At 41.0% G+C, this 254,129-nt stretch overlaps 2 protein-coding genes and 3 long non-coding RNA genes across 9 annotated transcripts; all 5 read left to right on the forward strand.

Moving 5' to 3' along the window:
- The first annotated feature begins 6,606 nt into the window (after positions 1-6,606).
- CFAP54 (cilia and flagella associated protein 54) lies at positions 6,607-108,672 on the forward strand. 2 transcript variants are annotated; one of them, XM_082240752.1, is made up of 70 exons: positions 6,607-6,872; positions 10,200-10,305; positions 12,855-13,001; positions 17,251-17,422; positions 18,147-18,205; positions 20,459-20,602; positions 21,471-21,584; positions 21,674-21,775; positions 22,605-22,803; positions 23,794-23,880; positions 25,845-25,957; positions 26,048-26,219; positions 28,037-28,122; positions 29,082-29,216; positions 29,882-30,032; positions 32,744-32,814; positions 33,391-33,519; positions 35,220-35,352; positions 37,017-37,091; positions 37,185-37,303; positions 38,693-38,863; positions 40,942-41,034; positions 44,519-44,704; positions 47,190-47,326; positions 47,864-48,011; positions 49,298-49,453; positions 50,542-50,664; positions 51,977-52,111; positions 52,791-52,890; positions 53,634-53,717; positions 54,759-54,885; positions 55,816-55,879; positions 57,922-58,037; positions 58,942-59,172; positions 60,616-60,758; positions 63,890-64,087; positions 65,853-66,022; positions 68,074-68,301; positions 70,373-70,596; positions 70,704-70,836; positions 71,951-72,038; positions 74,283-74,435; positions 74,887-75,084; positions 75,453-75,540; positions 77,982-78,188; positions 79,533-79,599; positions 81,070-81,252; positions 81,832-81,918; positions 82,468-82,590; positions 83,909-83,962; positions 85,816-86,032; positions 87,108-87,199; positions 88,613-88,782; positions 89,587-89,683; positions 89,973-90,123; positions 90,893-91,050; positions 91,899-92,084; positions 93,668-93,794; positions 94,575-94,730; positions 94,950-95,058; positions 95,907-96,018; positions 97,233-97,322; positions 98,283-98,424; positions 100,913-101,095; positions 101,947-102,155; positions 102,481-102,663; positions 103,288-103,394; positions 104,018-104,171; positions 106,541-106,618; positions 107,681-108,672. In XM_082240752.1, exons 1-70 carry the CDS (start codon positions 6,667-6,669, stop codon positions 107,798-107,800), a joined length of 9,576 nt encoding a protein of 3,191 aa, XP_082096878.1. In that variant the 5' UTR covers positions 6,607-6,666; the 3' UTR covers positions 107,801-108,672. The 2 variants fall into 2 exon arrangements, with proteins under 2 accessions (XP_082096878.1, XP_082096879.1); XM_082240753.1 differs by lacking the exon at positions 63,890-64,087.
- Positions 108,673-111,992: 3,320 nt separating this feature from the next.
- Positions 111,993-140,245, forward strand: NEDD1 (NEDD1 gamma-tubulin ring complex targeting factor). 2 transcript variants are annotated; one of them, XM_082240778.1, is made up of 16 exons: positions 111,993-112,231; positions 114,353-114,426; positions 114,800-114,946; positions 120,989-121,083; positions 124,353-124,469; positions 126,042-126,182; positions 129,098-129,327; positions 130,462-130,663; positions 131,213-131,402; positions 133,748-133,873; positions 134,208-134,255; positions 134,549-134,772; positions 135,277-135,424; positions 135,884-136,040; positions 138,705-138,771; positions 139,522-140,245. In XM_082240778.1, the coding sequence occupies exons 3-16, from the start codon at positions 114,808-114,810 to the stop codon at positions 139,624-139,626; spliced, it is 1,989 nt and encodes a 662-aa protein (XP_082096904.1). In that variant the 5' UTR covers positions 111,993-112,231; positions 114,353-114,426; positions 114,800-114,807; the 3' UTR covers positions 139,627-140,245. The 2 variants fall into 2 exon arrangements, with proteins under 2 accessions (XP_082096904.1, XP_082096905.1); XM_082240779.1 differs by lacking the exon at positions 114,353-114,426.
- Positions 114,957-119,356, forward strand: LOC309542193. Its single transcript, XR_014224141.1, has 2 exons — positions 114,957-117,333; positions 117,471-119,356. It is a non-coding gene; the product is annotated as an uncharacterized lncRNA (long non-coding RNA).
- A 29,302-nt stretch (positions 140,246-169,547) lies between the features above and the next one.
- LOC309542190 lies at positions 169,548-198,045 on the forward strand. Of its 3 annotated transcripts, XR_014224137.1 has the most exons (4): positions 169,548-169,673; positions 170,710-170,799; positions 178,699-178,879; positions 197,935-198,045. It is a non-coding gene; the product is annotated as an uncharacterized lncRNA (long non-coding RNA). The 3 variants fall into 3 exon arrangements; XR_014224138.1 differs by lacking the exon at positions 178,699-178,879 and having other exon boundaries at positions 197,935-198,039; XR_014224139.1 differs by lacking the exon at positions 197,935-198,045 and having other exon boundaries at positions 178,699-178,990.
- A 14,960-nt stretch (positions 198,046-213,005) lies between these two features.
- LOC309542194 lies at positions 213,006-233,421 on the forward strand. Its single transcript, XR_014224142.1, has 3 exons — positions 213,006-213,092; positions 231,475-231,554; positions 233,296-233,421. It is a non-coding gene; the product is annotated as an uncharacterized lncRNA (long non-coding RNA).
- Positions 233,422-254,129: the final 20,708 nt, after the last annotated feature.

Here is a 254,129-nt window from a genome sequence, read left to right on the forward strand (position 1 = left end):
AATAGGGGAAGTGCTTTATAAGTCAGAGGGGATAGTTTCTAGGACAGAGGCAGGGACTATGTGACCTTCCAGATGTTGTTGGACTCCAATTCCCATCAGCCCCAGCCCTCATCAGCAATGGCCAGGTGTGATGGGAGTTATACTTCAGCAACATCTGGAGGGCCATTCTTGCTTTAGGTAGTCATATGTCTGTTTTACATTGTGGCATCAGTGAGTTCCATGGCAGCTGAACTACAAGTACAGCAACAGGCTGAACATCAGAGGGTTCCCCCGCTTTTTGCTGTATATGAAAGGGATGTTAAAGAGCAAGGATGAGCTTCCATCTGTGTCATCCTATGTAAGTGGCAGGGAGGGGAAGCAGGCCTTTCTGAAGCTTGCTTTCAGCCCTGTCATATTAGGGGGGCTGATTGAAGAGCAGTACAGCTCAGCCCACTCCTCCATCCCCAATCTTTCTCTGCAGCCTTATATGTCGTGTTCCACAGGCAATTGGCTGCCTGCTGCTGCCAAAGAGGCTTGTGAGCATTCCTGTGGGAAGCTGCCTGCACATTCATCTACCTTTGTTAGGAGCTGCTGCGTGCCTTCCTACTTATGCCTTTTATAGAATCATATGGTTTCAATATGCATGCTGAGCTACATCCACCAGCTCATAAACGAATAAGTCAAGGCTTGATTACGCCTTCTACACCTTTAGAGCACACGGACACCCTACCGGCCCTGCTGATAGCAAAAGACGGTAAAAAGATGATTATCTCCGATAAATCCTTTGCATTATTTAAAAGCTACAGGGTGCATCCTAGGGACGGAACTTTCCATTGACACCTAGGCTATACTCTGGGCAGCTTTTTTCTTCTGTTGCAAGAGCATAGGAAGTTTACATCAAAACAGTCCACTGCTGGCAGTGACTCTCAAGGATGTCAGATCTTAAGGATCTCCCAGCCCTACCAGGGATTGAACCTGGAACTTTTTGCAGGCAAAGCCGATGCTGTGCCACTGAACTATAGTCCTTTCCTGAAACAACCATGCAATACAACTTACAGAAAGCCTGAACAACTTCTCACTTGCACAGAACCACAAACATTCAATGTGGAGGAAGGTGAATGTACCTAGTGATCCACAATACATGGATGTTGGAATGTGTTCAGCTTTGCAGTAATAATAATAATTTATTATTTATACCCCGCCCATCTGGCTGGGTTTCTCCACCCACTCTGGGCGGCTTCCAACAGAACACTAAAATACAGTAACCTATTAAACATTAAAAGCTTCCCTAAACAGGGCTGCCTTCAGATGTCTTCTAAAAGTTTGGTAGTTATTTTTCTCTTTGACATCTGGTGGGAGGTCGTTCCACAGGGCGGGTGCCACTACCGAGAAGGCCCTCTGCCTTGTTCCCTGCAACTTGGCTTCTCGTAGCGAGGGAACCGCCAGAAGGCCCTCTGTGCTGGACCTCAGTGTCCGGGCAGAATGATGGAGGTGGAGTTCACAAGTTGTACTTCTGGAAGATTAGCAGCCAAACCTAACCAATGCATATTCTTGCTAGTTAACATGAGAAGGGGCTAGCACCACAGAGCTATATTGATGATAGGCAGATATTCAGACCACAGAAATACAATTGGTAGAGAGGGCTCTGTGTGATGTCATTTCCCCTGCTCTCCTGGAGAGGAAGGAGCATATAGTACTTCCTGTTCCTCTTGGTCTTCCTTTGACCAGAGTTTTGAAGCAGATGTGCCTTGTACATAGCTGTCAAGTGTCCCTTATTTGAAGGGACAGTCCCTTATTCCAGCGCCATGTCCCGCTGCTGTCCCTTATTGATGGATGTCCCTTAAATGATGTCCCTTAAATTTCAAAGGAAGCAGCTCCCCTCCCTCCCTCCCTCCCTCCCTCCCTCCCTCCCTCCCGGCCAGGAAGGAGGGAGGCTCCAACTGTGTTGTTTGGCTGTGTTGCTCACCCAATAAGAAGTCTAAGAACGACTGGGGGGTGGAGCTTGCATGCCTTGTGTGTGGCTAGTTAATGTAAGCTGAGGGGGTTTTTGAATGCTGGACGCCATTTTGTTGCACGTGCTGCTGCAAACTTTGCAGTGCAAAGCCAGGTCGGGGAGCCATCTTAAGTTAAGGCTGCATAGGCCTTGTGGTGCATGTGATTCAGATTCTAGTCAGTTGAACCTCTGGTTACAAAGTTGGTTGGACAGTGTTCTCGAAGCTACCAGCATGTTTGACCAGACTGCAGGAGGACAGGAAGACTGGAGTGCCTGGAACAGGTGAGGTCCCTTATTTTGGCTGCTGGTCCCTTATTTTCAAATCTGTAAGTTGACAGCTATGGATGGGAGTTTTGGTCCAAAAAAAATTTGGGGGGCTATGTGTTCCCCACCCCTGGTAACTACCAAGACCTCTATTCACTCGGCACCAGTGAATGGACATTTTATAGAGAATTTTGATCAATTACCCTGCTGGTCCCTTATTTTCAAGGCTGCTGGTCCCTTATTTTCAAATCTGTAAGTTGACAGCTATGGCCTTGTATTTGCTGCAGCTCAGATGCCAGAAGCTGTAAATATAAGTATTTTGCCTACATAGGTTTTCCTGCTCCTGTTGCTGTGAGCCAATGGAAGATTATAAGTAAATTATATTTTTAAACTTACTTCCCAGGTTGTTGCCGGATTCCTTATTAAGCAGGACAAGAAAAGGAGAGCCATCTTACTTCATAATTTTGCAGGTAAGATGGGTTTTTGAAACTCTGTTCGACCCACACATGTGTGTGCCTGGAGGGATAAACTGCAATTAACAATCCTCTCCTACCCATTAAAACCCATCCCACAGTACTAGCCAACCTCACATGTTCATACCTTCTTTCTTCTGTGTCCACTTACTGAGCTGCAAAGCGACACGATGGGCTTGTTTGTAGTACATATTTACTCCCCAGCAAACTTCTCCTGTGGTTGAGAAGTATGAGAGTTCTATCAGAAAAGTGACAATAACATAAGAAAAACAATGGGAAAATAATGATTCAGAAGAGCAATTAACGATAAACATTTTATTTCTGTTTTGATTATCTTCAGCTGGAGTTCTCATCAACAATTGAACAATTAATCAATTAACTGAACACATTAACCAATAAATTAGATTTAAAATTACCTGTGGCTTCTGAAGACATTACGACTAAGGCTGTGCTCACGCTCCTGTTTACTGTGCACTTTGCATTTCCAGTTCTTAAGCCATGTTCACACAGCTTTATCTAAAATACATATGCATCATTAACTTGTTTCTCAAACCATATTCACACTGATTTGGGGTCCTTAAGCTGTTCCTAAATTCATCTCAAGCCAGGTGTGGAAACCTTTGCATAGGGTAAGGACTCCCCTCCCCCATCAACATCCCCTATGTGTACACAAACATAAATGAATCTGATGCTAATGAAGCTGTGCTCCTTGAGTATTTTTGCACCATCCACAATCTTTTCTGGACACAGATGTGCTGGGTACAATTATCCATGCTCTGGTAACCTTTAGGATGGATTACTGCAATGCCCATAAAGATCATACAGAAGTTGCAGTTAGCAGAATGTGGAGGTCAGGGAGCAGCAATCCAATCACATATAACTGCTATTCTCAAAGAGTTGGTTACCAGTTATCTTCTGGGTCCAATTCAAGGTGGTAAAGTTGAGATTTAAAGCTCTGAATGGCTTGGAGCACAAAGACCGACCTGCCTGTGTATCAAGATCAACAGAAGAAGCAATCCCAGTGGTTCTTGAATTAAATGACTTATACAGTGTTTGGGCCCATGGGAGAGCCTTTCTGGTGGTGGCCTCACATCTGTGTAATGAGCCCTCCCACAACATTGTATTTGTTCAGACACCAGGTAAAAACCCACCTTTTTTTGCTGGGCCTTCTGTGGCTAATGAGCTAAGTCGTTTCAATTGTATTTCTAATTATACTTGTGTAATTTATAAGAACAATTTTAATATGTCGGTTTATTATGCATTATGCTTTTAAATTACCTTATTTTTTGCAAACTGCTTTGACCATTTTGGGGGATGGGGGATTAATTAAGAAATTCCTTAATAAATAATATAACTATGCAAAATTATATATACAAATGTCTTAGGGGAAAAGACTACAGAAATTATTTTAATCAGAAATATTTTAATCAAAATACAGTACATGCTAATTTCTTGAAACAATTCAAATGATGTTTTTAGTAAAAGTTCCTTCACAGTCAATGCTTCTTGAAAGAAATAACTGGAAAATATTATACTGGCAGCTTTGGCTGACAAGACACATTCTAAGCAGAGGCTCGAGGCCTAATTTCTTCCTTGAATATGCAATTGTTTCTCTGAACTGAATGGATGTCATTTAGTGTATACATCAAGTGAGTAGGTGCATGAACGCTGTGTGAAGTGCATTACAATGACTATTGCACAGATTTGCTCAGTCACTTTTCATAAGCTGTTGTGAAAGATAAATGAAGCTGAAAACTATGCCATAATACATTCTGAAGCTTTGGATTTGTTGTAGTTCCTGTCCCAAAGATATGTTCCTAGCCATCAGGTTCCTGTGCATCAAATTCATTCTCTGGGTTATTTGGACATGCTTAATGAGACTGATGGTAGGTTAAACTTAATGGATAGGGAACGTGTGCCCCTGCAGGTGTTGCTGGACTCCAAGAACCAGGGAGAGCCACTGTGGTGTGGTGAATATGCTGTTGGACTGGGAATACCAAGAATCAAACTGCCCTTTGGCCATGCAGTTTACTGGGTAACTTATCTCTCAAGCTAACTTACTGTACAGGGTTGTTATGAATATAAAATAGAGGGGGAAGGAACATATTTGCCGGCTTCTTGGATATAAATGTACTAAGGAAGGAACTCTCATCAGACTCAGGGAGCATGCCCAATGATCAAGGGCAATGGGAACTCAAGTATAATACATCTGAAGGACACTATGCACTACATTTTTAAGCAACAGCGGATGACTGTTGATCAAATCTGTTCAATCTACTTCTGCGGTGTTCTATGGTTCTGCTAGAATTTGAACCAATCACATCCACTATGTAATAATGGCTCTGAGCATTAGGTTCCCCTTACGATGCTTAATGATCTGATCATTAATTTTATAAATTTCTGGACTCTTTCTACCAGGGTTACCCAAGATGGTATGTAATGAAATAATGATGTGGGGAGGACACTCAGCAAGGTAAACAAACTGGGGGAAAGCCTTTGTTAATATTTAAAACATTGCCAGTTCAAATCAAAGTATACAATCACAGACCTGTTAAAAACAAAATAAAACACAGAAATCATACGAATTCTAACATGGATTAAAATACAGTATAAGACACATGTGTTTCAAGTAGGATTCTTATTCTTATTCATTATTCCTGACTTTGGCTACAATGTATAATAGTAGCAGGTTAGATTGGGGCTGAGTCAGTTCATGCATCTCCACCACTTTGGGGGTCTGGGAATAAGTGATAATTCAGTATAACACTGGGTCACTTCGCTGCACAACACATACAGTACTGGATTTGTGCATGTGTTGCCAAAATCACGTGGTGTGAACCCTGATCCTATGAGTAACCTGTGAGTGTCGCTTGTGGTTACTGTGGTTTGGTAAAACAACATTTTATTTACTGGTTTTCTTATTACTGTTCACATTTCCATGCTACTCCTCTAAGGAGATCAGAAGCGTTTGCATATGGTTCACAAGGAATATGAGTCTAGATTTGCTTTGATTCCGCAGTAGAAACACACAATATGCCTCTGGGGTTTCCCCCACCTATTTCTGCTCCAGTTATGCAGACTGAACAGCCAGGAACATTTTGAGCAGTGAATCTCCGAATTCTACAGCTTATATATTTACATACCACCCTTCATATGAAGATGTCAGGGCAGTTCACAAGTTAAAGTACAGGATAGAAGCACAAAATAAATTATTTATTACATTTGGTTCTTATATCACTGTTCTCTCTACTCTCTCTGTCACCCTAATACCAATCTTGGGCAGTTAAGTGTCAAAAGGATCCCAGCCCAAACATGGCCACTACGGAACGAGAGAGAGGTTAGCATCGCACTTTGGGAATTCCGAGGCTTGCAGAAGTGCAAACGCTTTTTAAAAAGAAAAACCGGGGCAATTGTACCTCCCTCAACCCCCCTCCCCCCCCAAAAAAAACCCAGTGAGAACTATGCATGTTCAGCATGCTACTGAATGTTTAGTAAAAGGAAAGGGGAAAAGGGGAGGGGCACGAAAATGGTAGGAGGGGTAGCACGGAGCCTGCCTGGCCTTGTGAACGGAGGTGCTGCTGTTAGGAGTCGAAGACATGCTGTAACATTTTATTGCATGCATATCCCAATGTCCGCCTTTGCCAATAAAGGCAACCTCTGAAACCGAGCATCATGTCGAGGGCTAAGCGCCGTCAACAGGGTCCTAAAGAACCGGGCCACTCGCGCTTCCCTCGCGCCACAGACAATTACGGCAATGAGGAGGAAGAGGAGAAGCGCAGGAGCTCGCGGGGAGACAAAAGGAGCGCGAGCCCCTCCTGGCGCAACCCCCGCGCCTCCCCCAGCTCCTCCTCTTCCCCCGCTCCGCCTGCGCTTGTTGCCCCGTTTCCTAGCAACCGCCCGCGTGCCGCCTCTCGGGGCTGAAAGAAAGCGCAGGCCGGGGAGGACGGCCGGCCCGCCATGGAGGCCCCCAGGCCCCGAGCCCGCTCCCCGCCTCTGCCTCCCCCCAAGCCCGCCATTTTCTACGGGCCCGTGGAACCGGGGAACCCGGTGGTGGACAGCTTCGAGAAGGACCTGAGCGCTTGCCTGGGCTACTTTCGGCGCCAGCGGGAAGCGAAGGCCTCGGGGGCCTCGGGCTCCAGGCAGCAGGAGCTGCACAGGCTGGGGTAAAGCGGAGGCCGGGGCCGGGGCTGGCGGGGAAGGGCGTGCCTCTCGTCCCGCTCCCTCTCTCTCCCTCCTGCGCTCTCTTTCTCCGCCGTGCTTCTTTTTTTGCTGTTAAATATCTCACGATCTGCTTGCACATAACAGTATATAAGTTCTCAGAAGTTGCAGGGGGATAGCCTGGATTCCTCTGAGACGCTAAGCACTCTGTCCCTCATTGGGCACATGCCCTCGTGACCGCCATGAAGGTGGCACCGTGTGCCTCAGTTGTAGCTGACACCTGTAGCTTAATTAATTATTATAACAATAACAACAACAATTTATTATGTATACCCCGCCCATCTGGCTGGGTTTCCCCAGCCGCTCTGGGCAGCTCTCAACAGAATATTAAAAACACGATAAAACATCAAACATTAAAAACTTCCCTAAACAGGGCTGCCTTCAGATGTCTTCTAAAAGTCACAGATAGGTAGCCGTGTTGGTCTGCCATAATCAAAATAAAAAAATTCCTTCCAGTAGCACCTTAAAGACCAACTAAGTTAGTTCTTGGTATGAGCTTTCGTGTGCATGCACACTTCTTCAGAGACACTTCAGATACACCAGTGTATCTGAATAAGTGTGCATGCACACGGAAGCTCATACCAAGAACTAACTTAGTTGGTCTTTAAGGTGCTACTGGAAGGAATTTTTTTATTCTAAAAGTCAGATAGTTGTTCATTTCCCTGATGGGAGGGCGTTCTGCAGGGTGGGCACCACTACTGAGAAGGCCCTCTGCCTTGGTTACCTGTTCACCTCTATATAAAGACTCTAGATCCAAAGTTGGAGCCATTATCCAACTGCGTATCGTTCTTCCCCTTTAGCATTGTACTATCCTTGCACTAAAAAGGACTAGGTGCAGCCATGCCATTTTCTGACAGCTATTAGAAAAAATAAGTGCTAGGGAAAAGCAGAAATAATGCTTTTCTCCCACTGCAGTTCTTTGACCCTTAGTTGTGCTAGCAAAGTAAGAAGCTTTTGCCCACCATATGAACCTTGGGGTGCAAAGTGGGAGCACAGGCACAATTACCAGATTTTTTTAAATTATTTTTTTAATGCAAGAAGGGTAATAGGAAGGAGAAAGTTATTAAGAACGTAAGAAGGTCTCTGCTGGATCTGGCAAACGCCTATCTAGTCCAGCATTCTGTTCTCACAGCGGACATCCTGACACCTATGGGAAGCCCGCAAGCAGGAAATAAGCTCCATAGTGCTTTCCTGCTTATGATCCCTAGAAACTGGTTTTCAGAGGCATACCCAGCTCTACCTCTCTTTTAAATTGGAACCAGTGAAGGCAGTGAAGGTCTTGTGTGAGTGTCTGGTGGCGGTTGGAGGATGGATGGCGGCTAACAGATTGAGGCTGAATCCTGACAAGACAGAAGTACTGTTTCTGGGGGACAGAGGGCAGGTGGGTGTGGAGGACTCCCTGGTCCTGAGTGGGGTAACTGTGCCCCTGAAGGACCAGGTGCGCAGCCTGGGAGTCATTTTGGACTCACAGCTGTCCATGGAGGCGCAGGTTAATTCTGTGTCCAGGGCGGCTGTCTACCAGCTCCATCTGGTACACAAGCTGAGACCCTACCTGCCCGTGGACTGTCTTGCCAGAGTGGTGCATCCTCTGGTTATCTCCCGCTTGGACTACTGCAATGTGCTCTACGTGGGGCTACCTTTGAAGGTGAAATTACAACTAATCCAGAATGCTGCAGCTAGACTGGTGACTGGGAGCGGCCGTCGGGACCATATAACACCGGTCCTGAAAGACCATATTGGCTCCCAGTACGTTTCCGGGCACAATTCAAAGTGCTGGTGCTGACCTTTAAAGCCCTAAACGGCCTTGGCCCATTATATCTGAAGGAGTGTCTCCACCCCCATTGTTCTGCCCAGACACTGAGGTCCAGTGCCGAGGGCCTTCTGATGGTTCCCTCACTGTGAGTAGTGATGTTACAGGGAACCACCCAGGCCTTCTCAGTAGTGGCGTCTGCGCTATGGAATGCCCTCCCATCAGATGTCAAAGAAATAAACAACTATCGGACTTTTAGAAGACATCTGAAGGCAGCCCTGTTTAGGGAAGCTTTTAATATTTGATGAATCATTGTATTTTAATACTCTGCTGGAAGTCGCCCAGAGTGGCTGGGGAAACCCAGCCAGATAGGCGGGGTATAAATAATAAATTATTATATTATTACACTGTCTCAGATATAGGAGGTAATATAATCATGGCTTGTAACTTTTGATTGCCTCATCTTTGAATTTGTCTGATTACCTTTTTAAAGCTTTCTCAGTTGCTGGCCATCACTATATCTTTTGGTAGCAAATTCCTTAATGTAACTACGCGCTTTGTGAAGAAGTATGTCCGTTCATGTGTCCTGAATCTTTCAACATTCAGTTTCATTGAATGACTGCTGGCTCTAGTATTTTGGTGGGAGAAAAACTTCTATCCACCTTTTATAGATCCAGTCTAATTTTATACATCTCTTTCATATTCTCTGAATTAAAAAGCCCTACTTTTGTAAGTCTCCTCATAGCCCCTGGATCATTTTGGTTGCTCTTTCAATTCTGGGAGTTTCAGGGAATATTTAAAGAGAATATCAAACATAATGGCCCAGTTGCACAATATGGTAAACCAAGGATTGAACCTGCTTTGCTCCCTCCTTTCAATGTGGAATATAGACACAACCCCAATCCTTGACTTAGCATCATGTCTGAACCAGAGATCATGGTTTATTTTGCTTCAAACAAACCATAGTAGTGGCTTGTGCTTGGCTTGGTGACAATTATTTGGCTGCGTCATCCCTGTTTCAGGTATAATGTTAAGACAGGGACTGTGATTCCTGGAAGACCTGCTCCCTGCCTTGTGTGCCTTTTCTGACCTGGCCTGGAAGGGCAGGGCCCTGACTGACGCCAGCTACAAAAGCTGAGGCTGCTGACTGTTGGGTTGGGTTAAAACTCTTGGGCTGGGGGGGAGTGTTTGGGGTTTGTGGGTGTGGGTGTGGGTGTGGGTGTGTTGCAGTTGCTGTTGGGTTTTTTGTATCTTTATTTTGGAGCTTGTGATTTATTTATATGGAAATCATTCAGTTTTGTTGTGTATTATTTGATGTTTTATTTATTATTTATGACTACCTTTGTTAAGTTGTAGTTATGTAATTTTTCATGTTCTAAGTTGCCTTGAGCAGGGTTTGAACTGTGGAAAGGCGGCATACAAATAACATTATGTATGTATTGCTGCCAGTGTGTTTCCTGCCTTTATTAAAAAAAACCAAATAGTAATCAGTCCATAACGTTCAGTGATTATTTTTGTTTAGAGCAACTACTTTGTTTAATATTTGGAACAACTACAAGCCTCGATTCCCAGATTGGTATTACAATGAAAAACTTGTGAAAGTTGGTGATGAGCTTGTGGAAATGAAGGCAAGTAATGCCCTCTGTGAATTATTTATAATAGCAATTTCTCTCCTATATCTGCATTTGTATTCTTCCATCTGAGAATATACATCATGCATTTGGTAAAGTGCAATCTGCCCATGATAGCTCATGTCCTTTTAGCAAACTAGACATGATGCTAAATTTGTCATGTGCAGTTAAAAGAATAGTTTTTAAAAATTAAACAGTAGGCATATGTGTATTAACTGGATCAGACCATGGTATACAGGGAGTCTTGAGAAAAAATTGTGTTAGCAAATGGGTAGCCCTCCTCCTGATGTGCCATGGTCCTAATCTAATAGGAACTTTCTGTGCCTACTGTTTAATGTCTAAAAAAGCTTAATGCAATTGCAGGTGATGAATTTAGCATCAAGTGTCATTTGTTTTTAAGGCATCACAAGACTTCTGGTTGTTGAAAGCCATTTGAATACATAATACCAACCCAAGATAGCTGACTGTGCAAACTAAAAAAAAAAAGAGCCCCATTAAGTTTAATGATTCTTCATCTCAGGTAAATTTCAGCCTATTTGTGGCCATTACTGTACATCAAAAGTAGACTGTTAACCCCATAACCAGGCCTTTGGTTGGTTTGATTGACATCCTATGCCATTTTAAAATGTGAGGGGTTTTTTTTTGGGGGGGGTATTGCTTTTATTTTTGAGTATTTATTTTGTAGTTTTATATTTTGATTTTGTTCTGTGAACTGCCATGAGACCTCCAGGTATAGGGCGGTATATAAATTCATAAATAAATAAATAAATAAATCCCCCCAGCTCATGACAAGATTTAGTGAGATGCCTTCAATTGTGTTCCCTGTCACGCTTGACTTTCACCTGCATGGGTAGGCACTCTGTTAAAGGTATGTGAAACTGGAAAAGGTATAAACACTGCTGTAGAGTCAGAAGACTCTCACCTCCCCCCAAAGAATTCTGTTAGAAGGATTGTGTGTGTCTGATCACATTACTTGAATTAACCTCACTTTCAGTTAGTCTTATTCCACATGTAGGGACGCGGGTGGCGCTGTGGGTAAAAGCCTCAGCGCCTAGGGCTTGCCGATCGAAAGGTTGGCGGTTCGAATCCCCGCGGCGGGGTGCGCTCCCGCTGCTCGGTCCCAGCGCCTGTCAACCTAGCAGTTCGAAAGCACCCCCGGGTGCAAGTAGATAAATAGGTACCGCTTACCAGCGGGAAGGTAAACGGCGTTCCGTGTGCTGCGCTGGCTCGCCAGATGCAGCTTTGTCACGCTGGCCACGTGACCCGGAAGTGTCTCGGACAGCGCTGGCCCCCGGCCTCTTGAGTGAGATGGGCGCACAAACCCCAGAGTCTGTCAAGACTGGCCCGTTCGGGCAGGGGTACCTTTACCTTTACCTTTTATTCCACATGTTGAGGGAGGTTTATCAAGAAACTCATGCTGTACAAATTGATGATGGTGATGATTCAGTAGCTGGCATTTTTACATTTGACACGGCAACAAAACATTAGCGTAGCATATAATTACAATATATTATAATTGTATATAATACAATATATTATCAATTAACTGCCATTTTTTGACAGATTAATAAGAGTTATACAATGAAATCTAAGATCTGTTTTTGCTTTTTAAAGAATGCCATGCCCTTTCTCTCGCTTGTGTGTCTTATTTAACTCAAGCACCTAAATGACACCTGCAGTCTCAGTTTTATAGTTCTTGCTTCCTTTTTTTGAAACAATGCTCTGTGTAGGTTTCCATTTGCTCAGGAAGTGGTTGCATTGTAGAGGTACATGAAGAGATCTTGGTCTCTAGCTTATAACACATTTTCTTCTGAAATGCAAATAAAATTAAGAATCACTAATATGACTGCTATGTATTTTTTCTACCAAAGCCTTAAAAAACCCACACAGTTACCTAGAATTGTTCAGATATTGAATATTTCTAATTTTCATTTTTATATATATGCCATGCTTTGATATAAAGGAAATCTTGTTTTCTTGATTGTTATAGCCATACATATTGGAAAGAGCACAGCCAAGTTAAGCAGTTGAATAAAGACAGTTGTTACAGCTGGAGGGATTTAACTTTTGCTTAAATTTTACTGAACTAAACTACCTAAAAGTGCTGAACTTTGGTTGAATTGCTATTGTTTTTGTTGTTTGTTTCAATATTTGAAACAAAATAGAGGAACAATAAATGACAACAATATACTTTCCATGATACATTGACCAAGAAGACTGATTAGACTTTCTCTCCACCTCTACCATGCTGTAGTCTTATACAATACTCACCTGGGAGTATGTCCTGTTGAATTTGACGCAACTTACTTCTGAGTAGACATATATAGGATTGCATTGTAAATGCATTATAAGAAGGATGGACAACTTGTGACCCTTCAGATGTTATTGGAATGCAATTACCATCATCCCTGAACATTGTCTGTGTAGGGCTGATAGGAGCTGGGGTCCAAAATCTTAACGTTTTGGCACTTAAAATTTTATGGAAATTAAAAGAATGAATTTTGTGTTTGTGTAATCAGTTTTGTTTTTTGGTTTTTGCTTTCCAGGAATATAAGCTGGCACTTACACAGTGCTATGGGCGATATCTTCAGGAAATCTGTAGTGTAAATCTAAACAAAATTGGATCAGACGTGCATCAATTTAAGTCTGATTTTTTCCGAAAGGGACTTAGAGATCCAACTGCTGCGCGTACAGTAAGTATATACAATGAAGATTTAAAATAAATGTGATACTATTTAATATTTTAATAATTTGGCATTAACAAGGTTTCATTAAAGATTCAGTAAACACCACCCATTCTTCCTCCAGCAGCATGCTGTCTTAAGGGCACTTCTCATATGACAACTCATATCGTGTTTAAAGAGACATTCATACTTTACTTACATCTAATTGTGTATATATTTTTTGCATGCTTTTTTCCTGTGGTGTTTGCTTATTGCTGTGAGTAGGAAAAAATAATAAGCAGCATTTTGAGGGTTTTTTTTTATAAAAAACCTGCCCTTTTAATTTGTAGTTATTGAATATAATGGCACATTATAAGTCATGTGTAGGGAAATTATATGTGCAGTTGGGCTGTAAGAAGATATCATTTCCCATTTTGTCCTGTATTTATGACATGCTGCATTGGTTCTGTTCTGTTTTCCCCCCTGCCAAAAATGCTGTTATTCATCTCACTGTCTGTTAAGGCAAATTTGTATAACTTTTGCACCATCGAATCTAATGCACCTTTGAATCTAATACACACTTAAATTTTCAGAATCTTGAAACCAAAAAAAGTATTTGCTGGCAAATGTAAATGTGCCATCAAATCTAATGCGTGCCTTAATTTTCGCAACGTAATTTGGCCCAAAAAGGTGAGCATTAGATTTGAGTAAATATGGTATTCAATTATTACATAAATTATGTAAATTATGTTGACATTATGTTTTCCCACCCTATTCATTTCAGTTCAAATACAAGGGGAAAGGTGATTAAATATCATTTGCTATCTGAAAGCAACAACGGTGAATACTAGTCACATTAACTGGATCATTTTCTGTTCCAGACATGGGACAGATAAGCTATCTTCTTTAATTTCCTCCCCCATTTCTATTTTCTTCATAATTACGTAATGGCTTCAAATGTTTGTATGCCCTTATGTAGAGATGAATGGAGATGCATAGCTGCTTCCATTAGAACATCAGAATAACCCTTCTAGATCACACCAAAGACCTGTCTTGTCCAGTATCTTGTTTCCCACAGTAGCCACCCAGATGCCAACAGGAAGTTCAAAACCAGGACATGAGCGCTATAGCCCTCTTCTGCTAGTATTCCTTAGTGACTAGTATTCAGAAGCACGCTGCTTCAGCTTTGGGCATAGTATGTAGCCAGCTCTATACAGCTATATCATGGAAGGGCAATTGACTTGCTGATCAGAAGGTTGGCGTTTCGAATCCCTACGACGGGGTTAGTTCCCATCGCTCAGTCCCTGCTCCTGCCAACCTAGCAGTTCAAAAGCACGTCGAAGTGCAAGTAGAAAAATAGGTACTGCTCCGGCGGGAAGGTAAATGGTGTTTCCGTGCACTGCTCTGGTTTGCCAGAAGCGGCTTAGTCATGCTGGCCACATGACCCGAAAGCTGTACGCCGGCTCCCTTGGCCAGTAAAGCGAGATGAGCGTCACAACCCCAGAGTCGGCCACGGCTGGACCTAATGGTCAGGGGTCCCTTTACCTTTATACTCCCTCAAATGATACCTCTGTCTGTTAATTTGTGGCATCCAACATCACCCAGTGTGTGAGAAATACAGTTCTTTAGTCTGGGTGTTTTTGCTCATTCATAGGAGAATCTTATACAGACTTGCATGTATGAAAAATACATTTCATACATTCTAAGTGTGTGCTGTGGGCAAAGTGTCTACTGAATTGAGACAAATCTTACATTAGCAACTATGTTAATGAAATTAACAAGCATATACGTTGTACGATCGGCATAACCATCTTTTAAAAAACAACTGATTATTCATATTCTTAATCCTCTGGGCATTTTATGATTTCATCTAATAAATATGTTAAAAGAGTTTGCCAGTGTTTTTGAAAAACATTTGGGATCTGAGCTCTCCTAGGATATTATTTATTCTTCCTGTTGTAAAAGCAGATACTAAGGATTTCACTTTGAAGCTTCATAACTGGAAACCAGCTGTTTGCTGTAGAATAATGTGATACATGAACCCATGTTTTTCCCCCTTTAGGAAATTACAACAAACACTGTTTGCCTTTATGGTAAATTGAAGCCCAATACAGATTGTTTCTGTGTATCACTTATTTTTATTAGATGAAAGGAACATTTTTAGTATCCTAAAAGTGTCTTAGCATTTTCAGTACTGAGAAATTCCCTGAGTTTTTAGACTTTTAAAACAGATAGGAAACCTCTGGTCCATGGGCCTGATCTAGCTTGCTGAGCCTCCCTATGTGACCTGCAAGGCTATTTTGGGCAAGCCACACCCACTTGCTCTACCCCCGAAATCATAAAGGCAGGACATTGTAGGCATTGACAATTTGGAGTGCCCAAAAAGTCCTGTTGCACAGCATTTCTCAAGCACCTGATAGCCTGCAGGTTGTCAATCAACTGATGTCATAATAATGTTACCCCATTCATCTTTCCAAGTAGGGGGCGGTGAGGGGGATAAGGATCTGGCCTTCCAGGCCAAAAAGGTCCACTACTCTTGTTTCACAGTATCTTTTCTGAACACTCTCTAACAACAATGTTTTGTCATTGAGTGAAGGTGATTATTGTTGTTGCCGTTATTATTAGTATTATTAAAAAACTTTGAAACACATGGTTCTTCTTCGTACAGAATGTGGGTGGCCAACACTCAGTTAAAGTATGTTTAACAATACCACACCCAGTTAAAGTATATTTTAAAAATTGCTACTATGCCTATTGAATATTTTCCTGCTCTGTGCTATATAGAATTGGATTATAACCAACTTTGGAAAGCAGATTGTCAAGATGTTTTAGACTATTACTATTTTCCAGGACTGAGCTCTGCTTTGACCGTGAATAAGTGTCATCTAAGGGATTGGCACTTATGGATAGACTCCAGAAGGGACACGCAGCTAATTAGAAACAGCAATTTTACCACTCAACAACAGTATTTTAGAACTAGCTATTTGACCAAATACCTTTACTGAGCTGTTTCCAAATGATTCCCACTGCAGTTTTGGATGACTGCTGCAGCAAGGTCCCATGTGTAGGCAGACTTTATATTTGTGGTCAACCTCAGGTGGAAGACACTACTCATTATCTGTTGGCCTGCTCCTTATATAGACACTCAAGAGACCACTTTCTGAAATGTTTGTTCACACAAGCAGGCAGGTACACTCCAGCTGAAATGGTCTAGTTTCTTTTAAGTGACACTAATAGCTTCATAACACACAGAGTGGCCCCATATGCATTGGCTGCAACAAACAGACAAACAAACAAAAAACCTATGAAAAAGTAGTTCAATAACATTTCTATAAAATATTGTGATGATTTGGAGGTTTAATATGAATCAAGCTGGATTTGAGTTTGTTGGTGTCTCTAGTAACCTCTCTCATATATCATGGATATTGATTCATATCATGGATGTATATGATCTGTATTTTTTTACTGCTACTGTTGCTGTGGGTTTGTCATGGCCTTTGGCTAGAAGAATAACTTTATATTGACAGAAATTTATATCTTTATCTTCTTTGAATCATTTATAGACTGCCTTTTATTCAAAGAATGTTAAGGCAATTTACAACCATCTAAAATACCTTTAATAGATGAAATATAGAAATAAGATAAGAATAAATAAAACATGATACAGACAAATTCTCAAACAGTTCCAAGTACAAAAATGCATGGCCTGAGTGAATAAGTTTTTAACAGGTGCTGAAAATTGATCGCTTTTGGTGTCTGCTGCACTTCAGAGGCACTAGCTTTAGGCAAGAAGTGTGAATCTCACACACCAAATGAGTAGCAAATGCATGAAAACAAACAAGCAAGGAGCTTATCAGAACAATTGCTGTGCTGGAAGTGGAATGTTGGTTTGGCTGTGGAAAAACACTGTCCTAGAGACTGAAGTTCTGAGGATGTTTCATTGAGCCCTTGTTTAAATTTAAGTACTGTGCCATGAATCCATTGCTTAAATTAAATGCTATGGTAGAAAGTAGTTAATTAGCTAAAAGGCAGCGATTGGATGAAAAAAGCACAAAGGAAACAAGCTAGTGCAAAAGGGGCCAATGAAGCATGGGGTAGACAGTGGTGGGAATTTCATACAAGACCTAGGAGTGAATATGCTGAGTAGCACAGTTGTGAAAGAGCTGGGGAAATATGTCCTCTGGCTGAGTGGCTGAAGGGTGAGTTATGGGGTGGGGTGCTAAATTCACATTTTGATTTGAAGAATTACGTCATTTCAATCTCTGATTATTCATTTTAGTTCCATGTTTTGCAAGTGAGGAATATCTGCATTTACAAATTGGTGTGTGATAATGATGAGGACCTCCTGAATCAGGAATCTGTGAAGACATGTTTCAGACTCTTGTCCATACTGCAACTGATCATGCAGATGACTTTGCCACATGAACGTTTGTGTTGGCTTGTCTACAATGGTACGTCACAAATTTTACTTTCTAAATCCTGTTAGAGAGCTGTCAAGATTAAAAGAGTGTTTAATTTTAGAGCTCCCTCCCTAATATAAAATTCATGGGGAATTTCAGTTTTGCCGTTTCTGTTTACATTTTGGATTGGATTTTCACTGTGAAGCAAATTATTTATTATGCAGGCAGTTGAGTGCTGATAGCTTTAATGTAGATGGATAAGTACTGACAAAGCACTATAGTTTTTTAAATAAAAAAATTATAAGCATGTAAAATATAATATATAATATACTGTAAAATATATCAGAGGGTATTGTTTTCATATAAGGGAATTCAGTTCCAAAAGTTTAGGAAATAAATGTTTGAGATTATTAGAGTCATGAAATGGTTGACAGGGTTTCATAAGTAAGTTTCAAAGAAGTTAGAAACCATTTAATATGATTTTTTTTCTGCTAGATAAGCTTTGTCAATACAACCTATAGGTGTTATTTTTTATGCCCATTTACTGTATTCACTGTGAAGGTTTTATACATATATACACGTACCTTACAATTTATATTGAATAAGTTGAAATAAGTTGAATATATTGAATACATATTGAATAAGTTGAATAAAGAAAAGCCAAGTTGAGGTGAGAGTAAGGATAGTCCACAAGCTCAGCATAATATATATCAGCATGCACACAGATGCACATATTGCTATATATGTTTTTAAAATAATTTACTTGTCCTTGCAGGTACAATCCATATGTATACCATTTGTAGGCATTTAATGACCATTGGTCAATCTTCTAAGGTATGGCAAGATAAATTTGGAAGTATTTGTCTCTTTTCCTGTGTCTGTCAAGATATATTAATTTTTCAGATTGTTACTGTTCTGCATAGGGACGCGGGTGGCGCTGTGGGCTAAAGCCTCAGCGCCTAGGGCTTGCCGATCGAAAGGTCGGCGGTTCGAATCCCCGCGGCGGGGTGCGCTCCCGCTGCTCGGTCCCAGCGCCTGCCAACCTAGCAGTTCGAAAGCACCCCCGGGGGCAAGTAGATAAATAGGTACCGCTTACCAGCGGGAAGGTAAACGGCGTTCCGTGTGCGGCTCTGGCTCGCCAGAGCAGCGTTGTCACGCTGGCCACGTGACCCGGAAGTGTCTCCGGACAGCGCTGGCCCCCGGCCAATAAATGTGAGATGGGCGCACAAACCCCAGAGTCTGGCAAGACTGGCCCGTTTGGGCAGGGGTACCTTTACCTTTACCTTTACTGTTCTGCATGTTTTTGGTAACATTTTAGCTTTTGTTTGACTTGTGATGATTGTGTGTGTGTGTTTTTAAAGGATGTTTTTAGCTTAAATGAATGAATGAATGAATAAATAAATAAATAAAGTATAGAAAACTGGCAACATTAAATCTGATATTGTTCATTCAGTGGTTTTGGCTTTTGAGATTTCAATAGACATTGCCCATAGAATTTCAGCATACCTTCACAACTAGAGCACGTACCAGTTACACTGGCACCTAACTTTTAGGCTCAGTTCAGTGTGTTATTACTTTTCATGCTGCATATTAGAGGTGGGGAACTTTTCCCAGCCCAAAGGTTGCATTACCCTCTGAGCAGCCTTCTGGGGCCACAGGCTGGTAGCAGTCAAGGCCAGAGGCAAAAAGTGGGTGGAGCAATTCCTAATGTTTGTACAGTAGACTATATACCAGCCATGCAAAATCCAGAGGTTCCTACACATGCACACTTCTCCATCCAGATGAGCAAAAGATGTCAACACTGTTTTAAGAATACATTCCAGCCAGAAAGGAAGAGGGTAGGGGGCAGAGCCATTGATGGGTGTGGCTTTGGAAAAGATCGTGTGGCCTAGGTGGAGGACAAAACCTTGGGAGAATCCCAAGGGCCAAACAGAGGCTGCTCTAAATGATTTGGGACCCCAGGGTAATTACTGTCTTTTTCTGTATCAATCTAGCTGTCCACCTAGATTATCAGAATATTTTGTCTGGCCCATCTTTACAGCATTTAGATACTGTACTGAATGAAGAATTGGCAGTAGACTTTTGCCATGACTAGGTTGTGAATTGTTAACATGTTGCCTTTTAAAAGTTGTTTTGTCTGCCGTGCTTCTCTTTTTTTGCTTTTCTGTTTATTATCTCATGTGATAGTGTTTGGTTTTTCCGTGGTGTTAGCTGCCTTGGGTATCTCAGAAACAAGACAGAAAGGCAAGATGTACATATTTTCAACAAACTTAACTAATGATACAAAATTTATTTTCTAAAGAATCTTAGATGAATATTCAAGGGCTGTGCTGCTGCTGCTGCCGCCACTCTGTAAATACAGTACCACACTTTAAAACGTGGTCTTGTACTGCTTTGAGTAAAAAACCCTTAGTATTGATTTTTATACATTTCACTTGCATGAAAATGGGAATACTTTTATTTATTTAACCAGGCAGATTTATTATGAATATGTTATTTGATTTCAAAACAGTGTGAGAGTGAAGATAGATAGAAAGATAGATAGATTTCATCCTGAAATCTGCAGTGTGAAAATTACATGCCTCTTGACGATACGGAAGATTTTTCAGTTGTCCTTAAACTGAACTGCAGTGCCACCCAGTGGCTATTTTTTATACAATAAGATCATCATGTGACTTTCAAAGTTTTGTTCATCTCAGTTGTACACGCCAGAAAAAGTAAGCAAGAAAGGTAGAAGTGTGTGTGGTGGGGATAGTCAGTTTTGCACATAAATCTGCAAAAGTTATTATTATTTTTACTAGCTCACCTGCTCGTAATGTTAATCAGTTATGACACACTAAAGTCTTGAACTGAAAGAGGGGAAAGAAGTATAGTAGTTACCTTTCAAAATTTTCAACCCCTGCAATATTTTATACTAATCAGTGTTAATATCATTGAGTGATATTCAGGGTTAGTCATATTCAGAACACACCCACTGAAATAAATTGGCTTAAATTATGTTGACTTCAGTGGATCTGCTTTGAATATAACTAACACTGGATGTCACCCATTAATGGCTTAATTTATAATCAGTTTCTCTTTCAATAGGTGCTTGAATATTTATTATGGGCCTGTGTATGTATGGAATCATCGGTTCCCCTTTTAGCTGTGCACTATTTGCCATGGAGAGCAACACTGTATGCTGCTGTTTGCCAGTGTTATTATGACTGCTATTCTGGCATAAATGGAGAGGTAGTGATTATCCTTCATATTTTAAATATAATTAAAAATATATTGGATTTGTGTAAAAGCAAGCTGCTCATGGGAGACTATATTAAAGCGTGCATAAGGGGCGCTGCCTTTGTTTTGTGTTCCTTGTCTGAACAGAAATACAAATTTAGTCAAAACAGTCCATACGTATATGATGTTGGGATCATTGATCTTGATTTGATGGGAGCACAACATAGCAATTTTCCAAATGACTTATGCTTGGATAAAATAGACAGGTTACCTCTGTAATTTTTAGTTTACTTTCCCCCTTTTCTCAACCTTTTGCACTGAAGATATTGTTAGTTTTGATTTCAACAAGTGACCAACATACTGGTCCTTCTCTGTATAGTTATGACTGCCATAGAGGAACATTTTATTCCTGCAGCATAAAACATATTTCTGTTGTAGACCATCTGATACCTTTGACCCTGAAATCCAAGTACATCTTCTCTAATCTGCCTATCTGATTTAGCTCTAGCCTACTCTGTTCAGTCTTTCTGCCTATTCTGTCTCCAACATTCTCCATAATGTGTTTTGCTCTGCCTACTTACTTTCTTAGTAATCTGAATCCAGAATTTTGGGCAGCTAAACCTAGAATGGTTATCTGGATCCCAAGCACTGCCACTGTTGGTTGTTCCTGATCTACATGAATCTTCCCAGATTTCTTCTCTATCTTATTTGGAATGTGACTGCAGGATGGGCATTGAAATTCTGAATGCTAGCAGTCAGTGGAGTTCTAGTTCAAGATGGGGGACACAGTATTGCCATTTCTTCCTATTCCCACACCTGCCTTTATTAACAGGAAAATAATAGGCACTCCAGTTTACATATATATATTATTGTTCTTCAGATATTTGCACGTCGTGGTTTGGTTAAAATAGATGAACTAAAGCAAATGGAAAATATGAGTTCACCAGCATTAAGCACAGAAACAAAGAGAAAATTCAAAGAAGCAACTGTGAAGGTATTCATATTTTATAGGGATTTATAGTATTTAAGAAAGTGGAACATGTAACATAATTTATGATTTTTTTCTTTCCTCTTTGGGGTCAGATGGCAGCAATGATCTTCAAAAGATCAGCATTTGAACCCAGAAGACGACCAAAGGGGCTTTTTCGTCCAAGAGTGAAAAACAATATGAAAGATATACAACATGTATGTATTAGCCATTTCACCCTGTCCTGATCTGGACCCCATGAGGGTAACTTAGCCAGGCAGGTAGCAGGTATGGTCAGAGTTGAGTTGCAGTACCTTGGATAGCTCCAGGGAGCCAATTTGTATCAACAAGATTCAGAATTCAACTGAGGCCTTTTATATTGCTTGATTGGACCAACCTTCCTGGGCCAACCTCTTCTTGAAGAACAGAGATCCTTAATGTGAGTGCAGTGAACTCCTCCCCACCCCCGTGGGCTCCATTTGGCTCACCAGGCATTCACCTGCCTTGCACCTGCTGTTCAGCAATGCCCACACAGCCTTTGCAAGGCACTTTGAAACCCTTACTATCAGCTGTAGGTGCTTCAAAGGGCAACACGGCCCTCTGCAAGCACCAACAACCAGCTTATTGTCAGTGCATAAAGAGACCTGTGTACATTTGAAGCCCCGACAATCAACTGTTCACTAAACCCTGTCATCTATTCTGCTGACACCACCTCTTCATTGTCATCCCACTATCAGTCTACTGGCTTGGAGCCTTCTTCCCCTGGCAGTTCCCTGGCAGGTGCTCCTCTGCATCCAGCCAGTCCATGACTTCCCTAAAATGTCTTTTAAAAATTCTGCTTCATAAAGATTTACTTTTTATAATTTAAATATGACACAAGCAAACAGAGCTTTCCTTAATTCCAGCTAAGACTTACACTTCACACTGGTTTTTTACCTATCCGTGCACAGTCTAACTTAAAGCTTTCCAGCATGGTTTTATATGGAGCTGTTTACTTACGACAGCTATTTTAAATATGTGATCCTTGATTATTTTTGTTTCATTTAGCTTCCTTGGCCTCGGACAGTCTCAGAACGGCTGATGATGGAGATATTTGATTGCAATTCATCTATCTTTTTTGGCATCTTGGAAGCTCTGTTTGATAGAAATAGGCGGACACTGATCCCTAGCCCTCCTATTCCTGATGAAATGGAAATTCGTGATGTCATTTCAGAGTTGTTTTTTGCAGGCGTGGATATTCTTGATGGTAAGTGGATGAAATTAACTGTAGAGAATTGGCTAATTATAACAAGGAGAACCAAATGTAATTCTTTTATTACTTTTCAAAAATTGGAAGTAATTATCATTGTCAACATGTGGAAATTCTACTCATTATATCAGAAAGTAAAATGTTTGTTTCTTAAAAATTCAAACTGCGCTAGGACTGAAGAGTGCTCTGCTTTAAACTAGTATCGGAGTGGAAGAAAAATAAGACACAGTAATAGTTTTTTCAAAGCTGTGGAAGTATGAACACAAGAAACTGAGCCATATGTGAGGCAGTGGAGAAATCACATGAATATATGTAGGGCTACCAAAATCCACAGTAAGCAAGAATGTGAACCGAGAGATGGATATTTGGATTAGAACTTTCCTAAAATCAATCTAATTTTAATTATTCTCCTATTGGAGACTTTAACATTTTGAACTTTTCTATTTCTTGCTTTCTTTGGACTTCAGCTTTCAGCATGATGTTAAACTATGACTGTTCTCTTGATGTATTTTCTGAGATCCAATAACCCCCAACAGCTGTGATGGTGGTGGTGGTTGGTGGGGAGAGATCTAATCTGACAGCAGGTGGGAAAGAAATAGTATGTTAAATGAAGAAAAACAAGTGAATTGAGTAGGGTTGGGATAGCTAATGTGGTGCCCTCTGGATATTCTTGGACAATTCTTATCAGTGTTAAGCCAGTATGGACAGTGGCCAAGGATGATGGGAGTTTTAGTTCAACATCTGGAGGGTACTTCTTTGGCTATCCCTGTAGTAGAGACCATTCTTATATAACTATTGAACCATATTCAAGGAGGTAATAAGCAATTTGAGCATGCCTTCTTATTACCAAAAGATATTGAAATGTTGCTCTTTTAGGTTGCTCTTTTAGGAAACTTACATGTACAGTAAATGTATTTCAAAATTATATGATAATTAAAACATCTTGTAAAATAGTACATGAGGGCTAACAAGATAGTTTTATTGCAGGTGGTGGCGTAGCTGCCCGAAGCAGCTTAATCCCTGTTTCTATGGTTATAACTGGAACATCAACACTTATGGAACAGATCTTAGCAGGTAAATTAATGGTTTTTATTCTTGTAACGCTGACAGAGGAATACCAAGTGGCAGATATTAGACCACATTTAAAGCCCTGGCAGTTCCTGCTGGCCTGGGCTGCAGAAGGTCCTTTTTCCACTGTGTCATAACCAGGGGATTTGTGGGGTTTGGGATCCTGTAGACTGCACTCTGAAACACCATCTTTCAGGACTTTCTGTGGCTGCTTCTGGTAACCTCCTGCTTGTCATGGCAGATCTTGCGACCTCCACTGTGGTGGAGACCCCACACCCAGTGGTGCTCCTATTTGCTGGCAAAGGACAGCGGAGAAGGACTTGCACATCATAGTAACCTAGCCAAACTGAGATATGAATATCAGGGAGTTAGGATTGCATCTTTGATGGTTTGGGGATAGGATGTGTTAAAATGATATTATTTGCCAGTGGTAATCTGACTATTGTAGTATTTTCTACAACAGGCTTTTTTGTTTACCTACATTCACACCCCTTTGAGGTGGAAGGCCAGTTAACATTACCACTCTGCGGGACACTTAGAGAGGAATTCAACATAGTGCTATGGCAATTGTTCTGTCAGTGCAATTTTTTTAGCTTGTCTGATGGAATGATCTCCTCCTTCCCCCTATATTGTTCTGGGGGTTCTCCCACACCCTCCTGTCGACCCAATTTTGGAGGACATGGGAGAAACCCCATTGTACTAGCGGGGAGCCCTTGCACTGACTTCCACTGGCAAGACCGATTAGTTGACTCCTACCCTTAAATTTCTTGCTACATTCGATCATGCATCCAGTGAGCAGATTAGCATAAGCATTGTAAGCCATCTGGAGTTTGTGTCTGTGAAAAGTGATGCACATTATGGGAACGGCCTACTGCATGCTAGAAAAATTCTTAAATGACAACCAAAAGGCTTGTGGTAACAAAGTGAGCTGAGTGGATCTCATATCAAGGGAAGATTTGCTTCCCTCATGGGCAGAGTGGGATCAAGCTGTTCAGCCACACTCTCTTAGTACTAGAGACACTTAGAAGGCCCCTCAAGTAGCAAGGTTCCTAATCATGTACCGTATTTTTCGCCCTATAGGACACACTTTTCCCCCTCCAAAAATGAAGGGGAAATGTGTGTGCGTCCTATGGGGTGAATGCAGGCTTTCCCGGGCTTCCTGCAGCTCTGCGCCACCCTCCGGAGCCCCGCGTGAAGCCTGCGCTCCCGGGCTTCCTGCAGCTCTGCGCCACCCTCCGGAGGGTGGCGCAGAGCTGCCTGCATTCCGAAGCCTGGTGCGCGCTGAAGAGCGCGCCTGGTCTTCGCGCACCTCTCCGCAAGCCTGGGGAGACCGGCGCGGCTCCCTAGGCTTGCGGATAGCAGGCTGTTCTGGGGGCTGGGGTCGGGGGAAGCTCGGGCTTCCCCCGCACCTGCCCCGTGCCTGGGGGGGGGAAATATCTTTTTTTCCCTTTCTCCCCCCCAAAAAATTAGGTGCATCCTATGGGGCGGTGCATCCTATGGGGCGGTGCGTCCTATGGGGTGAAAAATACGGTAAATACTTCTGAGTGCAAAAGCCCAAATCACAAATTTGTGCTAAATGGGAAAAATCTGAGAGGAGCCCATGTGATGGTTGGTGGAGAAATGGGGGCAGGGCTTCTACAGTTTGAACCCTTGCATTTTCAGTGTGTATTTTGTGTTGCTTTGTGTTTTAAAAATAGAGAGACATATGTCTTTTATGTAAATAATTTGACCCTTAAAGGGCTAGGGAGATTTAAATGGAAACCTTTCTTCACAGCTATCTCTTTGAGTAGAAGTTTGAATCAGACAAAGTCTTCATAGAAAGCTATTGGTCTACTGCAAAGGAATTCAAAGGAATCATATTGGTCCCATACTTGCAGAAGTAGTTAAATCAGTAAATAAATAAGTTTAGTGTTCTCCTTTCTGTTTGTGAGTATTGTGGGAGTCTTACACCTTTTGTGTTACTGTTATAGGGAAGAGTGGTATATCTGCATATGCTGCCTTGAGATTTCTTAAGATGGCTTTCAGCTATGAGGAGTGGGATAGCTTTGATCACGCAGCTATAGTGTTCTTTTCCTTTCTTCAGGTAAATTCAGTTTCTCAATGTTAAAAGTAGTTTGTTGTGCTTAGATTTCAAAGGCCAAGCAAGATCTCTCATTTCTCCATATACTTATAGAGTCAAAAGGCCCCCAAATGGAAGAAAGCAGAATCAGAACTCAAAATACTTCTAGTAATGCAGCCTCTAATATCTGCAAGAAAACCAAGACACGGCTTGTGTGTGCATGGAAATGTTATCAGAGAATCAAGTACTTTTCGTAGTCCAGGAAGAAAATCCATCACATTTCAAGGTGTGTCACAGTTAATAGCTGCTCAGTTAATGATTACACCAAGAAGTTATAATACAGGATAAGGAGAAAGTGAAAGTCATCTGATATATTTTTCTGAATATTGGTAATAAAACATGATTCACTGTACCTCCCAAAATGTGACTAACGTTATTAACTGTTAAATATTTGTACTGGTGTACCATTGACTAATGGGAAGAGAAAGAACTTTAAAACTTAGGGAAATTTGACATTGTCAGGTGCTTTCTTGGCACTCGCTGAGGGACGACGACGAATGAGGAGGAGGCGGAGCTAGCACCACAGCATTAAGCTGCTACACACGCCCCCCGGAGGCACCTGGTTGGCCACCTCCGGTGGGCGTGGGCGCCAGCCAGGTAGGAGGGGAGGGGCTAATGCCCCCTACCAGGGGCGGAGCTCGGTCTCCCGCCCACAACCACTCCCCTCTCTTCCAGGGAGGAGAGTCTTTGTCAGGTGCTTTCTCGGCACCTAAAAACATTAAAGCTTCTTGCTTTTCATTTCTTTCTTCTAAATATTCTATTACATCAGTTATGTTTCTGATATTATCTTTCATTTGTCTTCCTGACAAAAATATGACCTGATCTTGATGGATTTCCTCTTTTAATACAGTTTTCAACCCATTAGCTAATATGTCTGCAAACAGTTTATAAACGTTATTCAACAACAAAATAGGTTGATAGTTCTTAGCCAGCTCTGGATCTCTATCTTGCTTATGAATCAAAGTTATGTATGCACTCTTCCAGGATTCAGGTAGCTGTATTCAAAGTTCTATTCATAATATCTTTTTAAAGGTTGTATTAGGTAATCTTGTAATCTTGTAATTTTTTAATAATATATTGCTGAAAGGTCTGGGTGCCTCTCCTAATTTTATCTGTAAAATTGCTTGCTGTAATTCCATCATTTTGACAGGTCTATTCAGAAATGACATTTTATCTTTTGGTGTCTTAGGTACGGTAGTTCTCTGTCTTCTAAATATTTACCAATTTCTTCTAAATTAGCTTGTTTGGCTCGATATAGTTCTGTATAAAAACTCACAAATTGATCTCTTATTTTGGATTTTCCACTACTCTACCTCCTACATTTATTCTATTAATGCAGGTTTGTTCTTGTTTCTTCTTTATTTGCCAAGCTAATATTTCCCTGGCTTGTTAGCTTGTTCAAATTGTTTCTGTTTTAAATATTTAATTTTCCATTCTATTTCCTGGTTTATTATCAATGAATACTGCGTTTGCAACATCTTGATATCTTTTTTTGAGGGAAATTTATTAATTCTCTTTTTACTTCTTGTAAAATTTCTTGTTTTTTCTGCTCTCTTATCTTTCTTTGGTATGCGCTTTGCTGTATTAAAAAAACCCTGCATTACTGCTTTACTTGCATCCCATATCACCTTTAAATCTGTTTTGCTCCTTACATCTTGAGCAGTTCATTTGTTGGTCCCACAAATTTGGAGATATTTGTTACTTCCTTTTCCATACAAATAAAAAAGCCTGAACAAGATTTTGAGATAGCTTTTTAGAGTAGGTAGATGTTTGGGATCTTGGATTAAATACTCTTTTCCTGTTGATTTTCTTTTTTTATACTGCACTTCTCATTATTAAATGACAAAACTTTAAACTTAAACTTTAAATTTTCCAGATAATTGACCATGTTCAGAGAGAAATTCTGTATAACAGTGGGAAATTGCTTCATTTGTATTTCATGTAATTTCCTGCATTTGCTTCAACTGAGAATTCGGATTTAAATATATTTTTTACGGAATTGACTGCTTTTAATTTTGTTTTCGAAATAAATTGCAATGGTAGATGGAAGAGTACCAGCAGGAAAGACTACTGATGAAATTTTTACATTGGCAAGAACTCTTTATTCCTGCATCAATACACCTGAAAAGGTATAGTAAAACTGAGGTTAAGTATGAACTACATGAAATTGGTGTGTTAAATTAATTTCTTGTGCGAAATATTTTTTATAATAGACAATGGATGTCAGATTTAGAAAGCTGCAACAATATTTTTAGTTTCATAACAACTCAGCAGAAATATAACACAGGAAAGGGCTGTAGTAGAACATGTCCTTTGCAAGCAGTTCAGTCCTTGGCATCTCCAGGTAGAGCTGGGAATGTCCCAAGCGTCACACCCTGGAGAATCTCCGGAAACCAGCAGATGATGCTGAACTGGATGTACTGATGATCTCACTTGGTATAAGACAGTTTCCTGTGCAACACTTTAAGGAAACTTTCTAAAACAACAACAACACTATGTTGCAAACAGAAGCACAGGGTCGTTCTGAAGTACTGGGATGTAATGGGAGCTTGTTAGAAAATAATGGCAGCTACAAATTATAAAAAGAGAATTCCAGGCTTGTTCACAATACTGAGCCTCTTTACACGTTTGTGTGCTTGCACATATCTGTAGCATACCAACGAATGCATGTTGGTCCATTCTTTTGCTCTTCAGCTCTGGCTGTCTGCCCCTTTGGTACCACCTACTTTTCCTTCCTTCTTTCTGTTGGGGAATGATGCCCCCTAAGGGTGGTTACCTAAAACGTAAAGACATTGCAACTATTTATTTCCAGGTCAGAGGATGAGATGGTGGCAGGAGCAGAAAGTGCTCCATCTTCTCCCTTTTTAAGCAGTTGGCTATGCAGGGCTTTGTTCACCAAGCAAGAGAAGTCTGAGGAGGAGGCAGTGATCCATTTGGCTTGCTGGGAGGGAAGAGAAGGATGAGATACTAGTGTTCAATCCTGTAAATGCATTATTGGGTTTTAAAATTTTGTGACTTTTAAATTTTGTGACTTCACACCCTCAAAAGAAAGGTAGTTGAAATCTTTGAAAAAATACCTTTTCCTTAGGTTCTCCTGCCAGACAGAGAAATGATGACAGATGCAACCATGTTTTTGTGGCAAAAGTGCAAAATTGCAATTCTGAGGATCCAAAATAGCGGAAGCTATTTCTTAAAGTCTCTTCATAAATACCAGACAGCCAAGGTAAACCTTTCTCATAACTCATATTGATTAAGGTTAATTATGTATCACACATCCAGCTATCTACAAATGCTCCTGTGGTGTTGGTAATGATGCTTGCTCATTAGTACTCTACCTGTTCAGTATAAATAGCTATACTCTTGACATGCAGGGCAATTTCTATAAGAGAAATGAAAGGTCAGTTTGACTGGCACAGAAACTTGAAAACTAAGAGAGGAAAAGGTATAAGATGTGGAGGAGCCTCAACTTAGTGTTTTTGAAGCAACCGGTGGCATGACAAGCAAAGGTTTGCTAGCAGCTTGAGAAGCAGGGACCCAGGAGAGTGTGACTGTTCCATGCCATTACTGATAGTTGAGTCCATCCCTCCAGGCTGAGGAAAAGTCAGTGGTACTATGGCAGTCTAGCTTGACAGTGATACTGTCCTCCATAGGCAGGTGGCTTTAAAGAACATAGATGAGGTCCAGGGCATTGGATCTATGTCTGAAGGGGAAATCTAGGACTCTGCAGCTCACAGATGGGACAATTCATTGTGTTGTGGCTCTGTCCTTCAGTCTAGGAAATGCAGCCTGCCATATCCATGTCACACAGTTGCTCGCCACATTTCATTCACAATTTTTAAATAACTTTAAATAAAAATGTAAAATGGTTTAATATTTTTTCCTCCTTAGTGGGTCCACATACTTTGTGTAATTAATGAAGTGATTCATGCCATTAATCTTGGAGATACTAATACTGTGGTAATGGCGGAAGTTGCATTACGGCTAACATCAGTGATGGAGACTATTGCAGACTTCACAATCAAATGTGGAACCACATCAGGTATAGTCTTTATGAAAACATTGGTTGGTTGTAGCTAGGAACATTCTGTTACTGATGGCCTCAGCAGCATGTGGTTCTGACCTAAGGGAAAAGTTAGAACCAGGCAAGCAGGACAAGGCAAGGCAAGGCAAAGCAGGGCAAGGAGATGCGAGGATTTCAGGATTCACTGGCACTCCAGACAGCTCTCTGCAGAGCTTAGTTTAAAATCTTGAAGTTTTTTCAGTCCTCAAGGCTGCATTCTGCTATGGGCAAGCTCCTGGAGGTCACTTACCAGTAGTGGGTGTGGCCAGAGACAAAAGCAGCCAGGGCAACAAATGTGCCATTGTACAGTAGCTTACATTTGAGCCATGCAGACGCTAGAAGTTCCTATACGTCAGTCTTTCCATCCTCCCTCCCAACAAGCAAGAGGTATTATTACAATTAAGGATACATTACAGCCAAGTAAAAGCACTTGTGGGGGACACGGAGCTGGGCTTTGCGGGAGCAGGGTGGCGTAGGAAAAACAGATGTAGCCTAAGGCCAGATATATCTGCACTCTGTCTATGAACTTGAGTCTCCCCTGCCCCCAGTTTAGACAATGCACAATTGCCACATAATGCAGTGAAGATTGAGCAGTCATTCTTTGAGCAGTCATTCTTCGAAGCCTGAATGCTACCTTTTATTATTTTATTTTACTTTTATTTATATCCTACTTTTAAAACCAATTATCAAAGGGGTTTATAGGAAATAAAATGTGTCAATACTAAAACAGCACTAAAATATACGCAGAGCACAAAAACGCACTTGCGTTAAACTAACAACGGAAGCAATTGTGAAATTGCATCCTAGAACAAAAAGGATTTTGGTAACCATCTTATGGGAAAGGAAGGAGCTTGTTAGATTTCCTGAAGGAGAAGATTCCTTAACACTCATCTGCAAAAGTGTCAAAAGAGCAGGCTTCCTATGCTGACTTCAGAGCCCTTAAGATAACCTTAATCCTGTGAATTACATAGGAGCTCAGATATGTTTTGATCACGAACTACATTTGTAGAACTGTTCCTTTCCTCAAATAAGAGCTTTTACCCAAACTGTATAAAATACTTAATGACCTCTAAGCTATTCACAACAATATTAAAAATAGATGGGAAAATGTTTTTCAAGAGAAGTGAATTTCAGTAAAAACTTGTATATTTAGACTCTAGAGGGACTGAATTATGCAGTTGATGTTATTGTTTAAGAAAATGCAGGCAAACTACGGTAATGTAGTGATGTGGTTTTACATTAGCAGCGATAAAGATGATGTGTGGAACTGTTCATGTGAGATGTTGGTAGTGTGGGGAGACTATAGTAGGAGTTAAAACACATATGGGGAACTTGTAAATGTGTAGTACTTTTTTGTAAGAACATAATAAAAGGAATTGAATAACAACTGTGATAGCATTGCCTGTAGATAATTAAGTTTTATTGTACAACAAATTTTAAGATAAGAGCTATAGAAAGTAAGTGTCTTAAGTAATCCGTAATGTTATTAGCCTCCCACATTTTGGTTGCAACACACTGAAATAAAAAAAAAGTCCTTTGAGGGATAGAAATGGGTAAGAAAGTTATAGGAAGTGGTAGGCATGCTGAAACATAAACATAAACATGTATAGGACCGATCAAATTGGAACAATTTTTTAAAAAGCATTTGCTTTTCTTTCTTAACTTTGAACTTGCTAGGAGCAAATAACTTTTATAACTATGTTTCTATCAGTGCTGTTCTAGACATGCCTACTCACAAGTAAGACCCATTGTGGTTAGCAGGTCTTAACTCCCAAGTAAATGAGTATAGGACTGAAGCCTAAATGTTATATGTGTAGAGAATTGCATATATTTTCTTTATCTCAAGGTGGCTAAACTGTGGCCCTCCAGATGTTTTTGGATTATAGTCCAAATCATCCCTGACCATAGACTGTGTTGGCTGGGGTTGATTGGAGCTGGAGTCCAACAATATTTGGCGAGCCACAGGTTTGCTACCCCTGCTTTACATAAATGAGGGTTTTTTTTCTTTTCCTTTTTTCAAATTTGGTGCTTCTATGCAGGGCTTTAAAGGTTTATATCATACTGGTGTTGCAGCAGTGTTGGGATTACCCTAGCAGAAAGTTTTGCCAGAATAACTCTGGTGCTACACAGTATAAAGTCCTCCATGTCGGCATATTTCAAGATGAGCTGGTGCTGGGGACTTGGCTGAGATTCTTAAGCAGTTGATTGCACTGTTCATTCTTTAAAATGTTAATTTTAATGAGTTGGTCTGCCAACAGGCCTGGTGCCTGAAGCCAGCTCCCTGTAGAACACATCCTTGGGAATCTTGCCATCTTCCATTGTCTTCTGAAAGAGACGGATGCCAATGAGAATATTTTAGTGGGAAAACTATGGTTTTGAAATACAATATTTTCTGATACCTGATAAATGAAACTACAGAATCATTTAGGAAGCATTTTGCTAGGACTGCAGTCTGTTTAGCATTAGCCTCTGTGAAAGGTGCTGTACATTAAATTGAAATTTGAATCATATGACATTTATGTGCAGCTGCTAAGTTCTGGACAAAATATATTTAGCTACTTTGTCAATGCATGATAAATATTTGCCATTGTAGAAACAAGGTAACAAACTAGAAGACTTCACTGCTGGAGTCTTTGGTTAATATATCTACTACAGTGTCCCTTTCTAACTTGATTTCTCCGCCTCTTTAGTGCCAATAGAAAAAAATGATGCTGCATTGGTTTTGGAATACTGTGTTGAAGATCTGCCTTCATTAATACAGGTATAGTGTCCTTTTCTACTAGACTAAGATATGCCACTGCTTAATATTCATAATTTTGAATAGAGGTAACAGGTAGGGAAAACCGATAGGAAAGTGCGATACACACACACACACACACACACACATATATATCAAGCTCAGGTTTTCTCCAAGCTACTCTCGGGTGAGTGTGGGAGCAGGGCATGAGTTTCTCCATCTTTACAAACTCACAGTTCCTTAATTAGTATCAACACATCCTACGTATGTGTTGCATTGACCTTTGCTGTGTATATAGACCCACATTTAACCAGACCCAAATAATGAGGATAAATTAAGCCAAAACTAGAAATAATGGTTAGCAAGTTGGGAATTGTTTGCATGATTGTTGGGGCAGGAATAATCTTGTGCATGCAATTTGAATAATCTTAGCATTTATCTACTAGCTTTTAGCTGGTGAGCAAATTGTTCATATGAACCTCAAAAGATTTCATTTTGCTTCTCTCCTTTTTATTTCTAATTCTTAAATTTGTCTTAGAACCAGCATCAGTAGCTTTCCAATTTTCATTTTTATTAATCTAATGTGTGGACTCCTTTTAGAAATCTCCATCAGAACAGTTGCATTTGGCTTATGAGTACCTGGACAGAGCAATTAATGCAATGAATCGAGCTCGCCTAATTACTCTTTTACCTGATGGTACATCGGTGCTTGATAACTGCTGCAAAAAGGTATGAGCTTCAACTGATGTGAACCACAACGCTCAGATTTGCTTGGCTCATTGAGAGCACCCCCTTTCCCACTCTTTCTTTCCACCTTCTCATCCCATTTTCTTTCTCTCACCCCTAAACTGCTTAAGCATCTGATCTATATATCTCACATTTTTTTTCCTTATCCACCAATTCTCTTAACAATTTTCAGTGGAGCTTTTCCATTCTACTGAAATTATTTCATCCATTATTTTTTTTTTTGCTTGTCTGTCTGCAGTGCCATATTTCTCATATCTTCCTCCTCTATGTGTCATTCTTGGGAAAATAATGGGAGCTTGACTGTTAAGAGGAACAGCTGCTACTGTTGCCCATGGCAGTGGCCAAATAGACAACACAAACATATATAACACTTCTCTCACACAGCACAAACATGCTTCTATCTCCCAAGCGCATCTCTTTCTCTCTCACACACACATCCATAGGGATTTGTCTGGGTAGGGATTTTTTAAATAACTTTCTAAATAACTGGGTGGGGATTTTTAAATAACTGATCCCCACTCCATTGTTTCACCTATTCAAGTGTCTCTTCAGGAGTTGTGTCAGAGTTGTATACAACCTAGCTTAATAGGGTAGAATTGAGTTTCTCACTATGACTATCATCCCATCCATGTAAGCCTTTCCACTTGCCAGGCAGAACAATCTCCCTCGTCCTCTCCTTGTGTGTACTGTTACAGTCAAACCTCAGTTCCCGAACACCTCCATTATCGTACATTTTGGCTCCCAAACGCCAAAACCCCAGAAGTAGATACTCCAGCCTTTGAACATTTTTTGGACCAGAACGTCTGATGCGGCTTCCGCTTGAGTGCAAGAAGCTCTTGCAACCAATCAGAAGCCACACTTCGGTTGTCGAATGTTTCAGAAGTTGAACGTTCTTCCGGAACAGATTACGTTCGACGACTGAGGTTTGACTGTATAAGGGTTCTCACCCTCCGAAGCAGATTTGGGGAAAGGAGAGTAGAGAAGTCCTGTTGAACTAGGGAGAGCCATTGCATTGGCTTCCGCCAGAGCAGCAGGTTAGTTGATTCTGTCTCTAAATGTTTAACCAAACATTCAATAATTTGGCATGAGATATCTGTTTCTGTAGGTGCAAATACAACTTTTGCACACTATACGAAAATTAGAAGGCTTTCACACGTATTAACTGCATATGTCTGTTAAATGGGTTTGTGCTTTCCTTGAGTAGAGCAAGTGTATAGTGTATACATAATTTTAAGACATTTTAGACATCTATCACTCAAAATTCCTGAAACAAGCATTTTTGGCAAAAATAATACTTATAATGGAGATAATAAGTAATTCTTTCTTGTTCTGCATTGTAGCATGGGAACGTAAAGAATGAATGATATGTAAGATGATGAAAGTTAAGATGAATGAAGTGGTAATGAAATTTATTAGAACAGATCATTAGGGTATTTTTCTCTAATGCCTTTTTTTAAAGCATCTTTTCAATAAAAGAAATAATTGTGTGTGTCTCTGTGTATAATGTTTATTTCCATGCTCTGTCTCATCTGTTCTTTATTTATTTGTGATTATTATTGCCCTTTGTGAGGGTTGTTTAATGGAACCCCAAAAAGGAATTTTTTAAGAATCGTCACCAGTAACACTGAAAAATACCCCCTAAAATGTTTAAAACTGAATTTTGTTTAATTCCTTTCTATCAGAATTGGAACAAATGGTCAGCATATGACATCAATGAAAAATCCGTAATAGGAAACAATTTTATTATGGATTTACACATTGAGCTTATTCAGGCTCAGCATCGAGTAGCTGTTAAACTTCTTAACTTGCCACAAGGTAAGATGAAGTAAAACTGAAAGATGCCATGTTTTAGTAAAAGATTTTCGCAGAGGAAGACCAGTACGGCTTTATGGTAATATGATGTAAAACATTGCCCATTATATATATTTTTTAAAGCTCAGTGATTTCCTGGCTATTTTGGTGGATGTGGATGACTGTTGTCCAACGTAGTACCTATACTGTATGTAAAATACATATTCAAAGTGCAGTGCTTCTTGCTAAAAATAAGAGATTTTTCTACCCAGCTAGGTTATCTATTCCTCTTATGGTACGTGTAACATGGCTGCAGAAGTGCCTTCTCAAAAGTGCATATGTATTAGTATTGATGAATACCATACCATTTTGTAAACACTATTTTTTTACATTAAATTTTCAAATAAATTTGATTACATTCCCCAGTATCCCAACACTGGAGTGTGTGTTTATTGTGTGGCTGGGAACTGGAGATTGATCTGCTGGTTTCCCAAGCCTGTGTTGCATGGCTCATTTGGGCCATTGCGTGACCCCAAAGTGAAAGCTGAGGCTGGTTTTCTCTGGCACAAGGGTTGGAAAAGGAGTTGGTGCCATATGGTGGGATATGATCACCTTTGAAAGGAGATGAAGGCTGCCCAGTAGCGGGGAGAAGGAGCAATTCAGCAAGCTGGAACAATTCACCAATCAACAGATCCATCCTCTTGGGTTGGAAATGTCTGTCAAAAAGACTTGGAAGATTAGCTGCCACCAAGACAGAATACAGAGGGACCATTAGAAACCTACTGCAGTAGTACTGCCCTTTAAAAAGCTAGGAGGGGCACCAGGGTCACAGGGAAAGAAAGTGTACCACTTTGCTTGTTTCTACACCTTTTCTTCATCTTCTTGAGTTTTCCTGAGGGACAGTGGATGAAGCTGGGCTATTGAGCCAGACTACTTAATGTTAGTTTTGTTTTTGTTTTTTAAAAAAGCAAGACTACGCACTCTCTCAGAATTACAGTACCATTTCATGAACCCCTGATTTAAATGTTTTAGTGTTAAGTATAAGTGAGGGGGAAAATCATTTGAAGATCATTGTGAAGCATCCTAAGCATCCACTTTCAATACAAGGAAGGCATTCATTTTGCATTCTGTCTGTCTTGTTCTTCCACGAGTAGCTTTTGAGTTTCGAGTTCTGTTATGCTGCAAGCATCTGGCACCCTCATTCTAAACCAGGAATAATCCAAATATTGGGCCTAAATAAACCTTTTCTATTCATCTCAGATTTGAAATTAACAAACTTGCAAACTGTGGATAATATACATGCATCTTGAAACATCTATATGCAAATGCAGTGGGGCCCACCTGTCCACTCAGGACTCCTAGTGCTTGCACTCAGGTGCAGAAAGGTGATATCCACAGCATGTGTTGCAATACTACACCTGCATCTTTTGAGTAGCAGCTGTATCTGCAGCAACTGTGTGTGCCTAGCAGTGTGTGAAGCCACCCAGGCTTCATAAAAGGGATGCAATTTTGCATACTTCAGTGTACACTCTAGTTTTATACAATCTGAAGAGTCAAATGAAACGAAACAGAAAAGTAATCCTAATGCCATGGTGGGATGATAAATACAGGACTCATATAGAATCTAATGTATTACGTTGTTTTAAGCAAATGACATTTGATATAAACTAATGCTTACTTCTTTGTAGGCATTCAGATTGGTGGTAAAAATATCAAATCAAAGGCCACTGCAAAGAATTTACACCAGTTCAAACATTTAACAGGTAATGTACATTAATATGTACTTGTAAAATTAGATTATGGAAACACTGTGCTTTGCCTGATTTACTATTTTACTTTAAACAATTGCTTCACAGAACAAGATGTAACAAATAAAATAAAGAAGAATAAATTGTCCAGAGCTCTCTATTTGATGCAGAAGGCTACACTGATGCCAGTAGGGGCAGTCAGTTCTTCCCCAAAACAGCTGCTTGAGGTAATATAAATTACCTTGCAATTAACGGTAGTCCCATTATTATGCATCCTTATATTAGTTTGCTGTTGGCATAATTGTATGTTGAAGACTCTGAGGAAATTGTTGGCAATATAAATTTTAAAATTAACAATAGCAGCAAACCTGGCAGGTCTTTTTCTTTTTTTAATTGTGAGTTTTTAGGAAATCACTTCTCAAAATCATATATCTAAGTGTAATTCTATTTCTATTAAGCATTAACAATGATTCAGGTAGTGGGAAACGAAAGATTTAGGCCTGGGGTCAGGAACCTCTTTCAGCCTGCAGGCTGTATTCCCGTTTGGGAAACCTTCCAGGGACATGGGTAGAAGAATGTACAGGAGGCTATATTCTAACCACACAAAAATAAGAGGTTTCACCTTACCAGCCCACCAACTCACCCTCCATCAGGCAATCAGTAAGCTTTATCACAGGTCAAGGACACATTCCTACCAGGCATTTCTTCCCTGGAACCCACTTTTGGGTTTATAAACAACAAGACAAATAACAGTTGGAGGTCTATTACATCATGCTTCTTCAGTTCCAGATAATAAATTTATTTACATATAAATGTATAGAAATATTACTTTAGTGAAGAGTTTGGTTAAGATTTTCATGTACTGTACTTGGAACCTATGGGAATCTTAACATTCCTACTGGAATGGTTCTTCTCCATTGGGCACCCCCAAGTGGGAACTGTTCCTCCTGTTGCTTGAGGCATGAAAGTGTCATTGCTCCCAACAGACTCTCACTCTGGAGTGATAGTTCTCACCCCAACTCTGATAGCTCATTATTATTTATTTAAATAGAGAACTAATTCAGGGGTTGCAACTAGCGGAAGACTGTCCAATGAATTTGTGATAAACCACTTAGATTTCCTAGGTCCAAGTATAAGGGTTTGTTTAGGCCACTGCTCTTCATTTCAGTTCTGTCTCAGTCCTGATCTTGATGCATTTTCCATAGATGTGTACTTTCTCTTTCCAAAGCTATAGCTATAAACCCTGTAGTGCAAATTCATAACTAGGGTGGGAAATGATGATAAAAGAGGAAGGGCAGGACAAAGTCTGGAAAGAGGGGCAATGGCAGGGACCTCTGTAATGAAATTTTGGTAAACAAGGAACAAACTTTAATAACAAACCAGAAACAGTGATAGATCACTGGGTGGGGTACAGAATGTGTCCACTCTTTGCATAAATGTCACATAAATTGTGTGAAAAAATGCTTGTCTAGGCACACACTAAAAATGTTGTATTCCTGACTGTTCTTATTCTCTGCCCTATGAATCAGCTGTTCTTTATATTTATTCTTTCTGTTTGCATCTGAAATACAGTATATGTAAGCCAAATAACATTCTTGAGCCTTATTAAATCTTAGGAAGCGCTTACTCTAATACAGAAAGCAGAAGCTGAACAAAATGCAATACGTTCTGCTTTCTTGCGACCTGCAAGTAGCGTGAAAAGCAAAGTTCCACCTCCTCCTATATTGCTGTCCAGATCACACAATTCCATGGCTTTTAAACCAGCACCATTTGCTTCAGATGTTAAGGTAATACCTCTTAGCACACTCACACCCACATATATACACTAAACAACATTTGGCCAGTTTGTTGTGCCATGAATATGGCCAAGGGTTGAATGTATCCAACTCTATGTGCAAGTGGAATGGAATCTGTTCATGCAATGGGACTTCCCCTTCTCCTCCTCACTACAGTTCCCCATCTGCCATCAAAATCTACCCTGAATGGTAGCTTCAGAGTGATTTGGGAACTGGAGGAGGGAGAAGAACATGAAGTCCCGTTGCGCAAGTAAAGGTCTGCTCATGCCATGTTGGACTCTGACTCATGGATGGTATCCATCACAGTAGTTCTAGTACTACAAGGATTTCATTTGCACAACAGAACTCCCTCCCACTTTTCTCACCATGCGATGCTCACCCCTGCTCTGGAGGGTTTGGGGAAACTCCGTAACAGATTTAGGAGGAGTGCAGGGAGAGGAAAGTGGGGGCGAAGATAGAGTTCCATTGCTAGCAGAAGTACTTGGATACTGCCATGAGTCAATGGGATACACATACTTTTTACACAGAATTATATTTTGCTTGATTATAAGGAATGCAAGTACCTTTTCCCACTTCTTTTTAAATATAATTTTATGTTCAGTATTCAGTGTGAGCATGCAAGGTGTTCATCCATCAGTGAGATAATTCACTGACAAATCTTAAATGTAAAATATTTTATGCACGTATTTAAGTATCGACAGAAAGATAAATTTGTGCTCTGTGTACATCCTGCTATGGCGCAGTTGTTTCTGCCCAATGCTTTATGCAGATCAGAGCATTCATCACTAGGTGGCACAATATAGTCACATTTGTCCTTTTTCATAAAGTTTTTTAAAAAGGTTTTTAAAATTGTAGATAGTAAACCAGACAGTTCATCACTCTAGAACCACATTTTAGAAAATAAATTCGTGATTATATTGTTTGACATTCTAAGTTCCATTAAAATACATAAAATATTTAGACAGAAAGTCAATACTGCTCAGTACATGAACTATAGCATACCTGTTTGAATTGAAAATGATTGAGTATTTCATTGAAATTACTATATTTTGTTTTACAAGTAGCACTATGTTGTATGTCTCACACATATTTTAGTTCTGTGGGCTTCTATGACTTCAGTATTTGAAGAAGCCAGTATTTAAATGTACAGTATATTGTATTAGCACCTGTATACTGCAGAATTTGTTTCCTAGGGAGGTAACAAATATAATCCAGTGCTTTTTGCCAGGGCACAGCCTAACTCCCTCCCTCGGCAATCTTCGCAGAGCTCTGGCCCAATGGTTGCTAGTGGCTTGAATTAATTAATTTTTATAATGAATGATTTTAGAATGTTGTTTATGTTGTACTTTTGTACTGTTTTATTGTTGTTAGCCGCCCTGAGCCCGGCTTCGGCTGGGGAGGGCGGGATATAAATAAAATTTATTATTATTATTATTATTATTTTTAGAAGGGGTTTTCACTGGTGGGGAGTGAACTCAGAAGGGCACTTTTAGCCAGACAAAAGGGGAATTTAAAGCATTCATAAACTACAAATTATATAATAAAATACAGTGGCTATATTATTGTTTTAACATTAAATGCAATTTAACGTGCTTCTAGATAGGGGTTTAATATTGTTCAGATCTGACAAATGGGTGGTTTGCAGCAAGTTTATTTTTTACATCTTATTGAAATAATCGAAGAAAGAGCAAATGCAGTGGTGGTGGGAAATCAGGTCGGTGTTTGGATGTCAGTGATGTCGTGTGAAAACTCAGAATTTTGGGTTCATGAGGAACACTTATTCTACAATAAAAACCTGTCAGGGAGCACCCCTAAGAAATTTAACATGTACATTTAACAACCAACTTAATTTAAAGTAATTATTCACAGGTAGCTGCAGGGGGAAGGAGGGAATGGGAAATTTTCCTTTTGTGAACTTTGCAAAATTAAGTAGCACCATAATTAGAATCCCATAGTGATTTGGAAAAATTTTTCCCAGCACCTTACTGTTTAACTGCCAGGTATTATAGAGCAATCCTAAGCATTTTTACTTTGATGTACATACTACAACTCTCATTTTCTTTTTAAAGATTGCATGGTACTGTATTTTTGGACGTGTAGCAGAAGGATGTAACCCAAAAGTCCGGTTAAATAATTACAGCCTTAAGAATACGGCAGAAGTGGTAAGGTCTTCTATAATCATGGTCCTCTGTGAGTTTGTCTGCCTGACTACTTCTGAACTGCATTGCTGGTGCAGGCAAGAGTGGTAATGCTGAACGTAGTGGAAGAAGAACATACAGTGGTACCTCAGGTTACATACGCTTCAGGTTACATACGCTTCAGGTTACAGACTCCGCTAACCCAGAAATATTACCTCAGGTTAAGAACCTTGCTTCAGGATGAGAACAGAAATCGTGATCCTGCATCGCAGCGGGAGGCCCCATTAGCTAAAGTGGTGCTTCAGGTTAAGAACAGTTTCAGGTTAAGTACGGACCTCCGGAATGAATTAAGTACTTAACCTGAGGTACCACTGTAATAGACTTTATGGGGAAGATGCAACTTGAGCCCACTTTAATTCCCATTCTCCTTAGGAATTCTGTAAGGAAATAGCCTAACTTTCCCCAGCTTTCAGTACAGTGATACCTCGGGTTACATACGCTTCAGGTTACATACGCTTCAGGTTACAGACTCAGCTAACCCAGAAATAGTGCTTCAGGTTATAGAACTTTGCTTCAGGGTGAGAACAGAAATTGTTCTCCGGCAGCGCGGCGGCAGCAGGAGGCCCCATTAGCTAAAGTGGTGCTTCAGGTTAAGAACAGACCTCCGGTTCGAATTAAGTACTTAACCCGAGGTACCACTGTATGCTTTTGAGTATTTGTAGCATGAGCAGCTAGTATTCTAATCTACTGAGAAATGAAAATGGAATTTGGCATATTTAATGAGGCGTGGCAAGCACCAGTAATTATGTCAGTTGAGTAATACAAACTGACTACAACTTCGTAGATGAGGACTAATTCATTCTTTCTTTTTTAAAGAAATACCTTTTATTATTAAAGCTTGAAAAGGCCAAGAATGAATAAATTGTAATATGATACACCAAACATACTTGGGGGCGGGGGGACGACAGAAACAGTCACCCGAATGGCTTTGTGGTAACCAAGGCAGAAAGGGAGGCATAAGGCGATAAATGAAGAGGAGGGATTTCTGTTTCTTAAGCAAGAAAGGTTGAAGGAAGCAAGGTTTGGACAAAGGTCATATGTCATAGATACTGCTGAATAAGTCACGCTTCCATGGGATAAGTGGCTTCATATGTCATTTGTTTATGTGCATCACAAAAGTCCCCAAAGCAGCAGCAAAGTCTATTGGTCTAGAAGTGCCCTTCAAGTTCACATTAATAACAGAAACATCATTCCACCTCTGTGTACAACCAGTCTGATTGCAACTAAAATGAAAATTACCAAAGATTTTAAAGGGTGGTCAGCATTAATTCCTGAGAAAATATGAAGACGACACAATTTGAGGTTTAGGACCAGTAAACTGCCAATAATTGCTCTCATTTTCTTAATAATTTGTGCCCAGAAAGTAGCTGCATGGTGACAAACCTTACATGATGTGTCAGTATGTGCCCATAGCACCACAAACCCCTCCAACAAGTTTGATTATTTATATTTTTAATATGTGCTAGTCTCACAGGTGTATAGTCCAACATATGGACTGTTTTACGGAATTCTCTTGAATATGGGCTGATGCAGAGGAAAAGTGTCTTAGTGTGGCAGATTTTACTCTAAATGGTTTAATCCAGGATCTCACCCAAATCTGCTTCCTACACCAAGCATAAACTGTAAAAAGAGGCCAGTAACATTGAGTTTAAATAAGGCACTGCTCCCTCCCTGTATAATTATTATAACAAAGAAAAAATAATTCTAAGGGAGCAGCAGGACTGTCTTACAGCAGCCAGGGTGGAAGGTGGTAGACTTTTTTCCAGTCCAGATGGGGGGCTCAAATTAGGCTCCTGTCAGGGTGAACTAGGATTTGAATCCAGTGGATCTGTGTCTGGATCTGGTCCATTCCTGCCTCTCACCTATTTTGAGGCCCTAAGCTTGCTACCCTTGATAGGAACACTGCTATTGGTAGCTTCTCAAACACCTTCACTTTCAGAGGGGGCCTCTTTTCTGGCAGAGCTTTACTCCTGGCAGAGATGGCACCTCCAATTTATCCTAACCCTATCCAGCAGGACCAGTTGTGGTGTTAGGATTGCATATTTACAGGTTAAACACAATGATTGATCTACAGACAGGCACTTCCATCAATGTTAACCTGATAGGGCTCAGTGAGGAACTGGCAAATAGCAGTGATGCAAGTAGTGATTAGTGATGGATTTTTAGGTCTCCCTGGGCAGAATAAAAAAATGTGCTAGGCCATAATGTTCCTGATTTGAAGGTGTTTGTATTGTATTGAGTATTAATGGCAGGAAATCGGTAGCATGTAGGTGTTACAATGTGATGGTTGCTGATGTGGTTCATAATCTGAATCCTGAGTGCTTTATAGGCACTGGAAACCCTAAGGAACATTTTCCTTCTCTCTAATAGAATTTTAGTGGTTCACCTACTGATCAGAAGAACAGGCATATATAACAGGCATCTTCTTTTCATGCTTTGAACTTTGTTCTTTGAAGTTTAAAGCATGATATGCCTGATAGGTGAACTTTTTCTGATTTCTGTTGTAGTGTAAAAGACCTGAGAATAGCAATGTGTTCTGAACCCCTGGCCTACCTGGTCCAAAGTCCAAAGGTCAGGAAACGCAGTCCAGGGTCAATCCAAGTAGCCAAGTCTGAAGTCCAGCGATCAGAATGCAGTCCAGAGTCAAACCTGAAGCACAGCCCCATAGAGGCCCAGGAGCATCCAAGCCAAGGTCCATCAACATGGGCAGTTGAACAGACACTTCACATCCATTCTGCTTTCCTTTTCCTGGATGCTGATTGCAGCATCTGGCCTTGATGAGGCACGTGGCCCTCACATATTCTGCCTTCTCCAGCTGAGGAATCACACACTTCCAGAGCTAGTGAGCCGCACCTGGCCAGCTAGGCATCTTGACTGTCTGCCCTTGCCTGCCTCAGCCTCCTAGAGCGCCCCTCCTGCCCCCCCTATGCCTCAGAGCCCACTGTGTTCATGGAGTCAGGGGCCTCTCTGGCTCTGGTGATGGGTCCTGCTGCTCTGGTTAATGTGCATTGACCACCATCCCTTTGCCATCCTCCATCACCCCATGAGTACTTCCTTCCCCATCCCTTGCTTGCCTCGGTGTGTCCTAATCCTGGCTACACCCCTCACCGTGATCCTCTTTCTCCTCCCCGTTATCCTGCCAGTTCATGACACAGTGAGGAAGTTGGCAAATATCCTGCAGAAAAAGCAAATGAAGGGCAGCTGTCACTTAGAAATCATCCAGGTTTTAGTGGTATTTTTAGTCTTGGTAATAGCAAAGTTCTTTGGTTACAATGTGTAAATCGCACACATCTTTTTAGGGGATTTATGACAAGCTTTTAAAGCCCACCTCCCATAATTGTGCCAAACTGTATGGTACCAAAGTTGCTGCTATCATTGTTTATACTGCTGCCCATTAACATAGTGCTATTTCTTTTTTGACCCCAATTAAGTTATTCTTTATTTTAAGGTACCATTTGATGAACCTTGCATCTTGGAAGTAGAAGACTTAGAGCCCAATCAGAGTTACATATTTGCAGTTGCGGCATATGACTCAGATGGAAATCTTATCAGTGATAGCATTGGAGAAACAACTACGCCAATTCTTGCATACCCTCCTCTTTCTGCTGCTGCTGTCCGAGCATACCTAATTCAGGTAGAATATATTATTAATGAAGCAATTCATATTTGGTTGTGGGTTTTTTAACCATCCTTTTCCTTTAGAATATTGCTATCATCTCATCTCTCTCCTTGCTATTTTGGGAATAAAAACAGTAACTAATGATACGTAATAGCACACAAAACAAATTTTCCCCCTTGGGGCATTAAAAGAAAACTAAGAAATCCCTCAGACACAATCTCCTCTGTTCTCAATAATTTCCTACTCAATAATGGTGATAGCTATGGACATGTGAAAGTTAAGTTTCTTAAAGTTTATATTGGGGTCTGTTGAGGTTTGCTTTTCTTGTTCGCACAAGTTGTTCTTGAATAAGTGCTCTTTTGTACAAAAAAAGGAAATGGGGGATGTTTATTGACAATGCCCCTGTGAACACGACATTCACTGCCAGTCACCGGCTAAGATCACACATTAGATTTGTAGTACTTAGCTGAGATAAGGCAAGATGACTTGAGTAAACAAGAAATAGACTGCCCAAACTAAAGATGGGTTTGTGCTCATTTCCAAAATGAATTGCAGGCTTTGAACTTTAATATTGATTGCTCATAAACACTTGGTGTGGTTCTCTGAACATTCAGAAATGCTAGACATATGCAATTCTGCCCTTGTACAATTGCTGCCATGGCCCTTTCCTTTTTTCTAAGGACAAAAAGGGCTTTATTTGGAGAAGAGGAGCAGGTAGCAGATGAAGGAAGGCTCCAGAGATTTTGGGAGAAGTCTATCGGACCTCCAAGGGAAAAGTTGTTCTCTGAAGCTGCTACAAATAGGTATCTGCATGTGCGCAGGTGCGATTTCCGGCGCCGCTCAGCGAGTCCCTGCGCTGCACTGCGCCGGCTTAGTGCAGCGTGCAGGGACTCGCCAAGCGGGCGGCTTGGTTCGGAGGTGGCTCATGGGCCGGTAAAATGGTCTTTGTGGGCCGCATCCGGGAAACAAGCCCCCTCGGGAGAGGCTGGCCCACCTCGCAGGTTCCGGGAGCTTGTTTACCGGTGATCTACCCTGGCTGGCATCCCTGCAAGTTCAGGAAGATCTTGATAGGCGACATCCCCCAGCGTGGAAGATGCACAGCCCCTTTGCTCCTTGCATACCAGCAGGAGAAAGAAGAAAGTCAGAAAGTCTACATCATCTACGATTTATTTCTGTCTTTACATCTGTACAAAACATGTCGGTCCAGCTCAGACTTCTCCAAGCAACTCAGTAAGACTTCCTTCACATGCGCAACAGGAAGGTCTCATATTACACTCAGAACGAATCCCTGTGAACCGTCCTGATAAGAACTGCCTGGTACATTCTTTCCCAGGACTACTCACATCATGTGATGTCAACATCGAACTGCTTGTTTGCAGCTGCGTTGTACTCATATCCCAACAATGGGCCACATGTTGCTGACCCTTGTTTTAGACCATATGCCAGTATTTCTGTTCATGAAATGATGTATTCATCAAAACTTCAGGTCTCCTGAACAGAAAGATCTTAAAGGATCCACCTGCCAAGCTTCTACATCCCTTGTAACACATCTTATTCTGATCCTCCTCCTTTTCATTTTCTACATTCAATTGTACGATCCACCCCGATCCCACCCCTGATTCCTACAGACTACAGACCCAACTCGAGTTCTTTGACTCACAACTCTCTGGGATTTGTGGCCTCACTTACTTTGCCACAAGCCCAGTCCTTCCTTTCAGCAGCATCCATACAGCGATGTACTCACTAAGGGATCAGTAAGACATGCAAAATGGTGTGTGCTCTCCCTGTTGCTGTTTTATGCTACTTTGGAAGTCCACCTTCTGTTCTGAAGAATGTTGCTTTCATTTACATGTAGCCCGAAAATTAATGATAGCTTTTACTAATAAATTTAACAGCTTTAAAGGTAAAGGTAAAGGTACCTCTGCCCGTATGGGCCAGTCGTGTCCGACTCTAGGGTTGTGCGCCCATCTCACTTAAGAGGCCGGGGGCCAGCGCTGTCCGGAGACACTTCCGGGTCATGTGGCCAGCGTGACGAAGCTGCTCTGGCGAGCCAGCACCAGCGCAGCACACGGAAACGCCGTTTACCTTCCCGCTAGAAAGTGGTACCTATTTATCTACTTGCACTTAAGGGTGCATTCAAACTGCTAGGTGGGCAGGAGCTGGGACTGAAAGACGGGAGCTCACCCCGCTGCGGGGATTCGAACCACCAACCATGTGATCGGCAAGCCCTAGGCGCTGAGGTTTTACCCACAGCGCCACCCGCGTCCCCTTTTAACAGCTTTAGTACTCATTAATGTTACTTCAAATAGTCATAGAAGAGGTATATGAAAAAATGTTCTGTTATATAAATATGTTATTGAGCTTTGGTTTTTAGTTTATATCAATACAAAAAATGCAACTTTAACAACAAAGAAGTAAACTAAAACAAAAATGAGAGGAAAATAAAGGGGGGAAAGTGTTACTGCTCATAGGCTTTGCTCATTTTATTATTTCCTCTTAGTCTGCTTTTCAGGTTGAAAACTATGCATTATCTAAGAAGGCATTTCTACCGCTCTGGGACTATTTTGTCTTCGAACCTCGTATCCCTGATGTCACAGTTATTTCTGTAAGCAGCACTCTGATTGTACCTCAGATCAGGTAATCAGCAAAACTTGTTTTCAGATTATTAATGGGCCTATATATTTTTTAAAATAGAGAAGCTGTCTATAAGCTGTTTATTCATCTTCCTGAGTCTTGCTGCTAGAAGGTGATAGGATGTAGAGGATGTGCTTGATATACACCCCTGCAGCTGCCTTCACGTTTGAGGCTGCCTACCCCAAACACATCCCAGGAGTTCAAACTCTTGGCCCCATGTACCCCGCATGGTTCCCCTGCTGGAGTCAGCCTACTGAACAGTGGTGACCCACTACTCATGGCTCCCCTTTTACCTGCCTTGACCCAGCTAGCTAGCTAGCACCCAGCGGGAGCTGGGACCAGGTGCATCCACCCAAGGTGGTGATCGGCTGTGGGAGGGAGCAGGCCCGGAGAATACTCCGGTGCCAACAAATGGTTTACCAGAACTAGTGGAGCCTTTTTGTGTAAAGTATCACAGCTAGTTTATCTCTTATTTATCTTCATTGCTATGCCATGTTAATTCACATATTTTATGTGCTTTGCTTTTTATGTATTTTGTAGATTAATTCCTGAAGCGCTATCTCGGGCGTCTCCAAACCTTCTATACTTGTTCATCAGGAGCATTTTTATCATCAATGACATCACAGTGGTTGAAGGAAATCTCTTCTGTGACTCTGTTTGTTTCAACGATCTAAGATACAGTAGACAAGTACGTGTGGTGTCACATTAATGCGGTGTCCTTGAGACTGACTTCGTTCTTTTTATGTTTCAAGTTTTAACACTCGTTTCCCTATGCAAATTTAGGGTTGAGCTGAATTTTCACACGTGTCTGCTTTCACATTAATAGCTGCCTTTTAAAATAACAGGACTTTTGTTGTAGCAAAAGCTGCTTCTTCACACGTCTCAGTCAGTTACTTGCCTCCACCCTTCTGTCCAGCCCTTGTATTCTAGGCCTGGCATTCCTCGTGTTCCAGCTCTGCTTCCAATTTGTGATGTTCTACCAAATCATTTCTTATGTCTGTTCTTGTTATTTGACCTGTAAGAAATTGATATTTTGGTAATGGTTTGCCCTGCTAGCTCATGGCCATTATATGAGGCAGAGCAGTAGGGAATGGATGGAAGGGTGTGAAATGCGAGGCTTCTTGGTGAATTATGCATAAGAAAGCTACTGAACTGTATGCTTCTTATCACAAGACCAGTGTACTAGCAACATAATAATAATAATAATAATAATAATAATAATAATAATTTATTATTTATACCCCACCCATCTGGCTGGGCTTCCCCAGCCACTCTGGGCAGCTTCCAAAAAATATTAAAATACTATAATACATCAAACATTAAAAGCTTCCCTAAACAGGGCTGCCTTCAGATGTCTTCTAAAAGTCTGGTAGTTGTTGTTCTCTTTGACATCTGGTGGGAGGGCGTTCCACAGGGTGGGTGCCACTACCGAGAAGGCCTCTGCCTGGTTCCCTGTAACTTGGCTTCTCGCAGTGAGGGAACTGCCAGAAGGCCCTCGGCGCTAGACCTCAGTGTCTGGGTAGAACAATGGGGGTGGAGACGCTCCTTCAGGTATACTGGACCGAGGCCATTTAGGGCTTTAAAGGTCAGCACCAACAAAAGTAATATTGTGGTTTCTAGGGTTATATTATCTACCATTGCTTTAAGTACTAGAGCAGGGTCAGAAGCTAAACTAGTAGCACTGTATTTCCACCAAATAGATGGTAGACATATTATTAAAAATTTCCATATTACACTTTGAGTGCACTACTAACTTTGCTTTCATTTGCAGATGTGATAAAAATTGTCTCTAAACAACTACCATATGACAAAAAAATACCCTTTTCTGGATTTTATGAAGAATACCACATATATAGTTAGGCTTATCAGAAATACCTGAAAATTAGAGATTCTGTACCATTTGCTGTACTTCTGATATTTGAAAAAATGTCTTTTTATTTTGCATGTGATGTAAATGTATATTTTTTCTCTCAGGTTGCTAGAATAGCTGAATGTGGGCGAATGCTAGTGGCACTTGAACTCAGCAACTGGTTAAATGATGTAAATTATGCACTACAGTCAGTTGTTCATTGCTATGGTCTTTTAGCTCCCCTGATCTATCACAGGATTCCTTCAAAACCAGTCATTGAGGTAAAAGGACTTTATAAATATTAGGCTGCATAATGTTCATCTTAACATACCCACATTAGTTTTGTTCAGGCATTGATTAAAAACCTATTTGTTCCTGCAGGCCTTCAGAACATATTTAAAATGATGATATTTATTACCATTTTGCCACTGATAGTGATGTTATCCATGCTTTAAAAACTGGCTTTACTGCCGCTTTGGATTCATTGTGATTGTTAGCTACTCTGGGATCTCTCTGAAGAGTAAGGACAGGATCCAAGAAAAATAATGAATAAGAATAATTTAATGGTAAATAGCAATTAATAGACATCATAATTCTTGGGAAGCTGGTTGTTAGCTAGCAATGTTAATGCTTCCACATTAACAATTATTAGAAGCCAAGATGGTTAAGAATCAAGAAAGATGAGCAAAGATCACTCCTAACAGGGATTTTTGTCTTAAAATTGAACAAGAGATGAAAATTAAGCTAAGGTGGAGGAACCAGGGCCAATGTGAGTCCTCAACCAGTTAAGCGTGGCTTTTGAATGGAAGCTAAGATCAGTTCCCATCTGTGGTGGCCAGACACTATTTTAACTTACCCAAAATGCAATGTCCTTTCCCATAATTGTATGAAATGCATTGATTCCACAGATCTTTGGGTCAGGGCATTAGATTTTGGGTGACTTTACATGGCAAGTGGCCACCGTGGATGGGAGCTGAACTTAGCTTTCATTTAAAAGTGCCACCGCTCGTCCTCTGCTGACGTGTCTAGGAGCCCAGTGGAGGCTGGTGAGTGGTGTTAGTGTAAAAGCAATGGCAGCAACAGAGAAAGCATGCTGCAGCCTTTGCAATGCACCATACACAGGGCTGGGACAGGCCCTGGGTGTGTATGTGTTGTGGAGGCGGCGCAACACCATGCCAGGTTCTTTTCTGCCTGAGTCCAGCGCTGGCCCTCGTGGGAATTCATGATGATGCACACCTTTGTGGGAACATTATAAGAGGCATCAAAACTGGCACAGGGCCAACTCAGCATCCTTGGGGGTTCATTTTGACTCATCAGTCATGCAGTATTCTACTACTGTGTTGTTAAATGGCCATCCCTGTATTTTCAGATTATCATTAAGTATCTTACTGTTCTTCAAGAAATGCCGTTGTCTACTTTTCAAAAAAGATCAACAGCATGCTACGAAAGCCTCCAGCACATGATCGCTTGCTCTTGTTATTTCACAGTAAAGGTATTTGTCGCTTCTAGAATTTATTATTTGGCTTATTAACGAAACCATGGCTAACACAAACATTTGCTAGTGTTATTTGTGAACAGGCCAATGTCAGTGCTTGACAACTCTCTCGAGATTCTTAGATGCTTCTGCAAGATTTGGATAGTTCCTTAAACTTAATAGGATTTCACTAGAGAAGGATTAATTGTGCTAGAATGAACAAGGCATTTTTAATAGAAGCAGGATCCTTCACTGTCCTCGATCAACAAGTTGTCAACAAGGCTCTTAATCAACATGATGGACTAGATTTACTGTAAACAATTTTGGGGTTTCTTGCACACACAAAAATTGTGGTTCAATTTTTGGAAGGCATCAGTGAGGGTTTGGTGCCACCATGTGGCCAAAGGCAGGAAAAGCAACGTTTAGAGAAGTAGAATTCCCAACACGCAATTTGCTTTCCTACCTTAGATGAAAGGCTCATTCACCATTACAGCTCTGTCTCCTCAGGCATGTAAACATTTTTCCCTACCTATTTCCTCTATCTTATTCATTTCTAGTTTAAGACCTTTTTGTCTCCCTCAGTTTTGTGTAGTCAGAAGTCCCGTTTTCCCCCCACCCCATATTTTTTCCTTTCAGACTCCCGTCTTCCCCATGGCTTCCCTGTTCCAACCACCATATTGTCTCCACTTTCTCTTCATCTAAAAAAATATATGTATGTATGTATATTTATTTAGATTTATATACCATTTTAACATAATAAAATACAGGATAAAAACATGAAAATAAGTAAAGCAAAATAGCAAAACAATAAATCCCCCTTCCCACAGTCTCATTTAAAAGGCTGTAGAATATTAATCAACCAAAGGCCTGGTTGAAGAGGAACATTTTTGCCTGCTACCTAAAATATACATAATGAAGGCACCAGACGAACCTCCCTGGGGAGAGCATTCCACAAACAGGGAGCCACTACAGAGAAGGCCCGTTCTTGTGTTGCCACCTTCCAGACCTCATGTGGATGAGGCACGCAAAGAAGTACACACACACACACACACACACACACCAGATGCTGATGATAAAATAGGCTATAACCTACAAAAATTGTGCTGTAATATATTTCATGAGCGTGGATTCAGGGGAGTGTGAGGTTGCTTTTATTCATGCAAGGGGGCTTTTATCGCACTTTGCACCCACCAACAAGCTTCTTTGTATCCAAGCATTAGTTTTTAAGTTGTTAGAGTATTCTGTTTTTACAGGATTCTGTTGTTTAACTTGTGGCTATCATACCTTTACCTTTATCACATGGAAATAAATACATATGTATATTCAATAGGTGCTGCGCTCATGGAAAGAATATGAATTAGCAATAGTTGTTGTTAACTATGGGAAAAGGTTGCTGGATTGTTCACAGGGAACATCTCAGTCGGCTGTAACTGCAGAAACAGGGGATGAAATAATAGAAGAAGAGGTAACTGCCCATACTTTTCATTTCCTCGTTTTGGATATTAGTATCCAATCAATGGCTTCGTTGGGAAGGGATTAACTGGGTTATTTTGTTCGAAGAGATTAATTGGTGGGTTGAAACCCACCAATACGAACACAGCCCAGTAGCTATGTATTATGACATGCCATGTGTTTGACCGTCACATTTCTGCAGTTGAAGCAAACAGGAAAACCAGAAAGTTTTATCAAAGGCTTACCATTGGTGGAGGTTGTTCAGCTTGATTGGTCACAAACTCTTAGGTCCAAATTAACAAAACTCGGTGGTTTGAAGACTAGCTATAGCTTAAATTAGAATTTGGCAACCTTCTGGGGCTTTTGTGTTTTTTACATGATGGTACCAGGATAGTGCAGCTCCAGCTGGCTGCTGCCCTCCACTGTCTGGATTAACAGGAGCAACACCATTGTCAGGAGGTCAGTAGTGCAGCAATGCTCCACTAAAACAGCCACTCTTGTATGGATGAACCACAGGCTCGTGTTTGTAAATCGGATGCAAATGAAATGTCATCTCTTTTCAAAAAAAAGTGAGAAATATTAGCTATTTGTTTATTTCACAATTAATCCTGTATTTACAGTTGTGATGGTGCTTCAGCTTAGTCGAGTGCAGTATAAAGGGAAAATAATAATTTATTAACTGATTGTTATAGACTCCTTCCAGAAGGACAAAGGGCCAAATAGCTATGGCTGAAAAAGTAAATGAGAACTTAGAAGCTCTGGAAACCAACATGCTCAAACTGACAAAACCAGGTAGATTTTTAAATGTGTATAATTTTTTAATCTTATGCAATCTCTACTAAGCCTTTTATATTGCATGTCTTAAATATTGACTATGGGTTTTTTTGTTTCCTTTTTTGAAAATGAAAGAGAGACAATGTAAAATCAATATTAATCTAATTTCTGTGTTACTGTATTTTTCGCACCATAGGACGCACTTTTCCCCCTTCAAAAATGAAGGGGGAATGTGTGTGCGTCCTATGGAGCGAAGACAGCATAGCCCCGCGACCCTCTGCTGGCTGGAGAGGTGATGCGCGGCTATGGCAGGAGCCTCTATAGCCGCGTGCCACCTCTCCAGCCGGGAGAGCGCGCTCGGGGCTAAAGAAGCCCCGCTTACCCTCTCCCAGTTGGAGAGGTGACACGCAGCTATTGCAGCAGCCTCTTTAGCCGCGCACCATCTCTCCAGCTGGGAGAGTGCGCACGGGGCTAAAGAAGCCCCCCGCGACCCTCTCCCGGCTGGAGAGGTGACATGCGGCTATGGCAGGAGCCATAGCCAACCTGTGATCCTCAGATGAAGGGTGGTAATAGAAATTTAATAAATAATAACAATGTGCATAATTTAGCTCCAAATCTAGTATGTTAAGTTTGTTGGATTTCAGTGGGGTTTCTACCATTTAAAACAGTAGCTCTGAAAGTGCTTAACATTGGGTAGTTTGTGCTCAGCGTATATAACCTTTATGTATTTTTTATGCCATTGTTGGATTGTTTCCATCTAGGACTGGATCTGACAGGAGACGAAGATGTTTTGCTCTTGTATCCTGTTGTTTCAAACTGGCAAACGAAGAATGCTCATAAGGAAGGTAACCATTTTAAAAGCATACTGTTTTGTTTTTCATTTAGTATTTTAACTGGTATCTTGAAAAATATCAACAAAGTCATCCATTTTGTGCAAGGAGAGCTTCTCCCTCTCCACTCCCTTCCCTGCCTGCTCTGAGGAAAACCCCAGAACAGAGAAAGGGCTGTCCTCAGATACTTACTTTAGGGTGGCTGATTGTGGAATTCGTGTCAATCCATATTGCTGATTTGCCTTCAAGTATCAAAATAATTTTCTTCCATTTTGTTAGTTCTGATCCAATGAACTAACCTGGGGTGGGGGTGGGAAGGAATTACACAGGGCCCCAGGCCCTTGCAGGCTGCTCCTGAGCTTCCACTTTAGCTAGCACCTCTGAGCTCAGCAGCTGCCAGCCCAACAATATGACACCCTTGCTCCAATAGTCATGTTCTTGGCACACAATCTGTAATTTAAAGCAACCCCCCCCCCCCCCGGTGCCAGGAGCTTAGAGAGGCAGTCATGGTTTACCTCAATCAGCACTGCACTCCAGTGCTGTGTACTATCCAGGTTAGAGGGCTAAACACAAGAGCCATCAAATTCCTTGGCCTAGTCTGACCCCAAGGAACCATTACCACTCTGAAGAAGCAAGGACTGTACTTCATATGGTAGCAAAGCTATGGAATATCGCAATCTGAGAGCTTTATTTAGCCATTCCCCAGAGGACCCTCACATTCACCCATCAGTGAAGCCAGTGGTTGATCTTGCCATGTGGGGCTGTGAGTCTTGACAGCATAGTGACAATATAAGAGACAAGATTATCAACCTAAGAAAGGCATTAAGTCATGGAAAAGATCAGTTGAGTTTGCCCTCAACTAAACTCATTGCTCTTGCTATCATTCTGTCCAACTCCTCTTATCATTGTGAGAGGGAGTGTCATAAACTAGGAGTTAGAAGGGTGAATTCTTTTTTTGTTCGACTTTCTAATGAGTATGTTTGTGGAATCCTCTAAAAAAAGCTGAAGCAATGCTAAATGGAAGATATTAACTATGATTATTTTATAAATACGCAGTGATGAAATTCAAGAAGAGTCCTCGCTTCCTTGAATATTTTGTTAAGCTTGTGTACAAAGCCATAACTGAAGAGAGATTTTCACGAATACTAGAATGGACTGATGATGTACTAGACTACCTTAAAAAGTAGGTGTACAAATTTAAGAGCAAATAACTGAAATTATTTCATCTCTGAACATTTCACTGAAAACATCTGGTAGGTCATGTGGGCTTTGTTATTGGTATCTGTACGTCTTGAGAAATAATGGAGTGCGCCTCCATGGGTGGAGTCAAACTGCTGCATTAGCAGCACTGAAGTGTAAGCCTGGGCAGTGTGGATAGAGGTCCTGGGTTGCCCAGATGACAAGACCTCCTTCTTGACCCTGAGGATTTGATCCAAAGAAAAGCAGAGCAAAAAGTTTGGCACTAGCTTGGCTGTAGGAATTGCCAGAAGAAGGTGTACAAGGCGCCAGCCAACTATCTTTGGGACTCCACTCCAGATTTGGGTAGGGTTTACTCCTTAGCCCTTTCTTCTTCCAAAGATATCCCACAAGGCAGCAGAAATTTAGGGTCAGAGTTTTCCTTCTCCTAGACGGGCTACCTTCCCAGGTTGAAGAGCTCCACCGAAACACTCTTGCATATAATAATTGTGAAATTACTCACTGCTTTTCCTTCAATATAAGAGTTTTGTTTGGGATCAGCATACCTTCAGAGCTCCCAAACCCTCCACCATTCACTCAAGGATTCTGGTAAGTCCTTCAGAACTCCAGGAAAAAGCTCAGGACTCTTTTCATCATAGGGCACCCACCCTCACCAATTGTTATAGCTTGTCTGTTCCTTTCTAGTTACAGAAGCTCATCAGAATTCTGTTAACGCCATTCCACTTACCTTGTTCTCTCTTCAAGGTTGGCTCACAAGTCTGGTTTGCTACAGTGTCCTCTGGCCTTTTACCTTGAAAGTCAGTCATGTGTTGAGCCTCCCTCTCTCTTCTCCAGCAGAACCCCTCCATTGAGGACAGAGCATGTACATACTGCTGGTTATGTCTCCTCACAGTAACTTTAATTTCCTTGTTTACAGACGGAACAGATTCTTTTTAGGTATCAAGCGAGTTGCTAAAAAAGGAAAAAAAGGTCGTGGAACAGTAAGTTGTATAATATTAACTCATTTAGACTTAGCTGATGTGATTAAAATGCATTAATAATAGCCTTTGTCTAGAGGAAAACATAAATGTTTATATATGTAAATATAGTGTTCATATATTTTGGACATGCCCTAAAACACAGATATATGATTCTGAAATATTGCTATGCTCTTTAAAATTTCAATATTGCTGATCAGGAGCTGATATTAAATTAGTATAAACTATGGCACTGTAGCAGAAACTCCAAGGATTCTTCTTAATAGCTGAGCGAGTGCTGTGGGTTAAACCACAGAGCCTAGGACTTGCCGATCAGAAGGTCGGTGGTTCGAATCCCCGTGATGGGGTGAGCTCCCGTCGCTCGGTCCCTGCTCCTGCCAACCTAGCAGTTTGAAAGCACCTCAAAGTGCAAGTAGATAAATAGGTACTGCTCCGGCGGGAAGGTAAACGGCGTTTCTGCGCGCTGCTCTGGTTCGCCAGAAGCGGCTGAGTCATGCTGGCCACATGACCCGGAAGCTGTACGCTGGCTCCCTCGGCCAATAAAGCGAGATGAGCGCCGCAACCCCAGAGTTGGTCACGACTGGACCTAATGGTCAGAGGTCCCTTTACCTTTACCTATAAGAGAATAGGGACAATGGCTTTCATGTCATAATTGACTTAATTTATAGGTCGTTACTTGGGAAAGTAAGTTAATAAATTGTATGGAAAATTAATGTTCCTTTTTTACATAATAGAACATAACTGGCAATATAACGTCCATCCATCCATCCATTTTTTTGTTTCTTAATAAAAAATGTAAACCAAAGCTCTAACTTGCCTAATTGATGATATATTAGTGAGAACAATCCATATATCTCTTAAACCTGTACAGTGGTACCTGTACAGTGGTACATTCGTTCCGGAGGTCCGTTCTTAACCTGAAACTGTTCATAACCTGAGACACCACTTTAGCTAATGGGGCCTCCCACTGCCGCTGTGCGACCGCCAAGCGATTTCTGTTCTCTTCCTGAAGCAAAGTTCTTAACCTGAGGTACTATTTCTGGGTTGGCAGAGTCTGTAAGCTGAAGAGTCTGTAACCCGTGGTACCACTGTCCTTTTAAAATGAGCCTTCCAAATAATCAAATTGTATTGAATTTATCTTAAATAATAATCACGTTATAACAAGATAGTAATAGTTCAATGAATATGCTGCAAGGCTTTTCATACATTCAGAATCTTAATATGTTGCCAGCCCTATTTAAACTTGCATGGAACATCAGATTATTTCCAGGTATGGCAACAACATAATACAGTGGTACCTCAGGTTACATACGCTTCGGGTTACATACGCTTCAGGTTACAGACTCTTGTAACCCAGAAATAGTACCTCGGGTTAAGAACTTTGCTTCAGGATGAGAACAGAAATCGTGCTCTGGCGGCGCGGTGGCAGCAGGAGGTCCCATTAGCTAAAGTGATGCTTCAGGTTAAGAACAGTTTCAGGTTAAGTATGGACCTCCGGTACGAATTAAGTACTTAACCTGAGGTACCACTGTAGTACTGAAATAAACTGAAACTAACCACAAATACAGCTGTGGAGGTATGCAGGGACTGCCCTCTCCCTTTCCCCCAATTGTACTGGGTATTGAGCTTACTGTAATGTCAAAAGAACCTGTCTTCTCCCACTGGAGAACAAATTTTGGTTGGCTCCCAAGACAAGACAAGGTTTGTTTGCTTTCGCGAATAGTGCTGCTGTGTATCCAATTCCATTTTGGAAATACAGGGCACCACTCACCTTTCAAGAACTATTACGGTATGTTGTTGTTTATACGGTATGTTGTTGTTTATTGTTGTTGTTAATTATTATTATTATTATTATTATTATTATTATTATTATTATTATTATATGTCTTTTGCCCCAGACTGAGAAGTAAGACAGCTTACTCTGCTATGTTTTGTTGCTTAATTCTAGCATATGTTAGATACAAATTCTAGCAGACATTAGATAAAGACGTTATAGGTTCGTGGTATAATGCACCGAAATGATAGCTCTTACTATTTTCATTCAGACGTCAGGGTCACCAACATCCAAGAAAAAAACAAAAGCCAAGATTTCCAAGGAAAAAAAACTACCTAAATGTCCCACTAAACACCATGGTGTGGGCAAATCATCTGACTGGCAAAGGTAATTCAGCTGTTTTATGTGCTCTAAATAAGATTTATCTGGATTTCAGTTATGCCTGTTATTTCTGGATATGGCCTATCACATTAAAGAGATTAGAAACGGACATTGGAAAACATTTTTCTTTAATGCTAACTAGGCTTGAATTGGACTGGCTCAGATTAAGTTGAGCTATTTCCCCTCCAAATCAGGAAATAACTAGAATTTATGCAAGAAATCCAAAATGGATCCTGTTGCACTCTAACTGGCAACTCAGCCACTAACACCCCATCCACCCTATCATTGTTGGTTTGTTTGTTTAATAAATTTCTAATTTGTTACTTCAGCTTCAGTATAGACCAGTGTAGCTATTGAATTCCCCTCCAGATTTCAGTAAAGCAAGGTCTTGTTCATGTAACGCCTAGCCAAACCATGGCTTAGCAGGAACAAGCAAATGTGGGGGCTTCTTCCCCAGTCATTCTGCTGCTGCTGCACTGTGCTTTAGTGTGTTGTCTGAATCCAGGCTTGTGATTTAGCTCCCCAGACAAACCACGATCTATAAATCATAGAACAAGGCTTGGCTACATCTTGTGGTTTGCCTGGAGAGAGCTAAAAAAAGAGTCTAGGTTTGGATGACACATTAAATCAAATCATGGCTTAGCTCAGTGCAGTAGCAGAGAACAACCAGAGAAGAAGGAGGTGGCTGTGATCACTCTCAAAGTCCATGTTTGCTCTTTTGTGCTAAGTTTTGGTTTGGCTTATCATTACACGCAAACAAGGACAAGATGTGGCTGTTTTTACAGTTTCAGATTTTTCCCCCTTTCCTCCTACAGCCATTCTGTTGGAATTATTATGAATTGTTTATTTTGGGCAACATAGGTCCCCCCCTCCCATAATATAAATCAGTCTTACTATGGTTTTTATTTAGGCGAGAAAAAGAAGAATCACGAAGAGTAGCTATGCAAGTGCTGACACAAAAGCTGAATTTGCGTTCTAACGTCTTCTTGAAACGAAAGAGATGGCGGCGGGTATATGTTGAAGAGTTGCCGTGGCGATCTCAGCTGAACATTTACCTGGCAATTGCCCACTTCAATTTGTTTAAAAAACGGTTAGAAGAGTTATATGCCATTGATGTTGATTCTTTGAAAAATCTGAACAGGTAAAAATGGATAAATGTGATGATTTATAATGGCATGATCTAACAATGCCCTAGAAGCCTCTTTTACCTCCTTCAGAAATGTCCTGCTGTATTTTGTATTTTCCATAAACAACACCTGTTATACTTCAGTGGAAGAAGTGTACAGTTCAGAAGACTGATCTTGCAACTCTTGTTCTTGTGGCGTCTTAGCAAACCACTGCTGATGCTTTTCCCTTGTATGTTACTATGACTTACAAAAGAAACCAAAGTTATTGGCCTATTAATGGAGTTATTCCCTATTGATTACTTTTTGGTAATGCATCTCTCCTGCTTTCTCTTTTCTTAGAATTATTATGAACTTAAAAAGATCTGAAAGGAGCAAAAGAAATGGGCTTCAAGCCACCAGAATTCTTTTTCAAACATACTTACTAGGCAGTGCTTTCTTCTTCATGTGCCGAGTTCTAGTGCTTGATAAGACTTTCGCAACTCTTCATCCATTGATATGAATGGCCAGAGAGGGTTACTCTGAAATAATTCCACTGAAGATTTGCTCTTGCTGTTTCCCCAGCTGAGTCTTAGTGTTTATGTGTTTGTCTGCCCCACTTCCAAGGAGCAGAGGATAATGGAAGTGATTGTTTCCCCATTTTATCAACTGGAATAGAAACTGAGCTTTGAACTTTGATTTCTTAACTTTTGCACGTTGGTTCCAACCTGCAGCTATATTTATAGTTTAAACTCTTATTTTTTTATTTTAGTTATTCAATTCCTGTTTTGCCTTTCCCCATATTTGGTGTCCCCATGCTGAATGAGAAAATAAGAGTAAAATCTATAAAACCTGTCTTGAGAGATAACTAATATCACCTCATTGTTGTTATAATAATTATATTTATACCCCATCTTTATCCCTTATGGGATTCAATATGGTTTACAGATAGGAAAACCAATAATTAAAAATTGATAGAATTAAAACTCATTGCATATATAAAATGTAACAGAGGAGCAACTGAAGACTTTTCAACTTCCATTTTTTAAGAGAACAATATCAGGAAAAATCCGTAAAAAATGGTAATTAAATTAAAAATACAAACAATTACATACAAACAATTACAATAAAAACAGCACAGCTGTCAGTTCCCAAAAGCCTGTTGGAACAAGAAAGTCTGGTAGAGGAACAACAAAGAGGGAGCCAGTCTAGTTTCTCAAGGAAGGGTGTTGCAGAGTCTAGGAGCAGCTACCAAGAAGGCCCATGGCCCCATGGCACACGGCTTCACCAGAAAATCCACACTGGGTGGGAAAGGTCACATGAAAGCAGGAATTAACTGAAACATTCAGCATAGTGCTGTAAATATAAAAAGAAGACTTCGAAAGTATTTGCAGAATAATAAAGTTGCAATATTGTTAGTTTTTATGTATTTGATATCTCTTGCTTGCTCTTCTTAAATAATGAAATGTTTTGTTTTGCAGTTATCATGAACTAGACCCAGACGCATTCTCATTAATCAATTCAGGCACTATAGTGGTGGCAGCAACAACAGAGGAGCAACTGAAGACTTTTCAACTTCCATTTTTTAAGAGAACAATATCAGGAAAAATCCGTAAAAAAAATGGTAATTAAATTAAAAATACGCAATAACAAGATAATTGTAATCTTACATATTAAAATCCATCAACCTTCTCTCCTGTTCTTGTCCAAACAATTAGGACATATAATAGTAACTATTTGGTTTCATAATGGATTTGTTTTGAAGTTGTATTTCTTATAGAATGAATTTAAAACAACATTCTCCCTAGAGTGTAGTCCAGCAGATGGGTAGATACTGTCATCTATCACCCAGGGGCAGGAAATGCAGTGTTGAGGGAGGTGGTTGCCTTGCTGAAGGCAGACACTCCCCCCACCTATTTCCTGCCGCCCTTCTAGGCAGTTCTGTTTCTTCTCCCTCATTATTACTCTCATTTTTTGAACTATTTTGTGCTTCCCTGTTCTTTCCTGCTTGTTGTTATCCTTAGTGAGTTTCTGAGTGATTTTGAACATGTTTGGGTGTTTTTTCTGTCAGCTTTTGGTCTTCTTCCTTCTCTTCTTCTTATTGGCAGGTTTGGGTTTCTGTGTGTCAAGGGTTGTTCGTTTCCTATATTCCCATCTGATAAACTGTCTTTCAGGGGCTGTTGGCCTTATGTGTAAGAAATTTCTCCTAAGGTCAGAGCCCATCCTCTTTTATGTGGATAGATTGGCTTTCTGATTTTTATTTATTTTATTGCAATGTTCTTTTTTCTTGCAGTGTTATTTGTTTTTAGCTTTTCAAAATGTCAAAATTATTCAGTTCCTTTTATGTGTCAGAGAAGTAGTTCTTGTGTATTTTTGCCTATTTGCACTATTTTGCACTTTCTTATATTCTTATTTTTATTTGTCTGTCACCATGCTCTTGTTGGAGCAATCTTTGAGACAAAATGGACTGTGGTCTCTGCATACAGGGAGGCAACCTGCTTCCTGAACTCTGCATTTTCTGCCTGTGGGTGACAGATGGCAGTAGCTACCTATCTGATGAAATATTCTCCAGGAGAAATTTATTTCGGGTTATGCCAACAGCCACTATTATTGGGGTTAGCTGTTGATTCTCTTGATTGCAAGCATTGAGCCAGTGGCAAAACTAATGCATTATTAGTACGTAATGTTACTGAAGTGAATTCAGATGCTGATGGTGGGCGGGCTTAGTTTGATTGCATGGTGAAATATCTTCTGCATTGTTGTGCACCCAAGTCCTGGCTTTTCAAAATTCACAGACATTTCATCTTGCTGCTGGCCAACTGGCATAGTTAGTTTTGCATGAGCTTCACATGTATTCCTTCCCCTGTGTCTGTTTTGTCTGTCTTAGCCAGTACTTTATATTGTTCACTCCTGACCTCCTCCTCTAAGCCTTCATCCACTCTGTTCTGATGCCCTGTAGTTTGAGGTGTATCACATACCACTATTAGTTCTATATCTGTTCTTGGGACTCTTGCTCCAAATATGCCTGGTGTTTCTAATAACGTCTGCTTTCTTGACTTCAATGCTATTGCTGCTGCTTCTAGGATTTAAGTTATTGATCCTGTTTTGATTGCCTGCCTTGCAATTCTTACTGAAGTTCTATCCAGCCCATCTGTCCCAAGTTTCTATCTTAATTCTACCCGTCTGTCTGATTCTGCCTGTCTGTCCCAGACATGGTCTAAAGATACCGATGGACCATGGGATAGTCCTTTTATGACATAGGTATTTAATCAGAGTGGAAATGGACCCAGTAGGTCATACTCAATTCCTAATCTAAAGCAATCCTAAAAAACAATGCATACAAAGAAGGGTTTGTATAGCCTCTTTAAGGAGCTTGTTCCTTTGCTGTTTAAGTTTAGATTTTTCTCAATGACTGGTCATAAGACATGTCATTTTAATCACATTGTCTATCCTTAGGGACTGGTGAGCAAATTTTCCTCTTCTTTCTGACATTCTTATAAATATTTGAAAACGGTCTGCATGCTTACCATTCTCTCTCTCACTTGATTCCCATCCCAGCCAAAACGTGCCCATTTCCTCCTGTTAGTTGCTTCCTGAACTGCAGTGCTCCAAGCTTGAAGACAGTACCGCCAGAGGAAATCTTAAGTGTGCTTAATAGAACAAAATTGGAAAGCATAAATCTTCACCTTGTTTAGTCTGTTATTCATGTAATCCTTATATCTTTCTTATTCCGTTGCATGTTCATATGTGGTTATTCTTTTTGTATTTCTAGTTCACACTGTTGAGAAAAACACTTCCATTTTTGTCCAGTTTAGGAGTAATGTGAAGACAGAAGCAAACAAAATAAAAGGGTGTCTCTCCGTATTATTTTGCTAACTTTTGATTTGGTGATTCAGTGCATTTTGTTATCAAACTGGGTTGGTGGTGGAAAATGGAACCTAATGGACTGCAAGCATCAGTTTATCTGCTATTTGGAGACTGATTGATTTGGAGGCTTAGCAAGAGTCAGAATATTCCTTGTGGCTAACTTGACAAAATGGCTGATGAATTCTTCAGAACAGCCATAAAATACAGAATGAAAAACACTGCAATTGACTCCAGAGAATTGATCTAGTATTGATCTGTTTGTTTATTGCTTGTGTCTGTGTGCATAAGCACGTAGATATGTAGTCAGTTATGATCATATGTTTAAAATAATTCAACCTCTTCAAAATCTTCCTCTGAAAGGAATAGGGTTTAGATCAGAACACAATTATTCATCCTGACAATTGATGGCTTTTAAACAAGCCTATCAATACCATCTTTAGTTTAAGTGAGCATTCTTGGTTTCACTGTTTGCTGCTCCAGTCCTGCCTTTCTTTTATGAGGGTTTCCAGGGCTGCCTGGTGTAATGGCAAAAGGAAAACACAATTCCAGTGTCTCCTTGTTGCATTTCATAGGCTCGAATAGCCTTTCCACATCTGTTGACGTCCACTGCAGCAGATGCAGCCCTGTCTTCCTCTTGCATCACTTGTCAGGCGTAAGCTAGGGAATCAGAAGCCCAGTCATTCAGTGCAAGAACAGTGCATTCAGCCCCCAGTGCAGCTGTGAAATATGGTAGGACCTGTCACTGGTTTTTCAGATGGACTTCTAGTGTGGCCTTTTGATAAGCTAGGGGTACTTACACAATTCTGGAATCTCGAAAATACCAGCCCTGAATATTCTGCAGCCAACAGCTCATAGCAAGTCAAGGCTTCCTTGCTCTTCTTTGCTCAGACACACTTGATTCCACCTCCCCTGCCTTCGATTCTGGTCCTTCCATGCCTGCTTCTGACCCCACTTTACAAAGTGCTTCTTCAGATGCTGTTTCCAGCTCAAGCCTACTTGACCACAGTAATTGTCTCACCCCTGAAACTGATGCCACAACGGATCCCACTGATCTTTCCCAGCTGTCATCTTCTGCCTCAGATTCAGGTGGGTTACTACATATTGGCCAAATGTCTAACAGATGTTGAGCGGTTCCGTGATCTGAGGCATAAGGATTTCCCAGCAAATACTTCACTAACCTACTACTTTTGCAGAAGTTCCATCTAAGGACTCACTTTATTGTCAGGTGCTCCATTTCTGTGTCAGGTTCTAAGCTTAAGTCTCAGGCATCAGATGAGGATGAGATCAGGTGATTGCCAAGTCTTTGGATAGATGAGGATTCAAAAATAGAAGTTGTCAATGCATAAAGGAGCATATATAAGGCATTGCGGAACAGGACAAGCTGAAGAGCATACAAGGATGTCAGCACATGTTATAAAAAAACATAGCAAAAAAAGCCATCAACTTGCTTTCCTTGGTGATATGGTGGACAAGACTAAATAAAGAGCATCAATGGACCAGAATGCTATGTAGGAGAAAGGGGGAAATGGCAGCTTCTCCATAGTCATCTAGAGGGTTCTGCTAACTGTTCTGATACCCCTTCAGTTCCTTTCTCTTACCAGATGGCCTCATCAGAGGAACTGACACCTGGCCCTCAGTGCTGTGATTCTGAGCCCCACAACATTTAACACTCAGCTTGGAGGGGGGCGGATATGATCTCAGAAAGATACAGAGTCTGTCATGATCATGGGAGTGCCCACCAGAGAAGGCATGAGGCAGACCTTTTGCAGTTGAGGCCAGATGTCCAAGCTGAGGGCTGATGTCGCTTTCTGTAGCTGCTAGCTCCTTTTGGGGTAATGGTATTTCTAGTTGTGGGGATCTTTCCTCCCAAGGAATGTCTGGTTTAGCCATCTATGTCTGGCAGCAGAGATGTCTTCTCAGATGAAGGGATGTGGTCTCTGGTGCCTGCAGGCCCACACAGCATGGACCGGGAAGTGAATCTATCTCTTCACAGCGTTCCACTTGCCAGAGGCCTCAGCCCCCAATGAGTCCTGATCCAAGGTCATGATAGAGTCTACTCATTCCAAACTTGTGTGATTCATTGAATTATAGATGTGTTGATTAAAATCAAATCCTTTGTAGTGTTTATTTATATACATTCCAGAAGGTTCTCGAGCATGTTTCTTTCTTGTATATTTACAATAAAACTGCAACTGTTCCTTCAGTATTAACCAGTCAATATAACTATGGAGAAGAAAGATTACTTCTCACAGTGTGTAAATAGAGAGAGGTCTGTAGCTCAGTGGAAGAGCATCTGCTTTAGATGCAGAAGGTCTCAGGTTCAGTATTTGGTATCTCCAGGCAGGGCTGAGAGAGTGCTGGAGAGTTGCTGCCAGTCACTAAACAGCACTGACCTAGATGAACCAATGGCTTTGCAAGCCAGTTTCCACCATGTCCCAGATTGCTCTCAACAGTAGGTACAGTTCTTATATAGGCCTCCTCTTTTGGGGTGACTGGTTTATGGGCTGTTGGTCTCCACAGACATGGGTCCAGAGCTTCTATGTCTTTCCTGTGGAGGAAGGAGGCTCCATGTTTCCCCATTTTTCATTAAGGTTGAGGCCCTGTAGCTGTTCTCCTTCTGTCCCATCAGGCATACAGTTAAGAGGACCACATCGTGCTTCTTTTAACATAGGTGGGGAGCCTCCAGGCATTGTCTAAACATGGTTGGGGCCTACTTAAGGGTTAAGGTACTGGCAAAAGACCGTTGAGTCCCTGCAGCCCATCTTATTAACAGATCTGGAAACTATTATTACTCATTCTGATGTCTTTGAAAATGTGTCCTCAATTTAACTCAAATGTTGTTTGTTTTTAGATCCATTATATTTTTCTGATCACAACATTAAGCCGGATGAAAAAGACACCCCGCGACCTCAGGGACTACCTCAGGGATATGTTACCGTAAAAGAACGTGAAAAAGCGCAATCTTATTCATCTTTGCTGGAGCATTTTGTTAAAATCTTTCTACATTTTAGAAGAGCGGCGGTAATGTCTTCTTGAATTAATGTGTTTATGTTATTGTATTAAAATGTCTCTACCAGTTTCAATAGGTGATACAAACATTTGTTTCTTGTACTTCTATTAACTTCCTCTTCTATTCCAGATCTCAGTAGGGTAGTCTAGCAGAAAGGGCTCAGATCATCTAGGTCTTCCTAACCCTTTAAAGCAGGTGTCTGAGAAAGCTTGGCAGCAGCCCTTCTCTCATTCACTCACTTTTGTCACATCTTTGCTTCTTAACCCACTCCTTGTGTCAGTTAGAATCCTCCAAGAGATGACTTAAAAGACTTTTTAGCTCTAATTTATATTTTACCTCTTTTCTTTTCCTAACAATTCATGGAGGAGAGTGTTCGTTACGTGACACATAAACCTTTGCACACATTCCCCCCCCCCCCCGTCTTATTGCTGAAACAGTGAGGGAGTCCCACTAGAACTTCAAAAACCATTTGATCCTTCCTCAAATACTTCGGCGAAAACAGCCATGAATACCCCAACCTCCTTTTCATATTCCAGCAGGGGAAACACAATTTTGACATACAATGAACATTTTTCCGTGATGTGCAAACAATAACTGTGGTCCTGGGTGGCAGTCCTGTCCAGAACTATGGCTAGTGGCCACCATCTTTAAGGGGGGTGGGCTTGTAGCATTGTATATATCCCACATATCTCTGGAAGAAGTCAGAAAGACAGCAAGAAGCCCCTTAGCAAACACAGAGAACACTCCCAAGCATTTTCACGCTAGAGAAAGTGGAAGGCCAATAATGAGTTTCTGGGTAGCCTGTTGCCTAGATGCCAACTTTCAGACCAGCAGGAGCTTTTTCCTAGCTGGAAGTACTACCTGGTGCATACTTTCTAAAATAGGAATCAGAAGAATTCCTTTTCTTGGTTTCTTTTATTGTATTTACGAAAACCTTCTAAAAGGCAACACCAGAATTACTTTGCAGTAGGTAGAACTTGGTTGCCTTTTGCTTTAACTAAGTGAATGCATCCATAAATAATATGGTAAATGCAATCTTATATTGGATTGTGCTGTGTTTTCTGAATGGCCCCCTCAGGGAGCACAGCACACAGTGCTATAAAGCCCAAACCTCTACTTAGAAGGGACTTGTCCAGCTTCCTAAGCACATGCTGTTCTACTGAGCACAGCCTAATACCATGTAGGCTCAGAACCTCATTTCTGTAATGATTATGTTGCACAAAGTGAAGCCGCATTCATAATGAATGTCACCACTTCACATGCATTAGATCAGCAGCATGGAAATATGTTAGAAATTATAGCTAGGGAATGTACAAGTGGAAAAACACCAGTAAAATATGAATAGGTTTTATGAATATATCTTGAAATGGCTGACAAAGATGATCAGAAAGCTGTAGTTTTAATCACTGTCTGGCTGCTTGGCTATAGAAGGGTAACATGCACTCCTTTGCTCTCTCTATTTATTTCCTTTTATTTTCTGTCATTTCTTTTCAGCAATAGCCAACTTCCCTCCTCTCAGTTATTTTCCTGTGTATGACTTGGATATTTTTGTGTTCTCAGCTGCCTGAGAATTCAGTGGGGTAGTCTGCATGCTATACAGTGGTACCTCAGGTTACATACACTTCAGGTTACATACGCTTCAGGTTACAGACTCCGCTAAGCCAGAAATAGTACCTCGGGTTAAGAACTTTGCTTCAGGATAAGAACAGAAATCGTGCTCTGGCGGCGCGGCAGCAGCAGTAGGCCCCATTAGCTAAAATGGTGCTTCAGGTTAAGAACAGTTTCAGGTTAAGTACAGACCTCCGGAACGAATTAAGTACTTAACCCGAGGTACCACTGTAGAGGGAAGTTTGTATCCTTTTTTTCTATTGAAAAGTAAGAATGAAGAAGTAGTTACCGTATTTTTCCGTCTATAAGACATCCCAATGTATAGGGGTATAGGGATCCCCCTCCATTTTTGGGGACTCAGTTTTAAGAAAATGGTTTGTGTTTTAATGCTGACATCACTGAGAAATCTCCATGCTCCACTCATCAGACTTGTATCTGACACTTTACCATCCAGGTACTAGCCTATCGTGGTGGCCACTGGACGTTGCTTCAGAATGTGTGCCGAGACCTTTGGACCTATACCCAGGAAGCGCAGTCAATTATTAGACATTCACAATCTTTTCACGCACCATTTCCTATTACCAAGGAGTTGTTTCATGACACAATTTGGCTGCCATATTTCATGGCATCAGATATGTTGCTTGATATGGTGGTTGATCTGCAGGCTACTGATTCTGTTAAGGTAAATATATTTTATTGAGGTCTGCATACTGTATTCAGCTTTGTTTCTGATTTACAAGCAGCAAAAAAATGTATTTTTACTAAAGGAATTTCTTCTTTGTTCTTGTCTTATTTAAACCTTTCAGCTACTATCCAGTGTACAATTTATATTACAATATGGCTTCTAAAAACACAAACATTAAACAGGACTAGCTAATCTTTTTTGGGGGGCACATTGATGGATAGCCACCCCTTTGAGGTCTGCATCCCAGTGGTTGATGTGGTCGGTTCATATGTGTGCATACACATATTGCACATACATACATAAAGACCACTCACTCATACTACATTTGCACATTCACATATTCACCATACATACAGTATACACATACATTGCACAAACTCACCAGACATGAAATCACTACTCTTAATACACTCGTGCATAAAGACACCTACACACACCCACACACCATTTTCAGCACTCTCATTCCAGCGCTGGGGTGGGCGTGGCTGAAAATGCTGCAGAGGGCATTCTATTTATTCTAGAGGTAGAAATGCTGCCTTTTAAAGAGCAGGCTAAGGACTTTATTTTCAATCTTAGCACTGTGGCGCTTAGCACCAGGATTGCAGATAAAATATATTTCTGCCTCTTCTTTATCTCTAAAGAGCAGACAGATCACCCTCTAAAAAGCAAGGAAAATGCTTTATCTTCCAATCAGATTGGAAGATAGAGCTAAAGGGGTTGATGGGTCACTTCCTGTGGCTTGTACTTTGGGTTAGACTTGCTTGCTTTAATCATACGTTCAAATTGTGGTCATCACATGTTGTTGTTATTATTATTTATTATTTGTATACCACCCTTCATCCGCAGATGCCAGGGCAATTCACAAAACAAAAATACAAAATAAAAACAAGAACAAGCACTTAATTCAAATCACACATTGGTATTTTTCAACTTCTGTTTTCTAAAATGTTATAAAATTTCTGAGTGTTGTATTACGATGAATTGGAAACAATGTTGTTTGGGATATTAAGAAGGATAGGTCTTACCTGAATAGTAGATTTATTAGGTGGGAGAGGAATAGCCCACTCCAAACCCAAAGACTTCATCGTCCACCGTAATAAATGGTGTGTGTACTTGTGTAAGTGTAAAACCTGAAAGATCATCTCACCCCTTATATAACAAATTGATTGCTGCTCTCTGCAGGTGAGGACCTTCTGCACACATCTTATCAGGAGGTCAGTTCTGCACAATGTAGAAATCAGGCCGTTAGTGTTGTGTCAACTACCCTTCAGAATTTCCTTGAATATCAGTTTGGTGGTGTCTGTGTTGTGTTTTTGGCATCTACTGAAGACTTCCTCCTTAAACAAGACTGTTGAGTTGAGGTCTTTCCCAGTCTACAGCTGCATTGGAATTGTTATTAAGATTCAGTTCAGTTTTAGCAAATAGCCATTACACGCATAAAAATAACAACAGCAATGCTGCTACTAATAGTGGTTTACATTTCTACTCCCCAACCTTTTTATGGGATAAATCATTTCCCATACTTCCTTTAAATTTTGTTAAATGAATTTGTAGAGCCTTAGTAATAAAATTGGATATTCTAAAGGATATATACTTCTCTACATCAGACAACAGAATACAAGATTTTTAACATGTTTTATCTCTTGTATTTTGCTGCCCAGAGTGCCTTTTGGAGGAGGGGTGCTATAAACAAAATGAATAAACAAACAAATGGTGCAGCTGTGCTGCATTGGGGAAACAAGCACAGGAGTATGCAATGTTGTGCCCTCCAGATGTTGTTGGGCTATAAGTCCCATCCCTGACCGCTGGCCACACTGGCTAGGGCTGATGGGAGTTGTAGCCCAAGAACATCAGGAGGATACCCCATTGACCACCTCTGATGTTCCATATCCAGAAAGGTTAGTTGAATAGATTTTTGAGGATAAGAAAAGCCTGGCTCATTTGCAGAACATTCATGAACCACAAAAGAACCCAGCACCTGAAGTGTGTGGCCTGAATATCTGAAACTGGGACTTGATAAAAGCTATTTGGAATTCTTGCTTTACTACTCTCCGTTTTGAATTTATAGATTGTTGAAGCTGAAGGAGATTTCTGTGTTCCAAGTTGTGTAGGCGGCATAGCTCAAGATGAAGGCGGTTCTAACTTTTCATTTGAATATCCATTTGATGATATCTGTGTTGTTGATTTGCAAGGAGTACGTAATTTGGTTCTGCGAACTATTGAGCTTCTGTTTTTTTTGAAGAAGTGGGAATCACTAGTATACATAGCCATGCAGTTCAACACAATTACACAGTAAGTAACATATGTGCTCTTTTTGAAGGGAAAAATGTTGTGTGCTTTTTTTTAAAGAAATAAAACGTTAGCAGTTTTTAATTTTGAAATCTATCTGATTTTTCTAGTGAGAGATATACAGAGCAATTGATTCCACTGGTGGTATATGCTCAGAGACAACTACAGGAAAGAGCACAAGTCCGTGACTCTACTAGCGCACACCCTAAATTCAAATATCTTGTTACTGATACTGGACGCAAGGTGAAATGTTTTAGATGTGCTTACTTTGAGTCCTACATGTGAATAACTTGGAGGCAGACAACATTTCCACATGCCCCTTCATTCTAAAGTTCCAGGAGGGAGTGGGGGGTCTGCAACAATTTAAAATACAACATTAAAAAACAAAAAAACACCGTCACCAAAAATACGATGGGTCCCCAATATATACATCTCGGGTGTGGAAAACCAGGGCAAAGATATGTGACTTTATGGTGGAGGATAGGTAGGAAATAATTTTCTATACTGCCCTTCATCTGAGGACCACAGGGTTGTTTACAATATAAAAGATAAAGGGACCTCTGACCATTAGGTCCAATCGTGGACGACTCTGGGGTTGCGGCGCTCATCTCGCTTTACTGGCCGAGGGAGCCGGCATACAGCTTCTGGGTCATGTGGCCAGCATGACTAAGCCACTTCTGGCGAACCAGAGCAGCGCATGGAAACATTGTTTACCTTCCCACCGGACTGGTACCTATTTATCTACTTGCACTTCGTGCTTTCAAACTGCTAGGTTGGCAGGAGCTGGGATCGAGCAACAGGAGCTCACCCTGTCGCAGGGATTCTGCAGACCTGCTGATCAGCAAGCCCTAGGCGCTGTGGTTTAACCCCAGTGCCACCTGCGTCCCTTAGTTTACAATATAAAAACACAAAAATGCATAACATAGCAAAAAACAAATCTCCTCCTCCCCAACACACACAGTTTAAAAGGTAATAGTTTATTTAGTTAGCCAAAGGCCTGGGTAATATTCTTACATTGTTCTGTAGCAATAGTATCCAACCTGGTGACCTCTAGATGCTTTTGGACAGAAATTCCCATCAGCCTAAGCCACCACGGTCCATGTTGATGGGAGAGCGGACACCATTTCAAGGGCACCACAATGGGTACTAGTGCACAGACCCTCATTTTGAAGCATATCAGTTAAAGATGGTGAACATTAGTTTTGGTTGTTTGCACATCTAAATTATTTCTCTGCAAGGAATTTTCAGAAATAAAGTTTTAGGTAACCAAATATTGACATAAAAATCTGAGTTTAGTCACATTATTTCGAAAACATTGCCAATAGATGTTACAGTGTGGAAAACATTTTTCTCTTAGGTGCGCTGTAGAGACTTTGTTGCGATAAAGCTGCATGCTGCTGCCAAATGTAATGAAACAACTGATGAGGATGGATTTGATAGTAAAGGTCAGAGCACATACTGATATATAAGTCCTTTTTATCTTCAGAAGGTTTTCTGTTCATGTCCTTTTGGAGTACTATGGCAATATTTTTATACTATGTCTAAATAGGCCATGCCTCAGTCACATGCAGCCAGCCATTTCTGTGAGAAAGAGGATATTTACCATATTCTGTTCTGTTTTCCTGTGATACTGGATCTCGATTTTTTGATGGAGCTGCAGGGACCTTTCATTGAAGAGGCAGATGAGTCTACTTCCGTTCTTTTCCCTTCTGAATTAGAATTTGTGTATTTTGCTGCAGCTCTTGCTGATCCAATTTAAAAGGAGCGCTTCACCTCACCCTAGTTAACTTTTTGAATGATATGGTTTTATTTTGCTGATGAGGAGGAAAACAAGTGGTGTAGAGGCACAAGTTGCTATTAATATGGTGGAGCTGGGATTGGTCTTGATAGATGCCAAGGGACCTAAACTGGGGATTCAGGCAAGAAGCCCTGGCTCCTCCCTTGCTAAACCTCTGGGACAGCTGGTTGCCAATGGGGTTACTAGCTGGATCTTTTTTGTACTGTAGTGCTAGGAAGGATACTTTTCCTTAGTCACTCATTCTGATCTGAGGACCAAAAGGGGCCTTGGTGGTGTTCTGTAAAGCAGTCCCACTTCCAAGTGGGATGGTGTTGTGGTCGGATCATGTGGCCTTCACATGCAGCGAGGGTTGGTGAAGCCCCATGTCATGGCCCCCGGCCGGCCAATCCAGTCGCCTGTGGGGTGTGGTTTACCCCTTTTAAACCGCAGCACAGTAAGGGGATCGCCCTCTTGTTCCGGCTTGAGTGGTGGTTAGGTATTGGTAAAACCTTGTTTGGAGGGGGATGTGTGGCCATCACCTGCCCCTCCATACTAAAGGGTATTCTATTAAAGGAATCTGGTGGTCGTGGTTCCTGTCCGAAGCCTGGGTGGAGGCTAGGGCCATGGCTCGACCTTCCGGTGACTCTAGGGGGAGCTTCCAGTTGATGTGCATCAACAAGCTCCCCCTACTGGTGGTTAAGCCTTGTGAGACTTCCTGCAGGCGGGCAGGAGTCAGATATAGTCGGTTCAATTCCAATGTCTAAGCCAATATCGCTCACATTCTGTAACCAATAAAGTTGTGGCCTAAATTTTGCCCATTAACCTAACGTGTTATTATTCAACATAAAGGGGAGGCCTTGGGGTCTTGACACGCAAATGCTGATCCAGACTTAGGTCCTCAATCTGTACAACTCATCGCATTGAGTAACCACACGGTGCCCATTCACATTATTACGAAGCTAAACTATGGCAGTCACTTTGCTCCTTTCCTGGTCCTTCTGCTGCCATGCTACCCACGACTAAGCCATGGCTTGGCTTGGTGTTATGTCCAAACCCAGGCTTGTGGTCTTCCTCACTCCAGACAAACCATCAGCTGGAACCAAGGATTGTTCTAGGGTTAACTGCTTGAAATTTGTCTGAGAAAGACATACCATTAAATTGGGTTTAGCCATTAAGCTAAGACAAACCATGGCTGAGCCCTGTATGTGTAGCATCAGCAGGACTGGGAGAGGAGTGCTGCAGTTATGATCATTTATTTCAGAATCTCATTCACACCAAGCCATGGTTGGGCATAGCGCTATATGCAAACTGTGTCACAAACTCCTTGTCCCTATTTTATGCTTGATCTACAAATTTTAGCCTTCAATCATGTCAGCATGACACCTTTGGTCTTTGGCCTGCCTGTACTCGAATAAGACTCTTCAGCTGTGGCCTGTCTTGGAGTTGGGCCAAGGCCTGACATACCTCTCTTCGGATGCGAGGAGATACCCGTATTTTTCGCTCTATAAGATGCACCAGACCACAAGACGCACCTAGTTTTTGGAGGAGGAAAACAAGAAAAAAAATATTCTGAATCTCAGAAGCCATAACAGCAAGAGGGATCGCTGTGCAGTGAAAGCATCAATCCCTCTTGCTGTTCTGGCTTCTGGGATAGCTGCGCAGCCTGCATTCGCTCCATAAGACTCACATACATTTCCCCTTACTTTTTAGGAGGGAAAAAGTGAGTCTTATAGAGCAAAAAATACGGTAAGTTGTACCCTTTCACCAGTGTTAAAGCAAATTGTGTTTGTTGTCTGTTTTAGACCGATGTTGTCAAATGTGAAACAAAATCATTGAAGCATTTAAAACCTTTGCTGTATAAGAAAGGAAAGATCCATATTTAGGTTTTAATGTATTTATTGCTTCAATTAAGATGCGGATCAAGGAAGAGCACTGGTTTCTGTTCCTCTGGATGTGTCAGATGCACTGCAGTGTTTCAGTGAAAGCCTGGAAAAAGCAAAATACCACAGTAGATCTATTAAATATAGCAGGAAATTGCTTGCATTATTTCTTGCTCACACACAAGGTGAGTAATTGCTATAACATCTGTTGGTTAACAACAAGATTGTGTGTACAATTGATCTACTTTAAGAAGTCAAATACTGGAAAGCTTAGTGTGAAAAAGAAGGTAATTATTAATGCAGATGCTTTTTATATTCATACGAGAAGTTATGAGTTTGGTGATATAAGCACTACATGGTTATCTTAGTTGAGGACCATTGTTCTCTTACATCTACACCAGCCTTAAATGTGAATATCTTTGGCAAATTAATTTTTATTCTGTGTTTGTAGAATTTATACAGATTCAGTATTTGCAACCAATCTTTGTGTTGGCTAGGAAGTGTAAATAAGCATTCCCCCCCTGGAATTACAGAGCATTACCTTTGAAATTAATCTTTTTCTACAATTAATTGCCACCAGAATCAAAATCTTTTGGATAGAGTATATTCAGTATATTAATCACTTTTCTAATCTAGAGTGTGGAAGAGTAGACACAAGATGGAAGGCATCTTCACATGGAAAAGTGGAATTTATGATGGGGGCTGAGTTCACATATCAGCCAGAACCACCTGATTTTTCTAATGAAAATTTTACTAGCATTAGTTTGGTTCAAGGCAACTCCATTCCCCGGTCAAAACTGTCAGTAGTCATCTCTTCATATGAGCAAACTCTTGGTAAGATTATAATTTGTTTTGCCTCCCTTACAAATATATATGTACAGATATATGCTTACAAGTATGTGTCCACAAATTTGGGTGGCATATAGTCCACCCCATGAAAGTTTCTTCTGTACCCATATGCTTTTTTCTACTGTAGAAAAGGTCTTTGGCTGAGATCCTGAGTTAGCTCCCCATCCCCTGATTTATTGTTAAATGGCTTTGGGATTTTTATGGGGATTCATAAGTGAAATAAATGAATAATATTATTTAGGATAATGATTTATTTCCTAATTCATATAAGTTGATTTACATAAATATATTAAGTGTGTATTAATATTTCTATTTTTATTTTTTAAAATTCTCCTTCAACCAATGAAAAACAGAGGCTCTTCAAAAAAATAATCAGCAAGACCTCATGGTGCAGGCTTTCAGTGAACTCGGAAATATTCACTTTTATACAGGAAACAAAAGGTATCTATAGTGCAACAGATATAAAATGAAACTGTCCTTAAATTTTCAGTTTTAATGCATAATTAGCTAAAACATAGCTAAAGGCTGCTAACTGAAGTCTAGGGGCCTGCAGATACTATTGTTTTGATTGAGACAAGGTTGTATGTTTAAGCGTGTGCCAGTGTTACTGACATATGCTTTGCTTGCGTTTGCATCATAAATTTTGTGGGAATCCCTTGTTAAGAGTGGTGAAGGGCTTTACAGCTGTTCTTTCCACCTTCTGATATGAAGCACTTGGAGCAGGTACTTCAATCCCAACCTGCAACTGCACATGTGGTTGCTTGAGTCAAGTGGGTATTTCAGAGGAAAACAAGAAAAACATTTTACATAATAAGTCAGCTAGTGATCGGTTTTTATTTTTATGTGATTTTAATTGCTATAAACAGCTTTGATATTTTTAAATGAAACTGTGATAAACAGGGTTGTTGTTTTTTACAATAACTAAATAAAATGTGATTGTACGAACTGAAAAAACAAAACACAAAAGTTAGCTTTGAAGGAAAGTGTCCCTACTTTAATTTAGGTCTTAATGTTCATTTGGTTTTAGTTTTAACATTTCCACATTTCCAATGGAAGGTCAGCAGAGTGGCCAGAAGGCAGGGAGCAACCTTTGGGGAGGCAGGATTGCCAGCATGCATCCAGTTCTGCTCCTGCCTTTGGTTGAAGTGCAGCCAGTCATTATCGCTCTTGCTCATCTTTCAGTTACTGCTCTCTGAATTTCTTCTAAACCTTTCCTCTTCTGTCGCAGGGAATTAGTAATAGTCCTCCTTCCCCATGGGCACATTCCCCTCTGGTTCCCTTCACTCAGTAGCTGTTTTTTAATCTCCCACCTTCTGCCAGGCAGCTACTTGGGCAGCACCCAGTACCTTCACCAGGCATTATTGCCAGGATGCTTTGGATTCGGCATTTGGCAGGTGGTCCTGCAGCAGCTCCTTCCTCCACAACCTCTTGCACCAGCACTCACACCTTAGGAAGGTTAGCATCCCACTCTGCTGATCTTTCACTGGAAAATTTTTTTTGGGGGGGGGGGGATACAGTTGCACCTGCTTGAAGTGTACTTTTCCAATTCCTAATGAAAGGTCAGCAGACCCTGCCCTAGTTGGGTTGGCTGCAGGATTCTTGTTATTAGCACAAGTCACATTGACATTGGGAGGTGGTATGTTTTCTTTCTGCCCTTACACTCCCGGCTGTCAAGCTTGGCAAGTCCATGACCTGAATGCCTGTTGGAAGTCCTGACTCCCAAAAAGCTGCTGCCTGCCTGTGGATCACTAGGTGGAGCCATCAACCCACGCTGCTGACCTTTCACTAGGAAATGGAAAACTACACATCAGGCAGCTGGGACTGTACTTTTAAAAGTGCAAGTGGTTTGCATGCATGTCAGTGGGGTGCGAGGCTTCTGTATGCAGTTGAGTGCTGGATTTGGCCTGGGAAAATGTCTCTGTGTGTGCAGTTTAAGTAGATTAATATTTGCTGCAACCTGAGAGGTGTGGAGGGCATCTGTCTTACAGTATTTACTGTATACAACATTGCAGGCCTCCTATAAAGCATCCTTGCTCAGCACAGTCCCCTTCCTTGCAACAGGATTTGACAATGGCCTACACTGCAAGATTGTTCTATACTACTTCCAGAGCCCAAGTGTCAGGATTAATCAATGGACAATACCTTTATCCCATTCTGAGCCTGACCTGAAATATTCAGTGTAAGCAACACTGCAGTGCAATCAGATCTCTTCCAGCTATAGCCCCTTCCAGCCTTCATAATGGGCATGATGAATTGCATTTGCTTTGGAATTTGCGTAGGTTTCCTTAGTTCCTACCTGGGAAGCAACTGCTTTTCAGCATCCCTGTGTAGATTGTCCCACTGTTTCTGAAAAAGAGAGGGGAATCATGTATTCATGTGCCAATTTTACTATTTCTGGGAGGCAATGACACCTCTGATTGATGTGGGGCATTTATGTGCCTGGGTTTCCTGGCCATGTCACTTAAAAAACACAGACATCATGGAGTTGGCAGGGACCTTGAGGGCCATCTAGTTCAATCTCCTGCATTGCACAATCTCAACATGTGGTACCCATCCAATTTCAAACCATACCAGACCCTGCTTAGCTTTGCAAACATACCAGCAGTTTTATTGCTGCACCACTAGGTGGATAGTGTGTGTGTGTGTGTGTCCCCCTCCTTAGATTTCTTTTTTTTTTGTTAAGTTGCAGACCAAGGTATAGGGAGGGTGACTGGAAAAAAATATGCCTCTTGTGTTTGATTTTCCAGTTTTTGCAGTTTGCACTGCATTTCATTAACCTGTTACATCTGCGCTTGAGGGTGTGATGCCAAATAAAATATTTTCATTATCTTGCATTTTAATAAATGTCAGTGAAACATTGGATATTTTTAAATGTTTTTCAGAGCTGCTTTCAAATGCTGGTGTCAAGGCCTTGATGGAGTCCTGAAAATAGTTGATGCACTTAATCACTGGCACGAGTTAGATGGCTTGTCAGAGAATGCCACTGGCAACTTGGCAAATAGCTCTCAAGGTTACTGTGAGAAATTTGTTTCTCGGGGTGGAATTTGGGGTTGCTTACAAGGAGCAATCTTAGCAGCTAAAATAGCTCAGTGAGTATATAATGAAACCTTCTCATCCACTGATCCTAGAATAATTCATGCGTATATAATAAAGGATAGAATACTTCTTATTGTTAATGAAGTTCTTTTTTAAAAAGTGCCTATCAGAAATACAGTGGTGCCCCACAAGATGAAATTAATCCGTTCCGCGAGTCTCTTCGTCTTGCGTTTTTTTCGTCTTGCGAAGCACGGCTATTAGCGGCTTAGCGGCTATTAACGGCTTAGCGGCTTTAAGAAAAAGGAAACAAACTCGCAAGAACTCGCAAGACGTTTCGTCTTGCGAAGCAAGCCCATAGGGAAATTCGTCTTGCGGAACGATTCAAAAAACGGAAAACTCTTTCGTCTTGCGCGTTTTTCGTCTTGCGAGGCATTCGTCTTGCGAGGTACCACTGTACTGATAAATAAATCATTCAAACATGCTGTCTAAGTTTGTATTCATACTACATCTTTATCCAAGTTACCTTGTAGAGGCAATCTTCATTTTGTGTAGGAGTTCCATTCCAGACCCCCACACATGTTGGTGAAACCTGCATAAGCCCGCTTTGCCCAGCTCCGCCCCACCCCTCCCCTTTTCATAATGTTTTTATGACATTTGGGGGCTGCTTCCAGGTTTGACGCCATGCTTGTGTGCATGATCGCGTATCATTTGCATGTGCCTAAAGCAGGAGTTGCCTGTAATTTCATGTCGGTTTTTTATTATCATTTGAATTTAATATGTATTTCCAGAAAAATATAAAATATTTAATATAAAACAACAAGTTGAAACATATAGCCACACAAATTATACTCCCGTGTACCACCCTGAAAGTAAGGGTGGGATAAAAATACCAGAACATTTACGTAGAGGGCAGGAAGGGAGGGAGGAGGTATATGCTCTGCACACACTCCAGGAGAGCATCAGCAGAAGTGCTGGATTGGCCTTGGCAATATGCTCAAATAAGCCTGACCTCCCCATCACCTCACCCCCTTTCCCTCTCCCTTCAAGTAAGTGGCAGTGACTCTACTGCCAGGAAGCCCAGATATGCTGCAGCACCCTTTCTCAGTGATCCCTCTTTACCCCAGTTCTTCTACCCTTAACATGAATCTGAGGCATAACTACAAGTCTATTATGAGTCAAATGTTCCCCTTAAATATATGTGTGATGCATTCAGAGATCTTACTTATCATACACAAAGCATATAAGTAGAAAAACGTACTTGCTGATCATTATATCATTGTCTGATATAATACGTAAACATGAAGGGTTTTGTTTTCAGGTAGAAATAAATTCAAATTTTTGGTTACATTAAAGCAGTCACAGTGTTCTCTCCCCCCCCCTTTTGCTTCTGCACATAGGTACATATTGTTGTATGATGTGAAATTAAGAACCAAAGCTTGCATTTTATCCGCCATTCTCTTCAAGGTAAACAATCTGTTTTAATTTGTATCTTGTCTAATAACTGATAAAAGTTGTTTTTGAGATTTTCACTCTCAATAAGTAGATAATGGTTCTGGCAATAATGCCTGTGATAGTGTGCGAAAGCCTCTCACTAGCTTGGTTTGCAGAACAATCTCTTTAGTGGGTTAATCCACCAAAAATAGGGTTCTGAAACATCTGGTAGTGAAGGAAAGAAAGCTGCTGGTAATCTAGGAAGCAAGGAAGGGCCTGAAATCTAGAAAGCTCATAGGCAGATTTCTGACTTGCTTGGATGATCAACAACTTAAAATAAACCAAGTCTACTGAGATCCATGAAGGAGAGCAGCTGAGCTAGGAATTCCAACTGTGGGGATTGAAGGATGCTCCAAAAGGGCTTTGGCTAGATGAAACTGACTGCTGCTTCTGTCTGCCTTTGTTTTTAAGAAGAAAGGAAATTTGGGAAGCCTGCTCCCACCCACAAAATATGCAAACTATCCCTTTTGCAGAAGCTAGAGGCCATATATTGTGTCTGCTGCTGTTCTGTTTCAGTACGATGAAGATGTGTCTTGAGAGCCATAACCCAAAATAAGCTATGAAAAGGCTTGACAGAAGTGGAAATCCCAGCCAGACTGTTTGATTCAAGGTGGTAGTTGTAGCCAAGCAAGGACCACCAAGTAGGCCTCAGTCCATTTTCAGGTGGCTTTCAACACTGTAGCTAGCCTAGTATCTCCTGACACACCTACCCTACCCTGCTGTAGCCTTTGGATTGGGCTGACACCAGCATCAGCATCAGTTCCATGAAAGTGTTGTTGCTTGCATAGGCATGTTGGGGAGCAGGAGTTGGCTGTAGCATGTAATGCTGGAGGGAGGCAAAGAAAGGAAAGAGTATCTGGTTTGGTAAATTCTGCTTAAAATGGGAAGGATGAGCCACGATAACCCCAGAGCCAACGTATGCACTAAGCTTAAGGAAAGATGAATGATAGAACTGCCTGCTACAAGGAAATCACTGCAGGGAATAATCTAACAATTTGTAATTTCCATCTTTTAGTTGGAAATTATTTCAGCCACTGCCAATTGATTATGTCTAACTCTTCCACTCATTTTGCAAGTGACTCCACACCTATGACCAGTGGACCACAGTATCCCTGAGCCCTCTCAAATGACTCCTGGAGGCAGAACATTCGAGAAGTCTTGTTCTAGTCAACAGGCCACTTAAGACTTATGTCTGGTTTCAGATCTAGATAGTAAGAGTAAATTAAAACTTCAATTAATAAGCAAGAGAGATTCCTATATGTGGCCATGCAGTATTTGCGCAATGTAATGATCCCACTTATTCTAGGCTCAATAAAACAAATGTTTATTCTATATTAACATCTAATTTTTTAATATGAAGCACTATATGTTAATTAATGTGGTTTTAATGGGTATAAACCTTTGTACAGCTTTGGAAGATTTTAATAACTGTATAATTTTCAGTCCCTCTTTAGAGTTTCACTACCACATCCTAAAGCAGATTGTGACTTTGCACAATATGAAACAGATATATTAATTCCTGGCATTGATCTATTCACGGATTACTACAGAGCTGATGTCGCAACAGTTGTTGGAAGCCTGACTTACGTTATATATGAATTGCATTGTAACAAGCAGAATCTAATAGTAAGTTCTCATAAAGTATATATAAGACATTTGTAATTCATTTAAATGTTGAAATGGGTTATAAATGTGGTCTGTAGTTTCACTTTTATACTACTCAAGGAGCATGAAGCCAGTGTATAAGGTTGTGAAGCTTGTTTAGTTGAATACCTAATCCTATGAATGTTTACTTGGAAGTACAGTATGATCTCACATGAGGGTTCTGTTCCAGAGGCAGCACACTTATGCAAAATCACACATAGACAAAAGCTATTGACTGGCCCGGGGTGGGGGCAGGGAACCCTCATATGCAGGACCTCCCAGGATGTACTTTCTGCTGGCTCCACTGTCCCCATTTCATTAACGATGTTTTTGAATTTTTATATCAGATTTTAACATTGCTATTTATGTTTTTGGACTGTACATAATTTTGTATGGAAGAGAAGGTAAAAAAAGTGACAATCAGATCTATAAATTAATAACTATGAATCTGCTAAGCTACAATGTATGGATTGAAAGCTCTTACAAAAGCCTTTGGCTATATACAATTAAGTTTTATGAACTATGAATAAATATTAATAGAATTCTCTGGTGTCTTTGCAGATTTTGCCACTATTCACATTGTATCAATACTTGGTTTCTGAAATTTGTCGCAATGCAGCTAAAAGTATTGAAGGAAGAATTCTCAAGGTAATGTAACAATTAACAGTTAAGCAACACATTCAGTTTTTCAATGATTGCTTAATGTAAATTGGTTACTAAATTATTATCTACTGCTGAATTTATTTCATTGGAGAATAATAATTTATAACTAATTGGAGGAAATGAGCTGTTTTTTGGTGAAATGAAACAACTTTTTATCCTCAAAGAGGAAAAAACCCAAATGGCCTTTTCCTTTTTTATGCTACCTGAGTGGTGTGACTTCTTCCCATACGTCTCCAGTAACATAGGAATGCCAAGATCACATGGAAGGGACAGCTTGATGCAGTTAAGGAGCTAGCATCTTCTCCTTCTGAGAGCTGGAGACATGCAACTTTGAAAAAGAACTGCATCATCAATAACAAATTTAAGATCCAAACCCTGCAATTCACAAAATGAATTGCACTACTGGCTCTGTAAACCCACTGGAAGCTATAGCATTTCCCTCACAAAAGCTGATTTGGTTGTGTATAAATCTTTGTATGTAGAGCTGTCACTATTGTGGACATTTAGTGTAATACTAACCTTTTCTTTAAAAAGATCAAAGTACTTACAGATTTAGGATTTTACTCTGATGCCTTCAATGAACTATGCATTCTCAACCGTGGAGAGAAAGTCCCCTGGAAGCTACCTGCAATCTATAAGCTTGTTCCAAGACTCCCGGTAAATTTTTAAAAACTTGATAACATAGCCTAATATGTCAGGAAATACATTCTCCCTTACTCTTAAGGTTCACTGTGAGTTCTTTGCAGGGTCTTTTAGAAAGGACTTGCCAGGATTCCCTTTCTAGGGGAGGGCTTGGTCTCGCTTGCTTTTGATTCTTCCAGCTTTTAAAAATAGTTTCACACCCTGGATGAAAGGGTTATTTAACCTTAACCAGGGATCTGCCATAGTGACAATCAGTTGGAGAGCTAACACAAAAGAAACAATGATGTGATTGCTAAGCATAGTTGTGAATAGGTGTGTGTCAGTCTGTACTTTTTCTATGGTTTATTACTGTACATCATGTAATGAAAATAAAAAAATTCCTTCCTGTAGCACCTTAAAGACCAACTAAGTTAGTTCTTGGTATGAGCTTTCGTGTGCATGCACACTTCTTCAGATACACAGAAACAGAAGTTGCCAGATCCTTCTATATAGTGAGAAGGTGGGGAGGGGTGTTACTCAGAAGGGTGGTGGGAATGGGAGATAGGCAGATAGCTGAGAGAGCCTGTTGACGACTCTTAACAACTGTAATAGGTCTTACAGGAAAAGGCAAGGGGTGAGAAGGTGAGAAATGGTTTAGTCATGTATAGTGAGATAAGAATCCAATGTCTTTGTTCAGCCCAGGTCTTTCCATGGTTTTAACTGGAATCATGTAATGAGTAAAGGTTGGCATAACTTAATATGAAATAGATCCCCATTATGATCTTTCTTGACCCTGATACTAGTCTTATCGCAAACATGTCCTGAAAGGCATGGAGGAGACATCCTGAACTCCTAATACTTTCTTGTAAAGATCAGCACTTGTAATCTAGTTACCAGTAAACCTCCTGTTAAAGAATGGTTGCCACACAGACAAATAGTAAGACAAATCCGTTTAGTCATTGCTCACTAGGATTATAGTCCTTTAACTTTTAATTAAGCAGAATAAACAAAATGGAAAATAGGAAACCCTAGGAAGAGACAATAGAACAATAGATTTATTGGAATTACAGCAATTGCTCATCTCAAACCCCCCCTTATCCATTAGAATGCATTGACTAGAATTAGTACAGAACCCCTAGATTTTCAGTAGTTAGTTAGCTCTCCAGTTTACATCGTGGGATGCTGGAACCAATGGGATGGGCAATGTCCTCATCACGTCCCTGCTCTCCCCTTTTTGTTAGATGTCTAGCTTGTACTTAAAGAAAGTATTTTCTGCTTTTCCTCCTGCTTTTCCTTTGCGGTGTTTTTTGTGTTCCCTTTGATTCCTCTGTTGCCTTCATATTTATATATATAGGTCTCTGCAAGTTTTGATTCATCACAACCACTCCTGACAAATACAAATCTACAGGTAAGAAGTTGGTTGTGTATCTGATTCATTCACTGGACTGAGACTCAACTTGAATTGGTGCACATTCAGTTTTTTCCTTTGTTCCTTCAGCAGATAATATGGAAAGGAAAATATGTTCTAACACAAGATGTAGTGATTGCCACCAACTTGGATGGTGTATTTATTTATTCAATTTCTGTGCCACTCTTTGTCCCAGTCAGGACGAAGCACCATTACAAAACACTTCAAAATATCATGAAGACAATAAATCTAAAGCACAACTGTTATAAATATTGAAGTCTAACACTCAAAAATATTGGGTCCCTGGGGAATGAATAAGTTTAACTGAAGTCTAAAGGCCAGCAATAAAGGGGGACTAGGCAAATTCATGGAGCGCAAGGTATTATAGCTTCTAGTCGTGATGGCTATATTGCCTCTGGTATCAATTGACATACAGTGGTGCCTCGCAAGACGAAAATAATTCGTTCCGTGAGTCTTTTCGTCTTGCGATGTTTTTCGTCTTGTGAAGCACGGTCCGTCGCAACTGCGCCTCTTCAAGCGGCTTTAAAAAAAGCGCAAGACGTTTTCATCTTGCGAAGCAAGCCCATAGGGAAATTTGTCTAGCGAAGCAACGCAAAACCGAAAAACCCTTTCGTCTAGCGAGTTTTTCGTCTTGTGAGGCATTCGTCTTGCGGGGCACCACTGTACTTCTAAATAACAGTTGCTGGAGATCATGATTAGGAGAGTGGTGCTGTGCTTGTGGGTTTCCCAAAGACATAGTGAACAAAGAACACTGTCTTAGATAGACCTGATCCTGCAGAGCTTTTATGCTCTAAATCTGCAATCCTAGCTCTTCCACTTACTTGGGAGTAAGCCCCATTGAATTCAGTGGGACTTAACCTTTGAGTAGACATGGTTAGGATTGCAGCCTAAGCTATTGAAGACAACTTATTTAGCCCAGGGAGTTGGATATATCCTGGCCAAGCTGTCTGGGAGTGAACCCTCCTTGGAATGGCATCACCACTCTCACATATCTGTGCACCTTGAATCTTTCCAGTGCTAAATGAGAGGGCATCCTAGAATCATATACAATGTAGCAGAATGGCACAGTCAGGCTGGATTTGAAATCTGAGAAGGGGTGCTGCCTTCTTTCTGGGCATCTTTACACTCAGGCTACCTGCCAGTTTACTGCCACCTTGGTTGGTTAAGAGGATACTTCAGAGACTTCTGTATTGCTACACAAAACGCTAGAGAGTACTGTCATTTTGTGTAGGTCATGAGTGCAACTTTTCATGCTGCTATCACTATGAGGTTCTGCATTTGACTCAGTGGGTTCCATGCATCACAGAGGCTTCTGGGTTTGCATCTTTCCCCTTGTACATCGCAATGTTGCACCACATGTTGCAAGTTGCACCACATGTTGCTAGTTTCCACTGACAACTTCTGAATTGGAAGGCATGCCACACCAAATTACAGTTAGAGGATTGATTATAAGATTGTTGCAGCTTAAGAATCCTCAGTATAATTCAAGAGGGAGATACCAAGTTTAGAATTTGTCAAGTAACTGGCTAAATGTCACTTTAATATTGTGGACGTTCAGTTTGTCACTAGTGCGTAGTTATGTCCCCATAGGTGAGTTACATATTTAACAATGTTGCTATCTGTATAGTACATTATAGCACTACTCGCACTTCAACACCTGCGAGTCACGATAATGTAGTTTGGATCAGTAGTAGTTGCAGTTTTGATTTGATTTTTTGTATGACTTTGTTAGGTTTAATTTTTGCTTCTGAGTAAGGTTGCCATGAAATTAAGTTTTAGAAAAAATGAAGCATGTCCGTATATTATTATGAAATTTCCTTTTTATTTCAAAGGCATTAGAAGATGTATTTAACAGGCCTGTACATTCAGCCTGGGCTGAAGAATGTGAACCAAAAATCATGGATAACTTAATGTTAGTCAAAATGCATCTTATTATTTGCCTCTCTACAACATTAAACTGTGTTCCTGAAAAAGTGACAAGAACAGTGTATTGTATGGACAGTGAAATGATAAGAAAGGCAGGCAGAAACACTGATGCTTTCCAGAAAGGTACTGGCAAACAACAACGCGTGCGCTCTCTCTCTCTGAATTTTATTTTCACTCATTTAAGGTTTATAAAGCTTATAATGTCTGTGTAATGATTTTATTACCTTGCTTAGTATAATATTTCTTCTTACTAGAAAATACTTTGTTTAAAAAGTGCATGTACTGCTAAAGTCTATAAAAGGACCTAAATGTGCTTATCTTTGGCTGGTCATAATTTTTACCATTTTAAAGTTTTTATAATTAAAGTTTCAACTTTATTTGAATTCTTCTACATGTTATCTCCTGTAATGCTGGCAGAATGTATGGGCTTTAAGCCCATACCTATAGGAATTAAGAAAAAAACACCTCTAAGAGTGGTCTACTGCCTTCCCATCCAACACAACCCAGAACAAAGAGGAAAAGCAGTTTCCCTCCAGTTCTTCTGTCTTCTGCATCAGAATCCATCAGAAGTGTTCAGCTCCACTTAAAATAACCTGGGCCAGCTTATCAAGTGTTGTGATTTCTGATTCTTCCATGAAGAAGAGTGAACTGTGTGACTCTGTTCATCCTAAAAATGAATAACATTTAGATGACATCTCCTGCCTCTGCTAGGAAGAACAATGACTAAATTCACAAAAAATATAGGCTTGGATCCATTTACCTCAGGGTCATAAATCTCCAGAGGTTATATTAACAAGTTCTTTGCAATACCAAAGGGAGTAGTCTCCCACCTTCCAGGGAATTGGACAAAACGTATTTTAATGCTTCAGAACAAGTATCAGACACTCAACAGAGTGATATCCATTTGATAGTATTTCTGCATCACAAATAAATGTGGGATGTGGGTGGGGAACTCATTTTAGATTTGAAAGGCCTAAAATAATCCATCGGATTTCAGTCCTCTTCTCCCTATTTTTTTGAAAGTCACCAGCAGTCAACCAGCAAATTACATGGCACTAATAATAGCCCATACATTCTAGAGTTGCACAGGAGATAACACAAAAAGAACAACTCACAGGTGAGCACCCGGCTGCTTTCTGTGCTACTTTGTTTTGTTTAATTGCTTCAAATTTGACAGTGTATTTTATTCTTTGCAAAGGTTTTGTGCCTGGACCCGAAAAGCGAGACAGAAGTTTTATGATTTTGGAACTTGAAAAAAACAAAGATATCTTAAATATGGCTGTGCTAAAGGTAACAGTGTTGTTTTAAATGTGAACATAATTGCACTGCTCAGGAGCAAATTTACACATACTTTGGCCAGTGCTCCAGTTGCTCAGTTGGTGGGCATGGCAGAGGATTTCTGTGCATGTTATGTGGACTGGTATTGGGTGGTGCTTCCCTTGGGAGGAGTGCTGGGTGTTGGGTCTGGCTTCTCCTGCAGCTTTGGAGCTGCCTGGTTAGTCAGTTGCCTGCCAGTCACGTCCTGGCATCCCTAAATGTGGGCTAGTTCTGAGGTAAGGGTATATGTTAGAGCAGGGGTCTGCAACCTTTAAGACAAAAAGAGCCACTTGGACCCGTTTCCGAAGGAAAAAAAACCTGGGAGCCGCAAAACCATTGCGACATTTAAAACAAATATATCTTCGGAGCCGCGATCTGACAGTGGGCGGGAAGGTGACGTCGGGACGGTGCGTGACTCCCCCATGCGACGTCACAGCCAGTACAGCGCCCGCCACAGTGGGGAGTGTCGGGGTGCACAATGCGCCTCCTCCCCTCGCTAGTATCCGCCCCGGAGCCGCGGCAAAGGTGTAAAAGAGCCACATGCGGCTCCGGAGCCGCGGGTTGCAGACCCCTGTGTTAGAGCTTTAGGCAGAGAGGTGTTGGCCCTTTGCAAGAAATTCAAGCCATGTCTTCAAAGATAGAATTGGGAACACGCTCTTAAGTGTGCTCCTGATTTTTTGCAGCCGAATGTTGGCACTTGGAGAATTAGCTTCCTTTTTCTGTCACTCTGTAGTGTGACAGGAAAAGGTGCCAAATTAAAAAACAAACCAACAATGAGTTTGGCTGCAGAGAAAGAATCAGGAACACACTTAGCAACACCACTCATCCTCTGGTCGAATTCAGTTCCTCACCTCTGCTATAGCCCCTCAGCTGGCAGATCTTCAGTATACTCTGAATTAATGTAGATCAAGGCTGAAATCTATTTTTATTTCATTCCACTTCTTCAAGACAAAGTCCCATATAAAACCACAACCAAAACTGGCTCCCAGGCAATGGACTGGGAGCTGGTGACTAGAACTTAATATCTGATGATAGATGTCATGCATTTTTGTGATATGTATTCAGTTATAACCTACTAAAGATAAAATACAAAGTAAGAAATAATTATTTACTCCCTGTCTGTCAGCATTGGCTACTGTGGCCTACAAATGTGTGCAAAGTATAGGACAATTGTGTTTAAAGAATCAAATGTATAACTAGTCAGTACAACTGTTAATAATATTCAAGCATTTTACTGAATGTCTAGGATTCAAATATATATCCTAAATGTTGTATCAGAAGCAGTCCAAAATTGTGGATTCCAATGTAGAGTAGGCAGTAAGATTTTTCACGAACTTCTTATTAGTTCTTTGTAAACTGTTCAGTAATGGTGATCTATTATTTTAGGGGATTTTATTGGCAGAAGCTGAAGAAAGGATTAATTCAGTTCTCGAAATCATACAAAATAAATATGGCACATTGCTTTATGAGTGTTCAGCTTCAGAATTGGAGACTGTCATTGAAGCTAAGCTTCAGCTTGCAGCTATTGCTCAGCAAAGACTTCAAACAGCATTCAGGTAAAAAAAATAATCCAGTTTTCAGCAGCACATTTGTTATTTCCACTTCTTTTTAAAAAAAATTCTAGTGGAAAAACAGTGTCATTATGTTAACATTTTTTTTTTTTAAAGAAAAGCTGACTTTATCCAAAATGGGACAGTGGTCTGGAAATGCTTGCTTTCAAGAAAAGTTGAGACCATTGGCCCACACACATACTGTGCTGGTTGTAATCTGTGCTGATAAGAGGGCAGTTTGGTATCCATGTGCCTCGCTAATGGCTGGGTAGAGAAGGGGTGGATTCAGGTGGTAACAAGATGCTGCCACACAGTCACATTGAGTTAAAGCATTACTGACCTAGGTGTTGGTACTGTCATGGTCCAGGAGCCAGGAGACATCTCCAGAATACGTTCCAGTCATGACAAAAAAGTACACTATATGACTATGCCCTAGAACAGTTGGTCATGGAACTGACCTGAGGGGCAATGATCCTGCACTTAATCTATAGTAGCACTCAGGATCTGGTGATGATGAACCAATTGTTGATATACGGATTGTGAACAGTGACCAAAATGCTATCTAATTCAACTTTAAAAAAATTATTTTATTAAATTTCTCTCAGGCTTCCCCCTAAAGAACCCAGGGTGGCAAACAACAAAGCAGCAAAATGTTAGCTATTTCTGTTAAAAACTCCTGTGGTTTATACTATGTTTCCCCATGAATACAAACTAAATTGATGGCAGCTGATGTGGGTACCAGAAGTATTGCTTTAAAATAGGAAATACTTAAACTTCTTAAATGTTTAATGATATGTTTGCTTATCACAGTGCTGCTTTGGCCTTTTCTGCAATAAAACTTCTTCAAGATGCAACAATTTTCAAGAAATCACTTGATTCAATTAAAAAACCAGAGAGAAAAATAGAGGTATGTGTCAAAATATCTTGACAAGTTTATGATGATAAGGCACACAGAGCTAAAAAAATAAAAGTGCCTTAAAGTTATAGCCAACTCTGGAAAGCATATGTGATCCTTTTAGATTAATACATGTCTATTGTGTATTGTAACCCATTTAACTAGAAGCAGAACAATTGTTTTCATAAATAACTCAATATATGTACTAGATTACATTTTTCTGTACATTAATGATAAATTATTCTACAACAGAAGAATTGAGCAATGCACCCAGTTAGTTTATTTTTCCCATGTCTTTTAGATAAATGGTGATATAATTTATGTTGAAGATTCCAATCTGCTTCACAATGTAACAGCACGACAACATATGAATATACATATATGGCTGAGATGTCGTTTGGCATTAGTGACTGCGATGACAGCACAGGCACGAGGCATTGAAACTATGAAAGGTAGTATTTGACCTTAAAACTACTGTTAATTTGTTGGGGTCTTGGGTGTATGCTCTGTGGAAGCTCAGTCAAGTGGTTCAGCTAAACACAGAAAAGAGAATCTCTTCACAAATTCTTCACTCGAATCTACAGTTCCACCAGACAACCTTCAACAATTTCTGCAATCTCCTACCGCAACCCACTTAGCATTCTGTAACCTGAGCCCTTTTATACACAGTTACTTGCCAAATCTGCCCAGTAACACAGATAAGAGAGTCACAGGATGCCTGCAGCTGCATTCTGCGGAATGAATCGTCTGCTGACTCATGGAGAATTAACTGCATTCCTTAACATAATTCACCAAGATGTTTTGTCCTACTCACCCTAACACTTTTACTGTGATTATTACATCGTTCAAAAAGGTTCTTCCTACTTAGGTAGCACTCAACTCCAGCTGCATCTTGCAAGCACTGTATATAAAGCTGCATTACTAAAAGCAAATGTGGCCTTCCTTTTAGTACATTCATGGTTAGGAAATCAGGCAGCACTACATCTGCGCTAAATCACTATAGTGAAGGCAATGCAATACTCACAGGATCTTGATCATGTTTGTCAATATCTTTAAGTAAAAAAACAATAGATGCTAATATGCATGCTTGAAATGTTATATTATTAACATATTAAATGTTCCATTATCATTTGTTAGTATTACGATAATTGAAAATTGTATGTGCTGCTGTTTGGGAAAATAATGTGTATACTGATGGAGGTGCATTTCTGCTTATTTGAGAAAATGAATTGAAGGAGTGCTCAAGTCTGATTGGTGAGGTACAAATGGAAGCGGAGGAATTCAATGATGTTGAGACACTTGCCGAAATTACAATGCAAGCTGTTATGCTTGGCCTGCAAGAAGGAAAACCAGTGGCTGACATTAAGTGTTGTTTACAGGTTTGGACTCAAAACTGATTTATGAACTCTTTCCCAGTAAAATTGGTGTAAAAAACATTAATTCTGACACAATTCATGGATTTATTTTAGCTTAGTGTCTTAATATAAAGTGTGGTGTCCAACTAATTGTTATTCAGAATAGACCCATTGAAAGTAATAAACATGACTAAGTTAGATCCATAGAATTTTTTATTTTATTTTTTGCATTTTTCCATTCCATGCATTTGCTTCCTTTGCTGTGTCATTCTAGTTTTTCTTATCACCTCTTTTAAACATCTAGTACAACATCTAATAGGGACACGGGTGGTGCTGTGGGTTAAACCACAGAGCCTAGGACTTGCCGATCAGAAGGTTGGTGGTTCGAATCCCCGTAACGGGGTGAGCTCCCGTTGCTTGGTCCCTGCTCCTGCCAACCTAGCAGTTCGAAAGCACGTCAAAGTGCAAGTCGATAAATAGGTACCGCTCCGGCGGGAAGGTAAACGGCATTTCCATGCGCTGCTCTGGTTCGCCAGAAGCAGCTTAGTCATGCTGGCCACATGACCCGGAAGCTGTACGCCAGCTCCCTCAGCCAATAAAGCGAGATGAGCGCCGCAACCCCAGAGTCGGCCCCGACTGGACCTAATGGTCAGGGGTCCCTTTACCTTTTACAACATCTAATAGAATAGTAGGTACCTATTACAACCATAGAACATCTCTAGTCACGTCCCATCATATGAAGACTTCCCAGCTTGTCTTTCCTTGACATCCTAGATTTTCATTTAATTTTTCTGCATCTGCTTGGTTTGTGTTTCCTCCGCTTTTTGAGAAACATGAACTGCACATGAATGTATTCTGTTATGTTTTTATAGAATGTAATCAGGTTTCTTGAAGAAAAGACTCTGATTTCTCCACCAGCTTCTTTAACACTAGTGCAGAGTATGCTTCTGCTGACTGACATAATGAAAACACAAGCAGGAGAGGATTCAGATAATCAGACGTCTAAAACTGATCAAATGGATGTATTAATTATGGCACACACAATTGTTGTCCAACAGGTGAGTGCATTCTGATGATTTAATGCTAGTTTAAATTTGTCATAGAGTTTACTGTCTTATTACGGTGTAAAGGTATACACAAGTCCATGCAATATGGAAAGACCATGCTGAAGTTCTGGGGGTAAAAACAACAACTCCGTCTGTCTTTAGTGCCACACTATATGTGATATTAAATGTGAGGTGGGTGTTGGTTATTCAGTGGGATCAGAGGGAATTTAACTCTCAGTGTGAGAGGGAATTTCTTTCTTCCCTTGCTATAGTTCTGAGGAAAACCCCAATGAAGGATTTCCTCTTTCCCAATGAAAATATTAGATTCATTAGGATGACAACAGGTGAGAAATGAGTTAAATTTCTACACCATGCATGCACATTAGATACAAGATGCATTTAGTGTCAGGTGTAGCTTGGCTCTTAAAATGTGATCATGTAGGAAGCAATGTCAAATGCCATGGGGCAAAGAATGGAGTCAATTTTGACTCGGCTCCTTGGGATTTAATAGGCTCAGTTTAGATGAGAGAAGGCTACTATTGGGATGAATCCAACATTTTTGGATCCCAGCTGTTCCCTTCAGAATGCAGGCTTGCAGTCATTGCTCATCAGCTGATAGGCAGTGAGTTCCAGCCTGTTGGATTGGCTGTGTCACCGAGCTTCCAGTGGGAAAGCAGGCATGAAGTCACTGTCAGCTGATGGGTGGTGACATCAAGCTTGCTGATCAGCAACACTTCAAAGCACCAGCCAGGACTCTTTGCAAGCCCTGTGAGGTCCCAACAATCTTCATTTCACATCATTGTCCAGTTTGTCGCATAGGATTCTCCACCCTGACTTAAATCCGCATTCCTTTACTAGCTTGCAATGAACTGTCATAGACTGGCTGGATGCAGAAGAGTAGTGGGGGGCACAAGGTGTGGAATCCCCAGGGGGAGAAGACTCAGAGCCAGGGGACTGGTGGTGGGGTGGCAATGAATGGTCAGAGGGGGAAGAGGGAGCAGACTGGGAGGAGGTGGTGTCGGAAGCTGAAGAGGTAACAGGGTTTAGTGAGCAGGAAGAGTCTGTGGCAGAGAGCAGCCTAGAATCAGAGGCAGAAGTGGGGGCTGGAGAGGAGGTGGGCCAGGAGGCAGAGATGAGGCAGGCTGCTGAAGAAGCCAGGGGTTCTCCCTCTCCTGGTGCGACCAGCTCCCCTCCCACCTGGTCTCCCAGAACCAGAAGAAGTATGAAGAGGGTGGAGCAAAGAAAGGCAAGACAATGAAGTCTCAGATTGCTTGGGAAGAACTTGGTAGAGGAGGAGCCCTCATTGGGGCACGATCTACTGGGGAGAGTTGCTGTGCTCACTAGGTCTGGCCTCCTGAGCTGTCTTTTTCTTTGAATAAAGAGTTAACCTCTCTGATGCTATGTGAGTTACTGCTGACTTGCTCCCGACACCCATTCCTGGCATGAATGGAGCATTTGTTCCAGCAGCACAATCCTTAATAACTCTGAAATCTCTGAATTCAAAAGACCTAATAACAGTGACAATTGCAGGGATCTGTTTGTATAAGAGTAATCGGATTAGCAAATTTTCATTACTAAATCACACTTTTCAACAGTTATATATTTTGGGACAATTACTTGAAAAACCTACAGCTGATCCTACACTGATAACTCTACTGGAGCCTTTGAAAAACATATACCTGCCACATATCAGATTACTGGCAAAAGTCAAACTGAGAATTGGTAAGGAAATTTAAGCGTCCTACAAAACATTTTATTATTTATAAAGCACATCTGATATCCAGGTACTACAATATATTTCAGTTATGTTAATTGCAACTTTAAATACATAAATATTTTTTTCCTGGAATCTGTAATGGAAAGATACTAAAAATATAAATTGTAAAGCAACAGTTTAAACTATAGTTATTGTTGGCTATACTCAAATAATGAGACTAGGTTAGGAATATATACAGTTCTGTTTTTGTTGGCTGTCACAGTTTAGTCTAGGACAGGCTTCCTCAACCTTGGCCCTCCAGATGTTTTTTGGCCTACAACTCCCATGATCCCTAGCTAGCAGGACCAGTGGTCAGGGATCATGGGAATTGTCATCTCAAAACATCTGGAAGGCCGAAGTTGAGGAAGCCTGGTCTAGGATGTCTAGGATTACTGCTCTTCAAATGAGAAATTGTAGTAAGGTTTATTGGTTTGTTGTCATCTAAATATTGCACTTACTATAACTTGCCTTTTTCAGCTGCCTTGCATATGCTCGCATGTAGAACTATAAATATATCTGCAGTCAATTTAGTGCTAATGTGAGAGATCTCAAAATATTGAGATATATAGTGACATTCACAGCATGTTTAATTTTTGTTGTCAGCTACTCAGACATACTTTTTGGCTCTTATTTTTTTAAAAAAAGAAAAGGGAATGTATTTTATTTTTCACAATATTTGATTTTTGTTCTTCATTGGGTAACACTTTCTTGCAAGTATTTCTTGATTTCTGTTTCTTGATTTCTAGCACATTCATTGACTCTAGAATTATCTTGCATGTCTAAACCACAATCTGAGTTCCAGTGGGTAAAAGCCCTCCGGCATACAGAAACAGCACTGGACCTATGTGCTGCTTCAGTGAGACGAGAGTTTGATCTGGAAGCAGAACTTCTTTTTCGGAAAGGTAATATGCAGCTCATATCCCCACAGTATTTCTATACCTGTGTTGTGTACATTGTACATAGGGGCCTCAGAGGGCATTATATTGTGCTTTTTTTAAAGAAAAAAAAAAACCAGGCCCCCCTGATATCTTCATATGCCGCCTGGTTGCAAAACATTGCTATTGAGCATTTTCTGCATTAGCTTGTCAGATTAATTTGTGTGTCTCTTTTTTTCTATTTAGGGAAGATAGAACGACAAATTGATTGTATGGGTGTTAATAAATCAACAGTAGCTGTTGAGAGTTTGCTGGATGCCATAAAGTTAAGTCTTGGTAGTTACCAAAATTTTGGGTAAGCAGCTTTTCAAATTATTTTACCTGTGTGTTTTGAATTGGTGTTTTTATTGTCCTTTTCTATCCTGCCCCCCTTACTTAGAAGCCAGCCTCTTATTTATTTTACAAAATTTATACACCACTTGATTGTAGGAAAACCCTCTCAAAGTGGTTTCAGTACTTACCCCCAAGTAAGGATGCAAGGACGGATGTCCTTTTTCTACAGTGCAACTTGTAAATTGTGTTCTTATCCACCAGCTCTGATGCACATCTGGAGCCCTTATGGGCGTTGCTGAGCTGTGGTCTCAGAGAGGCATGTTTTTTTAAAAAATTGTTGGTTAATGATCTGAATGTCTGGATTTCCCACCAAACACACAGACAATTTCCCAACATAGCATGGGTACATCTTGAAGTGCTCAGCATGCTATGTGCAAATCCTAAGGAAGGTTTATTCAGGAACTAAATGGAATGTAAGGTTTCTTGGATGTAAGGGTGTTTACACACAGAGGCTTAAAGTGGATTTCATGCATCACAGGTGTGCATGTTTGTTTGTTTGTGTCATCCATGTGCCAGTGTCCTCATCCAAGAGGCAGTCCTCACTTGCCCTCCATTTAATTTGGATTTTCCTAATCCACTGATAATGCAGTAAAGAGGGGGAAAAATCCCATTTAAGATTGCATTTAGTGTGGTGTGGATACATTGAAGTGCATTGTGTGGGTGTTTCCCCTGCATTGTGGTGACATGCAAAATGTCATGCCCCGGCTTCTGTTTGCTTGTTGCCAGAGCACAACCTAGCCACTTTGTTTCTATAATGATTTGTGTAAAGTTATGTTACAAGCTTTGTGGGCTTGTTTGTTTGCTTTGCAGATTGATTAGAAAATCATACATGGAGGTAGCATTGCTATATTTTTATTTAATTACAAACAAGGAGGAATCTCCAACTTCTGGTTCACTGAAGGGAAGAACATTTAAACCAAGGGTATGTACCATTTGTCTTCGACTAAAGGCATGTGCATACAGTAGCTTTAGTTCACAAAAAATGCCTGAACATGGCCACTGACAGTGCTCTAACCATATCAAAGTAAGTCTTATTGAATTTAATGAGGCTTGTTCCCAGGTAAGTGGGGATAGATCAAGATTTTTATTTTGCATGAATTTGTCAAACATTTATTCCCAATGAACTATGACAGCTATGTTGACCCCTGCAATCTCTTGTTTGTCTTGTGGAGTTTAGCAATCAGATCTATTGAATCACTACATCCAAACCCCAATGAAGTGCTTGTGTAGTTATACTAGTCCTTTATTATAACAACTGTTTCCTTATTATGTGTAAAATTGTGGTAAAAAGCAGTCTCAAAAACAATGAAAGACTGTTTAAATTCCTGAACGCTGAAAGACCTCTCCTGTTTTGGACCCCCAGTAATTTCCCATGAATTAAGCAACTAAGTCAAATGTTTCAGCTTTGATTCTCTGTAGCTATGCACAAAATTTAGAAGTGTTGTAGTTTTATCATATTATATATGGGAACAACAACCTTTGTTTTTTGTCTTCATTCATTTTAGCGTTCTTGTTGTCATGTTTTTCTGAACAAAGAAACTGATACCGTATTCTTTGAGCATATATCACTCCTATCTCCCCCTTTTTCTCACTGTCACCACAAAACAAAGAACTGGATTATAAAGTACTGTAATACTTCTATTCTTCAGGTGCACATGTTTAGACCTGGCATGCCATTTACTCTACCTGCTTGTCTTTTTTTTAATGCACAAATTTTAAGGGGCCAAGTGTATTAGAGGAAATGCCAGGAGGTGTAGCTTTCCATGCAAACAGAAATTCCCTCTTCTGCACAATTACTAATGATGCAGGAGTTCTGTCCTCTTTTGCATGTGGCTGCTGTGCCAAGTTTATACCTCCAAAACAAGCCATCCGAATAGCTATTTCGGTCAAGATAGAGAGACTGCAGTTTAAGATTTTATATCAACTTGCCTGGGAGTAATTCCTATTGCACTCATTGGGGGTTTACTTTGGAGTCAACATGCATAGGACAGCACCATAAAGAAATAAGAATTATTTTTTTTTCATGACGTTCCAGAAGTTTTTACAGTATATTGTGTTGTTTAAAAATGCTTTCCCATAATATATTGATTCCCTCCCCCCCAAAAAAAACTAAATTTGAACTTGCGTTAAATTTAGGCTGTCAGCAGACGTGTTAGTTCGGAAGAAATTACAGCCCTGGAAATGTACAGGGTGCAGGCCTGGATTGCAATACGAGCTGCTGCACAGGTTTGGGGCTTATTTTTGTAATCTTACTTATAGTTCTTTAATAATTATTAATTTGACCTACAGAGGAAAAAACCAAACATTCTACAGTTTACATTATAGGAAGGAAGAACGATAGGGTGATGATGGCAACACTTAACAATTTTCAGTGTAATCCTCTGTTCTTTCAATATTAGTCAATATCTTTTGTATTTTTGGGAAATGGCAAAAACTTGAGCAAGAGCAACAATTAATTTCAGTAATATGACCATTAATGCTGATTTCAAATTGTAATTATAAATGAGTGATTTTTAAGTATCCCATGACTCCCTGGGAGGAAGGATAAATGTGACCGAGTTCAGTTTAAAGGTGGATCTCCTTAACTCATAGTGATTCCCCCAAATTTGCACTTTTCTGAATTTTGAAATGCAGTTCTCCAGCCAAGCAATGAGTAGAAAAATGCACATACTAAGGTAAAGTGCATATAAAAATCAATTTATTCATGAAAATAACAGGGAACCTAGAAGCAGTTATTTCCCATACCTAGAATGTCATAAGACTCTGGCGGTAATGGAAATGGTCGTTAGCAGATTAATACACTGTATGGGCCTAGACTGAGAGGTTTTATTCTTGTGCAAATGCACCTAGGAGGTTAAAGGCAGTAAAGGAGGAACAAAATCACCCTACTGTTGCATTGCTTGCTTTTGGTTAAGTGCCTTATATGCATGCACGTCTGTCTATCATGTAGTTTGGCACCTGTGCAATGTAGGTAGATAGGTCTGATTCGAAATTGCTTGTATAATAATTAAATTATCAGTGACAGTGATACAGCATAAGTCAAAATAACACAGAGCATTTCTACAGCCATTTATATTATATATATATATTGTGTATTTATTTTTACTGCTAATTTTCTGATTTACAGTTTTAAAGCTACTACATATTACAATGAGTTAAATCTGATCAAATACATCTTGATTCTAGGTCAGTGAAGCTATTCTGACTTCACAGCAATTAATTGGAAAGAAGCCTGTTAAATTGTATAACATGAGACAGAGAGCTCAAGAAAACATGCCGGAATTTGCTCTGCTGGACCTCAGTTCTTCCTACAAGGACTTTTTGTCTGGTATTTGTCTGTTAGCCTTGTGTTATTCTACAGAACGTATGTTACTGAGTGACTGAAAAAAGCCATACGAAGATGGCAGATTTGGCAGGTGTATTTTTAAAATATCTACTTTCACATATACCACAAGAACAGCACCTGCACAAAAAGGGATCACCATATTCCATAAGACATTAAGTACGAGTTATCATACAAAAAAGTGAGGTACAAATGCCAAAATAAATAGCAGAACTGTTTTTCTCTCTCCCTGTAGATGAGCACACAGGCATCACACCAGGGTGCTGCAAAATGTCTCTCCAACCTGCTCCCTCTGTTCAATCAGGGACCAAGCAGAGGAGGCAGGCTGGATAGCAATATGGGAGACAGTGTTCCAGAATGGGCTGGTGTGTTTCCTGTGTGCATGCTATGTGGCAACATGGTACTGTTAAGCCAAGCGATAGTCAATAAGCTCACCACCCGTATCTCAGGTTGTGAGGTATAGAGTACTATGTGGCAGTGAAATGTCATGGTGTGTAATGTGTAAACCAGTGCCTAGCTAAAGATAGTATGCACCAGCTACTGCTGAGTGCTTTTGAGCCTCTTTTGGCACAGCATCCTGTGCCCTAATCTGTGATTGATCAATTCATAAATTAGCACCTTTTAGCTCTATTTCTGGTTTCAGCTGCAGTTAGGAGGAGGAATAAAACAATTGCAGTATAGGAGTTGAAATGAACACACAGCTGAGCAGAGTTTGACACAGAGAGAGCATGATCAAATAAGTGTCTGTTCCAAGACATGTGCAGAGTGGATTAAAGTAAACAGCTGAAACATAGATTACCAAATCGCTTATTACAAGGGAAAGCAAAAAGTTCTCAGGGTCATTAGCCAATGGAAGAAAATAAATTAGGGGTTTCACCACATTTTGATGCATTCCTACAGGTAATAAACTGGCCCATACAAATCCCTCATTGGTTCAGGAGTGCTATCACACTGTAGTAATTAATGGATCATCAAACTTCAGAAAGTTTGATCTAAAGTACAATGGGTTGATAATATAAAGAAAACAAAGCAAATGGGAAATTTTCCAATTTTCAACTGGTTTAAAATATGGGATTGTTATAAAAGGCTACTAAGACCAAATATTTCACCACTTAAAATTGTTATTTGACTTTGAAATAGATATTGATCATGGTGTTAAAATGTGACAGGAAACCAGATTCCCCCCCCCCATATATTATTGTATTGAAGTACTTAGAGCACGGGTGTCAAACACAAGGCCCGCGGGCCGAATCCGGCCCGCCAGACCTCGTCATGTGGCCCGTGTAGCCGCCAGCCCAGCCTGCCCGCTTCCCCCTGCGAGGCGGCGCTCTGTGGGCAGGGACGGGGGGCTGGAAGGTGGGCGGTGGAGAAAGCGAAGGCGCTCTCTTCCCGCGCCGTTACTCGGCCGGCCTGAGAGAAATTTCTGAGGTGGCGGCGGCGGCCTTCATCCAGGCTCAGGGGCGGGACTTTGCCCTCCCGGCGGCCTGGAGCATCTGGAGCTGGGGCGGCTGCGGGACCCGCCAGGCAGCAGCAGCATCGGCGTCGGCGCTTCTTCTCCTTCTCCTCCTTCGTCTTGCTCGCCGCCGCTGCCGCCGCCGCTCTCGTCTTGCTCAAGGCAGGCCTGGAGCCAGGTCAACCCGGGCTTCGAGCCCGAGGAGGAGGCGGGCGAAGCGGCCAGGGCGGCTGGCGGGAGCGCGGCGGCGGGGCCCGTGCTGCAGATGGGCGTGGTGGAGTGGGGCTGAGGAGGGGCGCCTTCGATGGCCGACGCCCGGGAAGGCCCGCCGAGAACGGGAGGCAGCGGGGGCGCAGGCGGCGCGGTGAAAAGGAGGAAGGTGGAGGGGAAGGCGAAGGCCAGCGGCCTTGCTCTGCCGGAGGCGCCTCGACGCCGATGCTGCATTTCCCTCACGAGGAGACGGGCGAGGAGGTCGCCTCGCAGCCGCCGCCGCCTCGCTGCCTCGCCTGGGCCAAAGGGATGGCGCACCGCTTGCGAGGTGAATCGCCTTTAGCACACCTTTGATTCCCTTGTTGTCTGTTTCGGGGGCCTAATCCAGCCCCTTCGGCAGTTTATGGGGTAAAAGCCTCAAAAAAAAAAAACCCTCAACAACTTCAACCCTAAAAAAACCCCTCAACAATTTCAATCCTAAAAAAGGCGCAACAACTTTGGTTGGCCCTCACAGCCCTTCACTTCATCAAATCTGGCCCTCCTTGAAAAAAGCTTGGGCACCACTGACTTAGAGGATTTTTTGTTCCATGCACACTGATTGCACTGTTATTAATTAAGTAATAATCAACAGTAAACCCACAATAACTAGAAATGTCTTGATGGGGCTCCATTGTCTTACAGTTGGTTTCAATTTATTTTATGCTAAACTGTGCACAATGTGGAACTTAAAAAACAGCAACTAATTGATGTCAGGTTTTTTGTGTGTATTATTGAGAGCTGGAATTGTGAAACATGTATTTTGCTTTCCAGAAGGATATGACGTTTGCTACAAAGTTCCTGTGATGACTTTGCCACATGAAGATAAAGCAGAAAGTGATGGAGCTGAAAGCGCTCCTCTTGAAGACGTTCAGTGCAAATTGAAGATACCCTGGGTCCATGTAATTCGCTACAATACTTACTTAACCAGACACTTGAACTTGAGCCCCATGCTTGGTAGGAAGTATCTCTTTTTAGAAAGACTATTGTCTTAGCGTGCTGTGCACAGACAACTGTTTTTCTGGAATTATTTCCGTATTGCTTTTATCATAGTATTTTATTTATTTATTATATTTTATTGAAAATTTTCAGTGGAATAATAAAGTGAAAGAAAAAGACACTTACAATACAATGCAATATGTAGCTATATAAGTAATGCTATTATTCCAATGAGTATACAATTGCTTTTACCTTAGTATTGACAGTCACCCTACATCTGTGTCTTGAATATTATTCAGTATAATGGTGGGAGGGGCATCTCGGTCTACCCCTGATGTAGACACTACTGAACTAGGTGGACCAATGGTCTCAATCAGGGTAAGGCAGCTTCTTATGTTCCTATAAGAAAAAGTAGGCCTGGTCCCACCCCAAACGTGAATATTCTTAAAATGCCTGGAGTGTGGAACAGTTCCCTGATTAAAGGTCTCAGAAAGCCTGGTGCCTAGCCTGCCAGTAACAATATTAATTTCGTAGCAGGTCTATATGACAAACTTGTTCACTGGAGTTAGTACGAACTAGTGATATCTGAAATGTCCTGGTTCAGAAAACAATGAATAGTAGTAGCGGTGGTGGTTTCTGCATATAACAGTATGGATTTTTGAGACATACAGAAACGAACAATGGCTTGCTTGTTTGACATCATTTGGTCCACAGCTTAAGAAAGAAAATGATGCAGAGTGGGGAAATGGTTATTGCAGAGAGATAAAAATGATACTACGAATAATAAGATCATGATTTGTTTAGTGTTTATAATGTGTGCGTATTATGAATTGGAGTAGAAATAGTCATGAATTATCTTCTCGTCACAGCTGTTCCAAAAGCAGGTGCAGGCTTATTTGCTAAAGAAGATGTGCTGTTCACTTCAGTGTTTGACACAACAGTTACCCTGCGCTTAGCAGAATTGCATTCATTCTTAAAAACCTATCTGCTTATATATTCTGGCTGCTGCCTTCAAGAACCTCCGAAACAGCTATATGGTTTTGAAAAACCTTGCTATAGTATGACTGTGCTTGGAAAGGTAATTTGTTAATAGTACTTAAAAAATATTTTTAAGCATTTACTTTCTGTATTTATGGCCCCTTCCTACGAAATATTAAAGGCGTCTTACAATCAAAATAATACAGAATAATAAAAACCACGAGTGATTACCAACACTGGTGATACTCAGAAAAGGCCCATTCATTTTCCTGCCATGAGGAAAGCTCTTCAGAAATCAGACATATTGTGGAATTTTTGCTTGGCTTCTTCTGAGCAAACAAATGTGTATGGTTTTTCAAACAAGTTTTATATTGGGAGAAAAACTTGAACAAAGATAAACTTATGCTTAATTATTATAATTTTAGTCACTCTCAGGAGCACTGTTACCAAAAAGACAAACATCATGGAAATTACCTGCCAGCCTTGCTTGTAGCTCTGAGATGGACATTCATTCAGACAACAAGGCAACCAGTACTCCCATCAGGGAACTCTGTGTGCAGTGGTACCTTCCATCTTTGGAAAGGTCATTGAAAGAAGGGGAAACTATGGTAAGATTACAGAATTGGTGCTCTCTTTGAACATAAAGCATGAACTCCTTACATGGAGTAAAGTAAGGCTGTGGGTTGTGCCTGATGCTGCATTCCTTTCTAATTAAATCAAACACTGATTGATGTAGAATAAAAATACAAAAAGCTAAACCAATTTAAGTAAATGTGGGATTCTTTAATTTATCTCATTCCCTTGGTTAAGAATTGGTCTCCTGCTGAATTAGTTATATAGTAAACCCAACACAAGAAAATATTTCTAGCAGACTGTTAAAGTAAATCAAACTGTTCACACTCTCACAAGGATCCAAAGGCCTATGTAGAAATGTGTGTCTTAAGCAACCTACAGAACTAAAGTAGAGAAGATGTTTGATGCAGGGGGCTTCAGACGTTAGATAAGATTTTCTACATTCTGTTATTCAACCAGAAGTATACCAAAGCAATCTGCTGGGTGGAGAATTAGGTACCAATTCTACAAATACATTTTCTTTAGTTTTTAGCTTACAACATATAGTGTGTCCATCTATGGACTAATCTAAATGTCATTTCTACAAGGATAATAAACATCTAATTGAGGTGTTATTTCTATACCTATTTCTATTATATATCTTTCCTTTCTTTGTGTAGGTTTTGTTTGTCTATGCTTATAATACAAAAGCAGTCAAAATTACCAACATCAAGTCTTTCAATTCAGCCAATGTGTATTGTGGTTATTTGTGGATCCCACTGAACAGGTAACTTAATGTATTAATTTTGCTGCATGTTATATTGTATGTGAAAGAACATTTTTGTGCATGCTCTGGGTAGTTTGTGTTAAAATATTGCCTTCCACTTCTTCTCCTCCAAAACCTTCCCCTTCCTCTTTTATTCTCCTTCTGAGAAGTTCAGTGAGCAAGAGGCCCAGTCCACGCCTTCTGGATTGTTTGTCACCATCTCTCTCTCTCCCCCCCCCCTCCCCATTTCTGTCAACCAGTGCCATACAAAAACACTGCTATAATTATGCACAAAGGGAAGCAAAGAAAACCATCTTAGTAAAGAATTTATTTTTATTACCCAATGAAGTATATTTTACTTTGTATGTATACAGTACAGTGGTACTTTGGGTTACAGACGCTTCAGGTTTCAGACTCTGCAAACCCAGAAATAGTACCTCGGGTTAAGAACTTTGCTTCAGGATGAGAACAGAAATCATGCGGCAGCGGCAGCGGGAGGCCCCATTAGCTAAAGTGGTACCTCAGGTTAAGAACAGTTTCAGGTTAAGAATGGACCACCAGAATGAATTAAGTTCTTAACCCGAGGTACCACTGTAATGATAGTGCAATTGTATTGTGTTAACATTTTTTTTTCTTTTTTTTAGTGTTATTGCTGTACGTGAAAAGCTGTCTGATCTTAAGCTACAAATTGAAATGTTAATGCAAACTGTGAAGACTTCTCAATTAGAAAGTGAAACAGAGAGACATTCAAGTTCAGCGAAAACCGTGGCAAAGGTGCCACTTGATGAAAAAACCAGGGTATATAAAAATTGATAATTCAGGAAGCACTCCTACAACAGTCAATGAGTGTGGCATTTATTTGTATTTTGTGATGCTGTGAAGTTATGAAGAGTAACTGCACATGGCAATTGCAATAACTTCCATTCACTGCAAGGCAGAATTAACCTTTCCTACCATACATTTTAACCATCTTCCATTTGCTTCTTCCTTTTCTGTAGGGGGATTGCTAAAACATATAATACAGGCAATATGCTACGTTTCCAAATTCCCCCATACTTGGGAGTAACCCTGATGTGAGCACTATGTTTTAAGAGACCATTATGACTAAACAACAACAACAATTCTTTCTGACAAAGGCAGCTAAACTAATGATTGTTAGAAAGCAACGTAGTTGCTGAAAACTACTAAAAAAGAGGTTGCTCCCAAGATGCTTGCCCTATTCAGAGTAAAATTATATGTAACATTAAAGGCATGCCTGTCTCACATGCTTTGGATTACCCATATTTTTTCTTTATAAAACGCACCTGTCTGCTCCCTGATCTGGATAAGAACTGTGATGTGGGGAGGGGACATTCTGACTGTCTTCCAGAGGGCATTCCACATCCTTTGGGATGGTGCCTCCTACTGGAACTTCTACTCATTTTCTTATCCGATGGATCCTTATTTCATTAGAAGCCTTTGGTGATATACTTTGGACACATCCACACCAAATATTTTAAGCACATGGCTTCCCCCAGCGAATCCTGGATACTGTAGTAGTTAAGGATGCTGGGAATTGTAGCTCTGTGGGCGCTTTGAAAAGCCAAGCATACAGTGCCTACCAGATCACTCCTGTCTGCATGCTTGTTGTGTTGAAATGGTAAAAGAAAACTTAAAAGGTTAGTGAGGCAGAATTTACCTTTACAGAATGCTAATCCTCTAGACATTATTGGGATAGCACCTCCCACTGGAACTCATAGGCAGAGCCAAACAATCTGCCATTGTCAGATCAGTTCCTGGTGCAACTAGACTTCTCCACGACCCTTTCCCTCTGCAAGGAGCTTATGGGAAATGGTTTTTACTTTTTTTGTCAGCCATAATTCTTAGACTTTTTGTTAGCAAAACCATATTCACTTTTGTTTTAAAAAAATCAAGAGAGACAAGTCTAGAAATTTCCTTGTGATCTGTTTGCGATAACATCAGTGGAGTGGAGTGTTGCCAGTACAGTTGTTGTATGATGAATGCCAAGGAAAAAGTAGACATTTATTTTCAGAGTAGGAGACATTTATCATGTGACACTTTTTCTTCAATATCTATTTTAATAAATGATTAATGATGCATGTGGTGGCATTTTACCTGATGGATATTGTAACAGCACAGACAACAAGTCACTGCTTTCATTATTGAAAAGCTGTTCTTTGAGTAGCTTGGATAACAAATATTTCAACCAATCATATAGTGTAGGTGGTCTAAATGGCAGATAGCACTGCTTTTAAAGGACCGTTTTGATTTTTTATGGAGTGTCACACATATTTTCACCCATAACTAAATAATCCTAGTACTGTATCTGAATAGGATGCACTAAGAATTTGGCTGGTGATTTGACGGTGAAGCAGTGTAACCATAGGCTCTTCAGACTGTTCCAGTCAACTATGTCCATGCAAATATTTGGGACTGAGTTGCCAGATTATATGTACAATCCTTTAAATATAAGTTGATGATTCCACAGCAACATTTAGATTTCACAGTCTAACTTGCATTTTGCCATAATTTGGATCTGGCCAGTGACTCATGTAGTCCAACATCCTGGTCTTACAATACCTATTGTATGCCCATAGGAATCCCACAAGCAGGGCTTGAGCACAACAGCACTATTGGGCCTTTGCCTAATTAAACCCTCTGTGGCCTTTTAAACTGTTTCTGTGATGTTACTGTTTGGGAGAGCAACTATACCATGCTCCCTGGCATGAATTGATGGCAGTGGAGCATGAGGTTTGCAGTTTGCCTGCCAATTCAGTTTGGGAGGCAGAGAATAATCACAGACTTTTGTTCTTCAGCTGAAAATGAATTTACTGAGCATGGTGAGGAGCACCATTTATAGCAACAGATGGGCCCTGCCAGGCCTCTCCTGGTTTGTTCCTGTTATTCTGCTTGAAAAGAAGAAAGTTTGCTTCCCCGGCTAGGTTTTTCTTCTGCTCCTGTTGAATACTTAAAATGTCCTTGAGGTTTTTTTCAACTATTCAACCGGACAACAGATAAACCCAGTGGCTTTCAACATTAGCCTTGCATGATGGTGACTGTGTTTTGTACATAATTACAGTATATAAAAAATAAGAATCTACCAAATATAATAGATTAAATGCATACAATATAATAATATTTATATTCTCCCACTTTGCTACAATTAGGAAATGGTCAAACAGTGTTTCTCTGAAATAAGAGCCTTGTTGTCTGTTGACCTGCATGAGCCACCACCACTCACAGAGGTATGCTGGTCAGATTTTTTTTATAATTTTTTTTTCCAAATTCAAGCATCTTCCACATAATTTTTTCCACTGCTATCAGTTTTTATGTTCGGTGCAGCCAGATCACCATTTGCTCCCATTCTTTGCTCTCTCTTGTCCCTTCTTACCTTGCCCCCCCCCCTCGTTACTTGCTGCCTCTGCTCTGTTGGTCCATGAGCCCTTTCTCATTTCTTTCTCTCTTCGTCTTTTCCTGCAAAAATTCCGAGCCTTCCCTTGGTGGGAAGTAGATAGCCGGGAAAGACTTGGCAGCAAGCTTTTATCACTATTGTTTTCTGCACTGGGGTGGGAGATTGCAGGGAAGCCCCTTTCTCTACTGCTAAGGCACATGCTGCCTCAGATTGCTTCACTTTTTCTTCCTCTTGAACAGCTACTACCTTTGGCAATTTTTTATCCCTCTGGCTCACCTGAAAGTCAGTGTATTGCATCACACTTTGCATGCACATGGCATAATGCTCTCAATGGTGGATTTCATGCCTGCTTCAGCCTCCCTTGTGCCTTTTCACCCCACTGGCCACAAACCCTCATCTAAATGGCACCATTTGGATGCCACATTTGGACTGGAGCCTCCAGTAAAAACCACAAGTCCCCGCAACAGCACGACTTATCCAAAGAGACTAGAAGGGCTCGATATATGAGAGAAACTACTGCCTCAGACCCCAATCAGGATAGGGGCCCCCATTGGACATGTATGGTCTGAGCATAGAGCAGGCACAAGTCCTTAATGGCTTCTCAGCATGCCTCACACTGTTAGTCCTTTGGTGTTTTTCCCCCTTGAAAAATGGGTGCTGGTACTCACCATGAAGTTGTTACAGTAAGTGCCACACTTTTTAACAACAACAAAAAAGAGGTGCTGGTACTATGTACCCTTGAGTACCCCCCGGAAAAAATGCACTTGTCTCCTCTCATTCCTCAGAATGAATTAAATTCATTGTGACTTGCTCTAACTGAAGTTTATATAGGATTTCAGCTTAATTCTATTAAGATTTTTTTGTTTATTCCATGTTTGTGCTTTCTCTTTTGCAGATCCCATTTGACATCACTTTACCATCAATAAAGAATTTAAGGAAATTATTTGAGCCAGCTAATGGGTGTGTGATAATTGCTGGAAATGTTTTCAACTGGATAGTGTCTTTGCTCGCTTGAGTAAACATTGGGGAGCAACTTTGTTTTTCATTCAACCTATGCAGAGTTGACAGTTTATAGAGTAATATGCTGTCATACTGAAGCCAGTTGTAAATTCCCTATTCCATGAGACGAAGAATTGGTCTCTATTCTTCTCTGGAATCAATAAAATATTTGAGGCAGTTGTAATAAACATACATTTGGTGTTGTTCTTTTTGACTTCTAAGTAGTAGTTTTCTATGTTCAGATTTAATTTATTATGTAAACTTTTTGGTTTAAAATATTTTAAACTTTATACTCCACAAACTGATTTGTGTTTCATTTTTGTTGTTCTAATGGAAAATTAAGATTTATTTTTTTTGCTTCTGTATTTTTCCAGGCTTTATATCCTCTCCATAGTTGGAACAGTTAGTATTTCTTCTCTTAAAGCTACCTAGTAAGTTAAATGTAGGTTTTTACATTTGTCTTAACTGCTTAGAAGTGATATTATTGAACCAGAAATGATTTTCTTACTTGAGCTTCTGGGATTTGAAGACATTTTTCCAGTGAATGTCCGCCTTTCAGTAGAGGTTGTTGCTTTTCAAATTTTGCAGGCTTCCATGCTGAACAGCAGTTGGTTGTTTTTCATGAATGTTCGGGCACTACTGATATAATGCAAGCTTTTTATTGTGCTATGTCCGAGCTGTGCTCTGGCTATTGGGGTTTGGTCCAGGTGTATCTATCAACTCCCCTCCCCCTTGTAATTCAGTAATACATCCAACTATCAATTAAAGTCTAAACTAACCAACATGCTAGTCCCAAATGCTTTACTTGCTTTCAAATACCCGTGGTTCCATTGTATTGCTAATGTTTAAAAATACTGAATACAAAGATATTAAAAATTATTTAAAAATAATGCTTGTATTTTGGCTTTTCACTTTTGATAGTATTTATTTTGCAAGTTAGAAATGTGTAAATGGTCTCCACAGTCTTGGCATGCAGGCTTGCTGGAGTAGGGAACTTTCCCCCAAAGCACTAAATTCCCTTATATGAAAGTGATCAGGAGATGCATGCTTGAAGTGGGCAAGGCGAAAACACACTCCCTCCCATTCAAATATACTCACAGCTCTCTCTCTAAACATACACACACTCTTTCCCCTTTTCTCACCTTGTCTTCTGGTGTGAACGGTAACTGGTGAAGTAGGAAATCTGTTCCTTCATGGCCAACTCGCTGCAGAATGAGACATGTGAGGGGGTGTGACCTAGTGGGGAGCATGGCTTAGGAGAGTGCCTGGAGCTGGGTTAAGAAATTTAGTAGGCCAGATAAAGTCAATGGACTGGAGTTTCCCATCCTTACTGAAGTTACTGCAGCAGTGGCTGCATAGGGAAGAAAATGACATTTTCAGCCTATATACACTCAGCACAGCTGTTGGGGAGGGTGGTAAGAATGTATAAGGACTCCCTTAATCCTAAATCTCCTTTTCTCATAATACATACTAGAACCTTCATCCAGTGAAGCTACATATTGGAAGATTCAGAATAGATGAATATAGTGAACTATCAACCCAAATACCTAAGACAAGTAGCAAGGGGCTTAGTTCTCTCTCTCTCTCTCTCTTTAGTTAAAAGATGAATGAAATTCCCTCATCCTTTTTCTGGTGCTCTCCAAGAATACCTCCAGCAAAAGAGAAGAAAAGCATTGCATATTTGGTTCAAAGATAAAAAGCACAGCAGAATAAAGACCCACTCCCCTTTTTGAGAAGGATTTTCCAAGAGATGTTTATGTATCATAAGCAAAAAGGCACAAGCTCATTTTTAAAGCACTTTGAAGTTCTGCTTGAGGCATAGTAGGCATCTTAATTAAAACGAGTAACACAGTTTGAAAACCAGATTAAAGGATATATTAGTAATTAAATTAAAATCTGTTTTAGAATCACTGTCTTTGCACAACAATCCGTATGGTACCTGTCATGGCAATTAAAATAAGCATTTAATATGACACTTGCCACATTTTTAAATAGTTTATGTTTTTAAGATATTTCTAATAAAGTAAGAATTTTCAACACCTCTTAACACAGCTGAAAAATAGTAAGGATGAGATTTTGATACTGCTGTAACCATAGCAACTGAAGCAAACATCATAGCAAACATCTGAGATTAAGAATTTGTTTCAAGTTCTAGAAGGATACACTGAAAAAATTTCTATAAGGAAGTTGGAGAAAAGCAAGTTCTTATGCAACAATTCAATAAAATAAATTGTATGTCTGAAACTAAATAGATTTTCAAAATATATTTTCATGCTTTATTAATTATAATTCATGATTTGTTAAATTTCATGTCTGATGAATTTTTCAAATTGAACTAGAGAAATATCTTATAAATTAGGGCTGCAGAAAATAATCGACAAGCTCAGTTGGAACTCACAAAGTGAGTCAATTCATGTCTAGATATAGATGCACAAATGACCTGCCAGACAAGTGGCCAACAGGCCTCCTGAATACCTTTCCCCCAATTCCTCTGCCACCAAGGTTTTTTTTCTTTTTAGTTTATGAGGAATTCCATCATCACAGCTAAATTCATATGCTGCCCACCCAGCTCACAGCACACTTGCATACTTTGGCCTAGGCGAAGGGAGAAATACAAGCTGCAGAGGAATTCCTAAGCCAGCCTATGCAAAATGACATGGCCAAGCTGGGGCCCAATGGGTCAGTGCATCTGGCTGTTAACCAACCAGAAGGTTGGTGTTTTGAGCCCACCCAGGGATAGCTGTGGGCAGGATTGCTGCATTGCAGTAGACTGGACTCAATAACCCTTGGGGTCCCTTCCAGCTCTACAATTCTATGATTAAGAAACAATACAGGGCCACTGAAGACCATTGGCAATGCAACAGAACTGTCCTTTCCCACCCCAACCCCAACTTGTGAACAGAGATTGGGGATTTGGAAGGTTGCCAGTATAATTGGGTGTGAGGTGACAAGAAAATAGTGTCTTTAGCAAGGTGTGCTGGGAAGAAGCTGGGAGAATAAAGAGAGAGATCCCTCTCCTCTTGGGCAGGCTGGGAGAGATGCCTTCAACTTCAGTGCTGTAGGCTTGACCATGTGGGAACGAAGCTATCAAAGGGTGTAACCATATACTGTACTAACTTACCTAAGGGTAAGATCTGTTGAACTCCATGTGACTTACAAGGATGGCACAGTAAAATTCCTAGTTCCAGATGGCTTAGGACAAGGATCAGCACAACATCCATTCACACATTACAAAACATAAGGTTAATCTGTTTTTCAGCAGATGTAGTTTTGGATTCTGCAGCAAATTCTTACACCTAAATAGAAGTCATTGTAAAGGAGGACGGAGGAAAAAAACCCCTGCTTTCGATCCCACCTAGTCCAGCATTCTGTTCTCAGTGACCACCCAGATGCCTGTGGGAAGTTCAGAAGCAGGACCTGAATGCAACAACTGCCCTCTCCTCACCTGCGATTCCTAGCAACTGGTACTCAGAAGTGTACTGGCTAGTAGCTATGAATAACCCAATCCTTCATGAATTTGTCTTATCTTTTAATGTTGGTGTCCATCACTATGCTCAATCATTTTTGTTGCACATATATAAATCACATTTGATATCCCCCCCTTCAGGCACCATTATTTTTGAGAAAATTTAATATGCTGCACCATGCCATATTATGGGAATAAATAATCCAGCCTTGTGTTTTTTTTTAAGCCTTGTCAAAATAAAGTAAAAAAAAAAACACCATTCATAGCCAAGTACAAACACCTTTGACTGTTCCACAAGCTTTCAAGAAAGTTCTTGACTGAGTCTGAGGACATCCCGGGCCCTGACAACAAAGCACCGGACGCGCAATACAAATTCAGTTAACTCTCATCATCATGATGGATCTTTTCACCGACGTGAAACGATTATAAAGTGTTAACATCATCCGGCATGAACTTTTGGCATTCTCCTGTTAGCGCGTCAGAAGAGCTTTCCACGAAGTCTCCAGGGAGCAGCCCAGGCCGAGCCACCCTCCTGGTCACACCAACGCCGCTTTTCAAACCAGCGGGACGAAACGACGACAACAAAAGCACTCCGCCGCGTGACCTCACCAACTTCGTTGGCCGACGGTTCGGTTTGAATGGAAGCCCCGCCCACTTATTCCTCTCTCCCCTTCAACCAGGGAACGCGAACGCGGCTCCTTCTCTCTTTTGTCCTCCCTCGGCTGCCGTAAAGGAAATTCGCTGACCGGCGGAGGGGGGTAGTGAGCCCAGTCCCGCGGTGGATGTTGGGACGGGCCGCTAAGTTGTAAGGAGCGCGGAAGCTGCGCTTTTAGTGGCCCCGTTTTGCCTCACGAGATAAAGAAACCGAAAGCGGCGGCTGCTGCTTCGAAAGTTTGGGGCTCTTCTGCCCAGCGACCGGGGAAATGAGTCGCATGGGGTAGAAAGAAGACTTAACGCGGGGCGTCCCGGCCAAGCGGGGAGGTGAGGAAGGGGAGGCGCGCGGAGGGGTGTCTGTTATTGTGGGTGTTTGGGGGGAGGGGGCGGTCCCTGGCGGGTTACCTGACAGCTGGCGGAGTTCTCCCTCTGGTCCTCGGTGGCGATTTGACACCTGTTGGGACACAAAGGCCCCTGATTGGCTGGGATTGGGCGCTTGTTTTGCCCTGAGGGGTGTAGGGACCCTTTGTCCTTTGAACTGGTTGCCCCACCTGGAACAGCTTTATCCGCCCTCAGTGAGAGATGGGAGCCACCGGGTGGGGATGTCTCGGCCCTCCTCCTCCTCCTGCCCCCCTTCTCCTTTGCCCCAGGTTGCTCCCCTTGGAACTACAGTGGTACCTCGGGTTACATACGCTTCAGGTTACATACACTTCAGGTTGCAGACTCTACTAACCCCCAAATAGTACCTCGGGTTAAGAACTTTGCTTCAGGATGAGAACAGAAATCATGTTCCGGCGGTGCGGCGACAGCAGGAGGCCCCATTAGCTAAAGTGGTGCTTCAGATTAAGAACAATTTCAGGTTAAGAACAGACCTCCGGAACGAATTAAGTACTTAACCCAAGCTACCACTGTAACCAGAAGCGGCTCTTGAACTGCCACAGTGTCTCTTACAAAGCCGGTGTATACTGCCCTATATGTACCCGCAGGTCTCAGGGCAGTTCACAGGATGAAATCAGAATATAAAACCACAAAGTACATAATCAAAATAGTTTAAACAACAACCCCATAACCTCCCCAACACATTTTAAAAGGGCATAGGATATCAATCAAATTGTTTCTTAGCATAAGAAAAAGCCCTGGTGAATCAGGGCCAAGGCCTGTCTACTTCAGCAACTTGCTGTCACAGTGGCAGTCCAGATGCTTATGGGAACCTGAAAGCAGGGCCTGAGTGCAACTTCACTCTCCCCTCCTGCTTATGGCAAATGAATAAACTAGGTTACCGCCACTGAATGCTTGACCCTGAGCGAGCAACTAGCTAGGCAGGCAGGTTGGAAGCAGGTTCATTGCAGCTTCTCCCCCATTAACAGCATAAGTGTTCCTCCATCCAATTTTTTTGTTACACAAAAATCACATTTGTGAATGGAGGGGCATTTGTAGTCTCATAATGTGTACACCCACACCCACACACCAATTTCAGTTTATCTGTTAACTGGTGGTAAGTAGCAATTCTATGGCAACTTCATAAATGCTTCTACCCCTCTGTATAAACTCTAGGCTGTTGGTCTTCAACTGGTGCCTTGGGACCCACTATCACCTGATGTAAGGTGGATGTCAACAGCAGTTTAATGCTTTTCAATTGAAGTTCTTATTCTTACTATATACTGGTTTTAGTAAATGTTGGGTGGTTTTTACTATGTTTTGATGCAATTAAAAAAGTTATTTGTAAGCTCCTTTGAATCTGTTTAATCAATACAAGCGGGTAGAAATTCTATAATAAGGTGCATGGGAAGCAGATAATTTCTGGATTTTCTTTCTGAACTTGTCTGCTGCCTTACAATTTAGTGGGACAGGCATCAGAATTCAAATGTGATTTGCCAACATATTTTTTACCAGGCTTGTCCTGAATAATTATTGTTGGAAATTGGCAATTCTTTGTTTTTACTTAAACACAGATTTAACAGTCTGGAAATTAGATTGATACAGGAAAGATCCACATAAGATACCCTCCAGTATATATCCTGCAGTATCTGTGCTACATTGGGCTGTGGCTTGTGACAGGTTTGTTTCTATAGTGGTACCCCAGCTATGGAACTCTTCTATCATAAATGTAGCAGGGCACCTACATTTTTGAATAGAGTTCACTGCCAGATGAAGACATACCTCTTCATCAAGGCTTTTGGGTGCACTTGTTTTTGGTAACTGCCGCTGCTGCCCATTTTGGTATGGATTTTAGTTCTTTTTAATTTCTAATGTTGTGTTTTGTAGTTTTTTTTTTAAATGTAAACCATCCAAAGTCATTGGTGGTAAAGAGGAGCATAGAAACTAAATAAATAAGGCAGCCAGAACTAGCATTGACCTTGGCTGTAGCTTTAAGGATGGTAATATTTAAGAGCTTTCTCTTCTCTTCTCTCTCCCATTCCTTTTTCCTCATGTGTTGTGTCTTTTTAGATTGTATGACTGAGGGCGGGGCCTGCCTTAGAACTGATTTTGTAAGCTGCTCTGAGAGTCTGTTTGCTTGAAAGGTGGGTATAAATGCTGTAAATAATAATAAATACTTGAGTAAATAAATCCTGGAATGTTCATAATTCAGAATGAATTCAGAATGCATCTCAACATATGATTTTATTTGCTTTTGACTTTATATTTTGTCTCACATGGAACTTCAAAACAGGTGTTTATTTTCATAATTGATCTGATCATTTTCAAACAATTAGCTGTGAACATAAGGCAGCACCAACAGGAAATGTCTGGGCTTCAAATGTTTTCCATAACTTATTGTATTAACCTGCCTAGCTTTACACTTCTGCCAATTATAACAAATAATATTTTGTCATTTAGAATAATTTTTAATATGTATGACCAATCTCACCTGCATTTTCTTCTTTCTGCTTCTAGGTGCAGCCATGCAGGAAAGCATCCGATTTGCTTCATCAGGAGATGATGATGTTAAAATATGGGACGCTTCATCCATAACTGTAGTGGAACAATTCACTCCCCATTCTTCATCACACCCAGTTAGCTCTGTATGCTGGGGCAGCAACAGTATCCTTTGCCACTTCATGAGGCACAACACCTAGAGCTATAGCACTCTTTGTTTGGTGACAATTTTTAGTTTTGTCTCTGGGGCCAGTGAGCTGTGCTTTAATAAAAACAAACAAGCCACAGATACATTTGCAGTGCTAATGAGATTTAATTGATATAATTAATGACCTATAGTAGCAGCATCTACATGGATTTTGGGCATCCACATTCAAAAACTATCATCCATTAAATAGCATCTGTGCTGTAACAACTGAAAGAATATGAATAATAAGTCAGCTCTGTTCTTTAAAATTCCAAATACCCCTGGCCTCCGGAGAGAGTGAACAAGCATATGTGAGAACAAATGTGCTCGAGAGCAAAAGCTGAATTTATCAGAGTATGGATATGGAATGCATTTCAAAGGTGTATGTTCCATTTGAATATACCTCGTTTACTTCTTACAGACTGCCTTGGCAATTTGGTTCAATAACAGCTTAGTTTAAACCAGGGGTCAGCAAGGTTTATCTTGCCTGGGACGGATTGGTCCCGCGGAGATCCCTCTGTGGGCCAGATTGCGCGTGTGCCCACGTTTTTCTGCATCTGTGCAGACGTAATGTGCGCAGATGCGATTTTCGGCGCTGCGGAAGCGAGTCCCTGCGGCGTGCGGCGCCAGTTTAGTGCAGCATGAGAGTGGGCAGGGGCAGCTCAGGGGCCAGTAAAATGACCTCCGCAGGCCGCTTCTGGCCCATGGGCCTTAGGTTGCTGACCCCTGGTTTAAACTATCTTCCTGCTTGTGATTTCTCTTGGATACAGATGGCTATAAATACCTCCCCTTGTGTTCCTCTTCATGCCTCTCCTCCAGGACACAGAGGAGGAACGGTTATATATGTGTACATATTCTCATTCTCAACCCCTAGAAGCAGCTGCCATTAGTGCTGCATTGTTTCTCTACTGTTCAAGGGAAAGACTGTGGTAGAACATGTGCTTTGTGTACAGAAGGTCCCAGGTTCAATCCCTGACTTCTCTAATAAGGAGGATTATGCAGTGCTTCTTGGGAGAAAAGCAATGACAAACCTAGACAGCATCTTAAAAAGTAGAGACATCACCTTGCCAACAAAGGTCTGTATAGTAAAAGCTATGGTTTTCCCAGTAGCGATGTATGGAAGTGAGAGCTGGACCATAAAGAAGGCTGATCGCCGAAGAATTGATGCTTTTGAATTATGGTGCTGGAGGAGACTCTTGAGAGTCCCATGGACTGCAAGAAGATCAAACCTCTCCATTCTGAAGGAAATCAGCCCTGAGTGCTCACTGGAAGGACCGATTGTGAAGCTGAGGCTCCAATACTTTGGCCACCTCATGAGAAGAGAAGACCCCCTGGAAAAGACCCTGATGTTGGGAAAGATGGAGGGCACAAGGAGAAGGGGACGACAGAGGACGAGATGGTTGGATAGCGTCTTCGAAGCTACCAGCATGAGTTTGACCAAACTGCGGGAGGCAATGGAAGACAGAAGTGCCTGGTGTGCTCTGGTCCATGGGGTCACGAAGAGTCGGACACGACTAAACGACTAAACAACAACATGCAGTGTCCTTACACAGTCTTTATTCTTGAGGCAGTATGCATATTTGTTTCTTCTTTCCAGGAGGGATATAAGATGAGGAAATAAGCAGTGCCAGGGCTTTTTCTCCAGATGTGCTAGATATGGCCATGCTCTGTAATATGAGGGCCCCACCACAACCCAGAGTCGTCTGCGACTGCACTTAATGGTCAGGGGTCCTTTACCTTTTTATGTGCAAGTGAAGCTGCATATGTCCAGAGGCTCCCCCCTTATTTTAGTTGGATGATGTTCCATTTTTGCAAATGCAGTTTCTTATTGTGGTTTTATAGCATTCCAAGTATAGGTGAGCACGTGTGGTGCTTCATTTATGGGCATGTCATTGTGCCCGTAGTGCTGTCCCACTGTTGCATGATCACAATGTGTATATGAGCCACCAGTATACAAGTATACAGTATACAAGTGACCACATTTCTATCTTGCCTCATTGCTTGAAACACTTTGGTGCTTGGATTACCTTTATTTATTTTTTGTATTTTTATCCACTCCCCGCCCCCCCCCAGGAGCTCAAAGTGGTGTACGTTGTTCTCCACTTCCTTGTTTAATCCCCACAACAACCCTGTGAGGTGGGTTAGGATGAGAGGCAGTGACTGGCCCAAGGTCACCCAGTGAGCTTCATGGCTGAGTGGGGATTTGAACCTGAGACTCCAGGTCATAGTCCAACACCCTATAACCACCTCACCACACTGGCTGTCATGTCTTAACCCTAAGGAATTCTTTTTATTTTCTTTATCCAAGAGCAGAGTGAGGAATCATTTCCCTCCTGGGCAGAGCCCCAGAGGAACTGGGACTGAAGTCTATGCATTAGCCAGTTACAGATAGGTAGCCGTGTTGGTCTGCCATAGTCAAAATAAAAAAATTCCTTCCAGTAGCACCTTAAAGACCAACTAAGTTAGTTCTTGGTATGAGCTTTCGTGTGCATGCACACAAAGAAGTATGCATTAGCCAGTTTACTTAATGCAGTATCATTTCATTGATTAGGCATTTGGCAGGAGGCTGCAAAAAAGTACTGTTTTCTGGGTGGCTTATTGGATTGGTTATTTATGGTTCTGTTTGCTTTTTAGAAAATATATGCTATGCCTACAGTGTCATTTATATTTTATTTGACCTCTTTTATCCTCCAAACCGTTAGATTTCTTTAGATTGTGAGCCCTTTGGGAACAGAGCTGTTGACATTTAGAAAATGCTGTAAGCCGTTCTGAACCTATTTACCAGATGAGGATATACATCTAATAGAAACAAAAGCTTAGTTCAGCTAAAAGTTACCCCAAATGATAAGAAATCAAGTGATTTCACTTGCATGTGTGAATCAGCTCTTAGTAATGTTCATACAAAATACCTGATTCCAGTAGTTCATTGTAGCTAAATGTCCCCTGCTTCCTAGGTAGGGATAGTGAGTTTTCATACCAGCTACTCCATTCTTTTCTGTATCATAGGCATCTTTCTGACCATGCACATTTGATTGGGTGCATCTTAGAAGATGCTTGCTTGGATGTTTGATGGAGCCTTACCTGCCATGTGTATCATTAGAATGATGTCAGGGGATAGTGCAGATGGGGCTAGATACAGGCAAACACAAGAATGGTTTCCTTGGATAGTGCTTGGCTTTCTTATTCATTCACAACATGTTTCTGTTTGTAAGAAGGTAGGTTTTGGATGTTACAGTAAATTTAGCAGTGTAATTTCTACTGAAAAAGAATTTAGTAAAAAATACCCTCTTGATTGTAATTTGGTGTCAATACTGTATTTTAAAACTGTTGTATCTTGACCTGGGACCATATAGTGAAAGGCATGTAAGAAAACCAGTAATGATAACTGAAGTGTTAATTTTTCTAGGTCTTGAATTTTCCTTGAGTTGACAACTGTCATACAAAGGAAAATCTCCCAGAATAAATAGTATCATTGAGAAGGGACACTAGTACATACCATTTTTGATAAGTCTGTGTTCTGTGTCAGGGAGTCTTGTGCTTTTCCAGAGCTGTCACCCAATGACTTAGATCTTCTTGCTTCTCCCCCCGCCCTGCAGTGTGTAGGTGCCATTCAGCACAGCAGAAGCTGCTTTGAATTCATCTGTTCCTCTAATTGCTGAAGGCTTTAGTTACTTCGGGATGTCTGAGCCATTAAGTAGATCTTGTTGGCTGTTCGGGATCAACGGTACAGCAGCTTGTCATCCTGTGTTGAGTTAGACAAGCTTCAGCGCATGGAAAGCAGTGTACTAATGTACTATGGCGCTAAGTAAGGAAATCTCTTTAGACGTTTTCTGTTTTGCTTAAAAGTGACAGCTAAATGTTAGAGATGAAAGTTACCTTGTACACACCTGAAATAGTGGGCTGCAGAAGATCGTAGGCATATAGAAGGTTTTTGTTCTTTTCTAAAGGCCGTACCTTTCATTGAGAAGCCACCTTGACACATTGTTGGCGACAATTGTTTAAAATAAAGGATTGGTAATACCTGAAAATCTTAAGCAGCTTAACTGTTTATAATGTAATTTGTGTTGCTGCAGAATGGGGCAGGTGTAAGTAAAGGAGCCCATATCACTTCTTTGTGGGCAAGGGAGTATTCTAAAGCACACCCGTGTAGCTCAAGCAGATGATGGCTTGTAATAAACAGAGAAGCAAAAAACAACAATACCACAGCCCTGTACAGATTTCAGCTGGCAAGTTTTATATGGAGGAATTCCATCCTGACTTCAACAGTGGCAGTCAGTGTGATACTGAAACTTAGGGGTATTTATCTGCTCTGGTTTTATTGCACTTGTCTAGTGTTTGTTTGAAGTGGGTGGATGTAAGTGAAGGGGGAGGTGTTAGAAATAAACATTCTCTACATCAACAGGCTGCTGTTCAGGTTCTGGCTTAATGTCTTGATGTAATTTTGTGGAAAGTGTACTCAGTTGAGTGTTAATATCTTGGGCTGAAGATCTGGAGATATCAGATGCCCAATCTGTGGTTGGCAATTCCACCGCTTAGCGTTAACACAGCTAACTTTAGAATGCATTGGATCACTACTTTTTGCAAACACATTTTTTAATCACAAAAATACTAGCAGCAAATACTGCTTTGAAATGGGGATAGAATTTGTGGGCAAGTAGAACAAACTGGACATGGAATAAGTTGCACTTCTCTGTTGGAGGAGTATTTTTTAAATCATAAACTTGTGTTAAATGGATGCAACGTGGATTTCATCTCTGGAAAGGACAAATCCTCTCAAAACTGGAATGTTTTCCCATATCTGCTTTCTTTTCTTCATTAAACAAAACTGCATAGTATATAAAAACTAACAAAGACACTTGAATCAACAGTTTTCTGTTTTGAATTTTATGCTAGCATACCGTATTTTTCGCCCTATAAGACACACTTTTTCCCCTCCAAAAATGAAGGGGAAATATGGGTGCGTCTTATGGGACGAATGCAGGCTTTCGCTGAAGCCTGGAGAGCGAGAGCGGTAGGTGCGCACCGACCCCTCTCGCTCTCCAGGCTTCGTGGATCTCTCCCCAAGCAGCGGGAACGCTCGGGAGGGCTTCCCCTGCTTCGGGCGAGTGTCTGCAAGCCTCGCGAAACCGGCAGGAGGTCCCGCCGGGTGCGCGAGGCTTGGGGCGGCAGCCTGTCGCCCGAAACACGGGGAGCCCTCGGGAGGGCTCCCCCTGCTTCGGGCGAGTGTCTGCAAGCCTCGCGCACCCGGCAGGAGGTCCCGCCGGGTGCGCGAGGCTTGGGACGGCAGCCTGTCGCCCGAAACACGGGGAGCCCTCGGGAGGGCTCCCCCTGCTTCGGGCGAGTGTCTGCAAGCCTCGCGCACCCGGCAGGAGGTCCCGCCGGGTGCACGAGGCTTGGGGCGGCAGCCTGTCGCCCGAAACACGGGGAGCCCTCGGGAGGGCTCCCCCTGCTTCGGGCGAGTGTCTGCAAGCCTCGCGCACCCGGCAGGAGGTCCCGCCGGGTGCGCGAGGCTTGGGGCGGCAGCGGACTGCTTGCGCGCACCTATAAGCTTGGGGCGCGTTGAGCTCAGCACACCCCAAGCTCCTGGTGTTGCGCAGCAATCCGCTAGCCCTGGGAGAGCCCCGCGGCTCTCCCAAGGCTAGCGGACTGCTTGCGCACACGCAGAAGCTTGGGGCGTGCTGACCTCAGCTCGCCCCAAGCTTCTGGATTAGCGCAGGGGTCCGCTAGCCCTGGGAGAGGCGCAAGGCTCTCCCACGCTAGCGGATACCTTACCGGCACGTAGAAGCTTGGGGCGCGCTGAGCTCCGCACGCCCCAAGCTCCTGGTGTAGCGCAGCGCACCTGGGGGGGAAATAAAATTTTTTTCCTTTATTTCCCCCCCAAAAAACTAGGTGCGTCTTATGGGCCGGTGCGTCTTATGGGGCGAAAAATACGGTATGTTGTTTAAGAGGCTTGGATTAATACTTTCCCCTTTTCAGCTACTATATAAACTTTGTGCTATGTTCCATGACACCTGTTTCAGATAATTTTCTGGTCACTGCTTCTGCTGCTGGTGATAAAATAGTGATTTCAAATGGTAAAGGTAAACCAGTTCCACTCTTTGAGCTAGCTGAAGGGGTAAGTAAAACAGACTTGTTTCTTCTGAGCCATAGAGTGTGACTTTTTGCACGTTTACTTGGAAGCAAGTCCCATTGTGTTCAGCAGATAAGTGCACCTTTACCTTGGAGTAAACCCCATTGAACACAATGGGATTGACAGAATAAACACAGATAGGACTTACAGTTACTTCATCTATTCCCTCTTTCAAAATAACAGATTTTTTAAAAAATGTAGTTATACATAAGTATATATCTGGAGCACAGGGTGATCCTAAAAAAAAAAAAAAAAAAAAAAAACAAACTTCAAAAGGTCCCATTGTCTTAATGGAGAATGCTTCCAGTTGAAAAACAAGCCATATTGCCTACTGCCTCTGTGGCTTTAATTGACACTTGTGCAAGCCAAGGAGTTGTACCAAACGTACATGACACAGTTCTCGGCCAGAGCATTTGTGCATGTAATTTGTATACAGTATTATAATGAGCTGCTCAAATTTAAAATTGAGTAAAGTTGACATTCCTCTGTCTATGCTTCAATTTGGAATGCTAACCCCACAAGTACAGTGTTAAAACTAAAGGGGTTAAAAGGATGCTCAACTCTGTTGTTTACTGAGTTCACTGTGCCTTGCATTTTGTTCCATCTGACTTCCTGATTTCCAAAGTCTAACTGACTTTGGTACATGTCATTTTACTCCCCTTGTAGGCTGCTGGGTGTATATGTTCATTGACCAAATTGCAGTGCAATTTTATAAGTTCACATTGCTAACTTGCAAGCGGGTTACATGTTGTCTGAACAAAATCTGAAAATTAATAAAAAGGGAAAATGGTATTTCAGGTATTCACTGGGGCTGGGCTGGAAACTGGGAAGAAATTGGAAGTGAGAGAATTTTATTTGCCATTCTAAAAAGAATATAGCTTGCTAACAACTTTGAGTGAGTACCACAGAGGCTGGCTTTGTTTGGATGCAACTCTAAAGCAGGGGTGACTAATCTGTGACTCTCCAGATGTTGTTGCACTCCCAATTCTCAGCAGCCTGAGCCGTCATTGCCAATGGTGAGAGATGATGGAAGTTGTAATCCAGAGGACCACAAGACAGCACTCCTGTTCTAAACCATGCTTTAGCGCAGGCATAGGCAAACTCAGCCCTCCAGATGTTTTGGAACTACAACTCCCATTATCCCTAGCTAACAGGACCAGTGGTCAGGGATGGTGGGAATTGTAGTCCCAAAACATCTGGAGGGCCGAGTTCGCTTATGCCTGCTTTAGCATTATATGGAGGAGCTGCAGTGAACATTGGCTCTTGAGTTCCCCCTTGGCTCTTTTCCAGCATGACGAAGAGGAGGATTTTTGTGTTTCATATTAATTTCCTTTTAACTTGTCTGCTGAACCTAAACAAATTGTGGTTGAAACAAACCAGCCTTTTAGCTTAGCCACAGTTTGTCTGGCTTTGGACATCATGGATAGTTGCAGTCAATCTAAAATGGAAGTGAAAAATACTAAATTCCACACAGCTGTACCAGAGAGGGATTACAAGAGGCTCATTGTACCTGTTTCTCATAAAGTTAAATCACTGTTTAGTGTTGTGTCTGAATAAGGTGATATGGTGTGCATAAAATGTATTTGTATTGATTGGCTTTTGTTAGCTGTATTGCAGCTACTTTAATGAAACCCAGACATGCATTAATGAACATGGCTGCGAGTCTTGAGAGAGATCTTTTGATACATTGCTGAACATAAATTTCTGTTCTCGGCCCATTATTAACAACAGAACATTCCTGCCCTCTGGTTTGTGGTGACATAGGGCCTTAGACTGATAAAATGCTCTCTCTAAGCTTTAAATAAGCAATCAACACTCACCAGTGTTCTTCAGATCGTTATGTTAGTTGTGATCTTTTTTGTCACATGTACAATGATCTCAGTTTTATACAAAAGTTTTTAAAAGGTGCCTATATGCAAACATGGGCTTTCAATCCAAGGAGCTTTGTATCAATGTGAAAAACTTGGAAGACAGTTTGAAATGTGCAGAGGAAGGAGTGAGTGAGTGATGCCTCAACACTGTTTAGTATTGGCTAGTCGATATATACTACCTCAGGCAAGCAACCTGCCGCTTCTTTGACTGGCCACACCAAATTCCCCACGCCCTTCCACCCCAAAGTAGCATACATTCTTAAATGAGCAAGCAGACAAGTAACTGCATATTAATTCTCACGATGCTTAAGTCCGTGTTCCAACATCTTGCTAATACTTGCTCACCCTTGGGGATAAAGAAAATCATAAAAGGAATATTGTAGAGTCTGTTTTTTATGTATGTTAGCTTTTGGAGCATGCTGTTTGCAAATTACATGCAAGCTAAACATGGTGAATTCCTCTTTTCCACTTTCCCCTAATTTCATTTTCTCTACCTGTATTTGATGAAGAGTATTTGCCCTTTTACTTCTTGATTAATATTCACATGATCAACAGTCATGGGGAGAGTTGGGTCACCCCCAGCCACTTGCTCTGCCACATATTCAGGGTTCTGAATTGCACAGGGCACCTTTTCATGTATTGCAGGCTCACAGCTTCAGGCATTTCCCTCCAGCGTATGGAGGTCAGCAAGGCTGGGTGATGGGAAGGAGTCACAGTAAGGGAGTCTAGAAGGCATGGCCCTGCTGTACCCTTCAGTAGTATTAATCACATAAGGGGCAACAAGAAACAGGGCTATAGAGTGCTCTATATTTCATTGACTTGCACAACAAAACTTCATTGAGGCACTCAATCCTGAACATAATATGAATCCCACAGAGGGAAGAGTGGGTCTGTGCTCACTGGCCTCGCTGCCTCTGTTTCATCCCCATCACAGAATGTCTGAATTAGAGACCCTGCCCGACATTCAAAGCCTCCTCACATACTTTAGAACCCTGCCAAATTAAACAGCCGGATAAGAATATTGGTTTTAATGGACCTTGATTGCCAACTCAGGTTGAATACAGAGTGCCCACTTCTTGAATGGGAGGCAGAGGCTTCTGCTGGAGGAAATGGGAAGTGGTTTTTCTAGATTCCCATTGTCATGCCCACTTCCACATTCTTCCAGAGGGTCTCGCAACATTCTGGACTGATTTTTTGGAGACTGCAGGGGAAAAGATGAATTGGTGAAATTGCTTCCTCAATACTGTCCCTTTCTCTGGGTTTGGTTAGGGATTCCATGAGTAGAACTATACATGTTTAACAACAACAACAACAAATCCTACTTTACTGCAAGGGCCCCTAAATGATACTATGTTTCCCCCTTTTTATTCCCTCCCTAACCAGGCAAAACAAACCTGTATAAGTTTGAGTTCTAATTCAATGTATATTGCAAGTGGAGGTGCGGATAGCACTGTTAACATATGGGATTTAAAGTTCAGAAAACTTCACCGAGCTCTTAAGGTAAGACAAAACACTTCCTGTTTTATCTATTTGTCTATTAAATATGACTCTGAAAAAATACCCCCCCTCAAAACAAACCCTCTAGCTTTGGGTTCTGATCTTTAAAGCCCAAATTTCAACTCAAATTTTTAATTCCTATCACCATAGGTGTCTGTGCTAGCAGCAGGCTTTGTGGACTGTGTTGCTATATAAGGAATATTTTCAAGCTGTCATTTTATTACATTGTATCTCTGAATGATTATTTGAGTCTTCAGAAACCATGTTATGTGAAGCTGGCAATGAGTGTCGGGGCTGAGCACTCCACTCCCTCCACTTCTCTTGCCCCTCGTGTTGTGTGCTGCCTTCAGTGCGAAGCTCCTTGCTTGTATTAAGCCAGTCTTCGTGTTCGAAATGGGGAACTCTGGCTTCGTACCGGTTAACAAACCTGAATGTGTTTTTCTACAGTTTTCTGTTTTTTTAATCAGTTAATCCTTTTAATCTGTTGATAATCCCTGTATACCTATGCCACCATAATTATGGAATTTAGTTTCAATGCTAATTTTAGGATTTCTAGCTTTATAGTTGCCAAATGGCAATAAAGCTCCTCTTAAATAACTAGCTTTTATTTGAAAACATAATGCTTTGACATTTATATGTATGCAAATGTAGGATTATCTGGAAGACTGACAGTTCTTAGGTAAATAGCTGAACAAAAATTGTATGTGTTGGAGAAACGGTTGATGTAACTGTGCTATATTGGAATAGCATTTTGTATATACTGAATCCGGGAAACTTTTGAATACATGAACTCTGTATGAATGAATGTCTTCTACGGATACATTATTATTAAAAACACTACTTCTATCACTGTAGAATAGGGGTAGGCAGATGGTAGATTAGATCTCTGGGTGATTTTTGGCTTGATCATATGGGAGATGGTGATCCTTCAGATAGTGGCCTCAAACTGTTTAGCTATTGCAAGTTTGAATACTCTACCATGTGAAGGAGTTGCGTGTTAGGAGGAACATTAGATTAGGCTAGGCATGCCTGATGTGCTGGCTTTTCATTGCCAGAGTTGTCAGTCTGTTGGATTTCATACCTGACCCGCAGCAGAAGGTCCCAGGGCAGGTGGCAACAATATAGAAATGCTAGATTAAAATTAATTGAAACAATTCAATTCTTGATGTGGAGGATTCATTTGTGGGATTAGCTCATCTTCCCATTGTTCAAAGTTGTGCCTTTCCCCCTTAGACGTGTAGGTCAGGGTCTTAGTCCTGCTGGGTCTTTTAATTTTTGATACCAACCTTTGGAGATTGAGCCAGTTACAAATCTAAATATGAACTTTTTAACTGATAGGCTTCTGGAATAGAATATAACCAAACACATGGAAGTTAGCTGGCTCCATTGTCAGCTGCTGCTTTGTGAAGCCCTAAAAGTGTGAGAGAGACAAAGCTGGATTATGCCGTGTGGCTTGAATACTTGTATTACTTTAAACCTGACAGAACAAGAGAGGTTAAAAGGATAACTACCTTTTGTAAAAACAAGAAAACCAATTGCAACTGGCTAATATTTGCATTTTCTTATCTTCTTTAGGATCACAGAGATGAAATAACTTCTGTAACATTTAATTGGAATGATTGCTATATTGCTTCGGGGTCTATGAGTGGTGAAATTATCCTGCATAGTCTTACTACGAATTTATCCAGCACTCCATTTGGCTTTGGCAGCAGTCAGGTAAAGTGTCTGTGAAATGTGGTTCCAATGGGTCAGCTGCAGTGTGTCATACAAGTGATGGTTGGGTCTAACCATTTGCAATTAGATTTATAATTAATTGTCTCTCCCCCAGGTAATTGTTCTGCACCCCCAATAACTTCCATACTTGGGCTGCAATCCTATGCACCCTTACCTGGTAGTAAGTCACGTTGAATACAGTGAAACTCCCCCCCCCCCCCGAGTAACAATGCATAGCATTTGGCTGTTGGCATTTCAGGAAGCCCATGCTAAGCTTGTGTATTGAACTTGAGCTGCCCAACCCCACCCCCAACCTTCCAGTTCTGCAGTATACTGTACAAGCAGTTCCTCTATCCCTGACGTAGCACCTTTGTCCATGCTACACAGTAGATTGCTGTGGAACTGGGTCTTTTCATGTGGCACAACCTCTTGATCATCTTCTGCACATCTGATTGAACTTATGTGTCATGGCAAAATGGGTTATCGGAGTCGGGATAGACTTGCAAGTCCTTGCAAGGAAATAGGACTTTAAGGGTGAAACCTTTACTCCTATTCTTGATTTTTAAAATAAATAAGTAAATAAATTTACTTATATCCTGTTCTTTCCCATTGGTTCAGAACAGCTTATAGCAGTGTTAATATCTGAGATTTTAAAACTCAAGTAACTATTAATGTGAACATGGGCCTGGTTGCATTTCTCCTTGCTGTCTCCTTGAATAGTTTTATTGCTGGCACAGCTTGGTCATAGCCACATTTCAGTGCTGATGTTGAAAAGCTATAAAAATTTTTTTTTAATGAATGTGCTTGGGTTTTCTTATTAGAATTTCTAGCAGGTTGGACAAGTTAAGTGTCACACATACTGAGGATTGCAAATGGTAGCACTGTATTCATTGGAAGCAAAAGCCAAGTTTTCAAAAGCTCTGTTTTTGATTCATTGTTATCATCCATCAGTTATATTGATGCAAACTTCTTCTTAATAGTCAGTTTGCTCTTTTTTAAAAAGCCACCTCGTTGCAGAGCTAATAAAGTTGTCATAGCTGTGCTTTATGTGTGGCTTATTTGGGAAACTCTCTCTGACAGTTATTGATGGACAACGTGCTGTGGGTTAAAGACCAAAGCAATGAAAGCAGGGTGGTGGTGGTGGTGGAGGAGGATCTGAGCTGCAGTGATAAGATGCTGAAAATCTTACAGCTGAGTTGCATTGACTGTTATTTCCTGCTATTTACATTGCCGTTTGTAGCTTTACACTACATGCTGCTGAGGAAAGATTGGGTTGCTCTTTAAACCTTGAGGAATATTAATGTAAAATATAGGGAGCAATGTAATTTACAGTGAAGTCGGATAGGTTTATGGTAGAATATCAAAACAGGGTTTAAATATTGCCTATTACATAAACCATATAGCACTAATGAAAACAATGCAATCCTTTATTTGTATGGGATAATGTTAGAAGCATTAAAATATCTCATTTCTTTCTGACTACCACCTATTTATACATTTCTTTTCCTGAGTGAGTTATTTTACTTAACTGTCATGCGGGACAAAAGAAAGAGAGAGGCAAATGGAAGCAGTGGGTTTGGGAAGAGACATAAAGTGGGTGGCTTAATTTTTTCCTGCAACCTGGGTGCTTCCCCCTGCCCCTAATCCAAGAGAGAGGGCACGTTCTAATTATTGTTTAAACAGACTTCTTAAACAGGCATTTCCTTTTTCGCACATCTATTTTGGAAGTTTAAATACCTGATAGTCATCACCTGGCTTGGTTGGTACATGTTTCTTTGTTAGTCTTTCATGGGGATGGAGAGAAGCTGCAGCAGATTCTTCAAAGATACATATTTTCCTAGCTACAAAGACCACGTCAAAGGGGCTTGTGGGAGAGGAGTGAGGAAAGGCAAATAAAAGTTTTCTTATTATTGCCTATATGCATGTGCCTTTTTCGTGTTGCATTGTTTTAAAATGTATATTCAGAGCATGCTAAAAGCCTAATACATTAAGGAACCCATAAGGATTGTTTTTGAAAGTAGATTGTCATGGATTTGAAATTAGGACAGTTATTTAAAGTCTTAACAGTAACAAAGAATGCACTCAACTTAAAGCCCATTATTCCATCAATTTCAGGTCTAAAGTATCTTGTTGAATCACAGCTCCACTCTTGAAAACTCTTAATGGTTGAGACTTAAAAAGCTTGGCACTTTGTCAGGATTCAAGTTTCTATTGTTACTGCAAAAATGCCGAGCTTGGAAAAGTTGTTAAATTTTAATTGCATGTCACTCCAGTGAGGCCTAGATGGCAGACTTGCTGACTAAACATCTGAAATGGCTGTTCTTGTAATAAAGATGTATCAGTGCTGATGCTCACTTAAAGGGTTTCTAGGTGTTACTTTTTCTGTTTCTCACTACTAGATACCATGTCAAATTCAATCTCTTTTGTGGTGGGGAGCTGCACTGCATGAGCACTTCATAGAGTTGAATCAGAATTGGGGGCTGATTTTTTCATGAATACTTTTGTGCTCACCCCATTTTTAAATATATTTTTATGACTGCTCCTGCTGCAAAGCAGTCCCTCGCTGTTTTGTTATAATGTGCTGAAACTGCCACTGTACCACAAAAGGAGCAGCAGGGGTGTGCTGTTTTTCCCCTCCAATTCCCTGCTCCCCCAATAGATTAGGCTCTATTGCCAGATTTCACCTATGGTAACTGGGTATTAAGGATGGCAAAGACCTAAAAGTTCTGTAAGTAAGTGATGATACTGCTGCATTTGAAGGTAAGGCTAGTACTAGGATTCCAGTGGTGCAGCCTCTTGCCAACTAATTAGCAAAGAGGTTTTTTAAAAAATGTACACGTACTGCAGTTTAAATATATGCATTGGCAAAGCATGCCATCACTTTTAACATATGCAAATGTGTTTTCTTTCTTTTTCAGCCCATTCGGCACTTGAAATATTCTACCTTTAAGAAAGCATTATTGGGTAGCGTTTCCGACAGTGGGGCTGTAACTCTGTGGGATGTCAATAGCCAAGCCCCATATCATAACTTCGAAAGTGCTCATAAAGCTCCGGCCTATGAAATCTGCTTTTCTCCCATCAGTGAGCTGCTATTTGTAACTGTAGGTCTGGATAAAAGAATCATTCTCTATGACACCACCAGTAAAAAGTATGTATACCTTTGATAGAATATTATCTATTGACAGAATTCTGTGTGTTTTTCAGTGGTATAAAAAGGAATTTATGGCATACTATTATATATTTTGTGAAGCGCTGCTGATCAACAAACAAATAAAAATAAAGCCAGTCTACTGAGGCTTGATTTGGTCTCCTTTTAATTGATTGAGGCAACTGGAACATTTAGCATTTCTGCACAAAAATGGTTAGGTGTGGAACTTTTAACGTGCCACAAGGTTTGGTTTTGTGAAAGTAATATCTGGAGTGTGTTTCTTAATGGTGGAAAGCAATTTGTGTGTGGTTGTCTTAGTTACTGAATTGCTTGTAGGGAATATTAAAGCTGATGGAGTCCTTCTGCTTGACTTGAAAGCTTTCTTATTTGGTACACACACGTTTCATGAGAGGTGTCTAAAATTGAGACATTTTGACATTTTAATGGTTTTAGTTTGCAAAAGTCTCTTTATTGCATCTGCAGAGCCAATATATGAGCCACAGGGAAAATGCCAAAACCCACTGTTGAGCAATACCTTTAGTAGGACCAACCAAAGTTTGCAAAATAGGGAGCAAGCTCTCAATATCTCGAGAATTCTTCATTGGGCTGGATGTACTCATTGTGGGTATTCCTTCTGCCTTCCTTGGCCTGCCAGAGTTGGGCATCCAAAGCAGAGGGAGCCCTGAGTCCTCCAAAGAACAAGAGGACACTTGAAAGGGGGACAGCCCACAGGGAGCTGTTTGACACTGGCAGTTTCCTTCCTACCTACACACTTGAATTCTTGTCATTTTTGAGGAAAGGGGATATCCATTAGCAGCTGGGAATGTGTGTATTTGCTTGAAGAATGTAGTTTTATGTATTGTATGTAACTTAAACATAACATTGGGAAATAAGCAGAACTAAAATTACAGTGTGGTATAATGGTGTTGGCTTTGGGTTTAAGTCTTAGCTTGTCTGTGAAGCCCACTGAGTAATATTGGGGCAGACACTACCTTTTAGTCTAACCTGGCCAACAGCTAAGTGAAGAGGTAATGAAAAATAACTGTTATTTTGGAAACTGTAAATAAAATTGTAGCTGTCCTTTCTTTTCCCCCCCTTCTTGGGTGTTCAACATGTTTCTTTGTCACAAAAAAGGCAGCTGAAGACTTTAGTAGCAGAATCTCCTCTAACTGCAGTAGAATTCATGCCTGAAGGAACTTCCTTGGTGGTTGGATCTTCTCGTGGAAAGATATACCATTATGACCTAAGAAAACTGTCCGCACCTGTGAAATCAGTCAGTGCTCACAAAACCTCTGTGAAATGCATAACACTACAGTGCTCTAACAGCTTTTCAAGGGTAAATGTCTTGTGCATTTAGTGTATAAGTGTAAGTTAAAACGGAAATAAAATGTGGCTAATTATGATCAATATATGCCAAAGCACACAAGATGGCATGTTTGTGCTAAGCCCTGTATCACTTTTCCGTTGTAATTGTAGTTAGAATTGTATACAACTGACCCTTTTTTCAAAGCTTGATGGCTCTGTGTACTTAACACACATCTATTTGAGTGCTCTATTCCCCCCCGCTCCCAATACGGTGGACCCTCCAGCTATGAACTTAATTTGTTCCGGGGGTCCGTCCGCAACCTGAAAAGTCCGTATCCAGAGGTGCTGCTTATGCGCATGCGCTCATGGTGAAACCCGGACGTATACACTTCTGGGTTTGCAGCGTTCGCAACCCAAAGTTTACGTATCCAGAGGGATACGTAAGTAGAGGTATGACTGTATTATAAATGGTGTCTGCTATTTTTGGGAAGCAGCAGTAGAAGAAAATTGTAACTTAATACTTGACTGTCCTTTTTCCCTTCAGAGTAAAGCACTTCTGACTAACTTATTTCTGTTTCAGTCTAGCCTTAAGTCATCCTTAACTAAGCAGGCCTGCAAAAGATCTGATGTCAAAACAACAAGCAATACTGGAGGGATTCAGAATGCTGGCATGATCAAAAATGTTACTCCTAACATGCCTGCCACGTTCCTGTCCCCATCCTTGCCAACAGCTGAAGTTAAAGGAGCTGATGCCATTCAGGATAAATCTGGTAAAAAAATGCCAGCACTTGTGAGAACCATGAAGGAGGGAAATACGAAAGTACCAATTGTTGCCATTTTAATAATTGCTTAATTGATCCTTTATTTTATTTCTTGACTTACAGTATTTATTGGGTGGTATACATTTTTAAAAAACAAATTCTTAAAATATAAAAATGCAATGTAGAGAAAATTAAAACCAGGTTATAATAATATTGGAATAAATCCAGCAACAGAGAAAATAGGAGCACCAAAAGTCTAAAGCTGAGCTCCCCAGTGTGGTATATGTTGGTACATTCAGCCACCCTGTTTGGTGCCTGCAAAGGCCTCCTGCTCCTCCAAATGTTTAATTTTTTTTTGGGGGGGGGAGGGTTGTTTGGATCATGGCACCTGCTCTTTTGGTTTGTTTTGGGGTTGGAGTGGGGAGATTTTAAACACTGCCAATTTTTCTTCTGTGAAAAAGGCATTTTGAAGCATCCACAATAATGTTCTAGATCTCTAAAAAGTGCCCCCAGGCCCAAAATGTTGCAGACCAAAGTACTGAGAAAATAAGGTCTGGTGCCAAAAGGAAGCTCAATACTGTGACCTGAGGTCCAGCGCTGAGGGCCTTCTGGTGGTTCCCTCAGTGCGAGAAGTGAAGTTACAGGGAACTAGGCAGAGGGCCTTGTTGGTAGTGGCACCCGCCCTGTGGAGTGCCTTCCCACCAGATGTCAAGGAAATAAACAACTATCTGACTTTTAGAAGACATCTGAAGGTAGCCCTGTTTATGGAAGTTGTTAATGTTTGAAGTTTTATTCTGTGTTTAATGTTCTGTTGGTAGCCGCCTAGAGTGGCTGGGGAAACTCAGCCAGATGGGCGGGGTATAAATATTATTATTATTATTATTATTATTATTATTATTATTATTATTATTATTTATTACCACCACCTATGTAGAGGATATTCTGCAACTGGGGCGCCAGTCATACTATTACTCTCCTTTATTTAAGATACAATAGCTACCCACTTCCTCTCATTTGGTGGGGTGCATTCAGAGAAGGGTCTCTTAGGGTCCAGGCAGGCATATATGGTTGGAGAAGATCATCTAAGCAATCTGGCTCCATTCCCATACCCAGGTATTGGCTCAGCACACCCACTGCCTCACCTGGATTAGTTGAAAAGGAAAGAGAAAACTGCATGTTGTACACCTGTTGGTGACGCCTCAGTCCTCACCTCTGGATTATTTATTTGAGTCATTTACTGTAGATGTTAAATGGCATGGGGATAAAAATATCCCTGTGGAGCCCATAGCATAATTGGCAATGGGTACAGCGATATCCTGCCCCCTCTAGCACCACTTTTTGGAATCAGCTATCCAGGTATCAGTAGAACCACTGTGAGACAGTATATCCAACACTGAACCAGACAGCTTATTCAGAAGGACGCCATTGTTGATAACACTGAAAGCCACTGAGGGGGCCAAGAGGACCAGGGTTATACTCTTCCTAGCCTTCTCTTGGCAGAGTTCATCCCAAAGGGCACCCAGAATACAGACTTGGAAAGCTCAAGCCAAGTGTTCATTCATCGTTGCTAGCAGTTGACTTAATTTTTTTTCCAGACCACTGCACAAGTGACTGAAATAAAGATGAAGAACGTGATTCTAGATCTTAACTATTTTATAAAAACATTAAAAAATATCTGTATGTTGTGATCCTTTTCGGTACATATAAAACATTCAATTAAGTGTGATGCTTTCTCACTAAGCTCAAGCTGACAGCTTAATCTGTCTTGATGAATGGAGTTCATACCTGTTCACCTCCTTGTGGAAATGTGAGTGGGAGTTCTGTCAAGCACTTTGGGTGCCAAATTGAAGTAAAGCTATCTTTATTGCTAGGCAATGCTAGCATTAAAGCTTAAGGCGGAATCCTCTTATCGCAGTTTTGGAGGATAGGGTGCTGCTGAGTAATTTTATTGTCCACACAGTTAATGTGATAAGACAACAGGTTTTGTTGTACCTTAGTGTGTTTGCTAGACCTGTTGTCAGAGGCTTATTGATAATGGCAGTAGCTTTTACTTCCTTCCAAATCCTTGACATCTTCCCTCAGAACCAAATTCTATTGGTTCCTATGGGACTTGTTTCCAGTTTATTTATTGGCAGCCTTCTACCTTTTTAAAGCTTCTTTTAGGGTGCTTAAATACCCTGGCTGAACTATATTGAACTTGTCTTGTTCTTCCTGTAGGACTCTTCTATGCATAAACATTTATGTTGCTTATGGAACTAGAAAGTGCTGGTGTCTAATAGATTTTGTGAAGAAAGCTTAATTTGTCATTTAAAATGACAATCTTATTCAGGAAAATGGATGTGTTCCTCTTCTAGGATTCCCACGCAGCTGCAGTTTGGATGTAATTCCTTCCAAAGAAATTGATCATGGGAATACTTCTAATCCAGCTGATGATTTGGGGAGAAATAGTTTAGGTGACTTGTTCTCTCCACTTCGAGATGGTAAGTTGACATTGGAAAAAGATTGTATCGATACGTGTGCTGGAAAGGACTCCATCCTATTACATCCGGCAGTTAAGACCCTTAATGCTTGCAGTCATGCCCATCCTATATAGAGCATATGCTATTAAAATAAAATAAAATATATCCAAATTAATAAGGTGCCTCTTTAGATAGTGGTCAGTCATAATCCCCAAACCATGCCTACTGTATTAAAAACTTAAGCAGTAATTGTTTACTGTTTGAACAAAAGATCAGGTAGAGCTGTTACTCAGATTCTACCTGTATAGGATTTCCCTCCCTTTTTACAGTCAGTATTTATTGCTTTGTCCTATAGATGTTGCAGTTTGTAAAACAAGTGAAGATGTTCCCGGAAAGAGTGATGGTAAGCACTTACTCTAGTACATTTTTAGTATCTCTTGAGGGCCCAGCCTGACACTAAATTGGTTTAATGCTACAGGAAATCTGAATAAGTACCAATAAATGAAGGTAAGTAAAAACAAACTGGGGCATGGGGTGTCATATTTGCTACACTGTGCATGCTAAACCTGTGTTCAGGAAACATTCTTGGTTCAAACAGTACAAATCTATAATCCTTTAAAATATAAAGTGGTATGGAAATGAAATGAATAAAATAATAAAAAATACACAAGTGTGTGACTTTGCTTTTCATTCTAGGTATGGATTTTCAACCTTACCTTTCCAGTCTGGATTTTCTCTCCCAGTTCAGCACTGCATTGCCTGTAAGAAAAAATCCAGTAGGATCTGGCCCACAAGTAATGCATTCTAGTCCACTTAATATATTTGTTGGCTCTCCTATCAAAGAGGATGATGAGAATCCAGATGTTGATGCTAAGAAAACTAATCATGGAAGACAAGAGTCCAGAGAACATTTCAAACAGGTAATGCTGTAATTCTAATTGCCTGTGACTTGAGCTGTCCGCCTTGCATTTTTGTTTGCTGTTTCTGCTTTTTGCTGCGTAGAAACATGCACATGTTGGATAGTAGTGCCTTCTAGGCACGGGCTGTTTGCTTCCTAACCATAGTCATGAGATTAGGAGCACCGTAATGCATGCAAATCCCCCCCCCACCCCTTTCAGTTTTGGGGTGTTAGGAGAGGGATAGTGCTTCTGGCAGGGGACACGTCATGCTTCTTCTGGGGTAGTTTATCTACCTTTGGTCTCCACTCTGCACTCAGCTCTCACCTGTGACTCCTAGAAGCTGCAGCTTGGGGTGGATTGAGATAATAAACTTTCTCCCATCTTTTGTGGTTGCTAGATAGTGCTGTTTTTGATTGTCCCAAAGGGCCCAGCACATGACTGAGTGTACTACTTATCAGGCAAGAAATATTTATATTTGTGGGGCTGTGTTGGCTTTCACATTTATTTTCCCCCTTCTGTGCAAAGTTGAGTTCCTCCAGCTCTGAGTTTACAAATATGAATACCTCCCCGTTGGCCAACATAATCAGGAGTCCTGATCCCCGAGAGAGGCTTATTAAGAACCTTCAGGCACAACTGACCTACGAATCGCCAGTGAATGGTCCTACCTCAGCAAGTAGGTCTAAATTTCACCTTTCTGTTATGGAACTGGCTAATGGCATCCTTGGTGAATGTAATGGGAGTGCAACAGTCTCTAAATATTTTTTTAATATATAAAATTTATGATGTACTACTGAATAAAAATGTAGCATCATCTAATGTTTCTGTCTTTGTGTGCATGGTGTACTCTGCCAATTAGTTTGCGTAATTTTCCACGAATGGTCTTCAATCACTTCAGCACTTCAATCACATTTCCAGTCATGCGCCTGCTTTTAAATTCTTAAATCCCAGCACTTATGAACAGTCAAGAACTTACGTTTTCATTTCATAAATATAGGTGGTGATTAGAAATAATGTGACTTGTGTGCTGTGGTGTGCCCATCTTGCCTGCTTATATAGTAGTTGTCTGTATCTTTTTGGGTCCCCTTTTCTTGCCCCAAGTTAAAATGAAATGCTCATACTTTACTTTGCATAGCTTCAAAGATAACTTCTTCGGTTACTGCTGGAGTTGCCAACTCGCTATCGGAAAAAATAGCAGACACTCTTGGAAGCAGCAGATTGAATGCACCTTTATCATCCGTTCAAATTCATTTCATTCAGAATATGATACAAGAAACTCTGGATAACTTCAGGTAAGTTGAGTTGTATCGACACTTTGACTATAGTTATCAGTTTATAAAGCCTGAGCAAAATAATAACTTTAGCGGAGCCCGACAACAAGATGTTGCAGTGTATCTCTGGAGTGTGTGGGTTACTTGTGGCTGAGGGTGTGTGTGTGAAGAAACAGAAGATACATCAAAGGCACTAATCTCAGCTCTAGCTTGGGTCTGTCTTAAGGAACATCTTCTTTGTTTATGAATATTTAAAAGTGTGTCCAGTTCCCATGCAAGTCAGTAGAGCATGAGCTTCATGCAGTCAAGTACTAGATTTGGCCAGGGATGAGATTTGAGAGGATAAGGTGACCTTTGCTGCAACCTGAGAGGTACGGGAGAATTTTGGCAGACTCTGAACCAGCCTTTCCCTTCCTCTGACCTGCAGTATTAACTCTGGGCTGCATTGCAAGCCTGCCTCAAATATGCTGTTTTGACAACAACCCTGTGGTGAATATGAATGCTCCAAATTGCTGGCTTCATTCTTCATAGTCTGTTGGGTGTCGTGGGCCTCTGCAACTCCGACTTAAAAAAGAAAAGGTTAGCAAGGTGCTATAGAATTGGCTGGCATTTCAGCATCACATCAGAAATAGATCAAATTAATATACCTACCAAATATACACTTCAGCATTCTTTCTGCCCCAGGAAAGCTAATTGTCTTTGAGTGGTTTTAAGAAAGCAGTGGGGTTAGCTCTGGATTTGTGTCTTAAGTGCTTCTCTTGTCATTGTGACGTTCTATGACATCACTGTATCTTTTCTTAGCCTTGTTACTTGTTTATGAGCAAAAAACCCACCACATTTCAGTGTGCTGTTGTAGTACAACTCAATCAGGACATAATCAAACTTTTGTATGAATTAATTCAAGAAGTTGGTAAGTTAATTCACAAAGCCCCTGGAGTGTGCTGCTCTTGCACATTTTAAACAGCCAGACATGGCTTAGATTCTCTTCATCTCGAGTAAATACAATCTGCCACAGAGCAACAGTTTACAGGTGCATCTGTAGGCACATATCATGAAGCTTTTATTGTAAATGAAGAATGTTTGTTGGAATCTGTTCCAATGTGCATCTGGAGCAATTACATTTTCCCAATTTATAATAAAAGAAATTTTATGGCAAGAAACACTCAGTGTGTTTCATTTCCTGGAATCTGAAATAGTACATTTTCAGTATTAGTTGACTAGTACTACTTGGGTTGTCATCAGATTTCTCCTTTTCTGTTCTTATTACTAGCCTTGTTTAGCTTTTGCTTATAGCAGAGCATTCTTCTTGCACCTGGTGTTGTGAAACTGGCCATTGCCTCTTGGCTAGAAGGAGTGACTTGTAAAAAAAAGCAGAGGGAGGAGGGGGTTCGAGTACTTTGTCCTTCACTTCCAAAGTTTGTCTCTATTCCATTTACCATAGTCTATAGCAAACAGAAAGGGATGCAGGTGACGCTGTGGTCTAAACCACTGAGCCTCTTGGGCTTGCCGATCAGAAGGTCAGCGGTTCGAATCCCCACGACTCTCGGTCCCAGCTCCTGCCAACCTAGCAGTTCAAAAACACGCTAAAAAGTGCAAGTAGATAGATAGTTACCGCTCCAGCAGGAAGGTAAATGGCATTTCTGTGTGCTGCTCTGGTTTTGGTGTTCCGTTGCACCAGAAGCGGCTTAGTCATGCTGGCCACATGACCCAGAAAAACTGTCTGTGTATAAACGCCGGCTCCCTTGGCCTGTAAAGCAAGATGAGCGCTGTAACCCCAGCGTCGTTCGTGACTGGACTTAATTGTCAGGGGTCCTTTACCTTTTTACAGAAAAAAGAGTCTATGGCATTACTGAGTGGTAATCCAAAACCCTTGATCTGTTATGCTGGAAGGCATTTAAGTTGATGGTGCCCCTCTGCCTAGCCGTGGAGGTTCCGTGTGCTCCCTTGTAATTTGTGGGTGGATGGAAGTTACTACTGGCAGCTGGTGCATATCTCTGAAATGGGGTGTTTCGAGGCTGGGTGGGAGTGGAGCTGAGCTACTCAAGAATCTACTGGCTATTAAGCCAGTCTAGCTACTGGCAGGCTGTGGCACTGAGTCCAGTATGGGCCTCTCTGTTGCAGCAGACCATAGCTGCTGCATCAAAAATAATAAAATATCAGATATTTCAATTGTGCCCTTAACCTTAGATGATTAGATGACCCCTGGGGTCACTTTGAACTCTATAATTCTGTGACCCTATGACTCATTAAGAACCCAGTACAGTGGTACCTTCGGTTACAGACGCTTAAGGTTACAGACTCCACTAACCCGGAAGTAGTACCTTTGGTTAAGAACTTTACTTCAGGATGAGAACAGAAATGGCGCTGTGGAGGTGCAGCGGCAGCAGGAGGCCCCACTAGCTAAAGTGGTACCTCAGGTTAAGAACAGTTTCAGGTTAAGAACGGACCTCCAGAACGAATTAAGTTCTTAACCTGTGGTACCACTGTACTGGAAATTAATTGCTGCGAAGGTGCTATGCTTTCCCTAATGTCATCTTAGTTCTTGTGGGCTCCAATAAAGATATGCATTATCGTTGAATTTAGATGTTTAGTCTAGTCCTGAAAATCACCTTTAATTTAAGAACCAAAGAGAAATGGGTAAACTTGCGAACAGGAATTGAAGGTGCATGGTATTTGTTCCTTCAGGGAAGCCTGCCATCGTGACATTGTGAATTTGCAAGTGGAGATGATCAAACAATTTCATGTGCAGCTGGTATGTATAAAATATATACAGTTTTAAAGGCATTTCAGCTGAAAACTCTACTCTGGATTGCTTGTTCATTTTAAGATCCTAGAAAGAGCAATGAGATTATTGAGAACCTTGGTTTGCTAGGTTTGGAATACTATAATTTTTGCTAAGTGACACTGCAAACTAACTCGCAATCTGTTGTTTCTTAAAAGCTGGGCACAGAATAGTACTGTCTGATGAGTGTAATATCACATACTTGGGGTGGAAGGGAAACTAGATTGCTTTGCTGAGAAAGTAGTGCTTGAGACAGACTTCCTACATTCTTAGTGATTGACTTCAAATTTTCAAAGGAAAAATTACAGTGGCCCAGTTTGGATGTCACAATAAGCCATAGTCTGAAAAATGATTGTTTACCATGTACACTGCTCAGTTGCACCCACCCTTTGCCAATGTGAGACACAAACCAGAGAATGTTCCTTCTTGTAGTTTGGAGAGAGAGAACCCATGAGCACTTGTTCACATGTAATGCTAAGCCAGCCACTCTGTGTGGTTTTGCAAGGGGGGGGGGCAAGGTGGGTGCATTTGAGTAGCGTATATGAGCATAACACAGTAACCAGAGTTTATTTCAGCCTGTGGCTTGCTATGGCATGTGAACTGGGGCCAATATCTTCTGACCACCTTGATTCCAACATTAGTATTCTATATAAAAATGCATAGTCGGGTTTGGAAATATTTTTCTCTAGTAATGCAATGTTCTGTTCTTTTCCCCTCTAGAATGAAATGCATGCCTTACTTGAAAGATATTCTGTAAACGACGGCTTAGTAGCTGAAATTGAGAGATTACGTGAGGAAAATAAAAGATTGCAAGCCCACTTCTAAAAAGTCCGTGTTCATGCAAGGAAAATGAGTTGAATTTTTTTTATTGTGCTATGGCACACTGATGTCATATGTCTGACACTTAAGTAGTATGTGTAAACTCAGTGTTTTTTCCAGCACTAAAGAACCTTATTTTAAAATAGAAAAGGCAATAGTTAACTGATTAATACAAAAATATGCACTAATAATGTTTATATCAAAGGGTTTTTATGGAAAACTTGAAATACATTGGTTATAAAGAGAGGCTTAACAAGAGTATTAATCAATTTTAGCTATAAACAAAGTGCCTTTTTATAAAGGGAAACTAAATAGGAAATGTATTTTGTATAAGAATTGCTTTGTTCTGATAAATTTATTATGCATTTCAGTTATTTTTTTGCAATGAAGACTTCCATGACAATGTCTTGGTTTTGTTTCCTTTGGCTAGAAAAAACATAAATGTTTCACATGCAGTTTTTATTGTATATTCTCTTTTGCTACTGACTTTTTCCTATAAATGTTACTTTGTAGGTGTAGGATGCAATCTTAGATTTTTGTTACAACTGAGTTGCATATTTACATAATTTAATGGCATACTGATAATTTGTTCCGACTGAATAAACAATTTGTGAAGTTGCATAAACATGCTTGACTAATACCAGTCCTCTGTTTCTGACTTCCAGCTTGGTCCTCAAGCTCTCTTTTTAGCACAGGTCCAGTGCAGTCCTAAGAGTCATAAGAACATCTGTCATTTTACCCAGTCTGCAGTTGTGGTTGGAAAAGATATATTTGCCACTGTATGACTAGTCAAGAGCAGATGTAATGGCTGATTACAGGTTTAAACTCGCTTGGCATACTTTTATCTGGCTTCATAATACCATTTTTGCATTGTAAATTGAGTGCTTACTTTGTGGTTCACATGCAGCCTGTTCAGACAGTAGGCAAACTAATTTTTAAAATGAAAAGTTGTTGCCCTGTGCCCTGCCAACATTTTGAACAGTCTTTGCTGCTAAGACTGCAGTCATGCCAGCCTTCATCGAAGTAAGTCCCATTGAGCTTAATGAGACTGACTTCTAGGTAGACATGTCTGTAGAATTGCACTGTAAGATTATCATGAACATCTCAAGTTGACTACAAAACTTGGCTTGTCTTCAGAGAATTATCCTTAAGGAACAGCCTTAAGCATTTCAACACAGTTTTTGCCTTGGGAAGGGTGGAGATTGGGTGGAGGGAATGACCAACCCTTGCAGCCTGGCTTTCTTATCATTGCTGTTCTCTGACGCCATAATTTCTTAGAAGCCCAAAATCTATATTAACAATATCAATAGTGTAATTGTTATGCACATAGTTGCCTTGGGAGGATCTACCCTTAAAGGTAAACAAGTCTGCTTGGTAATTTGATGTTCACTAGGACTTACTTCATCCCATTTTTTAGGATTTCAGGAAGTATGTTGAGGAGTATCGCTTACTGCTCTGCTATTTTTATTTATAAATACTATGTTGTGAAGGACAGTATGAACATCCAATAACTTCTGCTGACCATCAGGGTCACTCAATTGTTTGTGAAAGAGGAAGGTGCACTAAATGAAGCTAGTGATGTGTTTCTTGTATGTGTACAGCTAACTGACCCAAGATCTCTCTGCCCACGTTTGGGAGATTCCCCTCTCCCATAGCAGCCCAATATGATGCAGGCCCTATTGTTCAGAAGGCCTCCCGGTCCCTAAAAAGCATTTTTCAGGGGTGCAGAGAGGAGCAAAAGAGAAAAGGGGTTGTACAAGCTGCCTTCCACTTGTGCTACCGCAAGCTTACTTTTTAAGGTGCCATGCTTTTGTTTTCATGGTAGCAGACTTGACCCTGAGTACTTCTCTGGGATTTTGGAGGAAAGAAGCTTCTTGACCTCAGTGTTGGCTGTTCCTTATATTTAGAGGTAACCTTTGACTGTGCAGACTTCCCTTGTTTTCCTACTACGTCATGAAACTAGGCAGCAATCATCCAGACCTCAGGGGAGTAATACAGGATTGATGTTCCTAAAACTGAAATTGCAGATGACTATATGCAATCATACCTATGGGAATTACTGTCGAAAGTAAAGCATTTAAGTGTGTGATTCAGCTGCAGCTTTGTACAGAAAGAATGCATACTGTTTTGGCAGAGATATAAAACTTGGAGATAACACACGTCAAAATAGTACTTGTCTTCATTTGCCCTCATTTTCGTATGTAAAGCATTTTAAAGTTTGATGCAAGAGAATTTGTAAGATATACTGCTTTGCTTTTGCATGCTGCATAGATCAAAATCAATGGGACATTAAAATGCTAATATGTAGACATAAAATCGAGAAATACCTTTAAAGGGGGAGAAACATTGAGTACTTTTAGTTTTAAAACTTTCACAGCAGCACATTAAATGCTTTTGTTTTGGTTTTATGTGTTAAGGTGCAATAACATCGAGAATTTAAAATTAAAGCATATATTTCTGTGTTCAATTACATGCCTCACCTTTGGCTTGTTATAATTTTCTTTTTCTCTATAATTGGGACAAGGAGGTGCTTTTTTGTTCTCATAAACTCTGATGGAAAACTTGGGCTTCACCAGTGGATTTCTTCTTGCATCTCTCATACAATGCTGATATGCTTCTAGGTTAACCACTCAGAAGGCAGGCAGAAAGCTTGTTTGCTGCAGAATATGAGATCTACTCCATTCAAAAGTGAGTGAAAGTTTATGTTTAGAAGCTATTCAGTTTTGAAACAGAATAGCAGTATTCAGTAATTAACATTTTTAGTGAGTTTTGCTGTGATGGCTAATCACACACATGGAAGATCTGGACCCCACATGAAAGCCAGCCTAAAACAAATGATTAAAATAAGATGCGGTGAACAGGGCTGCACATTGTTCATACTAGGGTGTATTGACTTCTGTGTGTTTATGAGAAAAGATGAGTAGAAGACATAATGAGGGCTTAATTCACTTAGTCTGCAGTCCTTAGGTGTGTGTAAGGAAAAAGCTGGAGCCAGCAGGATGGAAGTGAAGGCAAAGGAACACACTTGCACTTCTCCCTTAACTTCATCCATTCATTTCTTTAAAATTCATCCTGTTTCAGAAACATGTCTAATCCCCACCCCCCAAGGTTTAAGGATGTTCCTGGGGACTGTCCTTGGTTTGCATCGAAACCACATTGCAACATGACCCTTTTGGGGCTCTACCAACAGAACTGGGCAGTGTCACTGCTGGGCAGTGACAACGGAGGAGGTGGCAAGAGTGGCAGGCTCCGACATCGGATCTCTCTCTGAAATCAGAGCCTCTGGACCCTCAGCTACCCTCCCAAGGACCATAGGATTAAATCCTTAACCAACTACACACTGTGCTGGCTTTTAAAACGTCATATCAGTTTCTTTTTCAATGTATAACCTACTCTGTTCAGTTTGGGGGCCGATAACATAAAATGCGCTGGCATCTGCCATCAAAATATAACAATTGGCACTAGTCAGGATATTTTAAATGATATGTTATAAGTACTCAAAAGTTGTCATATTCAACTTTATCTTTAGAGGAAAATTAGTTTCTATTCCCATGTTTCCTTGTGATAGAAAAGCCATCACGAGACTTTTATCTTGTCAATTCCAGGAGGTGAGAGCTTGAGAGGAAGGGGGTGCATTAATGTAGTGACAACTCTTCTTAAACACATCAGGAGGAACAGGCTCCACAACACATACCGTACATGAATTATGCTGTACTTTGGGCCTTTAAACTGAATCATTTTCAGGAAACTCTCAGACTACCTAGAATCATAGAATAGAATCATAGAATCATAGAGTTGGAAGAGACCACAAGGGCCATCGAGTCCAACCCCCTGCCAAGCAGGAAACACCATCAGAGCACTCCTGACATATGGTTGTCAAGCCTCTGCTTGTTGTTGTTGTTTAGTCGTTTAGTCGTGTCCGACTCTTCGTGACCCCATGGACCAGAGCACGCCAGGCACTTCTGTCCTCCACTGCCTCCCGCAAGCCTCTGCTTAAAGACCTCCAAAGAAGGAGACTCCACCACACTCCTTGGCAGCAAATTCCACTGTCGAACAGCTCTTACTGTCAGGAAGTTCTTCCTAATGTTTAGGTGGAATCTTCTTTCTTGTAGTTTGGATCCATTGCTCCGTGTCCACTTCTCTGGAGCAGCAGAAAACAACCTTTCTCCGTCCTCTATGTGACATCCTTTTATATATTTGAACATGGCTATCATATCACCCCTTAACCTCCTCTTCTCCAGGCTAAACATGCCCAGCTCCCTTAGCCGTTCCTCATAAGGCATCGTTTCCAGGCCTTTGACCATTTTGGTTGCCCTCCTCTGGACACGTTCCAGTTTGTCAGTGTCCTTCTTGAACTGTGGTGCCCAGAACTGGACACAGTACTCCAGGTGAGGTCTGACCAGAGCAGAATACAGTGGCACTATTACTTCCCTTGATCTAGATGCTATACTCCTATTGATGCAGCCCAGAATTGCATTGGCTTTTTTAGCTGCCGCGTCACACTGTTGGCTCATGTCAAGTTTGTGGTCAACCAAGACTCCTAGATCCTTTTCACATGTACTGCTCTCAAGCCAGGTGTCCCCCATCTTGTATTTGTGCCTCTCATTTTTTTTGCCCAAGTGCAATACTTTACATTTCTCCCTGTTAAAATTCATCTTGTTTGTTTTTGCCCAGTTCTCTAATCTGTCAAGGTCATTTTGAAGTGTGATCCTGTCCTCTGGGGTGTTCCCTTCTTTAAACAATAGTTCTCTTATTTAAACAATTCTGTTTTATTCGAACAGAAGAAGATGGATAAAACAATACACGAATCAAAAATAAAGGGGATGTTCATATCAAATGAATTTGTACCTTTGATATGAAAAAGAGGAAATCTGCATCTTGTATAATGATTAAGTTGTCCAGAGTTCTGTAACCTTATGTTCCTTATTGACAAAAATGCCAAATCCCATGCAGTCCATTGACAAATTTTGGGCAAATTGTGGTTATGGTAGGGGTAGTGAGGATATGGGAGTTGTCTCTGTGTTCTAAAAAATATCACTGGAGATACAGACTGCTCCACTATTAGGACCGAAAAGCGCCTGGGAGGAAGATCTGCATATTGTGATGGAGGAGAAGGACTGGAATAAACTGGCTAAATAAGCCAGTGTAAGTTGGTCTCTGTGAGTATGAGGGAAACTTGCCTTACTGCTATTCAGTGATGGTGCACAACACTGACACAATCGCTTCCTTCATGTGAAAAGCCTTTAAAAAAGCAGGGAGGGAGGAGGTTTGGGGTTGGCAGCCAGATTTCTCGATCCCTAGGCTAAAGTTTTATAGGGGATACAGATTCTAGGTTTCGAATTTTAAATCCACTTTTAAAACTCTAATCTGTGCCTATTGTATTACTGTTACCCTCTTGCGGCACAATGGGCCAGTGTATGTGGCTGACCCATTGCTGGTGGTTCAAGCCCACCCAGGAACCACGGTGGGCAGGATTCCAGCATTGCAGGGGGTTGGACTAGATGACCCTTGGTGATCCCTTCCAACTCTACAATTCTATGTTTCTTTGTGGAAAGACTGCCTACCCCCAGTTGTACATCTGCCACAAATATGCTGAGCCTCCTTATAAGTGCATTATGTTTCAGTGTTTTTTAACGCTGGGTTCTCCACCAGCTTCTATATCGACTCCCTGTTGCTTGCCTTGCCCTTTTATTTAGCTTCATTTCTTACTCGGGGTGAACCCAAGGGATATCTATATCAAGCAAATCCATTGTTTCCATAGTAACATGTCTTTCAGGAAGGGGGAGGGGAGCCATCTTTTCCTTTTAATTAACAAAATAGGCAGCAGAAACAAGGAATGGTGATGGATGCTGTATAAAATTAGAAAAAGCATTTGGCATCCACCAGGAATTCTTTCTGCTGCTCAGGAGTGATGCATATCCCTGAGCTAACAGCAAAGTCTTCCCAGCTTCCATGCCTCCCTTTTGGGGCTTTCTGTTTATTTTAACAGGACCAAAACCATACAGTCTGTCTTTCTGAAGTACGTTTAGTTGCCATAGAAACAATGATGTAAGTGGCAGGGATATCTCTAACCTCCGCTTTGAAAGTGAAGCATGTAGTTGCTTAATATAGAATGGTTTGAAAGCCAGGCTCAAGCTTGGGGGGTGGGGGAGTAAGGGAATTTGATTATAATATCTGCTGTTGCAAGAGCACCAAATGATATGCCAGTGTTGCTGCTCCCCCCCCCCTTTCCCCACCGCCCTTTAGGACTTTTATTCTGTACAAAGTTGACAGGCGCTTATCTGGACGTGGTTGAAAGGTCACTTCTTTCTAGTGGGGCACCTGTCCGTGAAATCAACAAACACAAAAAAACACCTGCATTTTAAGTCGCTGCTCCTGAAACGACGTCTTGTTTCAGTAGTACTGCTTCTGTGGCAGAATAGCTAAAGGCCACAAAACTTCATGGTTATGAAAGAAATATGTGGAAAAGAATGATGGTATTCTCTTCTCCTTTTTACAGTACACATTTGGCTTTAAATCTTCACACTGGCATTGTACTGCATAACAGCCAAGATACAGTTTCTGCTTAGCATGCCACCATCAGTAGCTGAAAAGGCTTCTGCTGGAGCGCCACTGCCAGTTGGAGTAAGCCATACTAGGAAAAAAAAGAGAGAGTCTGAACCATTAGAAGCTTCCTGTATTAATGGAAGATTCAATGGTTCCATGTCTCGGAAGAGAAGGAAACCTGTTCCCATTAGTGGTTTACTACCAATGTACATAGACATTGTTCAAATTTAAAACAACAATGTGCATTTCAGAATACAGAAACCAGCTGGCTTGCAAATAGGGATGGATGAATTTGTAGGTGGTAGGTGGGTTGAGCTTGACTCCCTTCATACTTTCAAAGCATGCACCCCCACAGCAGGCAATTGACAACCCTAGGTACAGATCAACACATGAACTGAATGTAAAGAAAACCCCCCCCCCCATTTAAATGAAAGAGCTCATTGCACATTAATATGCACACAGCCCTTTCTCATCCTTGCCAAATGTGTGGGGCTGTAAAGCCAGTGGGTATGGCAGGAAGGGGCTGATGGGCTCTTCCCCGCCTTCCTTTCAGCACGTGAGGGGTATTAGTTTGAACCCCTGATACAAATGCAAAATGGCCAGTCCGCTTAAGAGATGTAGAGGAGGAGCAGGGTGCCAAAAGACACACAGAACAGAGAGACTATATAAGATTTCCCCATTTCAACTCATTACTCTCTGAAACAACAGATTTGCACAGAATCCAAATGCATGGCAACCCCTCCCACGCTACCGTATCACTTTGATCTCACATTGTGATGTATAAATAAAGCAAGTCAGGGCCCTGTGTGATGCACACTATCCTCCTACCTGCATTTTTCAATTCTGCCCGGGTGTCCTGGTGTGCTGAAGCTCTTTGGTCTGAAAGGTTTATGGGAGGCTTATTAGCTGTTCTATTTTAAGAGAAAATTAAAATTTTAGATGATCATGTCAGTCACACATTGTAACTGGGAAAGAGTAGGATGTTTTAATTAACCTAAGTGCTTGCTCCTAATTGTGATAGCTTGATGCCCTTTTCCTTTTTATTTTTGACTGCTATGTCAGGGAAAGGGGAGGGGAAATTACTTTCCTCTTACGAACTAGGCAAGTGTTTGGGTGACTCCAAAATTTAGTATTCTAACTGGATAAATTTACCAAGAGTTCTACCTTTGCAATTAAAATGTTAACAGTCAATTAGATAGCACCAAAGTGTGTATTGCTGTTAACTGCCATTAGGTGGCACTATTTAACCCCGCTTAAAGAACCGCTTAAAGAATCAAAGTGCAAGTAGATAAACAGGTACTGCTTCAGCGGGAAGGTAAATGGTGTTTCCATGCACTGCTCTGGTTTGCCAGAAGCGGCTTAGTTATGCTGGCCACATGACCCGGAAGCTGTATGCCGGCTCCCTCAGCCAATAAAGCGAGATGAACGACACAACCCCAGAGTCGTCCGCAACTGGACCTAACGGTCAGGGGTCCCTTTTACCTTTACCTTTAAAGAACCTCCACAGTTGACAGAACAGGAATTGTGTATCCTGAGGGCCACTCCAGAACTTGATGGCATTCATTTTGGGCTTCAGGAGGCAAGATTGGAATCAAGGAAGAACTACATACAGTTCTATATAAATGGGGTTGATTGCATATAAGTTTGGAAGTGAAACAGGATCACAAAAAACGGAGAGTGATTTCTGCATACTTGGGAAACTTGCTGTGTGGGGAGGTTTCATGAAAATGAGCAGCAGAAGAAGAGTTTGGATTTGATATCCCGCTTTATCACTACTTGAAGGAGTCTCAAAGTGGCTCACATTCTCCTTTCCCTTCCTCCCCCACAACAAACACTCTGTGAGGTGAGTGGGGCTGAGAGACTTCAGAGAAATGTGACTGGCCCAAGGTCACCCAGCAGCTGCATGTGGAGGAGTGGAGACGCGAACCCGGTTCCCCAGATTACGAATCTACCGCTCTTAACCACTACACCACACTGGCTCTCGTCCTGTTTTGCTTATGCACACTGAAAATCTAAATTTCCACAATTAAAGTGGATCAAAGTGCTCTGTTGCCTTTGCACAACAAATCCACTTATAAAATCACCAGTGTGTGTGTGTGTGTGTGTGTGTGTGTGTGTGTGGTTAGGAGACTGACAGGGAAAATGTACTGAGATGTTTGGGACGAATGAGTGATTACCAGGAAGCCCTATCAACACCCTACAGCAAATTGGAATGAACGGTCAATAAACAGGTTGTACGGAGGGGTGCTGTGGCAGTGACTGTTCTCACGATAACACATAATACGGTGCTCTGTAATTAACTGATTTTGAATTACTTGTATTCAGCTTGCATAGTTATGAATGTTTAGCTGGCAATTGTGTTAAGTATGGAAGGCAAGATACCCCCCACCCCCCACCTCAATCTCTCAGTCTAGCCTGGCGCTCTGTACCTAGTATTCAGATGTGTATAGATCAAAGCCGCCCAGCTCACCCATCATGCCAGGAGAGTCTTTTCATTCATGATCAAGTGGATATGTTGATGCATCTTCAGAAGAACAAATGGTTGTTGAATGAGTGCTAACAACTCTTGTCGAACTCGCTCTTTCCTTCACCTCTGGAGATCATGTAAACAGCACCGGTGCCACTACTAATAGCAATAACTTTCTGTGCCACAGAGAGACACTCTGAGAATCCCAGGGCAAAAGCTCTATGTGTCGCTGGATTCTTTGAACAGTTTAATGTGTAAATGAGCCACATGTGAGGCCATGAATATGTTTGCACACACGGCATATGGATGGGGCAGGAGAAGCCCATAGACAGCATAGATGCCTCTTGAGCACAAGAGAGGGAAGGCTCACATGGAGTTCTTTCCCCCATTTTAGACAGTTCTTCACTAAGTGACAGGGTTCTGCATCTGAGACTTTTTCCACAGACGGAACAGATGTCTATCACTACCTGTGGGAGTTATTAGGAAAGAATGAGCAAGACCAACTTGCTGTCACTACATCTGTCACAGGAGGATACAAGGCATAGGCTGGCAATAATTTCTGGTTGGTTCCCTGCCCTTGTCCTAAAGACTGCTGCAAAATGTAGAAACATTCTCATGGACGTGCGATGCCTAAGTGGAGTTGCCATCGCTTTTGGAATTGCCTGGGGTTGCAATGTACCCCAGAGCAATGACGACGAATTGTCTGGGACTCATAACCACAGACTGTCTTAAGAGATTTTTATAGGGCAGTCTTATGCATCTACTCAAAAATAAACTCCACTGTAGTCAGTGAAGCTTACACTTTGGTGTAGGATTTCAGCCTTGCAGATGTGTAGTGAAATACCTTCAACCTATAGAGAATATTAGCTTTTGAAGACGTTGCCTTTATATATACAAGTTTATTGAATGGAAACTTTTTATGCTTTGCCACTCCTTGTATCTTTGAATAACTTTATCCTGATATACATTTTTTTATAAAGGCCATACCTTGAGTGTTGTTTTTTAAAATTAATATTCTAGTATGATGTTTAGTTCTTCTAAAATTGGAATAGCTCTTATTTTTGTGAAATTTTGTTGCTCACAATATGCGTCCAGAAGAGGGCAGAGCTAGCCTATGTTTTAAGCTTCACCTTACTTCAGTTAATAAGAGGCATTAATGAGCACTTCTTGGTCGTGGGAAGGAATTATTGATATGTGTTTGTGAGCACCGTTGCTGCACATGTGAGAAATTTTACATTTTTTGCTATTCCCAGTTCCTTCTACTTTGTTCTCATTTATTTTCTGGCATTCCTATCCTGCATTCCTTCTGTCATGGGACCCAGGATGGTCACCCATCTAGGCTGTCACCAGACCCAGACCTGATTTACATTGAGCAAAATGGCGGCCTCATGTGCCTTTGGACTATATTCTTGGTTGCCAGTTTTGCACGGCCATAGCTTGAGGCCCCAGGTGGAAAAATGTATATTTTAAAATTATTATTTGTAAACAGCTTTCTAAATATTTCTAAATACATATATTCATCCCAATTTTTACACAGTGGTGATAAAAGTGCCTGTGGGGACAACAAGAACTCTAAAACACAGATAGTTATTTGAATTGTAATAATTCTTTCATGGCCATTCCATTCAACATTCACATGATTCTCTACTATCCTATCTAATTTCAATAATGAAATTAGACTTTCTTATGAACAATATGTAGTTTAAACTGTAAGGATTTAGACATTATTTTGGGGAGTGAGGGGGGTATTGTAAACCCTTTCCAATATAGTGGGTTGCATTCAACACAAAGTAGCACTTTGGAGACGTGGAATGACTTATGCTTGCTCAAAAACTCCCCCCTTTGAGTCCCCTAAAATTGTTCAGGAGCAAATTTGTGGATGGCAGACAGCTTGTGTTGAGGGAGGAGAGCAGGGGAAGTCCCATTGAGCAAGTGGAAGTTGTTCTGTTCACACATTTATTTAGTTGAGTGCCATCCAGTGTTCATGCACTCTAAATCCTAGCTGTACCTGAGCTGGATCTGAAGGAAAACAAAAGCCAGACTGTATGCTTTGCTTGCCCTGACTTTGCTTTTTTGTACTTTGTTTTAAAAGCACATAACATTGATCTTTTTCTGAAGTAACTTCTAAGGACAGCAAAATCAAATAAAAACAAGACCACCAAAAGAATTCAACACTCCTTGAAAGCTCAACTGAAAAGAAAAAGCCTTACAGTCTTTCCAAAACAGTATCAAAGGGCAATCTTTCCTAATCCCTGCAGTAGCAAGGACCAAAATAGCCTGGCCATGTTATTTTGCTGCTCCTGTCTGGATCTGTGACATGGACAGAATGGGCAGACACCTGACTTCAAATGGTGAGTGGGCTGCTTTGGAAAAGGTTCTCCTTAAGGTAGGAGAGTCCAAGGCCATAAAAGGCTTTAGATCAAAAGAAGCTAACCTGAGCGCCTCCATGTGTTGCTGCACTACAATTCCTATAATCCTCAATGATTGGCCATACTTCTGAGGCTAAAGGGAGTGTGAGTCCAGCAGGAGGGTCTAAGATTTGCCCATCACTGCATTTTGACTAGCTAAGGCTTCCAAATTGCCATCAAGGACATCACAATAATCTTGGAGGTAATGGAAGGATAGGGCAGCACATCAGGACTTATCTAAAAGAAGAAGAAGAAAGCCCCCCGATCTATCACAAATGAAAAATCCATGTGGCAAGGGTGAAGATAGGAGGGCAATAGGTCTAAGCTCTGCATACCCTGGGTTTGTGTCAAGGATTTTGGCATAACGCCTTTTAGAAAATCCCAGTGAAACAAAAGTCTTTTAAGTTCCAGTTTCTATCCTTCGGCTCTTTGTAGTAATGCTTTCTGTGCTGGAGGCTGCGGACCAGGCCTTGAAAACTAGCACGCTGATTATGTTTCCTTGTGCAATATTAGAAAATTAAGCAATTCTTCCTTGACACCCACCCCCAAACAAAAGATGTATCATGCAGGTTGTGTGAATTATGCATCAACCATCACTCAGTTCTCATACAACATCACTTGCATGCTGCTGGGTGCATTTATGTTCAGTGTTCAGTCCCATTCCCCAAGCGAAAAACAGTGCCGCAGTTTCAGCTGGGCCAATGATGGATGTATATTTTTCACACATCAGTCTTAATATCTTAGCCTACCACAGTAGAATGATATTAATTTTGAAACTGATTTCCTTATCTTCATAAACTTGCTTTCCGACCAAAACAAAAATACTTCTTTCTCCTTTTCTAATATCTGTAGGCAACATATTGCACTGGGATTGCTGGACCTCTTTATTGGATCTGGGGGGACAAAAGTGAATGTTCTGTCTGAACTGGCCCTCCCCATGAATAACTGCTGCTATATCTGCCTTAATGGAAGCTAACCGTTCGTAAACCCAAATTATTTAAATGAATGAGCTGTAAGAGAAGACACAAGTCTGCAGATGATAAAGAAATCTGCTAGTTTTGGTGGGTAAACACGAAGTGATCCCTTGAGTTTAAATGTATACAGCAGATTTTAATTAAAGGTGCTACAATTTAGGTTTTTTTAATAAAAAAAATCTATCCTCAGGTAAATGTTTAATGGGTACACTGTAATGTAAACTCTGAGTGGGAAGAAAGTGAAAAGTTGCTTCTTGGGTACATCATTATATTTCACTCTCGGGATGTTGATGTTATATAAAACAATATTACATGGCCTATTATTTCAGATCAATTACTGATTAGAATTTTTTTTCTATCTCAATCTTACATTGTTAAATTCTCTCTCTCTCTGCCTATTTCTAGCTATGGCTGATTTGCCAGCAACAGCTTCTTTTGGACAAGTATGACTTGGTCATGGCACTTCATGTGCTGGTAACTTCGGGATCGGATTATTGCAAATAGCTCTCCATGAGGGCTTCCCTTGAAGATGACTTGGAAACTCCCAACACGTCCAAAATGCATTAGCCAGTTGCCTTATAACTCATATAACCCCTGTTATAAACCAGCTGCATTGGCTAATGGTTAATTTCCAGGCCCAATTAAATGTTGTAGCATGGCCTAGGACCTGCTGGTGAAGAGCAGGTAATAAATTTGCTGCTACTAATACTACTAATTAACATAAAATAATATTGTGTGCATAGGGGAAGATTGGGTTAGAGGTTTGCTGGTGGAAGTGATTTTTCTGCTTTGCAAATGTGTGCATTAGGACTGTGGTCCTTTTTATTATATTATGTGGAAGTATCTTCTGATTTTTAAAGAGCAGGACCCAGGCCCTCAGCAGCAGCTGGTGGCAATTAGAGACTGTGGCACTTCTTTGGACCTGGCTGAGAGGCAGATTTAGCACAAGCCTTGGGGGTGTCACAACTACGGTGTAGAATAGAAGGCGAGAGGCAGGGGGAGCACCAAATTTAGGTGCCACAGAGGGTGCCACTGGAATTAGAGGCCCCAAGGTCTGCCGCTACCTGGCTATGCTCCAGCCATTCCAGTTCTCCTTCGTAGAGTCTCCCATATTGTGCTGTCACCTGCTTTCTGGATCAGTAGACTAAAGAAGAAGCACTTCCCACACTTTTGGAGTGGTCTGTAGTTCTGAGGCACACGGTAGAGTAGTAGTGTCTAGTATTTTGTACTTCCTCTTTGTATCACATGTACCCCACAAAGGCTGGCCATTGTTGCTCTAGCTAGCTTGTGAGTTTGAGAATACTATATCACACCCAAACAAAAACAAAAACCCAAGGTGTGGGATATAACACATGGATTTTGAACTATTCTGAAAGCCTATCTTATTTTCCCTCCTTCAGTTATTTGTGGCAGGAGGAATATCGTGTGAAGAGGGTAGGATAGGAGAGAGCAGATTGAGGGAGGGAGGTGATAAGGGAGCAAAATTAAATATGGGGCTTTTGTGTGAAAAACAAAGAGAAAATTTTAAATGAGCAATACGCAAACAGGCAAATGGAGTGATCACAAATGGCTGTGAAGTGCTGCTTTGTGGAGATGGACACTGAAGCACTCTACCATGGAATGTAAATATGATCACACGTATTTTAGATTTAACTGTCTGGTTCAAGTTAATCCACTTTACCCTTTTAAACCTTTTGCTGGTGGTTTCACTGTTCAGTGTCGTTAAGGGTGTTGAGAGTGAAATAATCCACTTTAGTGATCTTCAGTATATGCTGTTTGAAGGGGAGGTCACTGGCTGATGCAACAGCTTGTGACCCTGCTCTTTTTTCTTCTTTACTTTTGATCTTTATGCCTCTGGCCATGGGATGAGAGAAGTAGCTGACAATCAGCCTTGCTTTCATCCCATTTGCATTTTGGGAGGCAGAGTTCAGTAATTGGTAGCAGTGGCTTGATAATCCTACTGCATAGTTCAAGGTCAAAGATCAGGAAGGAAATACTCGTGGTCTCTAAAAATAGGCATTCCAGAAATTTTTGGATGATCTAAAATGAGGGTGTGCTAGATAGTTTTGAAGGGTTTAATTATCCTTATTTATTAACAGCATTTTAATGCCACTTATTAACAAGTACGAGGGACGCGGGTGGCGCTGTGGGTAAAACCTCAGTGCCTAGGACTTGCTGATCGTAAAGTCGGCGGTTCGAATTCCCGCGGCGGGGTGAGCTCCTGTCGTTCGGTCCCAGCTCCTACCCACCTAGCAGTTCGAAAGCATGTCAAAGTGCAAGTAGATAAATAGGGACTGCTTTAGCGGGAAGGTAAATGGTGTTTCCGTGTGCTGCGCTGGTGCTGGCTCGCCAGCTGCAGCTTTGTCACGTTGGCCACGTGACCCGGAAGTGTCTTCGGACAGCGCCGGCTCATGGCCTCTAGAGCGAGATGAGCACACAACCCTAGAGTCGGACACAATTGGCCCGTACGGGCAGGGGTACTTTTACCTTATTAACAAGTACAGTGATACCTCGGGTTACATACGCTTCAGGTTACATACGCTTCAGGTTACACACTCCGCTAACCCAGAAATAGTGCTTCAGGTTAAGAACTTTGCTTCAGGATAAGAACAGAAATCGGGCTCTGCCGGCGCGGCGGCAGCAGGAGGCCCCATTAGCTAAAGTGGTGCTTCAGGTTAAGAACAGTTTCAGGTTAAGAACGGACCTCTGGAACGAATTAAGTACTTAACCCGAGGTACCACTGCATTTATTTATTTATTTTTTTAAAAAAACTCCAGATCAGTTCTATAATTAAACGGGAGTGAAGTGTTTAGTAACAAATCCAGTTCCTTTGATTTCTCTATTCTAGAAGTTCAAGTTCCCATTTTCAAATGGAAGAACTGGAGGTGACCCTGCAGAATAAGTCCAAGAGAGACCTCACCCAGTAATTTTCAGGTGTGTCATGAAATAGACCAATTGCTTGGCTGCTGCACTTCCTAGATCAGCCTTCCCCAACATGGCGGCCTCTGGATGTTGTTGGCCTCCAGTGTCTATCAGCTCCAAGCAGGAGAGTCAGTGGTCAAAGATGATGGAAGTTTCAGTTGAAAACAACTGGAGGGCACCACATTTGCGAAGGGTGGCCCTAGCTGAATATAGTCGCTGGCCATTAATGGTCAACATCTCTCAGGAGTGTGCCGTAAGAGCAGCACATCTCAAAGATATGCAGTTAATCAAGAAGCAAGAAGCTTATATATTTGGTTGTTTCAAAACAATTATTTAATAATAATAGAAAATTGTTGTATAGACTTAATATTTCATTTGTTCCTGCCCTTTCTACAATGACCTCAGGGTCCAACTAGATGTAGCATTAAATGTGTCTTTGCATTTCACATGCAGGCTTTAAACAATGCAAAATGCTTTAGGAAGGGGGAGCGGACTGATAATTAATAGGATCAGAGCAAGCATTAAGAGGGAAGTTAACTCTCTCTTCCCCTTTTTCTTGCAAAAAATCCTTTCTCTGAAGCTAGTTGCATTGAGAAAAAATCCCTTGTTTGCAGCAGGTTCAGAAGAGGGTTTTTCCACAACATAGGAGGAAAAGCTTATATGTTATCTTTGTGGCTTTTCTGATTCTAGTAATTATCTGCCCCCCCTCTCTGATACAATTAGCATTTTAAAAATCCTTTGCATATTAGGCACATTACTGTCTAATTTGATCCTCAGGGTAACGTAAAGGAGGGTGTGAGCGGTGTGTGTGTGTGTGTGTGTGTGTGTGTGTGAGAGAGAGAGAGAGAGAGAGATCCTAGTACTATTTTAGACATTCCTCACATTTTAAGAATGTCAAGACACACTGGTTGACTTGATTTTTAAAACTGAGCTCTGCTTTTGTGCTAGTACAATTCAATCACATTCAATATAATTTTGTCAAGCAGAACATACAGGGAGATGTTTTTTTCCTAACGTTTCCCCTCAACCTTTCCCTCTCAATAAAAGGAAAATACATTTTAGGAGCCTCACCTGGATTGGAGTATGAGGACTGAAGCTTTGCCAAAGAAAATTTGGCCCCTCAAATTCCTTGTTTTCATAGTTTGTCCAAAACAACAGAAAAGCATCATTTTTACAATTTAATGCATCAGTTACCCCTGAAGAGTATGCCAGCTGGCTGTGAAGAACAGGCTATGCAACTGTTGTCCACTCCAGTGTAGATTTTGCACAGGCTTTAACACACAAATATATTTTTTTTAAAACAGCAATACTCTTAATATTGATTGAAATATTTATTTTGCCTTTGTGCACAAACTGTGGTTATATGAAAAAGACAGTGCTAGGATTTGGGATGTGAAATGTTTCTTTGATGGCAATAACCATTTACCATGCATATTTCGCTCACATTTTGTATTTTCTTTTTAGCAATTATGATCAATAATCAACAAAACTCTAATCTGAAAATCCCTATTCACTTTGTATCACACAAATAAATGTAAATTAACATAAAGTTACATTATTTATTTGTTTCTAAATTACTAGTAAGGATCTTCCACTCCCCCTTTGAGAGCCCCCCGGTGCTTCACCAGCAATTACATGCCTGGTCCAAGGTTCTAGTCCTTTCTCCTTGTGAGGAAACCACCCCTCTTCTCTAGGTCACAGGTGAGTACTGCAGGGGCCGCTGAGAAATGGTGGTCCTGAGACTCCACAGCTCTGTGACGTAGTGTTTTTTACAGTACTTCTCAATCCCAGAGTTAAGCCAAGTGAATAATGAAATGGCTTCAGTGATTCTCCTGGACTAGTGTCACATTTTCTATGTCTGGTCTTTAAATCCCACATTACTACACAAAAATAATAATAAGCAAGTTACTAACAAAAACCAAGATATACAGTAATACCTCCGCGAACGTCCGCTGCAAACCCAGAAGTACTGGAACGGGTTACTTCCAGGTTTGCTGCTCGTGCATGTTCAGAAGCGCAAATTGCTCCGCACACAAGCGTGGCGCTTTGCCCTGTGTCCTTTTTGGCTAGTGGCCGGGGCTCCGGAATGGATCCTGGCTGCAAAACAAGGCATGACTGTATACAATAAATTCACCATAAACATAATTAAGGTACATTTCTACACCTAGGAGTGAGTCCCATTCAGCTTAATGGAACCTGTTTCCAAGTATAGTGCACTAGAATGTACCGTCAAAGAGACACACCTACAACCTCACTGGTTTTCTAGTTCACAATTTCTTGTGGCTGAATTTTGTAAAAACAATTGAAATCTGACCTCATGGGAAATGCCAAAAATGGTTTCTGTGCTCCCTTAGGATTTTCGTCTGGACTGTTGCTGCCAGGCTATTGTGGGTGGAAAGAATTTAGGACAGTTGTCCAAACTATTATGCAAAGCCTTCAGATTTCCCTTTCCTATATGGTCCCCAGATACGGACTTCTCTGTGCTTTGCCCTATGTTGTAGTGACATAATTCAAGCAGATTCAAGAGCTAGGCCATCATAACTATGATGAGGTAAAAGGGAAAAGAGAAAGGCAGAAGTGGGAGTGTGGTGGAAAAGGATAAGAACAGTGGCTGCAAACTTATGCCCCTCTCCAATTAAGAGGAATGGGACGGTAAATTACCATTCTCAATTACTCAGTTAGTTAAGAGTTGTGTCTACACTTGTTGCTGAATGTGACCGATGTCAGGGATGGTTTTGTACTTGTGGTTTGTCTCCCTTCTTTTAGCTTCCTCCTAGTTCTGGAGGCCATTTTGATGACTAGCAGAGAAATGGCTGCCTTCTTGCTGTTTCTTGCATTTTGATTTACAGTGTGGGAGGCAGCAGCAAATGGGCTGCATTTCCTTTTTCCTTGAGGCTTGTCTTGTTGTTTTTTCTTGCCCAAAGGGTGTATATTTTAAAATTTTATTATAATAATGATAATCTCCACACAGCTCAAGGCAGCATACATTGTTCTCCCCTACTCCATTATATCCTCACAACAATTCTGTGAAGTAGGTAAGACTGAGAGACAGTGATTGATCTTAAATCTCCCAGTGAACATCATGACTGAATGCAGATTTGAATGATGTTGATCAATTAGGTCAACAAATCAATTCATGCTTTGTTATAAAGAATAACAGTATTCCCAATTCTGTGGGAAGCCATTTTGTGCCAAGACACGGCCCCTGTGGTAGCCATTTTGTGACTGGTGTAAATGACAGTTTCTCAAAATTCCAAATGTACCCCTCAGCCTCAAAAATTTGGCAACCACATATCTATATGTTCCAGACAACTTTGAAAAAAAACCACTTGTTGCATCTCTATATTCAGAAGGCCAAAACAACTAGGAGAGAGTAAGATATCTGATTAATCCAGGATAAAACCACAGATGGGTTAGCATATAGGATACATCTGGAAAAGTGTCTAGGAGCAGGAAATAGATCCATCATAAACACAGATTCATCAGAATAACTGTGCGGAAAAAGTCAGCTTTTCATGAATATTTCTTGTTTGTATGTCAGCAAAATGCTTGTGGTTCTGTGTCAAGACACTTGCTGTTCCTGTTCTTATTTGACTATGAAAACAGATGAACTGCAAATCTTGTGATATGTTACAATGTTTATCCAACAGAGGAATCTACTACAATGAATATTAATTATAACAGATGACATAGCAAGCTAAAAATTACTTATTTTTGTTGCTGTTAAGCTTTATTTCATAAAGCTGTTGCAAGAAAATGCCTGCGTTTCAAATGCTTGTGGTAAATTAATCAAAGGCCAGAGTATGTGATGCGTTGCGTAGACACTTATAATATATGCTACAAAAGAGGAACAAGAATGGTCTGTCATATCAGGGAATTTCATGAAGGTCACTAAGCTGGAAGTCCATGAAGCCTGCCTTAATTATATCTAATGATTTTTCAGGTTCTAAGGCTGGCTTACAAAGTTGTTTCCTGTTACTGATTTTGATTCAGTCTTTTAAAAAATTGAGAGTTTAGGGATTTCCATTGTTTTGTGAAGCATAATAGTCAACAGCTGTGACTGAAGTAATTTTCTGAAACTTTGGCAGAACGATCGTTTGTGTGTGTGTGTGTGTGTAGGAGATTCTGTGGTGGAGCTAGTGCTATTTTTCTAGAAAAAGAGGTGTCAGACCTCATCATGAATGTCTCCCTTGTTCTATTATAGTAGCAATGGCGCCCACCTAAGACGTGCTGGAACTGAGTTCTGGCAAATTCTGGCTGAAAAAAAGCCCTGAGTGGAGCTACCACTATTTCCTAAGTCCTGCTGACTTGCTGTGGAAGGTGGGAGAGACCTCTTTCTTTCTTTCTTTCTTTCTTTCTTTCTTTCTTTCTTTCTTTCTTTCTTTCTTTCTTTCTTTCTTTCTCTCTCTCTCTCTCTCTCTCTCTCTCTCTCTCTCTTGGAGTGGGATAGATACCACATCCAATAACACCCCAGCTGGACTTGGTGAAGTTGAAGTATTGCACCCAGTGAGCAATGAGGAGGGAACATTATCTACAGGCTGGCAGACCCCCCTTTTTACAAAGTTTTCCCCCAACCCAGTCGGGTTAAAACTCTGGTCAAAACCACTAGGTTGTCTGATGATCTGAAGGATTTCTATGTCTTACTGACAAGGACCTCTTTCCTTAAGCCCAGGTCTAATTAAGGAAGTGAGAAGCTCTGGATGTGCTTTTCCAAAGGACCCTTGTAAAGTATCATTAGAACACAAGGGGGTAAGTTAATAACTGCACAGTCTAGCACACAGGGGAAAGTTTACGGAGCCATTCTATAGAAATTATTTTAAAAACAATGAAGCCAAATACCCATATGTTTAAAGATACTTTGCGTGGGAAAAGGGAGAACACTGTCAGAATACAAGGGTTCATCACTAACTCTGAGTGAACTTTTGAAATAACAGTTTAGACAATATAGTATTTTTAGCTTACTGTAAAAGAAGAAGCTCTACAATGTTATAAACTGAGTGGCTGAAAACTATTTGACTCTTCAAATACAAGGGTATAAAAATATAAGCATCAAAAAAGTTGAAGAGCCTCAAATACTTTAGATAAACATCTGTGCTGCAATTTCTGTGAATGTCTCTAATTACCTACCATTTTATTAGAGTCCACAGACTTTTTATGGCCCATTGGTTTGCTGATGCAAAATGTAAGAGATTTGCATAACTGATGAAGCAGCTTAATTTTAAAAAGATTAAGCGTCTGCAGGTATTTTGTCTGATATAGATGTCTGGAGTTCATTACGTTATTTTGATAACCTACCAAGTGCAGTCTTCATGGAAAAAGGTAACTCAAATGAGCTTGGATATGAAGATTACTACATGGATTTAAAACTAATGAAAGAATGTAAACAGTTTTTGGCAGTGTTGAAAATCTGTTGATCTAAATTCACAGAGACTGGTATGAGTGTTCGATTTACAAATTTGGAAATAAATAAGTTAATTATAAATTGTAGTGTTTCCAGGGTGTGCATCAGGGATTTGAATTTTTTAATTAACATATTTATTTAGCATCAGGAAATGAAGGTAAACAGCATGTTAAAATTGCAGATAATAAATCTGGAGGTGAAGTGAGAATAAGGTAGGGAGTTACAGTGTTTGGAAGGAAAGGGAGCATTTCACATCAATTATGCAGATTGCTTAGCTGTTGATAAATTCAAGAAAATACTCATTTTAAATAGAATTTCTTCATTATGGATATATCCAGGCTGGTGTCAGTATGCCCACCAGTGCCTTCTATGCAGTGGTGTGCGATGAAATTTTTCATAGGGCAACAGTTAGGGCCAGAGGTGCCAGTTTATGAGGCCGATTGGAGAGGGAAATGGATGGGGCTCATCTTATCCTTGCACAGAATTAGGGCAACTGGTGACTGATGCAATTATATGAGGAGGGGACGACCAAGTCCCAGTTGGACCTTACCAGTTGGGTCTTCCTAGTTTAGTGGAAGAGGGCATACTGCCTCTCCCTATCCCTCTCCTTTCAACAAGCAAGTCCATACGCTCAAGGTTTTTATTTCTTCCTTTCCCCCATATTTTTATCCTGCATTTCTTTTTCAACAGTTATTTATCACTGGGCCTCATATTTCTTCACAAAATGTCCCTTGATAATAGAGGCTGTTCATCTCAGCTCCCCCCAAATATTTATAGCAACTGGTTTAGAGCAGTTTAATTTCAGAAATGTCCGTTTCCATCCCCAGATGTCTAACGATCTAGTCAATCCTTACACCTCCTTCTCTGCTCCCGTTCTCTGTTAAAGGCGACATTAACATCACGCTGCTCTGCTGCCTGCTTGAGTGCTCCCTGAGTGTGGAACAATCTTTCATAGGGCCATAATGCCACCACAGAGAACGTCCTCTCTCTTGCCACGGAGAGCAAACATTCAATATGCTGCCAGTGCACAGAGCAGGTGTGGTGTATTCTAGACTAAGCATGTCATCTGGGGGTGAGGGGAGATCGTTCCTGGCAGAGGTAATAATGCCTGGGGGTGCACATCCCTGCCCCCTCATGTACAAGAATCTCAAGTGGGTGGGGAGAATACCCTCAGAGGCAGTGTGCTGCAACGAGGGAGGGGGGAGCCCCTGGAATGTTCAGCTCTTGCTACAGGTGAGCTTTGAAGTTCACGTTTTGAATATTACAGCAAAAACAGGGAATTTGTAATTCACTCCAGTGCTTTCCTTGTCGTCTGGCACCTTTCTGTCTGAATAGCAGATTGCTTGTTTAAAAGAGATGGAAGCTGCATGTGCAGATATGAATATACATGGCCAGAAAGCTCCCAAGAATTAAAATAAATAACCCACATATTCAGGTTGTTGTTCTGGAACTTTCAGAGAACAGAGAAACATCCAGAGTTTTCGAAAACTTTTCAAGGACTTTATTGTAGACAATGAATCGGATAGGGTGGGAGGGAAAGAGGGAGGAATTTATCTCAAACTTCATAAATATATCATGATTGCACACCTCAGCATAAACCAGCGCAGAATACTTTGTATATGTGTATTAAAACTAATAATCAAATAAAAGTCAGTATTGTACAAAAGCATTCTCTGCTTATGCTTCTGAAGACACTAAAACTATTGAAAATATTAAAAACTCAGCTGTCTCTTCAATTTTATATGCAATAGGTTATATTTAATATGTGCAGCTTTGTATTGCTAAGATTGTAAGAACTGCAGAAGATTTGTGTGAAATTGCTTTTACCTTTGGAATCAAATGAATAATGAAGCATTTCTATTATCATACCTTGTATTCTGCTTATAATTCTACTGTTACGGTTTGAAGAATGTTACATTTTGGAGACAGACAGTCAAGTTGTGTATCCACAGTATTGACCAGAGGAGGAATGACCGCTGGGAGGAGAGAAGAGAGAAGAAACACTATGGTGCACGTGTAGCAGCAAAACTGGATGCCATCATCTGCCCCACCTGCAATAAAATATGTTTCTCCCGTATCGATCTCTACAGCCATAGCAGCCACTGTAACTTTCCAATAGTTTGACTTTACCCCTGAAGGCACACTCTTCCATTGTCCCCTGAGACAGACAGATGCCAACAACAGTCTGCAGGAATGTCTTTTGGCTGATCTGAATTATAATCTTGAAACTTGGAATTTGTTATGAATGCATATATTATTATACTATTACACACAGCTTGCATTCTGCAAGCTTAGATATGTTGTTGCCTGATGCCAAGAACTGCTTCTCCACTTCAGGATTATTCCTTTATTTATTACACTTATCTCCCACTTTTTTCTCCAGAGAACACAAGGTGGTGCTTATGCTTCTCACCCTTTCCTTTTAATCCTCAAAACAACCTTGTGAGGAAGGTTAGGCTAAGAAATAGTGAGTGGCTTCTCCATGGGGAATGCAGAAGGCACAAGTCAGACTAGGTTTGTTCTCATATGCTAAACCATTGTCTGAACACAGCCACTATATAGTGCTTACAGTCAGATATTTAATACACAACATGTTACAGTAATCCTCTCTCTTGATGTATTTTGCTTTGGCAGCCATGTATGGGGGGATCTGGATGTGGACATGTCAGATTGGTGCTATGGCACCAATGTCTAAAGAAGGAACTTCCTGGATCATTTTGAAGTCCGTTTTAGGCCTTCTCTGTTTGTCAATATAGCACTCAACAATCAGAGCTGAAGCTGGAAACACTGGCTAAAAACACAAAAGGGTGGGAACGGGCTCATGCTTCATAATTTAATAGCTTTCTTCATCACTTTCATTCTGTACATGGTACCATCTTCCCTTTTGATTGTTATTGGAGTCTGCATCCTCCTCTCATTGGCCCTGGTCTTGTGCAGATATACTCCTATACCCCTCTCCTGGTGGCTCTGTTTGGAAACCTTTAAGTTTACTGTGGAAGTCAGTACAGTCATACCTTGGATTGCAATCGCTGCGAGTTGCACGTTTTCGGGTTACGGACTCGCCAAACCCGGAAGTACCGGAATGAGTTACTTCCAGGTTTCGGCGCTCGCGCATGCGCCAAATCACTAAATCGTGCTTTGCGCATCCGTAAAAGCGACGAATTGCGTCACGCGTGTGCGCAGATGCAACACTGCAGGTTGTGAATGCTGCGGCTTGCGAACGTGCCCCCCCTCCATGGATCACATTTGCAACCCGAGGTTCCACCATATTGTAATTGCAAACAACAGAAAGGAAGAGTTCATCACATTTATGTTAAATATTAAGCAACTTTAAACTGTTTTGTTGGCAATTATGCTCAAGAGAGAAATACAGGCATCTTGCTTCTTCTTTTTGCTTGAACAATCTTGAGAGGGTGCCTTTGTACATAGAAAACAGAAAATTCAAGAGCCAGAAATGATTTTGCTGGAAGTGAGAGGTTGATGAAGAGTGGCAGGACAGTGGACGTAAGATAATACTTGCTTAATTAGGATGCGGAACAAAGATCTAATTAAAAAGAGTATCACTGAAGATCTCTGCATAGTAAGAGTATCTAGCACTCTATGTTCTGTTTTCCTATTTATGTTTCTATAAAAATAGATACTTGTGCCACGGAGGAAAATTCTAAAGGTTATCTGTATAAGCCTCTCATCAAATTATCTCTACACTGCATCAAAGAGTGCAATGATGATGGTTGTTTATGCAAAATAGAACTTTGTAGGGAGGGGAAAACAAACCATCCAACTTGGAAAATGCTCACTCTTCAGATAAGGTCAAGAACAGCAATACTTTCCTCCTCCAATATAATTTATAGAATATTTCCTGAGCATGAATGTTGAGGAGAACTTGTCTTCTCCTCTTCCCTCTCAAATATTGGTATGTAAAACCAACCAACAAAAATCTCAGAATAGGTAGCTCAGCATGTCATCAGCAAAGAGTAAGCCAGGCTAGACTTTTGGAAACCGACTGTTGTGCCAGACAGTTGATTCCAAACTACAGCTTCTGATCCGGATCCTGGATGTCCCGTTTTGGCTCCTGTGGTCTGGCCGCACAGTCCGTCGTCCCACACCAGAATGCAGGATCAAAAAACAGAATGAAATCTTACATTGCCCCTGCATGTCACCACTCTTCTTCCTCCTTTCTGTGTGGTCCCAGGAGAGGAGGCAGAGGCTTCCCCCTTGTTGAGGCTCCCCCCCTAGGCTGGCATGGCATTTACCAAGGCTGTGGAGGGGGAGGAGGAAGCTGCCGATAAAGTGTGTGTGTGTGGGGGGGAGCCAGTAGCGAGCAGGCAAGGACGGGTGGTGGGTGCCTTGATTTATTCTCCCAATATGTTGGGAGGTATGCAATGACCTTAGGTTAAAGTCATTCTGTTTTTCATGCCATGCTTATTAATCAGGTTGTGGCCCATTTTAGTTTCAGTAATGTTTTCTCCCTCCCTGTGCCTTAAGAACACAGTATGTATGTAAGTATGTATGTATGTATGTATGTAGGAGCATCTCCACCCCATTGTTCTACTTGGACACTGAGGTCCAGCACCGAGGGCCTTCTGGCAGTTCCCTCACTGCAAGAAGCCAAGTTACAGGGAGCCAGGCAGAGGGCCTTCTCGGTAGTGGTGCCCGCCCAGTGGAACGCCCTTCCATCAGATGTCAAAGAGAACAACAACTACCAGACTTTTAGAAGACATCTGAAGGCAGCTCTGTTTAGGGAAGCTTTTCATGTTTGGTGTATTACAGTATTTTAATATTATTCTGGAAGCTGCCCAGAGTGGCTGGGGAAGCCCAGCCAGATGGACGGGGTATAAATAAATATAATAATAATAATAATAATAATAATAATAATAATAATAATAATAATAATTAATTATTATTATTATTATTATTATTATTATTATTATTATTATTATATAATTATAGTATGTATGTATGTAATGCAGATTTCAGGGATTGCATGAGGAAAGTATAGATCCAACCAGGGGACACAATGTTTTGCATGTGAAAAGTCTCCATTTCAGTCATCTCCACTTCAAAGTATCTCCTCAGGCATTCAGAGGGATTTGGGACTAGGGAAACAAAAACCTGAGACCCCAAAGAGCTACGGCCAATAAGGGTGGACACTACAGGATGAGTAGCTTGTACCACTGACTTATATCTGCACAAATATACAGAGAATGTCATGCAAATAGTGCGTAAATGTACACCATTGCTCTCTTATTTATGCTACAGTCCCAAAGCATGTTAACAATTGAGCAGCTTTAGTTTTTGGGGTTGAGAAAATGTTCTGAAGGCACATGATACAGCAAGCGGTCTCCTGGGTGGCAGACAACCCAGGAATCCCTTGCAAGCTGTTTGGAAGTCTTTGGAGGATGAGCAGTGTATAAGGGTATAAATAAATAATAACTTCTGAATGGGGAACATTACTACGAGCTTTTCCATCGTCCTCCTGTGGGAAATATCCCCCCCCCCTCAATGCACATTCATGTGCTCAGACTGATATTTCAGCATGCCCTGGAAAATGCTAGCTTTCTATTGTTTTTGCATAATGTAGGTAACTATGCATTTCATCACATGGGGCTGCATTCAGAAGAAGGCAATGAAAGCGGGGAAGAAGATAATGAAAGCGGGGAAACCACAACCTCTGGTGCTACCTTATAGTGATATTTTGCTGCTCCAAATAAGGAGGTAACTTAAACTTCAGACTTGGTTTGCCTACACTGGTGTCATGAACTGGCAGGACACTGAAGAGGAGGAAGATGATCCTGGTGAGGCCATGATTGGTACACACTGGGACCAGGGGCGGAGCAAGGGGGTTGGGGCAGGCTGCCCTGGATGTCACCACTAAGGGGGGGGGACACAAAATGCCAGGCAGCACTCACTGCGGGGCCTGCAGCATGCCTGAGCCATGTGTCTACTGGGAGTGACGCGGTGACTTGGGTGCCCACTGGCTCTGCGCTGCCCCAAACAGTCTGCCTGCTGCCTCCCCCTCAGCCATAGGGCAGTTGAGTGGGAGGATGAAGGTGGACTTCTCGGACGCCCTGCAGAGCGTCCTGCCCCGGCATGCCCTGCCCTGCGGGTGGCTGCCCCTGCCCCTAGGTGCTGGGCATGCACTGCCCCAGGTGCCCGATCGGCTTGCTCTGCCACTGACTGGGACAAGCTGAAAATGGGGAAGAGGAAGTTGGGGGCTTAGGAGGTATTCAGTGGACTTCAGAGGACATTGAAGGGGCAACCGACAGTTCATGGGAGCCAGAGGAAGTCAACACACCCCCAGAACTGGAGGAGACCCCTTCTTGGCAAACATGATGGGCTCTAAGGTGTGGGAAGTCTGCTTTAAGGGGACTGAGGCAGGCTAGAGAAGACAGCACCGCTTACTAGCTGATGAGGTGAAGATGGGATTTGTTAGGTCTGGGAAGAGGTTTGTGGTCACTCAGCTTGTTTAATCTCAGGGCAGGTGACAATCACAGGCTTTGTTAAGTGGAGAGACACAGCTACTCAGCTGGAGCAAGCTCAGGTGCATCCAATAAGATTGGGAGGAACAAAAAGAGAAGCAAGGCAGAGACTCTGCTTGCTCAGTTTTTGCCATTGATAGACCACAGCTTGACTATTTTGGGAGCTCCGCTGGACTGTGATTTTGGGACTGACCCTAAGATTCCAACCCTGGATCTTCTTCAGAGATGGGAACCTGGCCTTACGGTTTGACTTTGAATCTTTCTCATAGCATTGGACCTGAATGTGCATTTGATCACTGGAATGACTGACTCCTCTCTAGCATTGTCCTTGGGACTGTTGTCATTAGCACCTTCTGCTTAGACTATGCGGCTAGCTGTGTGCACCATCAGGACTTATTTCTGACTACTTCCTTCCACTACAAGGTGCCCCTTTTATTTATCCTGCAGCTTTGATCTCTCAACCTCTAGTGGATGTTCAAGCTCATTTGATGGGGTCAAATTAAGCCTTCCTTTTTAGTAATGGTTTGCAATTTGCAATTTACATTCTGCATTGCTGCCACTCCAGTAATTTTGAAGGAACATTGAAAATTTGTAAATCAATACTTCCCAGGCTGCCGGAGGCTGCTTAAATATGTCACTAACCTATTGTAAATGTCATTGTGGGTGTATCTTTTCATAAGCCCACACAGAAGACTGAGTGATCACTGTCCCCCACCCCTTAGTATAAGAAAATGTGGTTTTTTTTTGGCAATGATTATTTTCTTCTAAAAGTGAATTACAGTAAGTTGAACAGATGTTTCACCAACTGTGTATGGAACTCATCTGAAAAAGTGTATGAACCCGTATTTTTATTGTTTTAATAAAGCAATCATTATACCCACCGGTAAGGTTTGAAACTGGATTCTTAATAAGGGCATGTTCAACAGGCAAGGAGTAGATGGCATCACATGGTGCATTATGTTAGCATAATGAAAAATGTATCACTTAACATTGTTTGCATTATTCAGAGTTATACACATACAAGTGTCTGCTATAATCCCTTGCCAATATGTTGTCTTGGTAACCGGTTACCTGAACACCAGCTCAGCAGCTACAAGGAAACAAGTGTGGATAGTTATTGGCCACATTTAGTACAGAAATGGAAAACAAGCAATCTAACAAAAGATTAATATTTAATACACTTGCATATTCACTAACTTTGGTGTGCAAGTTTTGGTTGTATAAAGTAGAGCAGACTCTGCAATATGCAATACTTCCTTTCTATAAAAACATAGTCTGATATGTAGCCAAGAGTTCCTTAAATGTATGATGAAAATTTTGTGGTAATGTGCATTTTAAAACCACCTTATGGTAAATTAGCAAGAAAGCAGATTTCCTCCCAGTCCTTAGTAAGAATAGTGCAGCAGTTGCATTAATTTCTGTCCTTAATTAGTAACTGAATTCTGAGCCAGCAACTAGACTGGGTAAAGGAAGGGAACTTGCTAGAGACTAAAAAGCTTCTCTACTGGTTTTGAATTGACTTAACTTGCTGCTAAATATTTACCTCATGGCAGACAAGTGGCCTCAAGTCACTATTAGCCAAGGCAAAACTTTCCCACATTAATAAAGCTGACATTATTTGAAATCATCTTCAAGGAGATTTCAGAACTGACTGCTGAGGAAAAGAAATATTTCGTTAGCGCATTTAAAAGCAAACTTTGGGAAGGACTGAGGAGGAAAGCTTAACAGTTTGCTCAGGATATGTGACCTTGGATTGTGTGTGCATGGGACACAGTGCCAGACCTTGCAAACATGGTCACGGAGAGTATTTCCTGTGGTTCTGAGTTAATGTGCTAAAGGTTAATGTGACACTGAAAGAGGAGTGAAAATACACCAACTAAAAATACTATTTCGGACACAGCACATGCACATCTTGAGGCCAACTAGACATTTTGACATGTAGTTTCATGCTGATTGTTGCTAAACAAATAGCCTGCGGGGGGCAAACTGGGTCAGAACCATGGTCCAGGGGAAGGGGGGCATTAACGCCTTGTCCCCACTGCACTCCTTACACTTCCTAGTCACAATGGGATGAAAGCTCCAATTCGTAGCAAGTTACGTGATGGCATCCTCCATGACAATTTGGTATGCAAGCTACCTTAAGGAAGAACAAACATGACCTCCCTCATCGGTTGTAAACAGAACATAGGTCTGGGTATTGACCCTTTAGCCTTAGTGGGGGGAAACCAGTGATTGGCAATACTGCATTTGCATCAGGACTGGAAAAAGGCTCTATATACAGCGTTGAAAGCCAGTGCAAGGCAGCAAGGTGGTGGCATAGTATACACACATACTGTGCAGTGTCATGGGGATTAGTCCCAGGCACCCGAATGCCTACAAAATGATCTAGAGATGATGGGGGGAAAGGCAGAATGAGTTTTGAGAAGCTGGTTATGTCATTCCCAATAGGTCTGCCCAGTGCTTTTTTCTTTTCTAAAAAAATGTTTAGGGCTACTCTCATTTTCCTACTCATATTTAAATACTGCCCCTCAATAAGGCCAAACTTAGATTCACAAAATTTTTAGAGGTATGTGTACCCCCGTGTCCCCCCAGAAAAAAGCACTGGGTCTGCCCCACTAACATTGCAGAAGATGCTGCTGCTGTTGTCATCATCAGGGTGCAGCCTCTCCCTGCGTCACAATGAGTGCAACATGTGTGAAGACTGCCCCATGTAATACTGAATGCAAGTGAAGAGGGAAGGATGGGGGTGAGCAACAGTTAAGGATGGGGGTTTGAGAGAGGACATTGTCAGTAAACAGCACAGAGGGGAGCCATTTGTGGAATTTTCCACTGCAGAAAGAGAGGTTTTAAAAGGAGGTGAGTTGGCTAGAAAGAGTATTGAAGGGTGTTCAAGGTAAATGGAAAACATAGGATAGTGGCAAAAGGGAATACTAGGATCCAAATACGCAATAGGTTTGTGAAAAATTAGAAAAGGAGGAAAGAGAAGAAATAGCTCAGAGAAAGAGAGACTTCAGAGAAGCAACAACAGGAAAGGAAGGCTGGTGAGCGATTAAGCAATCTAAGAAGGTTTTAGCAGCGAATAAAGGTGGGAAAAGGGGGAGATTCTGGAGATGCCCCAGTTTGTTGGGGGAAGAAAAGAGTCAGGATGACATACTGGAGAGACATTGACCAAGAGAAATGGCGTGTGTGTGTGGCTGCAGCTTGTGGGAGTATTGAAAGGAAAGATGAGACCTGTGCCTTTGCCATTCTCAGGCTGAGACAGAACATCCTAATGGGAATGCAAAAGAAACAGGGCGATGAAGGTGAAAGAGCAAGAGAAGTTATTAACATAAAGGTGACAGTGTGAAGAGAGGAGCACATATGAGCACCACCAGGGTGAATGCAGAATGGGAAACGCTGACAGAGAGAGAAATAATGGGACTGTGCAGGACCATGATGCAATTCAGAAAGATGAAGAGGGAGCGACGCTAAAATAGAAAAGGAATAGTGGCTTCTTGCCCTCTGCTTTCAATCATGCTCAGACATCCTCCTTCCCATTGTGGGACGGGGCAAAATGCCTCTGGGGTCTCACCTGCACCACCCTTTGCAATGTACTCAGCCACCCTGTAAGCAAAGTCAAGTCACACACGATGTTCATTATATTGCCAAGAAGTAGAGAACTGCATGTAGAAAACTTTCCAGAAAACATCTGCCTATTTTAGAGATGGGAACATAACACTTAAACTTCAGAGATGTAATTATATATATCACCTACATATTAAAAAGCCTGAAAGACTCCCTTACTGAATTCCAGGTGTGAGTTACAAGCAACAGTGAGATGCGATTAACTTTATGTCCCACTTGTAAACTTCACAGATGTATTTTAATTGATCTATGTTTCTATCTTGCTCAGTCTTCAAGGAACTCAGGGCAGTGTTCAAGGTTTTCCGTATGACTGCTTCAACTTTCTCAAACCAGTCTTAGGAAGTAGGTTAGACTGCAAGTGAGTGAGTAGCTTATAGTCACCACTAAGCTCTACTGCCTTCCCTGCCACCACAGTCACTCCCCATACTGCCAGGAAGCTTACCAAGTGTTGGGTAGCAAGGCTTTTAGTCAAAAGGACTTTAGGACATTTGTTGTTGTTGTTCCTTGCCTTTTCTCCTGACAGGGACTCAAGGTGGCTTACAGATAAAATAGAAACCTAGAAAAAGAAAGCATAATTTAAAAAGGTGGTTAGGTGGCTGGTTGACCCATTTTTTATTAGCTATAAATTTGGTATAGATAAGAATTATGTTGAAATAATAAAATATTTTTTCTTTCTCTTTAGTAGTTCCAAAATTTTTAGGATTTTATGGACTCCAGGCTAGTTATAAACAACCTCTGCCTCTAATTGGATGTAGGCTTGTTTCTGTTCCTCAGATACTGAGCTTAAAGTTATAGCAATACAGCCTGAAATGAGGTTTCAGATTTCTGTATGTGTGATTTTCTTTTTCTTTTTAAAAGAGAATACTTCAAACAATGTTTGCAAATTGCTTGCTTAAAAAGCTGAAACATGCTCCAGGTCAACTGCTAGAGCAATTTCCCTTGTATTTTTTTGCCTCATGTATTTTGCCTAATTTCCCCTAGCTAATGAGGTTATGTGAGATTCCATCCTTCCCTGTATTTTCATTCTGGATCCAGAGCCTTGTGAGTGCTTGGATGTGCTAAATACATATGCACAAAGACCTCTGGGGTTTTTAATTGACATTTTGGAGTCTGAAACTGAAACAAGGAGAAATTAATTTTTCTATGGAAATCTGTCTTCCTGGCTAGGAAACAGATTTCTTAGTGAAATTAATCCTGCAGGTTATGCAGATCCCTGTCATGGCCAACCATACAGCCGTTATAGCTCATACTTATGTTCGGGCTGAAGTGGGTAGCTGAAAGATGAAATGTTTCAACAACTTATTGGAGTGGTGCTCCCAATTTACCATTGCTAAACTTCTTTACCCCACCCCCGCAATAAAAGATGTTTTCTGTGGGGGTTTTTCGGACCATCACTGTATGGACCATACAGTGAAAACACCTGTATTAGCCTCCTGGTCATGATTTAGCACCCCCACATTGCCCTGAACTTAGCATTGTTCAGGGACATTGCAAGGAGCAATGTCAGGGAAGCGGTGTTTCTTAAGATGAAAAAGTGACGTTCCCTTGTTGTTTTTGCTGCTGGTTGCTGCCTGTTGTTTCAGTAATCTGGTTATATTTATTGTATTGGATTGTGGTGGTTTTTTTTAAGTATGTTATCATATTTGCTATTGTTTTGTTATAGTGTTATAAAATTGTTTTTTTACATTGTTTGAAATGCATCCCTGTTCCTTTGTTGCAAACCACTCGGAGCATGATTTTGTGTGTGTGGAAAACAGACTTCCAGATAATGACCGCTCCCCGCTTAAAACGGGGGGGCGGCCTTTGCGTGGACGCGTGCAGCCCCTAGATCCGGAGCGGCCCCAACAGCATAGGCTTGGCTTTGCCTTCCCTCAGGTGGGATACCTGGAGGTCTCCGCCTACCTCAGTCAATTGTCCAGTCCCACCTGGGAGAAGCGTTGCCAAGGAGACCAGGCCAGGTAGGGGAGGGATTACCTGCCCACACAATAGAGGGAGGATCTTACCTAGGAGTCCTCACTTGGCTCCAGAGCTTCTCCCACCCTACCCACCCTCAGTTAATGTCTTATTTTGCAGGTTAACTTTTCTTCACAGGTTTTGCAGGTTAACTTTTCTTCACAGGTATGCGGGCGCTGCTACGTTAAGGTCGCTGTTAAAGGGCCGGAAAGGAATTTCCCTGCATTGGCAGGTTTCGCCTTTCCCGTAGCAAAACGTCACAACTTTGGCGGTATCAGGCCTTGGGCGGAATCCTTTTGTCCATCTTCCTCTTGCGGCGGCGATACCAGGGTTCCCCGTTAAAGGGGTTTTCTGAAGGGAGGCTTTGGCCGTACACCGAAAGGTCGTCATTGCTCTCTCCTGCGGCGGCGGCGTTACGGGGGCGGCCATCTCTGCTTGAACATATGTTCTCCAGAGCCGGCCCATCCCCCCCCACTGGATAACCCTGATGCTCCCTAGGTCCCCAGCTGGGGACCGGGGAGGGAGAACGCCCAATGCCTGAGCCAAGGTCTACCCACATTTGAAATTTAATAAAGTTGTGGCCAATTTAATCCCATAGCACGTTGTCTTGAGTCGTTATTCCACATGACGGGGGGACCATGCAGGATCTGGGGACTCCGCCTGTCCACGCAAATGAACGAATGAGTGGGAAAATAGCGACCCCCCACAAACAAAAAGCAGGGGAAATTCTTTTTATGGGGGGCAGGGAGTTGAGGGGAAACAAATCTCAAAGAAATTATCAGAAAAATGACCTCTGAGTAATGTTGTCTCAGCTCATAGGATAAGTATTCGGGTCACAATTCCTCCTCATAGGCCTGAGCCTTTGGCACCTCTTGTTTCGGGGAAATAAGCACTAACCCTGAGGCGGGGGGAAGCATCATCACAAAATGTTGATACTGATGGATGCCTTATTTATGTGCACTGTTGTCTTATGTAAATCTAGCTACAGCCCTTAATGGTGTGGTGCCACTTTGATTTACACTGTGAAAGGGAGTGTGTGGGAGTATGGCAGTGTTAAAAACTTTCTGGTAACAAACAGCAGGTTGTCTTATGTTACCAGCATTAGCATTTGAGTTCACTGCGGCTGAACTCAATTTGTATCAGTGGAGATTTATATCAAGCAGTGGGAAGGCAGGTCATATCCCACTGCCGTCTGGCAGAATTAGCATCAAGAATCTAGACCATTACAGCAACAAATAAAAGGTAGTTAGAGGAATAAGTCATGTTCTATCAACTCCTTGTAATGGTCATTCTAATGCTATGGTGTCTCCTAGACCTATTACTTTAGTTTTCAGAGAAAAATCAATCTCTCCAGATTATTTCATTATAACTTTCTTTTCCTTTTTCTTTAAATAGTTTGGATCATGAAACTTCTTCACCGCTTATAGAAAAATGCCTTTAGGTTTAATTATCATGATGGAAATACGTCTTTATACTTTTTTATATATCAGTAGGAGTTAGTGTTCAATATTTCTTTTCTATATTGGGTGGCTTATCAGCTAAGCATTTTTTCAAATATGTGTTTATGATCCAGACTATATTTTATATGTATTCATTACATTTGTAACCTATCTTTCATCCCAATGCACATAGGTTTTTACCTCCCCAAAGCCTCGTTTAAGCTCAAAATTTTCAAGATTCCCATATGGACTCCTTATTTACCAGTTATAGATGTGAATAAAGAATGGTGTTTAACACTGCAATCCTATGCATGTCTCTCAAAACGAAGCCCTACTGAGTTCCATCGGAGTACTTAAAAATTACTTCAAGTGTTCTTCAGACTACAATATCTACTCAACAAAGTAAAGAAATAGATCAGCAAAGCCACCTAGGTTTCCAGGAATAATATACTACAGGGTAGACTTAGAAAAGAAAATGACAGACCACCACTTTTCACTTACCGCTTCCAATTAAAAACACTCAAAACTATAATTAATGACCTACAATTCATCCTGGACAATTTCCCTTTCACATACTGTGCATAGACCCAGATGTGACTCTGTCCCTATGTCTACTCTAGTAATATGATTGCATAACCTAATAATGTCATCCATAACATTGATCACTCACTGTCTTCCATTCCTTCCTCTGCCAGTGATGTCCTTTGTCATTCTACATAGCACAAACTAGCCAGTCTGTACGCAAAAGAGTAAACAGAAACAAGTCTGGTATCAAAAATGGCAATCCCCCCAAACCGATGGGTGAATATTTCAGCCTCTTGGGATGCTCTGCAACTGACCTTAAGTTGGCCATACTGGAACAGAGGAACTTTCAAAGGAGATTACCATGTGAAACTGCTGAATTAAAATTCATCAAGAGATTCAGTGTTATCTCTTGTGGATTGACATATGTTAATTGGCTTACTAATGATAGAATGTCTGTGCTAATTCTGCATTACAAAGATGTCTGCAAATGTGACATGAAGGCTGGCAATGTGACCAGAGGAGGAATGACCACTGGGAGGAGCACAGAGAGAAGAAACGCTATGGTACATCTCTGTAGTACCACAACTACTGGGCACCTTCATCTGCCCCAACTGCAACAAAACATGTCTCTCCCATATTGTTCTCTACAGCCAATGTGTTATTAGCAACAACTGGGGTGTGTGTGTGTGTTTTAACTAGTCACTGCTAATAATGTAATATCACTGTCTATACTTTTCCACAGGGACGCAGGTGGCGCTTTGGTCTAAACCACTGAGCCTCTTGAGCTTGCTGATCAGAAGGTCGGCGGTTCAAATCCCTGCGACGGGATGAGCTCCCATTGCTCGGTCCCTGCTCCTGCCAACCTAGCAGTTCGAAAGCATGTCAGAGTGCAAGTAGATAAACAGGTACCGCTCCAGTGGGAAGGTAAACGGTGTTTCCATGCACTGCTCTGGTTTCGCCAGAAGCGGCTTAGACATGCTGGCCACATGACCCGGGAAAACTGTGGACAAAAGCCGGCTCCCTCGGCCTGTAAAGTGAGATGAGCGCCACAACCACAGAGTTGTCTGTGACTGGACTTAACTGTCAGGGGTCCTTAACCTTTTTTAAAAAACACAAAAAACCAAAAACTTTCCTACATTTCCTTTCCTTCTGACTTCACTGTTTACAATCCCCCACCACATATACCTGCAACTTAGGATAATGGCTCATATATCTGATGAAGTATACTGAAGTCCCCAAAACCTTATGTCACAATAAATTGTTTAGTCTTTAAGATGCTACAATACCATTTTTTTCTGCAGTAGACTAACACAATTACAGTACTCTTATGGAGACTGTAATTCAGAAGTAAGTATTCAGTTAGACTTACTCCTAAAGAAAATGTGTGTAGTACTTCACGTTTAGTCTAGTTGGAGTTTATCACACGCTATCTTGAATTTAACATTACAGGGAGATTATATGAAGGGCAGAAGATACATTTTATGGAGAGAATCCTAGTAATTATTTTCCCTCAACTACTTATGCAACTTAGAAAGAAGCTGGATAAAATTCTAATTATGAAATTTGGAAACCTTTTTACTTGGCTGTGGGGGAGGATTCAAAAGAAAAGTATAAATATGCACGGTATTTAGTGTCCATTAACATCATCCTACACCTGTCTAATTTACTGTAGCAATTATTATAGGTAAACTGAAAAAACCTGACCTATTGATTCTTACACCTTTTAGCATCCAGAAATAAATGAATAACATTTGAAAATGCTGAAATGTCTTTGTTTTTCACTGGGTTGCTGGGCAGTTTCAACAGTGGCTACATCTGGAAGACAGTGCTGTATTTCTCAAAAATATCTGTTTTCTATTTTTTCTGTTTTAAGATGCACATTACCAAGTTGCTTATATCTGCTGGTCAGATTTAGGAAACCAGCTAATCCCATTTCATAAGAACTTTGAAATGGCCATGCTGTCACAAGACATCTAAATCAGCAATTTGCCGGTGATAGCGACCACTGCTAAATGCTTGTGAGCTATCACAACTATCAGAATCATAAATTTTATAGACACACTGAACAATATACAAATGAGGCTGTAGTTTTTGTTCACTTTGCCTAAGACAATTTGCTCATCATGTTGTCCTAAGGTTTGTCTGGCTTGGTTTTGATACGGTTTTGATACTGTTTACACTGCAGGTCTCACAACATAGAATCATTGGATTAAACTTAGAAGGGGCTCTGGTGGTCCAATGCCCTGCTCAATTCAGTAGTTTTACAGGTACAGCATCTCGTGTCTTAGATAAAAGATATACTGATTTCGACAAAATGTCCACAGATGTGCTCTGAAGGCACCATCCAATATTGAAGCTTCAGCTTCAGGGCTGCCAATCCCAGAGGGGCCACAGAAGCAACTCTTATCCACATTGCTTAAAATTTGGGGGTCTAATAGATCCAATTTGAATGGCATGACTCAAATTGATTTTTTGGGGGGTATATATTTCAACAACCCCCAAGTTTGACAGTTAGTAGTACAGATGCTGTAAAAGTGTGGTGATCTGTCATGGAACAATCCCATTGAAGAAGATAACAGTGGTTACCCCCAGATCTCATTGCTGGTTGCGAAGGGTTCAAGATTCAGGGCCCCCAAAATGTAGGCTTGCCACTGCTCGCCCCAACTGGGCATCAGCTGTCCTCTCATACCATTCCCAGTCTGTGACAGTTCTAGGGGTCATCACAGCTTCACTTTTCCCTTGCTGTTCTTCAGCAGTACATCCACCCAAGGTGGGAGTGGGGAAAAACAGCCTTATCCACTGGAGTAGAAATTCTGCATCTTTCTAAAAAGGCTTTCTTAGAAAAATGCCCTGGTAGCACACATTCACATGCACACATGTGAATTTTGGAAGTATTTTTTCCTCCTCCTCTGAGTTATACATAGGACGACAGGTCCTTGCGCCGCACATCTTACAATCTAAAATTCAACACAAGGCAGAAGACTAAGATTAAAGTGCCATAATTAATTATAACTCAGAAACTTGTCCCCCCTAAAGAAAAGTCCTATACAAAAATATTATTCTGCCCCGCACATCCTCTTTAACCACCCCCACCCCTCTTGCCACTTTATTTGTGATTTTTCTGCCTTCTAATGTATTACATAATGAGTACCAACTGCAATGCTGAGGCAAGAAGTTTTAATACAATGCCACACTTTGTTAATTAAACAGCAAAGTGAAAATATAATTAGGTATGTTCTCTTACTTGGCTAATTAAGAATGACCCAGAATGTGAAATAATGATTTTAAACAACTGATGAATAGGGAGGAAAGTAATTTAGTTCAAATGGCAAAGCATGTGTCAGCCTTTGAACAGAAAGTGAGGTATTCAAGACAGGCTGACTTGCTTCTGTCTGCTTTGACATTTCTCATCTTGACTGTGCAAGGTTTCTTCAGCTTTTATTTCTTAAATAACAATGGATATAGCAGCAGTGATACTTGAAGTGGAAAGCTCCATGGAGAATCTCTAGTGTATTTTAATTGCGCTTGTTTTAATATCTCAGTTAATAGTGGAACACAATGACTGGGACGTGGTGTCCCTATTTACCAGGAATGTTCTGGATTTAGAGAAGCCACCCCAGTTTCTGAATTGATCCAGGAATGTCAGGCTTTTCCTTAGGACATCCCTATTTTCATCAGAGAAACGTTGGAGGGTATGGTAGGATGTCCCTATTTTCACTGGAGGGTATGGAGTTATCCGATCCCGAAGCCGCCTGACAGCAATCCTGTATAGGGAAGTTAAAAAAAAAAAGTTTAATGTTTTATTATGTTTTTACATATGTTGGAAGCTGCCCAGATAGGCTGGGGCAACCCAGTAAGATTGTGGGGTATAAATAGTTAAATTATCATTATGGAATGGGACGTCCCTATTTTCATCAGAGAAATGTTGGAGGGTATGGGCATGCCATTCAGACATGGGGTCATGGTTTAGCACTCTCCACATTAACCATGATCTAAAACCATGAGCTGGAATTTGGATGACATGCTAAGCCAAACCAAACCATGACTTAGTGCAGCAGCTGAAAGACTGGAGAGGAACAAAGTGGCCATAGTTTCCTCTCCTGGAATGTGTACGGCTGTGTGTCTGCACTATGCCATGGTTTGGCTTAAGTATGATGTGCAAAACAGGTCGATGTCTTTTTGCTGAGATATTAAACATACCAAACTCATTTGTCAAACATAATCAAGCAGTGGCACCATTATGCACTGAAAAGGTTTCAGCTGAAAGGAAATAATCAACAGATACCTTCTAATTTCTCGTTGGCTCTGATTTGGTGTATATCGATCAATTACCTTTGCAGATGTAGCCTAATTATTCAAAGTCACACAGGCCTTCCCGGATGTTAAGACTGATTTTCTTTACTGACAAAATGTCTAAAGATCACCAGGAGGTGCAACAACAACAAAAAATCTATTGTTCTACTGCGTTCCAATCCTGTTAAATCAACTTGCTGTTCGTGATAAATTAAGCCTGCACTGCAGGTCAGTGAATTTCTATTAACTGCTTATTATGGGAGAAAGTAAACTAGCACCATCAAGAACTTTGCACATCAACCAAAGCAAGCTGTCACTCTGTTTAACTTTTACAATAAATGCCCCTCAGACTCTCACATGTGAAGTAAGAAACACTATTTGGCATTTAAACTTTAGTTGCCAGCACACATTAAAGCAAATAATCAACGTGGATTGATTACACCTTCTGACATCAAAAGGTCAGCAATTGCTATGGTGCGTGCGTGTCTTAAAGTGATATATACTTAGTTGATTTATAAACCAATTGCTTTAAAGAATAATTTCCCCAGTTGTTTAATTTATATAATGAGAAGCCTCCTAAGATAAGAAGGAAGCCGCATTGCAAATTGAAGCTGCTCTTTTTACTCATTTTTTTCTTCCTGCTAAATTCTTAAATGCTTCTGCTGTTATATATAAAATAAAAAATGTAAGAATTATGAAACTTATATAGAAACCCAAAATAATCCTGTTATTCATTCCAATTGGCAATTGTTTCATGTTTTCTCTCATGTGTGGGGAATGGAAATAATTTAGAAGGTGATACAGCCATGCCTGTAACAGTGTCAGAAGCCAGGCAATAATCCTATATATGTCAATTTAAGTAAGTCTCAGAGAATTCAAAGGGACTTACTTCCAGGTTAGTGGATAAAGGTTTGCTACCTGGAAATATCTTACTACTGATAGCTGCTTCTCAAATGGAACATTACAAAAGGAAGCCTGAGATTCTATGAAAATGAAAATGTAGATCCTTCTTTATTGATTTTTTTGACCGTTATTTGACTACACCTTTCAAGTTCTATAAAGTATATAAATAACCATACCCAATCTCACATCCACCCCTTGCTCCTGTTTATGGATAAACTTGGAGTCAGGCCAAGCCAAGTTATATATTTTTAACAGTGTGGCTTGAACCTGAATTTGGGATGAAGACAGACAGATGTTCTAAGTCTGCAACACTATGCACATTTACCTGGGTATAAACTACCGGAAACAGTGAGGCTCTGGGCAGCAGTGTCCATTGAGGTGGTTCTCTGGTGGCCACCATTTGCCACCAGTACATACATCATTCCAAGACCATCAAGAGGAGAAGGGCAAGCCCACACTTTCTAGCAACCAATGGCAACAGAGTAAGCAGGGATTGACTCAGTCATCACAATGCAACATGTGCTTACTGACTGGACGCAAGCTCCTAGCATGAGCATGGGCTGTTAGCTAATCAGCTAGCCAGTAACCAGCCACCAGTCACTACTGCAGGGCAATTCAAGTCCGCCCTCATCAGTCATCTTCCCCTCTGCCTCCCAACAGTTCTGATATGGGCATGTTCCTTCCCTGCACCCTTGATTACAATACTGTGGTAATAGGGGTTCCAATCCAAGAACCAGCTCACCAGTGACAGAGGTTGCCAAGGTGCTGGTGTGTGTGTGACAGGAAAAGAGTGTATTTGGCAGCAGTGGTGGAGCTAGCAGCTCGGGTGCCCAGGGCGGCGCAAGCACCCGGCACCTGGGGGCGGGGAGAGTTAGGGCAGGGTGCACTGTGCAAAGCCTCTCCGCTGCCTCCCCCTCAGCTGTAGGGCAGCTGAGGGAGAGGCGATGAACAGACGCAAGCCCCATGCTGCCGTTTCAGGCAGTGCGGAGCCTGCAGGCGACCAAGCCACCATGTCACTCCCAGGAGAGATGTGTGGCTCGGGCACACTGCAGGCCCTGTGCCAGCCACGTTTTATTGCACTTGTGACTGAACTAAAAAGTTTTGTGAGCCCATTTTTTTTAAAAAAACCACAACTTCATATTTTTGCCATTTTGACACCCCCTCATTGATGACACCTGGTGCGGTTGACACCCACCACACCCACCCTTCCTACACCACTGTTTGGCAGGAGCCTTGGGTCTCTAGCCGGGAACAAGAGAGGAGCACCATTTTCGGCAGGCTGGAAGAGATGTCTTGGACTCCAGTGCAGCATTGCTCTGTGGAACAAGCCGTTCTTGAGAAGACCATGCTGTAAGATCTGTACCCCCTCCATCTAATTTCAGGTGTAAATATATGAATAAATCATATTTCTTAAAGCTACAACAGCCTCCACCAAGTCTTGATTCTCGAAGGACCACAAACCCTGGGTGAGCGCCTGGAAGTCGCCCCCCTCCCCATATATTGCCACAGCTCAGAAGAGAGTAGGGGTAGCACCCAACCTTTGTAAGAGTGTGTAAAAACTGGCATGATGCAGTCTGCGTATAGTCTGGAAGGAGGAAAGATGGATCATTGGCAATCCCTACAGGAGGACAGATAATGTCTTCAGTGATTTAAAAACTGCACTGTGTTGCTGGAAGTTGTTCCATATAGAGAAGGACAAACAAGGTTATTCCGTTTTAACAAATGAACTTGTTTAGAGCTAAACAGTCAGGCAAACCTCATTTGCTAGCTAAGACATTTTGAGCCGCAGGCTGAAAACATAAGCAAGTTCCAAGGTACTTTTCCTCTGAGAGTAAACCTAAATGCATGCCTTTTGGTAATACGTACAACACATTTCCACTTACTCACCAGAGTAGCATCTTCCTGAAATGCATAAAAGTTAATATCAGTAGATCTTTGTAAGATAAGAGAAAATACTGTCCACAACAGCCAATGTGATAATTATTTTGAATACACTATATGTAACTTGAGCTGCTTGTATGCAATAAAAAATTATTCCTAGTAGTAGGTGCAGTGTAGTTTTGTACACCTTCTCTAAATGCAGAATGGTTGAAGTCCGTTGATTTCCATAGGAAAACATGGAGCAAATGAGTAATGAAATAAAAATGACATGTATAGGTTTGACTGTTGAAATACAGCCATTATCCCAAACTAGGCTTAGCTCTGACATATAAAACAATTTGTACAAATTGAGTAATGGTGGGTTTGAATTGCTCCCTTACCAGAAATAGCATTAAAAAGCAAAGAGAGTCATGTTGTTCCATAGAAAAAGATAAAAAATCTGCAGTTTGGGAATACCTTTGTTGGGATTGAGCAAAATCTCACAAGATAGTGGCACATCAGACACAGACACAGACACAGAGAGACAGAGAGGAAGAGAGGGAGAATGAGAGGGTGTTGGGGAAGACTGTTTTTGCCACTTCTGTCCAAATAACTTTTCTTTTTGTACTTCAGGTACTTTTCTTACAACTGGTAGAAATTAGATAAGACTTCCCTTACTTTAAACTTATCTATTTGTCTTTGGAAAAGTAATAAAACCCTATTTCCTTCTTAACCTGGTTTATGAAAGCACAGCTGTCACAATCACCTAGTATTAATAGTAGACTTTAATAAAAGAAGGAAGAGAGATGTTTGCTAGAAGTGTGCAATAGGCCATGTAATTTGATTGTTAACTTTTTTGTACGCTTAATTTTTTTGTGGGTACTTTTTAATGCATAGCAAATTATGCATAACAACTTTTACTGCAGAAACATATATGCAATTATGTTGAAACAATTAACAAGTGGTAAAAGGGTGGGAAGAAGGATGTTAGCTAATCCATATTTAATAGGGAGTGGTGGTAAATATTTTAAATGAAACCATGCTTTGAATTATGAACCTTTGTTTTTCCCTGCTGCAGGATTATGAAATATTGTTATAATTGCAGATATAGTTTTGTTGCAGTATTTTTCATGGTGATATATAATTCCTGACAAATATATCTATTTCCAGGATATAATGACTACATTAAAAACTGCTGAAATAATGTCATGTGAAATTCAAGGAAGCTGCTGCATATTATTATTTCTTTAAAAAAATATTCCATTTTTATCCCACTCTTTCTTCCAAGGAGCTCAGGATGACTTACAAGGGCTTTTCTTTCTCTATTTTATCTTCACAACTGTCCTGTGACTGAGGTAGGCCAGGCTGAGACAGAAAGTACCTGGTCCACAATCACCCCATTGCTTCATTGCTGAGTGAAGAAGTGAACCCGGTTCTCCCTGCTTTTAAGTGCAGTATTCTAACAACTCTGCCACCCTGCTTGTCTGTGGATGCAAAACTGAAGCAAGCACAGCACACTGGTAGAGTGAACAGTGTTACTAAAGTGTAGGTGGGTTCCCACAAGGCAAGATACAGTGATAACAGCAAGAACCTTTACTGAATTACGGAAATGAACAACAGGGACAAAGCAACTGCTTATATAGGTACATTTCTGAAGGCCTGGGCCACTCCCACTCCCAGCGTGATTGGCTGTCTAAACTTCCAAGCTGTGAATCATGACTCAGAGTTTAAGGGCCAATGGCAGAGGCCCAAATCCTGAAATGTTTTGTGATTGGATATCATGTATCAAATCAGAATTCAGGAGCTCAGATTCCTTAGTCCAGACTCAAGCTCAGGCAAACACAGACCACTGAGTACATAGCAGTTACGGGCATATCAGAGAACATCAAATTCAATTTGATGCACATAGGTTTATTTAACATGAATCAGTCCCAGTGTGGTTTGAGCCAGATATGCTTCTTTGAGACAATTTCAAAATCAACCAATAATATGTGTAGAATGATTCATTAATGTTTATACTGTGCTAAAGGAAAGTTCCTGGCATTGTTTGGAAAATGGGGGGGGGGGATAGTGCGGTTTTGAAATCAGAGGTTAAATTCATTGCAGTTTTGAAAGGTTCAGTCCACTGTCTTGATTCAAAATAGCGTCCAGTTGTATCCAAATAAATATAGACAAAGACCTGCTCTATTATCTGAAGGATCAACATGCAGGAGTTGGCTATAATATTTTAAGAGGGGTCTAAATGCAAAGAGACAAAAAACTTTCCAAAATATATAGTAGGCTAATTCAATGAAAATGTCAACTTCCAGACTTACTTGTCATGTTCATATACAGGTTCTATATCATTTAGAAGATAACTTACCAAAGTTTAATTATCTGGCAAGAGTTTTTCACAATGGCAGTTTACATGTGAGGAAAACAACCAGAAGCATGACATACAAGATGTATCAGAATTTATCCAAGTTCAGTTAAATACCTCTCCAAGAAAGTAGACAATAGGTTAATAAATGTTTATTATATTGATAGTTTTTCTTTCTCATTTAGTGAATTGACAAAAAAACTTTATGTTAGGAACAAAATCCCATAAGTTTAGGACAATAAAACTTATGTTGATTTAGTGTGTTATATCAATCACAAAATACATACTTTTTGGTCCCCTCAACAAATGAAAAGAAAAAAAATCTCTGTTTTAACTTTATTCTCTTCTTTTTATACATTCATGTACTCCTTTAAGTGGCCTGGTTCCCAAACGGTTTAGGGCTTCAAAAATAGCCATAGTAGCATTTTAATTTGGGCATCAAAAGGCACTAGCAACCAGTAAAATAATATAACTGATTTATTTGCTAGTAACCATATAGCATTTGAATTCCTTCATGGTAGAACTTTGCATTCTCTCTCCCCTGCTCTGCTTGCCAGACAACGTTTGCCTCTAATCATTTGTCTTGAAAAAAGCTTTCCAGTCAGGCAGAGGCAACAGAGAACAGGTAGTGCTATTGTTTGGCATGATATTTTTCACAAAGAGAAATGACCATGGGAGTGAAGGATGAAAAAAAGAGAAGGATAAAGAACGGAAGGAATCAACAACTAAATAAAAAGAAGACTAGAGTCTTAGCAACAAACTGGGTTCAAAAGAGGTCATCACTATCGATAGTCTGGAGGTCACCAAGAGACCTATCCATGGTGTGGGAAGAAGGAAGGTGATAATTCTTTACTAACAGCTCAAAACACAGTGGGGGGAAAGGAGTTTATTAGAAATGGTTTGCTATAGCACCAATGACCAAACTATTAAAGTGTAATTTCATCAGCTACATACTTGGGAATTTGGAAAGAGAAAGTTATCCAGGTAGAAAAATGGTTTTTTGGACAAAGGCACTGTGCTGCTTTCTCCTCTGGGTGCAAGACAGAAGCCATGTTTCAAGAAGTGATCCTCTTTAATAACGCCTTGTGCAACTTTGCTTTGATGTATTAAAAGTTTTCTGTAAGAGGAAACTGGATCTCTGCCCTGCCAGTGAGAACAGTATTAACTCCCTGTTTGGGGGCTGTTTTGATCCAGACTTACCCTTTCTTCACACTTTCTGTCACTACGGGTTCACTTATCATACCTCTCATGACAGATTTTCTTTCTTTCTTTCTTTCTTTCTTTCTTTCTTTCTTTCTTTCTTTCCATGTTTTTCCAGAGGTTCTGCCCCAAGTTGTAGATTTGCAAATCCTTTTTATTATTGTTTCAAGAGACAGATACACACCACCTGTGAAAGTCATCCCATTGGAGGGATGGGGTGCAGCTTGCTCTGGGTGGGGTTACATTGCCTCTGAAGGAGCAGGTATGTAGCCTGGGGTACTTCTGAATCAATTACTGGGACTCAAGTAGCCTCGGTGGTGCAGAGTGCCTTCCATCAGCTTCAACTTGTGGCCCAGCTGTTCCACTATCTGGACAGAGACATCCTAACTACACTCTGGTAACCTCTAGGTTGGATTACTGCAATGTGTTCTATGTGGGGCTCCCTTTGAAGATGATTCAGGATCTATAGCTGGTGCAGAATTGGGTGGCCAAATTGTTGACAGGGGAAGAATGGTCCTGACATATAGCACCTACTCAGGCACCATTGCACTGGCTACCAATTTGTTTCCACACTGTAAAACCTTATGTGTCTTAGGATCCCCATTCTCCCCCACCCCCACATGAAGCTAATGACTCTGTGATCATCAGCTGAGGACCTTCTCTGTGTGTCCCCTCTATGGGAGATCCAAACAGTGCCAACGTGAAAATGCTCCTTTTCAATGGTGGCTTGCTGCTTGTGGATTGCTCTTTCCAGGGAGGTACATTATACTTGTCACAATCCTTATCTCTTTTTTATCTATTTGTAGGCAAAAACATTTCTTTTTACCCAGACTTTTGGCCCTTAATTTGAAGGGTTTGAGGTATTTGTGGCCTCTTTTAGCAAGGCAGGATCTGTAAGACCTGTCTTGTCTGTATAGATGTGTTTTAGACTTTCATTGGTTCTGTTTGTTATAACTGGTTTTAGTATTTATATTGTTTTTGTAAGTTGGTTTGGGTCACTTTTGTGAGAAAAGCGACTAATAAGTTTAATAGTAATAGCAGTAATAATATTTCCCAAACCTTTTGAATCCCTTTGTAGAGTTACTCAACTTTCTGGGCCCCTAAAATTCAGCACCTATGCAAATCTCTCCATGTGTTGAAAGCATGTTCATAGAGCACTTTGAGGACTCGCACTCACTTCCACACATCCCTGATGTCCTGCTGCCTAGTTAGGGTCCCTCCTTGTGTGTGGTGGTTTTACTCAGATGCATCTCTCTTTGTGTGAAGCTCCTTCTGATGTCCACTGAACTGCCAGACAAGGAAGCATGAAAGTGGGGTGGACTAGCAGTGGCTAGCCCACTCAAAGGCAGTATGCAAGTTCCCACGACCACTTCTATGCAAACTCTCAAGGTATGGGGAGATTTGCATGAACCACCCACCTATAGTTGGTGCTGAATTGCGGGGGTCTAGAAGGTAGAGTAACTTTAGAAAGGGGTACAAAAATGACAGTGTGGTGGACAGACATCTGTCCCTAGAAACAACAGTGACAAAAATTTGCAAAACATCCAGGAAGGACCAGGACTGAGACTAGAACTGCACATCAAAGGTTTTGAAAAAAGAACAAGCAAACTCATTTTAAAAGCAAAATAAAGGGAACATTAGAGGAGTGGGGGCCGGGGGGGGGGGAGAGATGCCACAGGCATGATTAATAGTTTGAACACGTTTAGCTGTCATTTACAAACACCTCATGTTCAGCTGTTGCACTTTTTTTTTGTCAAGTGTCATGATTGTCTTGCTCTTTCAAGAAAAATGATTTTTTGGGAAACGCCGAGTCTTCATGCAAGGGAATGAATGTCATACATTTCAGTACATCTTTCATTCATGCCATGGAAACATTTGTTGCTCGTGGAATTTAATTGCTTCATCTTTATTTCGCTGTCTGCCTGCTTCTTGTTAGATGGCTTCTTCTCCACCTCCCAGAAACACAAAATAACTTCCCAGCACCAACAAGCAGCACATTAAGTATCAGATCCACACATCCCCATCTCATCCTGCTTCATTCCTTGTAGTAACCTATTGGCCTAGTGTGGAATTTGCTCCTGGCACAGGAAAAGGTTCTCTAAATTTGGAGCAGAGCAACATTTGGTATATAGGTTATTTGGTATAATATTGTTGGATTGTAGCACCCTGGATTAAAGGTAAAGGTAAAGGGAACCCTGATCATTAGGTCCAGTCGTGACCAACTCTGGGGTTGCGTGCTCATATCACTCTATAGGCCGAGGGAGCCGGCGTACAGCTTCCGGGTCATGTGGCCAGCATGACTTAGCCACTTCTGGCGAACCAGAGCAGCACACGGAAACGCCGTTTACCTTCCCGCCGGAGTGGTCCCTATTTATCTACTTGCACATGACGTGCTTTCAAACTGCTAAGTTAGCAGGAGCAGGGACCGAGCAACGGGAGCTCACCCCGTCGTGGGGATTCGAACCGCCAACCTTCTGATTGGCAAGTCCTAGGCTCTGTGGTTTAACCCACAGCGCCACCCATGTCCCTAGCACCCTGGATTGTAACACCTGAATTCCATAGAGTTGGTAACAAACATACCAGGACTAGAGCTGTTGTAAAAAATCCCCCTTCATTGATTCCAAGGTGGTGGTAGGGAACAAGGCATTTGACCTGCTCTCAAGCTGTTTTTCTTATTTATTTTGTAATTCTTTTTTGATTTGTCGGAAGCTGCCCTGAACATTGTGGTCCCAATGGAAAGGCTGGTTATACATTTACTTAAATAAATACATAAGAGTAAAGATTAACCTTAAAGGTTTTCTGCACACAAACTTACTTACAAGTAGTTATTTTTGTAGTTCATAGGGATCAACCTTTACAGGGATCAATATAAATTTCAGCAAGGGTTTCACGGGCAGGAAGGCTAGCATTACAGAAGTTTTGTGCATATGCCTAGGAACAGCCTGATCAGCTGCTTGCTTGCCACCTGCGCGCATAGGCTCAATTTATATTCATAGCTCAATAAGAATTTATGGGTGGAAATGATATATGATTCATAGCGCAGCCAATGTTACAAGCTGGACAAGCTATGATGAGTATTGTGGATGCCCAGGCAATTATGAATTTTGGTGCCATTTTCGTTTATTTGGTTAATAAGTAGGATAAAAGTATGGTATCCAGTGTTTACGTTTTCCAACCACTGTGGCCTTTGCAAGATAGAAATTAAAAAACAACAACACACAATTTCTTTTTATGAACTTTGCATCATTTCCATGTGTCATGTAAGAAGCCTGAAATGTTCACTTATTTAAAAAAAGAGGTATATTTAAATGAGAAGCTGATATAATTCTTCTCTATATTTCTTAGGATAACTAGTCATAAGTTTTTTTTTTAAAGAAATGTCCCAAACTAGCATTTTCAATCCATTATACAGGAGTATCACTTTAGCATCTTGGCCTCCTATGCATTTTAATGAAGAGGAAAGATCTCTGCATGTAAAGAGAAGTGCAAGTGGATTCTGCTTTCTTTCCTGCTTCATTTGGAACTGATTGCTAGATACAGAATAAAAGTCTTTGGCAATGCAGATGTACACCTATTTACTCAGAATTAAGTCTCATTACTTTCGATGTACCCTCTGCCCAGGTGAATGTGTACAGGATTGTAGTCTTATTTTCTTTGTTGTCTCAACCTTGTGTCTTAACTTGGAGAAAGGGGAGTGTGGAGAGGACTGCATTGGCTGCTTCACATTCTGCACAAGGAGGTCACTGAAAGCAAAATTCAAACCAGGAACGTGCCTCAGAGTGAGCATATTATCTTTCCTCCCAATATTTTTATTAATTTTCCAAATTATTACAAATCCAACCAAATTACTTTAATTTTATACAGTTTTTTACAATCAGGTTTCCTGCTCCTGTTGCAAACATATGTTGATCGTTTCCTCCCCAAGCAGTATCATTTCTTATTTAGTGTTCAGTTGTCTTCCGTCAATCTTTGTTACATCATTCTTGCAGCTGACTACATCTTCCTCCTTACAGACAGCACCTCTGTTACATCTTATAAGTATAAAATCCATTACACGTGTGTAGTCCTTCATATACATTGTTGTTTCAGACCAGGTGCGCTGGGAGAATTAATTCCTATCTTCCATTGTTCAGTTCTTTGCAGTGTTTATATGGATGGTACAAGGTAACACATTCCATTAGAATGAGCATATTATCTTCAGGTACAGCTCATGTGAAGAATGGTGCCATAATATCTTTATCTGCTGGCGACATTGCACAAAAACACTTGTGTATGTGTTTACATACACACCATACATACATGGTGCTTTTTTCTGGGGGAGGGGATGCAGGGCTACGCATACACCTAAACATTTTGTGAATCTTTGTTTGGCCTCATTGAGGGGCAGTTTTTCAATATGAATAGGAAAACAAGAATATCCCTAAACATTTTTTTTAAAGAAAAAAAGCACTGTACACACATACATAACACAAACAGCAGCTTGTTGGGGGGCGGGTATTGGACAGGAAAATGGCACCAGGAAAAGCTTTAAAGAGACATGGCCACCAGTCTAAGCATTTTAAAAACAAACGTGCTTAAATTATGTCCAGATTTGCTCTGCAGTTGCCTACAGCAAGTAGCACCCAGCCAGGAAGCACATAAAAACACATAAAGGGAAATGAGAGGTGTCCCCATCATCTGTTATTGGACTGTCATGGGAAAACAGGTAACGGACAGCCCACTGTCATGTGGCCCTCCTAACTCCCCCCCCCCCACCATGGAATAAAAGGTGCTGGAAGAAAAAGAGAGGAGTTAATGTACAATTATTAGAGGATTGTGGATTGGGAAAGGAGTATTGGGCATGCACTTAGAACACAAACACTGAGTAAGACTGAGCATGAGAAGCAAGGGGGAGTCAGCAAATTTTAGCATCGCATAGGGTGCTTTTGAAATTTGTGAGTCTGCCATTGATATTTTGCGCTAACAGTTCTTTCCGCAGGATCATTATCCTCCTTTTCTATCAAAGGCAGAAAGGGGAAGAGAAAACAGGCTACACACTGCCACTGAAGTGAGTTCTATAACCCTTGTAATGATTGCTGCTATTGACCCAGATCATATAATTTTTAATAACGTGATCTACCCTAATGTCTGATATTAAGCTATTTAAAGATTAATTCAGAGAGGACTTGCTTTATCTTAATTAAGAATAGGAAATAAGTTGAGCAGGGCACTTGGTAATTCATTTTGCAGTTGACTCTGGTAAGGCTTGCTTTCATAAATTTGGCATATCTGAGAATTTATTATCTGGGTAGGAAGCAATCTATAGAGTTCTGCTCTCTTGTGAGCAATAAAATATTAGGTTCCTTTCAGCATGCACAACATTTGGGATGTTCAGTGATATAGCCTACATGAAAGGAAAGAGGTTCCTCAGCAAATATAGACCGGATTCCCCTAACTTCATGCCTTTGGCTGTGGCTAATGTAGTAGGTGGGTGCCACGTTATGGAAAGTTCATATTAACACTGATGGATAGCTCAGCTGAAAGAGAATGTGACTCTTAATCTCAGGTTTGTGGGTTCAATTGCCACTGCAGGGAGTTGGACTAGATGATCCTCATGGTCCCTTTTCAACTCTACAATTCTATGTTTATGTCTATGAATGACTGGCAAGAGAGAGGTGAATTGGTCACAGAAAACCTAGGAGTTTGCTTTTCAGAAAGTAACCCAACATGGTTAGCAATAAGATTTTCTTTCAGACAGTAGCACACTTGTTAACTAGTTTTGAGAAGTTACTTGTTTCAACCTCCCAACATGTTACAAAAATTGGCACTTAAAAACTGGCACCTGCGGCACTTCTAAAGGAATAAAATCCATTTGGGAATCTGGCAGCAGTTGAACAATATTTTTTTTAATAAACCCCAGTGGGGTGAATGTTTCCGTGTAGACCTATGAAATCCATTATTGCCAAGAGCTGAAGGTATTAACTAGCTAGCACCTTTAACCCTGTCAAGTTTCAAAAACCTGTGATCCAACAGTTGTTGGAGACAATATGGGGCTTGTATCCACATGTGATATTCATGTCCAGTTATTAATGTTATTGGAAGGCAAATGTTGAGGCTGAACATCACAGAACAATTAACTCATATGGATCCTAGAGGAGCATTACTGAATGCTTTCCCAGAAGACTAAGCAGAAGTATCATACCAGGAACTAGTTTATCATCTCCCCACAGAGCAGAAATTGCTGCATACTGGAAAGACCAAAACACAGCACAGGGATTCAATCGTGGTGCAGGCTATAATGGGGCCATCTTGTTATGGAATAACTAACTCACCATCAAAAATAATTTCTAAAGCCTGTCGAATACAGGAGTGGGAAACCTGTGGCCTTCCGGAGGTTGTTGGCTCCAACTCTTATCAGCCCTAGGCAGCAGAGACAAGCTGTCCATGAGGAGAAGTGAAGCAGCCTACCTCAGGCAGCACCCCTATGGGCACCTTGCCCACCCCTGTCACCACCGCCAGAGTTGCTTCTGGCAAGATCTCATGGAGCTCTGGAAACTACCACATGACCCCGGTAAGCAAGGCTTTGGTGATAGGGTGGCAGTGGGTGTGGCACCTTTCTGTTTTGCCTCAGGCAGCAAAACAGGTTTCACCAATGCCTAAGTGTGCCTCTGGCTTGGTGTTGCTTGGAGGTCCAGGCCAGGGGGAAATAGTTAAGCAGGGCATGACAGATAATAGCAGTGAGCCCAATGGTGTCATGTGCTGATGCACTGCTGTTTTCTTGGCACAAGAGTAAGGAATAAGCAAGCCCTATGCAATCTTTCTTTTTTCAGATGGGAGCGAAGGTTAGAGAGCTGGTGTAGCTTTGAGGGTTGAAGGGAGAATGAAGATTGATGGGTCTGGGGAAGCCAGCCTTTCCAGGCTACTTTTGATTCCTGTAAATCATAAGAGATCATGTGCTTCCTTTGTAAACTTAAATATCAATATAATATCTGTGTTTTCCTTTGGCTGTTTGAACATGCTTATTAGCATTCTTTATCCTCCTGACTTTTCCTTTCTCTCTGACTCATGCACCTTTCAGAATTAAAGTATCTGAAAATTTGATATGAGCTTATGCAAGATAATTAGCTCCCATCGAGGTTAAGAGCAAGAAATTATTATAATTAAAAACAAAAAAAGCTTATAGTGTACTCTGAAGGGGACTAGGTGCTTATTTTCCTATTTAACACAAGGTGAATCAGGAATGCTTCTGTCAGTTTAGAGAGAAAGGCTACTTGGAAATTGTATGTTGCGTTTACTTTTCCTTGTGCGCTGAGAAAATTACAACACATTTCCTGGATTTGCAGTGACATTATCATACAACAACTATAGGAACGCCCATACAAAGGCATCCTTTGGAGTCCTGCACCTTGAGAAAAATATTACAAAAGCATCTCTCCCCTTGACCTCCCCACAAAAACCCAAGGCTGATGATCCTGGCCTGAAAACCCCTGCTCCATCATTTGGTGAGAGTCGTATCTGCCTCCCTGTTCTTGCAAATTTACCTATCAGGTGCTCTTGGGGTGACTCCTGCAATTTTTTCTTTCAGGATGCATTGCAGAGCACTTTGGTAGGTGATCTTATTTATGATTCCTCCAGTCAGAGTGCAGTCTGCAGGTTCCTCCTGGGATGTATCAGGGGAAAACACACTTTGTTGCATAAATTAAACATGCATTAAAAAAATTACATTAAATGCAAAGTCTGTTTCTGGCAACTTATTAGGATGCTGTTGTGGTTCCATATTCTGCTACAAATGATGAAACTTTTTTTGATTTTAAGGTTTAGTTCTCCCACCTCTGTTTTATATGCATTGCAGAAAAGTGCTTTTCAATGTATTTTGAAAAACATTTTAGCAAAGGAAAACAATTTAAGTGTGTTACAAATGTTCTGCAGTCCTAAGCACTATGGGGGTGTTTTTATTTCTTAACATAAATGTTTGGTCTTTAAAATCCACATTCAAAAAGTAAAGCTGTTTTGCAGTCTCCCATATTTATTTCATGCTGCTGTTTATGATCCTGTGAGAAGAAAGGAGGAAATAAACAACAAAAAATACAAACTTGGCTTTAAAGAAATCCTCTTAGTTTTTTTTATAAAAAAAAACTACCTCCAGTTCAGAACAGGGATGGGGGATTGGAAAATTAAGGGGAGAAGCCCTTCTGTGCAAAGGGGCTATTAGCCTATTGGTGTATGTGGGGTGATATGTTTCCACAAAATATCAGAAATTTATGAACAACAGATGAATAATTCAGGATTTCTAAAACGCATTATGTGACAATTTTATTTACCCCCCCCCCCATGCAATGATATCTGAAACGTAGTCCAGAAGAATTTGAAAAATCTGCTTACTAGAGTGTTAAGAACAGGGCTTTTTTTCAACTGGAACTCAACGGAAAGAGTGTATATTTGGTGCTCAAAGGACAGATGTCACTATCTCTATTTAAAGCCAGCCCTGCTTATTTTACTTAATGAACATTAATACCATTAGCTTCTCAGAATATTTTACTGACACTTAGTGTTCTGTCCCAACATAAGTACTGGGTATCCTTGGGAGGTTATGGGGGTTACAGCTCTCCAGAAAGCTCAGTCACGTACATCAACCTTCTGCCCCCCCCCTCACACCAATCAAACTCTTTCTGGTGTACTGATTAGCAACAGGCAGGTAGAATTATTTTCCATTTTAATTATCCTCAGTGCTTCAGAACAACACAATAGGGAGGCCATTGGGGTAAGTTAAAATGGTGCCTGAGCTAAGAAGTTTAGGGTAGTCTGGAGTACAGTGGTACCTCGTGTTAAGAACTTAATTCGTTCCGGAGGTCCGTTCTTAACCTGAAACTGTTCTTAACCTGAAGCACCACTTTAGCTAATGGGGCCTCCTCCTCCTCCTGTGCCGCCGGAGCCCGATTTCTGTTCTCATCCTGAAGCAAAGTTCTTAACCCGAGGTAATATTTCTGGGTTAGTGGAGTCTGTAACCTGAAGCGTATGTAACCCGAGGTACCACTGTACTGCTGTTCACTGCCAGTTAAGTCCACTGGGGCCCCCCAATGGCAGAGGGGTCCCACCAGAGGGAGCTTTCCTAGGGTCTCCTCAACCTAGATCCTGCCCTATTTACTTTGATGAAACATAAATGTTTGAGTAACAAAACCTTTCCCACAATTTCAAATTCATGCTTCCGCGCTCTAGGTTTCCTGATCCCACAAGTCGTAAGACCTTTCAAATGCCCATAGGGCTTACATTGCGGCGCCCAAATATTTGAGGCTGCAACTCAATGCGAATGAGATTCATTGTGATTGGCATGCCCTCTAATTGTGATGGAAGGGTCAATTTATTTTAAATTGTCTTGGCCTCAAATCCAACAAATAACTGCTGGATTTCTAAGCATCTGTCAATATAGATGGGGCATTGCCTAGGAATGTTTGTGATTAACAATAAATCAGAGTAGGGGTAGCTAACATGGTGCTACATTTTGCTTATAAACTAGTCCTAAACACAGTTTGATTTGTGCCATGGGCTGGCTTTCTTTCTGGCCATTACCCCCACACTTCCGCCATTATTTTCAGAACCACCTCTTCAAAAACAAAACAAAAGCAAGCTGAATTTAAATAGAGATTGAAGCCGAAGCTAGGTGTGGCGGGTTTATAACCCCAGAACATGGCTACTCTTACTCCTATTTCAATGTTCTCTCCTTGAGCTGATGTACTAGAGTTCCATTAAACTGATGGGAGTACGTTTGAACAGATGCAATGATGCAAATGTTTTTCCCCACCATCAATTTGCCTCCCAACTGCAGGAGGAGGCAGTGCATATGCACAAGAATCACGTAAAGATTAAGTGATGGTGCTTTTATCAGGGATAAAAGGGATTTGCAATGCAATAGCGTGGGTATTGATTGGACGCATCCCTAGAGCAGTGTTTCCCAACCACTGTTCCGCGGCACACTAGTGTGCCGCGAGATGTTGCCTGGTGTGCCACGGGAAAAATTAAAAAAGTTGAAAGATATTTTTTTTTTAAAGTCAAATTTTCGATTGGGGTGCCGTCACTAGATGACCCCTGGGGTTCCCTCCCTCCCGCTCTGCGCCTCCCTCCCCCTCCTCCTCCTCCGGGGAGGCCCTTCCTGGCTCTCGGCCAAGGCTTGGCGGCTGCCACTCACTCACTCGCTCGCCCACCCGTCCCTCCATCCCTGCACCCGGCCTCTCCCCCTCCGTCCCCGGTGCGGGGGCTGCTGGGATCCGTAGTCCCCTCGCCCTTGGGCTCCGCGCCCGCGCGGGGTGCGCAAACTACGTTTCCCAGCGTGGCCTGGCGGGCCGGGCGTTTTGTTTGAAGCGCTCTTCTCCCGGCCATGGAATGAGTGCAGCGGCGGCGGCCGGGCGGGCAGGGGCTCTTCCGCGCAGACCCCGCGCAGTCTGCCTGCGCCCCCGCGGAGATCGGGCGGCAGGATGGAGCCCGGGGATCCCCGCGGAGGCGGAGCGGCGGAGGCTGCCCCCCAGGTAGGGCTGCGTCGGGGGGGGGTTATTTTTGCAATGCTGCATCCGCGCCGGAGGGGACGCATCGGGCCGCGGGGAGACCCCTTGGCGGGCGTGCAAGGCAATGCATGCGTGCAGGCGTTGCATGGAGTGCAGTGCAATGCAATGGCAACACGGCACCCTGCATGCATGCATGCAACTTCCACCGGCGCTCCGGACTTGGCAGGTGAGGGGGGTCCCCAGTGGGCGGCAGAGAGAGCCGGTAGGGCGAAGGGGAGCCGGGGGGGGAGCAGCGCTGCTCCCCGAGCCGAGCCCGGGGGAAAACTTCAGCGTCGTTGCGCCGGGTGTTGGAAGCGGAGGCTGGCGGGGGCCCCTCACCTGCAAAACCTGGTCGCCTCTCATATATTTCGTGCATTGCATTCATCGCCCGCTTTCTCCTCCAAGGAGCTCCCAGGGGCGCGCGTGGTTCTCCCCGTGTTATCCTCGCAACAACAGCTCTGCGAGGTGGGTCAGGTGAGTGGCCCAAGGGAGCACCCAGGGATTGTCCTGGCCAGGTGGGGTGATTTGAACCCTGCTCTCTGCCCGGTCTTCGTCTTCATTTAGCCCCCACATGTGCATGACTGTGCATGACTGAGGTTTCCCCCCCTCGTCTTGGCTATGGTGTGAGTCTGTGCTGTTAATTAATGGGGTTCTGCCTTCGGAGAAGATGAGCCAGCCCTCAAGGAGGTGATTATGTAATTTGCTAGCAATTCATGTCCCTCCCGGCGTGACGCTGCGCGCTGACGTCACGGGGCTGTAATGGTGGTGTGCCTCGAGATTTTTTTCATGAAACAAGTGTGCCTTTGCCCAAAAAAGGTTGGGAAACACTGCCCTAGAGTGTGGCTGTTAAATGGCAGTTAAACAGCAACAATTTGGGGGTATTATTGTTAAGTCAGGCTCTGTTATTTGGATAAATGGTTTTATGTGGATAAATCTTTTATCCACACCAAAAGGTGCCGGGATTCAGGCTGCTGCTGCTTATATACACACTTCCTTTTCTGCATTTCTTTTAGCACCTGCCATTGTGCATACATCTCACTGGAGTCTGCTGGACTGGTGGCTGCTCTACAGAATTAGGCTGCAGTCCAAAGCCCAAGCAGGCAGTGGTTGAGTTGAATGGAGCAGCTCTGCCACCAATACTAGCAGAAGATGGCGGGCAGCCAATAGCTACGCCGGTCTCGAGCTAGTGTAGCAATTGTGTCCACACTGGGCTTGAGCCAGTGCCACCAGCATGCAGTTCCCTGTGTGACCTGCTCAAAGTGTTCTGGGTGTGGGATGGTGGCATCGTCTTGCAGATAGAGGGCAGTGACAGAACTGGGTGGAGAGACACTGGTGTCCAGTCCACCCCCTCTCTCATGGCCCAGCACAAAGGGGGAGGGGTTTGAAATTGCAGCCTCAACTCTTCTGGTTTGTGATTGGTCTTAAAATTATTTTGTGTTTTTAAATCGCTGCAATGTACCCTGGGACATTATGGTGAAGGGTGGGTAAGAAGTCAAATATCAATAAATCAATAAATGAATGAATCTAACTCAAACTGGGTCTCAGACTGAAACTTTCGCCTCTCACATACAGAAAATGTGGGCATAGAGTAGCTTGCTTGTGTTCTGATTGGCTCTTGCATGCTAATAACTCCTTCCCCATTGGTCACGAGGGCTGCTTGTTTATTGAGAAGCAAGACCAGCCTGCAGTGGGTGGGCTGAGGTGACATGCATCTTGGATCAATTCATAATACAGTGACTAAGAAAAATGATGACTTGGCAAAGGATCAAAGGGGTGTTATCTTTAATAATTAACAGTTAACAATTAAATCTTCAGTTTTTATTTTTTTTAAAGAAGAAGTCCTGCCTCAGCATTTCAGTGTGAATTTCTCCGAATACATTTTCTATCCCATTTTTCCTGATATGCAATTTTTGCAAAGCAATTTCCCACAATATGATATCATTCCCCTATTAAATTTTCCACAATATGTATAAACATTTGTATATTATTTTCATTAATATATGCATTTTTATTCACACTTTATCCTCATATATGCATTTTTGTATACATTTTTTGAATAGAGAACTGCATTACAAAATTCGGAGAAGTGCAAATTTTGAATGAGAGGCACATTTTGAATTGTGTGTTGTTTTGGACTGTTTGAGATCAGATTGGTTTGCCTTAATATGAGAATTGAATCAAATTCATTCACCATCCTCTTGCCTTCCAGAGGTTTTGGACTACAACTCCCTTCAGTCTCAGCCAGTAATCCAAAACCTCAGGAGGGCACCATCGCTGAAGGCTGTTCTATAGTGTCTGAGTTCTCACTGCCTCAGTGAAACTTCTTCACAAACTTGTTAGGTTATGAATGATATTTGCAAGATGACGATGGTAGACTGGCTGAAACCTAAACTCATTGTATATTTAAGTCTCCCTGAGTATCTGCTCTTTTTTCCTTTGCAAACTAGGGAGAAGAAATACTTCTCTTCTTCTCATCCTCATGGGGCAGACAAGCTCACAAGATGTCTATGTGAAATCTCTGCTTTTCTCCATAGATGGATTCAAAGCTCTATCTAAGATAAGGTAAATTCTTTTTATTAATTTTTAAAAATTTAATTATTTCATCTGTTTGGGATAACTTTGTTCTAGGCAACTTTTAAAATATAATGACTTGCTTTCCAGATCTGATTATGGAAAAATAAATCAGAGTGATGGTGGTTTCATATATATAGTACCAATCCTGTTAAATAAAACTGAAGCTTTTGAGTGCCATGCAGTGTTTTCATTAGTCAAAGGTTGTGAGTCAGTTAATTATACGACAAGAGGTGCAAACTCTTTCTTCCCTATGACTCATATAACAGAAGCATCCTGATTAATATTTCATTGGTGAAACAGTATTTTTCAGAAATATTTATGGCCTGAAAGACTTTTCTCATCAAGCTACAATTCTCTGTGATATGAGATTTTTAATCCTGAAATCCTGAGTGACTCCTTTGAAATTGTTGATGGAATGAATTAATATACAGGGCAAGCACAGATACCATGTACCATGCCAAATAATAAAAAGCAGTTCTCAGAATAGCATGAAAAAATTAACCTTGCAAATGAACAGATAATCTGAACACTGATTTTCTTCAATAGTATTTGATTAAGGAGCTTTTCAGATGAATGCCTAATCAAAAAATTATATAGCAATAGCCTGCTTATTAAAACATTCACATTATTTTGAAAAATTAATTATGGAAGTTGAAGAGATACTAAATTTACATTGGTAAATGCTAACATGAGGGCTCCCCCACCCAAAAAAATAGCCCCAGGCCTTGGTCTGTTGAACGTGAGTGTTTTGAAAAGATTTTTCACTGTTCTGTGTGCAGAAGACTGATCCTTGTTGCCCACCTAACACCTTTTGCCATTATGTTGATTGGCAGCTGTCCTGTTGGGAGCAATTTGCCTGATCTGCCAGGGGGTAAAAAGTATGGCAGTGCATTGGCAGCTGTTAACTAGGACGACAAAGCCAAAAACAGTGGAGGGAGATGGAATATATTATATCAATGTTTTAAAATCACACACAAACAAATGACACCTCAGTGTCACTGTATTTTTTAAATAAAGCAGTGAAATCTACAAAGATTGTGTGTCTTTTACTAAGTAATCTTTTGTGGCAGCTGGATTGGCATTGCACTTTTTTAAAGAACCGAGTCATGCACTTCTACACAGACACACACACACACACACACACACACACAGACACCCCCCACCTTTTCACATTTTTTGATATTCCAAATAGTATTCTTCGGTATTTGTGTTGTGGTCCCAATGAAAATTGCAGTCCCTGTGAGCTCTCCACCCCTGGAAGCTGCTGTTTCTTTGGGAAAGGAGGCTGCCATGGCCACAAATGCAGCTTCCTTATGGGAAGACGAATAGCGGCTCCAAGGGGAGGGAGTTTTCGCCAGAACTGTGGCACAGAGAGGGCAGAGTGAAATCTTCCCCCTCTGTGCATCCTGTATCCGGTAACTCCCCCAAACTAAAAAGCGTTACTTTAATAAGCAAGGGGAAGAGTCAGGGCTAGCACATCCTCAGTTGGCAGGATCCTGGGGCAGCAGATCTGGCCTCCAAGGAATGCATTGCCCATGGCAGCTGCCATCGTGGCAGTGACAGCTGTGGTGAGCTCCTTGCAGGTTGGATCTGCCACCTCCTTGGCAGCCCTTCCCCCTCATGCCGCCTCTACAATGACCTATTGATGGATAGGAAGCTCTGCTGGCCTGAGCCCCCAATGTAGATCCTTATTCCTAACTTGTTACTGATGTAGATCCTGTTCACCCCTTCTTGCATGGCTGGGGAGGAGGGAGATGCCATTTTGTGGTTTGCCTCAGATGCCAAAATGTCTTGGGCTGGCCCTGGGAAGGGTTGTACCTCGGCTGTAGAGCATCTGCTTTGCACACAGAAGGTCCCAGGTTCAATCCTGACATCCTGTCCCCTGTCTGAAATCCTGGGAAAGGTGCTACCAGTTAGTATAAGGAATTCTGAGCTAGATAGACCCGTGGTCTGACCTGTAAAAGGCAGCTCCCAATGCTCCTATGGATTTGGTGTATTGTTTACTTTGGTCCCCACTTTGATTGTGGGGTTACATGGAGACTAGGGATGTGTGGATCTGCCAGTTTTGGTTTCTCTCTGTTTCTTCTTTTTCCAGTCTTCCGCTCTCCACATTTTGCATTTTAAAGTGCTCATTTCTCCTCATATATTTGTATACAATTTTGGCTTATATGCACATTTCTTTGCAAAGCAATCTTCCCTGTATATAATGTATGTCGCTTTCACCAACATATGCAGAACTACATTGCAAGATACAAAGAAGTGTGAATTTTGAAGGGCAGCTGTGTTTTGTTTTGCATTTTATTTCGGAAAGTGTGAATTATGTAGGTTCACCTTTAAATGCCAGCTGAATTGAATTTCTCTCTCATCTGTAATTGAGGCTCAACATGAAATATATGAGATGCTGATGTGATGGCATCGAGCAAGGTTTTGCATTCCATACAAATGGTCGAAGCCAATGTGTCTGGAAATGGGGTGGGGCAGTGAGCCACAGCAGTGAGCCAAATGAGGGCTTAGAACATGCTGCAGAGTACAGTGGTACCTCGGGTTACATACGCTTCAGGTTACATACGCTTCAGGTTACACACTCCACTAACCCAGAAATAGTGCTTCAGGTTAAGAACTTTGCTTCAGGATAAGAACAGAAATCGTGCTCTGGCAGCGCGGCAGCAGCAGGAGGCCCCATTAGCTAAAGTGGTGCTTTAGGTTAAGGACAGTTTCAGGTTAAGTACGGACCTATGGAACGAATTAAGTACTTAACCCGAGGTACCACTGTACTGCATAGCAAACAGGGATCCTCAGCAGATGTTCAGGGCTTCTTCACGACCTGATGTGGAAGGGATTGCCTGAAGGCTTTGTACAATTTTGACAGAGTTCAAAGAACTTCAATTAAAATTATGAATAATATTTGAAGACACATAGGACTACCTAATTGAAAACAGATATAATTTCCCTCCTTTTGCCGTTTCTTTGTGGTATTTTTACACTGTATTGATTTTGTGACATGATGAAAAATAACAACACAGAGCTTTGGACAATGTATAGTTTGTCCAACAGCAAGCAAGAAGAATGCTGTGGCTCTGTTATCTCCTTCGCAAAGAAACTTTCTGAGTTATAAATAGATTGCTAATGACTGTCAGCTTCTTCATCTCTGAAACTTCCTTGTAGGTATCTCATTACAGAGCTAACATCATTAATAAAATAGATGGAATATTTCACAAGGGTAGGATTTTTTTAAAAAATTCTTTTTTACCTCAGTAGCTGTGAGGAATATACCTAGCATATGCATAATTTTGAAGGCCATTTTAAAACTGTAATTCATCATAATTATCTCCATATTTTAATGGCAAAACACATTTAATTGCTTTTGACTGGGCTGGCATCATGATACAAAAGAGAAGTAATGGCAGATGGTCCTACTGTCAAATCTGCTGCTCTTAACCCACGATAAAAAGTAGAACATGTTTCTGTGTCCCTAATGTGCGCTTTTAGTACATGCATGGCACATTGTATGCAAACGCCTTTAACTGTAGCCCAAGTGACCCGTTTGCTCCAGATTGCCCTCACCATGAGTAGCTTTTCTTTGCTCAAACTGCTCATGGTGAGGGCAATGTGGAGTGGAGGAAGAACGTTACTCATTTCCCACTTTCCATTTCCCCCGTTAGAATTGTCTTCACAAAGCAACTGAACCTGGTAGACCATGTGACGGTGGACACAATCCGAGAATGGCTTCGACTGGCTGGCTAAACCAGGTGAGGTAGCAGATGGGTCTCAAACCCTCAGTGAGTTAGGGACTTCCCATGGATGTGAAGACAGGGTCTGGTGGATTGATGAGACAAGACCAATAGTGGGTCCCACAGTCAAGAAGTTGGTTTCTGCACGTTCTGTAGAAGAAAGTGAGGGGCATATGGGGCTCATCAACCTGGGAAGATTATTCATCTAGGAGAAGGAAAACTCTGATCCTGAACCTCCACAGCCTTGTGGTATACTCATTCGTGAGAAAGGCTTCAGGAGTAAACTCTTTTACTGGAACTTAAGAGAAACTAAATAAGTTGAATGATCAAGAAAAGTCAATTCAATCATTTCAGAAGCTACAGAAGAAATGCTGGCCCTTGAACTTAAACAATAGTAACACTCGTCTTATCCCAAATAATCCAAAATGCAATTTATGATTGTTTAGTGGAAGTGGGTGTGGCAATAGTAAAAACAAGATCATTTATAGCTTTAATTGACTAATATCACAACAAATCTTCCGTCAGTGTGACATTATTCACCGCCCACAGCAGTGTGGCAGTTGTAACTTCTTTTTGTTAATATTAATTGCTTAATCATTTTTATTTATATAGCTCTTAACTGGTGCCTGAAGCACTTTACATAAAAATAATTCAGTGAAATGTCATTTATAAAGTCTATTTAAAATTAACTTTTGAAGAGAAAAGTAGAATAAAGGAGGGAAAGATACACTACAGAGAATTCCCAGAAGGGAGATTGTGTTAGTTGGTTGATGCAAAAACACCACAGACTCATGAGGCACCTCAAAGCTCAATTAATTTATTATGGAGTAATCTTTTGCGGGCTACAGTTCACTTCATCAGCTGCATTGAGTGTTATCCTGAGTTAACAAGTGTTTGTATCTTACAAACACCTGCTAACTCAAGGTTGTGGTTCGAGGACCCGATCGCCGCGTAGTAGAATGAAAACACATGGACACGTGATATAAGGTTAATGGGCAAGAGAAGGCCACAACTTTATTGATTACAGCAAGTGAAAAGGTATTGGCTTAGGCATTGGATCACGTCAGTTGACTCCACCCACTCGGAGAGGGGTGAGTCTAAAAGGGGGGTTTATTCACCAGTAGGTGGAGCCTGTTGATGCTAATCCAACTATAAGCTCTCACCTTATGTCACCGAGGGTTGTGCCATGGCCTCCTGCCACACAGGCATCGAACAGAATACACGACTGCCGGATTCCTTTAACGGAATACCCAAAATTGAAGGCGTAGGCGATGGCCACACCTAGCCCTTCCACACATAACAAACACATTATTCCAATGCCTAACCTACCCACCAATACCACGAAAGTTGTGACGATTGCTACGAGGTAGGCGAAAAAACCACAAAGCGTAATGCCAAATGGAAAAATTCCTACCAGGCCCCCCGGACAACCAGGGTGACCAACCTAAGGTCCATAGCAAGGCCAAAAGAAAAACTGAAACCCTGAGCTCTAAGGGAGTGGAGGGTGGGTGACTCGCAACAGGACGGCAGAAAGTGAGGGCCGCGTGGCTGGCGCAGCAGCGAGTTAAGCTGCAGTCCACGCCCCTTCCAAGGCACCTGGTTGGGCGCTTGCCCGTGGGCGTGGTGCGCCAGCCAGGTGAGTGGGTGGTAGGGGGCTAACGCCCCCTGCTTGAGGCTGGGCTTGGCTCCCACCCACAACCCCTCCCCTCATTTGCAGGAGGAGAGGCTTAATGTTCCATGCATCTGATGAAGTAGGCTGTAGTCCACAAACGTTGATGCCACACAAATGGAAGTAGAACAGAGTTTTGGGTGTTGAGGGCTGCATTCCATTTTAGGTAATCTGAGATATGTTTGAGCATTAGAGATAAGGCTATTGGTGACTTGCCATCATGGATATGTTGTACATCCACAGTCAGAAGCAGTGTGCCTATGAATGCCAGTTGCTAACAATTGCAAGTGAGGAGAATGCTATTGAAGCCATAACCTGCTTGTGGGATTCCCATGGGCATCTGACTGGTCACTGTGAGAACAGAATGCTGAATTAAATGGGCCTTTGACCTGGTCCAGCAGGGCTCTTCTTACGTGATCTGTTGGGGGCCACTTTCTGGCAGTGTGTTGAGACTAAAGCCAGTTGTGGGTGGGGTCCAAGGTCCAAAGTGGTTGGGAACTCCCCCTTTCTCTCTTTATGCCACCCCCACTACCTTTTCTTGTTGGATCTTCCTGCATCTGGCATCACATGACCAGATGCCACATGATGTTGAACGTAAGGCAATTTCCCCAAGACAGAGTGTTGTTGGTTGACCGTAATAAACCTTGGGCTGACTGATTATAGAAAAGGAGCCCTACATGCAGAAAACATTTAGCTAATGTGGATGTGCATTTCATACCTGTTATGCTCTGCTCATCAGTGCATCATTGAACTGGCTGTTGGCTTTGAGATGCAAATGCGGATGTATATCATTACCAGTCATGTGAGCTTTTGTTGGTGGGTTAACCTGGATTGGGGACTGTAAATCGTAGTGTTTAGATGATCATAGTTCAATAAGTGGAAATATGAAGCAACCTTTTGCCCAGGCGTGCAGCACCGTCAACTCTCCCTTCATGGTACAAGCAAGCAAACCAGAAAATAACCATAGTTTCCCATTTTGGCTGAAGTGGGAACTCTGGTTGCCAGCCTCAGAACATGCAGGGATATTAAGCCATGGTGTGAAGCCGGTTTAATCTTGTGAGCTCTTTGAAAGCTAGTAACCATAGTTTTACAGTAATTAAATACTTGCTGGTTTGTTCACTCATGCTACAGCGTGGAAAGACTTGTTCATATCTTGGCTTATCAAGTTGAGATATGTTTATCCAAACCACCTCTGAAAAAATAAAAAATTTAATTGTTTACATTCATTAGTTTCAATCATATAAAGAATGATTGATTGAAAATGAAGTGAAATTGAAAAAAGGGGCAAATGGCAATATGAAGTAAATAGAAATGTTAGAAGAAATTCATATAAGTATTTTATTGAGGTATGTCTGTTTTTCGCAGTGTTCTCTAGATAATGGCAGCGCAATTATTTCTCAAAATCAGTAACCACTTGCCAATTATAGTCAATTCCATGACTAGTGCCAGCAACAAATTAGGTTTAGTGTGCTTACATTTGCCCTCAGCTTCACACTCCACATTTTGTCAGTGTTTTGACATATTGTAGAAGGAACCGTAATGCAGATATATTGCTTAATACCCGCTCCCATGATAGTCAGTAGGTGTGCATAGCACACATTTTAAATTTATATGTTATGCCATACTGTTGAAACATTTCACTAGCAATATCATGAATAATTTTAGTAGAAGGTAGCAATTAAGTAATTATATAAAGTGTGAGTCTCAGAGAATTTCTGCTGAAGCAAGTCCTTTAAAATTAATAAAGCATTTCAAGATTTCCACTGTTAATTCCCACAATTGCAAAAAAACCCCAAACCCTTAGCTGGTTACTGTTTTTAGCCTTCATTAAAGGCTCATAATTTCTCCAATGCATTTTTGATGGAGTTGTTTTAAAATTAAAGTTGTAAATGAAGCCACAGCAACCTAACACCAGTTAGAATACAACAGAATACTGTTGTTCATAAGGCAATACAGTAATGCATTTCCACTAACAAATTAGAAGCCAAAACATAGCCAAAACTTGTGCCTTTGTATTTGCCTAGTTAACAGCCAGCAACCTCAGAAAGTTATAAAGATGTTATCTAGTGGTACAAATGGATTGTGTGTTATCCTGCTATAACTTAGATCATCTTCACATTGCTGCAGATGTCTGGGCTGCTTCACTAGAATGGAGCTTCATTAACTTCCCATTGCCACCCAACTGCTAGAGGGACTGCACTGACTGAGGCGTCTACCTCTCCATGCAGTGACTTTGTCCCAATGTACTCACTTTTGGGATTCTATCTGCAACCACATCCCTAGATTACACGCCAACCAGTTCCCAAGTCTTCTTCCTTAGTTCTTCTCTCTGTTTTTACTATAAACAACTTCATGTTGTTGTTGTTTAGTCGTTTAGTCGTGTCCGACTCTTCGTGACCCCATGGACCAGAACACGCCAGGCACTCCTGTCTTCCACTGCCTCCCACAGTTTGGTCAGACTCATGTTTGTAGCTTCGAGAACACTGTCCAACCATCTTGTCCTCTGTCGTCCCCTTCTCCTTGTGCCCTCCATCTTTCCCAGCATCAGGGTCTTTTCCAGGGAGTCTTCTCTTCTCATGAGGTGGCCAAAGTATTGGGGCCTCAGCTTCAGGATCTGTCCTTCCAGTGAGCACTCAGGGCTGATTTCCTTCAGAATGGATACATTTGATCTTCTTGCAGTCCATGGGACTCTCAAGAGTCTCCTCCAGCACCATAATTCAAAAACATCAATTCTTCGGCGATCAGCCTTCTTTATGGTCCAGCTCTCATAAGGATCTCTTTATATTTTTCCTTGTGCCCACCAGAATGACTGTAGCAGGACATTGGGAAAGGTCTCCTGACTTCTCCAATAACAACTGGTGCAGCTGCATTTGGCATCTGGCTTTAATGGAAAGGTAAAAACACCAAACTTGATGCATTTGTCACAGTCTGGTTTCCACTTTTGCCTTTTATAAACATGATAACTAAAGGCATCCAGTCTGGTTTTTGGAGAGGCTGTGGATGATAATTTCTCCATTTGAAATGCTGTATCCTTCCTTTGATGCTTTCTGAATGCCGTATTTACGGTAACAGTACATTTAAGACGATATATTGTTTATTTGGTAACGTTTATTGTATGATACAATATGAAACTACACCCACACACTCACACCCACACCACACAATATATATAATATAAAAAGGCCGACCCAAATGTGAAGACTTGGAAGGGTATTCATTAGCAAACTTGAAACTGTAGAATCTGGCCTTGACAAACTCTGGGAATTTCTAGTTCAAAGGGCTGGGGAAGACAATTGCCTCCTTTATGTGTTGATTCACACATTGTTATATATAGTCATCAGAAGTAGCTACTTGTCAGGAGAGAGTAACACCCATACTGCTCCAATTTTTCACTCATTTTATTGAATTCTGTTTTTCCATTTGTGTTCTGCATAGTAGTAGCATACAATTCCCAAGATTGCTTTGAACTCAAATCTTTAGATTACTTCATTTTCAGATAGTATGGCTTCATGCACACATCTCAGATGTGAAAAGTTTTAGTTGGTATTGTTATATAAAAAAATTCCATGGTCTTTCAGGCTTATGGACTTGTACATGACAGATAGCAGACTTCAGCAATGCACACAACCGCACAATGCTTTCTAGCTTGAGTTTTCTCCAGGAATAGTAAGGCTCCAAAAACCTGTGTTGACAGGTAATGAGATTTAATTCACAGGAGAGGGGAGAATAAAACATCCATATTCATTACTTAATCAAATAAAAATACTTTCAGAGAATTCTGGGAATTCTCAACAGTTGCTTTGAAAGCCTCTCTTTGATAGCTGTAAACAAATTACCTTACGAATAACTTCTTAATCAAGGAAGAGCGGAGCTACTCTCTACTTGATCTTTCCCTTTGGGTGGTCCCAGTCAGAGCTGCAGTCCTGTGCCTGATGGCTTGGCTCCTGAAAAGCCGTATAGTATTATGCTGACAGCTGTAGACCTCTTTTTGTTAGGGATAACAGACATCCTGTGCTGAGGACAGCATCAGGCCCAGCTTGCAGTATGCCCAATTAGAGAAGCTAAAATCTCATTTGCTTCACCTTGGGAGCCTCTGAAAGCACACCGTTTGGGCCTCATTACAGTATTTTTAACTTTACAAAAACAATTTCATTATGGAAATTAAAGGAAGCTTATTTGGTCTCTGCATTTACACTGAAGTGAATATACTCTACAAAAAAATCCAACCCACCTATCATCTCGAGTCCACCCCCCCTTATCACAAAGTTTCTTTGAGAAACCGTTTTGCCCTCTAGCTTCAGTAAGAAAGCAACCATTTTGAAACCAACTGGCTAGTATTAACACTGGAGACATCAAATATGCCAGCTGCTGTTTGCCGCACTGGGAAGCCAAAAGTTCTCTTTTAAGACTAAGGCAGTGTTTTAATTTCCTCTCAGAGAATGTAATTGTTTTGGAAGCTCTCCCAATAGCAAAGGGTTGGGTGAGCAACCCCAAGGGAGGGAAGCAAGCTTGCAGAAATGATCGAAGTGCGAGATGAAACAGGCAGTCAAGAGGAAGCAGGAGCCAGTAACCAAAGGAACCAGGTAGGAGTGCAGCGCAAACTCTAGGATACAAACAACATCACCCTCTAGCATGTAGCCTCCAGCAACTGGTACAGTGGTACCTCGGGTTAAGAACTTCATTCGTTCTGGAGGTCCATTCTTAACCTGAAACTGTTCTTAACCTGAGGTACCACTTTAGCTAGTGGGGCCTCCTGCTGCTGCCACACCGCTGGAGCCCAATTTCTGTTCTCTTCCTGAAGCAAAGTTCTTAACCCGAGGTACTATTTCTGGATTAGCAGAGTCTGTAACCTGAAGCGTCTGTAACCCTAGGTACCACTATATTTGGAAGCAGAGCAGAGCCATCCAAGTTAGTAGCCATTGGCAGTCTTCTCTATGAATTTGTCTAATCCTCTTTTAAAGACATCTAGGTGACTATGTGCTGAGTGAAGAAGCACTTTCTTTTATTTGTCCAGAATCTTTCAACATTGTGCTTCGTTGGCTGTCCATGTCTTTTGACTTTCCCAGCTCCTCTCAAGACATACAACTAATTCTGTTTTCAAATCTGTCCAAATTCTGAGCAGAAATCTTGCATACTTGTCCTCTTACAGTAAAGTCAGGAAAACTAATAAAAACAGGCTTCAGTTTGATTCCTACAGCAACCATTAGCACAATTACAAAGAAAATCTCAGGTCCGCTGAATACCATAAGGGTAACATGCCCTGTAATTTAGAGTTTAAATTGGTATCTGGGTGGTTGATGTGTTCAGGACAAGCTTGAGAGTGGTTGTTTTGTTTGCTGGAGAGCATTATGGTTTATAAATATTGTTATTTCCTTCAGAATATCTCAATCTGTAGCCCTTTGTTGGAATGATCCTCTACCCATTAACCTGTGAACATGTTCAATGCAGCTGAGCAAAGCAAATTAATTTACAAGACTATGTTGAAACAAAATCTATATTTTATTTGGGAAGCAGTGAGAGAGTGATATATCAGTAGCATGGGAGTTTAGACACCCCTAATTCTCAGTGCCAGAATTGCTATTTGCTCCAGATTTAGCTACATTCTTCTCTTTTATTTTCTCTTGCTTCACATTAAGTAGCTTTAAAAGTATATAAATAGGACTGGCACCAAATGATCTTTCTACTTTGTAGAAGCTTCATATTTCCTCCACCCCCCCCCTTATTAGGCTCCCTCTTTGATTGGAGACGCTGAAAGGTTGTTAATCATAATGAGTTTCTGCTTTCATGGCAACACATCTGTCTTTATCTTCAGAAGGTGCTAGCTGGTGTTCAGCATTTAAGAATACATTACTATATATTGTGTTTTGCCCAGGGATAATAATCTAGTTGGTCATCATCACTGGCAAAACCTTCATAGAAGTTGAGTTAGTATAACAAGCATGAAAATTATGTCCCTTCTTCAATTTCTCATTTATTTCTCCACATACAACACATTTATGAGCTGATTTTTAATGAACTTTTACAAATGACTAAAGTTGTCTCCAAAACAAGAGCAAAAGACTTCTGCATACTTGAGCTCAGTGGACTTCTGAATAAACATGTTTAGGATCAAGGTATTAGCTCTCCATTATGTTGACTGAATGTATCATGATAGAATAGTGCTAAATAAAGCTGTGTGCAAATGTACTGTCAAAGTTCTGGGCTTCATTGGCTTAAACCGAATAGAAGAAATCTCTGATATTTTTTCTAGTTCTCACCCAAGAAAAGGAAGGGCACTTTGTAGAATTTTCTCTGAATATTCTTCACCATCTTTTGTGTGTGTGACAGTGCCATCTCCCTGCCCCTGCAGTGCCCTGAAGCAATACCATGTGCAGGGCATGGTGTCAGAGGCAAATATTGATGCACTGTTTCCTCAGTTTGCTTTCAGGGAATCTGGATAGCAACTCTGATCTGGACAGCTGCAACAGCCTCAAAATCTGTGGTGGAAGAAGAACTCTTTGTGAAATATAAGCTTAGTGTGACAGGGCTCTTATTACAGCTATGATCTCCATATAACAATAAATTCAACTGCAATTTTTATTATGATTTTTTACATGTTAAGATGTATGTGTTAGGGAAATGATACATATTTATTGGACACTAGGGTTGTGTATGCACAATATTTTATTCTAGAATCAGTAGAGACTCAGTACTTGCTTTTTTCTATGTAGTCCACACACAATCTAGAACTATTGCATATTTTTTGGCCCTGAAAAGCTCTTTTTGAGAAGCTGGTCTCCTTGTGGCTTCAGGCACAGTAAAGCCATGGGGTGGAGGAGCAGGTGGTAAAGACCAAGACACCCAGTGTTGGATTAAAATTAGGCCACAACTTTGTTGTTTACAGAAGAATAAGTTTGGCATGGGCATTGGGCACATATCAAATGATCAACCAGCCTGCCTGCTGCTTGATATGCTGCTAGTTGATGGATGAGAGTTGCCCAAAATTTGGAGTCCCCTTATTGTACAAACTGCTCCCCATGGACCCTGTCAGGTCAATGGTAACAGGTGCTATGACCCGTCACCCCCTGACTGGGATTATGGGCAGAAAGCACCACCTAATGGTGATCCCCTGATGGGATGGGGCAGGCTATCCCTTCTCCTATCTTCCCTGCCTCCTAAGGATCCAGCCCAGTGCCTCTCCCACCACAAGAGTTGAGGGGAATGCCCCAACTCACTGCCACATCTAAAGCTCCTGTAACCATCCACCCAGACCACTGTGAATGTCCACCAACCAGGCCTCATTGCCTGCCCCAGAGAGATGCACATTGCCCAATTCATCTCTTCTGAATTATACTGATAGATGTTGTCTCACCGGTTAGTTCTCTGAGAACTAGCAGCTTCCAATGAATCATTTTGTTGACCTTCTCTGGGCTTCATTGACCATGCCAGGGTTTATGCCCTCCCCAGCCCCAACCCCTGAGGAGTTCCAGCCTGATGACCACCATCTGTGGGAATTCAGCTTTCAGAGTGTCCAATCAACATGTAAGGCTAAGGATGATTCCCTTTTGCCTGCCTAGATCATTTTCACCAAGTTGTATGATGATATAATCAGAAGGCTCTTGGGTGTGATACATGACATGACTGATAACATGAATTCATCCCACATCATGTCTCAATTTCCATTCCACCCTCTCACTCAGATGGTGTAGACACCACCCACATGACAGCGTGTGGTTCTTCACCTGATGGGTGATGCTGTGCCCACAAATCCATACTGATCTGTATGCCAGGCCTCTAGGAGGAAGAATTTAACAAAGAGTGGTAAGCTTCTGAACCCATCTCTGAATTGCCTGGATCCTGGAGGTGGGGGACACTACTCTGTTGCCAATATAGCTGCACCATGGCTACCTGACCAGACAATCACATTCTTGCTCTAGAGTTCCCAGTTTGGGGTGATGAAATAAACTCAGGAATCTCTGTAATAATTTAAAGGTATGTTGAAGTGACCTTTAACTACAATAAAGGAAAGGGGGGATTTTATCAGGTCAATCTAAAGTGGAAGAGGTTGCTATACTATTATTCAAATTCTGGCGTGTTTTTTTTTAGGAATTTGACAACTGAAATGGTCTTCAGTAAACCATTTAGTATTCTGCCAGACTGACAGAAAATAGTCTTCCTTTCTGTATAACTTGGCAAATTATTCTGGAAAAGCACCGTCTCTTCAGTTTTCTGAAAGAAACACTTTTGGTCTGTAAAGTGAAATAAGATAATTCCAGATAAGTTATAGGTCAGACAGATGTAAGGATATAACCTTGAACAGCACTCAATCCTTTTTTATGATATAATAAAATGTCAACATGAAGTTTATGAATCAAGCAATTTTATCATTGTAGAGAGTGGGAGTGAAGCAGGCATTTAATTTGAAATAGAGATAGCATGCACGAAGAATATTCCAGAACGCTGTGGTGTTTTTTATGTTTCCTCTGAACCCCTTTAAGTGTTAAGTCAACAGTAGTCTACACAAATGGATTATCAGATCTGAGCAACAGCAAGAAAAACTCTGCATAGATATGGTGGAGACTTAGGAGAAGTGAGATGTAGAGCTGAAAATCCTGCCTGAGAGATAAGATGTTATCCTTTAGTATTAAGGGAATCTGTAGTTCTGTCAAAGGGCCAACGATCTTCTCAGTTTTTAATAAGACCAAGTTCTAGAAAAAGGGTCCCATGCTTCAAACAGCAAATATCATAAAATGAAAGGGAAGCAGACTGGGAAAAACTGATACACATCTTCCCATAGAAAGATTGCAGTTGAATAGTATAACAGAACTTTTCCAAGGAGTAGGTTCCAGTTACAAACTGTAATGCCAAACTGGAAGAGAGGTTGGGGAAGAATCTTGGTTTTACACAGTCTTACATTCTCTGCTGTAATGGTTCCAGGTCTGATTTTTGGAGTCTCCAATTAAATATTAACTAAGAATGTTGAGAATGTGTGGCTTCAGAATCAGTTTATGGTCAGATTCAGATCATGCAATTGAAATCTTTCAGGTTTTCCCACATGCAAAGGCATTAATAAGAAAAGTCTTGCTGATCAGACTAAATACAAGTCAAGTATCCTGTTCCCCACAACAGCTAACCTAACATGAGAGGAGTAGCCCTTTCCTGGTTTTTTTCCCAGCCTCCTAAGATGGTGGTTGCATATAATGTCAGGATTAGTAGCCAATGTTAGCCTTATTTTCAGTGTATTTGATCCACTTTCAAAGTAGTAGAAGTTAGTGGCTATCATCACATATTGTGGCAGTGAACCCCATTAGTTCTATTGTGTACTATGTAGAAAAGTAGATTCTAGAGGCAGCTTATAGGCAAATAACCATTGATAGCTTGATCATCTTTGAATTTGTCTAATTCTCTTTTGAAACCATAGTTCAGCTTTGTGCTAGTGCTATGTCCAAGAATCACAGCAGACGTAGATCACAAAGACTTTATTCTAAAATAAGAAGCAACAACCATAGCAACACTGAACAAGTATGCCTAGACCAATTAATTCTCCATTGTTACTTCTTTTTATAGACTGACTTCCTTCAGCCGGCTATTATTCCCAGCTGTCTTAAGAGAAGATGTAAAGGGCAACTTCATACTATATCACCATAGCCAGGTATACTCTATGAAGTTTGCCTTCTCAAGAGTATCATTGGTTGGTGATGGCTCAGAGGAATGTTCACCTGGTGGACTGAATGAGATTTACTGAATGAGATATCCCCTCACATTCCTTTGTGTGTTTATGTCTTTTCCATTGCTTCAGCTTTGCTGTGCTGAGCTTTGCTTGATGGATGACTGGCTACAAAGCAATTTGTCTGATTACATGAGGGGTGAGGGAAAGGGGTAGTCAATCCAGTTGAACCAGAAGAAGACATGTTCTCTTTTTCCTGGTTCTCTCACACGAGGTAATTGGCCTCACATGACCAGGCGTGGGGCAGATCAGCTGAACTCTGCTTCTTTTTATTTCATAGGACAGTTGGTTTTATATAATCACTGTGGTGGTGTGAGTGTGGGATACAGACCAGATGAATCAGGCGAAGGTGTGTGATGGTGTATTTACTGCTTCTTTTGGTTCTTTCTCACAGAGGAATTGGCCTTCAGTGGCCCTTGTGGGGGCTAGGGGAAACAATTTGCCTTGGAGTTCCTGTTAGCTTTAGTACCTTGGAATTGGGGAGATGATATATTCAACATCCAGGTAGAACTTATCTCTGGGGGACATGTGAGTTCATGTGAAAATTAATAGGATATAAACCTAAAGCCAGCTGTTAAGGTGGAACAAGTGAAGCCACCATTAACCTATTTATAAAGTGCTTCAACAAAATTATCCAGATTCTTCATCCAGAGTTTCCTTCAGAGTTTATTGAAAGTTTCATTATTTTGTTCCCCACTGGTCACTGAAAGATTTCTGTCCACAGGCTCTGTCAAAAATGAAGAGTCGCTTTGCCCCTGGATTCTCAGTGGTGGCAAAGAGATTGCAAACCTATTATTATATTATCCCAGCAGCTTATTACATCCCTTCTGGTATAGTCAGTCTAAACTAAACAGGCAAAGACATTCGCTCAAGAGTCAAGGATGGTGCAGCAGAGATGCTACCACAGAGCTGAATTCAAGCTGCATTGCAGTCATTTTTTGTTCTGATGTATCATAGCCAAGTCCCGGTTTTCCCTGCTGCTTTCAATCATGGTGATAATTGAATGTTTTCTAGCAATATAATGGGTATTGTGAGCAGTAGTTGGGACTCACCATTTCCTTCCTTCTTCCTATTTGGTTCTTTTAAAATATTTGCGTGTGTGGAAAAAGGCAATTTTTGCTTTGGTATATGTTGTTTAGGTAGAGTTTGGAGGGTTTTTATTGGTTTGTCTACCTGAGAAAACCAGGCAGTTTCCAAACTTCACCATTATTCATAATAAACAAGAAAAAAATGATAGGCTACCTTTATGGCAGTAATAGTGTGTGTGTGTGTGTGTGTGTGTGGAGGAAGAATAGGATATAATACCTGGGCTTGCTGTTTATATTATTTATTTCTTAATTTTCTATCCCACCCTTCCTCCCAAACACGCCCAGGGTATCAAACAATAAAACAGCAAACCAGTACAAAATATATTTTCAAGAAAGCAACAACAATCAAATATCCTATATTCATAGTTAAACAATTTCAACTTTCCTAGAAACAGTATATTTTAGCCATCAAATGCCTGGGTGAACCTTTAAAACCTTTAAAATTCTGCCTAAATGCTGACGATATCACTCTTTGGGCTGTATTTAACAATTCAGCTCTGCTGATGCAGTGAACTTCCATGTGCACAATGAGACTTCCTCTTCCTCACCTGTTTCCTTGTTCAAATCAGGTCCCGGGAGTTTGGGGGATCATCTAGGGTAGATTTGGGGTGTATGAGGAGGGGGGAGGAGAGGAAACACAAGTCCTGTTGCAGCAGTGGATCTATGTGTACATAGCATTGCCTTGTTGTTGTTGTTTAGTCGTTTAGTCGTGCCCGACTCTTCGTGACCCCATGGACCAGAGCACGCCAGGCACTCCTGTCTTCCACTGCCCCCCACAGTTTGGTCAGACTCATGTTTGTAGCTTCGAGAACACTGTCCAACCATCTCGTCCTCTGTCGTCCCCTTCTCCTTGTGCCCTCCATCTTTCCCAACATCAGGGTCTTTTCCAGGGAGTCTTCTCTTCTCATGAGGTGGCCAAAGTATTGGAGCCTCAGCTTCAGGATCTGTCCTTCCAGTGAGCACTCAGGGCTGATTTCCTTCAGAATGGATAGGTTTGATCTTCTTGCAGTCCATGGGACTCTCAAGAGTCTCCTCCAGCACCATAATTCAAAAGCATTGCCTACAACCATTTATTTTTACTCTTTGTATTTACCCACCCAGCTAATTCACACGATAGCCCTGCGAGAGACAATGGCTCCATCTGCACCATACATTTAAAGCTGTATCATACAGCAAAGTATTACAAAACACTATCGCAATACCTGACACCTGTTTTAAGTGAAGTAATGAATAAAGTTTTAAGAGAAGGAAGGATGCCAAACACCTGGAAAGAAGCTTATATTACACTGATCCCGAAGAAAGAGGGGGATATATTAGATGTAAAAAATTTCAGACCAATTTCGTTATTGAATAACGACTATAAGCTATTTGCGGATATACTAGCGAATAGACTAAAAATGGTGTTAAATAAGGTGATACACAAGGACCAAACAGGCTTTCTGCCGGGGAGGCAACTAAGGGACAACGTAAGAAACCTGATAAATATAATTGAATACCTTGAAGTCAGAGATGAGAAACAGGCAGTATTATTGTTTATAGACGCGGAAAAAGCGTTTGATAATGTTTCCTGGCATTTCATGAAAGAAAACTTAAAAGTACTAGGAATTGGTGAAAATTTTTTGAGAGGTATTGGCACGATTTATTCGGACCAAAAAGCAAAGTTAATAATTAACAACAACATATCAGATAACTTTGAGATAACTAAAGGTACTAGGCAGGGATGCCCTTTGTCTCCCTTGCTATTTATTACAGTTCTAGAGGTCTTGAATAAGAAGCTAAGAGAATCATCAGAAGTCAGAGGCATTAAGGTGGGACGAAAAGAATTTAAGTTAAGAGCCTTCGCAGATGATCTAGTTTTAACGTTGGAAGAACCAAGACAAAGTGTGAAAGAGGCAATAAAAAGAATGGAAGAGTTTGGGAAGGTATCAGGGTTTAAACTTAACAAAAATAAGACGAAAATGCTAGCGAAAAATTTGAAGAAAGAAGAGATGGAAGAATTACAAGCAGACTCAGGAATCGCGATAGCTAAAAAAATAAAATATTTAGGAATTTGGATGACAACAAAAAATATAAACCTATACAAGGACAACTATGAGGTGGTATGGAAAGAAATTAAGAAAGATATGGATATATGGAGTAGACTAAAATTGTCATTATTAGGCAGAATCTCTGTGATAAAAATGAATATATTACCTAGACTGCTATTTTTATTTCAAGCAATACCAGTGGTAAAAGGAATAAGACAATTTAAGGATTGGCAAAAAAACTTAGCGAAGTTTGTTTGGCAGGGGAAAAGGCCAAGGATAAAAATGAAGATACTAGTAGATAAGAAAGAGAGAGGAGGCTTTGATTTACCAGACCTGAGTTTATATTATGAAGCATCGTGCTTGGTATGGTTAAAAGACTGGCTGACCTTAGAAAACACCGACCTATTAGATTTAGAGGGCCATGATAATAGACATGGTTGGCATTCGTACCTATGGTATAACAAAGTAAAGGTACATAAAGGTTTTCTAAACCATGTGATTAGGAAATCTTTATATGAAGTATGGGATCGGAATAAAAACCTCCTGGAAAGAAAGACACCGTGGTGGATATCACCAATTGAGGTGTTGACAACAAAAAAAGCAAACATGGAAGGGGAAAGAATAACATATGAGGATATTACTAGGAAAACAGCCCAAGGGATAAAGCTCAAACCATACGACCAAATTGAAAAGAGGTTAACAGGGTGGCTGCAATACCATCAGATTAGTGATCTATTAAAGGAAGACAAAAAAAGAAATGGGTTCGAAGATAAAAAATCGAAATTCCAAATCGAGTTAATAGACTGTAAAGATAAAACTTTATCAAGAATGTATAGCTTATTGCTAGAATGGTATACAAAAGATGAAGAAGTAAAGGAATCAATGATAAAATGGGCAATTGATATTGGGCATAACATTGAATTGGATGCGTGGAAAAGATTATGGAAGGAGGGTTCGAGATTCACAGGATGCATGGCGTTGAAGGAAAACTTGTTAAAAATGATGTATAGATGGCATTTGACGCCAGTAAAATTAGCTAAAATGTATAGGAAAAAAGAAAGAAAGTGTTGGAAATGTAAAAAGGCAGATGGGGATTATTTCCATATGTGGTGGACTTGCGATAAGGTAAAAAAATTTTGGGAAGCAATTTATAATGAACTCAAAAAAATATTTAGATATACTTTTCCCAAAAGACCAGAGGCGTGTCTATTAGGCTTAATAGGAACAGAAATTAAAATAGAAGATCAAAATTTGTTCATGTATGCTACAGCTGCCGCGAGGACCCTTCTGGCCCAAAGATGGAAAGTACAAGATATACCAACTATACAGGAGTGGCAGGCGAAGTTGACAGAATATGCAGAACTTGCCAAACTGTCAGGGAGGATCCGGGACCAGGGAGATCAAAGATACCAAAATAACTGGAGTAAATTTATTGAATACTTAAAGAAGAATTGTAAAGAGGTCAAGACACTAGCAGGATTGACATAATACCTCCAATGTACAATAGTACTAACTTGAGAATGATGTGTGTGATGGAAAGAGGATAAATATACCAGTTGTGGGGAGGGAGGGGGGTTGTGACTTGGCAGAGTCAAAGGAAATGTATGGCGCTATTACAATTTGTTGGAAAAGAATATGTAAGGAAAACAATAAAAATTCATTTGCAGAAAGCTGTATCATACTGCTTTAAACAGTCAAAGACTCAAAGCTTTCCCCAAGGATCTTGAGGCCTGCAGCTTGCTAAGGATGCTGAGAGTTGTTAGGAAACCCCATTCCCCTCACAGAGCCACTCCCTGCCAGTGGATCTATAGCAGGGTTTTGGAAGGCTCTATAGAAACTTTTTTCTTGGTCGATATTTTATTGGCTGCACCATGGATACTAGTGTTGTGGTGGGAAATGTTTTAATTGACCAAGTATGTTTTTACTGCATTTTATTTTGGTGGGAGGGAGTGGACTTGATGGTTTCATATTTGTATTTTTATTGGTTTGGGCTGCCTTTGACAAGCATTGCCTGAAAAGGCAGCCTACAAAGAGTTTAAAACAAATACCGTAAGTAGAAATAAAGAATGCTGAACTTAAATCTACTTTTCTGCAAGTTTAGCCCATTAGCTGTAATCCTGCCCTCTGAGGCGGCAGAGAACAGGGATTTGACCTCATCTGTGTGACAGCCCTTCAGAGTACTATCATTCAGAGTACTATCATGTCCCCTTTCGGTCTTCTCTTCACCAAGCTAAACAGCCTTTAGAACCTATTTTCCATATCGCTGGCAATCTTTGCTGTTCTTCTCTGAACTTGTTCGAGTTTGTTTAGATCCTTCTTAAAACAGTGCCCAGATAGCCGGACAGAATACTCTAGATGAGGTCTGACTAGTGCATTCTTGACATGGAGAATACAATGTACAGGTAGCAAATTCCAAGGAATGATGTTTTTGGAAACCATCTATCATATTTTGCTATGCTGAGCGTGAAGAGGCAGGACATTTTTCAAGTATAAGTTCCTCACATATAGTGATTTCTCACAATATATAGTGATATATAGTGCAAGTAATAAAACATATTCTCCCCACCCCATTAAAACAGGCTATCAGTGCAATAATCTAAAGATGGGAGGCAGCTGACTTGGGAGTTGCTTATAAAACCTGGACATCCAAGATTATAAGCTTCTTATAAAGTTGGAATATCAAGCCTCGAAGCCAGCACATTCAATAATCTTGAGATATGTCAGGAAGAAATAATGGAGCAATAGTTCTCTTCATAAATCTATCACGGATGAAGAGATTTTTGTATCCCCTCCCCCATGACATTGAGAAATACCAGTTTTCATATATAGAATCTTGAGTCAAAATGTATAGAAAAGCAAAAACCATATATAATAAACCACCATAAATTGACACAAACTAATACTATAATGTCAAAGTATGAATCTATAACTGCAACATAACTTGACAGTCACCCATCCCAAAGAACCCTCAAAAATTACACGAAATGTATTTTTAAAAGGGTTATGGAAGGTGTGTGGGAAGTACCTAAGGAAGTCAAGTCTGAAAAGATTTGATTAAGAAAACCAAATCAGTACTCAGTGAATCAAAAGAGTTAATGACGCATCCTGGTAATGGCTTTCGATATGTAATTTCAATGCAAGACCTACACTTATTCCTGGAATCCCTCACAGGTTAGACTTCGTGCACATGTTGCATGTGTCAAAAAGAGTCTCCTCGTGGCAAATGTAGGTAAAGGTAAAGAGATCCCTGACCATTAGGTCCAGTTGTGGCCGACTCTGGGGTTGCTGTGCTCATCTCGCTTTATTGGCTGAGGGAGCCAGCGTACAGCTTCCGGGTCATGTGGCCAGCATGACTAAGCTGCTTCTGGTGAACCAGAGCAGCGCACAGAAACGCCGTTTACCTTCCTGCCAGAGCGGTACCTACTTATCTACTTGCACTTTGACGTGCTTTCAAACTGCTAGGTTGGCAGGAGCAGGGACTGAGCAACAGGAGCTCACCCCATCGCGGGGGTTCGAACCCCCAACCTTCTGATCGGCAAGTCCTAGGCTCTGTGGTTTAACCCACAGCGCCACCCACGTCACTTGTAGCAAATATATGTAGCACTACTAATATAGAGTGATTTATTACCTGGTTTGCTGCCACTGTGAAGAATGTATCAGGGCCAAACTGGACCTGATATGAACGTGCATCTTTTTTGTTATGTAAATTGCAGCCATGGAAAAACCTGCACAATTTCAGGGCCTCCATACCACAATCCTGACAAAAATTGCATCTCCAAATATGTTTGCATTTTGAGGGAAGCCTACATGCCTATGCAAACAGGAGCTTTGGAGAGGTGTTTTTTGACCAGGTGTACAGGATATAGGAATGCAGCAGATTGGGTGCATCAAATTGAAAAAGCAACATAGCAATACATATACATAACTTGTTGTCTGTTTATTGTTTGTGGAATAATGATGTAAGTTGTTTTAAATGCTTGGAATGTTTTGAACACTAATTACATGCAATTTCATTTTTGGAAAATGAAACAGCTATTGCAGATAAGAAACTCTCTGAATGGGATATTTTAGTGGAAAGGCTGTTGTAAATGGTTTGAATATGGGAGGTATATTGTGAGTATTTGAAAATCCAAAAATCTTTTGCCTTATCCACAGAAGCTGGAACCCTTTTCCATACTGCAGTGTGACTCTAACGGAACACCTGGAAATCAATTATTTTCCTGAAATGAAAGGGTAGTAAGCAACCCACAGTTTCTGGAAAACTCAAATCCTTTTCCAGATTGTGTTCAATAGCCCTGAAAAAATCACATGATAATTAAAGTTTGGTGCCGTTTCTTTACTTCCTCTACTATAAACAAGTGTCTTCATATTTTCTCTTGTTCTTCCTGGGAAGTTTAGTTTTTCTAGCTTGTTTGGAGCATGATTGAATTGTTGGTAGTTCTTTATTAATGATAGATAAAGTAAGAATGCAATCTCTTTAATACATCTATGAATCTTTATCTATATACAACGATACTTTGTATTTTAAGAACGTATTTCTCTATTATGTCCAATGAGGGTTATGTTTCACGCAGCGTGTTTTCATTGTTGTAGATGTATTATAAATTAAAAGCTATTTACACCAATGCCTCAGTAAACCGTTAGTTGTGGAATTACTCCAGATCTTAATATAATTTACATGCTGACATCCTAGCATCTGTTTCCTGCTATGAATTGCTTGTTTGTTCCCATTTCTGCTTAAGCAGGCAAATGTACTAAATACCAATATTTGATTTATAAGAACCATCATAGCTAACGCTCTGTTTTCCAGAGCCTTCCAGCCGATTCCCCCAGCAAGCATGCTGAAAGTCACATGCCTCGTCAAGTTTATTCCACATTTTATGACAGTGCTGAAAACATGATTATTTTTATAGTCCCCAACCTCTGATTAGTAAGAGGAACAAAAGTGCCTTTGGTATTGCTGATACTATCATATGCCGACAGCAAGACCATTAATAAATTAAAAACATTGCAACTTGCCTTTGCATAATTGAGCATTTTGAAGGTGGCTTAAATGGGAAAACATCATGATGGGCTAAAATCTAATTCTGGGATTTACACAGGTTTTATGCACGTAAAGGAAAGGCAATTAGCACTAGCTGAGAATTTTAATTTTCACCGCTATATTATGAGCATCCTTGGAGTTATCAAGTTAAAAATAGCAACTTAGAAAAGCTGGTAATGAGCACTGTTATAACAACTACCCAATGAAAGCTGAAACCTTTTCTTCTATATCCACTTTTCTTTCTCTCTTTCTTTAAAAACAAAAGAAGAAAAAGTGTACATTCTCTCCCTGTAGCTATTCTTTGTACAGAAGGTCCTATCTCTGAGGAGGGCTGTTACTATTGGTCTTTGAAATGAAGGTTTTCTGAATGGTGAAAAAAGGACTCTCTGTCTTTCTCTTTTAATGGCTAGCTGGACCTTGAAAGAAAATCTAGAATTTTCCTCTAACAATCAGAGGTGAAATTCAGTTAGGCAGCAAAATTTCATAACAAAAGCCCCACAAACTGCAAAGTAGTGCATAGCTTTCGGTGTGACTTTCTTTGTCAGCTTTTTGCATTGTTGATCAATTTGCTGTCCTGCTGCGGTCAGTGCTTTACTAATAGTCTAGTAAGATCCCATGACTGGCATTCTGCCTTTTTAAAAACCATCTCCATTGCTACAGTTAAGAATCTGAATTTCTAAATCAGCTCTGATAGCTGTTGGCTTCTTTTATTATTAGTATTATTCATGCGCTGGTAGTAAAGGAAGAATATTGAACCATAATTAGGAGCTGGTAAAATGCTATTGGAACAAACTTGAAAAGGTCAGTTTCCAGGCAAGAAGCATTTCAAAGACAGTGTCTTACTTTTTCTTCTTTTTCTTGTGTCTTAATCGTTGTTGTTATAGCAATGTTTCAATTCCTTGTTCTTAACTGGGGAGGAAGCAGTAATTGTGTGAGAATCTCATTGCAGTGCAAAAATGGTAATGCTAACCTTTCTAATTTGTTGTTACTGTTAGATTTTAATTATTGAGTGCAAAGGGAAAGCTTCTGAATAGTGTGAAACATCGTTGTAAAGAAGCGGTGTACATATTCTCTAAATTCGGCATTTAAACTTTAAGGAGTGTTTTTAAAAGGTCTCTGTTTAAGCTGTTGTGAAAGAAATTGGGAAATGTGAGAAAATGAGTCTGTACAAATAGTAAAGTGCAGCTTTAAAGAAAAGAAAAATCACCTGATCTTCTGCTTGTGGAAGTACTAATATAGCAGAGAGAAATTTCCTCCAAATGAGACACTCTTGTAGGAATTGTGGGGTGATACTTAGCTTAGTCATAATCAGATAAGACCTATTGAAATAAATGGACTTAAATAACACCCACATGGATGTAGGTTAATTAAGTAATTAAACCAATATTTTCCTTCAAACATTTGTACTTAGGAGTAAAAGGATAACTGAACTTAGTGGGTTTTGTGTGTTTATACAATGGGCAGTGTAAATATTGATGGATTAGGATACAGTCTTCCTCTGTCTGCCTATATGCCTTCATTCTTATTTTTAAAAGACAACTGAAAGTAACATCAAGCTTATCTTATGTGCATGATTGTTGATAGGAGATTCTTACTGTATGTATGTATGTGGCACCCAACTGGAGGTTGAATATTAATGAAGATGGAATTGTTTGAAACCACTAAGAAACTGCAGCTGTTTAATTAATTGAATTTTTCTGGATTGCTAAGGGATTTCCTAAGGTCATGTCTATGTTCAAGAAGGAATTGCTTCTTCTTATTGGATAACAGAGTGGCTGAAAAGGTGTTCTGATGCTTTCTTGATGCATCTATATTTGTTTGAGTAGTTAAACAGAGATTCCCCACCCAGCTATCCTCTTTAGCATAGCTATTTATTGACCTGTAACAGCTGTCTGTGTGCAGATCTGTATATCGGATGATATGGGTTACATTTCCTGGAACAGTTTATGTTTCAAGAAGCCTTTCTCGTTGCAGGCGGGTTGGATATACCTCATCATCAGGTCCTTTAAGCCCTGCAGTTTTACATCCTTTCCTGACATGATAAAAACAAGGCTGACTTGGAATTGCCCTCTTCCTCTAACACAGAATGGGTTTTTGATTTTCCAGCATTGCCTGCAGCTATTGTTGAGCAAGAGTAGCGATGAAGGGAAGAGCTGATCCTATAGTTACATAACAGTGGACTGTGAGAGGGGTTCTGTGGGCCAGTGGGATTACAGGTGTGGAAAAGCTGCAGTTGTGAGAACCTTCCAAGTCATTCATAAATCTCATGTGTATACTGACACTGTTGGATATTTCCAGTATTTTCGTGTTTGCTTGTTTTTGCTTTTGCTTTGAAAGCATGCCTAAGGAAGGCTTATTCAAGATGGAGTTACTCTCTACATTAGGTGTGCCATGCTGATTTGCATAGCCAAAAATTGCAATCCTGTGTAGGCCAATTTTTAAGCCCCTGACGTGAGTTGGAACATTGGCTTCTACTAATAGAGATGAGGAATCCCACATCATGATGGCATCAGATTATTTTGTGTGTGTATTTAAAATGTACTTTGCAATTATAGAGAGGATTATCTTGCTGAGGACAGTGTGGGGTATGCTTGCAAACTCTGAGGAAACTATTAGGTATTGATATGCCCATGCCTCAACATAAAGCCCCATTGAATTTGATGTTGGCAGCACAATAATTTTTTTTTTAAACATAGACATAGCACTGGGGGAGTCAGAGACATCTAAATCCCAGCATTCTGATGGGGATGCAAATCACCGCTTCCTTGGTAATCAAATCAGTCTTTTAATGAGCATGGAGGTGCAATAATGTGTCCTTCTCAGCTTATCTGCATGTATGTCAAATGTGTGTGCATGTATGAGTGTGGGGTGGTCACACCCACCACTGACATGTGGACCCTGGAGAGTTGGCAGAGAACGAATGTGGCCCTTGGGGCAGAAAAGCTTAGCCACCCCTGCATTACATAGCAACCCACCTCTTTGTGAGCATTAAAGTCATCTTATGAAAAAATAAATTAAACATCCTTTGTGATCTTTTCCATGGTGGCTCATAGGGGACCCAAAATAATTGCTTGAAAAGCCACATCAGACTCCAGAACAAGGAGTTATAATGGTATATGTGTAATTAATAGAATGATGCCACATTCAGTCATGTGTGCATTAACACATTTGCTGTTGATTTACGTTCCTCTGCAGAAAGATGAATAAAGATTTTTGGGTGTGTGTGTGTTTTCCCTTACTATTGAAAAATCCTGACTCTGATTCAAGAATAATAAAACTTGTTCTAGAATTTGGTCCAATTGGCTTTCCCCTGTTTTTAATTTATTTTGTTGGGTGGGTTTGAATTAAACCATTTGCATATCTAAGGAGCATTGTGTTGTCTACTCTTTGCCTGCATTCGGGTTGTTTTGCTTTTTAATGACTGTTTTCACTAGGCTGGAGTGATTGTAGAAGCTTTTACTAGACTTGCCTTCAAGACCATCTGCAGCTGTTTTCTCTATTTTAGGAAATTGAGGACGTTATTTAGTATTAGTAGGAATGTGAGAATTTGTCCATTGATTACATCATTTTGCTGCTTAAGGCCTCAATGAATTGTGCTGTAAATCTGTGGTACCTAATAGTCACTTAACAATGATGTATTATTTTAATATTGGAAGAAACCATTTGGCTGCATTTTGGAAATGCCTGAAATATGCATTCCGGAGTGCATTTCATATGACTGGATTCAGCGACTCAGGTTTGAAAATGAGTCTCTTCTATAATTAGAAATAATTTATCTTGAAAGTTAGTTGTTATGTGACTTTCCAGGGCAAAAATCATTAACTGTGTGTTGTGGTTATTGCTGTTTTAAAGGCCACTGTTGCTAAGTTCCACACCCTGAAAATATTGGGTGAAATCCAGTGCTACTATTCTCCTTGTTGAATGACTTTTGATCTAGTGTAAGAGTCTGAACACATAAGAGAAGGGGAGCCATTTTCCTCAACTTTGCCCTGAAGCCCACTGTGCCATCTTCCAGGCTATTTGAAGTGCGGGAGGCTGCAAAAGGAAGGGGACTCTGTGAAAATTGCCTCTGCTTCTCTTAACTAGCATATGCCTTGGCCAGATCAAATGATGTTCTGCTCACTTTGGATTTTGCCCAATATTACCACAAGTGCAGGAAGTTGAGTTACCAAGAACATGTGGTTGTTGCTCAGCTGGCAAAATTGACTTTTTGAGCAGCATGACGTAAAAACCAGAAGGATGGATTCTCACGCTCCAAGCTACAGTACTTCAGCAATCAAATTAAAAACAATAAGAATTGCGACCTTGTTAGGAATCGATCTACTATTTTCTGAAGCGGCCATTGATTCAAGAAGCCCACAAGTTCATGTTCTCCAGAGTGCTGGGGTCAGTTGTCCTTACTCCCTCAGGATCATTACTGCTAGTGGCCAAGGCAACCCAGCCAGATGGGCGGGCTATGTATGTATGTATGTATGTATATAAAATAAATAAAATAAAATAAAATAAAATAATTATCCAAATGTATTAGTACTTCTCAGCAGAAGGGGTAAATAATTGCTCAAAACCAGCCATGGTAGTGAAAGACTCCTCTCTCTCCTCCTGCCCCTCATTCTTCTTCCCCTCCTCCTCCTCCGCATATACCTAGCATTTATTGCAGGCTCAGCACCACAACCACTGGTGCACACTTTATCAGCTTAAAACACATTAACATGTTTGGATGTGTTTCAAATGCCCTAAGTGCACTAATGATGCTTGTTCTACTTGGAAGAGAGCTGAGAAATATATCTGCCTTTGTCTGTAATTAATACCTGATTTATTACACATACATCGAAAACATTACCTATTCTCAATCCATAAGCTGCAGGAAGGGTTAAAAACCACTTCTCAGGCCTTCTCTGAGTTAGTTTGTGTTTAGTTTGGCAGATACCTATCTGATCGGACCCAGGTAGCCTAAATAATAGAGAGGAAAGGTAAATGAACAAGGGTTTATTCCAACTTCTCTGACTCATATTGGTCTTTTGAAATTCGGTCAGGTTGTTCAAGCCCTCCTTATTGTAAAGCAACAGAAACTGAGATTCTCCTGTGGTGATTGCACAGGTATTAAAAGACACAAAGTCTTCAGATTGATACATTGCGGCATGGATGTTCATAGGCAACTTCTTGCTTCATCACATGAGTGAAATGGAATGAAAGAGATGTCTATACATGTGGGGTTGAGGAGGTACAGTGAAGAACAGCCCAAGTTAACAAAGTGAAAACCATAGATAATGTGAATTGGTGCTGAAGCACTAAACATAGAAAGAATGTTATCAGATTATACTTAAAATAGAAAACTCTTGTTTTTCTAGTGATAAAATATAACCCATAATCCTTGTTAAAAACCCTGGGAAATAAAATCGAATACTGGAATGAATTCCAATTGCCCTCTGAAATGGTCTTGTTAAGTAGAATGACCTTGAGGTCAGAAAGGGAATGTTTGGGGAGATTGAAAATGTTCCCTGACTCGTGTCTGTACATTTCTATTCTGAAAGTCAGATTACTGCCCGTTTATTCTTGTTCAGAGTGACTTTCTTGTTTGGCTGATGAAAACTCCTGAAGGGCATTGATGGCAAGTGATCGTGTACATGGCATTAGTTAATATGCTGGTGTTTGGAATGTGGATAGAATGGTCAATGACCTTAAGTGCACAGTATTACCAAGGTAGCATGAGGAACAGAGAGGACACTTGTTTACCCGTTGGTGGCCTAGGAGTGTTGGTGGATAGTGATTTCTGAGCGGCCTAAAATGGAGGGTGGTCCTTTCCTCTACGGCCTTTTTGTGAAGATCATCATTTCCTAGATCACTTGAAAGTCCCTGATGGAAGATTCTTCCTCTGTTGAAATCTATCTGAGGACAACAGAGTACATTTTCAAGTACATTGGCAATAATGAGCACTAAGCTTGGATTCATACACCAGATAATTATGAGGGACAGAATGCTAAGTATCTGCTTAACCTCTTGTAATTAACCAAGCTGAAGGGAGGCCAAGCTTAGACACCCTGCATAGCACACACATGCTCCTATGCTGAGCATATCCAGAAGGCACTGAGAATAAAACACAAGCTTGGGGATGCAGATATATGGAAATGGATCTTCCTTGACATCCTTATATTAAGGAAAAGAAAAATGCTACTGTTTTCCAACATGTGTGACAAACCTCATGAAAGCTGTTCACTTGACTCCCCGTGGCAATAACAGTTGCCACCAGACAATTAGGCAATTGACAAATAATAACTAAGCAATCCTAAACATACAAAGAACAAGTCCTCACTGAGTTTAGTGGGACTTACTTTTGAGTAGGCATGCTTAGGATTACACTGCAAGGCTGCAGCCATACGTACACCTAATTTGGAGCAAACCCCATTGAACATAGCAAGACTTATTTTTGAGTAAAAATTCATTGTTACTTTTGTGCCCTATTTGCAAAGCTCATACACATTGCAACCTGTTTATTCATTGTTTTCCTGCCCTTGTGAAAGTTGGTTGGGTGAAAGTCAAGCTTTAAAGTTGCACTCTGGTGTAATAACTTTATATGTTGGGTTTTCACTTATTGGCATTCCTCATGAAAGATGCTAGTAACACGTGCTTTGAAATAATGACAGATATATTTTGTACAGAAAAAGCTACTGGATCTCAGTTCAGAATAATACGCATAGACCAATCATGTTTTATTCCTTTTATTTCTGTTCAAGTCCAAATTCTGGAGAAAGCATGGAGCATGAAGGAACAAACATGTAATACTGTCAATAAAGAAAGGTCACTAGTTCTTTACATGTAGTGTAAAATTCAATGCAAATGTGTTTAAGTGATTCTCCTGTTTGTTCTTTCCCCCCTTTAAAAATGGATATATCATTATAATCAGATACGTGGTGTTCAGAAAAGTGGTACAAACCATGTCTCTGTGGCTTGCAACAAAAATAGTACCGCAGTACTTTAAAGTGTCTAAAAATACATGCTCTGGCAATTATTGTAACGCGTAGAAGCATGTTTCTTTTGTGAATTGCAGGCACATAGTCCCCTTCAAATATCATGGAGTTCATCACAATAATGTAATGTAATGTATTGTAATGCCCCCTAAGTGACAGAGTAGCCTCTGGGCATAGATACCAGCTCCTAGGGGCCGAGGGGTTTTCTCCCCCAGCTATTTTTTAAGGGGGGAAGCCCCCTTCAATGTTCAAAGGGCATTTGGTTCTACCTCCTGGTTCCTTGTGATGTCAGGACATTGTGGCAGGGCCCCTCAGTCATCTTGTAAAGTTGGTGCCTCTCCCTCTGGGTAAAGAAACTGTGTGGGGGAGGACAAATTCTCCAACAGTTTTGTGGGAGATGGGGCTCACCATTAGCATGGACAGTAGTATAACTCTCTTGTTCCTCTCCCCCAAACCTTTTAGTTTTCTTTTATTGTGACTACACTTGTTTATAAATGATATAGAATTAGGAGTCAGCAGTGAGATGGCCAAGTTTGCTCATAATGCTAGATTGTTCAGGGTTGAACCAAAAAGAGATGGTGAAGAGCTCCGAAAGAGCCTCTCCAAGCTCTGTGAATGGGTGGGAAAATGACAAGTGCAATTCAGTGTAAACAAGTGTAACATGATGCATGTTGGGGCAAAAATATATATCTTAATTTCACATATACACTCATGGGGTCTAAACTGGCAGTCATTGACCAGGAATGAGACCTTGGGCTTACAGTAGATAGCTTGATGAAGATGTCGACCCAGTGTGTGGCAGCCATGAAAAAGGCAAATTCCATGCTAGGTACCATTAGGAAACAAACTGGAAATAAAACTGCTGATATCATCATGCTGTTATACAAATCAGTGGTGTGACCGTATTTGCTGTGTGCAGTTCTGGTAATCTCACCTCCAAAATGATAGCGTGTTGCTGCAAAAGGTTCACTGAAGGGCAAACAGAACAACCATGGGTGTGGAATATGAGGGAAGGTTGCAGCGTTTGGGACTTTCTAGCTTGGAGAAAAGGTAAATATGAGGTGACACGACAGAATTTAAAATTCTACCTGGCATAGAGAAAGTGGATAAAGAAGAGCTTTTCTCCCTCTTTCATAACACTAGTACTTGCAGACGCCGAATGAACCTGAATGATGGAAGATGCAGGACAAATAAAAGTGTCTAGTTAAACTATGGAGCTCGCTCCTATAGCAGGAAGTGATGGCAACTAACTTGGGCAGCTTTCAAGGAAGATTAGACAAAATCATGGATGATTAGGGTATGTTCTGTCCCCATGGTCAGAGTCAGTAATGCTTCTGAATACCAGTTACTTAAAACTACAGGAGGGGGAAAAGGCTATTGCTTGTGGGTTTTCCACAGGCAACTGGCCGGCCTCAGGATGCTTGTCTAAGATGGGCCATTGGCTTGATTCAACAGGTTCTTCTTATGTTCTTACGTTACACATGACAGCAGCAGCAACTGTGTTTGTAGCCTAGCGACCATTTCTGCATTCTCCACAGTGCCCTGGACTTCGCAACATGGTGGAGCGCTGCGGCAGAACAAATGGTGGCAGCCACAAAAAGTGGTGGGGAATATTCAGGGAAATTCTGTAGAGTGGGCTTCTTTTGGGGGAGTCAAAAAAGAGGAAAAATCTGAACTTCTTTTTTAGTAAAAAATGTCTTCTAAGAATTCTCATCTCACCTCAAGGTAGGTAAGTAGAAGATGCTGAGGGAGGGGACCTAAGGTATTATAAGGATGGGTTACAAATGCACAAATATCTCTGTTTTCATTGTGAAATATTGCAAGCTTTTTTGGGGTGTGTGTGTATATTTCTATATTAAAGTTTTCCTTTTTTGTAACCTTTAAAAATAAGATTCTACAGGGCTTTAACAATGCCAGCCAGACATGTATCCACACATAAAGGAAATGTGCATGTTGCAACATCTCTCCTTTGAGAAGAAAAATCAGTAAACATAATTAAAAGGGAAAGTGTGTTCTGTTGTTCTCTGACCTGTTCCCATTCTGCAGCAGAGTGCTAGAAATGTTTCTTCCTTCATTACATAAATTGTTAATTGGCCTTTGAGTTCTGGTTTTGATCCAATTCCATTAAATCTGGCTGGCAACATGCCCCCCTTTCTTAATTATAAGCTGCATTAGATCTTCTGGCTACATGACTTGTGGTCAGATAGCGATCTCGTTTTAACTAGATTTAGAAATTGCCCAGTAATTTAAGTTGGCCTTTTCATATATAATAGTAAAATAAATAAATGAACACATTAACAAAAACAGCATTGGTTAATAATATACATTAAATTATCTCTCTTTAGTTTATGGCTCTGAGTGATCTTGTTCCAGTATACTGTACAGAAATTGATTCGATATGTCCAGACTTTTAATGATTGCTTTTAAAGGTGTTGTACCTTTATAACTGCAGTTGATGTGGTTACTAGTTTGTCCCATTAGAGTTTCTGTACTCTGACTCTCATGACTAGAATTATGTTCAAGGTTACTAGAAAGATGGTGGATGGACAAGGAAATACTATTAGACTAAGTTTTTTGTTCTGAATCCAGCTCAGGCAGTAGTTACCAAGAAGATGAATATTTTGGAGGATTTCTTTAACTGTATGTGTGACAACCAGATTTTTAAAAAATATGTTGTCCTAAAGAGAATTGGGAGAAAGGGGGGAAGCAGAAGGGACTGTGTAGCTACAATGGTGTGACAAGCCAGAGGCCCAAGTCTTCATGCTCTTATACATGAATTACCCTTTTAAGTTGCATTGAGTTGGTTCTGGATTATTTGTTGATTAATTAACCATCTAATCCTTTGCAAAAGAAGGACCTGTTGAGTTCAGTGAGATGTGCTTCCAGGCAAGTGTATAAATAATGCAGCCTTTTGTAGCGATCCTATACCCAGTTTCATGTCAGTAAGCCCATTTGGTCATGAGTCCACATGCCTTTTTCATTGCTTACAGAACAGAAACATATTTGTCTGTTTGCTTAAGTGCACACACAACTTACTTGAAGCCTAAAGCATCAGTCATATGACATTTCCTTGGAAGTTGGTCCCATTTGAACCATGTGCACATACTTCTGAATAAACATGCAATAACTTGGTTCAAGTACAAGGTTGCCAGCATTATAACTGTATCCTGTGTCTTTTTACAGAAGCACAGGAAGCAGGCCTGTAAAAATGTTGGTAGCTCTGCTGAGATTTATCTTCATTCAGGACCTGCAACTTCACTCAGGTATTTGACAAAGCAGAATGGGCAGTAGGATCTAGAATAGCATGTGCTTCTGCATTATTAAATGATAATTGATAAGATGCATCCTCATGTTTTGCTAATTAACTGTCAAAACTTCAAACTTCATGGAGCTAACTATGAGCTAAACTTAAGACAGAGTTGATAGGTCTAGACCCTGAGAGGACTTTCTGTCTTCTTATCCTACCTATTAAATAATCATTATGGCAAATGAAAAAAATACAATAAACTATGTTCTAATAAACTTCAAATTTAAAAATGTAGAAGTTAAAGCAACTAAAAAATTGGACAAATTGAAAGGCTAGCAGTCATATTAAAACTGGAGAATGCCATTGGAAAAAGTACATATTAGGTGCTCATCAAAAATTGAGCCTATTGTTCTTTTTGTACTTAAAATAGCCCTTCAAAATAGAGGACTGTACCCTATAAAGTATGGCCCATGGCCACCCTGAGCACCCAAGTGCTGTGATGTTCTGAGAAACTGCCTGGTGGAATTTCCACCTTTCATTCCACCTTTTTACAGGAGCCTTGTAGACCCAGCAACCCCATCTAAAAGCAGTCTGGCACAATGCAGTCATGCATATGGGAAACCTATTGAGTGACAGAGCTTGGTAACAAACAGGTCAAGAGACTCTCTGGCGTCCTCCATTTTGTGGTGTTCAGAGTCGGCTACCAGTAGGTGGCCAATTGAGAAGATGAAGCCTGCTGGTCTCTCTCTTTCCTTTGTTGTCATATATAATTGGCATGAGGAATCACAGTTGTGCTGGAGGTGTTGGCACCCCTGTGCTCCCCTCTTCGGCAGCAGTCACTTGTGAGGTGTGATGCCTGGTTTCTGCTGCCTTTTGATTTGCTCCCTGGCTGCCTTGCTGTCAGCTACTGTATGAACTTTGCAGGGCTGTGGGGCTCAAATTATTAAAATTCAGAGATACCTCATTAATTTGTGCTGCTTCGGATGCTGGACTCGGTGACCTGCCTGAACTGAGATTGCAAGCAAATCTTTCTGACCCCCTCAAAATTGTTTGGAAAAGGAAGTTAGGCATATATTGTTAACTTGCCTGTGGAAAAGTAACTACTGCTCAAACATGCCCCTTACTGCTGTAAGACATTGCAAAATAAAAATAAAAAAATGTATTAACAGTAGGCCAGCAGACACCTATGAAATTTCCTTTGCATAAATTGCCCGTTCTCATTTTCGATATTCTTATGTGACTCAGTATTAAAAATTACTAGACTAGTTTTGCTAATATTAGCAGGAGAGCCCTTTCCGAGTAATATAAAAATGTTCCAAGGGGCTAAATAATTCAAATTGCCTCAGGTCTACACCCACCCACCCTGGTGAAATGAGTGCATCTTCATTGTCCAAGAAAATGGATGAGGAATAGGAGGTCATCCAAAGCCTCTCATTTATATGATAATTACAAATAAGCAGTGGCTAGTGATTCAGGATACAAATCATTTGCTCCTATGAGACCAGTGTGTTTGCTAAACAGGAAGTATGTGATTATGTCCTGCTAATTAGTTTCCAGGTGATGGGAAGAATGCAGTGCATAAGAGGCCCAGTTCACACTGCACAGCCCCACTATTTCTCTGTAAGGCAGTTATCTTGTAATTGAATTACTGCCTTTAATTAAGACATGCATCTAAATTAAGAACATGTGTATGTTGTGTGGAGATGCAGAGTGGAACACCGATAGTTATGTATATGCCTGTCTGTGTTTCCATCTAGGTAGGACATCATAGGAGATTAGTGACAGAAAGGAGGGGAGCAAAATGCAGAGCTAATGAAGAATGTGAAACCGTATTTGTGAAAAAGGTGTGTGTTTTCCAAGTCAAGGAGATGGAGAAATCGGAGGGCAAAAAGCCATGCTCTGAAATAATGGAGTAATACTTGCAGGCAAATAGAAAGTTGACTAAAATAGAAAGCGAATAAAGAACCTTGTTGAAAAGGAAAGGGATAGTCATATAGAACAGACAAGGAAGGACAGGAGAAAAGTGAAAAATAATGAGAGATTCTATAGTAAGAGAAGTCTATTATTAATCTAGGGCAATGATGGAGCACAGACTAATGAATTTATGTCCCACCTGTTGTTTTTAATCTTTCAGGTGTCCAGTCAGCCTCCTTTTAAAGGTGCAAGCAGAATGGCATTATCATTTGAAATGCAATGAAAAACAGTAAAATGGGAACAATCATTACTTTAACTGCTTCATGATCGCCCCGGCATTCGTATTTCAGTCTGTGGCTTCCTGAATATGTGCCACAAGGTATTTCTGACAAATAATGCAGTTAAGTGTATTGCTAGAAAGGCAAGAGATTCAATGTAACGCAAAACCTGCAGACTTCTAGATATTAGTAATGTCAAGAAAGAAGGCAGATTTTAATATGTCTTAAGAGCCCTGGGGGAAATGTAGATATTATGACAAGCCTACACTAAGATTCTACAGGCTATGTGATATGTTATCAGAAAGAATGCCTCCATAATAGAAAATTAAGACTAGCAGAGAGGTAAAATGCACTTTACAATTTTAATCTGGAAGCTTTCACTGTGCAAAGCATCTATATAAACAAAGTGCTTTTCAATGTGACAGTTTATATACAGCCCCAGCCTGCTACAAAGAGAGGAAGAAAATGAGATGTGGTTGATAGTCCTTGCCTGGCAGCAGTTACTCTTAAGGCGTGTGTGTGTGTGTTAAGTTACAGTCCTCTTCACTCTTAGCTGGGAGTTACGAGCAAGCACCATTGAATTCAATCGGCATATATAGGATTGTGCTCTTAATTTACAAAATGTAGTCTATGTGTTATGACGCATTGCACCTAGTCCATCCTGTGGCCCCAATATTCGGTCTCTGGATCAGGCCAATTCACCATATGCTGCCTTGGGATCTACTCACCCCAAACCTGCCCCCAAATTCATAGAATCATAGAATCATAGAATCATAGAGTTGGAAGAGACCACAAGGGCCAGCGAGTCCAACCCCCTGCCAAGCAGGAAACAAATTCATTTGGGGGTAATGGTGCTAAGGGGTTTCAAAGGATCCACTCATTTAACAGTAGGTGGATCCTGTACAGTGCTGGTTGCTGCACCTCTGTGAGTGGCTTCCCATGCATGCAAGGTAGATTTGATTCTGCAAAGGGAGCAGGAACATGAAGGAATAGAGGCCTGCTGGGAAAGGCACTCAACCTTCTCCTGTGAAGATGCAGCCATCCAATAGGCCTCACCTTTCCACAGTTTCTCGGCCCTTTTCTCATTTATGCCAGGACCTCCTTCGTGCATGGCACCAGGAGAGCCTTGGGTGGGACACTCAAACTGGGCTGCAGCAATCAGAGGCTGTGCCAACCTGACTTGAACAAGGCCTGAATCCTTCTGAATAGGCCTGATCAGGCTTTGGATTTGGACCTTGGCTGAATCTCGTGCATAGTCCTGGTGTTCAGAAGTGGAGATAATATAGCCATAATTACTAGTACCCATAGATAGCTTTATCTTTCATGAATTTGTATTCTGACATAGGGATAGACTCCTGTTCCTTTAGAAATTTAATGGGTTTGACCTGCCCTGCATTCCATACCTGAATTCTAGTTTGACTAGGAGAATATTCAGATTAATTCCAAAAGTGGAACATGCCACACTTTTCAGTCTATTTGTACTCTCCCCCCCCATTTCTGTTACCAGTAGGGATGGGGGAGAATTTCAATTCAGTTTACATGTAGAGGTGAACCTACATAATTGGTGCAGCTAAATGAATTAGGATGCCTTTGAAATTTGCACCTCTCTGAATTTTGTAATGCAGTTCTGTAGTCAAGTAACATGTACAAAAAAAAATGCATATACTGGGGTAAGGTGTGCATAAAATTGAATATATTAGTGAATATATTATACTGGGCAAGATTACACGAAGAAATGAAGGAAGTTCTACTAAACTTCATGCAGACTTAAAAACAATCACAAACAGATATAGAAATGTGCCAATTCCATGGGAAAGACCCACCCACATGGTCCTGATATTCATACGAGAGCCCAGCAGCTTGCAATCATCATGGTACAGGGCATATTAGTTCTTTTGGCAGTGCAGGGATAGATGAGCTACTTGTCAGACTCATATAAAGCAATACTTCTTACCATAAGATTATGCTTGGTCCTCAGAAGGGTCACTAGATTGCCACATAATGAAACCTGGTCTCCTCCTCCTGTCTTTCAATTTATTGCTGTTTATTACATTTATATCCAACTTCCGTACAATGAGGCCATGTGGTCTGCTCACACATCCAATTTAAACAAGCCTCACAACAAGGCTTGTGGTAGGTGTCAGATAATGACTGGATTCTAATGTGAGTTTTATGGCTGAATGAGAATTTTAACCTGGGTCTCCCACTTGTAGTCCCAACACTCTGTTGCTACCTTGCACGGGCTGTTACAGTGGTTGAATTCTCCCTGCATTAAAGAAGGGCAGCTCTCATGTCCGAGTGAGCCCAACTCCTGCTTACAGTGCGATTCCAGAATGGATTGCATTGGTGAAGGAGACTAGCAAGTAATCTTACCTCCTGTGTATTGCAGAGTCAGCAGCTCATTGCCTGCCTTGGTATATTTGGTATGCTTGGTAAGCCTTTTAAGACTGCTTGTGTCTTGGCCAGTCATTTTGCAGTTTGGCCACTGTATTTCTAATTTAGGCTTTAGTTAATATGGGCCATTTGGAAGTTTCCGCTGCCCAGTAGACTGAAGTAAAATGTAGAGAAGTGACACAGTATTCAAGCAGTCAATGCAATATGATTGGGGAACAGAAAGTGGATGATGAGAAATGCTTCCTTGGTAAGCTTTTTATTTGTTTGCTTGCTTGTTGAAATGACTTGGATTGAAATGGCTTCGAAAGAGCACTTCTTAGATAATCCTAAAGTGGCTATTCAGTGATGGTTCAGGAATGGCATGGTCTCCTTGAAGGTAAGTAGCTGTTGAATTGCTCCTTGAGGCAGGTCCAAGCCTTTGTTAAAATAATCTTTTCCTGCGTGTCACTGTGATTATGACACCCTTCATCTTGAGTGCATGCATCATGTGGCATGCTCGGTCCCCTTCAACCTGATCTTGGGCTCTCTAGCCAAAGGCTCCATTTTAGATTTCAGAATGAGAGCAACTTTCAAGAAAGCTGCAGCCATTTTAGCGTGCAGGGAAACAAATATAAGCTACAATGACAAGCTCGGCAGGAAAGGAGAATGCCAGGAGAAATGGAAGATATGAGTCCCAACCTTGGAAAACTGAATGCACATAAAGAGAAGCAATAGAAATCAGAACCAGGAGCAGGGAACAGGATCTGGATGGCAGATCTGCAGTGACATCAGGTGACCTTGTTTTGTCTGCATGGTTTGAAAAAATATTCAAATTTTCAGGTAAAGGCACAGAACTTTGACCAGCTGATCATCAGGGCTTGCAAAGCACCTTGTACTGAGCTTTGCAGCTGCTTCTGATCAGCTGATATGGGGTGCCTGGAAGCTCCCTTTTGGCCCAGCTGTGTCTTTACCTACTTTGTCACCCATTTCTCTCTCCTTTGTATGCATGCAAGATCTCTAGTACCAAAGAGACCCCTTGCGGAGCTAATGATCCTCCAACTATAGCCAGATTACCCTATAGCCAGGGTAATCTGGTCCTGGCGTTACATGATCTGGCAACCTCATGGTTGGATTATTACAAGGTGCCATATGTAAAGCTGCTCTTGAAGACAACCCAGAAGCTTCAGGAATGTGGTTGCCAGGGTGTTGACTGGCCATATTCCACTGTGCCTGGACCCAGTTATAATTAAGAGACCTAAAATGGCTTGGCATCCAAATATCTGAATGGGATCTTCAGCTGAAACACCCTTTCAGGTGCCTCCTCTACAGGAAGTACAGTACTGAAGAATGAAGGAGGCTTTTTTCATGCTGGTGACCCATCTTTGGAGCATGCTCCCTAGAGCTGCCTGTCTGGCACCAAAGCTGCAATGCCAGGTAATGTTTTGTTTTTACAGGCGTTTTAGAGTGATTTTATTGTTTGCATTGATTGTACAGTCGTACCTTGGAAGTCAAACAGAATCCGTTCCAAAAGGCCATTCGACTTCCAAAAAGTTCAGAAACCAAAGTGCAGCTTCTGATTGGCTGAGTTCCTGAGGATATGGACATGTGTTTATATTTAATGGTTTAATTAGTTAATGGGGGGGGGAAGGCAGGTGATTAATAATCACTCACTATTCCTACTTGTTCCTACTTTTTGGGGCATTGGGTGCTGATTCAGTTTCTCCTTTGCCTCTTTACCATCCATGTTTTGAGCATTTTCGTCTGAGCAAAAAGCAATGAAAGGAACAAGGTGAAATGTGCATAATTCTTGCTTCTCTCCCCGCAAATAGGCAGCGTTTATGTGCCTGTGGCTTCCTAAAGCACCCTGCCTGACAGAATGAATAGCTAAATAAAATGTAATGCAGAGCTATACTCTTAGGGATAATTTTTCAAATGTTATCAAAGCATTTGTGTGTGTGTGTATATATATATATATATATATATATATATATATATATATATATATATATATATTTATTTATTTCTCATTCTTCTGCAGGTTCCCAGTATTCAGCATGCCCGAGCCATAGGCACAGTTTTATAATACCAAATAATCTGTTAAACTGTGTTTTAATGCCTGGAGTTCTTTTTAACTTTGAAACATAATTTTCAAAGTTGTTCTGTTATTAATGCCTTCCAACCCCATACCTCCTCTGTTATTTACTGCTAATTGTTGAAAATGAGTAAGTGGCAGTAAGGATATGCTTCATAATAGGATATATTACAGGCACAAATAAAACCCTCTGGGAGTGTCTTTCATACTCACTTGCACTTGATAACTGTTTTAATTCACAAATTCCAGCGCCGCTGCTTAATACAAATAGAGCATAGCTGACACTCTTTTGCCTTCAGAATTTCCAGAAAGCCCTTTTGGCCATACAAATTAATAATACATTTCTTTCCTTTTTTTAAAGAAAGAAAGAGTGAAAGAAAAAAGAACAAGAACTTAAATCTGGATATCTAGTGAGGATTTTGTATGCCACCTCTTAGAAGGCAAGTCACTTATTTCAAAGACAATTCAATGCAAGTAGATCAGTGATGGATGAGTCTGTCAGTTTCTGTTTCTCTCTCATTCTCAATTTCAAAGTCTTTAGTTCAGTTCTTCATATTTCTGCATTAGTTTATGCTTCGTGAAAATTCACCGGCATTTTCGTGCTATCCATGGCATGGAGATCTCAGGCTTGTGCCCTGAGCGGACACCAAGGGAGGTGTCCAAGAATGCCACAACCTCGGGTGGGTGGGGAGGAACCACATTGCTTATCCCTGTTGGAGGCAGTTATGAATGATTCCTTAAATTCAAAGTTGATTGCATTTGTGGCAAGAAAGAAAGCTCTTCTTCCAGTAGCAGGATCAGATTCGGAGTAGACCCGACCAGACAAAAATGCATAGAACATAAGAATATGAATAGAGGTTTGCTAAGAATGGCAGAGAATGAATCTTCACAGAGTTAAGGCTGACGAAACCTTGAAAGAAGCAACAGGGGACCTTGTGTTCCTATGTTCTCTTGTGCTTCACTCAGTTTAAATAATTGAAATTATTATTATATTGCAAATTTTTGTCCTCCTGCCAAAAACAGCATCCAAAGCAGCCAGAACAAAATAATTAAAAAATAAAGCAACTGCACCAACATTATAAAATAAAAATGTAATAAAATACAAGTCACAAACATTTATACATACATAGTAAGAATAAAAGCTGCAGTAATACCAACCAGTAGCCGAACAAATCAACCCAAAGGCAAGCTAATTCAGTCCCTAAACTAACAAAGGAAACTACAAATTTAATTACCAAAAGCATGAATAAACAAGGCGTACTTTGCCTGGAGCCTCAGGAGTAGGAACAAAGGCACCCAGAGACTTGTCTAGAAGACTTCCTTAGAAGGTAGCTTCATAACAGTTAGGACTCAGGTACAGGAAGAACCTTGAGTCCAATAACCACCTGCCTAACCTCAAGCAGAAGGTACCAGAGAAGGGCCTTCAGTTAACACCTGAACATGCAGCCCACACAATTTATTAGAGATGTGCACAGCTCCTGAGATTTGCCTTGTATCTGAGCATTTTTATTTAATTATTTTGAAACCTGACCTGTTTCTGAGGTGCCCTGTGGTCTCTCCATTTTAATCTCTGTTCACGGTTCTGAGCCAGAAGCAAAACCTTTGCCGTACTATTAGTACCATACTTTTCTCATGTCACCCATTGCATGATGCTTTGGGAGCTCCAATGTGGCAGGCCCTATGTTGTGAAACTTTCCACAGAGTTGCACCTGGCACATTCATTATACAGTTTTTGACGAACGATGAGGACACACTTCTTTATCTTGGCTTTTGGCAATTGAGATGGAAATTTTTAGGACCCACCTATTTATGAATTTTGTTTTGAACTGTTTTGGATATTGTGTAATGCTGTGTTTTCATATTAATGGTGTTTTAATTGGCGCCAACCCTGGAACCTCAGGATAAAGGACAGGTAATAAACTATAATAATACATACAAACATAATATACATTTGTAAAAATAATTTATCCACTGTTCACAAGGGAAAAAACACATCTCACCGCCAAAGGCACACTCCTCCATCGTCTCTTGAGACAGACGGATGCCAGCATTGTCTGAACCGTGAGCTTAAGGCTGTAATCTTATGCACACTTACTCAAGAGTTAATCCCAACAAACTCTGTTGCATAGAATTGCATTGTGAGGCTACAAACCTTTGCACGCCTACCTACATCACTGACCAACTAAATATGCCTAGGACTGCACTGTAAATTTTTGGCTTTCTGAAGGTTTGACTTGTGCAAATTTTGCTCCACACCTCCTGCTGAAAGTAGGGGAAGTGAAAAAGAGTCGTGGTGTAGAAAACAAATATAGACCCCAAGCTGAAATCCACTGTCATCTAAATCTCTTGAATACGCTAACATTGTACAGTATGTTGGCATAGAACCTTGGGCTTAATTTGCTGTGACACTTTCACCGTAGTGTTATTTTAACAAAATAATCTCTTGCAACCTCTTTAATATTGGATGTTGTAACATTTCCCCCCCTTTGAGACTGTGGTAGACAGAGTAACATTGATCTGTCTTGATGGCTGTAACAAAGCTAGGCTACCACAACAATATTTTATTGTCTTTCGGTTTCCTTGAGGAACCGGGAAATTGCGATGTGTGAAGACTTTGAATGCTTAAGGCCAAGAATGTTTTCCCTACCAATAATGTGTCCTCCCTTAATTTTCAAATAGTATTATAATGTTCAATCTGCATCTACTCTTTTGAATGAAAAAGTAGACGCCAAGGATCCTAATGTATCTTAGTATCGGAGTTATCCATGCATTTATTGTAAAAAGCATTTGGAAGGCCACAGCTTACCCAGATGCTTACTGACATTTCTACCAATTTTATATTGTAAAATGAAGTGCCATTTGCATATTTATGCCACGTCATGTATATATGCATAGGTTTCTGAATACTCCTAGGAATGGAATTGCTGTTCCCTTTGGGGTGCTTGCCCTGCTAGAAGATGGAAGGATGCAACCTAAAACACTTTATGACAACTCAGTGTATCTTGATGTATTAAGTTATTCTTTAGTTTTCCGCCATATAATGGGGCATAGAGGTAAAACAGATTTTAAAACAGTTACAGCAGTGCGCAGCAAAGTAAGTAAAATAAATTGTGGAGTGTTTTGAACAGTAATGACCTCTTGTGAAAGCCTGAGTGCTAATGGATGCATATTAAATGTCTGGAGTGAAGGATTCCTAAAGGGGGTCTAGACTGACTGAGTAATCAGCATCATGAGGCATGTGGGGAACATTGCGTCAGTTTTCCTGATTGTAGCACAGTGGTACCTTGGGTTACATATGCTTCAGGTTACAGACTCCGCTAACCCAGAAATAGTGCCTCAGGTTAAGAACTTTGCTTCAGGATAAGAACAGAAATCGGGCTCCGGTGGCGCGGCGGCAGCAGGAGGCCCCATTAGCTAAAGTGGTGCTTCAGGTTAAGAACAGTTTCAGGTTAAGAACGGACCTCCGGAACGAATTAAGTACTTAACCTGAGGTACCACTGTACTTCTGTCCCATTTCCCAATGTTCCTTTCACATTGCAGTGCCTGTTGCATTATGGAAGTGTTGCTTTTTGACCGATTTACTGGCATATCACATTAAAAATTTTTCACACCAGTGGGAATGGTGTGGCACGACCCTGAACATAATTGAAACCTGTCGCTACTCCCCACCCTTTCCATGCATCCGTGCCATGAAAATGACAGGGATGAGCTGTCTGCTGGTATACCTCCCCAAATTTTGTCACTTCCCGCCTGTGATTTTCTGGTTCAATATGGTTGCAAATGTTGTTGTTGTTTTTTAAAACAGTTCAACTAGAAATTAGCACTAAGCTTCCTGCATATTCTGCTAGATTTCTGGAAGTGGCTTTTATATAATGTGAAATCCAGAAATTAACAGTTAGGAAAATATTGGGAAATGGAATATAATTCCATGTGAATGCAGCCAGAAAGTAAATGTATAATTTTTCACTGTAAGATTGCATTGATCACTTTCCCAGTGATCAGTAGTCATGGAATGTTGAATGTCAAGTAGAAAAGTAGAATGGAAGAGATGGGTAGATGAATGGAGAGTATGGCTGAACAGCAACATACCTGTTAGGAAAGGAATAAGGAACCTACAGCCTTCCAGAAGTTCTTGGGCTCATAGCATGCCTAGTCAGTAGGGCCAATGGTCAGGGCTGATGGGAGCTGAAGTTCAACAATATTTGATAGGAGGTGAGGATACGCTACAACATTTTGTTGAAGGGTCTCACTAGTAGTAGAGAATGAAGCTGATGAGGTTCCATGAGGCAAGAAGCTATGGCATACCACACATATGGATCAACACAAACTGTTTTAGATAGTAGAGAATTTCTTAATATGACACAGATGTGAGTCATATTAGCCTGATGCTATGATTTATGACAAAGTCAACTACATGTGTATTGTCTAGTCACTTAAAATTAGAGAGTGACTTGCCCAGATTTCGTTACAAGCTGTCATGCTACCCAAGGATCAAATAGTTTCATCAGTTACAGAATTCACTTAGATCCTCTCAAGATGAAAAACACCTCCCCACCCCCAGCTTCAGGTTGAGGGAGATAATTCAATTTGGAAAATGGCACAAATGGAGAAGACTTACACACACACACACACACACACACACACACAGAGAGAGAGAGAGAGAGAGAGAGAGAGAGAGTTTGACCTTCAGTTTAGCACCCTGAATTGAATGGTTCTCAATAAACATTCACAACCTGATGGGGCTTGGGAGAGGAGCTTAAATGATGATTTCAACTACAACCCTAGTCCCACATAGCTGTGAGAAAGCTCCATGGAATTCAGTGGGACATACATCTGAGCAGACGTGGTTAGGATTGCAAGCTTAGAGTGGAATAATGGTACATAGGCAAAGGATTAGACACCCTCTTACTTCTTCACTTCAGATCTCTCCCTCCCAAAGTGATTTTTCCCTGGGAAAGAAAATAAGGGTCATAAGGTTTCGGTTGCACTCATTTGCATGTAAGATGGGTTAGGTCCTAAGGGTTGCATCCTGTGTGTTGTATGCTATAGTTCTTTGAGAGTGCAGGAAATGAGCAAAATGTGCTATCCGCTGTAGAACTTCAGCGTTTTCTTTTTAGATAAAAAAAGCCTGTTTCTTGCTCTTGTGGCGGCAAAGATGTTCTTGAAGGTTTATAGGCCATGTCTGCTGGAATCTTAACAAGCCAGAAGGGAGATGGAATCCTATGGTTGGGGCAGAATTTCAGTGCCCTTTATAGCTTCTCATGACTAGCAAAACAGGAACACATTATGCAAAACTTTTATTATAATAGCAGATTAAGGTAAAAAGAATGAGACAAACTTGCTCAGTCTGCATCTTTTCAGAAGTTTGGCATTTCTCACTGTACCAGTTGTGGGCTGGTATGGTTTCAGTTTGGAGTTATCTGGCAAGAACTAGCATATGCCCTGAAAGTAAGCCCCGTTGACATGTTTTTATACATGTATTATAGCTCTGCTATGTGGGATAAATGTAAGAGTGGCTGGTGGTTGTGAAGAATTAATACATCTGAATTTTAGTTTTGAAGCTATTTTAGCTGCTTGATGCTTTTTCTGTTTATTAAATGAATATCCAGTCCTTTCTCCTGATAGAGCCCAGTTCTTGATCTAATCAGTTCCTGTGGTTTGTGTACACTGGAGAGAAATTAAATCGCTATAGTAGAACTTTTGGAGTTTTTATTATTGTACTCCACTTCTGTTATGTTTGTTGTAGATGAAGTAATGCATAGTGAATGCTACAAATATATGATGTGGTCCCTTTTTAAAACCCAAATTTGGGCAAAGACCATGATATTCAGATTCCTGAGTGGTAAGTTTTAGATTAATTGATGTGCAAAGCAAAATAGTATTAAAATATCAAAAAGCTGTTGACTAGAACCATCTCCCCCACCAAATATCCAAAAGGTTTTTCTTCCAGAACCTAGCAGCATGTGCACACTCTCATTCTTTCTCTCTCTCTCTGTCTCTCTTTCTCACACACAAACACGAATCATCATTGTTAGGCTGACTAGGCACAACAAATTTCAGGGCAAAAGGTAATTTTTAAAAGAAAATTGTAAGCCTTGAAAATAGAGGCTTAGAATGGAATGGCCATCTCAACCATAACTGCAGTATATAGCACTGCTGCTGAAACACTAATAAAAAGGTAAGCACAGAGGATATTTGTTAGATTACTTTTACCATGGTTGACAGTAATACCATGATTGCTTTTCACAGAACTCCAGGAGAAGAAAAGTAATGTTTATATGTAAGGAGATTTCAAGCTGAATTTTATCACCAGTGTTGGGCTATAAAATCGTGTCAGCAGTATTCCTGAAATATGGAATTCTTTTTTTTTTTTGCTTGCAAAATGACAGAGTTCTCTTTGATCAGCTAGATAGCAGCAGGAGAAGCCCGTTTATCCTTCATATAACTACATTTCCACAACACAGAAAGGCAGGAGGCTTGTTTTGCCTTTAAAATGTCAAGAGGCTATTTAAAAGTGGAGGGCACCAAAACAGCGCACAATTTAACAGGGCCACTCTATTCTTGTATACTTAGAAGAAAGTCCCATTTAGCTCAAAGAGAATGAATCTCATGTACCTGGGAGTGAGTCCCGGTGAATTCAGTAGGGCTTATTTCTGAGTAAACCTCAGTAGAATTGTACTGTACATGTTCTAATACCGAAATAGAGTTAAAAATAGAGAAAACACACACACCACTCAAGGGAAAAGGAATCTCGTTGAACACATTTCTTAATATATCATGCTTACATGACAACTAGCTCACTAACTATCATAGGTTTACATATATATATCTATAGGCATCTGAACTTGATTGTTGTCCCAGGCTCCTGGGTGTAAGTTCCATTGACTTCAGTGCAATTTACTTTTGAGTAGACATGCAATTTACTTTTGAGTAGACATGCACAGGATCATGACAGACATAAATATTTAAAGAAATAGCCAAGGTTCAGAGCATAAGCACACCTTTGTGGCACTGTGTGATGTGATAGCCATGATCCAAAATGCTTCTGAATAAAGGGCTGCATAATTCTCTTCATTGGGGTGGGGTGGGTGTGAACTGAAATTTTGGGCTTTAAAATGTCAAGAAGTCATTTAAAAGTGGAGGGCACCAAAACAGCACACTCTCTAACAGTGCCACCCTATTCTTTTTTTTTATTTCATAAATTTTTATTCATAACAGTGCCACCCTATTCTTGTATGCTTAGAAGAAAGTCCTATTTCATAAAAAGAAAAGACGAAGATAAGGGGTGGTAAAAATTAACAGATAAGGAAATGCAGTGTTGATGAAAATTATTCCATGGCTAAAGAAATCTTACTGAGTGCACACACAAACACAAATGTTGTCATGGGGTTGTTGCATTTACTTTGCTAGGGCAAAAATGCAGGCACGAACTTCATACTTTTGGTTTTGTTGACGTCCACTGTGGAAGAATTCCCTCCCTGCCCCAGATGCCCACAAAACAGAAAAATATGTTTGAGTTTTAAGTTTTCAGTGAGAAGAGAGTGTAAATGATGTCTAAGAAAGCTGATCTGAAAGACAACTGCACAGACCAGACATGGCAGTGTTTGAAAGAAGCAATCATTCCCAGCCTCTGACTGGATAAGCCATTTGCAGGTTCATGAAAGACGTCAGATCTTTTCTACAAATGTTTTGATGTTAGAGTACTCCAATTCAGATCAGGTTTAAAAGTACAGAGTTGTCGGGCTATGTTGAATCTTCCAAGATAGTAGAATCTTAAGAGTCAAGCATAAAAAGGTAAAGGGACCCCTGACCATTAGGTCCAGTTGTGGCCGACTCTGAGGTTGCGGCACTCATCTCGCTTTATTGGCTGAGGAAGCCGTCGGGTCATGGGGCCAGCACGACTAAGCCGCTTCTGGCGAACCAGAGCAGTGCACAGAAACGCCGTTTACCTTCCCGCTGGAGCAGTACCTATTTATCTACTTGCACTTTGACGTGCTTTCAAACTGCTAGGTTGGCAGGAGCTGGGACCGAGCAATGGGAGCTCACTCCGTCGCAGGGATTCGAACCGCTGTCCTTCTGATCGGCAAGTCGTAGGCTCTGTGGTTTAACCCACAGTGCCACCCGCGTCCCAAGAGTCAAGCATATGTTGTGTCAAATAGTGGGACATTCTGTTGATGAAGGGTCAACGTCTTATTCTCTTCGCCAACACTTATGAGCATCTCAAGATGGGGAAGAACTGTAGCTCAGTGGTGGCACATCTGCTTTGCATGCAGAAGGTCCCAGGTTCCATCCCTGGCATCTCTAGGGCTAGGAGAGAACCCTGCCTGTAACCTGGTGACCTACTGTGAGTCTGCTGAAACAATGCTGAGCTAGATGAACCAATGGACAGATTCAGTTCCTACATCTAAAGATGCACAGATGAGGCAAGACTCAAAACTAATCTGGGCAAAGTGGTTTTTTGCTTCTGGACAAAACATCCAAATCTTTAGTACAGATTTCTCTCAACAGGAGCTTTCCATTAAGAATGCATTTAGTTGATGGAGACATATGGCATCCATAGTGCACAGAATCCCTAATGGAACTATTGGTCTCTTCTTACTCTAATGAAGAAATGAAAAATCTCTGTTGCTTTGCAATATGTGATGGTGTTGATGGTGGTGTGAACTGCCTTCTAAATATTCAGTGCTAAGGAATTATTTTCTCACACAATGCAGTTAGGGAACAACTGATTAATTCAATGCAATCTGGATTCATGAATTCAGGTTGAGCAGCTTTAAGAACAGATTTTGATCCTCCCCTTTTTGGATACCCATCTCTGAGGAAGCCACAAAGTTCCCCTGCCTCTAAGTTTCACATCTTTCAATGAGTGGTACCTACTTTTACCTGTCCCGTAGAGCAGCACTGTCACCACCTGTGAGAGCAGCACTCATAGATACTTGGGATGGATGGATCTGGATAGCACTTGGCTGGGTATGGCTAGAAGGGCTGCTTTCTGAGAAGCTGTCATGGCCCATACTATTTATGAGGAGAATACTGTTTCTTTTATTCAAACAAGCTCATAGTGTTACTTTGAATGTTTGCAGTCTGCAAGATCTCCTTCACTCATTTTCATTTGCAACCAAATACAATGTGTGTGGCGTACAGTTTCAGAGCCACAAGGCATAGAGAGGGAAGCAAGGAGAGAACGGCTCCATTAGCATATAATGCCATGCCAAGCCAAATCAAACCATGGCTTAGGACATATGTGTGGATTCCTGGAGAAGCGATCACAGCTGCTTTGTGTCTCCTGTGACCTTCTAGCTGCTGTCCTTCCCAGGGCTAGCCATGCTTTGGCTTAGCATGCTGACTGAACCCTGGGTTCATGGTTTGTCTTCTCCAAACAAACAATGAGCTTCGACAAAACAAGTGAGCCTAGGGTGGGACAGCATGCTAAATCAAACCATGGCTTAGTCTCTGGTAGCACAACAGCAGAGGACCATAGGAGAAGCACAGCAGCTGCAGTCGTCTCTCTGGGAAGCTGCACATTCACCATCACAGCAAGTGATGGTTTAGCATTGCGCATGAAACGGGAATCTGTAAATGAAAGCTGCTATTGGTTGCTGCTTGGCACACCAGCCTTATTCCTTTCCTTGATATCTGAACAATTCTTCATCCATCATGTTCTAGCCTTCGGGAAAGCATTTTCTAAGACAGTAAGGGGATGAGCCCCATTCCTAACATATGTTACAATGGTCATCCTGTATGCTTGAAAGCAGTATTGGTGTTAGTGGCATCTTGCCAGAAGCAATGGCAAAGTTAAGTACAATTGCTGGGGGACAATGACCTGTGACATTTATGGAGAATTCTATCCCATGCTCTTGTTTCCAAAGCTGTGACTTCTTTTTAAAATTCTGGAATCTTAGGTGAAGGTCAGTCTAATGGGGAAAGAATATTATTCTTCCATATGGCGTGGTCAACAGAACTTGATTAAAAAGAAAAGAAAAGAGCTAACCAAGTTGATTGCATTTATAGATTTGTGCTCGTTTTACAGTGCACATTCTCTCCAAATTAGATTGGATCTGTAACGATTCTCGGTATTTCTTCAGCATTCCTATAATCTCTGCAATGAACTAGGGTTCCCCCCTCCCAATGTTCTCTTTTTGAAAGATTGTATAAAGGTCAGACTTATAACGAGGCTCTCAAACAATCCTCTTTTTGATCTCTTGAAGTCTTGCAACTTGAAGTTTTTCATCATCAAACTCCTGTCTCCCTTGCACAATTTATTATTGGACCTGCCATTCTTCCCAGTCAAAAAACAATATCAATCTTCTCAAAAACTATGATTGGCTCTCCCTTCCCTACCTCAAAACCAGTGACAGCATTTAAAGGGTTGGGTGTTAACCACAAGTATTTTTTTTCTTACTAGAAAAGAAACAGGTTCACATGACATACCTAATTTGCTATTATATATCTATGCAAGTGGCTATATAGTTAAGGCAGGCAGCCTTTTCAATGCTCCGCCATGATAAATCCTAGGAATTCTATTCAATATTCAGTCAAGACAATGTATTATTCTGCTTTGTAGTTGAGTATCTACTGAGCTGGGGCAAAAATCTCCCAATCATCCCTCTGATGGACTCTGAGGGACAATTCTGTAGTTCCACCATGCTCCAGTGATTCCAGTTTGATTATACTGGAGCTGAGAGGGAGGGAAGAAGTAAACTGGGGGCAAATGAAGGGCTGAGTGTCTTCATGCAAAAATAAATTTGGTTTTTCAAGTGTTTGTGCTGAATGCACAGTAACCTGGATGGGATTTTCAAGTGTACACTCAAAAAGCAACCTGTAGCTTCTGCTCCCCCAAACGCCAAAATAAAAAAAGCTTTACCTTGGGGAGGGAGGTGCCTACAGGCAGTGAGGGATCTCATGGAGACAGAAGAGTCCCTCTTATGAGCTGGAATGGAGGCAAACATCTGAAGTGAAAGCAGAAGCAGAGCTTTTTTAAATGGGATGGAGTAGAAACTTGAGTGAAAATAACAGGGAGCGACAAGAGTGGGAAGTTCCCACTTTACTTCCTAGTGAAATTGTTCCTATTTGTCTGCAAGGTAGGTGTCATTATTTAATTTTATTTATATATTGCTTCATATTTGAACAGTGGTTTACAAATCCCAACAAAAGTGAATCCACATAAGAAATAAATTACAAATTACAAAACCTACTGCTTGTTTTCATCATCATTCCACATTTTAGCTCATTGTGCTGTCTTGTCCATTTCAGTAATACATAGCCATGAATGTGGAGCTGGTTGATGATTTTTAGTTAATTGTTGTGGCTTGATAAACAGCCAATTGCAGAGTTGGGTGTGGGCAGCATGCTATCTGTGCCATCTTAATCTTCAAATTTACATCCCATTGGTTGTGATGTAGGACCATACAGGAACTGTCAACGCTCATCACAGACCGGTGTATGAAAGCTAGTTCACAGTATGTCATTAACAAGCACTATTCTGCTCCATCACTGATTTGGGTTGCTTCTAGAAGCTTCTCACACTTGGAACTGGTGGACCTCCAGGTTAATAGAATTCCAGAAGTATAGGGTGTATCCAAGCATGTCTGTGTTTGGCATTCACATTTAGTGCACAAATAATGATTATGGGCTACAGGGAATGACTATCTTAAGCAAATTTATGGGCTTATTTTACATGGAGCTTAAGAGAGCCATAATCAGTACATTTCATGAAGTTGTAAGAATGTAGACTGTAGCAGAATATAGCAGTCTTCTAGGAGCGAGGTAAGTGCCTTAACAATTCACAACTAAGGGTGGATTGGGTCCTGCTTAACCTCCATGTCAGCTTTATTGGGTGCTACTAATTCAAGGTTATCTACATAAATGGGACAAAGGCAAACTTCAGGTAGTTAAAGTTCAATTTTGTGCTCTAATTCATGCTTAGTATGTGTGCATTCATTCCATTGTAAAGAAGGTGCGCTCCCTCCAATAGGACTTCAGTTTCTTGGGGAAAGCACTAGCAAAGGAAGCTTGCTAAGCTTACTTTAACTTCTGCTGCAGTGCTAACATATTCAGACAAATGAATGTCTGAATTATCTGAATGTATGGTGGGAAGGATTCCTGTCTAAGCATGTGAAGCAGAAAGATTTGTTTCACATTCATAAATACCATCTCCCTCTGTTTCTTTCAGAAGCATCTGATGATCACATATGGTGCTTATGGCTGCGTAATTATGTTTTGACTTTCTCACTTTCATATTTCCATTTGTTTTTTATATTATCGGGCGACTTCTGCTTATTTACCCATTCGTCTTCATGTAGACCTTGTGTTCTTTCTTCAGTTTGGTTATTATTTTCATTAATCCACTCTTAAATAAAAATAATTTAAAGAAAATCCGCAGTGTGAGTGAGACAGGATTGGAGGGGAATCCAGCTTCGCTTTGGAAAGAAAGGATCCAAAGAAGTGGGGAGCTGAAACCCACAGTCTACATATTGGACATGCCTATGTTCTAAAGAATAAATTTAAAGTACGTTCTAGAAAACCATTATTGGCAACTAAAAAGAGAAAAGTAAAACAAACCTTTAGGATATCACAGGGGTCACCACTATGATGTTCTGTGAGATATGAAAAGTATTGACACATGTATGTGATATTGGAATCATTACATGAATGCTCATCCTAACAAATACCATATATAGATACACACACACACACACACACACACACACACACACACTCTCTCCAGTATTCATTGTTGTGATCCATGCTTGTATGATAAAAAGTTGTCCTTGAAAAATTCTCTCCTAGGTGTCTGTAAACACATGTACATAATTTTATTCAATAAGCTTTTTAAAAAACCAGAAGGAAAATAATGAATAAAGGCTTGGTTTTCATAGGTTTCTGTGTGGCATGGGTCCATTTGCCCATTCCATTCATGCACACAATTTTACTCACTGTGGAAGAGGAGCTGTCCAGCAGGACCAGAGCATCCAAAGACCGAGCCATTCAGGGAGCTGTCCAGCCTTGTAGTAAAGAAAGCAAGGGATGAGGCAGGGGAAATGCTGCACTGGTTAGGTCTTGGCTGCTACTGAGGATTTCTGAAGATCCCAGTCCTGATAACACTTTACCTGCAAGGATCGTAAAGAGAGAGCAGGAATAGGAGGAGGGGAGACTCTGTCTCCCACACCTGTTTTATGGTTTCAATGGCATGCTTCCCTTCTGCTTTATTTATACTGTTTCCCTTGTTTGTACCATTGCTTTAGTTATTTTTGTTTCATTTCATATATGGTTTTTTTAAAAAAAAATGTTGCGAGCTGTCTTGGAAACTAAAATTGAGAGGTAGGATATAAATACTTCAGCTATATATTTTTTAATGTTAATTTTTGACAAAGTAATAATCATAAATAAATGAGAATAAAAATGTTCACCCCACCACGGAGGACCATTCCATTGTAACTATCCAACCTCCAAAAATGTCAACACCTCTTGCGATGGTTTACCTTAATGGTACATGTCAATTTATCATTAAGAGCTATATCCCACACCTATTTATAAGCTATAATACTGAGGGCTACACAGAGACGGAGGGCAGTCAGAGCGTAATTGGGTTTCCAGCTTCAGGCTGTTTTGTGGGTGGGGCTTCCTCAATGCCCAGAATCCTAGATTTCCCACCTGTAGCTAATCCATTAGGAAGCGTGCAAAAGATTACTTCTTTCTGTAAGCATATGACTCCATTGCAGCAGCCAGTGCCAGACACCCCTGTTTGAACTGCAGCAAGTAAACCAGACTAATGAGACTGAGCTAAAATATATAGGGGGGAAATTATGGCATGTTTCATGGCAGCCTTCTTTGTTCACTATGTGGATCAAACCTGTGCCACAAGCAAGCTTCAAAGCCTGAAACCAATTGTTCATTACCTGACAGATCTATGCAAAGGAAAATCATTTTTATATAAAGGAAGACAAAAGATTGTCTTCCTTCTAAGTTGGAGGGAGCAGCTGTTTCAATAATTCCACAGAGGAGTAACAATGACCAACTGACTTGAATGTTTTAAGGGGGAAAATGATATCTTCTCCTCTGAGAATGCCATATGCTCTGTGCTTTGAGGCAAGCTGCCAGCAGTACATAGCAATTAGGCAGAGCAGAGACTGTATGAAAATTTGATCCAAAATTCCGTCAGAGAAGGATCTCTCTAGGCAATTTAATAACTAATAGAGACGCAGATCAACTTTTCAGATTTATTGTATCACAAAATAAGTTCGATACAGAGCAAATGCTTATCTGTAAAATGCTTGCTTGTAAATCAAACCACTTTTCCTATAGCCTATTATATGAATGGCTGTTGCCTGGTTGCTAGCTATGTAGCGTTTTGGATTAATCAACCTCTCAAGTATATGCGTCCCAGCTATTTTTTGTTGTTGGCTTTTCTAAGTTTTATACCTGCCATTACTGCCACTGGGAAATTGGGCAAGTCTTAGTTCCAGAAAGCTTTATATAACTATTCATTAATATGGTGAAGAGTGGTAGGGGGTGTGAAATTGGTAATTCATTCAGACAGCTGGATTTACTGTTGGGTATTAAATCACTCTGCCTTATGTAACTTCAGTATCATTGATTTATCATATGATCCCTATTCAACAGAGCTTTGTCATTTTGCATAGATTTAATTGATTCAGCAACAAGTATAGATTTAAACAGGACCCAAAATGTTTCCTAAATTTGTATGACACTATATTATTTACATACAATTTGTGCTTTGTTTCCTATGCTTTCCTTCTCTATCTTCCTTGGTCTGTCCCAAATATTAATCCACTGACATTTAGACTGTAAGCACATAAGGATGCACAAGCTTTACTGGTACAGACCAAAGATCTATCTTGTTCATTACATCTCGCCTTAGGACACAAACATTGTTTCCCTTATATATAATGCTGCCAAGTGCTGAATGAATAAATATATCATATGGTGTCAACAGAGTGCTAGATGCTGTACGGAAAGCTCTGCAGAAATCTGTGCATGTTGAATTTACTAGTCTCACAGACTCTGTAAACAGAACATATATAGCCTCTGAAGATACGGCTGGGAAACCTGAAAAAGGGCTCCCCATCACACCAAAGAGCCCATGCATGTTCTCTTTTGAGGGGTTCAGGTTCTGAGCAGACAGTAGACTGAAGGTGTGTAGGCTAAGGATGGGGCCTGCTTTTCTATGATTAGTCATCATGCTGGATATATGTTACCTCCAGGATCAAAGGCAGCATGCATGTAAATATCAGTAGTTTGGGATCATGGGCTGTTGAGCCCATGCCCTGCTTCTGGGTTTCTCATAGGCATCTGGTGGGCAACTGTGGAAAGCAGGATGCTTTACCAGATAGGCATTTGGTCTGATCCTCCAGGGCTGTTCTTAAGTTCTTATGCTCCCTTCCTTCACATGTGCATCCAGTCTACGTCAACTGAATGTCTAGGGAGAGATCAGGAAATGACAATGACTAATGGAGATGGTTTGGTGCAGGGCTGCATGTGCTTTTGGCTAACCAACCAAGGGGCCTCATGCCAGCTGTCTCTGTCTGTCTGTCTGTCTGTCTGTCTGTCTGTCTGTCTGTCTGTCTCTGTCTGTGTCTCACTCTCTCACACACAGCAGACATATCTCCTTCTACTGCTGAATTAAATCTTCATCACTGTGTTGAGATGGGAAGAGAGGTTTAGCCCAGTGCTGTGATAGAACATCAGATCGCCCCAAGCCTGTTTAAATAAGTGCTGCCATTTAATCAAGATATATAGGAAAGGCATCTCATACTTTGGGAATCAAGAAAGTTGATCATTCTGCCATATATAATCAGGAACTAGTTTTCTTGAAAGGTCTTTTTCAGATAAGAGCAGGGGGTACTATCAGCGACTAATTCCTCTAACCTCTAAACTGGCATCTCAACAGTTTTGTTGCCACAGTCACTTTTAC

This window comes from Podarcis vaucheri (assembly GCF_965113315.1).
Source record: "Podarcis vaucheri genome assembly, chromosome: 10".
In the NCBI taxonomy this organism is placed as follows: Eukaryota; Metazoa; Chordata; class Lepidosauria; order Squamata; family Lacertidae; genus Podarcis; species Podarcis vaucheri.

Bases quoted from the DNA above. Each gene is read 5' to 3' on its own strand.
- CFAP54 (XM_082240752.1), top strand. From the start codon at position 6,667: ATGGAGGCCCCCAGGCCCCGAGCCCGCTCCCCGCCTCTGCCTCCCCCC. The intron at 22,804-23,793 runs GTAAGTGGATGA...GTTTTATTGCAG, and splicing joins AGGCGTGGATATTCTTGATG to GTGGTGGCGTAGCTGCCCGA. The intron at 26,220-28,036 runs GTGTGTCACAGT...TTGCAATGGTAG, and splicing joins AAAATCCATCACATTTCAAG to ATGGAAGAGTACCAGCAGGA.
- NEDD1 (XM_082240778.1), top strand. From the start codon at position 114,808: ATGCAGGAAAGCATCCGATTTGCTTCATCAGGAGATGATGATGTTAAA. The intron at 121,084-124,352 runs GTAAGTAAAACA...CTCCCTAACCAG, and splicing joins TCTTTGAGCTAGCTGAAGGG to GCAAAACAAACCTGTATAAG. The intron at 135,425-135,883 runs GTAGGTCTAAAT...TACTTTGCATAG, and splicing joins GAATGGTCCTACCTCAGCAA to CTTCAAAGATAACTTCTTCG.